At 43.6% G+C, this 237,068-nt stretch overlaps 3 protein-coding genes across 4 annotated transcripts; 2 read left to right on the top strand and 1 right to left on the bottom strand.

Moving 5' to 3' along the window:
• Window positions 1-78,130: 78,130 nt before the first annotated feature.
• LOC311135086 (protein FAM180A-like) lies at window positions 78,131-99,561 on the top strand (the record flags this gene model as incomplete). The annotated part of the gene is made up of 3 exons (XM_084168955.1): window positions 78,131-78,311; window positions 99,048-99,121; window positions 99,235-99,561. The coding sequence occupies exons 1-3, from the start codon at window positions 78,233-78,235 to the stop codon at window positions 99,559-99,561; spliced, it is 480 nt and encodes a 159-aa protein (XP_084025081.1). The 5' UTR covers window positions 78,131-78,232.
• Window positions 99,562-100,441: 880 nt separating this feature from the next.
• On the bottom strand, window positions 100,442-110,393 carry LOC311134412 (solute carrier family 23 member 1-like). The gene is made up of 12 exons (XM_084168088.1): window positions 110,316-110,393; window positions 108,181-108,315; window positions 107,117-107,274; window positions 104,710-104,869; window positions 103,488-103,669; window positions 103,034-103,154; window positions 102,710-102,866; window positions 102,187-102,440; window positions 101,885-102,049; window positions 101,429-101,537; window positions 101,173-101,268; window positions 100,442-100,971 (listed from the first exon to the last, which is right to left on the bottom strand). Exons 1-12 carry the CDS (start codon window positions 110,361-110,363, stop codon window positions 100,709-100,711), a joined length of 1,848 nt encoding a protein of 615 aa, XP_084024214.1. The 5' UTR covers window positions 110,364-110,393; the 3' UTR covers window positions 100,442-100,708.
• A 21,685-nt stretch (window positions 110,394-132,078) lies between these two features.
• Window positions 132,079-233,439, top strand: LOC311135445 (protein bicaudal D homolog 1-like; the record flags this gene model as incomplete). 2 transcript variants are annotated; one of them, XM_084169402.1, is made up of 8 exons in its annotated part: window positions 132,079-132,294; window positions 209,364-209,576; window positions 224,496-224,648; window positions 225,504-225,983; window positions 227,785-228,948; window positions 229,168-229,319; window positions 229,641-229,854; window positions 233,386-233,439. In XM_084169402.1, 8 exons carry the CDS (start codon window positions 132,079-132,081, stop codon window positions 233,437-233,439), a joined length of 2,646 nt encoding a protein of 881 aa, XP_084025528.1. The 2 variants fall into 2 exon arrangements, with proteins under 2 accessions (XP_084025528.1, XP_084025527.1); XM_084169401.1 differs by lacking the exon at window positions 233,386-233,439 and having other exon boundaries at window positions 229,641-230,319.
• Window positions 233,440-237,068: the final 3,629 nt, after the last annotated feature.

Here is a 237,068-nt window from a genome sequence, read left to right as displayed (position 1 = left end):
AGTGAAACCAGGCTCCGAGGGGTTGCCAGTCCTGTTCTGGCTGTACAGGTTAAAGATTTAAGACTCACTCCTCACAGTGCAGCCTTATAGTGTATTTATTCAAACTATAAGGCTGCATGTCTATCACAATCAGACCCAGCCAGCACTGTCCATCTGTTCCAAAACAATACATTTCCATGCCCTAAGTAGATTTTTATTAAGAGGTCTTGTCAGTGTAATGCTTAACACTTCAAAAAGGAGCCAGCTTCCAGTGAACATAAACATTACAGTGGAGTTAAACTCATGGCTCACAGAGCAGGATAAACTGTCTAGAGCTCATATATGTGGTTCGACCGGGAGTCAGCACACCTTACGCTACCCTTCATCATGGATTTAGAAACGTTATGAATGCACACAAATGGACAGATAGGCCATGATTTGGGAAATATGGACATATTTTAGTAGTGTGAAACTCCTGTTCTCTGCCTTCACTCCACATTAGGATCATTATCTGTCTGAAAGGGAGATGGTATTTTAGGCATTTTCACAGGGTGCCGTGCCGCTGGTTTCCTTCCCGGTCCCTGCTGGACCCCCGGAGCAGAATCCTCCCACTCGTTATTTATCTGGAGCGCAGCGGGAATGGCTGATTGTGCTCCTTAGAGACCTATTAGAACAGACGACCTGACGCAGCCAGACACTGCTCTCATCCATCATACAAATCTGGAACATGGACACCGTGCACAAATTCACCGGTGTCTGCTTTATTACACCCGTGTGTCAGGAGAGAGCCCAAAGTTTTGCTAATAACTCTGGACACCAGGATAGAACACCAGCGGTTGGGTGGGTGGGAAGGTGCAACAGGCCTTATATCAGTGAGGATTCTGTTACATAGCTTTGACACTCCTTGGCTTGGCTCCCCACCTCTCCCCACCTCTGCCCTGTGCAGTAGCTGTCCCAGGTACTCCTTGAATGGAGAGCAGACTGTTATTCTATCCTCCTCTCTGGTGAAAGAGGTAATTTGCAAATAGACTTCAGAATGTCGAGCACCAGGGTTTCGGAGGCCCTTGACACTTCTGATATGAATTCCAATGGAAAACTCTTAGAGTTGTGGTTTGGAAATGGACCAGTGGACTTGAAATCCCGGGGGCAGTTCTGGACTGATATGTTTTCCTCATATTTAGGATGTCAGAGAATCCACTTGTGCTGATATATACAAATAATTGTGATGAAGAGTGTGTGACATGACTTAACTTACAAGTGCCTCTCCAAGATACGATATGCTTCACAACCTTTACAACCTTGGCTCTGTGGAAAATTACCCATTGAAACTGGAATCAACTATTCTCTTTCATCTACTACTATAACCATCTCAACTTTGCTTCAGTTAGCAACAGCGCTTATTTGAAAGGCTTGGTGTTGCATTCCTATTGATATAGGAGCATATGCAAACCATTTGGTCTTCAAAACAAAAGCCAAGATATTAAGATTGCTGAGGAGGCTGCGGGTCTTGCCGGTTTCTACTGAGCCATTTACTTTATGTTCGTATTCTTATATTTTCTTATTTCTTATTGTTGTTACATTGTCGAGAAGGAACCTGCAAGTAAGCATTTCATTGGACGGTGTATACCATGTGTATCTTTTACATACGACTAATAAAACTTGAAACTGGCTGAGGAAGTGCAGAGCAACCTCAGATTTGCTGTGTGATAGTGATGTCGCATTTATATGGATGAAATAGATTCTGAACTGTTAAAGCTAATTATTCTCAGAGCTGTGTTTTATTTTCTGGCAAGTATTGCAATTTTTTCTAATTGTTGAAAAAACATAAAAGTCTAACAGCAATATTAACAAACGCGTGCAGTCCTTGCACGAATCACGCAAACGTGTCTTGCCTCAAATCATTTTCTTCAGCTAAAGGACTGAGAGGTAGTGTTTCCAAGTCATTTCTATTTTAAACAGTCCTGACAGTTTCCACACACGCCTGATTGTAATCAATCCCTTTGGAGCTGTTGATTGTCTCAAGCTTTGATATCAGCAGCATATTCCTACAGAAAGGAGCTGAGAAGCTTCCTCATAATATGGCTAAATGTACCAAACAAAACACATAGGATGCGCTTCAAATGGCACCCTATTCCTTATATAGTGCACTACTTTTGACCAGAGTCCTATGGGCCTTTGTAAAAGTAGTACACTAATGAGGGAATAGGGTGCCATTTTGGACGCATACTGTATAGCCCACTAATGCTGCTCTCTATCAAGCATGTAGGGGAAAAATAGACAAAGGTAAAACTCTACTACTGAAATAAGAGACTGGTGTGAATGAAAAGCTGCTCATTTGAGGCAAAAGGCGCTGCAGACTGAAAAGGAAAATAACTGTTTTATTGACGAAATTGTATACCGAAGTGGACATGGCTTTAAACGCCTTTCCACCTTTTCACCGAAAACATGCCATGGTTTGTCATGTCCAATTCATGTAGAGGGCTGAACCATATGATTGGTTTAGTCAAATGTTTTTCCTGAAATACACACAAGAAATGGCTGGTAATAACAGTCAAGTTATACAACATGTTAATATTCAGCTCTTGAACAAGTGTCTAAAGCTAGAGTTCTCCAAACTAGGTGTTGATTTCATTTATTCTTGGAAATAACCAGCCTTTTAATGGACACCCATTAAGTGCATTTTGTCCCATAAATAAAATGTATGGTCATCTATTTCAGCCATGCCACTAGGTAACGTCTACTCTACGTAAACCCAGAGGTAGCCTAAGTGTTTTCCATTTCTCAGTAGTCATTTAAATGGGTTTAGTGTATCATTCCATTTTCTAGTGAGAGAGCAAGAAGCAGATCTGGAAGCAATCATATTATGTTTATATATTTGCCAAAATAATATTCAGTTTATTCTCTGTATAAAATGGCGTTGTGGCGCTGAATGTGGACTGGCAGTGGGTTAACTCCTTACTAACCCAGCCATTAAGCTGTCAGTGTAAAACCAACCATATTTCTTGATTAGCTTGAGAAACCCAGAGTGCTTTACAGGGCTTAGAGGCATTTTAACCAACATGAGAGACCAGACCTTAATGTGTTCTACACTTTAAAAAAAAAGGTGCTATCTAGAACCTAAAAGGGTTATTTGGCTCTCCCCATAGGAGAACCCGTTGAATAACCATATTTGGTTCCATGTAAAACCCTTTCCACAAAGGGTTCTACATGGAATCCAAAAGGGTTCTACCTGGAACCAAAAAGGGTTCTCCTATGGGGACAGCCGAAGAACCCTTTTGGAACTATTTTTCTAAGCGTGTACACCACCAGCTTCTAGTTGTGAATGCTTAAAGGCCTTTAAAAAAATATATCAAGCTTTTTGCGTCGTAAGTATAGTGCCTTAATGATGCAGTTTGTATCTGAATTGTTTAATTCAAACAAATTTTATTAGGATCCCCATTAGTTGACGCCATAACGTCATATGGTCGATTGCATTAGATGTTGTTTTATTGGTTTCTTGAAGGTGTTTACTTTTTGCCTGAGAAATGTGAGTTGATAAAGAATTCCATTCAGTGATGGCTCTCTATTAAAACTGTAGATTTTAGTAAATTTGTCCTTGGCCTGAGGGTTATCAGATGCCCTGAATTTGCCTGTCTGGTTTGGTGGTTATGTTTGTCTGAGAAATACTGTGGTTTCTTGAAAAATATATAACAATTATATTGAATAGAAACACACCGGTAGGTGCACTGAAATGTGTTGTTTTACAGGGTCAGCTGTTGTAGGAGTAGTTTTGGCTTGTTTCTGTGTTGTGTATATGTTGTCTGTCAAGGGTTACTTTAATTTGTTCTGTACACTAGAGGGCTCTATATGTTGTGGTCATGGGTCAATGGTCACAGTGCATTCGGAAAGTATTCAGACCCCTTGAATTTTTCCACATTTTGTTACATTACAGCCTTATTATAAAATTTATTAAATCGTTTTTTTCCTCATCAATCTACACACAATACCCATAATGACAAAGCAAAAACAGGTTTTTAGAATCTCCCATTCTTCTCTGCAGATCCTCTCAAGCTCTGTCAGGTTGGATGGGGAGCGTCACTGCAAAGCTATTTTCAGATCTCTCCAGAGATGTGACGATCGGGTTCAAGTCCGGGCTCTGGCTGGGCCACTCAAGGACATTTAGAGACTTGTCCCGAAGCCACACCTGTGTTGTCTTGGCTGTGTGCTTAGGGTCATTGTCCTTTTGGAAGGTGAACCTTCACCCCAGTCTGAGGTTCTGAGTGCTGTGGAGCAGGTTTTCATCAAGGATCCCTCTGTACTTTGCTCCACTCATCTTTCCCTTGTCTCCCAGTCCCTGCCACTGAAAAACATCCCCACAGCATGATGCTGCCACCACCATGCTTCACCGTAGGGATGGTGCCAGGTTTCCTCCAGACGTGATGCTTGGCATTCAGGCCAAAGTGTTCATTCTTGGTTTCACCAGACCAGAGAATCTTGTTTCTCATGGTCTGAGAGTGTTTAGGTGTCTTTTGGCAAACTCCAAGCGGGCTGTCATGTGCCTTTTACTGAGGAGTGGCTTCCGCCTGGCCACTCTACCATAAAGGCCTGATTGGTGGAGTGCTGCAGAGATGGTTGTCCTTCTGGAAGGTTCTCCCATCTCCACAGAGGAACTCTGGAGCTCTGTCATAGTGACCATCAGGTTCTTGGTCACCTCCCTGACCAAGGCCCTTCTCCCCCGATTGCTCAGTTTGGCCGGACAGCCAGCTCTAGGAAGAGTCTTGGTGGTTCCAAACTTCTTCCATTTAAGAATGATGGAGGCCACTGTGTTCTTGGGGACCTTCAATGCTGCAGAACATTTTTGATACCCTTCCCCAGACCTGTGCCTCGACACAATCCTGTCTCGGAGCTCTACGGACAATTCCTTCAACCTCATGGCTTGGTTTTGCTCTGACATGCACTGTCAACTGTGGGACCTTATTTAGACAGGTGTGTGCCTTTCCAAATCATGTACCAATCAATTGAATTTACCACAGGTGGACTCCAATCAAGTTGTAGAAACATCTCAAGGATGATCAATGGAAGCAGGATGCACCTGAGCTCAATTTCCTGTCTCATAGCAAAGGGTCTGAATACTTATGTAAATAAGGTATTTCTGTTTATTTATTTTGATAAAACCCTGTTTTCGCTTTGTCATTATTTCAACAAAAAGAAAGTCCAAGATACTGTATTTTTTGTTGAATCAGTTTTAGAATAAGGCTGTAACTTAACAAAATGTGTAAAAAGGGAAGGGGTCAGAACACTGTAGCCTTATTCTAAAATTGATTAAATAAAAAATACAGTATCTTAGACCATTTTGTTTTAGAAATATTCAATACATATTTGTTTATATTAACCCACTGACACCATTTGTGGTTCTCTGCTCAGTTCACCTGTTAGATCATTACATGCTGATGCAGTGCTATACATTGCAGAGTCCTCAGCATACATAACCACTCTTGCTTTGTTCATTACTGAGGGTAAATCATTAGTAAAGCTTGAGTAGAGAAGTGGGCCTAGGCAGCTGCCTTGAGGAACACCACAGCGTAGATCTTTACTGTCCGAAAAGCTACCATTAAATATAACATTTTGCCTTCTCCTGGAAAGATAGCTTTCCATCCAGGATAGAGTGGCAGACATAAAACCATAACATTTTAGTTTACCTAGCAACATCAAAACCAGCACTAAAGTCTAACAACACTGCACCCACTAACTTCCTGTCATTCATACTCTTTAGCTAATCATCTGTCATTTGCGCTAAGGCCGTACTCGTAGAATGCCTTTCTCTGTATGTATGCTGGAAACCCGTTTTCAGACTATTACATAAGAAATAATACTGGATTTGTACAGACACCATTTTTTCTAATAATTTACTAAACATAGCTTATAGGATGACCATTAGGACCAGTGAGGCCGGATTGTTTTATCCATAGGTAGTGGAATAACCTTTGACTCTTTCCACACCCCACAGACTTCTGAGCACACCCCACACATCAAGCACCTATTACAAATATGACAAATTGGGGTGTATATGTGGTTGGCTGTAACTCTAAGCAATTTGCTTAGCTGATGCTCCAGGTCTTCTGTCTAAACGCTTACGCCGACTTCCCAAGGCTTGACATTTTAGCAATTGTATTGAGATTTAAATTGAAATGTACAGTATCCCTCCACTTCTCCCTGCCTCTGGAATAAGGCACACGGCTTGCTGAACAGACACGCTATTTTCATACTTGAGGTGCTGAATGTATTACAGCAGATATAAATTATTTCTCCAGATAAAAAGATCTAAGCATTCCATGCAGTCCTATTGGTCACATTTACTTTTGGATAAGCTTGAACAAAATATTTAATTCAGTATAATGATTGCCCTTTAATATCCAGGGCAACCTACCTTAAACAGAGTGATACTGTGGAACTACTTATAAATACCTTTCAGGAACATGATTATGTTTGACATGAAGGGGAAGGTAGTAGGGCCAGAGTTCTGCATTCAAATGACTCTAGTGCCGCCTGAGATTAAACTGGTCCAAATATTTGATTAGGACTCATAAATTGGTAATAAGAGACAACCCAGTATAAATCACAGCAAAGTTACTTTAAAGAAAAAATGTCCCTTGTTAATGCCTAATGAAAAGATTTGTTATAACACATAATGTATGATGAAATGTCTACTCTGGAATAAGTATGCAATCATAAACAGCACAGATTATGTGGACATCCTTAACTTCATGTGAAACAACAGGTAATTGGTAAGGTTGGGGAAATTAAATGAACGGTCATGTGATTAAATCTAAAATGAAGGGATTGAGGTGTTCCGTGTCAGGGATCCCATGGGAGTAGTACACCAAATCATTACCGGTTAGACACATGGAAGGGGAGTTCCTGTAGATATGCAAAATAAACAGAAAAAGTGTGTGTTCCATAGGGGGAACAGAGCACACAAGAGGCCAAACACATCTTGACTTAGCTGGGAAAGACTAAAGATCACGTGACGATAACAAGGTTATCTTTGAATTGATCAATGATAACATAAGGAGTCATAGCAAGTTGTGACTGAAACACAGTATGATAATGTTAGGAGAGCCTCTAATTTTTATTTTACCTTTATTTAACTAGGCAAGTCAGTTAAGAACAAATTATTATTTACAATGACGGCCTACACCGGCCAAACCCAGACGACGCTGGGCCAATTGTGCGCTGCCCTATGGGACTCCCAATCACGGCCGGTTGTGATACAGCCTGGAATCGAGCCAGGGGGTCTGTAGTGACGCCTCAAGCACTGAGATGCAGTGCCTTAGACTGCTGCGCCACTCGGGAGCCAATGCAGATTCTTTATATGAATTGTACATTTTTAAACCTAAAACAATGAATTGAAGATCCTCTACTAAGATAGGAGATATAACAGCAATCATTACATTACGGTTACATTTCATCTCCTTTTGAAACAGCTGCATTTCGCCTTCAGATATACAGTGCGTTCAGAAAGTATTCAGACCCCTTCACTTTTTCCACATTTTGTTACGTTACAGCCTTGTTCTAAAATGGATTAAATAGTTATTTTCCCCTCATCAATCTACACACAATACCCCATAATGACAAAGCAAAAACAGGTTTGTAATTTTTTTTAGCAAAACAAAAAGAATTAAATATTACATTTACATAAGTATTCAGACCCTTTACTCATTACTTTGTTGAAGCACCTTTGGCAGTGATTACAGCCTCGAGTCTTCTTGGGTATGACGTTACAAGCTTGGCACACCTGTATTTGTGAAGTTTCTCCCATTCTTCTCTGCAGATCCTCACAAGCTCTGTCAGGTTGGATGGAAGCGTCGCTACACAGCTATTTCCAGGTCTCTCCAGAGATGTTCGATCGGATTCAAGTCCGAGCTCTGGCTGGGCCACTCAAGGACATTCAGAGACTTGTCCCGAAGCCACTCCTGTGTTGTCTTGGCTGTGTGCTTAGGGTCGTTGTCCTTTTGGAAGGTGAACCTTCACCCGAGACTGAGGTCCTGAGCACTCTGGAGCAGGTTTTCAAGGATCTCTCTGTACTTTGCTCCGTTCATCTTTCCCTCGATCCTGACTAGTCTCAGAGTCCCTGCCGCTGAAAAACATCCCCACAGCATGATTCTGCTACCATCATCCTTCACCGTAAGGATGGTGCCAGGTTTACTCCAGACTTAACTGTCACGACCGTCTATGAAATAGGACCAAAGCGCAGCGTTGGTAGCGAACATATTGATTTTTATGAAATACACGAGAATACAAAACAAAACACGATCATGAAGTCCTCAGTGACAACGACTGAACATAGAACAAAAACCCACAAACACAAGGTGAAAACACACAGTTTAAATATGGCTCCCAATCAGAGATAACGAGCCGACAGCTGACACTCGTTACCTCCGATTGGGAGTCATTTGACCAAACACAACCAATGACAAACCAACCAAACAAAACACAACCAAACGAACACACCCTGGCTCAAAATACAAAGTCCCGGAGCCAGAGCGTGACAGTACCCCCCCCTAAAGGCGCGGACTCCGACCGCGCCTACACCCCAACTAGGGGAGGGCTGGGTGGGTGTTGCTCCTCGGAGGCGGCTCCGGCTCCGAGCTTGACCACCACCCTACTACAATCCCCCCGTAGTGCCCCCAGTCCGATCTGACCCAGTTAGCTGGATCAGGACTGCCGACGCGCACCCCTGGCTTGGCGCGTGAGGCAGGAATGTACCGGACCTGGCAGACGATACGCACCCTTTGCATGGTGCGTGGAGCCGGAACGGACCTCACCGGACTGACGACTCCATTCCCTGGCCTGGTGCGAGTAGCAGGAACGGGCTGGACCAGGCTGACGACTCGCATCCCTGGTTTGGTGCGAGTGGCAGGAACAGGCCGGGCTGGGCTGTCGACGCACACCACTGACTTGGTGGGAATGGCAGGAACAGGCCGGGCTGGGCTGTCGACGCACACCACTGACTTGGTGGGAATGGCAGGAACAGGCCGGGCTGGGCTGTCGACGCACACCACTGACTTGGTGGGAATGGCAGGAACAGGCCGGGCTGGGCTGTCGACGCACGCCACTGACTTGGTGGGAATGGCAGGAACAGGCCGGGCTGGGCTGTCGACGCACACCACTGACTTGGTGGGAATGGCAGGAACAGGCCGGGCTGGGCTGTCGACGCACACCACTGACTTGGTGGGAATGGCAGGAACAGGCCGGACCGTACTGGGGACACACGCCACTGGCCCCACGCAGGGATCAGGAACGGGCCGGACCGGACTGGGAACACACCCCAGTACCTCTCGCCGTGACTCCACACATTCCTTCCCCTTCGTGACCAGTGGCCCCCTTAACCTGGCGGCCTTTTCTGCCAACCTACTGCACTCCTCTACCCCGTACTCCTGCTGCCCCGACGTCGTGAGCCCCCCCCTAAAAAATTTCTGGGGGTCTCTCCTCTCCGTGGACCAGGCCTCTATAGTCCTCTCCCAACCTTCGCTCTTCTGTCTCCACCACTCGTCATCCAACTCCTGGAAACGCTGCTTGGTCTCGTTGTGGTGGGTTTTTCTGTCACGACCGTCTATGAAATAGGACCAAAGCGCAGCGTTGGTAGCGAACATATTGATTTTTATGAAATACACGAGAATACCAAACAAAACACAACCAAACGAACACACCCTGGCTCAAAATACAAAGTCCCGGAGCCAGAGCGTGACATTAACGCTTGGCATTCAGGCCAAAGAGTTCAATCTTGGTTTCATCAGACCAGAGAATCTTGTTTCTCATGGTCTGAGAGTCCTTTAGGTGGCTTTTGGCAAACTCCAAGCGGGCTGTCATGTGCCTTTTACTGAGGAGTGGCTTCCGTCTGGCCACTCTACCATAAAGGCCTGATTGGTGGAGTGCTGCAGAGATGGTTGTCCTTCTGGACGATTCTCCCATCTCCACAGAGGACCTCTGGAGCTCTGTCATAGTGACCATCAGGTTCTTGATGGAGGCCACTGTGTTGATGATGGAGGCCACTGTGTTCTTGGGGACCTTCAATGCTGCAGAAAATGTTGGGTACCCTTCCCCAGATCTGTGCCTCGACACAATCCTGTCTCAGAGCTCTACGGACAATTCCTTCAACCTCATGGCTTGGTTTTGCTCTGACATGCACTGTCAACTGTGGGACCTTATATAGACAGGTGTGTGCCTTTCCAAATCATGTCCAATCAATTGAATTTACCACAGGTGGACTCCAATCAAGTTGTAGAAACATCTCAAGGATGATCAATGGAAACAGGATGCACCTGAGCTCAATTTTGAGTCTCATAGCAAAGGGTCTGAATACTTATGTAAATAAGGAATTTCTGTTTTTTATTTGTAATACATTTGCAAAAAATTCTAAAAACCTGTTTTTGTTTCGTCATTATGGGGTATTGTGTGTAGATTGATGAGGAAAATATTTTATTTAATCAATTTTAGAATAAGGCTGTAACTTAACAAAATGTGGAGAAAGTGAAGGGGTCTGAATACTTTCTGAATGCGCTGTAGGCAAGTAATTCTATTATTTTCAAGCAGCTGCTTCTAGATTCAACTTTCTATTGAATGTTTGATAAGTGTAAATAATACATACAAAAACAGCCTTCTTTCATATTGAAAATTGAATCAGAACACAAATAAATTAATCCAGAGCCGTGAGCTCTGTTGGTGATGAACATAATTCTTCTTTAGTCCTCTCAGCGGGATCCATCTGACTCTGCCCACTGCAACCGCCGGACATCACAAAGGAGGCACACTGTTTTAATAATGGCTGCCTGCTCCTGAGGTGGTTAATTTTATGTTTTCTGTCAACATAGAGTACATCTACCACAGGATTTCTGGATATCACAGTATATCAGCCACAGAGATGGTGTGCTGGGCATGTGGCTCTGTTTTTAAAAAAAATTGTATGGCATGTCCTTTGTAGATATAGTGCTACAACTGTATTATTCAACTTAGACAGTGAATTGATAAAGTCGAGAATACATAGTCGGCTTTCATTTAACCATTCTTGGTAACCTTGAAATAACATCAACCATAGGTACTTCAAAATGCTAATTTAGCTAATCCCAAATATTTACAAGCAGATAATTTTACAAGGTGATACATTTAGATATTTATGGAGGTGACAAAGCATGTTCTTAGTTATCGCACTGAGCGTATTAAAGTGTGTTTTGTATGAGCAATGTTTTTTAATGAACCCAGGTAAAACGTGCCATTTACACAGACCATGCCTTTTGCCTTTACATCGACACCTGGACGAAAGAAACACATAGAAAAGGATGGAGGTGCAGCAGAAGCAAGACTGGCCTGGTCTGTTTGGATCAAAGGCTTTCATTCTCCCCCTTTTTCTCTGCACATGTGCGTAACCACAGCCAATTACTCAAGTTCTACCTAAACAATGCATGTGAGAGACCAATTCACCAGTCACAGTCATGCCCCACATGCTTACATACTCTAAACATGAAAATCCCCTACAGTTTTAGTAATTCCACCATAATTCCCATATTTCATTTGACTCCCAGGGTGTGTTTGTCCACACCAGTATTGTAGATCAACCTTGTAGCAGAGGATTAGTCATTTGTGTGGATTTAAGTCCTATACCAGTTGCTTGACCTCTGACCTAAGAAACAATGTCCAGTGAGTATCACTGAGGAAAGAGCGGGAAAAATGCTCCTCCTAATTATGTACGCCCCGTACTTCCTGGATGTCCCCAGAGATCGTAAATCATTGTTGGGTCAGTTAGCTAAAACACTTGAGTTAGCTAATACAACATCAACAGCAAGTGACCCTTAGAATGAACATATGTGTACCATAGCGGCTATACTTCCCTATTAGGCCCACCAGCTGGAGAACACATGTGGAAGGAAAGGCACCTATGTGATTCATGACTGACAAGAAAGGATCCATATGAATGGCAGATAGAAAGAGCTGAGGTGGGATCCCTAAATCTGGTTTGTGTATGTGTTGACTTTCAAAATCATTGGAATATTTTAATTAACAGTGACCTATATGCTGAACGACATACGCTTTGCATGTGAATCGCATCCATCTGCTCCAACCAACCAACCACAGCCTCACCACCAGATGTGGCTGAGGTCTGGACGACAAATAAACCAATCACAATGAGATGATCTAACAAGGGACGCTTTGGAAACTTTGCTTGGGTACATCTGAAGGCTTTGTTTTGGATGGCTGATCAAGCACGGGTTTGTTTCAATTCAGACTCTAAGCCTGGTAAGATTTATCCTGTGTGTGTGTGTGTGTATGTGTATGTGTGTGTGTGTGTGTGTGTGTGTGTGTGTGTGTGTGTGTGTGTGTGTGTGTGTGTGTGTGTGTGTGTGTGCGTGCGTGCGTGCGTGCGTGATAATAGATTTTCACAATGTAATCATTCATGTAATCATACCAAAATATACATCATACTTACAGTCAATGACATAGATTATTTTGGTCATGGGTTGAATTCTGAAATGCATGTTTATAAGAATGAAACACAAGCGTGGGTTTTGTTTATGGGTTGCAGAGGCACTTTAAACATTGACCCAGATGGAGGAGTGATCTGAGCCTAGATCAGGGAGGTCAATATTGCCTGGGTGGATTAAAGACTGCTCATCTCCTCCTCATGTGATGGGTACACTCTGTTGGGTTTATATGCAGGGATGGTTCCAGGCATAAGCGACATAAGCGGTCACTTAGGAACTCAGTCGGGGTCTTAACTTACTATTGAGAGTAAGAATAATAAGAATAGTAGTTGATGAAAAAGCATGCAGTTACTTGCAGTATAACTCTGATGATGGATCTAAATGTGGAATAATCTGAAATTTGTAGTTCTGACTATGCTCTTCAAGAGGTGATGATATTAAAACCAAATAGTTATAAAATTTATTTAACAATCCCTTGAAAATGGCATGCTGTTGTTAATGGTTTTAGCGGAGCTGGGGGTCTCCTTGCCTCCCAGCAGGCAAGTCGAAACGCTCTGCACCTATATAAAAGACAGGAAAATCAAGTTGACTGCACTGGGCCTTTAAAACTGCAACATTTTCTCTACACCCCATGGCAAAATGTGTAGAAATTAACTTAAAATTAAATGTTTCTCCCCACCGTCAAGAGGGGGGTCTCTAAAATGTTTTGCCACGAGGTGGGGGCCCCTCTACCAAATCTCGCTCCCCCAAAAGGCTAGAGCCCTGTTTATATGTGATTGCGCCTCTCCTCCTCATGTAATGGGTACACCCTGTTGGGTTTATATGTTCCATGTTATAAATATGAAGAGGGCCTCTGAAAAGCCTCTCCTTTGAATCCATACAAGCACGAACACTAAGACAGTAAAGGGTAAACAGAAATAAGAGCAAATTCAAAAATCTAATCCAGCCTTTACCTACTTAGACAAATACTAATCATATATCAAAAGAGATGGAACAGAGCTATCAAAAATATTCACTCCACATACAATGAAATCTTGACAGTCTTTTCTGACTTTTCCCAAGAACCCTAGAACCAAATGTTTTGTTTTAGTTTGCGATGTTTGAGAGATGAACTGTTACTTCACCTTGGGGAATTTTCTGATCCATCTTCTGACAAAGCAGTAGAAGATTATAGCCTTATGAGTCAGTCAAATATCCAATGTGTGATCTATTTCCTGGCCTGCTAAATAATACATGAATCAAATGTAATGCGTGTTCTCACAGCCAGAGGCCAAGCGGTGTCTTTTAGTTCCTCATCGGACTGACTGACATCATCACCAAACAAGTGAGAACACGATGCATCTGTGTTTTAATCATCATCATCTCCCATCATCTCCCCAGATAGCTCCTTTCACGAGTCATGATTTTTTCGATAAAAAATCTGGAGGCGGGGGGAAGTGGAGACACAAACAAAGGTTCTGGTTTAACCATCAGGTTTAACATATGTCCAGAACAAGCCCAGAGTTCAGGAAATAATGCAGCTTATCACTTTAAAGGCCCTGAGTGGTATGGAAGCTCCAGTTCTTATAAACAAGAAATAGCTGGAAGTAGTCTCATGGCATAGGAACAGACATCCATCAGGCCATGGTATTGCTGTGAGACAGCACTGGCCATCTGAGTGGACGTGATGGATCGTTTTATTCCATGACTTCAGCACTTGCCAAGACTTAGGTTTGGAAGTGTACGCCTGAAGAAAGAATACGTTCTGAGGCATGGGATATTTTGTATTATTTATGTTGAACGAATCTGAAACATGAGTTCAAGTCAGACTCATATCAAGACCACACAAACACCAAAATGTCATTGTATTTGGGATCGGTAATGTATACCATCCCTTTAATACACACAAGGGTAGAACTGTGAAGAACTAAAAGCACATTGGTGAACAAAAAGTGTTCATGATTAGGGCTTGGATCAACCTGACAAGCAAAAACTCCCGGGCCCTAGTTTTTCTTTTTTCCTGGCCAGGTCACAAGCTCATGCAGGAAAAGCTCCTTGCCCTATTGATAAGATTTATAATCCCATATTGAACTCTTGTCCTCTATCAGAGAAGCAGCTGATGAGGATATGAGCTGGCTGGAATGGAATGGACTGGAGAGAGGACTGTGACTGTAGATAATGACTGGCTGTAGTCAGACTAATCTGGAGAGTCCACAATGGAGACCCCAGTCCCCAGGCTCCCACATAATCACAGCCAATCCAAACATTTAGATGTGTCCGCCACTTATTCATTGCAGTAAATAGTTTTGGACCTTAGCCATGGTCAAAAAGTGCCATTAACATTAAGTTGGGTACATCTGAACTAGACTGGAATGTTCTAGTCTGATGGCCATTATTTAACATCTAGTCATTTACTGTAGGCCAACAAGAGTTATAAGTAGGTTATAACCAGTGGTGGAAAAAGTACTCAATTTTTATACTTGAGTAAAAGTAAAGATACCTTAATAGAAAGTGACTCAAGTAAAAGTGAAAGTCACCCAGTAAAATACTACTTGAGTAAAAGTCTAAAAGTATTTGGTTTTAAATATACTTACGTATCAAAAGTAAATGGAATTGCTAAAATGTACTTAAGTATCATTTTTACGTATGTAATTGATGTGTGTAATTGACGCTGCACAAAGTAATGTTTCCCAAGAGGCCCTGACAAATCATCATTTTCATTTTTAGAAAATGGGACTTGGCAGATAGTTTTAACACGCAAAAGAAAGATAACAAGCCACACTGTCACAACGTCCAGCAATTTATTTAGCGATAACAAGCGAAATGAGAGAAAGACCAGGGAGACCATCCAACTATAATAATATAACCCCATCTAAGGAGCTGATGTTTTGTAAGTTAACACAGTGAATGAACATTGTTCTTCCTATGAGAGCACTATATTGTACCTGACTACTTGGATCAAAACAAAGATGTCACTCACAATGTTGACAAGAAATTAATGATTGTTCAATAAGATCTCAAAGTTCAGCAAAGGTCAAAAACATATGATTTTAGTACAGGAGAATTTAGAGACACATTTGCTAGTCTACACCTGGGTGGTTACGTATTATAATTCACATGTCATTCATCAGAGAGTCAGCAGTCCAACATAAGCACAACCAAGAGCTTTTAGTGTGCTTGGTTTTCCGTAACTTTTAGACAAATATTCCCTGGCGACTTAGTTCATTATAAATAGTGTTGTGCACTTAAAGCAAATACTTTTCTGGTTCTGTTGTGTGAGATTGTTCAGAAGTCAATGTTGCTGTGCAGTCAGGGTGAAACGTTTTAGCGAGATCATCTAATTTATCTTCGGCCCCAGACAGTTTAAATATAAGCTTTATGAAGATGGCATGTCGTATTTCCAATAAAATTACTTAAGATTATGCTTTTCTCTGCTAAACTGCTTTCAAATTTGACCCATTGAGTGCCACCAAGTTAAGTTATGTTATTCAATACTTGCAATCCATGTATGAGGGCATGTCCTGTTATGAAACTGTTCCCCACCTTATGAACACTCTAAGCTTTCAGCACTATCAGTAGGCCTATAGTACATTCTAGCATTTTTGTCAGTGGGTCATTTTAGGTCAGTGAATGTGGTACCATTAAATATTTGGGATATTTCTGTAACTGATATCTATCCCATATAATACAAGAGCATCAAAATGATAGCTTTCTCATAATAAATCATGAAATGTTAATTATGGTTGTCACACATTTGTCTTTGATAAAATCTAAATTGCATAGCAGAATCTGGACAGGAACTATAATCCACATAATAAATGAGGATACCAGAAATACATATATAAACCTCAATCATTCTGAATCTGAGTCATTTAACCTCTACGGGATCGGTGTCCCGTATACTGGACGTTTGAGCTAACGTGCGCTAATGTGATTAGCATGACTGTTGTAAGTAACAGCAAACTTTCCAGGACATAGACATGTCTTATATGGGCAGAAAGCTTAACTTCTTGTTAATCTAACTGCACTGTCCAATTTACAGTAGCTATCACAGTGAAAACTACCATGCTATTGTTTGAAGAGAGTGCACAACAACAAAAAACTTAGCACAGCAACTTGTTTGATACATTCACCTCTGAAGGTAAATAATGTACTTACATTCATTAATCTTGCTCTGATTTGTCATCCTGAGGGTCCCAGAGATAAAATGTAGCATATTTTTATTCAAATGTAGGAACTGGGTCCTACAGTTTGAACCCTTGCTGTCTCTGGCTCCACACCCACACCCGGCCATCTAGATGTGTGAAAGTTAGTGTATAAGCTAATGATCCACCATGTATGACATTCCTGGGAGTGTGTAAACTTACATTTTGTATTAGCATATCATTTTTGTATGTCCTCTATAGTTATGTACTTGGAAATGTATCATTTGACCAATTCAGCACATTTGGGCAGACTTGATACAAAATAGTCCAGTATTGCAATGCTTCACTGGATCAATCTGAAACGTTGCACACACACTGCTTAATTGCGCCTAAACTGCAATATTATATTGTGGCCTTTCTCTTGCATTTCAACGATGATAAAAAATAAATTTAAAAAACACACGTTTTTTTGTTTGTATTATCTTTTAACAGATCTAATGTGTTATATTCTCCTACATTAATTTCAAATTTCCACAAACTTCAAAGTGTTTCCTTTCAAATGGTATCAAGAATATGCATATCCTTGCTTCAGGTCCTGAGTTACAGGCAGTTAGATTTGGTGTCACGCCCTGGCCATGAGAGGCCTGTTGTCTTTAGTTGGTTTGGTCAGGGCGTGAGTTTCTCTGTTATATATTCTATGTTTACGTTCTAGTTAGCCTATTTTTATGTTTCAGTTCTAGGTTGTGTGTCTATGTTTGGCCGAGTGTGATTCCCAATCAGAGACAGCTGTCGCTCGTTGTCTCTGATTGGGGATCATACATAAGTAGCCTGTTTGCCTACCTTAGTTGTGGGATCTTGTTCCGTGTTAGGCTTGTATGTGTATAGCCTGAGGACGTCACGTTACGTTGTTTCTTGTTTTGTTTATGTTTATTGAGTTTAATAAACATGTACGCTTTTCATGCTGCACCTTGGTCTGACCCGTCTCTCAACGTTCGTGACAGAAGATCCCACCACAAAAGGACCAAGCAGCATGCCCAGAAGGAGAAAACGCCTGGTACTCAACAGGAGGCTACGTTGGTAGATGTCCTCCTCGGTTGGGGGAAAGTCACTGAGGACGAGGCCGTCCGTTACGGTAAGGCAATGAAGGAGGAAGCTCGGGAAGGAGAGGATCAACGGCGACATCAACGAAGCCGGCAGAAGAGGAAGCCCAAGAAGCAGCCCCAATAAAATGTTGAGGGGGGGCTCACGGGGTGGACGACGAGGCAGCAGGAGGCTGGGAAAGGGCTGACTAGAGAGGAGGAGTACGCTATTTTAGAGGTCCTCCAAGACCTGCGGATCGAGAGAGAAGAGCCCTGACCACTGCACCCGGGGGGGGGGGTTCCAGTTGGAGTCCCTACGACCATGGGAACAGGAATGGGAACAGTTTTACACTGGGGAGTCGGAGGATGACGACGACGATGAGTTTCTGTTCCCTAACTCGTGGGGGCTCCCGGAGGAGACCTCACTGGAGGAGGAATGGGCGCGGAGAGAGAAGGACTGTAACAGTCGTACATATTCAACGCCAGTTCCCAGCCCAGCATTGCCCGTGCCTGCTCCTCGCACCAAGCCAGTGGCGCGTGTTCCCAGTCCAGCACGGCCCGTGCCTGCTCCTCGCACCAAGACAGTGGTGCGAGTTCCCAGTACGGCATGGCCCGTTCCAGGACAGAAACACGCACCTAAAATGGAGTTAGCAGGTACAGTCGGTCCGTCCGAATCTTGGGAGGAACGTATCCGAGCAGGATCCAGGCGCTTGGCAGCGCAATGGTGCGCGTGGTGAGTACATTGGAGCGATGGGAGAGAGGTGGCGTTTCTACACCTCCTCCAACCACACAACTCACCCGACCTCCAGCGACGGTCCCCTGCAGGGAGCTCCTAAACGTGTCGGTGTCCAGTTTGGGGCCGGCAACCAGTCCTATTACAGGGCTGGAATTTTCCTCTGCATCGGTGCCCAGGCTGGGCACGGCATTTAGTCCTGCTCCAGAGATGGGGATGGATACGGGTCCGGAAGTTTGCTCCACTCCGGAGCCAGAGCAATTCGCTCCACCGGTGCCTGATCCAGCTCCGGTCGGTTGCTCCACTCTGGAGCTAGAGCAATCCGCTCCACCGGTGCCTAGTCCAGCTCCGGTCAGCAGATCCACTCTGGAGCCAGAGCAGTCCGCTCCACCGGTGCCTGATCCAGCTCCGGTCAGCGGCTCCATTCCGGAGACAGAGCAGTCCGCTCCACCGGTGCCCAGTCCAGCTCCGGTCAGCGGCTCCATTCCGGAGTCAGAGCATTCCGCTCCACCGGGGTCCAGTCCAGCTCCGGTCAGCGGATCCACTCCGGAGCCAGAGAAATCCGTTCCACCAGTGCCTGATCCAGCTCCGGTCAGCTGCTCCACTCCGGAGCCAGAGCAGTCTAGTTCGGTAAGGCCCGTACCTGCTCCCCTCACCAAACCAGGGGTGCGTGTCGCCAGCCCGGTACGCCCCGTACCTGCTCCCCGCACCAAACCAGAGGTGCGCGTATCCAGTCCGGTACGGCCCGTGCCAGCTCCTCGCACCAAACCAGTGGTGTCTGTCGCCAGCCCGGTACGCCCCGTACCTGCTCCCCGCACCAAACCAGTGGTGCGCGTATCCAGTCCGGTACGGCCCGTGCCAGCTCCTCGCACCAAATCAGTGGTGTGCGTCTCCAGTCCGGCCCGGCCCGTTCCTGCTCCTCGCACCAGACCTGTGGTGCGGGTCTCCAGTCCGGCCCGGCCCGTTCCTGCTCCTCGCACCAGACCTGTGGTGCGTGTCTCCAGTCCGGCCTGGCCCGTTCCTGCTCCTCGCACCAGACCAGTGGTGCGTGTCCCCAGTCCGGCCCGGCCTGTTCCACCGGTGCCTGGTCCAGCAACGGTCAGCGGCTCCACTCCAGAGTCAGAGCAGTCTGCTCCACCGGGGTCCAGTTCAGCTCTGGTCAGCGGCTCCACTCCAGACCCAGAAGTCAGCCCCTCCCCAGGGTCGGGGCCTCCCACACCAGGGTCCAGACAGGGCTTGGTGCATCGTGGGGGGATTGCCGATCCAGGCCCAGACGTCAGCCCCTCTCCAGGTTCAGGGTCTCCCACACCAGGGTCCAGACAGGGCTTGGTGCATCGTGGGGGGATTGCCGATCCAGGCCCAGACGTCAGCCCCTCTCCAGGTTCGGGGTCTCCCACACCAGGGTCCAGACAGGGCTTGGTGCATCGTGGGGGGATTGCCGATCCAGGTCCAGACGTCAGCACCTCTCCAGGTTCGGGGTCTCCCACACCAGGGTCCAGACAGGGCTTGGTGCATCGCGGGAGGATTGTCGATCCAGGCCCAGACGTCCGCCCCTCTCCAGGTTCGGAGTCTCCCACACCAGGGTCCAGACAGGGCTTGGTGCATCGTGGGAGGAAGGAGAGGGGAAGCATCGCGCCGAGGTCCAGACCAGACCTCGGGCGCAACGGGGAGGAGGAGGTCGTCAAGCCCGGAGCCGGATCCGCCTCCGAGGCTGAAAGCCCACCCGGACCCTCCCCTAATGAGTCAGGTTGGTGCGGCCGGAGTACGCACCTTTGGGAGGGGTACTGTCACGCCCTGGCCGTGAGAGGCCTGTTGTCTTTAGTTGGTTTGGTCAGGGCGTGAGTTTCTATGTTATATATTCTATGTTTACGTTCTAGTTAGTCTATTTCTATGTTTCAGTTCTAGCTTGTGTGTCTATGTTTGGCCGGGTGTGATTCCCAATCAGAGACAGCTGTCGCTCGTTGTCTCTGATTGGGGATCATACTTAAGTAGCCTGTTTGCCTACCTTAGTTGTGGGATCTTGTTCCGTGTTAGGCTTGTATGTGTATAGCCTGAGGACTTCACGTTACGTTGTTTCTTGTTTTGTTTATGTTTATTGAGTTTAATAAACATGTACGCTTTTCATGCTGCACCTTGGTCTGACCCGTCTCTCAACGTTCGTGACATTTGGGTATATCATTTTAGGCGAAATTTGAAAAAAAGGGTCCGATCCTTAAGAGATTAACAAATGAGTGTAGGAATACAAGAGAATAATTTTATTTGGCTTCAAATAGTATGGTTTGAGGTTGATTCCAATGTTTGCCACTTAAACTTGGAGCAAATGTAGAGTTATTGTTTTACATACTTTATTTGCTGTCATCCTTATCTCAACTAACACTAGCTGAACGTAAAAGCAACAATTGGTTAAACCCAATGGTAATTTCAAGTATTCTCAAGTGTTTTCAACCTAGACCATCAATTTCACTTGAGAATGATATTTATTTTCCTTGAATCACTGTACCTTTTTCACCTCCAGCGCTTATACAATTCTGCTCCTGAGCTGAATGTCTTGCATTGTATCCTTCTTGATTTGGGTGAATGCACTTTGAGGAGAAGTTGCTCCATCGACAAAATTATACCGTATGTTATGATATTACATTTCCATAAAATCATCATTTAAGCCAAGCTCTGAAAAAACTAATGACAAGTTACAACTCCATGAAAGATCACTATTCAACGTGCAACCAAATTAATACTGGTGGCATGTTTTCATCTGGGAGTGATCATCCATTTTAGCTTTGGACTGTTGACTAGCCAGACGATGATGATAATTAGCCACTCACTCTTTTATTTCCCCTCGTCTCAGTGCTTTTCTACCGCCCCATGTCAGAACAGTAGAAACTTGAACTTGCCATGGTGAGAATGACTCATATATTTGACGAAGGCTGCTTGCCTTCAGCTCAATACACATAACCCTTATCTCAATACACATAACCCTTATTACGCTGTTCCCAGATATTCTCTCTAAACTATATAGACTTTCCTCTCTACTGATTTAGACAACAAATAATTTCACAATAAATGTCAAGAGAGTAGAGCATCATTCTCTTCACGAAAACCTTGAAAAATTAAATTAAAAGACCACAAGAATCGAGAGCACAGTACAATTTAGCAGTGAAATGTTACATTTAAAGTAAAAAGTGAAGTTTCTTAAGTAGGCATTCATGAAATGAGGATACCCAACGTTTTTTGTGGATGCAGTCGACCCAGGCCATGATGACTAATTCATCCTCAATAGGACTCTTTGGCCCAAAATATAAATCCCAGAGCTGCCAACTCTCACGCTTTCGCCGTGTGACACACGTTTTTGCCTGTTTTCCCACGCACTCACGCCACACATCCAATTTCTCACGCAAAAAAAAATCGGCCGAGACTCGTTCGTTCCTTTTTTCAAACTCCCCGACGGCAGATGGCGCTGATGAGCGCCACTGAACCATATGCGCTGCACCCCAAAGCTAGCGACAGAAGAAGAGATACTATTGCGGCTAAAGACAACAGGAGAAGAAACGGTCACTACCTCAAGAAGTCTGATAAGAAGCTGAGCTGAGACTAGGTATGTAACAATGAAATATCGTCCAATTGAGTACTCACTCTCTTAAACTTTAAATCTTGAAAGAAATTATTTGTTTGTGCGTGTGAACATGATTTAGTGTGGTGAATGTAAACGCAGCTGATTTCAAACAGGTAAGATGTATTCCAAAGAATTTAACATAAATACAGGAAATGTGTGCAATAGAAGTAGACTTGTGCAGACATTCACTGACCCCATGACAGAAGTGTACCTGCTGTTCTTCCAAGCCACCGTACCAACTTTCACTTCTTTCAACTCGCTGCTTCAGAGAAAGCAGTCATCAATATTTTTGTTACATGATGAGGTGGGATTGGATTTTGCAGTTTTTTTCCATTCTGTGTTTCTTGCTGATATCTGCAGGGATCCTCTAAAACAGGTTTCACCTACTATTTTTGTAAATGTCTGTTATAGATGGTGAAATTTGTACGCAAGCTATGTTCCAAGTTTATGGTTCCAGCAGCTCTGCAGTGCCATGAGGTGCCTTGTGAAATTGCCTTTAAAGAAAAGGCAAACCATTTACCAGGTTAGTATTTGACTATTATTATGATCAAACACTGTGATATGTGATATTTAGCCTTGTACCTTATACCGATATGCTGTATCTGTGACAGGCTAAACTTAACAGATTACTCGACGAAGGTGACATCACACCACAGCAGGTGGATTCATTCCATGAAGCTGTGTTGTGTTTCCTGACAAGTGCTGTGGACTATGCACTTAAGAAGCTGCCACTGGAAGAGCCACTGATCAAGCACGCACAATTTGTAGATGTACGGCAGAGGGCTGAAAGTGACATCGAAGATGTCCTGTACTTTGTTGAAAGTTTAGTTTTTTTTCTCTAATTATTGTCTATCATCTTAGCTAAAATACCCTGTGTTTTATGATGAGGTGTGTTCACTCCTAAACTGCACATGAGATATTCTTATGTGGCTTCTCCTCAAAGATCTGTATGAACTGCTGCTGGTTGATGACTATATACCTAAAACGTAACAACTTGTAACTCTACTTTCATAAATAGGTTTCCCCATCTCCTCCCATACCATGGGCCAGAGGAGCATGACCTTCTGGGTGAGGAGTTTCTAAATTATCAGACCATGCCAATGATATCCCTGCAGGACGAAACTGAAATGGAAAGCTTCTGGGCTGAAATGGCAACCCGGAAGCATAAGGTAAAACATTTTTGTCTTTCCTTTTGGCAGGTGTGGCTTGGCTACATCTGTTGCTTAAAATTGTTGCATGCATATATGTGTCATGCATGTTGCAAATTATGCATGTTTTGATCTAAACTTTGTTAATGGATCAACCTACAGTATACTTACAGTATTAATCAATCAAAAATCAAGGTATGTTTGTGTTTTGGTGCATTTTCCATTGGTGACAGGAGCCAAAGTATTCGAGAGGCTTGCTGCCGTCGCCAAGCTTGTCCTGGTGTTGCCCCATGCAAACGCAGATGCTGAGAGGGTGTTTTCAGTTGTGGGACTGAACAAAACCAAGAGAAGAAACCGCCTAGCATTGGATGGCACCCTGTCCTCAATGATGACCATAAAGATGGCCAATCTGGAGCCCTGCTTCAAATGGGAGCCCCCCTCCGATATCATCAAGGCCTCCAAGGCGGCCACAGGCCAGTATAACCATGCCGACAGATCATAGACAAGAGGCTCATTTGAGATGAGCCAGGTCTGCGCAGAATCGATCACCGGCGATCACCGCCCAATGCATGCTGGTTAGATTTGTGTCCGACTTGATCCCGACTTTCTCTGACGTCATGCACACGTGGCCAACGATAACCTCATGAGATCAAGGCGGGCGCAGTTCTGAGACGCAGGCAGTGCAATTGCTTTTTACCGACTGCAGGACCCAGGCGGACCCAGGACAAAATCTCACTCCAAGGTTTTTTGAAAAGTTGGCAGGTATGAAATCCTCAGAGACGCTCTGGTCTTCCTTGTCATTCCTGGGCTAAATCAGGACCAGTCCTACTCCGCTGATTACACACTCATTCATCTTACTTGACACACCCGCTGTCATTTTATTTTCAGAATGCTCCATTAATTGGAATGCTCTATGAGCTTACCAGGATTCGACTTTTGGGAATATGACATGCACATACATAGTGTCCAAAACAAGATAGCACCAGCACTCAGTTTCTCTTTTTCTGTAATTTTATGAACATTATATTTTGGGTACAAGTGTTAATTTGTCATAACACTTTCGATACAGGAACAGCTCTTGAACTGAAGTTTGGTTGCTACTCACAAAGATACAATCAACCCAAATGTCAAAATGGTTAAAATACCAGACCAGAGATATGCAGCTCTGAGTGTGGGAAGAAAAGCATCATAATCCTCACCTGAATGCCCCCACTCTGGCAAAAAGCAGAGCAAGTCATTCACACAGGCGTCAGCAGTCTCCTCATTCAGAGCAGCAGGCCTGTAGGAGTCCCTTAATGAGACTAGGTGCACGCCTTTGGCCAGCTATGAAGTGCTATGGGTGGCTGCCATTCTCATGAAGGGAGGCCGCATCCCATACCAGCAGCTATTTTTCAAAGTGAACGGAATTCACAATTAATGACGGAATTATGCTAATTGTATTGCCGAGCTGCTTGCTTGCATCCACTCCTCCAAAGTATCAGTCCCATTGAGGAATGTGTACAAGTGAAAGGATGGCCAATTTGACCTCGGATTGAGCATTCATCCATACATCTGGGCCTGAGGGGGATAATACAAAGCTGGAGGAGCAGAGGAGAATCTCAGGGCAGCAAAAGTTATTCGAAAACAAGTTGTCTGGGAACCGACACATTTACCATTTTCATCAGTCAACTTACCATAACCTGTGAGTTTAATTACTTAAGTCTAATGCTGAAAGACAGGGTATTAATAGACTCCATATGGCCCACTACTAGTTACACAATACATCTAGATACACTATGCTGTAGATCTGTAGAACATCACAGATGTGGAGCTGACACAAACCTGTACATGCTCATGTATCAATTCCATGACATGTATGTCATTCAGGTCCCTTTTAAAATGTAAGTATGTCAAACAGCAGACACTGTTATCCAAAGCAACTTACAGAACAGTGAGCGTATTCATGTTTAGCGTGTGATCCTTACGGGAGTTGAACCCACAACCTTTGTGTAGTCAACGCCACAGTCTTAATAACTGAGCCACATAGGACCTTGTATTCACACAATACATTGTACTGGCTGTTTTGCAGGACGGTGGGCAATGTGTGCAGTTTCACTATCTTGTCAGTCATGTTACAGTGGTTTGGACCGGTTTAGACCAGTTTGGACACACTCAGTTGAGTATGAATTTGTATTCAAATTGAGCAGACCAAAACTGTATTTTCTTGACTATACAGTAGGCTACAATAAGTCTGGAATACAGCTAAAACGGCATAATGTAAACATAATTTTAATCCATGGTGACAAATGACTATTTAATGAATGGAGGACCTAATTGCGCTTGCAAACTCACTCCTACAGTTGCCACAACAGTGGCCGCACTGTAAAACCATGGAAGACAGATGTATTTTTGTTGGCTTTGCCACTATCTTTTAACAGAGGCTTGACTATTTCTCTAACACAATGCATGGTTTCCATTCGGAACCGTATTTCTTCATTCACTCTGTCACGCTCTGTTCTTCATTCACCATGTTCCATGCCAATTCTAACAAGCTATTTTTTTATACCACCTGAAACCACCAGCTACAGAATCTATTGACTCAGCAGGTCTGCATTTATCCATGGTTATGCTTGTGAAATCAGGAAAATCTAAACCTGGTCTGTTGTGTAGTAGGATACCAACTATTATCAGTGTGTTTTGGCATGGTGTTTTGAGGATATTCCTCATCCCCTATTCATGAGAAGGATCCAATGTCAGTGCCCTTTGTTGAAAGGTTAAAAACAAATATCAGCAGACCTGATTTGACCCTACACATATCCAGTATAATGTTTTAATGTGCCCAGTTAAGAAATTAAATGCAGTCTAATATGTATCAACACATTAATAATTAATCATGTCTGGCATCTCCAAGCCTGTTCTTCGAAATATGCTGTTTATCAATTAATACTGCTCAGATCCAGCACAACAAGGACTTTTTATATTTATTCAACACTGGTGATGAAACTGAGATACAGACTTCTGACAGGTCAGGTGCAATACCTAAAGTCCCGTCACTCTCTGCAGCATTGCTATTTTAAGTCTGAATCGTAAACTTGGCTAGATGCTGTATAATACTCTGGGGTGGTTTGGTTTTAATTCAATTAGGAGCAGCAATTACTGGCAGTGTTACACCTGTGTGCCTCTGTAATTACATTATTCAAACTTTAATTTCCATCTTAGACGGGTTCCAGGGGAAACAATAATTTTAGTAATGATATTGCTTTAATGTCCTCAGGTACACCTAATGATAATCACACATTTTAAACTTGAATCTTGAAAAGCATGATAAAACATACTTACTGTACATCCTGTACTGTGCTATGCAACCTACAGTTGAAGTCAGAAGTTTACATACACCTTAGCCAAATACATTTAAACTCAGTTTTTCACATTTAATCCTAGTAAAAAGTCCCTGTTTTAGGTCAGTTAGGATCACCACTTTATTTTAAGAATGTGAAATGTCAGAATAATAGTAGAGAGAATGATTTATTTCAGCTTTTATTTCATCACATTCCCAGTAGGTCAGAAGTTTACATACACTCAATTAGTATTTGGTAGCATTGCCTTTAAATTGTTTAACTTGGGTCAAATGTTTTGGGTAGCCTTCCACAAGCTTCCCACAATAAGTTGGGTGAACTTTGGCCCATTCCTGCTGACAGAGCTGGTGTAACTGAGTCAGGTTTGTAGGCCTCCTTGCTCGCACACGCTTTTTCAGTTCTGACCACACATTTTATAGAGGTCATGGCTTTGTGATGGCCACTCCAATACCTTGACTTTGTTGTCCTTAAGCCATTCTGCCACAACTTTGTAAGTATGCTTGTGGTCATTGTCCATTTGGAAGACCCATTTGCAACCAAGCTTTCACTTCCTGACTGATGTCTTGAGATGTTGCTTCAATATATCCACATATTTTTCCTTCCTCATGATGCCATCTTTTTTGTGAAGTGCACCAGTCCCTCCTGCAGCAAAGCACCCCCACAGCATGATGCTGCCACCCCCGTGCTTCACGGTTGGGATGGTGTTCTTCGGTTTGCAAGCCTGCCCCTTTTTCCTCCAAACATAACAATGGTCATTATGGCCAAACAGTTCTATTTTTGTTTAATCAGACCAGAGGACATTTCTCAAAAAAATACGATCTTTGTCCCCATGTGCAGTTGCAAACCGTAGTCTGGCTTTTTTATGGCGGTTTTGGAGCAGTGGCTTCTTCCTTGCTGAGCGGCCTTTCAGGTTATGTCGATATAATACTCGTTTTATTGTGGATATAGATACTTTTGTACCTGTTTCCTCAAGCATCTTCACAATGTCCTTTGCTGTTGTTCTGGGATTGATTTGCACTTTTCGCATTAAAGTACGTTAATCTCTAGGAGACAGAACGCCTCTCCTTCCTGAGCGGTATGATGGCTGTGTGGTCCTATGGTGTTTATACTTGCGTACTATTGTTTGTACAGATAAATGTGGTACCTTCAGGCATTTGTAAATTGCTCCCAAGGATGAACCAGACTTGTGGAGGTCCCCCCAAAAAAACCTGAGGTCTTGGCTGATTTCTTTTGATTTTCCCATGATGTCAAGCAAAGAGGCACTGAGTTTGAAGGTAGGCCTTGAAATACATCCACAGGTACACCTCCAATTGACTCAAATGAAGGTCAATTAGCCTATCAGAAGCTTCTAAAGCCATGACATCATTTTCTGGAATTTTCCAAGCTGTTTAAAGGCACAGTCAATTTAGTGTATGTAAACTTCTGACCCACTGGAATTGTGATACAGTGAATTATAAGTGAAATAATCTGTCTGTAAACAATTGTTGGAAAAATTACTTGTGTCATGCACAAAGTAGATGTCCTAACCGACTTGCCAAAACTATAGTTTGTTAACAAGAAATTTGTGGAGTGGTTGAAAAACAAGTTTTAATGACTCCAACCTAAGTGTATGTAAACTTCCGACTTCAACTGTACATGTCTCTCATGGAATTGATTATTGGTGTGAGAACGAACATATAGTGGAAATGTCATTGCTGTAAAATAATACCATTGGATACTGACAAGTCATATTTCATTCATTACACATTTCTGGCTGGCACACAATCAACGTCAGTGAGCTGTGCATCTAAAAGCATGTACTAGGAACAACCCTAAAGAGGCCCAACAATGGCTACCCAGAGCCCGACAGTCTGCCGGTGGAAGAAATGAATACTAACTACTAGTAGACAATCCCGCCTGTATGTGTTAGGGTTGTGAACTGGGGGGAAATTCTGCTGATGGCTCCCGGGAGATTTCTCTCTGAGACAATAAAAGGGTTGGCTCAATGTTTAGGCTTGTCAGTCACTGGCCAGATGACTACAGAGAGAAAGCAGCACTCCCAGCCAGCCAAGTCTCTGAGACTCCTCTTCTCATCACTAGTCTCAGCCATGGAGACAGTGATGCAAGCTGGAGTTGGAGAAGGATTTTCTTCTGAATTTACTAAATAAATAATTTGTGTTGTGCCCATTGGAACACTCACATTGCCTGTGTTAGCATTGTATGCTTTTTTCACTTTTGTATTGAATGCTTTAGCAATGTAGGATAAATTCGATAGAATACTGCTCTTCTAAGCTTATCTTCCCTGTCAAAATAAAGGATTTGTTTCTTTTTGTTTATAAAACTGCATACAGATGTAGGCATACTGTAAGATCTTAAATTGAGCTGGTTTGGTAAAGCAGGAAAATAATCCTGCAGCAACAGGAAATGTGAATTACTATGTGGATTATACTGTAGTTGATGGACATTTTTGTAGGGGTTGATACATTTTTCCTAAGGGAAACTAAAGTCTGAAATTTCAAATTGGAAGTTGCACACTTTAGAAGCCTTTTTATACCTCAAATACACAACAAGTTCACATTCAAAAGGGGTGATCAAATTAAAGATCCTGCATCTGTACATTCTATAATGCAGTAACACTGGTTTTCAAAAGATTCAATGATTTGTCTGTAGTTTACATTTTTATGAAATTAAACTGAGTGGCCCAAATACTGTATATTCTGAATTCTAAATTAATCATATTTTTAAAAAATGTATTTGGCCTTCAGCTCTTGCAAGGTGTCCCTAAACCCTCAAAGGATAACAGTACAGCACTGATCTCTAGAGCATGATCCATCAGAGTGGAAAGTGTAACAGCACTCACACAGGCGATTTATTCCAATTCCACCAGATTATATTATATTTCTTAGATTCAGTGTCCACACATGGAATAATTTTAGAGGGTTACTCTCTTGATTTATGTTAGCTTCACCATGGTTCATTATTTTTCAATTAATAGCTCTGGCATTGCTTGATCACACACTCATTACCACATGTGAGAATAACACCCCAGTGAGCTCCTATAAATGAATGGGCTGTTTCTTCTAAGAAAATGTTAGGAGAAATGTATAGGCCTAGCGCTAGGAGATTTTCCAGACCATGTGACCTGATCAGGAAAAACTCTGAGCTCTACTTGAGCTAAGACTATGGACCCAGAGTTTTTCTGGTCTGGACATGTGGTCAGTCATCAGGAAAAACTCTTGACACTAGTTTGATTAGGCAATAAAGCAACAAAAGCCTCTAGACCTTCACACACACATGACCATCTGTATCCTGCATGGATTATGGCCATCGTAAAATTAAACAATGAACTGGTACGATTAGACAGATTACAGTTAAATCCATTATAATACAATGATTAGACTAGTTGCATGTAATGACTTGACAATACACCATTAAACATGTAGATAGGGATATTATGTGCTCAGATTCTGATGAATTGAATTCTCTCAACGCTCTCAATTTATTAAATTTTTCCTCTTAGACATTGATGATGGTTATTTCTTCATTTTTGTTCCTTTACATATTATTGGATGTGCCCAATATGAGGTAGGCCTATCTAGTGACTAAATCAAGAAGCCAACAGTCATTCCTACAGTAGGTGTGTGAGGAACAGCCTGCCTGGTATATCCATTAGAGTCGGAAAACCTGGACATAACATGAGCTAATTTCCCTCATGCAGGGATTTCCTCTCAGCATGGTCCAGTGGTACCTCCTCTACACAGGGCACCACACGGGTCACCTCCAACTAAACTCAATGGAGATTGTTTTCACGGCACATCTACCCAACAGCATGAAGTGCATCATAAAAAACGCTACAAAAAAAACATGTTGATTCTCAGCTACAAACTAAAAAGGAACATTTAGTGCTAACCGACATATTCACCTTTGATTCAAGACTTTTATAGCTAAGACCTCCAGAACTCTTTAAACTTTTATGTCACAAAAAATAAAGTTAGAATGCAATAAATACTGGAATGCCCTTTTCTCAGTTGGTTATTGCGCTTTTACTGAGGCAGGGTTAACCAGTTGTTTCATAACACTACACATTGTTAGTGTTATGCCCTCCTTAACATATGCAGTATATTTGGAAGCAAAAACAACTTAGTCCTAAAACATTTTTGCAAGTTCAATTCATAATCTCCTGTGTACAGATATTGCCCTCCTGGGGCTTGTTGGAAACGCTGGCTGCGTGGCCCAAATCAGTCCTTTCCCTGCTACTGAAATGATGCAACGTATACAATGCTCCAGCCAAGTATTTGTCTTTTAACTGTAGTCAAGAAGGATTTAACTTTGTTTATTAATTATAGGTTCCTCTGATTAAATGGAAATTACAGTTGAGGGAAGAGACAGGGCTCTGGACACTCTCCTACCAGAATTCTTCTTCTCATGAAATCATTACCTTGTCATTAAAGCCTGTCTTCACTGCATGTTCAGGACTTTAACTGGTGGAATACACTATGTACTGTATTCCATATCTATTTTTAGACATATAATGATATATTCACACTAGTTTCTATTTCCTTGATTATATACTGTAATAATGTTTTTTTCCAGGTACAACTTTTCACTTAAATTTGACCACTTCATTTGCATTTCAGGGGTAGAACTAACAGTCTTTCAGATCAGAGTCCTGTTTGGAGAACATATTCCTTTGACTCTAGGCTTATTTTTCCAGTTGTGGGTCTTTGATTGACAGATGAGACAGAGGTCAATTCCAATTAAATCCTCAGGCTATTGTAGGGAAATCTGGTGGGTCTGTTTTGGCTTCACATTGAAACACACTGAACCACATAGAAAGGATGATTACTGTGTTATGATCCTGTGATGAGGTTTTCCATCATGCCATCAGGCTCAGGAACTAACCAGAGGATTAACCATAAACTAAGGGGTCAGGGTTGGAAACACGCTAATGCAAAGGAAATTCGTTTTCATGTGAAGTGCAAACTAAATATAGAACACTGCATAGGAAATACAATACATGTTAATTGGAGCCTTTTTTAACATATTGTATTTTTTACCATGACAAAAATCAACTATATTCATAAAGAAAATGAGCAAGAAGATAATGTTTCAGGTTGGACTCTAGGTTCACTTCCTCTATTGAATTCAGAAGTAAATTATTCAAAGTTACGTATTGTATCAGATAAAACCGGTGGACACAAAAAGTGTGTTATAACTGGTCTGTGAGGACAGAATGTCTGTCTGTTCAGATTTAGAGCTTAATCTGGGTATGTGAGTCAGCTGTCATTTGTTTGTCATACAGTGCAGTACCTGAAACGGTTCTTAATCAAGAATCAGGCCTCACCATGCCTCAGATCCTCTCCCACAACAAATGTCAACCTGAGTGTCATCTATTCATGGGATGTTAAGGATGAGAAAGGGCAGTAAAGTGTCTGAGGTGTGATTTACTTGCAGCTATATGGTTTTTGGTTACCCAAAACACCCTGCTTACAGTAGGACTGTGTGGGTGGCGTGCGGCGTGTCAGAGGACAGCTGACAAAAAGGCCCTTTCCACCGTCCATTCAGGACAGGGTGCAAACACCATCTCACCTCTCTGTCGTAAATTTCAGGCAAGCGGGGAAGTGAAGGCCAAGTAAATGAGGAGGTTGTTTGAGGAACACTTTAATAGTCCGAACTGAGGGTGACGTGTTGCAGGCTTTTCCTGCACACGCACAAAAGAGCCTTATTTGCCCGAGCAGCGAGAGGTGGAGAGAGGATAAAGGGAGTGTGGGAATGGGGGGTTTGGCTCTGCCCGTGTAGATCCTGCTGAACGCAGCATTCATTTGATAAATGAATATGGGTCCTCAGCTTTTAAAGCCCCATTTGTGTAACATTACAGTTTCTGAAACATTACAGCTTGTGACAGACCACACCCAGTCCAGCTACTCTATATGTGGTTTTGGATTAAGACTTCAGTGGAGGTTTCTTTAAAGAGAAGAATATTGTCATCTCTTTGGACTGCATCCATAAGGAAGGGAAAGGTCCTCTTTTTAGAATTTGCACCTTGTGGTTAACCTAAAGTAGCAGGCGTAAAAGAAACGCCTGAGCGGGTCCCCACATACAGTTTTCAGGGGAAAAGGAAGCTATGTTGAAGATACTGTATCCCTGAAAACCGTAAAGTTCCGGTTTCTGTCACCCCGATGAGGGTACCTTGTGGTTGCTCCCGATAATACAAAGTACTGTTATAAGGTTAAAAAACCTGAGGTAGCTAACAATTGCTGAAGGCCCCACACACACCTGTACAGTACAGATTTCCACTCTTTATGTCCTTATAAAATATCTCCCTCAGGCGGGTCTAATGGCATTCCCAGGCACGGTGTGATAATGATTCTGTAGACAATGCCATCCCTCAGAGCTGGGAGGGAAATCTATTTTACAGCAGGGGTAGCCTGACACAGATGTTAACAGAATCATCACCATCTGTCTCAATATGGCCGCCCGCCGCAGACTCTCCCATACTGCCATGCCCTGGGTTCTGGGTTTCTGCAGATTCACACTGAGCCGACGGCTGTAAAACATCCACAGGGGCACAAAGGGTTAAACCTGTCTCTGCCTCTCTTCCCTCTTCTCCTCCTCATAGGGGTCATGTATTTCAGTAAGTCACTCTCATCTCCAGTTGCCTTCTTGGCCGCTCCTTGTCACCCACGGGCCATCCTCACCGCACGCTCAATCATACGACACACAATGACTCCACCAGTTAGATGATTCATGAGATTTTCAACACCCACAACACCCCGGGTTCTGTGGTTAGTGTATCATATATGACCTGCCCCGTGAGGAGTAACATTAGACAGTCAAATAAAGCCTTGATGTTGTACCGAGCATTTCGCTGGAGTATTTTTATATAAGCCCCTGGCTGTGTGGCCATGTTTAAATATCTCTGAATTTGTCTTTAATTCATTTATTGCTCCCGCAATTCCAATCTGAGGCAACTCATCTGAACCCGTTGCGGAATAAAAAAGGATATTAAAATAAACTGGTTGTCCTTGACCATTTGTCCTCAGACCGGTAGGTGGCTGAAGTGGATTAGACTGTACAGCTCTGTGCCAACTGCAGATCATATGACACTCATCCAAGAGCCAATGTGTTTTTGGGATGTGAGGCTGGCAGAGTCCGGACAGAGGAAATAAGTAGCAGCTGGGACAATAACCAAAGCACAGGGCATACTTGCATGACTGGCACGGTCAGTGCGGTGAGCTCTGCATCGGAGAGGGAAGGATGTTGGTCGGAAAGATGCTGGATAGAGATGTTGGGGGTAGCGGATGGAGAGCACAGTGGATGAATTGAATGAAAGGAATGAATGGTTGGGTGGAAATAGGTGAACCAAACCACCTGTGTTGTCATCATGTCTGGCTCATTAGTCATTCGAACTTACTTTACTCTGCTTATTTTTCAAAGAGGGCCATCGCCGGCTATATCTGGAGCACATGTCCCAGGGATATTCTCTGGAGTTTCTCCCTGGGAAATAGAGAAGAAAAGGAAAAAAAGGAAAAAGTGGAAGAAGCAGACATATTACTCACCGAGTTAAACGTCACATGAATCTTCACTTCCACAAGCCTCCTAATGGAACTGTTTGATGTCTGTGCTGCATGGCCTGATGGAAAAGTGCTTCTGAGGCTCTCCGCCCAGTAATTGCTCCTCGGTGGCCACTCCTCTCTGCAGCTGTGGGCCCGCCATGCCAACTCACATGAATCTGGCCCCTTATTGCCACATTAACATGGCAGGGATAAAAACAGACCAAACCTGGGGGGACAGGGGAACGACAGGACCCATTGTCTAATGCTGACTGAGTAGAGACTACAGTACCTTATATGGATGGGTTAGGTCCTGGACTTTGAAGCTAATTTGCTTTTTCATTCTATAAATAGTGAATGACACTCTCCCAGAGCTAACGTAGTCCATGCCACAAACATCTGAACTGGAGGTTCCCTGAATCACTCTCATGAATACGTATGGAGCTAATGGAGAAATGCTGTGGCTGCCATGTAGTTCAAGTAAACCAGTTCAGTACTTACAGTACAGCACAGGCCTCTCTCTCATATTGGAAATGGAACTGTATTTGGTGGTGGTGGTGAGGTCTCTATTCTAATATAGGCATAACTGGAGAAGTCTGCCTTTCTCATGAATGATCTAAACCAGCTGTTTCAATTAAAAAGGTAAGGACCACAGGAAGTCCCCCCAACATTTATCTTTCTAGTACAACCACAGAACATGCTCTCTACACCATAGATCTCATATGGTCGCACTGATCATAAAGCTGCTGGACCTTCCAGACTCTATCAAATCACACTCATTTAGTCTTGACATTACACATTCATTACACATCCAACGCAGCAGATACTGTACATAAAAACCATTATACTGCTTCCTTACCATAATGGAATTTGCTAACCATTACACAACCAAAGCAATATTGTATTTTTCTTGATGTGCTATTTCAGTTAATGGCAAAGCCATTGTTAATGGTCTGTGTGGGAATTAACTGAGGACTGACCACCAGAAGGACATGACCTATTGACTTAATTCAATAACCGGATTCTCTGTTATGTTGACAGACCAAAGCAAACCTTTTACCAGTTCAGTTCCTTCATCCTCCCAGACGGTCCATTGTGGTTAGTATTTCATTAATAATCTGTGAATTTTTCTTGTCCTGCTCTCAGACAACCTGGATGTTGTTACTGTTACAATAAAGATGTTGTCAAAGGTTTCACTATAAGGAGAGGACTAGCGCGTATGGAATCACATTTGTATTTGTATTTATTATGGATCCCCAATAGGCAGCAGCTACTCTTCCTGGGGTCCAGCAAAATTAAGGCAGTTATACATTTAAAAAACATTACAATACATTCATAACAAATTTCACAACATATTAAGTGTGTGCCCTCAGGCCTTTACTCTTCTACCACTTATCTATAATACAAAATCCATCTGTACATGTGTGTATAGTGCGTATGTTATCGTGTGTTTGTATGCATGTGTCTATGTTTGTGTTGCTTCACAGTCCCCACTGTTCCATAAGGTGTATTTTTATCTGTTTTTTAAATCTAATTTTACTGCTGGCATGAGTTACTTGATGTGGAATAGAGTTCCATGTAGTCATGGCTCTATGTAGTACTGTGTGCCTCCCATAATCTGTTCTGGACTTGGGGACTGTGAAGAGACCTCTGGTGTCATGTCTTGTGGGATATGCACCAAGCTGTCACGCCCTGGCTCCGGGGACTCTAGTATGTTGAGCCAGGGTGTGAGTTTTCATTTGTTTATGTTCTAGTTGTTGTATATCTATGTTGGCCAGGGTGGCTCCCAATCAGAGACGGCTGTAGCTCGTTGTCTCTGATTGGGAGTCATACTTAGGTAGCCGTTAGGCATTCATTATTTGTGGTTTCTTGTTCCGTGTTGGTTTGTTTATGTAACCAGGGACGTCACGTTTCGTTTTGTTGTTTTGATCGTGAGATCATTCTAATAAATAAAATGTTCGCATTCAACGCTGCGCCTTGGTCCTCTATGAATGACGATCGTGACAGAAGAAACCACCAAGATGTGACCAAGCAGCGTGTCCAGGAGCCATCGCCAGGGAGATCCCTAACAGATCTCCTTCGCCTCCTCGACTGTGTCAAGCCGAGTGAGGAAGAGAAGGGCTTGACATTGTGGCAGAAGGGCGAAAGGCTGGCGAGGGACATGGAGACCTGGTCCACGGGTAGGGGAGACGCCCAGAATTTTTTTAGGGGGGGGCTAACGCCGTGGACGACGGGCCATCAGGAGACCGCGGCAGAGCGGCCCAGCGGATTGGCAGAGGAGGCCGCCAGGTTACGGGGGCCACTGGTCGAAGAGGGGGTGGAAGATGTAGAGGCACGGCGAGAGGTACTGGCGTGTGTTGCCAGTCCGGTCCGGCCTGTTCCTGATCCCCACGTAGGGCCAGTGGTGTGTGTTCCCAGTACGGTCCGGCCTGTTCCTGCCACTCGCACCAAGTCTATGGTGCGCATCGCCAGCTCGGCCCGGCCCATTCCTGCTCCCCGCACCAAGTCAGTGGTGCGTTTCGTCAGCCCTGTCCGGCCCGTTCCTGCTCCCCGCACCAAGTCTGTGGTGCGTTTCGTCAGCCCTGTCCGGCCCGTTCCTGCTCTCCGCACCAAGTCTGTGGTGCGCGTCGCCAGCCCAGTCCGGCCCATTCCTGCTCCCCGCACCAAGTCTGTGGTGCGTTTTGTCAGCCCTGTCCGGCCCGTTCCTGCTCTCCGCACCAAGTCTGTGGTGCGCGTCGCCAGCCCAGTCCGGTCCGTTCCTGCTCCCCGCACGAAGTCAGTGGTGCGTTTCGTCAGCCCTGTCCGGCCCGTTCCTGCTCCCCGCACCAAGTCAGTGGTGCGCATCGTCAGCCCGGCACGGCCCGTTCCTGCTCCCCGCACCAAGTCAGTGGTGCGCTTCGTCAGCCCGGTCCGGCCCGCTCCTGCTCCCCGCACCAAGTCAGTGGTGCGTTTCGTCAGCCCGGCTCGGCCCGCTCCTGCTCCCCACACCAAGCCAGTGGTGTGCGTCGTCAGTCCGGCACGGCCCGTGCCTGTTCCACCGGTGGCGGGTCCGGCACCGGTCAGGTGCTGCGTCACGCCGGAGCTAGAGCAATCCGCTCCACCAGTGTTCAGTTCAGCTCTGGTCAGCAGGGCCAGACCGGACCAGGGGTACTTTGGGGGGTTAGAGAAGGAGTGGGGGTCATGTCCGGAGCCGGATCCGCCGCCGAGGCGGAGTGCCCACCCGGTCCCTCCCCTGTTGTATTTGGTTGGCGCGGTCGGAGTCCGCGCCTTTAGGGGGGGGTACTGTCACGCCCTGGCTCCTGGGACTCTAGTATGTTGAGCCAGGGTGTGAGTTTTCATTTGTTTATGTTCTAGTTGTTGTATATCTATGTTGGCCAGGGTGGCTCCCAATCAGAGACGGCTGTAGCTCGTTGTCTCTGATTGGGAGTCATACTTAGGTAGCCGTTAGGCATTCATTATTTGTGGTTTCTTGTTCCGTGTTGGTTTGTTTATGTAACCAGGGACGTCACGTTTCGTTTTGTTGTTTTGATCGTGTGATCATTCTAATAAATAAAATGTTCGCATTCAACGCTGCGCCTTGGTCCTCTATGAATGACGATCGTGACACAAGCTGTCTGTTTGAACTACTGGCACACAGCTCGGTGCATTCAACATGTCAATACCTCTCATAAATATAAGTAGTGATGAAGTCAATCTCTCCTCCACTTTGACCCAGGAGAGATTGACATGCATATCATTAATGTTAGCTCTCTGTGTACATTTTAGGGCCAGCCGTGCTGCCCTGTTCTGAGCCAATTGCAATTTTCCTAAGTCCCTCTTTGTGGCACCTGACCACACGACTGAACAGTAGTACAGGTGCGACAAAACTAGGGCCTGTAGGACCTGCCTTGTTGATAGTGCTGTTAAGAAGGCAGAGCAGCGCTTAATTATGGACATACTTCTCCCCATTCTAGCTACTGTTGTATCAATATGTTTTGACCATGACAGTTTACAATCCACGGTTACTCCAAGCAGTTTAGTCTTCTCAACTTGCTCAATTTCCACACTATTCATTATATGATTTAGTTGAGGTTTAGGGTTTGTGAATGATTTGAAATATTTAGGACTAACTTATTCCTTGCCACCCATTCTGAAACTAACTGCAGCTCTTTGTTAAGTGTTGCTGTCATTTCAGTCGCTGTGGTAGCTGACGTGTAGAGTGTTGAGTCATCCGCATACATGGACACACTGGCTTTACTCAAAGCCATAATACATACGTTTTTCCAGCAACAGACTATAATCTAAAATGTCAAAAGCCGCACTGAAGTCTAACAAAACAGCCCCCACAATCTTTTTATCATCACTTTCTCTCAGCCAATCATCAGTCATTTGTGTAAGTGCTGTGCTTGTTGAATGTCCTTCCCTATAAGCGTGCTGAAAGTGTTGTCAATTTGTTTACTGTAAAATAGCATTGTATCTGGTAACAGGGGGCTTTACTATTCTTGTTGATAGACAACAATAATTTTTTCAATTCTTACACACTTACTTTACGAAATTCTAAATTACAATGCTTGTCTTTCATAATTTGTTCAGATATACTTGGATGTGTAGTGTCAGCGTTTGTTGCTGGCATGTCATGCTTAAGTTTGCTAATCTTGCCAATGAAAAAATGATTAAAGTCGTTGGCAATATCAGTGGGTTTTGTGATGAATGAGCAATCTGGTTCAATGAATGATGGAGCTGAGTTTGCCTTTTTGCCCAAAATTTCATTAAAGGTACTCCAAAGCTTTTTACTATCATTCTTTATGTCATTTATCTTTATTTCATAGTATAGTTTCTTCTTCTTTTTATTCAGTTTAGTCACATGATTTCTCAATTTGTAGTACGTTTGCCAATCGGTTGTGCAGCTAGACTTATTTGCCATCTCTTTTGCCTCATCCCTCTTAACCATACCATTTTTAAATTCCTCATCAATCCACGGGGATTTAACAGTTTTTACAGTCATTTTCTTAATAGGTGCATACTTATTAGTAACTGGGATAAGTAATTTCATAAATGTGTCAAGTGCGTCTGGTTACCCGTCATTACAGACCATGGACCAACAAATATTCTTCACATCAACAACATAGGAATTACTACAAAGCTTCTTGTATGACCTCTTATACACAATATTAGGCCCAGCCTTTGGAACTTTGGTTTTCCTACTATATTGTGATCACTACATCCAATGGATTTGGATACTACATTCAAACAAATTTCTGCAACATTAGTAAAGATATGATCAATACATGTTGATGATTTTATTCCTGTACTGTTTGTAACTACCCTGGTAGGTTGATTACATTTTTTTACATTTTAGTCATTTAGCAGACGCTCTTATCCAGAGCGACTTACAGGAGCAATTAGGGTTAAGTGCCTTGCTCAAGGGCACATTTACGTCATTTAGCAGACGCTCTTATCCAGAGCGACTCACCAATTGGTGCGTTCACCCTATAGCCAGTGGGATAACCACTTTACAATTTTTTTTTTGGGGGGGGGGGGGGGGGTAGAAGGATTACTTTATCCTATCCCAGGTATTCCTTAAAGAGGTTGGGTTTCAAATGTCTCCGGAAGGTGGTGAGTGACTCTGCTGTCCTGGCGTCGTGAGGGAGCTTGTTCCACCATTGGGGTGCCAGAGCAGCGAACAGTTTTGACTGGGCTGAGCGGGAACTATGCTTCCGCAGAGGAAGGGGAGCCAGCAGGCCAGAGGTGGATGAATGCAATGTCCTCGTTTGGGTGTAGGGACTGATCAGAGCCCGAAGGTACAGAGGTGCCGTTCCCCTCACTGCTCCATAGGCAAGCACCATGGTCTTGTAGCGGATGAGAGCTTCAACTGGAAGCCAGTGGAGTGTGCGGAGGAGGGGGGTGATGTGAGAGAACTTGGGAAGGTTGAACACCAGACGGGCTGCGGCATTCTGGATGAGTTGTAGGGGTTTAATGGCACAGGCAGATTGATAACCTGAACCAGGTTGCAGGCACTAGTTACAGTTTGAAGCGTTCTCTTGAGTGGGCAGTCTGATGAAAGCCAGTCAATATTTAAATCACCCAGAAAGTGTACCTCTCTATTGATATCACATACATTATCAAGCATTTCACACATGTTATCCAGATACTGACGGTTAGCACTTGGTGGTCTATAGCAACTTACCACCAGAATGGGCTTTAGGTGAGGCAGATTAACCTGTAGCCATATTACTTCAACAGTATTTAACATGAGATCCTCTCTAAGCTTTACAGGAATGTGGTTCTGAATATAAACAACCACACCTCCAACTTTCTGTATTTTCTGTAGACCTTATAACCATGTATTGCTACCACTGTATCATCAAAGGTATTATCTAAGTGTGTTTCAGAGATTGTCAGAATATGAATGTCATCTGTTACTAGCAAATTATTGATTTCATTAACCTTGTTTCTTAAACTACATATGTTAACGTGGGCTATTTCTAACACTTTTCTGGGATGCTTGATTGTTTTTCTTGCTTTACTGGGAAGCTTAGCAGAGGTAGACCTGCTCAAGTTATTTTTATTAGTGCAGGGTGAGCTGCACACAGTGGACTTCATACTAGGGCACACCACCTCAGCGCTAACAGTATTACTCTGGTTCATAGGCATATGATTACTGCATACAATAGCTGTAGGAACAGGGCAGTAAGAGGGACATAATTTAGGTTACTTACATTGTGTCTTCCAACGTCCCTAGGATAATGTACATTTGCTGAAGCATTATGAATTACTCAGCGGTATGGATTAAATGAGCTGGACTTGGGTCCTTGATAAGTCATTGTCTCAACGCAGCCTTATAATGTTGTGAAAGGATCCAGGAACCCAAATGATTTGGGTGGATCCCATCCTCCTTATAATACGAGCTTTGTTTCCAGAAGGTATCAAAATTGTCAATAAATGTTACACCCACAGAGCTGCAATAGTCTCGTAGCAAGTTATGGAGGGCTGAAAGTCTGCTGAACCGTTCAATGCCGCGATATAGGGAGGGCAGAGTGCCAGATATCATGGGGCATTTGTTGGTAGAGACCCAATCAGTTCTTTAAAATCCATCTTCAGCTGTTCTGAGCTGCCCTTCATAATGTCATTTGACCCCACATGAACCATGACAGTATCAGCCTCCGTTGACTGACTCACAGCCTCGGGAAGCAACCTGGTGATATCCTGAACTTTTGCCCCAGGAAAACAGAAAGTCTTTGCCCCTGGTACAGATATATGACTCACCATCGAACTCCCTATCTCAATCGCCGGAATGATCCGACCTCTGCCGTGTCTCGAAGCAGATTGCAGACCGTATAGGCAAATGTACATTCATGAAGCAGAGATTAAAAGACGAATGGAATTTTTTGGGGGAATGGTGCAGATTATAATCTAAAACATAGGCCACCTCTAATATTGATTGAGAAAAACTGTCAAATTGAGAAAGTGTACACATACACACAAACAAACACACACACACACCTCTTGATTTCACCTTTTAAACTTTGTCAAACTTTTTCATACCTTGGGAGTATCCTATAGTCGAGCTGTGTCCATGGCCCATTATTCAAATGTTCTTCCTTTTTTAAAAACGTATTCCCATGGAATCACACCATTAAATAGGCTACTTGAAGAGGTAGGTACAAAGCCGGAAGAAAAACTAGCCTATACTGAAAATGTATGCACTCACTAAATCTAAGTCGCTCTGGATAAGAGCGTCTGCTAAATGACTAAAATGTCAAATGTAATTCTTGCATAATAAATGGAGTTTTGTCAGAATTTGTGGGTTTTTGTTTGTCCACCCGCCTCTTGAGGATCGACCACAAGTTCTCAATGGGATTAAGGTCTGGGGAGCTTCCTGGCCATGGACATAAAATGTCGATGTTTTGTTCCCCGAGCCACTTAGTTATCACTTTTGCCTTGTGGCAAGGTGCTCTATCATGCTGGAAAAGGCATTGGTCGTCACCAAACTGTTCTTGGATGGTTGGGAGAAGTTGCTCTCTGAGGATGTGTTGGTACCATTCTTAATTCATGGCTGTGTTCTTAGGCAAAATTGTGAGTGAGCCCACTCCCTTGGCTGAGAAGCAACCCCACACATGAATTGTCTCAGGATGCTTTACTGTTGGCATGACACAGGACTGATGGTAGCGCTCACCTTGTCTTCTCCGGACAAGGTGTTTTCCGGATGCCCCAAACAATCGGAAAGGGAATTCATCAGAGAAAATGACTTTACCCCAGTCCTCAGCAGTCCAATCCCTGTACCTTTTGCAGAATACCAGTCTGTCCCTGATGTTTTTCCTGGAGAGAAGTGGCTTCTTTGCACCAGGCCATCCTCCAAAAGTCTTCGCCTCACTGTGCGTGCAGATGCACTCACACTTGCCTGCTGCCATTCCTGAGCAAGCTCTGCACTGGTGGTGCCCTGAACCCGCAGCTGAATCAACTTTAGGAGACTGCCCTGGCGCTTGCTGGACTTTCTTGGGCGCCCTGACGCCTTCTTCACAACAATTGAACCTCTCTCCTTGAAGTTCTTGATGATCCGATAAATGGTTGATTTAGGTGCAATCTTACTAGCAGCAATATCCTTGCCTGTGAAGCCCTTTTTGTGCAAAGCAATGATGACGGCACGCGTTTCCTTGCAGGTAACCATGGTTAACAGAGGAAGAACAATGATTTCAAGCACCACCCTCCTTTTAAAGCTTCCAGTCTGTTATTCTAACTCAATCAGCATGACAGAGTGATCTCCAGCCTTGTCCTCGTCAACACTCTCTCCTGTGTTAACAAGAGAATCACTGACATGATGGCAGCTGGTCCTTTTGTGGCAGGGCTGAAATGCAGTGGAAATGTTTTTGGGGGATTAAGTTCATTTTCATGGCAAAGAGGGACTTTGCAATTAATTGCAATTCATCTGATCACTCTTCATGACATTCTGGAGTATATGCAAATTGCCATCATCAAAACTGAGGCAGCAGACTTTGTGAAAATTAGTATTTCTGTCATTCTCAAAACTTTTGACCACAACTGTACATCCGACCTACAGCAGAGACAACACAAAAAAACAGTTGTGCAGTTCAAAGGGGCCCAATTCAGTAAATAACCTGGGAGAGTGTTGACATCTGTAAGGTCATGACATCTTTCTTTCATTACTTTGCTTGCCCCACTTTTCATTACAGAATTATTCCGGCCAACAAAGTTGCCGAATAGGTTTGAACTCATAACTTAAAAGGGCAGTGCAGTCAAAAACATGATTTTCTTGTTTTGTTTTCTATGATATTTCCAAACTATGAGGTCGAAATAAAAATCTGAAATTGTGAAAATGATGATAATGCCCCTTTTGTGTAAGAGCTGTAAAAAACAAAACAAAAGAAACCTGGAATTTCAGCCTGTTCAGGTGGGATGGAGTTTTTGGCTTATTCTGACCAATGACCAGTCATCTTTTATTTGCATATGTATCCTCCTACTAGATGCTCTACAGATGGTCATACTATCAACAAACTATATGTTGAAAAGCAACTGCTTGTTAAGTTTAAGGTTAGGGTTAGGATAAGGGTTAAGGTTAGGGTTAGGGTTAGGGTTAGGGTTAGGGTTAGGGCTAGGGTTAGGGTTAATAGATAGTTAGTTGAAATGTTACTGATAGTCTGTAGATAGTCTGTAGAGCATCTACAGATGGACTATCCAAATAAAGTGTTACCCTAGATGATCCTATTCGCCAATCAGGGCTGTGTATGTAAATATATTTACATTTGTATCAATGCCCACACGATCAGACTGAGCATTTCAATGGCAAAAGGAGGCTCAGGGAATAAAAAGGATACAAAATATATTTGGAGTTATTTTCATGAAATAAACACACAGTGATATATTAGACATACAGTGATGATTTAAAAATACTGCATGGGGCTTTAAGACTTTATGACTCTACAAAAGTCAAATGAAGGAAGAAAAAAACGTCCTATTTTATCCTGAAGGTTAGCTTGGGGCCTCTCTGTGATAACGGTAGCTCTCTCCCCTCACTAAAACACTGCTCTTACTCTGAAAGAGAGTTTCTGCCTGTATATTTATGTGCTAGGAGGTCACTAACAATAAAGTATGTAGCCAAAGAGAAAACATGCAGTATATGTCTCTTTCAGTGAAACTAAAGGCCAAAAAGATAATATCTTAAACACTGGCATGGGTCACACTGTGTTTACAGTTCATGGGCGAATAGTAATTTTATCTGAGACGGAAACCTGTATTGAATTTAGGAACCACTTCTCACATATAACTGAAGTTATGTTTAACCCAGTGCATAAATTAAGTAATGTTTTCCGATCAATCAACACAGGAAGCAATATCGTTTTTTTATTTGGTAACACTCACATATTGTTTATGAGTTTCTTTCTGACCTCATTCTTGAAAAACGTTTCTAGGCCTAAGCTAATATGCTCAAGGCAGTTATAATGGATGGTTAATAGGATCCTGTGGGTTTATCTGAATTCTCCACATGGCCTTGCCTTGTCATACAACGTCATGCTCATTGAGACAGGAATTGTATCACATTAAGAACAGCCAGTCAATGCGTTGGTTGGGGAAACACTATGGGCCGGATCCAAAGGCCTAATCCCAGGTTCTACTGAACAGATTTATTATACCGTTATCCTCAGTGTCGGTTACCTTGTCATGGACACAATGAACATGGACTGCCACTGATAAATCTACATCTGATTCGGAAGAAAAAGTACCATGAATCCATTTCACATACCATCAGAGGCCTAGTGTAGTTGTAGCCACATCAATCAGAGTAGAGAGGTCTCACCATCTAAGGCCTCCTCCTCCACCTCTACCTCTACTTTATTGACTCATGATTCAGTGAGGCTGACCATAAGCTCCTAGCACCTGGTCCTGATTACAGAATACAGTCAGTCCTGCAGCATCACAAGCTTGTCCTCCCAGATAATATATGGGTTAGACATGTTCTGTGCTCTATATTCATTTTCATAAAGTGACTTGTTCAGAAAATTATAACGGATAGCAGAGTACAATGTAATAACAAAGCTTTATCTTGGTACAGTGTTGACTGTCTGGGTTGTGGGTGATATTAAGGAATGCATGTTTGTCTTCTGAAAGACATTGCTTTCTATACCCCCTCATGAGTCTCTCCGTCATTGAACTCTACCTTTCACACCGCACAAAGTAGCCTACACATACTATTATTTGACTGGATTTTAAACATAAATTCAATAGATGAAGATAAATGCCTTTCATATCTCTTTTATAACACAAGTGAGGCACATGAACTCCCAGCCTCACTCTTTGGTTTCCCCTGTCATAAATAGTGTCCAGTCAAAAGGGATTATTACCCTCTGGTTAACGGGGCCCCTTGGGTTAGCGTGTAATAATTTATCTGAGAACATTAAAATAATCTATCATCAAAAATAAGGTTACTGATAGACTAATGACAAGTAAAGGCAAATGTGGATAAGAAAATAAACAAACACTGAACAAAAACTCCCAACCATGAGTAATTGGCATTCAGTTGTGGTAAATGTCATTATATTTGCACAAATATCCATAATAGCTGTCTAAGGTGTAAGAACACTTGAGTTCACTTATGTTTGTTAATGCTTTGTTAACTTTTGAAATGGCCTTTGATGGTTGTTTCTCAATCAACTACAGTCCCACTAGGCCCTCAAGTACTGTTGTAACACAAATCAAAACATGTTTCAGTGAAAACGCTTGGACCAAACACAAAAAGGGACTCTCAACAGCCCTTAAAAAACAATTTCTCAGCATCTAGCTAATGTTTTCGACATTCCCCTGTGCTGATGTGGTAAGGACTATCTTAAGGGAGCTCATGGGGTGAGAATAGAAGATGCTAAATCTTATTTTGGATAGTGGTTCAGGTCTGTCATGCAGCTGGACAAAAATACAGAGACAAAACTCTTGAAAACAAGCCCTGTCTCAGCCACAAGAACGCAACTGAAATGTGTGTTTTCAATTATATAAAACCCACTCAACCATAGTCTCCTTCATTTGGCTGCCTGTCTTGGAGTCTAAATTACACTTCTTCACAGTAAATCAGTACACTGTCATGTTAATGCACACACAATCTCAAACGATTTAAATTAGGAAATAAAACGTGACAAATCCTAGGTTCTCCAAAACAAATCTGCAAATTCAAACTAAAATAGATGGCCTCCTGGTAAAATGGAAATATCTGTGGTGTTCAACTGAAGAAAGGGAGCAGTATGCTAAAAAGAATTTGGAAACCTCCTCTGCCATGTTCTTGCATACTGTGGTGGAGAAGAGGGGAATACTGTCAAAGTTATCCAGGGGGAAGGCAAATATAGAATTATGTTTTGGAGTTAGGGTCTATTCGGTGTGATATAACAGATATGTTTGTATTGTTGGAAAATATCTAATTGACTGAGTCAGCAGTCATTGTTTTTCTAATGTCAAGCATATGAGCTTTGTGTAAATTGTTCTACTTGACGTAAGTCAAGTTGCCATAGTTCTGAAGTGGCTCTACAACCTCATTCATTATTACAGTACATAATGCAACACATTGCTGCTGATTGAACTGTGAGAGTTGAGAAGAAAAGCCTCATATATATTTCAAGTTGCATGTTTATCAAAACATGTATTTGAGAGAGCCTCACTACCCAAGTGTGTATTTTACACAGCCAAACATGTATTAGAGAAAAAAGCTGAAACATGCAACTGAGAAATAACCTGCACCCAGGAATGTAGTTAAGAAACACCATATGCCACATCGGCAGTAGGAATTCTAAATAGAATGAACATATCACTGATGACAAGATATTCAAGGGGATAAGCTAGGGAGTTACACAAAACAATGACTCCTTAAAGTGCTGTGAATTGTGGCCCACCCACTCCAGAAAGGACGTCACCCCTTTAAATGTTTCCCAGCCTCTCTCCCCAAAAGGAAGTTTTGCCTAATGACTTCCCATATGTGGAGCACAATGTGTGTTTTCATGTTTGTCCCCTCTGTGCTTGTTTTCGAATTGTACATCATGCCCTCAGGTTCTTCAGACCCTTTAATTTCCCCTGGGTGTCTTAAACAAGGCTGTCAGTCTATGGTCTCTGGGCCTGGGAACGTGGCCACCATCACCCTTCTCCTGGGCAGACAGCTCTTACCAACTGCCTTGGCGTGGAGACGTGGTTCTCTGGTTTTCTCTCTCCAGCTTCCTGCTTCTCCATGTGTCTAATTGTGAAATACAATGCTCTGAGCATCAAATGATCACACTCCATAAGAAAAAGATTACACAAGCTCTAATTATTTTCCTGTAGGCTCTCTTACATTATAATCCCAAAATGTCTACGCCAGCAGTGGCTGATCCCATTTCACATCTCAACATGTACCTACTTGCCCTTTGATCTTTTGTTCGGCAACCCCTCCTCTGCTCCCTGAGAGACACGCTCAGGCCCCTACTATACTTCCACATCATCCACAGCGAGATAAAGCTCTCTCTGATCTATAATTTACAGTGACTGCTGTAGCTTTCCAGCAAAAGAGCAGGCTATAGCTCTACTCTGCAGCCTGGCCCAAACCTGAGTTGGCTGCCTGATATTTGTCAAGCTTTTAGCCAGCACTTTTACATACTGCCAATAAAGACTCTAGCAGAGAGTGGGCCTCTATAGAAGAGTGTGTCTGCTGAAGAAGGGCTGCCCATTGATGGAGTAGTTTTTGCCATAGAGATCCTCAGCACAGTAAGATGGATACATTCCAGAGCTATGCACGCAGCGCTAGGGAAGACAACAGTCTTCCAGGTTCCATCCCTCTACACTCTTAGAAAAAGGTCTTCCAAAAGGGTTCTTCGGCTATCCCCGTAGGAGAAACCTTTTTGGTTCCAGGTAGAACCCTTTTTGGTTCCAGGTAGAACTATTTTGGGTTCCATGGATTACCCTCTGGGAAAAGGGTTCTACATGGAACCCAATAGGGTTCTTCCTGGAACCAAAAAGGGTTCTTTAAAGGGTTCTCTTATGGGGACAGCCGAAGAACCCTTTTAGGTTCTAGATAGCACCTTTTTTTCTAAGAGTATAGTCTATATGATTGTGTTCTGAATGTTTTAATACTGTTTTTAGGTATGGAGACTTCTTAACCATACATATTTTCAACACCACTTTTTGCAGTACTTTACCGCTAGTACTATACCACTTTGTCTCTTCAAGATCTTCCACACAAATTGGTGTGGACAGTATCATTTTCAAAGATGGGAGATAAAAAAATTAAAAAATACTTTCATGGTCATTCTTGTGGACAGAGAAGTTGTAAATGTAATTATTACCCAGATACCCTTAGTGGATAGTTTTCTTCGCAGTTATAGCCTGGTGGTCCTCTTCTAAATTAAAGTGAATCCTCTAGTAAATAAAAAATGACTCGCTGGAAAACAATAACCAAGACCTGGAGACAGCTAATGTATACAACAGTAAACACTAAGACTGTCCACATTAAGGCTTTCAAAGGGATTTTATTTTCTGGGAAATGCGAATGCGGTTTACCAGTCTCTGTTACCTAAAGGTATTGTGGTCTCCCATTGTGCAGGGAACTCAGTCATTCTCAGAAAAAAAAAGTATCATTAAAATCTAATGAGACACATGGTAGATCTGCTAACAGGCTTGGGGTATAGGCCATCCACTGCAAGATAACAAATATTATTTTGATATGTGTTAATCAGACAAATTGATGCATGCTGCTGAATGCAAGTTTGCCTGTTTATTTTGATCCTAATCATGGGGATGTCTGTGGGTAGGAGCCGTTCCTGTTTCCCCTTGCTATAAGTCTCTTTCAGAAACATATTTTCAGCGTCAGCACATCAGCTTTCTGCCATTGGGAAACTGAATAGAGTGAGAGAAAATCTCACTGAGGTCACATTGAATCAACAGCAGCAGAATGACTTTGAGAAGCTGGTATTCTGTATATAGCACACGAGAGCCGCAAGCCGAACGGTGGGCAACAGTGAGAATTTCTAGAATACACACTCCTTATTCAGTCTTGACCTCTAGGGTCAAAGAGAGGAAGGAAGCTGGATACAGTGCCAAAATGGAGCCGAGACGCTTTCTTTAAAACCAGCCTCAGACAACAAGATTTACTGTTTTCAACTGCAGGAATAAGAAGGAAGTGGTATATATCATTACCTTCACTCCTTTTCCTTTGAATTATCCTGTTGCTCATTGGTGTTTGGGAACAAATGCCCCTAGCCAATACAACCAGCGCCCTCAGTCTAAAAATGAATGGCTATAAAGTTGCTACATCTTATTTAGAAAACATTCTCTGTATTTGGTTCCAATGAAGGAGGAAGTCTGGGTATCTGAGTCCAGTTTAACCTTTTACCAGTCACTCATTCATGGGAAAAAATGCTTTTTTAGAATGTAAGCTAGTTGATTAGTTGATTAGGGATTATTATGGTCTCCATAGTCATGGTCAAAAGTTTTGAGAACGAGTATTGGTCTTCGCAAAGTATTGGTCTTCGCAAAGTTCGCTGCTTCAGTGTTATGAGATATTTTTGTCAGATGTTACTATGGTATACTGAAGTATAATTACAAGCATTCCATAAGTGTCAAAGGCTTTTATTGACAATTACATTTAGTTTATGCAAAGAGTCAATATTTGCAGTGTTGACCCTTCTTTTTCAAGACCTCTGCAATCCGCCCTGGCATGATGTCAATTAACTTCTGGGCCACATCCTGACTGATGGCAGCCCATTCTTGCATAATCAATGCTTGGAGTTTGTCAGAATTTGTGGGGTTTTGTTTGTCCACCCGCCTCTTGAGGATCGACCACAAGTTCTCAATGGGATTAAGGTCTGGGGAGTTTCCTGGCCATGTACCCAAAATGTCGATGTTTTGTTCCCCGAGCCACTTACTTATCACTTTTGCCTTATGGCAAGGTGCTCCATCATGCTGGAAAAGGCATTGGTCGTCACCAAACTGTTCTTGGATGGTTGGGAGAAGTTGCTCTCGGAGGATGTGTTGGTACCATTCTTTATTCATGGCTGTGTTCTTAGGCAAAATTGTGAGTGAGCCCACTCCCTTGGCTGAGAAGCAACCCCACACATTAATGGTCTCAGGATGCTTTACTGTTGGCATGACACAGGACTGATGGTAGCGCTCACCTTGTCTTCTCCGGACAAGGTGTTTTCCGGATGCCCCAAACAATCGGAAAGGGAATTCATCAGAGAAAATGACTTTACCCCAGTCCTCAGCAGTCCAATCCCTGTACCTTTTACAGAATACCAGTCTGTCCCTGATGTTTTTCCTGGAGAGAAGTGGCTTCTTTGCTGCCCTTCTTGCCACCAGGCCATCCTCCAAAAGTCCTCGCCTCACTGTGCGTGCAGATGCACTCACACTTGCCTGCTGCCATTCCTGAGCAAGCACTGCACTGGTGGTGCCCCGATCCCGCAGCTGAATCAACTTTAGGAGACGGTCCTGGTGCTTGCTGGACCTTCTTGGGCGCCCTGACGCCTTCTTCACAACAATTGAACCTCTCTCCTTTAAGTTCTTGATGATCCGATAAATGGTTGATTTAGGTGCAATCTTACTAGCAGCAATATCCTTGCCTGTGAAGCCCTTTTTGTGCAAAGCAATGATGACGGCACGTGTTTCCTTGCAGGTAACCATGGTTAACAGATGAAGAACAATGATTTCAAGCACCACCCTCCTTTTAAAGCTTCCAGTCTGTTATTCTAACTCAATCAGCATGACAGAGTGATCTCCAGCCTTGTCCTCGTCAACACTCTCACCTGTGTTAACGAGAGAATCACTGACGTGATGGCAGCTGGTCCTTTTGTGGCAGGGCTGAAATGCAGTGGAAATGTTTTTTGGGGATTAAGTTCATTTTCATGACAAAGAGGGACTTTGCAATTAACTGCAATTCATCTGATCACTCTTCATGACATTCTGGAGTATATGCAAATTGCCATCATCAAAACTGAGGCAGCAGACTTTGTGAAAATTAATATGTGTCATTCTCAAAACGTTTGACCACAACTGTACAATTAAATGGAAGCGAAATTACAGCAATAATGGTTAGTCTTCAGCGGGGTTTCTCTTTGTCTTTACATAAATACTTCTTCCAAGATGTTCAAAATCATTGTGGCTAGGTGCTTTTGAAATGTCATCCACCCTGCAGTTATAATCTACCAAATAAAGCAGTTTGCAGTATGGCAAAGACTTGGCACACCCTTTTTTATACAGTATTCACTGCATACATTATAGGGCTTGTAAACGCATGTGGTCTGACAAATTCAAACGTTCTAGGGCCTAAGGCTAACATCTTACCCAAATAGCAGTCCCATGCTGCCATATGACTCTTAAAGTCAAATCTCATTCGGAGAGGCCACTTTCACATTAAGTCTGTAATATTCACATAGAAGTCAGCTCATTGGAATTACTAATCTACTAGTGTCATTCTTCAGTCGCCTAACAGATTGATTCAATAATGATTTAAAGTGATTGGAAAATCCTATTGTACATGTATCTCGTGTTGTTGGCATTTCAAGACTTCCTCAACATTTAGCTTTGGGTAATGTAAATCGTCCTTGATTGTGCATTACTGTGTACATGTAATGCACAATTGTGCAGTGTACTGTCATTTGTTCATGAGGCAGAGTACTGACTTGAATACCCCTCTCCTCAGCATCATCTCTCAGCATCATCTGCCAAACCCACCTCATCTATGGAACCATACTACACAGTCATTAAAAAGCTATAAATGTACCATTTATGCTGGCTTTCCCTTGTCTGCATGTGGCTTGGATTGAAATTAGCTGGTATTTTCTCTGTCCTCTATAATTTTCAGAGATCAACCACCTCCACATAAAGCATAAAGCAGAATGAAACATCCCCTATGGGAGCTGGCTTCAAACAGATGTTCACTATCTGACAACTCTGAGTGCACTTTTTCCATTCCACATAAACACTTGGAAAACAAATAAGAGAAGACTGGGAGTTTTGGCACTATAAACTGGCATGAATTTCAGGTTTGTAGACAATACAAAACAATAGCTAGAATGGCTACACGTTGCGGGAGAAAAAAAACCACATCTGTCACTGTGAATTTCTATTATATTCTTGTCATCTGTCTGGGTGAGAATCAAAGGCCTCATATCAGCTTGGCAAATGGCCAACAACAACCAGACCCTCTTACCCACAGGGGGGGCTGTGCCGTCTTGACACCTTGATACTGCCATAAATTCTCTGGCCCTCTAGTATGGTGAAAGGAATGTCCTTTGTTTCAGAGACTTTTGCAGCCCAAAAAACATCAACATCCAGCAATGAACATTGGGACAATATATTTCAACATCCAAACGTTGGGAATGATGAGAAATTGATTATGGAAAATTAATGTATATTTTGTGATGTCATAATTTTTTTTATAAAGGTGTTATAAGGAAAACATTGTGACTTGAAGAACTTTTACATTGTGTATATCAGGGTTACATCCTTTACCTTGGGTAGAAAATATCAAGGAGGAAGACAATGTTTTCGTGAAGACAGGAATGTGATTTAGGCTTTTTAACAAAATCATAGTGATAATAATTGTCACGCCCTGACCCAGTTAGTTTGGTCAGGGTGTGAATGTTGACATATCTATGTTATATATTTCTATGTTGGCCGGGTGTGGTTCCCAATCAGAGGCAGCTGTTGATCGTTGTCTCTGATTGGGGATCATACTTAGGCAGCCATTTTGCCTACCTTTAGTTGTGGGATCTTGTTTCTGTTTCTGTTTGGCTTGTTTGATGTTTAGCCTCTTGAACTTCACGTTCTGTTGGATTTTGTTATTTTGTCGGTGTTTATTAAAATAAACGACTATGTACTCATACCACGCTGCACCTTGGTCCGATCCTTCATACAACGAGCATGACAGAAGATCCCACCACCAACGGACCAAGCAGCGTGGCCAGGAGGAGCAGACACCCTGGACACAGGTGTGGAAGACATTTTGTACATGGGAGGAGATATTAGCTGGTAAAGGACCCTGGGCCAAGGAAGAAGCCCAGGCAGGAGAGGACTAACGGCAACGCCGACGGTGCCGACCGCGAAGGAAGCACGAGAGGCAGCCCCCAAAAAACTTTTTTGGGGGGGGCACACGGAGCAGAAGGAGGCCCTGAAAGGGCTGACTGTGGAGGAAGAGGAGGCCGCTATGCAGCTCAGCACTCTGAGAGGGGAGATTACTACCTTACGGGGGCTGTAAGCTAAGAGAGAGCAGGAGAGCTCCCTTCAGAGGGAGGCGCTGCAGGAGGCCCACAGGGAGAAGGAGTCAGTGGATGCATGGAGAGAGGAGCTGGCCAGACAACAGGAGGAGCTGAGAGAGGAGTTAACCCTCCAGCAGCAGAGAGCTCAGTCCTTAGAGCAAAGGCTGGTGGAGCCAGGTTTCAGAAGAGAGCCAACTCCCCGCACTCGCTTTGAGGAGCGTGTGACCGTGCAGGCACCAGGCTATGCGCCAGCTTTACGCACTGTGCCGCCAGTGCGCCTTCACAGACCGGTACCGCCTGTGCCTGCTCCTCGCACCAAACCAGTGGTGCGTGTCTCCAGTCCTGTACGGTCCGTGCCTGCTCCTCGCACTAAACTAGTGGTGCGTGTCGCCAGCCCGGTACGCCCCGTACCTGCTCCTCGCACCAGACAAATGGTGCGTGTCCCCAGCCCGGTACGCCCCGTACCTGCTCCTCGCACCAAACCAGTGGTGCGTGTCTCCAGTCCTGTACGGCCCGTACCTGCTCCTCGCACCAAACCAGTGGTGCGTGTCGCCAGCCTGGTGCGCCCCGTACCTGCTCCACGCACCAAACCAGTGGTGCGTGTCTCCAGTCCTGTACGGCCCGTACCTGCTCCTCGCACTAAACCAGTGGTGCATGTCGCCAGCCCGGTACGCCCCGTACCTGCTTCTCGCACCAAACCAGTGGTGCGTGTCTCTAGTCCTGTACGGCCCGTGCCTGCTCCTCGCACCAAACCAAAGGTGTGTCTCCAGTCCTGTACAGCCCGTACCTGCTCCTCGCACCAAAACAGTGGTGCGTGTCTCCAGTCCTGTACGGCCCGTGCCTGCTCCTCGCACCAAACCAAAGGTGTGTCTCCAGTCCTGTACAGCCCGTACCTGCTCCTCGCACCAAAACAGTGGTGCGTGTCTCCAGTCCTGTACGGCCCGTGCCTGCTCCTCGCACTAAACTAGTGGTGCGTGTCGCCAGCCCGGTACGCCCCGTACCTGCTCCTCGCACTAAACCAGTGGTGCGTGTCTCCAGTCCTGTATGGCCCGTACCTGCTCCTCGCACCAAACCAGTGGTGCGTGTCGCCAGCCTGGTACGCCCCGTACCTGCTTCTCGCACCAAACCAGTGGTGCGTGTCTCTAGTCCTGTACGGCCCGTGCCTGCTCCTCGCACCAAACCAAAGGTGTGTCTCCAGTCCTGTACAGCCCGTACCTGCTCCTCGCACCAATACAGTGGTGTGTGTCTCCAGTCCTGTACGGCCCGTGCCTGCTCCTCGCACTAAACTAGTGGTGCGTGTCGCCAGCCCGGTACGCCCCGTACCTGCTCCTCGCACTAAACCAGTGGTGCGTGTCTCCAGTCCTGTATGGCCCGTACCTGCTCCTCGCACCAAACCAGTGGTGCGTGTCGCCAGCCCGGTGCGCCCCGTACCTGTTCCTCGCACCAAACCAGTGGTGCGTGTCCCCACCCTGGTACGGCCCATGCCTGCTCCTCGCACTAAACCAGTGGTGCGTGTCGCCAGCCCGGTACGCCCCGTACCTGCTCCTCGCACCAAACTAGTGGTGCGTGTCCCCAGCCCAGTGCGTCATGGTTCAGCGCCCCGCACTTGCCGGGCTCCAGTGATGATCCATGGCACGAAGCCTCCAGTGATGATCCATGGCACGAAGCCTCCTGTGATGATCCATGGCACGAAGCCTCCAGTGATGATCCATGGCACGAAGCCTCCAGTGATGATCCATGGCACGAAGCCTCCTGTGATGATCCATGGCACGAAGGCTCCAGTGATGGTCCATGGCCCGGAGCCTCCTGCGACAGTCTGCAGTCCAGAGCCTCCTGTGACGGTCTGCAGTCCAGAGTGTCCAACTCCGGTCAGCTGCTTTAATCCAGTGCCAGAGCAGTCCGCTCCACCAGAGCCTAGTCCAGCTCCGGTCAGCTGCTCCACTCCTGTGCCAGAGCAGTCCACTCCACCGGAGCGCAGTCCAGCTTCAGTCAGCTGCTCCACTCCTGTGCCAGAGCAGTCCGCTCCACCGGTGCCAAGTCCAGCTCCGGTTATCTGCTCCCTACCAGAGCCAGGGCAGTCCGCTTCACCGGTGCCTAGTCCGGGTCCGGTCATCTACTCTTCCCCCATGCCGGTGCCATCCGCTCCACCGGGGTCCGAGCCGGAGCCAGACGTCAACCCCTCTCCAGGGTCGAGGGCTCCTACACCAGGGTCCAGACAGGACTTGGTGCACCACGGGAGGACTGCTGGGCCAGGACCAGATGTCAGCCCCTCTCCAGGGTCGAGGGCTCCCACACCAGGGTCCAGACAGGACTTGGTGCATTGTGGGGGGACTGAGAGGGGGAGCATCGCGCCGGGGTCCAGACCGGACCGGGCGTGCAAAGGGGAGGCAGGAAAGGAGAGGAGTTTACGACGTCCGAAACCGGAGCCGCCACCGAGGCTAGACGCCCACCGGGACCCTCCCCTAATAAGTCAGGTTTTTGCGGCCAGAGTCCGCACCTTTGGGGGGGGGGGGTACTGTCACGCCCTGACCTTGAGAACCCTGTTATTCTCTACTTAGTTTGGTCAGGGTGTGAATGTTGACATATCTATGTTATATATTTCTATGTTGGCCGGGTGTGGTTCCCAATCAGAGGCAGCTGTCGATCGATGTCTCTGATTGGGAATCATACTTAGGCAGCCATTTTGCCTACCTTTAGTTGTGGGATCTTGTTTCTGTTTCTGTTAGCCTTTAGAACTTCACGTTCAGTTGCTTTTGTTATTTTGTCAAGTGTTTATTATAATAATTAAACATGTATGCATACCACGCTGCATCTTGGTCCAATCCTTTATACAACGAACGTGACAATAATACTTTTGCCTCGTAACTAGCCACGCCCGAGGGAGCTCAGAGAGCGTGTCAGTATGACGGAAACGCCCCTCTTTACCAGAGTGCATAAAAGACTGAGATAAGAATTATCAGATCAGACTAGATGGACCTCAAGCTGCAGCTTTTGTCCATATTGGTCCCGACCCTGAAAATCAACACGAGGTGAAGACGACCAAACCAAAGAGAAGGCCCAATCAACCCTTCCCACGAAGTGCTGTGTCCAACAGAGATGACAAAGACAAACACATAAATACATGCATTACTTCTTACCAAACGGGCGGCAGTTCTGGGCAAAGTCTTAGGATTACTATGAGCATAGGTCCATGTGTAACCAAGTGTTTTTTTCTCGCCATCTTTTGTAACAAGTGTCATATTGTGTTAGTCCGCTAGAGACCCGTTTTCATTGTATTAAGTTTCTAATCCATACATATACCGTGTACAGTATGTGTTTGTATCTTGTGTTATCATTTTAAATTAGTTAGTAAATAAATAATTAAATCAATTTGTGTGGTACGGAATGATTAGTAAGACCCGGGTTCGTGCAGACTTAAAGAGCCTATGACTTTCAGAATGAGACTGATATGAGGTAAATTATTAATAAATGACTGTTAAATGATAAGAGATATCTAGATATCTTTAGAGTTAATTCGGGAAACGGTAACTCGTTAAACAACTTTTCCCGTGGTGCCCAGAATTCCTAATGAGTTAATTGTTACATGATTAATTTAAACAAGTAACAATTAAACATAGTAGGTAATTATTCGATAAATAATAGTCATCACAATAATGAAAGGCACGTCACGACATCATCCTTTCTGGTTACACAACTTATTTTTAGAATTTCTGAATGTTTATTCAAGTAAAAGTCAAAATGATAATCTGATAGTTAAAACTGTTCCTTTAATTCATAACAAAGCCTTGCATTCCTGGACTGCCCCAGAGCTAAGATTTGTCAGGTCTGTTTGATGCCCAGTACTGTAGTAGGCTAGCCATAACATTCAATAAGACTGTGACGTGTGGTGCTCATCTTCATTTGATTTCCACTGGACACAACTGGGCTCATAGTCTGAAAAACGTTGGGGGGTTTCATCATATATGATTTACATTCTGTGTCTCTGGAACTAATGCTGTAAATTGCTCACGTCATTGTACTTTCTGTCCTTAATACTACATGGATGTGCCTCATCCAAAATGAATGCCATTTGTACAGTACACGTGGTTCAACACACAGAGTTGTGCATATTACTGACAAGATATGTACCACACTACACCCTGAATGCTGAGCACAGTCCATGCTTCTTAGCTGCCATATTGCAACATAGATTATTACCGCACAGTGTGTCCAACAAATTACAATTCGACATACATATGCATAATTTATTAAGACTTTCATGTTCTATTTAAATAGAGGCTGAAGTACAAACCTCATAGGCACCCAAGTTGACCCTTATGGAAAAAACACAGGAATTTCACGTGAACACATCTGAAGTGTTCCAAAACACGTTTTCATGTGATCACATGTGATCTTATGTGAAGTTAATGTGATAACATGTGACAACATGTAAAGCAACATGTTATAACATGAAACTACACATGTGAACTTTCATGTGAAATCATGTGATTTTCCACAGGTGAAATCGTGGTTTTTCTATAAGGGGAGGAACAACATTGTAGCAATGTTCTACTAGTTTAAGACACTATGTACAAAGCCTGCAGCGTACTACCAACCGTAACACTAAAAGATGCATCCTGTGGTACAGAGTCATTATAAATGCACATTTCTTGGAAACATTTAATTGGTTTGTGAATTGAAATGCTTTTCACCTGTAGTTAAAAGATCCATTAAAGCATTCAAAAGTCGGATAGAGTTTGCTGTGTGTATGAATGGTACAGTCTGGAGAGAGAACACTTTGTATAATACGACTAATGCGCTCTCAGCGACACCTCTCTCTCCTGCTCAGGGAGGCCGATAGTGGAGACAGCATGGAGGTGCACTGAGCTGAGCCCAGCATGAGAGGCATGATACAGAGAGGTTCACAACAGATGGAAGGAGCTTATGATTTAATAACATTGTTTATTCCTGCCGGGTTGATAACATTTCAACAGATTGAGAGGGAAGACTGCGTGCTGCTGAATGTCAGCCAGAGGACACAGAACTGCATATTTTTTAGAGGATGACTTTCATCGTCACCTTGGATTGAGCAAGTCTCTCAGCACCTTAGATGGGAGAGTATTTCAATTTAACTATAAAGTATAATATCTGTAAGCTATGATCTATAAAAAGGGCAATAAAAAAACTTTCGTAAGGGGTATATTTTAGCATATTAATCAAAAGATCCACTCAAACTAATCAGACTTCAACAGAGTAGCTAATTTGGTTCTGGGTGCCGAGATTACACTCAAACTGACATAACTTTTTTACTTAAACTATTATTCTAGTTGGTCTCAAACTGTGTCAAATTGAACAGTGATATTATCCTTGCCCATATTGTTTGGTGGTTACGACGTACATGCTTTTGATATTCAAACAGTTGTAATAGTTTTTGCAATAATATCAGTGTCAAGACAAGCCTAATCCTCTAACCCCAAATAGTTTTTACAACCACACAATAATAAGAGTGTAACATTTTGCTTTGCAGCTAAAACCACTATTGGCTTTGCTTGGATCTTCAAAATTCCCTTATGTAGAGAAAATAAGAACAACTTGCAATTGTTATTAAACATGTGGCTATGGTTATGAGGAAAAGGTCTAAAATTACACTGGATTTGCAAAACATCTTATGATCAACATTCGGAGCAGCCAATACAAACCAAAATCAAATATTTCACAATGGCTGTTTTATCTTCTTGGTGTAGTGGTTGTAAGAAAAATCACTTGCAAGCAAAACGTCAAACAGCACTATCCTCCTGATACTAAACTTCTGGGATGACAAATCCACTGGAATTTCATAATTTAGTCCACTCCCCCAAAATGAAAACATCACATGCATTTTCAGACTGAATGAAATTGATTTTGCCTGATTTGTAACCTTGCATTTGGATTGTCAGCTTCCAAGACACTGGCCAATGATATACAGTTGGTGACATAGCCTGTGTGCTCTGGAAATGTATAGATGATAAATTAGCACACTTGTAGGAGGGAGAAAGTGAAATATGTGTCCAGATTGTTTAACTTGGAACAAGCGATAATGTTAGCACATTTTGGAATCCAATAATATTTCTGTCTTAACAATATGCATCTCATCCCTTACAAGCAATTAGCAATTGTTTTAATTGCCTTGCTACTGGGAATTAGATTTCCAAGGCATTGTAATAATGTTTTATGAAGAATATATTTCCCTGAATGATGTATACTGCTTATTGCCTGCCAACTCAACCAGGGCAGGGGCATAACTGTATGAACAAATCCAGCTGGGGTCTGTTTTGGACTGCTGTGGATTTTCAGAGGTGTTTGTCAAAATTTCCTCAAGTAACACTGTGATCTGGAAGACAGAGTTATAAATGCTACCCTGCTCAGGCCCAATTGGTGCAATGAAAATCCACACAGCTCTAAATGGTACGTATTTGTATTGCCTAAACTATATTCAGAAAGCCTTTCTGATAATTTCACACACCCATTCCCAACTCATAATTCTCATTGACAAACCATAAATTAGAAGGCATTTATTTTTCTATAAAGCATCTTCTTCACAGCACAGAGCTGTAATCTGGGGAACCACATCAGCCCAGATTTCTGTCATGTGGTGGATGTTCTTGTTTCTGCTACATGGAAGACTTCCATGATGTCACAGGGTCTACGACATAGACCGATATCATCTCCAGAGTAATGAGGATTGTTTACACACACACACACACAATGGAAAAGTCCTTGTAAATGTTTAAAAGTTTTATGTCACCCTCATAAAACAGGATCAGGTCTGGTTTTGATTGTTGTCTGATTTGGTGCTAGTATTGCATAACCATTTCTCATATCATGTTTTCAATGGCTAAAGTTGTGACACCTACAGTAGATAGACATACACTCTACATAGCCAAAAGAATGTGGACACCTGCTTGTCGAACATCTCATTCCAAATTAATATGGAGTTGGTCCCACCTTTGCTGCTATAACAACCTCCACTGTTCTGGGAAGGCTTTCCACTAGATGTTGGAACATTGCTGCAGGGACTTGCTTCCACTCAGCCACTAGAGCATTAGTGAGGTTGGGCACTGATTTTGGGCGATTAGGCCTGGCTCGCAGTTGGTATTCCAATTCATTCCAATGGTGTTCGATGGGGTTGAGGTCAGGGCTATGTGCAGGCCAGTCAAGTTCTTCCACATTGATCTCGACAAACCAATTCTGTATGGACCTCGCTTTGTGCACGGGGGCATTGTCATGCTGAAACAGGAAAGGGCCTTCCCCAAACTGTTGCCACAAAGTTGGAAGCACAGAATCGTTGTCACAAGTGTAGAGAGGAGCAGGCAGGAGGCAGTCGCAGGTTTATACTACTGAATTTATTAAAGCACCATAGCTTAAAGCGGGACGAAACCCACAGTGCAAAATGTAAAGTACTCAGGAAATTGTCGGCGCGATACCTCTCAGGAAAACAAACAACATTTACAATGACCGACAAAGACAAATGGCAGAGGGAGTATATATACAGTGATAGAGTGGGGATTGGAACCAGGTGTGTGTAATGATGACGAGACAAGTCCAGGGTTGATGAGTGAAGGGAGTTTGCCAGCAGCAGGTTCGGCAACAGCTAGAAGGCTGGCGACGCCGAACGCCTGAGCTGTATAGGAGGGGCAGCCAAAGCGAAGGCTGGTGTAACAATCGTCTAGAATGTCATTGTATGTTGTAGCGTTAAGATTTCCCTTCACTGGAACTAAGGGGCCTAGCCCAAACCATGAAAAACAGCCCCAGACCATTATTCCTCCTCCACCAAACTTTACAGTTGGCACTATGCAAACCCAGATTCGTCTGTCGGACTGCCAGATGGTGAAGCGTGATTCATCACTCCAGACAACGTGTTTCCACTGCTCCAGAGTCCAATGGCGGCGAGCTTTACACCACTCCAGCCGACGCTTGGCTTTGCGCATGATGATCTTAGGCTTGTGTGCGGCTGCTTGGCCATGGAAACCCATTTCATGAAGCTCCTGACAAACAGTTATTGTGCTGATGTTGCTTCCAGAGGCAGTTTGGAACTCGGCAGTGAGTGTTGCAACTGCAATTGAGAACAGACGATTTTTATGCGCTTCGTGCTTCAGCACTCGCCAGTCCCGTTCTGTGAGCTTGTGTGGCCTACCACTTCCCGGCTGAGATGTTGTTGCTCCTAGACATTTCCAATTCACAATAACAGCATTTACAGTTGACCGGGCAGCTCTAGCAGGGAAGAAATTTGACAAACTGACTTGTTGGAAAGGTGGCATCCAATGACCGTGCCACGTTGAAAGTCACTGAGCTCTTCAGCAAGGCCAATGTTTGTCTATGGAGATCACATGGCTGTGTGCTTGATTTTATAAACCTGTCAGCAATGGGTGTGGCTGAAATAACCGAATCCACTAATTTGAAGGTGTCCACATACTTTTGTATAGGTAGTGTATGTTATACATGTATTGTTCTGTACTGTAGTGTCCATGTCCACACACTTACACACTGACACACACTTAATCGATTTCACTCACACGTGTTCACAGTCATACTGTAAACACTCACACACACACACACACACACACAAACAAACACACACAATGCACCACAGACATACACATATCCCTTTGTGACTAATGAACTGATTTGGTCTTCTTCATTAATCAAACAGGGAGGAAACTTCCTCTGGTCCTTTGAATGCTCACATAAAGAGTCAAAACACAAATAAAAGTGAGAAAACACGGTGAATGGCGCCAGAGGAGATGGCTGCCGTTTTACGGGCTCCTAACCAATTGTGCTATTGTGTGTGTTTTTTCGCGTTATTTGTAACTTATTTTGTACATAATGTTTCTGCCACCGTCTCTTATGACCGAAAAGAGCTTCTGGATATCAGGAGGGCGATTACTCACCTCATACTGGACGAAGGTTTTTTCTTTAACGAGTCGGACGCGAAGGATTTACTTCAGACACCCGAAAAGGCCCAAATCCCCGTCATTCGCAGGAGAAGGAGATGGAGATATCGGAGACTTAGGTCAGGGTGCCTTGGAAGGATCCGACGGCGAGTGGGTAATCTGACTCTACCATCAGTCCTATTAGCTAATCTTCAATCATTGGATAACAAACTAGACGAACTACGTTTACGAATAACCTACCAACGGGACATTAAAAACTGTAATATCTTGTGTTTCACCTAGTCATGGCAGAACGATGACATGGATAACATACAGCTTTCGGGGTTTACGCTGCATCGGAAAAATAGAACAGCCACCTCCGGTAAGACAAGGGGTGGCGGTCTGTGTATATTTGTAAACAGCAGCTGGTGCACAAAATCTAATGTTAAGGAAGTCTCAAGGTTTTGCTTGCCTGAGGTAGAGTATCTCATGATAAGCTGTAGACCACACTATTTACCAAGAGAGTTTTCATCTTTATTTTTTGTAGCTGTCAATTTACCACCACAAATCGATGCTGGCACTAAGACCGCACTCAATGAGCTGTATAAGGCCATAAGCAAACAGTAGAACGCTCATCCAGAGGCGGCACTCCTACTGACCGGGGACTTTAATGCAGGGAAACTTAAATCCGTTCTACCTAATTTCTACCAGCATGTTTAAAAAAAACTCTAGACCACTTTTACTCCACACACAGAGATGCGTACAAACCTCTCCCTCGCCCTCCATTTGGCAAATCTGACCATAATTCTATCCTCCTGATTCCTGCTTATAAGCAAAAACTAAAACAGGAAGCACCAGTGACTCGGTCAATAAAGAAGTGGTCAGATAACGCAGATGCTAAGCTACAGGACTGTTTTGCTAGCACAGACTGGAATGTGTTCCGGGATTCTTCCGATGGCATTGAGGAGTACACCACATCAGTCACTGGCTTCATCAATATGTGCATCGATGGTGTCGTCCCCACAGTGACCGTACGTACATACCCCAACCAGAAGCCATGGATTACAGGCAACATCTGCACTGAGCTAAAGGATAGAGCTGCCGCTTTCAAGGAGCGGGACTCTAACCCGGACGCTTATAAGAAATCACGCTATGCCCTAAGACGAACCATCAAATAGGCAAAGTGTCAATACAGGACTAAGATTGAATCATATTACACCGGCTCCGATGCTCGTCGGATGTGGCAGGGCTTGCAAACTATTACAGACTACAAAGGGAAGCACAGCCGCAAGCTGCCCAGTGACACGCACCTACCAGACGAGCTAAATGCCTTCTATGCTCGCTTCGAGGCAAGCAACACTGAAGCATGCATGAGAGCATCAGCTGTTCCGGATGACTGTGTGATCACGCTCTCCGTAGCCGTAGTAGTGAGTAAGACCATTAAACATGTCAACATTATTACCAGGACGGATTACCAGGACGTGTACTCCGAGCATGCGCTGGCCAACTTGCAAGTGTCTTCACTGACATTTTCAAACTTTCCCTGACTGAGTCTGTAATACCAACATGTTTCAAGCAGTCCACCATAGTCCCTGTGCCCAAGAACACTAAGGTAACCTGCCTAAATGACTACAGACCTGTAGCTGGTAAGCCGTAACCCGCAGCTGGTAAGGGTAGGTAACAACACATCTGCCACGCTGATCCTCAACACGGGGGCCCCTCAGGGGTGCGTGCTCAGTTCCCTCCTGTATTCCCTGTTCACCCATGACTGCATGGCAGGGCACGACTCCAACACATTCATTACGTTTTCCGACGACACAGTGGTAGACCTGATCACCAACAACAATGAGACAGCCTATAGGGAGGAGGTCAGAGAACTGGCGGTGTGGTGCCAGGATAACAACCTCTCCCTCAACGTGATCAAGACAAAGGAGATGATTGTGGACTACAGGAAAAGGAGGACCGAGCACGCCCCCATTCTCATCGACGGAGCTGTAGTGGAGCAGGTTGAGAGCTTCAAGTTCCTTGGTGTCCACATCACCAACAAACTATCATGGTGCAAACACACCAACACAGTCGTGAAGAGGGCACGACAAAGCCTATTCCCCTCAGGAGACTGACATTTTTGGCATGGTCCTCAGATCCTCAAAAAGTTATACAGCTGCACCATCGAGAGCATCCTGACTGGTTGCATCCCTGCCTGGTATGGCAACTGCTCGGCCTCCGACCGCAAAGCACTACAGAGGGTAGTGCGTACGGCCCAGTACATCACTGGGGCCAAGCTTCCTGCCATCCATGACCTCTATACCAGGCGGTGTCAGAGGAAGGCCCTAAACATTGTCAAAGACTCCAGCCACCCTAGTCATAGACTGTTCTCTCTGCTACTGCACGGCAAGCAGTACCGGAGCGCCAAGTCTAGGTCCAAAAGGCTTCTTAACAGCTTCTACCCCCAAGCCATAATCAAATGGCTACCCGGACTATTTGCATTGTCCCACCCACCCGCTCTTTTACGCTGCTACCACTCTCTGTTTATTATCTATGCATAGTCACTTTAACTCTACCTACATGTACATATTACCTCGACTAACCTGTGCCCCCGCACATTGACTCTGTACCCTGTATATAGCCTCCCTACTGTTATTTTACTGCTGCTCTTTAATTATTTGTTATTTATTTGTTATTTTTTACTAATCTATTTTTTACTTAACACTTATTTTTCTTAAAACTGCATTGTTGGTTAAGGGCTTGTGAGTAAGCATTTCACTGTAAGGTCTACACCTGTTGTATTCGGCACATGTGACAAATAACATTTGATTTGATTTGATTTGAAAGGCTGAGCCCGTGAACTTAAGCAATGTGGCTAGTGTTCCTGCGCCCGTAGATTTATGAGATAAATGTTTGGCCAGAGTGTTCTCTGTAATGCGTATCCACAGTACTCATCACCAGAAGGCCGAGAGAGAGGGATGGCAGCCCTGGAGACCATACAGCTGGCCTCCCAGATCACCTTTCAATACCACACTGAAAGCCCCGATCTCTGAGCTGCTAATGTTTATGGAAATAACTTGAAAAGGAAATGTTTGGTTCCCCACAGAATGTTAATCGATTTACCCAAACAATGTATTAAATCACTACATAGCCAGCCAACAGTATATAAGAGACAAAAACATTTTGGTAACACTTTATTTGGATAGTCCATCTGTAGATGCTCTACAGACTATCTACAGACTATCAGTAACATTTCAACTAACTATCTACTAACCCTAACCCTAGCCCTAACTCTAACCCTAACCTTAACCCTAACCCTAACCCTAACCCTAACCTTAACCTTAGCAAGCAGTTGCTTATCAACAGATAGTCAGTTGCTTATCAACAAATAGTTGGTTGATAGTATGACCATCTGTAAAGCATCTACAGATGGACTATCCAAATAAAGTGTGACCCATTTTTCTTTATAGAATCATTTGGATTACATTGCATTTCACTGTACAAGCATCGATATCTTGATTTGATTTAGGGACAGCAGAGAGATGAAATACAGAATGTTTGTTAATGCCTATACATCATTTGTCTGAACCACTGTTTGTTGGGCTAGCTACACATTGGAGCTGGTGTGATTTACTGTGTTCGATGCCTTTCCCATTGAGTCAGCAGGGAAGAATGCACCTTGACCAACGTCTTCCAGTAAACCTTAGACAGTCAACTCATTGTAACAGGAATACAAGAACAGTCAAGATCCTATATTTAAGCACATGCTATTGCTCATGTCCTTGTTTTCACCTTGGCCAGGCAAGACACGTTTTGTTCTATGTTTCGCTCACAGAAATGTTGTGTGAGTAATCACTAAATACAATTGATTTTAATTGATTTTAATCACAATTGATTTTAATCACTAAATACAATTGATTTTAATCACAATTGATTTTAATCACTAAATACAATTGATTTTACATTTAAAAGCTCTCAATTTCCCTAAAGTCATTTAATAATAGTCTGTTGATAAAAGACTGGGTACTTTGACTTGCTGGTTCATTTTTAAAGAGATTTAATGACCTGCAAAAGCTAAATTAGGACGATTAATTGACCCTCTGTTCCCAGAACCTCTGTTAACATGGAACAGTATGGATGCTTGTTTTGAAGTGGTCTGTTGAAGTGCATGGCAAAGGGAGGGACCTACCTGCTTAGTCACTCTAACAATCATATCCTAAAGTCTGTGAAGCAGTGAGTCAGTCAGGCAGGCAGTGGTGCCAGTGGTGAGATCAGACCACAGGGCAGTGAGTAGCTCAATATTCCCAAACACAGAAAAGTTGTTTTGATTTACCCACTATTGCATGTGACTTCAGAATTATCCTCGGTATGATACAAGTCTCTTTCCCGAAACTCTTGAGCCTTGGTGGGAGTTGCCTGTTACCAAATCAGTTTGTCAGCATTTAATCAGCCAGTGCTGGCATGAGCAGCCATAGCCTGAGCCTATAATAAAATACTCAGTGAACTTGGAAGATTTTTTCATTCACTTTCTTGTTAGAAAGCGTAGCACACTTACTAGACTTTCTATGCTCTCACTCAAACTTAAATGTTTTTGTTTCCATGGCTTGCTGGGAATAACAACAAATGTCATGTGTATTTCATAAATCAGGCTACAGTATTACCAGTATATATTTATACAGGACACAGTATTAGCGGTTATGTTTAGTGCTGTTTTTGCAAGTGGCTATTGTAATAGGGAATTCCATAATATATGAATGTCTGGTCTTATAGTATGTTGCATCATTTGTGTAGACTTATTTAGAATCATTTAACACACAAAGCCCTCAGCCTGAACTAGTGACGGGACTGTCTGAACCTGGTAGATGTTTCTGTTTCTCTGTGAAGATCAGAGGACATAACAAGAGAAACAAACATATTTCATTTAATTTCTTCATCAATGCAGTGTCTCAAATAATATGTGCTTTGAGGTTTTGCATGAAATACTTCCCTCAACCTCTCGGTTCCACCATAGGGAATTCCTCTCCTCTTCTGGGGACATTAGATTTGGAACCAGCAGTAACCTCCTTACTCAAACTGCATAACAGCCTCAAAGAGCAATCCATGCATTTCGCACTGGACTATGATTTCATTACAGATGCTTTATTCGATATAAACTCAGATGACTACGAGGCCACGAATCGATGACAGTGCGACAAGCAACCCCATCCATCTCCTCCCAACCTCCCCTCTCATCTTAGCTAATCAACAACTCAACCTGCTCCACACATCATCCATCCATCGCTGCTTACAGCATCCTTATAAAGTCTGTCCCTCTCTTGAACTGTGTTTGCCTGACACATACCATTTACTCCAGCCTAAAGCGTTGGCGCCAAGTGCACAGCTGTGAAAACAATCCTTTCACATGCATTTCCCAATTTTAGAGCTTGAAATCATTTTACATTTGGGGTCCTCCCAGCTAGCACATTTGGTTCCTTGGAAGTTGTGTGAACATATGTTTTCAGCTTCACATTGGTTGTGTGAACGAAGCCATACGTTTCCTAACCGGTAAAATATAACTTCTTTTTTTTTTACGTTCTGAGAACAGAAGTAAACATTTTGCCTGTTCTGGGAACATTTATTTTTAGGTTGCTTAAGTTTTCCTGGGAGGTTATATTAATGCTCTGAGAATGGAAATTATAGGTTATTTGGAGGTTTTTTAATAACTTCCTTAAAACTTTCACTGAATGTTTCAATAAAACATTGCTAGTAACACTGCTAGCTTGATTTGGGTTCACATTTTTTAAATCTACAAGCACAGATAGGACACATAGAAATTCATTTCTTTAGGCATTAATCATGCAAACATATTTATTTTTTGTTGTGACACATCATCAGTGAGATTCTAACTTATATTATACTGTTCTCTATCCATGGAATTAGTCTACTGCGCCACTAGGATGGAGCCAGCATGCCATGTTTTTTAACGCATGGAAAAAAAGCTGTTATTTTTTGTCTATTCAAACAGACCCCATCAAAGGAAACAAGCACTAATTAAGATCAGGTGTGGCCAATGAGTGGGTGCAGCCAACACACATGAACACACTTAACAAGATAGAGAATAGAAAAAGTTGTGGGAAGGTTGGATGCAAAATAACCATAGGACAGCCACGCTCTCACCAAGCTCTATGGTTCTCAGAACATTATGTGCTAGCTGGGAAAAGTAATGTGAAGTAAATTACTGAAAGATGGAACATTTTTAATATAATTTCAGTGACTATTGATGAATTTTGATTACTGACAATATTGCATCAGTGCAAATCACTGTATGTCAAATAACTGCCATTTCGTTACAGTGTGCATGTGTTTGTGTGTGCTAACGCGTGTGCGTGCATAACGGCTGAGCTGACCATATCATCCAGGTTCTATGTGATAATGCTCCGTGTGGCCATTAAAAAGGGGATTTCCTCCTTGGCCAGCGACTCAGGACACAGGCCCAAGTGCCAGATCCCAGCAGGAGATGTGATCATATCCAAAGTAATAGCCTTGGACTGAGGGTTCACAGTCCATAATAGTGCTTCAAGGTCACTCTCACTGAGGCTTTAGCCATTAATACCCTTAACCAAGATTTAAACGGGCCGTAAATTTAAACATGCCCAGGCAGCTCTGACATTGAATAGGTAAATACAAATGAAGTGGTGTAAAAAATACTTTAAACTACTACTTAAGAAGCTTTTGCAGGTATCTGTACTTTACTATTTATATTTTTGAATACTTTTACTCCACTACATTCCTAAAGAAAATCTGTACTTTTTACTCCATACATTTTCCCTGACACCCAAATGCTCAGGCAGGACAGCAATATTGTCCAATCCTATCAACGTAACGCATTGTCGTTCCTACTGCCTCTGATCTGGCAGACTCACTAAACACAAATACTGTGTTTGTAAATTATTTCTGTGTTGGAGTGTGCCCCTGTCTGCTTTACTTTTTGCTTCTACTCAATTTAGTACTTTTTCCACCACTGTACTTAAGTACATTTAAAACCAGATACTTTTAGACTTCTACTCAAATAGTATTTTACTGGGTGACTCACTTTTACTTGAGTCATTTTCTACTAAGGCATCTTTACTTTAGCTCAAGTCTGACAATTTAGCACCATTTCCATCACTGTACAAATGACACTGTTTGTGTCTTTCTTGCCTGTCACCTTGGGCATCGTGTACTGTCCCTCTCTGTGTTTCTGTCTCCCTCTGTCTGTCTGTATGTCTCTCTCTCTCTTTCTCTTAATCTTTCTCATGAAGCAAGACAACAATAGGCTGGCCCAGGTGAATGAGAGGAAGTTGTGAAAGCTGGTACAGAGCAGAGGAGGATCCAAGATGAGAGGAGTAGGAGGAGGAGACCTTGGACCTGAGTAAATAAAGGACCGAAGGTCTGGCTGGCTGGAGGTCTGGAGTCATATCAATAAAGTGTCTCAGAGTAGAAGTGCTGCACAGGGGGGGTTCTGATCCTAGATTTGTATTTGCGCTTTGGGCCCGATTCAGACTTAGGAAATGTATGCCTTTCCTATGCACGACTTTTTCCACGCACTTCTCAGCAGTTGGTATTCAGACTTACCTTATGCAGGTGCGTAACGGGCTTTGCAGACGTGGTTCCCTTGCGGGCGCTGAATACATTTCATTCAACCGCTGAAAAGTTTCCCAAGTGCTGGCCAACAGATTTTCTCGTGGAGTTAAACTTAAAGAAAACATTAAAATGCTAAACATTTTGGGACTATATCAACAATGGACTAATAAAACAAATACCAAAAGATAGTTTTGGGGTAGAGTTTTCCTTCAAGTTCAAGGTCAGAATATTCATAGTGAGAAAATTGCATTTAAAGGGAATTGCGTTCCATTTATGCGCGCTTAACTCGGGTTAGAATTTCCCCCATTGAATACGAGCCCTAGTGTCCTGTGTGCTAAGAGGGGGGTGAGAGAGGCTGGAACCTCATGGAGCCTCTGGCATTGTAGCAGGATCATCTGTCGCCCCCGGAGACCGGAGGAGGTGGATTGTGGGGTGATGAGACCAGGATGTTGAGCAGACTTTATTAGGGTCTGTGTGTCTCTGGGGGGAGTCGAGCGTTCAGGATCAAAATGTTTTGGAGAGCTTCACGGTGGAAATGGGAGACAATATTGTGGAGTTCTCAGAATTTCCCCTATATTCTCCTTTTGAAGTCTCCTTTTTTAAATTAACAAAAAAGGAAAGTATTAACAGTACAATTTTGAATGGGAAACATAGAAATGAAGTTAAATCAAAATAATATTATTCACGAATCACAAATATTTGGTGTCTCATAACGCTTTAACTTCTGAGAACCTTTGTGTAAAATAATATTGTTCAAGAATTACAAATATTTGGTGTCTCATAACGGTTTAACTTCTGAGAACCTTTGTGTAAAAGATGTTCCCTTTGGCGGTCTTGCTTGTATAGAGGCTGAAGTAATCTTTATAACCTAGACTGATAGAAAAACCATACAACATTATCATCAACCCACACCAAATATGTAATATTTCCCTCAGTAGATATGATGGAGAGTCATTGTTGGAGTAATCTGAACTGCATCAAGGTAGAGTATTGTGCATATTTTGTGTATTCTCATAAGTTTCATATAGAAATGTTGTTTTTCGGTCAGTGGGGGATTTAATACTGTAGCGAGTTAATTCCAGAATGAAAAAAAACAAGTAATTTGTCAGCGTAATTGTGCTCAGTCAGTGCAGTATCCAGCATATTCCCACAATGCTATTTTCGGTGCAGATTTAATACAGCAAATATGGCCTGTCCTAGAAAGTCACGTTTCCACTGGAATCTGAGGGGATTTTTTGACTTCTTCATGTGGTTAATTACAATGATCATTCTGCTGTCTATGAAGAACAGATGGACAATGGATTTGATGGTCATGCTTGGTGAAGTGTGATTGAATAAGGGGACATTTGTTCAGTCCCAAAACTCAATGTTGGTAGGGTTTAAAAAGGAATGGTGGAGGGAGAAGGGGGAGGAGGGCTTCACCAACTGAATTTAGCCTGAGGATAGAGTACTGTAATGATGACAGATGGCTTCTGAAGAGACTATGATCTCTCTGGAGCCAGATTGGGAAGTGCCTAGAGTGTACTTTAGCTAGCCCTCCCGTTGTCCTAGGGTCAAAATGACCCGCCACTGTGTTGAACCAACTTTATTTAATTTTTATATTTTTTGGATCATTTGTGAGAAGGAGGCAGTGATACTTTCTTTAAAGTCTCACTGCCTCCTTCTCACAAATGATCCCAAAAATATAAAAATTAAATAAAGTTGGTTCAACACAGTGGCGGGTCATTTTGACCCTAGGACAACGGGAGGGTTAAGATAAGATGTGCTGACATGAAGTGTTCAGCCCACAACGTAGCATCACTATAGGAGAATTATGAGTTATATTGGTTTACCTTAAAAGAAAACTCCACCCAGAAACTATCTTTTGGTATTTGTTTAATTAGTCCATTGTTGATATTGTCCCAAAATGTTTTGTATGTCAGCAATCAAGTTGTCAAGATATGTAACTTTCAAAATACAGAAATCTGGCCCGTATGATGCATTTTGCATCATATAATGCCAAAAGCAGCATCATATGATGCAAAATGCATAATACGGGCTAGATTTCTGTATTTGAAAGTTACATATCTTGAAAACTTGATTGCTGACTTGCAAAACATTTTTGGGACAATATCAACAACGGACTAATCAAACAAATACCAAAATATAGTTTTTGGGTGGAGTTTTCCTTTAAGGTACAGAATGCTGTTCTGGATAGGCCTATTGGTTTAGGCAGAATATTACCAAAACATCAGAACACTATTTGCTTAATTTTTCAAGGGGAATTATCTTTGCTGATCTTAAAAATATACTCACTGTACTTCTATTGCTGTGCACTATTGCTTTATGCGTTGCTGTGAAGCTAAGAGATAATCAGGGGCAATGGTAGTTGAGGGAATTCGCTGAAAGATAATATTCTGTTGGCTGCTGTCATCTAGTGGACATTTGATGGTAGCATTGATGGTCTCAGTACATTTTCAAACAAACCCTAAGTGAGTACAGTCAATTTACAGTTTTTTACAATCACTTTGGCACTCATTTCAGAACCTTAACTTCATTTTTCAAAACTCTAGACACAAAACTCAAAACGGTCATCACTTGTAACACAGGCTGTCCAATGTTCAAAACATTGCATTGTGCATTCATATCTTTAAAGAAATCTTGCACTTGCACAATCATTGGTTCAAAAAACAAATGTATTGTGAAATACCAATGAAACGTTAATTTAGATCACCCACACACAAGCAACCGATAGTTTCACTGTGTCATTGTTCGTACAATCATTAAATATTGTAGTACAAAATAGGTGATACACGTTTCATTATGGTACTACATGTAAATACATCCCTGTAGAAGTACTGCAGTAGTAGAGAGAATACTACAGACACAGTGGAATCATTGAACAAAATCTGAAATATATTGATGAAAAACAATACAGTACTGTAAAACATCAAATGCAGTGTTCCTCAACTTGCTTGCTTGTACTGTAAAAAGCAAAACATAGGAGTGATTACTGTACTTCTACATTTTCATCAACTCTGTCTTGTGGATTTGGCCACAGGTTCTCATCTACATCACAATGGATGTTTTCATTAGCCAAACATCTTGGAAAAAACCTTCGGGCATGGCGAATCCAGGCCTGACACTGGTCTGCCGTGATGTCATTGCATGCGTCATCCATGGCCTGGAGCAGAATGACTTGTTCATGAGGGCGCCTATCATAAACCTTCCATCTCCATGTGGAGAAAAATTCCTCAATCGGGTTAAGGAAAGGAGAGTATGGGGGTAAATACAGGGTGGTAAATTGTGCATGGGCCTGAAACCATGCTTGCACCATATGAGCATGGTGGAACTTGACATTATCCCACACAATGACATAGGTCACGCCATCAGCTCTACAGACCTGATCGAGCTCATCAAGGAAGGTTACAAGGAGAGCTGCATTATATGATCCAATACGAGTTCTGCGTCCCACCACACCATCTTCTGATATAGCCGCACACATGGTAATGTTGGCCCCATGTTGTCCAGGTACTTGGATGGTTGCCCGCTGGCCAATGAATTTCCGACCTCTCCTCCTTTTCTTGGCCAGGTTAAAGCCTGCCTCATCCAAATATATGAATTTGTGATGGTTGTCATCAGCATCCAGCTCCATCACCCTCTAAAAATACATTTTGGAAAGAGATTTACTGATTACTGTACAATGTAGAATTATTAGGGAATTTTATTACAACAGCCATCTTGAAACTGAACATACCTGAACATACTCAGTCCTCATTTGCTTCACTCTGTCTGCATTTCTTTCAAAAGGCACACGGTATAGTTGTTTTAAAGACACCTGGTGCCTTTTCAGCATGCGTGCAATAGTCGGCAAACTTATGGATTCCACATTGTTAAACATGTCTTCATTGTCCAAGATATGCTGGCGAATTTCTGTAAAGCGAATATCATTTCTGGCCCGAACCAAATCGACCACAGCCTGCTCTTGTTGATCAGTCAGAATTTTGCCTCTGCCTCCCCTATTTGGCCTAGTCTCAATTCTACAGGGAACATTACAGTAAGAAGACACTTGGTCACATCACCTACTCTGTGATACACATTGGTATGCAGTCATTTGACAATTGAGAGTAGCATAATGTTTAGTGCATGCTGACGATTTACCGGTTCTCATTGCGGAAAGTTCTGATTATTGAGGCCACGTTTGACCTTCTGAGGTTTGGTTGTATCATTGTAGCCGCCTCAGTCATTGTCATGCCATGATTTATGACATGGTCTACAACTATTGCTCGGATTTCATTGGACACTCTTTGCTGTTGCTGCCGCTGTCTTGGTCCGTGGCCTTGTCCTCTACCATGTTCCCCCACACCTCTCAAACGAGGCCCACGACCACCTCTCAGAAGGGGTGCTTGTCCCCTGCCATTCCTTTGACCAACACGTCTTCCTCCCACCACTGCTTGACCTCTATTGTGACCTGGATCACCTGCCGGCTCCATGTTACAGTACGTATCGCTATGTTGTTGCAAGTGGATCCCAATCAATTCTTTATATACTCGTTCCACAATGTGAACTCAATCATCAGTAACGAGTTTGCAGAATTGGACAAGCAATTACAAGGGCCTGCATCCATACAGTGCAGTACTGTCAATACTGTAGATAGTCTGAAAAGGTGGTACATGGGACCATAGCAACGGTGTCTGATAAAGAATGATGATGAAATATTACATCCATAGATAATGTAGTCTAATTGGTTCATGCTCCACGCTAATTGGTGACAATGAATCTCGTTATCTTGAAACTTTCATGATCTAAACATGGAATATTGTTTGTCTGTTTCCATACAACCATGCTTTAAGAGTAATGCAACAGTTACTTATCATTTTGAGCAGTTGTATCAATTGATAGTTGGATAATTGTAATGAAATGAATAGACACTCATCTGAAATGTAATGTGTGAATTGCCTTTTGAAATAGTAGTATTTTGATGTTAAGTTGTGTCATATTGAACAGGTGATTTTTGTTAAATGAACAAATTATCTTTGTTTTATGTGTATTGTATCCAAGCAATTGAAAAAAGTGTTAGTTTTGAAAAATTAGCATTTTGATCATTGGTTGTGAGTTTTGTGTCTAGAGTTTTGAAAAAAGATGTCAAGGTTCTGGAATTAGTGCCAAAGTGATTGTAAAAAACTGTAGAATTGACTGGGAGCATTAGTTTGAGAAGACTGCCATCTTCTGGCATATTGCAGTAGGACACTGAAGTTGCTTCAGTATGTAATCTTGGCACCAAGAACAAGATCTTGTGTTCACTCTGGCCAAATACTTAATGGTAACAGTCTGTCACAAGAGACTACTTTAGTAGAGGATGGGAAGCATTGAAGATCACACAGCGTGGCAATTTTACAGTATGCATGCCTGAGCTGAGTGAAAATGTGGACGAGAGACAGTGAACCTGGCAAGTCCTTCCAAGAAAAGTTCCATAGATCACATGTTAGTACACATGATGAATCATAATGATTTAAAGTAACTGCCCAGTAAAAATCTCATATTCTGTTAACCCAAATAGTGTTGTTGACTTGTCTTATGCTCATATTTGTGGCCAAAGCATAAACTGGAGAAAAGAACACTTCAAAAACCCCATCTCGAACCTGTATCTCAAACAGAATGTTTGAAAAATCCTTGCTAATTCCTCATAGAGAATTATGTCATCCTGCCTCATTGGCTGAGCTGGCCAATCAGCGGTCATCTCACATTAATATTTTTTATGACCGGTATATTGCCACACCATTTGGTAACACTTTATTTGGATAGTCCATCTGTAGATGCTCTACAGACTATCTACAGACTATCAGTAACATTTCAACGAACTATCTATTAACCCTAACCCTAACTCTAGCTCTAACCCTAACAATAACCCTTATCCTAACCCTAAACTTAACCCTTACCTTAACCCTAACCCTAGCTATAACCCTTACCTTTACCCTTAGCCTAACCCTAATTCTAAACCTAACTCTAACCCTAACCGTAACCTTAGCAAGCAGTTGCTTATCAACAGATAGTTTGCGGATATTATGACCATCTGTAGAGCATCGATCCAAATAAAGTGTGACCCACCATTCTGTTGTTGGGGTACTTTTTTAACATACTTAACCCACTGTAATTCATTATAGGTAATATTTAATAGAAATCTGAAAATACAGGACAGTTACTTTAAGGGTTTGTTCTAAAGGTGATAGTGAGTACTATATGTTTCCTTCTTCTGGTTCTGTTGCATAACTCCAGTTCTAGAATTCTGTCAGTACTCAAGCATGTCCTGAATAATGTTCCTCACATATTTAAGTTTTTCAATAGATAACTTTACTTCTACAATAGATAACTGTACTTCTACAATAGATAACTTGCCTTCTACAATAGATAACTGTACTTCTACAATAGATAACTTTACTTTTACAATAGATAACTGTACTTCTACAATAGATAACTTTACTTCAACTTTATTTCTACTTCTACCATACTTTCTATAAAGCTATGTCTATTTGGACAATTCAATTTAACTAGATAAATATTCACTCACATATCAATTATTTCCCATCCTCACATAGACTGTGGTATTACTAATAGGTCTAGGAGAAGAAACTACGTTACATAGGGCAACTCTTTGAATTGGAGTGTGACCAAAAACAACCCATTTTATTTTTATTTCCCCTGTGAGAATAGAATGTTTGTCCAACTTATTGTGTTCTAATTTAGAGATTCTATGGTGACCCCATCCATCTTTCCAACTATAACACTGTCTCTGCATTCCTTGGCAGCTGCATGACTGCCACATCGCAACAGCATGAGAGTGTCTCACTGATCGATTGCACTGGTCCTAAAGAGAGAGGAGCCCAACTTCGAATCGGAGGCTGAATTATAAGTTAAGGAGAAACTGAGGTCTTTCTGAAAACAATCTTAATTACGTTGAATTTACTGAATGGACACATGGAGATGGGTCTCCCGGTCGCGGCCGGCTACGACAGAGCCTGGATAGGCTTTGGCTGTGTCCATTCCACTGTGTTTAGTAATGTCCACATCTCTAGTAATAAATAATAATAATAATAATAATAATAATAATAATAATAATAATAATAACCATCATAATATTCAAAATCATAATACATTTAATTTGTAGGGCAACAATATACTGGGTTGGGTTGTGTGTTTGGAGTGTGAACTCTCCACTCTCTACCTCCCAGAGAACAAAACTGAGTTGGTTCCCTGAAGTGTTCCTGGCACAGACACACACGTTCCAAGTTACGACCCTCCCAAGGATCCTCTCGTTAGCAAAAGCAGAACTAATGTTGACCATGGATACAGAAACATGGCTCAGCAGTCTGGACAACAATAAATGCTTTCATTCATCCATTCACAAACCTCAAACTCAAGGCAGAGTCCAGTAATATGTCCTCAAAGCATTTTTGAAACAAAGAGGAAACATACACTGATTATACCAAACATTAGGAACACCTTCCTAATATTGAGTTGCACCCCACCTTTTTCCCTCAGAACAGCTTCAATTTGTCGGGGCATGGACTCTACAAGGTGTTGAAAGCATTCCACAGGGATACTGGCCCATGTTGACTCCAATGCTTCCCACAGTTGTCAAGTTGGCTGGATGTCCTTTGGGTGGTGGACCATTCTTGATACACACGAGAAACTGTTGAGCATGACAAACCCAGCAGTGTTGCAGTTCTTGACACAAACCGGTGCGCCTGGCACCTACTACCAAACTCTGTTCAAAGGCACTTAAATATTTTGTCTTGCCCATTCACCCTCTTGAATGGCACACATACACAATCCATGTCTCAGTTGTCTAAAGGCTTAGAAATCCTTCTTTAACCTGTCTCCTCCCCTTCATCTACACTGATTGAAGTGGATTTAACAAGTGACATCAATAAGGGATCCTAGCTTTCACCTGGATTCACTTGGTCAGTCTATGTCATGGCAAGAGCAGCTGTTCTTAATGTTGTGTGTATTCAGTGTATATTATTGACGAACACAAAATGTTCCACAGAAGAAACTAGACCGCACTTATTGACATCACTGTAATTAACATGATCAGGAGTAGGAGGAAAATACAGCATTAAGGAGAAGAAGAGAAAAGGAAGATAATCAAAGAGAAAAGAGGAAATGAAGAGGACAGGGAGGCAACAGCAAGAAGTAGACGTGTCTCTCTGGGTCTGATGACTGCCAGATGACAGCACCAACAGACTGAGTATCAGCTGGTTTAAGAGAGAGAGAGAGAGAGAGAGAGAGAGAGAGAGAGAGAGAGAGAGAGAGAGAGAGAGAGAGAGAGAGAGAGAGAGAGAGAGAGAGAGAGAGAGAGAGAGAGAGAGAGAGAGAGAGAGAGAGAGAGAGAGAGAGAGAGAGAGGGGGGAGGGTACTGTAGTGACACAGGATTTCAGAAAGGAGGAGAGCATTTGCAGTAGTGGGGTGGTCTGAGGTTTTTCCCAGTGGAGTGACTGTGGTCCTTGATCGTGGTCCTGGACCTGTGGCTTTCTGTGCCTCTGTCCAGTCTGTCCCTGGCCACTGGATGCCAGGTTGATGCCAGGTCACCATGATGCCCTGGAAGATGGTCATTGTTGTACTATTCTACTGCAATATCAACACATGTGTCACTTATCGGCGTAACAAAGGTAAGAATAGCCCATATTAGTGTGATCAATTAGAAATGTTATAGAGTTTACAGTATGTATATATGCAAAGAATATTCTTAATGTTGCTGTGTAATTATAACCTGTGCATATGCCATTTTAAAGGGTACATTTTTCTGCAGTGTAGCTGTCCATAAACATAATTGTTAGGAATGCACCTCATTCCCAGATGCAACATTAAAATCAACAGTAATTCTGCCAAAGAGTCACCAAAATCATCTAAAAATTAATGGCATTGCTGAGAATCAGCTCATTGTGGATTGGAATATGTATCCAGTAATGGAAAGATATATTGAATGCTCTTATTCCAGAGAAAGGACAGATTAATAGATCATTCTGTTATGATAGTCACAAAGTCCAATATCATTCCTGGTATCATATGTTAAGCTAAAGTCATTTTGCATATGCTTCTCTCTTGGCCTCAGCATCCGGAAGACTAACACAGAATATAGACTTACCCTATCCCATCCTCATCTCACAGAAAACAATCAATAGTTTGCCTAGTCACACATTTAATTCTGTCCTGCTGTCCTTTGTCTGTCCAGCTGTAAGCTCTGATTTAGCAAAGTTATTTTTCTGCTCCATTAGAACTGAAAAGGGAGATATTAAGATCTTCATTTCTTTTTCTATTGCTGTTGAAGAATTGAATAGACTAAAGCTAGGAAATTAGAGAATTTTTTTTCTTTGGGGTGACGTAAGGGGGGGTAGAAGGATTACTTTATCCTATCCCAGGTATTCCTTAAAGAGGTGGTACGTCAGACTGTACTAGCTGCACTGTACTGTACTAACTGTGTTTTTACTCTGTTTTGAACAGGATTTACGTACATCTAGCTTATTTTACATCCCCCAGTATGAGCGTAATTAGGGAATTACAGTAAGAAGTGAGACAGACACTTCATTGTCATTACGTCTCAGTGTAATCACAACAGTATGCGTTAACATTACTGATTAGTCTGTACACAGATCCAGCAGCAGCATCTACCAGTACAGCTGTAACATGCTGCACACAGCACAACAACCTGCAAGCTGTGTGGTGGGGAGTGTACTGGGGATATTTTGGGAGGATCTCAGATCTTCTGTGTTTGTTTAGGGTTAAAGGAGGAGTGACATTGAAATCATTATTTTCTCTCCAGCTGTTTTGATCCGTCTGAAATTCAAGTGCCCTACAGATGGATCTTAATCATGCTGAGCAACTGTAGCGGTGCTTCACTTGGTTGGTTCACTCTGGGGCTTTCATCAGGGATAATTCATCTTTACAGTATCTCTAGTTATCATCACATATTGTTCGCTGCATGCTTACTTTGACTTCTTACTGTATTAAAGTATGTATGTCCTAGAGTTTAAATGTAATGCTTTGGATAAATGATTTGACATCAGAAAACCCCAGGTAATTTCTAAGAAATAGAATGGATAGCTCTTTTGTACCGTATGTACACTCTTGGAAAAAAGGGTTCTAAAAGAGTTCTGCAGCTGTCCCCATAGGATAACCTATTTTGGTCTCCAGGTAGAACCCTTTTTGGTTCCAGCTAGAACTCTTTTGGGTTCCATGTAGAACCCTCTGTGGAAAGGGTTCTACCTAGAACCAAAATGGGTTCTTAAAATGGTTGACCTATGGGGACAGCATAAGAACCCTTTTTGGTTTCTAGATAGCACCTTTCTTTCTAAGAGTGTACCGGTGTAGCAGCCAAGAACTCACATTTCTGGTCCTCCAGAACAGTTGGGTCCCATGTTCTAGCACAATTAAACTATGGTCCTTGACGACTTGTATGTTTAAAGTTCCATATCGGTTTATGTGTCGGCTACTGGGCTCAATGTGTGTATTAACTATCCGCATCTGTTTCTGATATGAAAACATTGGAAGGGCTCCAAATATGAACTTCAGCAAGAAACTGATAGGCCCCTAATGTCACGCCCTGGCTCTGGGGACTATTAAATGTTGAGCCAGGGTGTGGATTTTCTATTGTTTAGTTTTCTAGGTTTGTGTTCTAGTTCGTGTATATCTATGTTGGCCAGGGTGGTTCCCAATCAGAGGCAGCTGTAGCTTGTTGTCTCTGATTGGGGACCATACTTAGGCAGCCTGTTTGGCACTGTTATTTTGTGGGATCTTGATCTTGAAGGTTTGTGTTATTTAACCTAGGACTTCACGTATCGTTTGTTGTTTTGTTTGTGAGTGTACGAAATAAAAGTATGTACGCCTATCACGCTGCGCCTTGGTCCGCTTTTCATAACGATCGTGACACCTAAAGAATGAAAAACACACTACCAAAAAGTTTTCAAAGCTGTCTTGAATCTGGCTAAACTAGGTATTTTGTAGTTTTTTTTTCGGTTATTCTAGATATTATGTGCTGTGTTGTGGCAACTGGATCATACGGGAAAACATATTCTTAGAATGAGAGGATTGAGGCTCAATCAGTACATTGACAGCTCAGGAGTATTGTCTTTCTAGCTTTTCTTGGATTACATTTGTTGATATTTGTTTCTCTTGGCTTTACTATAATTTTTGTATGGGTGGAGTGTCTAGAACATTGTTTGACATGCTCTGGTATATCTGATGAAATCATATCAACTTTGTGTTTGCTATTACACAAATCTTGAAGTCATGGTAATCTCAATTACCTCAATGGAAAAGTAGTGATCAAATAGCAAGCTCCCTGTGAATTGTTTGATTTCATCATGGCATCAAAAAATCGTATTAGCTGAATGTACCAAAATAAAGGCAAACAAAAACCTTATCTCCATGTAGAACGTTTGACTATTTTGGGGTGTGAATAAAAATATATGGAAAGTTTTGCCCATGATGGACAACATATCTCTGCTAGTACACTCTTAGAAAAAAAGGTTTCCGAAAGGGTTCTTCAGCTGTCCCAATAGGAGCAACCTTTTTGGTTCCAGGTAGAAGTAGAACCCTTTTGGGTTCCATGTAGAACCCTCTGTAGAAAGGGTTCTATATGGAACCCAAAAGGGTTCTACCTGCAACCAAAAAGGGTTCTTCAAAGGGGTCTCCTATGGGGATAGCCGAAGAACCCTGTAAGGTTCTAAATAGCACCTTTTTTTTCTAAGAGTGTATGCTGAACCCTTTGTTTGTGTAGGTGTCTGCTGCATGGCTCCTGTCTCTATGGTCCTAGGACCCGTCTCTGTTTCCAGCTGGCTTTGCTATGACGCACTCCTCTGCTCCCTTCGCTTCCTGATGATTTTCTTCTAAACTTATCAGCCCTTCTTAACCAAGTACTATTTCAGGGCCTGGATTGACTGTAAACACCAAAGGAGGCAGTGGAGAGAATATTCCAAAGTTTCATTACTGGTATGTGCACTTGGGAATGTGCTCGTGTTCAATAATGGATTTCCTCATTAGAGTTTGTTTTTCGAAGAACATCTGAATAAGATTTGCTTCTCAATGCACACTGAGTGTACAAACTTAAGAACAACTTCTTAATATTGAGGGGTTTTTTGGGGCCGATGTTGACTCCAATGCTTCCCACAGTTGTATCAAGTTGGCTGGATGTCCTTTGGGTGGTGAACCATTCTTGAAACTGTTGAGCATGAAAAACCCAGCAGAGTTGCAGTTCTTGATACAAACCAGTGCGCCTGGCACCTACTACCATACCCCGTTCAAAGGCACTTAAATGTTTTGTCTTGGAACAGATACATAATCCACATCTCAATTGTGTCAAGGCTTAAAAAAATATCCTTCTTTAGCCTGTCTCCTCCACTTTATCTACACTGATTGAAGTGGATTTAACAACATAAGGGATCATAGCTTTAACCTGGATTCACCTAGTAAGTCTATATCATGGAAAGAGCAAGTGTCCTTAATGTTTTGTACAGTCAGTGTAAGTGCCCAATGTTTGATTCAAGTTTGTGGGACAGTTCACCACTACAAATGTAAAATATCATGCAGTCACAGAATGAAAACAACCTATTTGTACCACCACCATCTTAGAAGAAAATAATATATTTTGTATTGATCATATGTGTTTTGATTGCAAAGTTAAGAACGTTTTGCACGTCTACAGCACCTCTGTCTGACATTTGAATGGCGCTACAGTGGATAGCTGCCGTTTTACGGGCTCCTGACCAAGTCTGCTATTTAGTGTTTTTTTGCGCTGATCTTAAAAATGTTTGTACAGAATGTCTCCGCCATCGTTTCCTATGCCCGAAAAGAGCTTCTGGACATCAGAACAGTGATCACTAACCTCGATTTGGATGAAGATCTTTACTTCAACAAGTCGACGGCACAGGACATACCGCTCACCCCGGACCAGGCCCTAATCCCAGAGACTGGGAAAAGGAAAAGACGGCAAAAGGGAGGCCGACATGCGGGCACCCTGACGAAACTACGTTGGCAAATAAATAATCCACCTATACCCTCCGTATTATTGGCAAATGTACAATCACTGAAAAATAATATACATCTAGCTGGTTTTTCTATAAATCGGCAAGACCGTACAGCAGCATCGAGTAAGGTCAGGGGGGAGCGGTGTGTCTCTTTGTTAACAACAGCTGGTGAGCGATATCTAATATTAAGGAAGTCTCAAGGTTCTTCTCGCCTGAGTTAGAGTACCTCATGATAAGCTGAAGATAAGCTGTAGACCATACTATTTACCAAGAGAGTTTTCATCTCTATTTTTCGTAGCTGTCTATTTACCACCACAAACCGATGCTGGCACTAAGACCGCACTCAACAAGCTGTATAGGGCCATAAGCAAACAAGAAAATGCTCATCCAGAGGCGGCGCTCCTAGTGGCCAGTGATTTTAATATATTTATTATTTTTTGTACATTTAGCAGACGCTCTTATCCAGAGTGACTTACAGGAGCAATTAGGGTTAAGTGCCTTGCTCAAGGGCACATTGACAGATTTTCACCTAGCCGGCTTGGGAATTCTAACCAGCAACCTTTCGGTTACTTGTTCAACGCTCCTAACCACTAGGCTACCTAATGCAGGGAAACTGAAATCCGTTTTAACTCATTTCTACCAGCATGTCACCTGTGCTACTAGAGGAGACAAAACTCTAGATCACCTTTACTCCATACACAGAAACGCATACAAAGCTCTCCCTCTCCCTCCATTTGGCAAATCTGCTCGTCACTGTATTCTCCTGATTCTTGCTTGCAAGCAAAAATTCAAACAAGAAGTACCAATGAAAGCTCAATACGGATGTGGTCCGATGAAGCGGATGCTAAGCTACAGGACTGTTTCGCTAGCACAAACTGGAATGTGTTCCGGGATTCATCCGACGGCATTGAGGACTTTACCACATCAGTTACCGGCTTCATTAATAAGTGCATCGATGACGTCATCGCCACAGTGACTGTACGTACATATTCCAACCAGAAGCCATAGATTACAGGCAACATCCGCACTGAACTAAAGAGCTGCCGCTTTCAAGGAGCGGGACACTAATCCGGACTCTAACAAGAAATCCCGCTACGACCTCCAACAAGCCATCAAACAGGCAAAGCATCAATACAGGACTAAGATCGAATCCTACTACGCCGGCTCTGATGCTCGTGGCTGGACTTGCAAACTATCATGGATTACAAAGGGAAACCCAGCTACGAGCTGCCCAGTGGCACGAGCCTACCAGACGAGCTAAATGCCTTCTATGCTCGCTTCGAGGCAAGCAACACTGAACCATGCATGAGAGCAGCAGCTGTTCTGGACAACTGTGTGATCACGCTCTCCACAGCCGATGTGAGTAAGACCTTTAAACAGATTAACATTCACAAGGCCGCAGGGCCAGACGGATTATCAGGATGCATACTCTGAGTATGCGCTGACCAGCTGGCAAGTGTCTTCACTGACATTTTCAACCTCTCCCTGACCCAGTCCATAATGTCAAGCAGACCACCATAGTCCCTGTGCCCAAGAACACCAAGGTAACCTGTCTAAATGACTATCGCCCTGTAGCACTCACATCTGTAGCCATGAAATGCTTTGAAAGGCTGGTCATGGCTCACATCAACACCATCATCCCAGACACCCTGGACCCACTCCAATTCGCATACCACCCCAACAGATCCACAGATGACACAATCTCTTTTGCACTCCACTCTGCCCTCTCCCACCTGGACAAGAGGAACACCAATGTGAGAATGCTGTTCATTGACTACAGCTCAGCGTTCAACACCATAGTGCCCTCCAGGCTCATCACTAAGCTAAGGACCCTGGGACTGAACACCTCCCTCTGCAACTGGATCCTGGACTTCCTGACGGCCGCCCACAGAGGGTAGGCAACAAAGCATCCACCACGCTGAAACTCAACACAGGGGCTCCTCAGGTGTGCATGCTTAGGCCCTTCCTGTACTCCCTATTCACCCACGACTGCATGGCCGTGCACGACTCCTCAACACCATCATTAAGTTTGCTGACGACAGTAGTAGGCCTGATCACCAACGACGATGAGTCAGCCTATGGGGAGGAGGTCAGAGACCTGGCATTGTGGTGCCAGGACAATAACCTCTCCTTCAATGTCAGCAAGACAAATAAGCTGATCGTGAACCCATCGACGGGGCTGTAGTGGAGCGGGTCGAGATATATATGTTCCTCGGTGTCCACATCACTAAGGATCTATCATGGTCAACACACACCAACAGGGTGTCATCAAGGCAAAGGGTGGCTACTTATATTTAAAATATAAAATATATTTTGATTTGTTTAACACTTTTTTGGTTACTACATGATTCCATATGTGTTATTTCATAGTTTTGATGTCTTCACTATTATTCTACAATGTAGAAAATAGTAAAAATAAAGAAAAACACTGGAATGAGTAGCATATCTGTCAGTAATGCTGTAGGTGGGTGTAGTGGTGGAATCAAGCGCAGGACACCGAAGTATAGTCCAAAAGACTTTAGTGTAATCTCCAACAAGGAAAATAGAACAAACTTGCCCGAAGGCGAAACTACGCACGTAGGCGACAAAACAAAAGGCGCACTACTCAGGTGCGTAAAACGCTCCAACACAGTGGAGTAAAGCTCAACCGAGCGAATAAGTAAATCCTACCAGCAAACACACGACAGAAATAAATCAATCACACACAACCCAAGACAAACACAACGAGAAACTTATAGGACACTAATTACACTAAACGATAACAGGTGTCACGACAAACAGACAAAAGCAAACGAACATAGAAACATGCAACGGTGGCAGCTAGTATTCCGGAGACAACGAACGCCGAAGCCTGCCCGAGCAAGGAAGAGAGGCAGCCTCGGCCGAAACCGTGACAGTACCCCCCCTTGACGCGCGGCTCCAGACGTGCGCCGACTCCGGCCTCGGGGACGACCAGGAGGACGCGGAGCAGGGTGCGTCGGGTGCCCACGATGGAATTCCGTCAGGAGAGACGGGTCCAAAATGTCTCTCCTCGGCACCCAGCACCGTTCCTCCGGACCGTACCCCTCCCACTCCACTAGATATTGGAGACCCCCCATCCGACGTCTCGAATCCAAGATGGACCTCACGGAGTACGCCGGTGCCCCCTCGATGTCCAATGGGGGCGGAGGAGTCTCCCTGATCTCACTTTCTTGGAGTGGGCCAGCTATCACCGGCCTGAGAAGAGACACATGGAACGAGGGGTTAATACTTTTATATTCGACAGGTAGTTGTAATTTGTAACACACCTCGTTCAACCTTCTCAGGACTTTAAATGGCCCTACAAACCGCCGACCCAGTTTCCGACAGGGCAGGCGGAGGGGCAGGTTTCTGGTAGAGAGCCAGACTCGATCACCAGGTGCGTACACCGGTCCCTCACTGCGGTGGAGATCGGCGCTCGCCTTATGACGACGGAGGGCCCGCTGCAGGTGGACGTGTGCAGCGTTCCACGTCTCCTCCGAGCGCCGCGCCCACTCATCCACCGCAGGAGCCTCGATCTGGCTCTGCTGCCAAGGTGCCAGAACCGGCTGGTAACCCAACACACATTGAAAAGGGGTTAGGTTAGTGGAGGAATGGCGTAGGGAATTCTGGGCCATCTCGGCCCAGGGAACGTACCTTGCCCACTCCTCCGGCCGGTCCTGGCAGTATGTTCTAAGAAACCTACCCACATCCTGGTTCACGCGTTCCACCTGCCCATTACTCTCCGGGTGGTAACCCGAGGTGAGGCTCACCGAGACCCCCAACCGCTCCATAAAGGCTCTCCAGACCCTGGAGGTAAATTGGGGACCTCGATCAGACACAATATCCTCGGGTACCCCGTAGTGCCGGAACACATGGGTGAATAGTGCTTCGGCAGTTTGCAGGGCAGTAGGAAGGCCCGGCATGGGGAGCAAACGACAGGCCTTAGAAAACCGGTCCACAACGACCAGTATAGTGGTATTCCCCTGTGAAGGAGGAAGGTCAGTAAGGAAATCCACCGAGAGGTGAGACCATGGTCGTTGTGGAACGGGCAGGGGTAGTAACTTACCCCTAGGCAGATGTCTAGGCGCCTTACACTGGGCGCACACCGAGCAGGAGGAAACATAAACCCTCACATCCCTCGCCAACGTGGGCCACCAGTACTTGGCACTAAGACAGTGCACTGTCCGGCCGATACCAGGGTGTCCAGAGGAGGGTGACGTGTGAGCCCAATAGATCAATCGATCCCGAACCTCGAGCGGAACGTACTTCCGACCCTCCGGGCATTGCGGTGGACTAGGGTCGGTGCGTAACGCCCGCTCGAGTTCAGCATCGACCTCCCACACTACCGGTGCCACCAGACACGACTCCGGCAGTATGGGAGTGGGCTCCACGGACCTCTCCTCCGTGTCATACCGCCGAGACAGTGCATCTGCCTTACCGTTCTGTGACCCAGTTATGTACGTGATCTTAAATGTAAACCGGGTCAAAAACATATTCCATCTTGCCTGGCGAGGGTTCAGCCTCCTCGCTGCCCGGATGTACTCCAGGTTACGGTGGTCCGTCAAAATGAGGAAAGGGTGTTGAGCCCCCTCAAGCCAGTGCCTCCACACCTTTAGGGCCCATACCACGGCTAACAGCTCCCTGTCCCCTACGTCATAGTTTCGCTCCGCCGGACTGAGCTTCTTGGAATAAAAAGCACAGGGGCGGAGTTTAGGTGGCGCGCCTGACCGTTGTGAAAGCACGGCTCCTATACCGGCCTCTGACGCGTCCACCTCTACCTGAAATGGCAAAGAGGGATCCGGATGCGCCAGCACCGGGGCCGAGGTAAACAGGTCCTTCAGCCTCCCAAACGCCCTGTCCGCCTCGGCAGACCACTGCAGACGCACCGGACCCCCCTTCAAAAGAGACGTGATGGGAGCTGCCACCTGTCCAAAACCCCGGATAAACCTCCGGTAGTAATTCGCAAACCCCAAAAACGGCTGCACCTCCTTCACAGTGGTTGGTGTTTGCCAATTACGCACGGCTGACACCCGGTCTACCTCCATCTTCACCCCTGACGCAGACAACTGATACCCCAAAAAGGGACCGACTCCTGGAAAAACAGACACTTCTCTGCCTTAACATACAGGTCGTGCTCCACCAGCCTCCGCAACACTCTGCGCACCAGGGCCACATGCTCGACTCGGGTAGGCGAGTACACGAGAATGTCATCTATGTACACAACCACCCCCTGCCCCTGCATGTCCCTGAAGATCTCATCCACGAATGATTGGAAAACTGACGGAGCGTTCATCAACCCATATGGCATGACAAGATACTCGTAATGGCCCGAGGTGGTACTAAAGGCTGTCTTCCATTCATCGCCCTCCCTGATGCGCACCAAGTTGTACGCGCTCCTGAGATCTAATTTAGTGAAGAAACGCACCCCATGCAATGACTCAGTCATGGTCGCAATCAGCGGGAGTGGATAACTGTACTTCACTGTGATCTGATTGAGACCACGGTAATCGATGCACGGGCGTAACCCACCATCCTTTTTCTTCACAAAAAAGAAACTCGAGGACGCAGGGGAAGTGGAAGGCCGTATGTATCCTTGTCTCAGAGATTCGTCTATGTAAGTCTCCATCGCTTTCTTCTCTTCCTGAGACAGAGGATACACATGGCTCCGTGGGAGCGCAGCTCCTGCCTGGAGGTCTATCGCACAATCTCCCTGCCTATGGGGCGGCAACCGCGTCGCCCTCGACTTACTAAACGCAATAGCCAAATCCCCATACTCAGGGGGAACGTGCAATGCGGGCACCTGGTTTGGACTCTCCACCGAGGTAGCCCCTACGGAAACGCCTAAACATCGACCCACACACTGGGCAGACCACTCCATCAGAGCCCTCTCCTGCCACGAAATAGATGGGTTATGGGTACTCAACCAGGGCATGCCCAGCACCACCGGATACGCAGGCGAGTCGATCAGAAATAGCTGAATCATCTCCTGATGACCCCCCTGCGCACACATCCTAAGTGGCGCAGTGACCTCCCTGATCAAGCCCGCACCCAACGGACGGCTATCTAGGGCATGAACGGGGAAAGGGACTTCAACAGGGAGAAGGGGAATCCCTAAGGCTAAACAAAACTTCTTATCAACAAAATTCCCAGCCGCGCCTGAATCTACCAGCGCCTTATGCTGGGAATGAGGTGCTACCTGTGGAAAACGCACAGGTATACAGAAATGTGCAACAGAGAGCTCTGGGTGAGTGGGGCGCCTACTCACCTGGAAGGACTCCCCAGTGCGGGACCTGTCGTCCTCTCCCCTAGGAGGCCATCCCCAGCACCTAGCCGCGGTGTGTCCTCCCCGACCACAGTTGGTGCAGGAGATGGACCCCCTCGTAAGCCGACCCCTCCTCTCTCTAGCGCCAGCGCTCCCGAGCTCCATGGGGGACGGCTCGGAGGCGCTGGAGGGTGAAATGGACGGACCCCCCTCGGAACGTCCGCGGGTAGCTAGCAGGTTATCCAGCCTGATGGACATGTCGACCAACTGGTCGAACGAGAGGCTGGTGTCCCTACAGGCCAGCTCCCTACGGACGTCCTCGCATAGACTACATCTGTAGTGATCGATGAGAGCCCGCTCATTCCACCCTGCATCCGCCGCTAGAGTACGGAATTCTAAGGCGAACTCCTGGGCACTCCTCTTCCCCTGCCGGAGGAAGACCAGACGCTCCCCCGCCGCTTTCCCCTCCGGGGGATGGTCAAACACCGCCCTGAAGCGGCGGGAGAACTCGTCGTAGGTGATGGTGTTCGCGTCGATCCTCCTCCACTCTGCGTTGGCCCATTCCAACGCCTTCCCGGAAAGGCAGGAGATCAGGGCGGACACGCTCTCATGTCCCGAGGGCGCCGGGTGCACGGTGGCCAGGTAAAGCTCCACCTGGAGAAGGAATCCCTGACACCCGGCCGCAGTCCCATCGTAGGCCCTCGGGAGCGCGAGTCGAACTCCTCTGGGTTCCGGAGCGGGAATGGGCTGACTTGCCGATGGTGCTGGCAGAGAGGATGGCGGTGGAGGAGTCCCCCAGCCTCGGATGGTGGTGATCACCTCCTGCAGTGCGGACCCCATCTGCAGGATCTGGTCACTCTGTTCACGGACCCTGTCCTCCAGCGTCGCCTGGGCTGCTGCGGCTCCTGCTGATTCCATTCTGATGGTGTGTGATTTTGTCAGTAATGCTGTAGGTGGGTGTAGTGGTGGAATCAAGCGCAGGACACCAAAGTATAGTCCAAAAGACTTTAGTGTAATCTCCAACAAGGAAAATAGAACAAACTTGCCCGAAGGCGAAACTACGCACGTAGGCGACAAAACAAAAGGCGCACTACTCAGGTGCGTAAAACGCTCCAACACAGTGGAGTAAAGCTCAACCGAGCGAATAAGTAAATCCTACCAGCAAACACACGACAGAAATAAATCAATCACACACAACCCAAGACAAACACAACGAGAAACTTATAGGACACTAATTACACTAAACGATAACAGGTGTCACGACAAACAGACAAAAGCAAACGAACATAGAAACATGCAACGGTGGCAGCTAGTATTCCGGAGACAACGAACGCCGAAGCCTGCCCGAGCAAGGAAGAGAGGCAGCCTCGGCCGAAACCGTTACAATATCCCTCTTGAAGCAAGAGCTGCAGGGGTTATCAGCTCCAGATTTGACACACAAATACAACCAGCCCGGAGAAAACTTTGGCTTTGAGAGGAGGAGACCAGGTATTGTAGTGGGGTTATTCAACAGTATTAAGTGAAAACAGTGGGCCATGGACATTTAATGCTGTCTGCAGTGATCCTGCTCTCAATCCCTCTCTCTCTTTGTTCTCTGTATTTTTTCCCTCTGTCTTGTACTGTAGCAAGGCTTGATCAGCATAACCGGTTTGTGTCTTTACAATATTTGTGGACTTGCGGAAATATGAATAGCTTTGATGTCATGGAATAGGGATCATCAACTAGATTCAGCCGCGGGCCGATTTTTGCTTGAGCGGATGGTTGGGGGGCCGGAACATAATTACAAATAATTTGTAGACTGCAAATTGACCGGAAGAAGCCCAAACAGATATATTATTTGACTAAAACATAATCATTTCAAACCTTGCTTGCTTTTGTAAACGATCACGCCTCTCTATTATGAGTGGAAATACTTGGGAACATATTTCCCAAATTAAAATCACTTGTAGCTGATTTCCTGGGTTTTTTACAGTCCAACAATAAAAAAACTTTTTTTAATTTTTTTAATTTCACCTTTATTTAACCAGGTAAGCCAGTTGAGAACAAGTTCTAATTTACAACTGCGACCTGGCCAAGATAAAGCAAAGCAGTGCGATAAAAACAACAACAACACAGAGTTACATATGGAATAAACAAAAACAAAACGTACAGTCAATAACACAATAGAAAATCTATATACAGTGTGTGCAAATGTAGTAAGTTATGGAGGTAAGCCAATAAATAGGCCATAGTGCAAAATAATTACAATTTAGTATTAACACTGGAGATGATGTGCAAATAGAGATACTGGGGTGCAAATGAGCAAAATAAATAACAATGTAAATAACAATATGGGGATGAGGTAGTTGGGTGGGCTAATTACAGATGGGCTGTGTACAGGGGGGCTGAATAAAACCACCCCCGGCCCAAATTCGGCCCTTGGGCCGTCAGTTGGGAAAACCTGACATAGAATGATTTACAATCCTGTATTTGGGTTGAGATGAGAATCCGGATAGCAGATTTCAGTAGGTGGGGGTCCTTTTTCCATGTGAAACCAACTCAGAAGATGACTAGGTGAAATGTCCTTTGGGAAGTGTCCTGCTATGACCAGGTCACATGTTCTGGTTACTCTTAAAACCAGTGTCCAATGTTGCTCTGGTAAAATGGTCTGATGGTGATGTGGATATACTCGGAATATATATCCCAAATGAAATAAATGATTTCATTCCAATAAATTGTAATAGAAAGTTAGCAAAAATAGATAAGATCTTGCTACCATGGAAAGGTAAATACCTGTCAATTTGTGGCAAAATCACCCTGATCAACTCTTTAGTATTATCCCAGTTTACCTATTTGCTTATGGTCTTGCCTACGCCTAGCGAACAGTTTTTTCAATTATATTATTATCCATTTTATTTGGAACGGCAAGCCAGACAAAATTAAAAGGGCCTAGTTATATAACAAATATGAATTCGGAGGACAGAAATGATTAAATATTAAAGCATTAGACCTATCACTAAAAGCTTCAGTCATACAAAAGTTATACTTAAATCCGAACTGGTTCTCTAGCATATTAGTAAGATTGTCTCACCCAATGTTCAAGAATGGCCTTTTTCCCTTTATTCAGATTACAACCTCTCACTTTCAGTTGTTTGAAAAGGAAATAATCTCCCAAATATCACTATTTCTAAAACAAGCCATAGAAAGTTGGTTGCAATTTCAATGTAATCCTCCAGAAACTACAGAACAAATAATGCAACAAATATTGTGGTTAAACTAAAATATACTAATTAATAAAAAAACTTTTTTGGGGGACAAAATGTTAAAAAAAGGTATAATCTTCGTAAATGATATCATCGGTAGGACTGGTGGAGTTATGTCGCACATGCAGCTAACAAAAACTTATGGAAATGTCTGCTCTACCCAAAATTACAACCAAATAATTGCAGCATTACCGCAAAAATGGAAGAGGAAAGTGGAAGGGGGAAAAAGTAAGGAACTTGTCTGTCGGCCTTGCATTAGAGAACATAATTGGTTAAAGAAAACTGTGAAAAATAAAAAAGTATACCAGTTTCATTTAAGGACCAAAGGATTGACAGCCGTCCCATATAGATTGCAAAATAGTTGGGAAGAGATTTTTGACGTACCGATCTTATGGCATAGTGTTTATGAACTGATACGCAAAACGACGCCGGATTCAAAACTTCGAATCTTTCAATTTACATTAGTATAGAAAATTCTTGCTACCAATATAATGTTATTTATATGGGGGATACAATCTTCCCAGCTCTGCAGATTTTGCTGCGAAGAGCCAGAATCATTAGATCATTTGTTTTGGTACTGTCCATTTGTAGCTTGTTTTTGGACACAGGTCCAGGAATGGCTAAAGGATTGCAATATTTACCTGGAGCTAACCCTGCAGATAGCATTACTGGGTGATCTGAAAAGTCAGAGTCAATCGATCAATAATATAATAATACTTTTAGCAAAAATGTTTATTTTCAATTTACAATCTGTAGAAACAATGAGAATAGAAAGGTTCAGAAATGTTGTAAAACATCACAGTATAGTTGATAAATATATGGCAAATAGAAATCCAATATGGATGGTGTTAAGAGATAGATGGGTGGTGTTGAATGGAGTTGAAGGATCGGACTAATAACAACTAACAACAACTAATAACAACAAGATAACTAATAATGTAAGCATACTGTGTCCATAATAAGTATATAGGTTATAGGTTGAGAGCTTTTGTGAGAGAGCACAGTTAGAAAGATATGGCACACAGAAGCAAACCGGATGGACATCATGAAAATGATCAGAGGTTGAGGGTAGAGGAAGTTCAGGAGTAAAAGCAAACAAAATAGAATTATTGTAAAATTGACTGTCCATAAAATGTATATACAGTGGGGAAAAAAAGTATTTAGTCAGCCACCAATTGTGCAAGTTCTCCCACTTAAAAAGATGAGAGAGGCCTGTAATTTTCATCATAGGTACACGTCAACTATGACGACAAAATGAGAAAAAACTGAATCTGTAATAGGTAAGCAGCTTGGTTTGAAGAAATCAACTGTGGGAGCAATTATTAGGAAATGGAAGACATACAAGACCACTGATAATCTCCCTCGATCTGGGGCTCCACGCAAGATCTCACCCCGTGGGGTCAAAATGATCACAAGAACGGTGAGCAAAAATCCCAGAACCACACGGGGGGACCTAGTGAATGACCTGCAGAGAGCTGGGACCAAAGTAACAAAGCCTACCATCAGTAACACACTAAGCCCTATTACTAGCCTGTTCAACCTCTCTTTCGTAACGTCTGAGATCCCCAGAGATTGGAAAGCTGCCGCGTTCATCCCCCTCTTCAAAGGGGGTGACACTCTAGATCCAAACTGTTACAGACCCATATCCATCCTGCCCTGCCTTTCAAAAGTTTTTGAAAGCCAAGTCAACAAACAGATCACCGACCATTTCGAATCCCACCGTACCTTCTCCGCTATGCAATCCGGTTTCCGAGCTGGTCATGGGTGCACTTCAGCCACGCTCAAGGTCCTAAACGATATTATAACCGCGATCGATAATAGATAGTACTGTGCAGCCGTTTTCATTGACCTGGCCAAGGCTTTCGACTCTGTCAACCACCGCATTCTTATTGGCAGACTAAATAGCCTTGGTTTCTCAAATGACTGCCTCGCCTGGTTCACCAACTACTTCTCAGATAGAGTTCAATGTGTCAAATCGGAGGGCCTGTTGTCTGGACCTATGGCTGTCTCAATGGGGGTGCCACAGGGTTCAATTCTTGGGCCGACTCTTTTCTCTGTGTATATCAATGACGTCGCTCTTGCTGCTGGTGACTCTCAGATCCACCTCTACGCAGACGACACCATTTTGTATACATCTGGCCCTTCATTGGACACTGTGTTAACAAACCTCCAAACGAGCTTCAATTCCATACAACACTCCTTCAGTAGCCTCCAACTGCTCTTAAACACTAGTAAAACTAAATGCATGCTCTTCAACCGAACGCTGCTTGCACCCGCCCACCCGACTAGAATCACTACTCTCGACGGGTCTGACCTAGAGTATGTGGACAACTACAAATATCTAGGTGTCTGGTTAGACTGTAAATTCTCCTTCCAGACTCACATTAAGAATATCCAATCCAAAGTTAAATCTAGAATCGGTTTCCTATTTCGCAACAAAGCCTCCTTCACTCATGCTGCCAAACATGCCCTCGTAAAACTGACTATCCTACCGATCCTTGACTTCGGCGATGTCATTTACAAAATAGCCTCCAACACTCTACTCAGCAAAGTGGATGTAGTCTATCACAGTGCCATCCGTTTTGTCTCCAAAGCCCCATATAATACCCACCACTGTGACCTGTACGCTCTTATTGGCTGGTCCTCACTACATATTCGTCGCCAAACCCACTGGCTCCAGGCCATCTATAAATCACTGCTAGGCAAATCCCCGCCTTATCTTAGCTCATTGGTCACCATAGCAACACCCACCCGTAGTCTGCGCTCCAGCGGGTATATCTCACTGGTCATCCCCAAAGCCAACACCTCCTTTGGCCGCAATTCCTTCCAGTTCTCTGCTGCCAATGACTGGAACAAATTGCAAAAATCTCTGAAGCTGGAGACACTTATCTCCATCACTAACTTTAAGCATCAGTTGTCAGAGCACCTTACCGATCACTGCACCTGTACACAGCCCATCTGAAATTAGCCCGCCCAACTACCTCATCCCTATATTGTTATTTATTTTGCTAATTTGTACCCCAGTATCTCTATTTGCACATCATCTCTTGCACATCTATCATTCCAGTGTTAATACTAATTGTAATTATTTTGCACTATAGTCTATTTTATTGCCTTACCTCCATAACTTGCTAAATTTGCACACACTGTATATATATGTATTTCTGTTGTATTTTTGACTTTGTTTTGTTTTACCCCATATGTAACTCTGTGTTGTTGTTTTTATCGCACTGCTTTGCTTTATCTTGGCCAGGTCGCAGTTGTAAATGAGAACTTGTTCTCAACTGGTTTACCTGGTTAAATAAAGGTGAAATAAAAAAATAAAATAAAAAAGCCGCCAGGGACTCAAATCCTGCAGTGCCAGACGTGTCCCCCCTGCTTAAGCCAGTACATGTCCAGGCCCGTCTGAAGTTTGCTAGAGTGCATTTGGATGATCCATAAGAGGATTGGGAGAATGTCATATGGTCAGATGAAACCAAAATAGAACTTTTTGGTAAAAACTCAACTCGTCGTGTTTGGAGGAAAAATAATGCTGAGTTGCATCCAAAGAACACCATACCTACTGTGAAGCATGGGGGTGGAAACATCATGCTTTGGGGCTGTTTTTCTGCAAAGGGACCAGGACGACTAATCTGTGTAAAGGAAAGAATGAATGGGGTCATGTATCGTGAGATTTTGAGTGAAAACCTCCTTCCATCAGCAAGGGCATTGAAGATTAAACGTGGCTGGGTCTTTCAGCATGACAATGATCCCAAACACACCGCCCGGGCAACGAAGGAGTGGCTTCGTAAGAAGCATTTCAAGGTCCTGGAGTGGCCTAGCCAGTCTCCAGATCTCAACCCCACAGAAAATCTTTGGAGGGAGTTGAAAGTCCGTGTTGCCCAGCGACCGCCCCAAAACATCACTGCTCTAGAGGAGATCTGCATGGAGGAATGGGCCAAAATACCAACAACAGTGTGTGAAAACCTTGTGAAGACTTACAGAAAACGTTTGACCTGTGTCATTGCCAACAAAGGGTATATAACAAAGTATTGAGAAACTTTTGTTATTGACCAAATACTTATTTTCGACCATAATTTGCAAATAAATTCATTAAAAATCCTACAATGTGATTTTCTGGATTTTTTTTTCTCATTTTGTCTGTCATAGTTGACGTGTACCTATGATGAATATTACAGGCCTCTCTCATCTTTTTAAGTGGGAGAACTTGCACAATTGGTGGCTGACTAAATACTTTTTTCCCCCACTGTAGTATGTATAAGCTGGAAGAAGAGGCCTAAGCATTGTTGTTCAATAGTTTACTCCAATTAGGGAAGGGGTGGTGGGGATGGAAAGTAATAAAGGGAAATATATATTTTTAAAGGATATGTATGTGTATATGTGTATGTATATATATATATATATATATATATATATATATATGTATATACAGTTGAAGTCGGATGTTTACATACACCTTAGCCAAATGCATTTAAACTCAGTTTTTCACAATTCCTGACATTTAATCCAATTAGTATTTGGTAGCATTGCCTTTAAATTGTTTAACTTGGGTCAAACGTTTCGGGTAGCCTTCCACAAGCTTCCCACAATACGTTGGGTGAATTTTGGCCCATTCCTCCTGACAGAGCTGGTGTAACTGACTCAGGTTTGTAGGCCTCCTTGCTCACACACGCTTTTTCAGTTCTGCCCACACATTTTCTATAGGTTTGAGGTCAGGGCTTTGTGATGGCCACTCCAATACCTTGACTTTGTTGTCCTTAAGCCATTTTGCCACAACTTTGGAAGTATGCTTGGGGTCATTGTCCATTTGGAAGACCATTTGCGACCAAGCCTTAACTTCCTGACTGATGTCTTGAGATGTTGCTTCAATATATCCACATATTTTTCCTTCCTCATGATGCCATCTATTTTGTGAAGTGCACCAGTCCCTCCTGTAGCAAAGCACCCCCACAGCATGATGCTGCCACCCCCGTGCTTCACGGTTGGGATGGTGTTCTTCGGCTTGCAAGGGCCCCCTTTTTCCTCCAAACATAACGATGGTCATTATGGCCAAACAGTTATATTTTTGTTTCATCAGACCAGAGGACATTTCTCCAAAAAGTACGATCTTTGTCCCCATGTGCAGTTGCAAATCGTGGTCTGGCTTTTTTATGGCGGTTTTGGAGCAGTGGCTTCTTCCTTGCTGAGCGGCCTTTCAGGTTATGTCGATATAGGACTAGTTTTACTGTAGATACTTTTGTACCTGTTTCCTCCAGCATCTTCACAAGGTCGTTTGCTGTTGTTCTGGGATTGATTTGCACTTTTCGCACCAAAGTACGTTCATCTCTAGGAGACAGAACACGTCTCCTTCCTAAGCAGTATGACGGCTGCGTGGTCCCATGGTGTTTATATTTGCATACTATTGTTTGTACAGATGAACGTGGTACCTTCAGGCATTTGGAAATTGCTCCCAAGGATGAACCAGACTTGTGGAGGTCTACAATTTCTTTTCTGAGGTCTTGGCTGATTTCTTTTGATTTTCCCATGATGTCAAGCAAAGAGGCACTGAGTTTGAAGGTAGGCCTTGAAATACATCCACAGGTACACCTCCAATTGACTCAAATGATGTCAATTTGTCACGATCGTCTAGTGAGGGAGACCAAGGCGCAGCGTTGCGGGTGAACATATTGATATTTATTTACTAGATCACACGATCAAAACAAAGAACGAAACGTGAAGTCCTTCGATACACAACCAAAAGGAACAAGAAACCACAAAACACAAAGTGCAAGACAAACAGTTAAATATGGCTCCCAATCAGAGACACCCAGCTGACACTCGTTGCCTCTGATTGGGAGTCACTCAGACCAACATAGAAAATTAAACATAGACTTACACACCCTGGCTCAACATAACATAGTCCCCAGAGCCAGGGCATGACACAATTAGCCTATCAGAAGCTTCTAAAGCCATGACATCATTTTCTGGAATTTTCCAAGCTGTTCAAAGGCACAGTCAACTTAGTGTATGTAAACTTCTGACCCACTGGAATTGTGATACAGTGAATTATAAGTGAAATAATCTGTCTGTAAACAATTGTTGGAAAAATTACTTGTGTCATGCACAAAGTAGATGTCCTAACCGACTTGCCAAAACTATAGTTTGTTAACAAGAAATTTGTGGATTGGTTGAAAAACAAGGTTTTAATGACTCCAACCTTAGTAAACTTATATATATATATATATATATATATATATTTGCGAGAAGAAAAAAACATATGGGGGATTGGAAGTGATGCAGACAATTACATTGATGGAAGTTACAATCTATCTGCAATATTAAAGCTGATCTACCCTCTAAATTTTTTTTTAAATTAAACTGAGCTCTGTCTACTTATGAAAAGCAGACTCATCTCTAAGTCAGTCGGTAAGTCAGTCTCTCCACCTCTCTCGCTCTCTCTCTCTCTCTCTCTCTCTCTCCCTCTCTCTCTCTCTCTCTCTCTCTCTCAGCCTGTAGCCCATGTGCCTCTCTGCTTTGAATTCTCCGCCTTTGAAGTCTGAGGTCATGTCTAACAGCCTTCTCAAACTGAACAGTGTGGTGCTCTGTAGTCCTCACATGGCTGTGAACATTATGGCTGTAAAGTCTACTCTGTTATATACAGTTTCTGTCAAGGCATGCAAGTTATACTGTATGTTAGCCTTGTGTAGGGAATTAATCTTAATATGCAATAAATCTGGTTCAAGCCACATGGTCCGCAGCACATCAGATGATGAAACCCTTGGCAAGAGTTAAAGAGAGAGTAGTAGGTTGGAAAACATTATATATATTTCTCTCTCTCTCTCTCTCTCTCTCTCTCTCTCTCTCTCTCTCTCTCTCTCTCTCTCTCTCTTCCTCTCTCAGTGAAGAGAGGGATGGCATCAATGGTGAAGCCCACCTTTCAGAACTCCATAGAGGATGTCAATTTACTATATGAGGTGAGACATTTTCCTTGGATGACTACAGTAGCAAATATTGTATGAATCCTCTGCGTCAATAACCAAAAACATGGGTTTGTAATGAGTCTACTGTTTTTGGCTGTGCTGTGCAGATCCTGCTGGCTGGCCTGCAGTTTGGAGACGAGCGCACTCTGTTCTCCGTGCAAGACGAGGAGTTGGCCTCCCTACGGAAGACCAGAAAGCTGGAAGTCATCTGCGAGGACATCCTGCCCAAAACACTCTCTGACATTCGTCGCCTGACATCTGACCTTTCCAATCACATGGGCCGCCTGCGCCTGGAGGACTTTGAGCGCACTGTGCTGACCATGGTGTACACAGCCCAGCGGCTGGCCAACGCTACCACAGACCAGCAGAGAGACTTGTGGGCAGAGTCCTTTGTCAGCTTGTACAGAGCTATCAAGCTGGACCTGATAGGCTGAGAACGACCACACAGCTAAATGATATCGCTATGTTGGGGATTTATACTATACTGATACATGTCATTGCCTTTATTTCCAGGTCTCTATTGGAGAAGGAATTTATCTCATTTTCTATTAATCATTATAGGTACAGTGTTTCAGCATGATTTTCTTGGCAACCCCTGAGTACTATCGTATCACACGGACTCAAAATTACAGTTTCTGAGATATACTTTAATCATATTGCTGTTTTTTACAATACATTTCTTTGATTTATTTAAAACGTTTTTAAAGGTTTATTACTAGTGTTACCCTGAACCAACTTGGAAATGCGGAGAAATCAGTATGTTTACATTAATTTTAAAAAATCTAGATATTTCTTTAAAAAGCACCAATTTTAGTAAAATTCGTATACAGTTCTTATACATTGTGTTATCATTAAATACAAGTTCCACCGATTTTTGTATTTTTATTAACAATGTACAACATTTCCAAGCTTTGAAAGAATGTTTCACAGCAAAAAATCAGCGGTAACCCTCGTTAGCCGACAAACGCATGGCTTTTCATAGCTTTTCATGGCTTTTTTTGGGGCCGTGTCTATCTGCATTAGAGCTGTCAAATTGTATAGCAGCTGCTGTTGTAGTCATTGTCACGAAACCACACCTGTCCTTATATCCTACCCATGTTAAAAGTTTAGAACGAGAAAGTGTAGGCTATATAGAAATAATGACACACGTTTAAAATCATTAAACAACATAATAGGGATTTATATCAAGCTAAACAAGATGTACATTACATCACACATTCCAGTGTTTGAACTTGTAACGTGGCTGCATGTGATTTCTACTAATGCTACTGGGTGCATCCAATGGCAACGTCTGTGATAGGTAACGCCAGGAGCCGCTTGTGGATTATTACCGCTCTAATGCAGTTACACCTCCGACACTGCCTAAACAAAAGCAATGAAAAGCTATGCGTTTGTTGGTTAACACGTGTTACTGCTGATCTGATTTTGGCCAATAAGTGAGTAGAAAATGTTTGATTAAATAAGTATGGATAGTGTTCTTTTACAGTGTCTTCAGAGCAGGACAGGAGGTCCATGTCACGAGAGCTGCCTTTGTTATTGTTCTTCTTGTTGTTTTAGCCAGAGTCTGGGCTTGCTCTGTGTTCATAAGGCCACTGATCTGATGATATGTGAGGGCTCTGGCTTCCCAGGCTGCTTGTGGGTCTCCGAAGAGTCCACCCCGGGCTTGTCCTGTGAGCTGGGTGCATTCAGAGGGAGGAACGGCACATATCGAACCCAGGTGTAGGAGGAGAGGCAAGAGCTGATTCCAAATGGAAGGTTGTACACCTCGCTGCTCTCCAAGGTGTTGCTGGAGTCGTTCAGGTGGATCTTGTTCCAGGCTATGATGCCACGCTCCCGCTTGGTTCCTGTGTGACCCAAAGCAGTGGCGTTAGAATGCTTCAACTCACCTATAACAGAGACTTGTGAATCTTAGGGAATATGTATAATGTTTTTGAGGTCTGGGGAGGAGATTAACTAACATTGAATATGTCTACTCTTTACCTAATCATTACTCTATGTGAAACAGTTGGATAGATATTCCCCCTTCTTCCTGGATGGAAGCTTACCAGGAATGGTGTTGTCAAGGAAGAACCCAAAGAAGCCTCCAACAAACATGCTGGTTGTCAGAAGCACCTGCAGCAGTTGGTCCAGCTCGACCACACCTGACAAAGAGAATACAGTTCATCACACTGGGCTAATTCACATACTAGAGGAACCTTAGATCTCCATGTTGATATTCTGTGGAGCTTTTCCCCAAGCTTTTTTGTAAAGAAGTTTGAATGTTTTGTTTTACAGTGTTTCATGCGTCATCTGCTCTGATACCTGTTGCTATGGCATCTGGGTTCTTGAATATCCAGTTTGGAATAACCAGCCCGGAAAACATGGAAAATCCAAAGATAAAAATGTTCCGGGAGGAGTTCATGTCTGCATACTGTCAAATGATAAGGAGAGAGGAGTTGACAAAGAAACAGAATCAACCAGTCATTAGGGTTGCAAAATTCCGATAACTTTCCCAAAATTCCCATATTTTCCATAAATCCTGGTTGGAGGATTCCCGGAGATCCTGCTTATTCCCTCCTGATACCAGGAATATTTCAACCGGGATTTCTGGAAAACCTGAGAATTTTACCTGAATTTTGCTACCCTACTAGTCAGTAAAGACCTGAATGAAAAAGCATTCATATGCAAAATGTCTTCAGAATGGCCATTGTACAATAACAATGTGTAAATAAACCTAGGTAACTGTCCAAAGCGGTTTGAGTCTCCACAGGAGTTTACCTGCAGATTTGAAACTCCAGCTGCAGATATGACGCCAAACATGACCAAGAACATTCCTCCAACCACAGGTGTGGGGATGGTGGTGAAAATGGCCCCAATTTTACCAAACAGTCCCATGATGATCAGCAAGACGCCACCAGCAACGATCACCATTCGACTGCCAACCTGTAAGAAAAGAGAACATTGTCTGTTGAGACTGTTCACAGCCAATCGCTTTATACCTTCCATCTTCCAAGAAATATTGATTCAGCTCAGTTTAACATCTAAAAACAGATCCTATATTGAAAAATAGCCCATCTCACCTTGGTGATCCCCAATGCTCCCACATTCTCACTGTAGGAGGTGGTTCCGTTGCCCGTGCCCCAGGCTCCAGCCAGCAGACAGCCAAGCCCCTCGATGCCAATGCCCCTGTTGATGGCATGCTTGGGTGGAGGAGGGGCCCCTGACAGCCTGGCACAGGCGTGGTAGTCCCCCACCGACTCTATCATGGAGGATATCACCCCAGCCAAGATCCCTACCACTCCCGCCAGGCTCACAGTTGGTAAGCCCCACTGACCTGAGTTTGGAATCAGAATCAGGTGGTCCAGTTAATTTATAATACATTAGGGTCTTTCTAATAATGTGCATATCAATAAACCATCCATATTTGTTACCCATATAGTACTAAAGGTTAGGGTTAGGGTTAGGATAGGTGATAAGCCCTGAGTTTTTCCTGACCATGTGACCTGACCATGTGACCAGACCAGGAAAAACTTCTCCAAACATCTGATTGTCAGGTTATGGAGTTGTTGCTTATGATTCCCCCTGAGCAGCTGTGCCTCGTACATGGATATGGGAATCTGAACCAGGGGGCCTGGACTATGACATCCCCCTTCAGGTCTGTGCGAGCCAGGTAGCCGTACTGCTCCGGCTGTGAGGGCAGGACATCAGAGATGGTGAAGATGTAGCAGATCAGCCATGACAGTGTGATGCCAAGGAGCACCTGAGGAAGACGTCACATACAGTACATGTAAATATATCACACCAGTCATTATTAGGACCAGGAGTTATTCCAGACCAGTGAAACTGACCAGGGAAAACTCTGGGCCCTATATAAGGGCTTGAGAGAACAGTGAACAGCTTTGAGTCTTAATTTTCCAATGGACTTACTGGTAGAATCTGGAAGATGTAGATCTTGGAGGTGTGGAGTTTCTTGGTCTTGCTGTATGTGGGGAATGGTACAGGGATGTGTCGGAGGTACTGGGAGAACAGGATGATCAGAGCAGTCGTCCTGTAGGAAAGAGAATAACTCTGTTCACAAAGCAGAATGCACCCTCTAGTTATGCACTTAGCATGGGTACCATCTTACAGTATGTAGCCTATGACATGCATGAATTTATAGCTTACGCCAAACCTGGTCTGGCACAGCTAGAGGGTGTGCATGCTTTTGTTACCACCCTAACTACAGCCGATTCATTGAATCTGGAGTTTTAATGCTGGGCAGGAACACAAACCTGCACACCTTATGGCTCTCCAAGTCAAGGGTTGATGACTACAGGCTTGTGGGGGTTTTGGAGTAAAACCCATAAATCAGACTTAAATAACCATACTAAGAGGTACACACATAGTTGAGATGCCCCAGTGGTTCCCTGCATTCATTCCAGCTGAGTCGTAGAGGGACAGGCCAATCAGAGAGATGGTGGGTGCGATGGTGAGGGGGCCAATGAAACGCATGAAGAGACCGATGAGGCCAGAGAAACCCACCAGGACCTGGAACAAGGAGCCCACCATAATGGAGCCCTGCAGCTGTAGAGGAACAACACACAAATCACATAGGCATATACACACAATCAATAACCACAAGTAATACAGGAAATCCTATAGAAATGGTCAAACGTGGCTAAACTCTCCCTCTCTCTCTATAATATACACTGAGTGTACAAAACATTAGGAACACCTTCCTAATATTGAGTTGCACCCCCTTTTGCCCTCAGAACAGCCTCCATTTGTTGGGGCATGGACTCTACAAGGTGTCAAAAGCATTCCACAGGGATGGTGGCCCATGTTAACTCCAATGATTCCCACAGTTGTGTCAAATTGGCTGGATGTCCTGTGGGTGGTTGACCATTCTTGAGACACACAGGAAACTGTTGAGCATGAAAAACCCAGCAGCGTTGCAGTTTTTGAGACACTCAAACCGGTGCGCCTGGCACCTACTACCATACCTCGTTCAAAGGCACTTAAATATTTTGTTTTTCCCACTCAGCCTCTGAACGGCACACATATACAATCCATGTTCAATTGTCTCAAGGCTTAAAAATCCTGCTTTAACCTGTCTCCTCCCCTTCATCTACACTGATTGAAGTGGATTTAACAAGTGACATCAATAAGGATTCACCTGGTCAGTCTATGTCATGGAAAGAGCAGTTGTTCCTAATGTTTTGTACACTCAGTGTATATGCCATTAGCAGACGTTTTTATCCAAAGGGACATACATTTTTCAGTATGTATGGGTGGTTCGAACCCTGGCATTACAAGCGCCATGCCCCTCTCTCTCTCTCTCTCTCTCTCTCTCTCTCTCTCTCTCTCTCTCTCTCTCTCTCTCTCTCTCTCTCTCTCTCTCTCTCTCTCTCTCTCTCTCTCTCTCTCTCTCTCTCTCTCTCTCTCTCTCTCTCTCTCTCTCTCTCTCCTCTCTCTCTCTCTCTCTCTCTCTCTCTCTCTCCTCTCTCTCTCTCTCTCTCTCTCTCTCTCTCTCTCTCTCTCTCTCTCTCTCTCTCTCTCTCTCTCTCTCTCTCTCTCTATCTGTCTATCTGTCTCTCTGTGTGTGTAGTAAGTGTGTCACTCACCGCTCGCATGCGGCTCTGCCACACCTCTACATACTCAGGAGAGGTGGTGTTGACCATGGAAGCGTTCTGGGTCCAGGCAGGGCACGTCCATTCTGGCATCGACAGCATGGCCATGGAGGGAGCCAGCAAGGTGAAAGTACCCCCCTGAAGAATGGGCAGTCTGAGGGATAGACAGATTAGGGAGAGAGAGCGAAAGAGAGAGGGGGGGGGAAGTATGATGTCTGAAATCACAAATTGCAAAGATCAGATGTTCTGTCTAGAGACTAGTACATAAGGAATTCATCCCATGATCAATTTCACAGTGAATTAGGATTAATTTAAATCCCTTTGCTTTGTAGTATCATCCGAAACAGACTTGTACAGTAGTAGTGTCACACCCTGATCTGTTTCACCTATCTTGTGCTTGTCTCCACCCCCCACCAGGTGTCTCCCATTTGTCGCCATTATCCCCTGTGTATTTATCCCAGTGTTTTCTTTTTGTCTGTTGCCAGTTCGTCTAGTCTCGTCAAGCCTACCAGCGTTTTTTCCATGCTCCTGTTTTCCAGTCCCTGTTTTCTAGTCCTCCCGGTTCCGACCATTTCTACCTGCCCTGACCCTGAGCCCGTCTGCCATACCATTCTGCCTGCTCTGACCTCGAGCCTGCCTGCCGTCCTGTACCTATCTGTCTCTGACCTGCTTTACGAACTTCTGCCTGTCCTCGACCTGCCTCTTGCCTGCCCCTTGTCTATTAATAAATATCAGAGACTCAAACCATCTGCCTCCTGGGTCTCATCCTGTGTCGTTATAAGTAGTTGGTATTGAGCTGAGATGCAGAGCACTACTGTAACATCATCCAATCAAAGGTTGCCTTTTAGGAATCAACCCCTCCTTTCTTTCCGTAGAGAACAGTCTCAATCGACTCCAAGCCAAAGTATAGGTCCTTAGCTAACCCGATCCAAAACACGCAGCCTCCAGGTCCAAACAGCATGGCCTGCCTGACTCACACAGCACATTGTTTCTCTAGATCTAATTTTAGGCCTTGAAAGGCTGATTCAAATCTTGTGAGGAGGTTATGTAAAAACCATGTCTTTCCAATCAAGACTCCTACAGGTTAATATAATGACTATCTGGTGTGTGTGTCTCAATCCTCTGATACGTTAGGCCCCATTTTCAATATACTACTGATGACAGATGGATCGGTAATGACAATGGACCCATTAAATACAGTGAACTGATCATTTTTCTGTTTGTAAATGTTTACTCCTATGGCATTACAATATAATTAGCTACGTTTCTAACTGACACATATAAATGTACGTTTCTAACTGACACACGTATAAATGTGTCACATCTCATAGCCTGATCAGGGTTGTGCTGGAGTTTTGCTCCCTACTAGCGAGTTCAACACATCCATTGTTTTCCTCACAGCTGACCTCCAGGCTTTTGGAGAAAGACAAGAAAGTATCAGTAGGTCTTTGCCTGCAGGAATGTGGACTTAATGTGAGCTAGTTTATCGACCTAATAAAATGGAAATTCCTACCTAATCCTATTATGATGTTATGATGCAAAACTCTGGGTCAGGTTTTGGTTGGACCTGGGCAGTTGGGAAGTGCCATACATGGCCTTACAGTACACCATAGATAGAACAACACCTTGCTTACAGCACACCATAGATAGAACAACAACTCTCGTTTGCCATCCTCAGTCAGAAAATAGATGTTTCTGAGAGAAAGTGTGCACTTGCATACCATACTAAGCTCTAGCTAGTGCACAATAATGGCGCATGCTTTAATAACCTAAAGCCCCAGTGCCCACTGCATAATAACCTATTGTGTGAGGCAAATGCATCACACTGATCTGAAAAACATACTCCAAAGGTCAGCAGAGGCTTAGAAGGAAACTTAAGAATCTACTTCAGGGGTGTCAAACTAATTTTGCTCCGGGGGCTTCATTCGGTCTTCAACAAGGTCTGGAGGGCTGCGCTACATTAATATTACCTCACCGTCAAGCTATCTATCCATAGTTTTGGCAATTTTCTTGCTTTCAATTTGGTGATTATTAGTGAGCTGGACACAGTCAAGAAACTGTATTAATGTAGGTCAATTATTATTTCTACACAGTTTGGACTTGGTTTTATTAGTTTTAAAGTATATTGATTTCATGGAATTCATGGCACTTTGTTTTGATTCCAACATGACAAGACAACAAGGAGATGCCAAGCCTCGCCCTCCACCTTCATGGTGTTTCCATATATCATGGGTGGCTCCACCTTCACAAGAGGTTATCTTTTTAAGGTCAATCTTCATTGACCAAATAAAGTTTGGGCCCTTTGTTATTTTCTTCCCCTTTATGTCAACAGTCACTCTGTTGTTGCTGATGAATGATTGGCCCAAAGCCATGTCCAACCAACCACAGCTCCCCTCCTCACCTGATTCCAAAGGTGACCTGCAGCAGGGTGCACACGCCTGACACAAAGAAGATGGTGCTGATGAGGTGACCCTGGGTCAGGCCGTCGTGCTGCAGACACAGACCCTGAGACAGGATCAGAGGGATGGCGATGATCCCTCCAAACGCTGTCAGGCAATGCTGAGGAGAGAGAGAGAGGGGGATGGAGGGAAGAGAGGAAGAAGAGGGTTAAACCCACCGAGGATACTGAAGCCAGGGTTAAACCCACCGAGGATACTGAAGCCAGGGTTAAACCCACCGAGGATACTGAAGCCAGGGTTAAACCCACCGAGGATACTGAAGCCAGGGTTAAACCCACCGAGGATACTGAAGCCAGGGTTAAACCCACCGAGGATACTGAAGCCAGGGTTAAACCCACCGAGGATACTGAAGCCAGGGTTAAACCCACCGAGGATACTGAAGCCAGGGTTAAACCCACCGAGGATACTGAAGCCAGGGTTAAACCCACTGAGGATACTGAAGCCAGGGTTAAACCCACTGAGGATACTGAAGCCAGGGTTAAACCCACTGAGGATACTGAAGCCAGGGTTAAACCCACCGAGGATACTGAAGCCAGGGTTAAACCCACTGAGGATACTGAAGCCAGGGTTAAACCCACCGAGGTACTGAAGCCAGGGTTGAACCCACCGAGGATACTGAAGCCAGGGTTAAACCCACTGAGGATACTGAAGCCAGAGTTAAACCCACCGAGGATGCTGAAGCCAGGGTTAAACCCACCGAGGATACTGAAGCTATGAAGAGCAGCTGAAATCACAGGTACAGGTACAGTATTTGCCATCAGCCTCAACTAAAATCCCGCTGTTGAATCTTTAAGATTGTATTCTTGAGGTCCTCATGTGACTTGGTGACTTTTATTTTAATTTGAGCCCAAATGTATCCTGAGAAACTAGGTTATTTGACTGTTCATCCAATTGATTACGCTGCCTAATCAAATCAATGGAATCCCGAGGAGGCCCATCCTCTGCTGCAGCCAGGTCAACCTCAACCAGTGAGCCTTCAATAAGACAGAGTAGGGCTTGGACCTACCTGGATGCCCAGGATGATGCATAGGTACCAGGGTGGGACGTCTGTGACACAGTAAGCCAGTCGGTTCTTGTCGTCCTCCTCAGAGGGGTCGGAGCCCTCGCCATCCTTCTCCAGATCACAGAAACGCCCATCAATCTACAGGACAGAGACCAGGGTCATTCATTGGGGCACACAGACATAATATCACTCATAACACAGGCATAATTTCACTCACAGGCATAATTTCACTCATAACACAGGCATAATATCATTCATAACATAGGCTTAAAACATGTTAATGCAGTGGGCTAAATCAGGGTCACACAGAGTGATTCTTGGTAGTCTTAAACAAATCTACTGTGAAACAAAAGTATACACCTCACACACATGGTTATGGGCTTAAAAAAAGAAGGCACATGTACCATGTCAGATATAGAGTTGAAATGTATTTGATTTTAAGTTTTCATCCCAATATTACACTTTATATACATCACAGAAGACTTAAATATAACAAAACTGTTTGACATAGAAACACTGCATTTTCATCTGTTTTTTTTAAATAATATTTATTGATGATGAAATTATGAAAAATATTAATAACATTCCACCCATGAGGCCAAAGAGGGCGCATTTGGTCATTTACTGCAGGAAAGGGGTAGCTACTATCACCCATAGGGGTTTTAAATGATTTACTGAAAGTGTTTTGTTAAGACATTCTGGAAACCCATGTCACTTATAGTTGTGCACCAAAGCCAGCCTATCAGTGCTTGCTGAATAGATTCACTCAGAGATGTGTGTAGACTGTTTTAAGTTTGCTTAAGGTGTTGATAATCTTAACTCGTGTTAATTTAATGTTCACACCTCCTGTACAAGCACATAATCATAATGCATCAAAATCATTAAGAGCAAACTCCCCCCTAAGTGAGTCACAGGCTGTTCAAATACAAAGGAAAAGTTTTAGCTTCACTGTCCAAATACATATGGAGAACACTGTATTCTCGCTATTAATAGTGCTAATACATTGTGGTCATTCTTACACTATCGAGGTTTAGTTGCTAATTGTTCATGTCATATTTGACTTGAATGTTGGCTGTATAGCATACAGTATATGATATAATATGAATAAATGTCTTATCTCATTAAACTATACAAATCCTTTATTTCAGGCAAACGTATACTTTTGATCATGGGGTTGGGGAGGTGTGCCACTTTCTGTACAATGAGGTCATTTCTGGACAATATTTCTGCAGATAATAAAGGCCTTATTAGCTACTTATATACACACTTATAAATTACAAATGAGTGGCTAATATGTGTACCTAAATGAAGTGTTACCGCATTAGCAACACACGATCTTCAGGGCTATCATGGACAAAATCAATTTTATCAGAAATATGTTTGTCAACAAATCAACATTTCCAACAACTCACATAGAAACCTAGTATCCTTCAAGTTTCTTCTTGCCCCTTACTGTTTCCTGTAATTTTGCAGTCAATGATTTGCACCAGAGAGCCAAGTTATGCATGAGGGACTGATTGAGGGTCAGGTGATCATCCCAGTGGAACAACACTTCTCAGCCTACTAAGAATGAGCAGCTTCATTCTGCTCCACCAAACCCATACTAGAGCACAAATCCTCTTATTTCAAGGTATTCATGTGACTGTTGGGTTGAAATAGCGTTCATATAAACAAGACCCATTCAAAGGAATTCACTCTGACTTCTTGGAAATGATTAACTTACTATTGTAGCCAGTTACAGTATGATAGTGCATTGCAATCTGGAGAGTACCACATGTGTTATGATATGGTAATTAGTTAAGAGGAAGAGGTCAATATATCACCCAGGCTGAAAATCACTGGGAATTTCTTTCTTTGTTTGAGTTTACACATTAATCTATGTGCAGAATGTGCATTACATGTGTTCCCTCAAAACTTGTACCTGTAATAGGTGGCACTCGCACATGTTCATCTCCCATACTACGAAAACTATAATTGTTGAATATTGTGTAAATAAACATATCTAAATGTTACAGTGTTTATGCTTTACAGCCAGTAACTTTTATTTAGGTTTAATATGAACATAATCTTTACTCCAAGTCACTGCAGCAAATGTCAACATAATCCTCCAGCACTGGAATAAATGTGTTCATACTTACAGCAAATGCGTAGTTTTCGAGACCATTGCTTTCCTTCTCTGGAGCCATGGCTCCAGTCTGGACTCAGCTAGGATGTTGGGTCCTCTGAGTTATGAGTGAATAATCTCAACAATGTCAACAAGCAAAGAGGAGAGAGAATACAGGAGAGAGAGGAAAAAAGAGAGAGAGTATGCGGGGAGGGGGCGAGAGAGAGAGAGAGAGAGAGAGAGAGAGCAAGATAAAGTGAGGGAGTGATAGGGGAAGGAGGGATGGAGAGAGAGAAGTAAAGAGAGAGTTGAAACACGAGACTACTGCTGTTGCTGATTGTAACTGAAATGAGTCCCACCACCAGCTGCTCATGTGAACCCAATTACAACAGCAAGGCAAGCAGCTGATCAGGCCCTCGCGACCGTGGAGCACTACCTCTACCTTTCTTTCTCTCTCTTTCTTTTATTGGCATGACAAAAAATAATTGTGTTGCCAAAGCACAATGTTAAACTATTTGAAACAATAACACATTGAGACATTGGAATCATAAACACTCTCTACTGTATAACCGTGAAGCCAGTACCGTCTACCAGAGAAAAATACTGTATGTGTTTCAACCTCTTTGAAATGTATGACATGTACCCATTAATTCTTGAAGAATATAACTTATAAATGCCTCATGAGCTTAGTTCAACTGTCATACCCTATCAGAACCCAAAATATAAGCTTGTTTTACTCTAATGTTTGTAAACAAAGTAAATGTAAACAAACACTATATAACCTCAAAACATGGTTAAAACTATAATTTTGATATCATGGATGGTCGGTCCTTGGATCCATCGCTCGGTCTATGAATTTAAGAGTCGTTACATTTCTCCAGCCCCATCCCTCAGCTTTTTATCGAAAGAGGGGCGGGGAGAATGTTTTGTTCTTATTTCCATTTCAAATCAAATCAAATCAAATTGTATTTGTCACATGCGCCGAATACAACAGGTGTAGACCTTATAGTGAAATGCTTACTTACAAGCCCTTCACCAACAATGCAGTTTTAAGAAAGAATACCAAAAGAAATCACAAAAAAATTAAAAATTAAATAATAAGGAATAAAAGTAACAAATAATTAAAGAGCAGCAGTAAAAATAAAAATAGCGAGGCTATATACAGGGGGAACCAGTACCGAGTCAATATGCGGGGGCACCGGTTTCAACTGCTGATTGCTACTTTAAGGATTTTTAAAGGTATTCATTTAACCCCCTAAAGTCGATGTCCACGCCCCCACAAAAATCGAATTAACATAATAAAAAAATCCCCATAAAAATCTGTCAGATATAGATATATCTCAATCCACCTCATCCGCTGATGTGACCCCCACAAACGTCTTGGGACTCGTCTGAAGTCGGTACAGCCGATCTGCCAACTTCTGTATGTAGCGTCTGAACAGTTTAGGCTACACACTAACATGACACCTCTGTGGAAAGGTGAGACTCTCAAGAACATGTACATGTTGTTTTGCTCTGGGATGCCCATAGGCCTCACAAGACTCGTCTTAAGGTCCCCTGGTACCAGTTGAAAACATTTATGGAAGTGTATATAGAGAGTATTTAGTGCCAAAAATAAGGGGTTAAATAAATGTACAAATAAATATAAAAAAAGTTACATTTAAAATCAGATAGCTAAATGATCCTTCGTATGACGTTCTTAAACAATTCCATATAGCTTGGTATAACCACTCACCAGTTTAGACTGTTATGGGTTAACCCTTATTTTACCAGGTAAGTTGAGAACACATTCTCAGCAACGACCTGGGGAATAGTTAAAGGGGAGAGGAGGGATGAATGAGCCAATTGGAAGCTGGGGATGATTAAGTGGCCATGATGGTATGAGGGCCAGATTGGGAATTTAGCCAGGACACAGGGGTTAACACCCCTGCGAAAAGTGCCATGGGATCTTCTAGTGACCACAGAGAGTCAGGACACCCGTTTAACATCCCATCCGAAAAACAGCACCCTACACAGGACAATGTCTCTGGGGCATTGGGATATATGTATTTTTTGTTTGACCAGAGGAAAGAGTGCCTCCTACTGGCACTCCAACACCACTTCCAGTAGCATCTGGTGTCCCGTCCAGAACCAAACCTGCTTAGCCAGCAGTGGGATGCAGGGTGGTTTGCTGCTGGCTGGGGGAGGGACTATTAAACATATGACGGCACATGAGCAAACCCTGGTCATTAGCATGCAATTTTGTGGTCACACTGTAATGGCCGGATTGAAATCAACTCAATGTTGAGCTGGTCAGAGGGGATATGGCCCCGTGTAGCTCAGATGGTAGAGCATGGTGCTTGCAACGCCAGGGTTGTGGGTTTGATTCCCACGGGGGGCCAGTATGAAAAAAATAATGTATGCACTCACTAACTGTAAGTCGCTCTGGATAAGAGCGTCTGCTAAATGACTAAAATGTAAAAATGTAAATCTGGAATCAATTGGCCCAGGAAATTGATATCACATGAAGGCTAGTATCCACTGGGCCGCCGAAGTATGTCATGAGTTCCCCTCGTGTGTGTGTGTGTGTGTGTGTGTTGACATTACTGTCACGTGACCCTATCAGTCCCTACTAGTGTCACTCACAAGACTTCACTCTGTGATGGAGACATGCATCAGTCAAGCCAAACACTTTTACTCAAAGGCACATGATGCCCAGACAGCGGAGCATCTGTAATGTAGTCTACATTATGTTGTTATTATAGAATTGGGTTAAAGGTTGTTAGACGATCAATTGACGTGATGATAAAACTGCATTTTGCTATGCAGGAATCATGAAAGGTCTTTCTTGATTTTCATTGAAGTTTGGATCTACAGTAAATGTTTTTTCTGAAAAAGCATTGAGTGGTTAAAGACACAGCAGTGGGAAACCCCTACTGTGCAAGAATCATTCTGACTAATGTACCGTATCCACCCTTAGGCAGTGAACGTTATTTATAACAAGGGTTACATGGAGAAAATCTGACATCTCTTTAATGAAAATGGATGGCCATCCCTTTAGCAAAATAGATTTGACCTAAACCCTCCCTGAACACTTGAAAAAAAAAAAGTGATCCTCCCCTATACCCAAAATAATAATTAAAACTAAGTGGACAGCAGAGAATATTGTCTACCGTTTACCCTCACATTTTGGACAGACCAGAGCCTTAAATATGCAGTTTTAGAAACTGTTCTTCATCCTGAAAGAATTTTATGGCAACGTAGGAATTTTGATAGCGGGCCAGAAGGTTGTGGGTTCGCAGACCACCGTGGACAAGAGAATAGATGGAAAGATCTCCTTTATAGTAAAACCATTGCATGAATCCATAGCCGTGGGAAGTAGGAGTGCTGAGGGTGCTGCAGAACACCCTGGAAAATCAGAATAAAAAAATAAAAAATAAAAAATAATCGCAGCACCCCCACACCCAAACATCTTCCTGCGGCAATGCATGAACCTATCATCGTATTTGCAGGTCAGAGAAAAAATTGCCTTTTATAAACATTTCATGCAATTATATATCATTTTACATATTAGCAGAATCTTTTTTAATACCACACAAATTACAAAAATGATGGGCTAGAATGGACAGAGAGATCAGCCTGGTCTCATAGACTAGACGTAACAGTAAAAGTAAATTAGTGACACTCAAATTTGTATGATATGTTACGTTTGGTATGGTTACATAACACAGATGGTTACTTAAGTCAGAAACAACAGCAGGGTGGATGGTTTGGCGTATAACACGAATGTCTAGCAACCCAAAGGTTGTGAGTCCCGTCACGGACAATTTTAGCTAATTAGCAACTTTTCAACTACTTCCTACTTTTTAGCTACTTTGCAACTACTTAGCATGTTAGCTAACCCTTCCCCTAACCCTAACCTAACTCCAAAACTTAACCCTAACCCTCACCCCTGGCCTAGCTAACATTAGCCAGCTAGTTAACATTAGCCACCTAGCTAGAATTCATAACAAATCATACGTTGCGCAACTACGTAACATATTGTACATTTTGCAAATTCATAAAATATCATACGAATTGTAATTCGCAACATATCATACGAAATGGGTGATGGACATCCACAAATTAATATATACCATACGGAACGTAACATATCATACTAAATGGAGGGTTTCGGATTTATGTACATAATTATACGAAATGCTCTGAGACCAGGTTGCAGCGATAGGCCTGTGTTCATCTTATCATATTTCTCCAATGCCAAATCAGCGTATATTGTTTGCAAGGAACCTGTCCCTGTTTGCAAATAATAAGTAATAATGGTACTTTCAAAAGTTAGGCCTACCTTTCCAACCCAGGCATGCTTGCCGATGCAGAATAATGTAAGCTTTAACTGCTGGCTACTCTTCTTCAGTGGCTTAACCCAACGAGAGAAGGTCACAAGTGTTTCCCTAAAAGCTGTCTGGGTTTAAACATCTTCTATTGTACAGAAAGTGAATAGCTTAATCAATTGATAGTGACAGAATTTGATTAGTCTATTTTTTGTCTCCTCGGCTATAGAAGGTTGTAGCTCAGCCTCAATGTCAAAGAAACGAAACAATGTGTAACGTAGACGCAGGGAGTCAGGAAGCAAGTGCAGTTAGTGAGTTTAATGACGAAGAACATTGAACGAAACAAAACAAGAAAAGCGTCTAAACATGGAACAATATTGCCTGGTGGGTGATAACAATGGAGTGCTATATAAAGGGGAAGTAATCAGGGAGGTGATGAATTCCAGGTGTGCCTAATGAGGCGCAGGTGTGCGTAATGAAGGTTGCCAGGTGTGCGTAAGGATGGTTTGCCACGACCGGTGGTTAGTAGACCGGCGACGTTGAGCGCCGGAGAGGGGGAGCGGGAGTGGACGTGACAGGGAGCGAGAGACATCCTGTGCCAAGGTGGGCCACTAGTACTTAATGGAGATGGATTGAGTGGTGCGGGTGATACCTGGGTGGCCAGCAGCAAGGGATGTGTGCGCCCAGGTCAAAAGCCGATTCCTTACCTCTGTGGGAACGTAGGTGCGCTCCGGAGGACAGGTAGCTGGTGAGGGTTCCCTCTCCTGAGCCTGGCAGATGTCCACGTCTATGTCCCAGAGCACGGTGGCAACGATTTGGGAGGGCGGTATGATGGGACCACTCAGGACAGGAACCTCTCCCGAATCATGGAGTCAAGACAGAGCATCTGCTTTGATGTTATTTGAACCTGGGTGGTATGACAAGGTGAAGTTGAATCTAGTAAAGAATAGGGCCCACCTTGCTTGGCGCAGGTTCAGTCGCTTGGCTGTCCGTATGTACTCCAAGTTCCGATGGTCAGTGAGGATGAGAAACGGGTCCGTGGCGCCCTCCAGCTAGTGTCTCCAGTCCTCTAATGCCAACTTCACCGCCAGGAGCTCCCGATCACCGACATCATAGTTCCTATCTGCAGGGGACAGTTTTTTTGAGTAGTATGCACATGGATACAGTTTTTGTGGATTACCTTGACGTTGTGACAGGACAGCCCCCACGCCCACTTCTGAGGCATCCACCTCCACCACGAAGGGCAACGTAGGGTCTGTGTGTTTCAGCAATGGGGCGGAGGTGAAACGCCCCTTCAGCAGGCGGAAGGCCTCATCAGCTGCAGGATTCCACGCCAATTTACGGGGACCACCTTTGGGGAGAGAGGCGATGGAGCTGAAGTTCCTGATGAAGCGGCGGTAAAAGTTGGCAAACCCCAAAAAACGTTGTAGTCCCTTTATGGTCTAGTTTGGTAAAAAAAACTGGGCCCCGCGGAGCTATTCAATGGCGGCCGGCACCAACGGGAGGGGGTAGCGGTACTTGGTGGTGATGACATTGAGACCTCTGTAGTCAATACACGGACGAAGAAGAAACCAGCCGACGCAGGGGAGGTGGATGTGCGGATGAAACCCTGTTGGAGAGCCTCCTGGAAGTACTCCTCTATAGCCTTGGTTTCAGCCACCAACAGGGGGTGGATGCGGCTGCGCGGAGGCACAGAGTCTGTTAGCAGGTCAATGGCACAGTCCCAGAGGCGATGAGGAGCGAGACAGGTGGCGCGAATCTTGGAGAAAACCTCCCGGAGATCCTGGTAAACCTCTGGGATGTCGGCCTGGAAGGCAACCACAGGACTCTCAACCGACGTGGAATCACAAGGTAAGGGAAAGCAGGTCTTCCGGCATCCCAGTGCCCAGGCTGTAATCTCCATCCTCGGCCAGGAGATGGTGGGGTCGTGGCATTGGAGCCACGGGAGGCCGAGGATGACTTTGTGTACGGGTGCCTGGATGATGAGGAAAGGGAGGCTTTCTTGGTGCAAGGGTCCCATGGTGATGTTGAGTGGTGCTGTGATGTGTGTGACTGTGCCAGATTCCAGTGGTCGGTTATCCAGTCCTTGAACCGGAAACGGAGAGGAGAGTGGGTATTATGTTATGTTCAGGGAGGAGGCAAGGGCCTGGTCAATAAAATTCCCCACAGCTCCAGAGTCCACTAGAGCTGTGGAAACAACACATGAGGGACAGCCAGCTAGTGAAATCGGTACTAAGAAGGGTTTGGTGACAGATGATCGCTGGACCGTCCCTCTGCTCTAGTGGCTCTCGGGTTAGAATGTAGTGGACTCTGTTGAAGCTGGTGTCCCTCCTGGCCACAATAGGGACAGAGCCCCAGTTGTCTCCGACGGAGTCGCTCAGCCGCGGAGAGGCGTGTGGCCCCTACCTCCATGGGTTCAGGAGGAGGGAGAGAGGCGATGGGAGTGCCGACACTCCCGAAGGAGGTTATCCAGACGGATGGCCATCGCGATGAGTGTGTCCAATGAGAGGGTGTTGTCTTGGCATGCCAGCTCCGTCTGGACCTCCTCACACAATCCTCTTCTACAGTGAGGGAAAAAAGTATTTGATCCCCTGCTGATTTTGTACGTTTGCCCACTGACAAAGAAATGATCAGTCTATAATTTTAATGATAGGTTTATTTCAACAGTGAGAGACAGAATAACAACAAAATAATCCAGAAAAACGCATGTCAAAAATGTTATAAATTGATTTGCATTTTAATGAGGGAAATAAGTATTTGACCCCCTCTCAATCAGAAAGATTTCTGGCTCCCAGGTGTCTTTTATACAGGTAACGAGCTGAGATTAGGAGCACACTCTTAAAGGGAGTGCTCCTAATCTCAGTTTGTTACCTGTATAAAAGACACCTGTCCACAGAAGTAATCAATCAATCAGATTCCAAACTCTCCACCATGGCCAAGACCAAAGAGCTCTACAAGGATGTCAGGGACAAGATTGTAGACCTACACAAGGCTGGAATGGGCTACAATACCATCACCAAGCAGCTTGGAAGAAATGGAAGAAACACAAAATAACTGTCAATCTCCCTCAGCCTGGGGCTCCATCCAAGATCTCACCTCGTGGAGTTGCAATGATCATGAGAACGGTGAGGAATCAGCCCAGAACTACACGGGAGGATCTTGTCAATGATCTCAAGGCAGCTGGGACCATAGTCACCAAGAAAACAATTGGTAACACACTACGCCGTGAAGGACTGAAATCCTGCAGCGCCCGCAAGGTCCCCCTGCTCAAGAAAGCACATATACATGCCCGTCTGAAGTTTGCCAATGAACATCTGAATGATTCAGAGGAGAACTGGGTGAAAGTGTTGTGGTCAGATGAGACCAAAATAGAGCTCTTTGGCATCAACTCAACTCGCCATGTTTGGAGGAGGAGGAATGCTGCCTTTGACCCCAAGAACACCATCCCCACCGTCAAACATGGAGGTGGAAACGTTATGCTTTGGTGGTGTTTTTCTGCTAAGGGGACAGGACAACTTCCCTGCATCAAAGGGACGATGGACAGGGCCATGTACCGTCAGATCTTGGGTGAGAACCTCCTTCCCTCAGCCAGGGCATTGAAAATGGGTCGTGGATGGGTATTCCAGCATGACAATGACCCAAAACACACGGCCAAGGCAACAAAGGAGTGGCTCAAGAAGAAGCACATTAAGGTCCTGGAGTGGCCTAGCCAGTCTCCAGACCTTAATCCCATAGAAAATCTGTGGAGGGAGCTGAAGGTTCGAGTTGCCAAACGTCAGCCTCGAAACCTTAATGACTTGGAGAAGATCTGCAAAGAGGAGTAGGACAAAATCCCTCCTAAGATGTGTGCAAACCTGGTGGCCAACTGCAAGAAACATCTGACCTCTGTGATTGCCAACAAGGGTTTTTCCACCAAGTACTAAGTCATGTTTTGCAGAGGGGTCAAATACTTATTTCCCTCATTAAATTAATTTTCTGGATTTTTTTGTTGTTATTCTGTCTCTCACTGTTCAAATAAACCTACCATTAAAATTATAGACTGATAATGTCTTTGTCAGTGGGCAAATGTACAAAATCAGCAGGGGATCAAATACTTTTTTCCCTCACTGTAAATAAGGTGCGGAGCGCCGGCTCAATCCATCCGCTGCCACTGTACGAAAGGTGAGGGTGTACACCGCAGCGGGCTGCTCCTCCTGCCGTAGGTGGAGTAGGCGCTCACACCAAAAAAGCAGGGGAGCATGGCGTCCTTCCTGGTGCTCACCACTCTGGTTTGGTAAGGTCTCATCTGCTTTCAGTATAATGTATGAACTTAAGTATGAAAACACAAAAGTTCCTGTGTCAATTGAATACAAGCAAACTTCAGAGCCAACCAGACAGGCGATCTAAGAGAGACACATTTTATCAACATTTTTGGATAGTCAAAGCCTTTGTTGCAAAGGAAATCTGGGGACAAAAAGGTCATTCGGGGTGGTTGTTGTTATTGCTCTGAGTTGCTCTCTGACATTTTACAAACTAAATTATTACATTGATGTTATTGGACTGTGATCTATTCCAAAGTGTCCTATAGGAGAAAATAAATAAATGTTACTGCCATACCTTTCTCCACCACTAGAGAGAGACACACTCAAACCTTTCTATGTGTTGTACCAAACATGGCTCTGCTCTGTAGTACCACAAGGAGAAGTCCCTCACAAACAGCAGGCTGCTTATGATCCTGAAAAGTGAAGCAAGGTAGGCTACATTTACACAGGCAGCCCAATTCTGATATTTTTTACCCTAAATTGGTATTTTGACCAATCAAATTAGATCTTTTCACATTCAATCTTTTTCAGAGCATTTCTGATTTGTCAAAAATCTAATTCTGATCTTTTAAAAATACGAATGAGTGAAAAAAAGATCAGAATTGGGCTGCCTGTGTAAATGCAGCCGTGGTGTATGAGAGTTCATGTGGAGGCCAGAGTAGTAAAGATAAAGATATGTGGCCAGTAAACCAGTAGGAAGAGCAGCAACACCTACAACATGATACGACAACACAATATATTTTTAACTCAAGTTTCAAAACATTACATTGATTAAATTGATTATAATTATACAACAATAAATAATAAAATATCCCTTCAGATATAGATAGTATTGCTATTTTAGATAAAGATATCAAGCTCTTGGTACGTCAGTTCAGCACTGTTCATACTGCACTGGTAGTAAAAACATACTGTAGTGAAATAGAAAAGGTGCCACAAGGTAAATTGTAGCTGGGATATCTCAGCTCAGTGCAACACTGATTAGTGTTGGTGGATTACCAGGAAAGGCATAGTTAAACAGTAAACTTTACCCCTCCTCTTAATGATCATATGATGCTGGCTAAACACAATCTGCTTGACGAGGAAGAAAGGAGGAGGACAACTAGCTTACTCCCTTTACCTGACAGAAAGAAGGAAAGAACGACAGAGGGAGAGAAAGAGAGAGTTGCTTTGAAGGCATAGGAATAGACCAAGAACACACAACAGAAGACAACAGGAGCCTACAAGTACAAAGGATTTTTAAAAGGGGGAGCATGACTACTATTCAAGTGACTGTGTATGGACCAAAGAAACAGTGGAGAGAGAATTCTAATGGACAGCTCAATTTGGATAGAGGAGTGGACATTACTGCGAGTCCTCCTAAAAAACTGTCCCACTCTATCGAGGAGATCCTGAAGAAGCCATTCAGAGTGGGAGAAGAGAGGCGAAAGGGGCTAAGTGGATGGTCTGTTAACAGACAGAATGAAGAATGCCCATACCAACATGTACATACAGGTACTGTGTGTTCAATTGACCTTGACTTGTTATGTTACCATTATGGGCAGGCTTTGGGGGAGTATACATTAGAAGGTGTTAGATGTCAAATGGCTCATGCTGTCTCAAGTCTGGGAAATTGTATTCTGTGTATCATATTTTACGGTAACATTATCTGAGTTGAGCTAATAGTTCTTGGAGTTATTTTTAGGACAAATATAATCAAGCAATATTCTGCTTTCTTTCTGTCCACAGAAGGAACGTTTCAACACAGGGTGCGGCCACAGCATGTGCACATCGTCACTGACTGGAGAGGTGACCATACTTCATTTCACCACAACACAGAGGTCACAAGACTACACCCTGGAGAGTGCAACATTGACCGCATCTCCCCAGACCACAGTGGGGACTCCAGCAGCCACAGTAATGGCTCCTGTAAGGATAGTATTGTTCAGGACAGAGCAGGGAGAGAGGAGGGCCAGGACCAAGGCAGAACCCAGTGGGAGAGGAACAGCTGCCAGGCTCGTCATGGTGAGATTTAACACAGGTCTTACAGTCAATATTGCTGGAATCAAGCAGTGGAATTATATCTGAGGATGAACGACATTACAAAAAAGGGTTTTTGATTATGATGATGATAATGAGGAACGACGACGGATGATGATGATAATTATGATGATGATACAGACTCTTTTGCTTGTGTTTGGTGTGCACAGTGCAGAGGAGGAGAAGGAAGACCCGAACCAGCTTCACTACAGGTCAGGTGGAGAAGCTGGAGAAGGTGTTCCTGGAGACCCACTATCCTGATGTCCACATCCGGGACACGCTGGCCTCTCATCTGCAGCTCACTGAGGGAAGAGTACAGGTATGCTAGCATGAAACAGATAAATATAGAGGTGAAAGAAACGCACACCTATTTAGGCGAGGTGCTGGCTAAAGAAGTAAAACACTTGAAAAAGAAAAGGAAAGCAGCACACTCTGGGAGCTCAAATGTAATAATTTAATAACCTAATAACCAACGTTTCGACAGACAAGCTGTCTTTATCAGGGTATAATGACAAACACTACTGGTCACTAGTTTATATGGTGTCAAAGGACACAAGCAGGTGTCTGTAATCATGGCCAGGTGTAGCCTAACAGCATTGGTTAATTCACAGATAAACAGAACATACAAAAAACATGGATAGCATATGATCATAGATACAACTTGGCTACATAGGCCCACAAACATTTACAATGAATAGCAAAATCACAAGAATGGCTTCAAATCAAAGTATAAGTTGAGACCGAAGGGAGCAAGGGTCTTTAAATTAAAGATCCAGGCAGCCTCTCGTTTTAACAATAAGTTGTCGAGGTCACCCCCTCTCCTAGGGAGGGTGACATGTTCGATGCCGATATAACGTAGGGACGAAATCGAGTGGTTCGCTTCCAAAAAGTGGGCAGCGACTGGGTATGTCGAGTTTTTGCACCTAATGGTGCTATGATGTTCCGAGATTCGTACTTTTAATTCGCGCTTTGTTTTACCCACATAATGTTTACCACAAGGACAAGTGGAGCACGTAACAACCCCTTTGATTGGGATCTGTTTCCCTGTTTGGGGGTGTTTAAAGGATCTACATTTGTAAGTGCCATTGCATTGAGCGCAGCCGTTACACTTGTAGTTTCCATCCCGTAGAGGCGCAAATAGACGTTGTGCAGGGATATTTAGGGGTGGTAAATCCGAGTTTACCAATTGATCTGAGGTTTCTGCCCCGCGAAAATACAACCAAGGGAGGGTCCGAAAACACATTACCAATACTGTCATCGGATCTTAGAATGTGCCAATGTTTGTGAACGATTCCCTTAATTTGTTCAGAGCACTTTGAATAGCGTGTCGTTAGAACGCAATAATGCTTCTTTTTGCGAGACTGTCCCTGAAATGGCAGTATTAATCTGACAATTTTTGTACCCCTCTCCTTGAATGTTCTTTGCGTCTCAGCCATATATCGATCGAAATCTGATAGTTTTTTTTTACAAATTATTTTGATTCGACAGAATTGGCTGTAGGGCAAACTGTTTTTCAAGGGAAGCGGGTGACAACTATCAGCCCTCAACAAACTGTTACGTTCAGTAGGTTTCCTTTAAAGATCAGTGTATAGAACATTATCCTCAAACAAAATCAGAAGATCAAGGAAACTGATTTGACGTGTGTCAGATTGCATAGTAAATCTCATGTGCTCAGAACAAGAGTTAAGAAAAACAGAATGCCTGGAGCTGTTTTAAGTCACCCCTCCATAGAACAAAAATATAATCGATGTACCATTTCCAAATAATAATGTTAGGCAATAAATGTTAGGCAAATTGACTGTTTCTCAATGTAACCCACATACAAATTTGCATAGTTAGGAGCCATAGGGGATCCCATAGCAGTACCCTTCGTCTGAATAAAGAAATCATTTAGAAATATGAAGTAGTTGTGTGTGAGTACTATTTCAGCCAGTGTTATAATGCATGCACTGGAAGGTAGTTCATTTGGGTCACGTTGCAGAAGAAAATGTTCCATTGCTTCAATACCGCCCCCGTGTGGAATATTCGTATATAACGACTCAACATCAAAAGTAACTAACAAGGTATTATCAGGGAGAGGATCAAGAGATTCAATAGAGATCATACTGCTGGTGTCCTTTACAAAGGAGGGGAGCTTTTCTGCGAGAGGTCTAATAAAAAAGTCAACAAAGGTCGATAAAGGGGCTGTTACTGCATCAATGCCCGCTACAATAGGGCGCCCTGGAGGTTTTGTAACATCCTTGTGTAATTTCGGCAAAGTATAGAAAGTGGCAATTTTAGGGTGTTGAATAGCCAAAAAATCGTGTTCTTTTTTGGTGTTTTTTGTTGAAACATCCGTTTAAGGGAATACTTTAGCTCCCCTAATCGTGATATTTCAACTGAACATGTAGGTGGCTCACCTGCACATACTCCGACTCCTTTCAGAAGTAAGAGTTACTTTGTACCTCCAGCCAATCGCAATCACTCTATTGAGACATGTTGAAAAAGATGTTGGTAATCTCCTTAAGAACAAACAGGAGTACGTATCTTTTCAAAATTTACCCAAGGATGAAAAACAAGCTTTGCTTGATTTACAATCCGATACGTCAGTTCTTACCCGCCCTGCTGATAAGTGTGGGTCGGTTGTACTCATGGATAGTTTAGGACAGATCCTTTAAACACCCCCAAACAGGGAAACAGATCCCAATCAAAGGGGTTATTACGTGCTCCACTAAGGCAGTTATTTATCTTATAACTTGTCCTTGTGGTAAACATGTGGGTAAAACAAAGCGCGAATTAAAAGAATGAATCTCGGAACATCATAGCACCATTAGGTGCAAAAACTTGACATACCCAGTCGCTGCCCACTTTTTGGAAGCGAACCACTCGATTTCGTCTCTACGTTATATCGGCACCTCGACAACTTATTGTTAAAACGAGAGGCTGCCTGGATCTTTAATGTAAAGACCCTTGCTCCCTTTGGTCTCAACTTTGATTTGAAGCCATTCTTGTGATTTTGCTATTCATTGTAAATGTTTGTGGGCCTATGTAGCCAAGCTGTATCTATGATCGTATGCTATCCAGGTTTTTTGTATGTTCTGTTTAACTGTGAATTAACCAATGCTATTAAGCCACACCCGGCCATGATTACAGACACCTGCGTGTGTCCTTTGACACTATATAAACTAGTGACCCGCAGTGTTTGTCATTATACCCTGATGAAGACAGCTTGTCTGTTGAAAGTTGGTTATTGCATCTGAGTTACTAGAGTGTGCGGCTTTCCTTTTCTTTTTCAAATGCTAACATGAAACACCTGTGACATGGTGAAATATATCTACAGTTTAAGCTTCTTATGAGTACATTGATTACAAGTAAAATTAATTAAACGTTGTAGTATATGGGTTCAACAAAGATTTCCAATTGAATTTTACAAAAAATCTTAAAATATTACAGCAATAATCAGTGAGAATAAAATACTGACACTGTTATGAAGAGTTGTCTTGATTTATCACTGTTATCCATGTTTGCCATCTGGAGAAAACAGAAACAGTCCTTATCATCTGCTTACATACAGTTGAAGTCGGAAGTTTACATACACTTAGGTTGGAGTCATTAAAACTCGTTTTTCAACCACCACAAATTTCTTTTTAACAAACTATAGTTTTGACAAGTCTGTTAGGACATCTACTTTGTGCATGACACAAGTAATTTTTTAAAGGATGAACCAGACTTGTGGAGGTCTACACATTTTTTTTCTGAGGTCTTGGCTGATTTCTTTTGATTTTCCCATGATGTCAATCAAAGAGGAACTGAGTTCGAAGGTAGGCCTTGAAATACATCCACAGGTACACCTCCAATTGACTCAAATGATGTCAATTAGCCTATCAGAAGCTTCTAAAGCCATTACATCATTTTCTGGAATTTTCCAAGCTGTTTAAAGGCACAGTCAACTTAGTGTATGTAAACTTCTGACCCACTGGAATTGTGATACAGTGAATTATAAGTGAAATAATCTGTCTGTAAACTAAACAATTGTTGGAAAAATTACTTGTGTCATGTACAAAGTAGATGTCCTAACCGACTTGCCAAAACTATAGTTTGTTAACAAGAAATGTGTGGAGTGGTTGAAAAACGAGTTCTAATGACTCCAACCTAAGTGTATGTAAACTTCCGACTTAAACTATATAAACACCATGGGACCACGCAGCCGTCATACCGCTCAGGAAGGAGACGTGTTCTGTGTACTACTGATGAACGTACTTTGGTGCGAAAAGTGCAAATCAATCCCAGAACAACAGCAAAGAACCTTGTGAAGATGCTGGAGGAAACAGGTACAAAAGTATCTATATCCGCAGTAAAACGAGTCCTATATCGACATAATCTGAAAGGCCGCTCAGCAAGGAAGAAGCCACGGCTCCAAAACCGCCATAAAAAAGACAGACTACGGTTTACAACTGCACATGGGGACAAAGATCGTACTTTTTGGAGAAATGTCCTCTGGTCTGATGAAACAAAAATAGAACTGTTTGGCCATAATGACCATCGTTGTGTTTGGAGGAAAAAGGGGGGGGCTTGCAAACCGAAGAACACCATCCCAACCGTGAAGCACGGGGGTGGCAGCATCATGCTGTGGGGGTGCTTTGCTGCAGGAGGGACTGGTGCACTTCACAAAATAGATGGCATCATGAGGAAGGAAAATGATGTGGATATATTGAATTAACATCTCAAGACATCAGTCAGCAAGTTAAAGCTTGGTCGCAAATGGGTCTTCAAAATGGACAATGAACCCAAGCATACTTCCAAAGTTGTGGCAAAATGGCTTAAGGACAACAAAGTCAAGGTATTGGAGTGGCCATCACAAAGCCCTGACCTCAATCCTATAGAAATGTGTGGGCAGAACTGAAAAAGTGTGTGCGAGCAAGGAGGCCTACAAACCTGACTCAGTTACACCAGCTCTATCAGGAGGAATGGGCCAAAATTCACCCAACTTTTTGTGGGAAGCTTGTGGAAGGCTACCCAAAACATTTGACCCAAGTTAAACAATTTAAAAGCAATGCTACCAAATACTAATTGGGTGTATGTAAACTTCTGACCCACTGGGAATGTGATGCAATAAATAAAAGCTGAAATAAATCATTCTTTCTACTATTATTCTGATATTTCACATTCTTAAAATAAAGTGGTGATCCTAACTGACCTAAAACAGCGAATTTTTACTAGGATTAAATGTCAGGAATTGTGAAAACCTGAGTTTAAATGTATTTGGCTAAGGTGTATGTAAACTTCCGACTTCAACTGTAAGTTAAACACCAAGTTATCTGTCGGAGGGCACAAACAAACATTTGCTATCATGCTAACTCATTCACTGTTGTCTTCAGATTTGGTTCCAGAACCGCAGAGCCAAATGGAGGAAGACTGAGACGCTAAGGGACGTGAAAATGATGGCCAGAGACCAGTCCCCTATATGTACATCCAAACCTGGGCTACTTTATAGTAAGGTGGGTGTAATATAGTTTTAATCAAAACCAGCAAGTGTATAATTACATTGCTTAGGCATTGAAACAAACTATTAAATACAATATTCAAATGGCCACCCGGACTATTTGCATTGACCCCCCCCCCCCCCCCTTTGTTTTCACTGCTGCAACTCACTGTTTATTATCTATGCATAGTCACTTTACCCCTACCTACATGTACAAATTATCTCGACTAACTTGTACCCCCGCACAGCCTCCACAGATACAGATGTGTCAGATAAGGATACAGATAGACAGTATACAGTGGATGCTGCTGAGGGGAGGACGACTCATAATAATGTCTGGAATGGAGTATACCATTCCATTCACTCCATTCCAGCCATTACACTCCATTCCAGACATTACACTCCATTCCAGACATTATTATGAGCCGTCCTCCCCTCAGCAGCCTCCACTGACAGTATATGTGACTGTATAAGATGTGAGTCATGCTTGAGACAGTTGACAAAATCCTCAATAAAATGATCCTGTCATTTGTTTCCATGACAAATCAGGGTGAAGAGGCTATCTCTCTGTTTCCGTTGAATGCTTACTCACTACGGTACGGGCCGTACCAACTACTACAAAAGCTTCACCCAGGGGGATTTCCATTCCAGTCTTTTCTACCTATGTTGCCACACCTGCATCACCAAGCTCTATGCTCCCCCTGGATCTGACATTCATTCCCCATCCCAATAGTCACTTTCAGTTGACACAATGAACACTAAAGCAATTCATCTTCAAAGCTTTGTAAATAGGATGCATCTGTATGTTGTCATCTGTGTCCGTGATGATGGAATCATGGTGCTGCTGTTGAAACTGATGAATGAATTGATAATTGAGTATTATCTCGCACAGATAAAGCAATATGGCTGAGTAAAGTAAATGAAATGTTTATGTTTTTTATCAACTCACTTCCACTTATCCAGATATGTTGATTGGAATTGTATAATGATATTGTAAATACATGAATACACATACATAAATAAATACTGTAATACATCTAATTCCTAATGATTACATTTGTGTTGTGGCTGTATTTCTTATGTGGCTGTGGTTCTGAAAATCTTGTATAACATTGATGTTAAGAATAGTCCCTGTACACTAAAATAGGCTCTGAAAGATAATCCCTATTGTAGGACTTCTTATGTACAGGTATAAATACATGTGAAAGTGTACATTTCCATAAATAAAGCTGGTAATAATAGCCCTTTATTTACAACAGAATGCCTCTGAAGCTGCTTATTCAACCTACTTGTGTTTTGGTGATAACTCTCAATACGGATATTATGTGAGGAGTGTATTTCTGAGTACAACGGTTTAATGGCATAATTATCTGCAGGACAGATGGTTTAGCTATGTGTTTATAGTCTACAAAGATCTACTATTGTGTACCCTAGCAACCCTTCCCTTCCTTATCGTTTCTATGGGTTTATTGTTATATTGTCTCCTTATCTTAATTTGAGCTGGGGTTATTGATGGGTCAGATGGTGAATTCAGAGAAGTACATTTTCAAGAATTTCAGCTATATTTGACCCCTACTGACAAAATGTAGACAGGATACAACCTTTTAAAACTTTTTCTGTGTCATCCTCGATGATTGTAAGTGCAGTGTGTCCACATATGGGGTTGTATTTGATGTTTTTTTAATGGTCAAATAAATCAAATAAAAAATACAGTACGTCTTGTACTAGACAAGATACAGTACATATCTGGTACTATTATGGTTCCAATGGCTCAGAATGTTGGACTGTTTTGGTTTCTGAAAGGCCACATACGGAATGAGTTAACTGTATAACTCAGTTTGGAGTAAACTTGTCTGCTTACTGACCATACAATACATGAAGATTTAAAAAAATATATTTATCACTTATATACAGTGGGGAGAACAAGTATTTGATACACTGCCGATTTTGCAGGTTTTCCTACTTACAAAGCATGTAGAGGTCTGTAATTTTTATCATAGGTACACTTCAACTGTGAGAGACGGAAAATCCAGAAAATCACATTGTATGATTTTTAAGTAATTCATTTGCATTTTATTGCATGACATAAGTATTTGATACATCAGAAAAGCAGAACTTAATATTTGGTACAGAAACCTTTGTTTGCAATTACAGAGATCATACGTTTCCTGTAGGTCTTGACCAGGTTTGCACACACTGCAGCAGGGATTTTGGCCCACTCCTCCATACAGACCTTCTCCAGATCCTTCAGGTTTCAGGGCTGTCGCTGGGCAATACGGACTTTCAGCTCCCTCCAAAGATTTTCTATTGGGTTCAGGTCTGGAGACTGGCTAGGCCACTCCAGGACCTTGAGATGCTTCTTACGGAGCCACTCCTAAGTTGCCCTGGCTGTGTGTTTCGGGTCGTTGTCATGCTGGAAGACCCAGCCACGACCCATCTTCAATGCTCTTACTGAGGGAAGGAGGTTGTTGGCCAAGATCTCGCGATACATGGCCCCATCCATCCTCCCCTCAATACGGTGCAGTCGTCCTGTCCCCTTTGCAGAAAAGCATCCCCAAAGAATGATGTTTCCACCTCCATGCTTCACCGTTGGGATGGTGTTCTTGGGGTTGTACTCATCCTTCTTCTTCCTCCAAACACGGCGAGTGGAATTTAGACCAAAAAGCTCTATTTTTGTCTCATCAGACCACATAACCTTCTCCCATTCCTCCTCTGGATCATCCAGATGGTCATTGGCAAACTTCAGACGGGCCTGGACATGCGCTGGCTTGAGCAGGGGGACCTTGCGTGCGCTGCAGGATTTTAATCCATGACGGTGTAGTGTGTTACTAATGGTTTTCTTTGAGACTGTGGTCCCAGCTCTCTTCAGGTCATTGACCAGGTCCTGCCGTGTAGTTCTGGGCTGATCCCTCACCTTCCTCATGATCATTGATGCCCCATGAGGTGAGATCTTGCATGGAGCCCCAGACCAAGTGTGATTGACCGTCATCTTGAACTTCTTCCATTTTCTAATAATTGCGCCAACAGTTGTTGCCTTCTCACCAAGCTGCTTGCCTATTGTCTTGTAGCCCATCCCAGCCTTGTGCAGGTCTACAATTCTATCCCTGATGTCCTTACACAGCTCTCTGGTCTTGGCAATTGTGGAGAGGTTGGAGTCTGTTTGATTGAGTGTGTGGACAGGTGTCTTTTATACAGGTAGCGAGTTCAAACAGGTGCAGTTAATACAGGTAATGAGTGGAGAACAGGAGGGCTTCTTAAAGAAAAACTAACAGGTCTGTGAGAGCCGGAATTCTTACTGGTTGGTAGGCGATCAAATACTTATGTCATGCAATAAAATGCAAATTAATTACTTAAAAATCATACAATGTGATTTTCTGGATTTTTTTTAGATTCGGTCTCTCACAGTTGAAGTGTACCTATGATAAAAATTACAGACCTCTACATGCTTTGTAAGTAGGAAAACCTGCAAAATCGGCAGTGTATCAAATACTTGTTCTCCCCACTGTATATGAACAATGCTGATACACCAATTAGTTAAGTAAAGGTGCATGTGGAAAGTGGAAAGAGTAACCAATTAAAAAACACTCGCATTTTCTGGACACATTTGCATATTTATTGGACTTCATTTATTCTATTTTTATTCCACTGAGCTGTTATTTTGTACTATTTTTCAAATGAATTACTTCTATTGTATTATTGTCACATTTTTGAGAGGTGAACCTGCAAGTACGCATTTCATTGTACTGTGTACACCATGTGTATCCTGTGTATATGACAATAAACTTGACTTGACTTGTTTGGCTACAGTGGCTTGCGAAATTATTCACCCCCCCCTTGGCATTGTTCCTATTTTGTTGCCTTACAACCTGGAAATAAAATGGATTTTTGGGGGGGGTTTGTATAATTTGATTTACACAACATGCCTACCACTTTGAAGATGAAAAATATTTTTTCTTGTGAAACAATCAATACTTTGTAGAGCCACCTTTTGCAGCAATTACAGCTGCAAGTCTCTTGGGGTATGTCTCTATAAGCTTGGCACATCTAGCCACTGGGATTTTTGCCCATTCTTCAAGGCAAAACTGCTCCAGCTCCTTCAAGTTGGATGGGTTCCGCTGGTATACAGCAATCTTTAAGTCATACCACAGATTCTCAATTGGATTGAGGTCTGGGCTTTGACTAGGCCATTCCAAGACATTTAAATGTTTCCCCTTAAACCACTCGAGTGTTGTTTTAGCAGTATGCTTAGGGTCATTGTCCTGCTGGAAGGTGAACCTCCGTCCCAGTCTCAAATCTCTGGAAGACTGAAACAGGTTTCCCTCAAGGATTTCCCTGTATTTAGCGCCATCCATCATTCCTTCAATGCTGGCCAGTTTCCCAGTCCCTGCCGATGAAAAACATCCCCACAGCATGATGCTGCCACCACCATGCTTCACTGTGGGGATGGTGTTCCCGGGGTGATGAGAGGTGTTGGGTTTGCGGAGGTCCCATTCTGTGAGCTTGTGTGGCCTACCACTGAGCTGTTGTTGCTCCTAGACGTTTCCACTTCACAATAACAGCACTTACAGTTGAACGGGGCAGCTCTAACAGGGCAGAAATTTGACTAACTGATTTGTTGGAAAGGTGGCATCCTATGACGGTGCCATGTTGAAAGTCACTGAGCTCTTCAGTGAGGCCATTCTACTGCCAATGTTTGTCTATGGAGATTGCATGGCTGTGTGCTCGATTTATACACCTGTCAGCAACGGGTGTTGCTGAAATAGCTGAATCCACTAATTTGAAGGGGTGTCCACATACTTTTGTATATATAGTGTACCTCATCACAGACATAATTCATGAATGACCATATGTTGCGACCTGTTGCCTTTGTCGCTCGTTTGGAATACAGAAGTGAACAACCATGTATATACATTTTTGTTGATAGCAAGCACTGTCCTTACTAATAACTGTAGGTTTTTATCCTTACTGGCCGTGGGATGTTCCTGTATCATCCAGTAGATGACAATGTTAATGTAACCAACGTTAACCCAGTTTAAATGACTCTGCTTCTATTTTTTTTATTTTTTTTGTAGCCTAATTAAACTCATTTTACATTTCAATTCTTGTCTGGATATAATACACCTTAACACCATAGAAATATGGTTTGGTCATTTGTACAGCATAAAACACGAATATTGACAGTGATTGAATCCAATATCTCTTAAGAAAATAATATTTTAGGTAACTCTAAAAATAATATTTGTCAAAATTCTGATCTTCACAGGTTACATACAGGTAGGTCTATTCAAAATTACCCAGCCAATATATTTTATTTTCTCAGCGTTGACAGGCAAGATGTGTCGACGTGTAGTCCTACTGACGTCACGGGAGAGCGGATGGATGCAACTTCGTGGACCACTTTGCTTCATAATAATCGAGAGATGGCGTCCGGCACTCCGTGAATAAGCAAAAATTATCATAAAGAATTGATGAAGAGGTCACTCTACTGGAATGTATCATTATGCTACGACCCCTCAATTGAAGTAGGCTAATAATCATCATATTTCACTGATAGAAACAGCATTTATTTTGGTGCTCTTCCGCAATAGCCTATTCCACCTGGCTTCCGCACATTTAACAGGGGGGTGGGTTCCGCTGCGTTTGTTTCAGCATCCTCCAGCTTCAGCCTCTGTGTATCCAACGCAAGGAGACTGGGAGAGAAGGGCGATGGCTGCCGGTAGAGGATACGGGGAGACTGTGGATCAGTACCGTGCGGAGGTGGAGCGGCTCACCCAGGAACTTGCGGAAGCGAACAGAGAGAAGATCAGGGCGGCAGAATGCGGTCTTGTTGTGTTGGAAGAGAACCAGACTCTGAAGCACCAGTATGCCGATCTGGAATCGGAACAGGAGACGCTGAAGCAAGAGTTGGAACAATTACAAGAGGTAGGTTATACAGTATGTTACAGTAGGATACAGCCTTTCTTTCCTTATTTAAGAGAATTCAATGCTGTATGGGTCAATCAGGACCAAACCTATTATTAGATCATATTACTAGGCTACATGAAATGGCAAGACACATTCATTGTATATAAACTATAGCATGTTTATTTAAATTTGGGTGAGCTTATTGCCATATGTTGGAAAATTCTGAGACATTATTTGTATGGAAAAGGTGTGTGTGTGTGTGTGTGTGTGTGTGTGTGTGTGTGTCAGGGTTTCCGTTAGCTGGTAATATCTGGCTTTTGGCAACAACAACAAAAAAGAAAACCAATAAATAAAATTGTCACCAGCCAATCAATGTCTGGGAGAAGAAAAAAATCCCATTGCTAAATAATCATTTTTAGCCTATTCATTGATGAAAATACCAATCGATGTAAATACATTTGACCGGTCATGGTTATCAATCTATAGGTTAATTTGCATAATTTAGTGGAATTAAATTGGTGCTTGTGTATTTTCGTTAGTTCTTATGATTCTTATTTGTCACATGCACACAGCATGCGGATGCAGAGCATAGCACAGCATATACAGTGAGGGAAAAAAGTATTTGATCCCCTGCTGATTTTGTGTGTTTGCCCACTGACAAAGAAATGATCAGTCTATAATTTTAATGGTAGGTTTATTTGAACAGTGAGAGACAGAATAACAACAAAAAAATCCAGAAAAACGCATGTCAAAAATGTTATAAATCGATTTGCATTTTAATGAGGGAAATAAGTATTTGACCCCTCTGCAAAACATGACTTAGTACGTGGTGGCAAAACCCTTGTTGGCAATCACAGAGGTCAAACGTTTCTTGTAGTTGGCCACCAGGTTTGCACACATCTCATAGCACAGCATATAGATACAGAGCATAGCACAGCATATAGATACAGAGCATAGCACAGCATATAGATACAGAGCATAGCACAGCATATAGATACAGAGCATAGCACTGCATATAGATACAGAGCATAGCACTGCATATAGATACAGAGCATAGCACTGCATATAGATACAGAGCATAGCACAGCATATAGATACAGAGCCGTTTGGGCGGCAGGTAGCTTAGTGGTTAAGAGCTTTGTGCCAGTAACCGAAAGGTCGCTGGTTCTAATCCCCGAGCCGACTAGGTGAAAAATCTGTCGATGTGCCCTTGAGCAAGGCACTTAACCCTAATTGCTCCTGTAAGTCGCTCTGGATAAGAGCGTCTGCTAAATGACTAAAATGTAAATGTAAAAATGTATATAGATACAGAGCATAGCACAGCATATAGATACAGAGCATAGCACTGCATATAGATACAGAGCATAGCACAGCACAGCATATAGATACAGAGCATAGCACAGCATATATATATATACAGAGCATAGCACAGCATATAGATACAGAGCATAGCACAGCATATAGATACAGAGCATAGCAGAGCATATAGATACAGAGCATAGCACTGCATATATATACAGAGCATAGCACAGCATATAGATACAGAGCCTAGTTTAAGCGGAAAATCTGTCAGACAGAGCAAGAGCTGCTGCTACAGCTCCTGTTGCTGCTGGAGTGAAATGTGTTTTTATAAACCCAATCATTGTGCAACAATTCTAAATGAAATCACATGTTAAAAACAGTTTTGATAGCCATGATTAAATAGAGCTACTATTTTTTTCTCAACTGGTAATTGAAGCGCACTTCCCATTTGCCATCCAAGTGAATATAATGGTAGGCAGGCTTCAGCGCATCACAGACCACTTTGCAATGAGCTGGAGGCAGTATGCATTTAGAAAAAATATGCTTAGTTGTTTGAAACCTGAACATTTTACTACATATTATGAGGCATGTTTACCTTGGTTCAAAGTAGCCTAGCCAAAATAAGGCCAAATGTGGAGGCAATTCTTTTATAAAGACTTCCATATGCCATTGAAACCAGTAGCCTATTTCTCTCATGTTCTATTAGTTTTCAAATAAACTTTCATTGTCCAGTAGCCAAAAGGCACAATCTTAGTCATATTAGCAACGCATGCTAGTTGTTGCATCTTTAGATCTCCCCTCTTTCAAAATGTATAACAGATATTTTCATCTCTGTCTCATGAAACTGCTCGCATGTGCAGTGTGCTTTTGACAACAGTGTTTTCCAGCTAATTGCATTATGGAACCAACATTTGCGTGTAGCCTACTGCCTTGTGCACATTGCTGCACTTAAAATGTGAAGAAATAAATGTTTATCAACATTTTAAGGTAAACGTTCTGATCTGTTTCATCTGTTTTTTTAATGTAGCCTAGGCCTACTAGTTGAATGGATTCGGGATCTATCGTCCCACAACTGTCCCAGTTTGGAATAGGCTATTTCTTTCTCGCACAGAACGACAAGCTGACCAATAGAATAGGTAAACTTTTCTACTATGGGGGATAGTAGATTGACATAGACTAGTGATTTTGCTGTTCATTACTCGTCTTGTTGACTGAGGAAAAGTAAATGTGGACAGTTATTCTAACATCTTCAAATGCGCATCGGAATTCGGTAAGAAGGGCGAACACCGTTGCATCCTCGAGTTGCATGTTCTGTTAAGATGAATTACTATATAAAGATGGGGTGGACCTCCGTGGGTGGACCTCCTAATCAGGTTACGCACGCAATGCATATGGGTCTGGTAAATTTCTCAAATGTCCGGTAAATTAAAATACTGTCGGTGAAATGTCTGGCACAAACCGTGTGTGTGTGTGTGTGTGTGTGTGTGTTCGTAGTCCACTTTGCATCTTACTTTGCATGACCTATGTAATTTATCTCTTGCTGAAGTGCATAAACCCTGTGCGGTCTTGGAGGAAATAATTGTGTTAAGTGCTGTCTTTGTATAATTGCGCCTGTGTCAGAGACTGAGGTGTTTCGTTATACCATTCGCTATGCCTCTCAATGTTTCAAGTTTCAATGTGGGTGGCTCCTATGCTGTCCCTGTGCATTTGACACACACACACACACACACACACACACACACACAAACTGCAGGCATTGTTTTAAACGTGTGCCTTTCTAATGCAAATTTTGCCATGCACAAAGCAAACATGTAATGCATTACAGTAAAGTTTGCCTTTTAGTCATTGTTTGAGTGCATGGGGTCAGTCGTCATTCAGACTTTTATGTTGCGACTGTAAAGATCTTAATAGTATTTATAAGAGAGAAGGAATCCTTATGAGCTGCTGTTTGTGTGGTGGCTCACTTGCCTATTGATTCAAGTGTCACGTTAAGCATTTTCATATAGAATCTGTGAAGTGTCTGGATAGGTCCCCGGATCCACTTCCACAACAGTGCTGGGCCTGCTCTTTTTCTCTCCTGCCTCCGGCCCCACACCACTCCACCTCTACTGGGGTCGATGGAGATTTCAAGCTGGGTCTGTCGTTCTGTTAGGGTGAAAAGCTAAGTAACAAGGTAGATTGATGGCCCTATCTAAATGTATCTGTGGGTTAGTTTACCCATGGGCGTGTGGTTGCTGTTGTGAGGTCATTGTGAGCTAATAAGTAAACACAGTTCTATCATTCATAGACTATCATTTTAGATAACAACGAACTTGAATAGAAGATGTGAAAATTTAACCATAGACCAGACATTCCCCCTCTGTATCACTTATGTTAGTGAGATGTACACTTTAGTTGTTTTCCTCCTATAAAGAGCCAGACAGAAGCAGTATTGTGTTATTCATTTCTGAAGTTCATTTTAATTGTTACTGTAAAGAATATCGTAAACTCCATAGGTACTGAGTTTTGTCTGCCTCCACTTGCTAGAGCTTGAATAATATATGACTATGTGTTTATCAATTTTGTCATTACTGCAATCATGCATAAAGCAACAGGAAGGGGTAGCTGCTGACAGAGCTCAAAGCTCAAGGTCCTTATGGAGATGGAGAAGCTATAGAGCTATTGGGAGGAGAGACTGGAGGCAAGGACGGTCGACTTGGCGAGAGAGGTGGGCAGTATTGGCAGTTTGATATCCCTTTGCAAAGCAGCCTGGTTCTATATCATATTTAACCAGTGTCATCTCTTACAGTATGGTACATGGGTACCAACCACTTACAGTCTTAGTTCTCAGGATGTATTTTGCTGTCCTGAATCTAAAGCCTGGTTTGCACTGCACTTTAGGGCTGTCCCCGACTAAAAAAAATCTTATTTAACCGAAAATTGTCTGTTCTTTCGACCAATCGATTGGTCTACATTTTAAAAAGTTATTTAAAAGTATTTTTCCATAAATAGACACACCCTATGTGTTTTAATGAAATCAACTATATGCATTGAGCTTCTCTGGTGCTTTAAGCTTACGGTTTGATGAAATAAGACACATGCCTCAAGAGGGTGCCAGAGATCTAGATAACCAGAAGAAAAAAAACATAACCTGAGCCAACTATTCTCCTCCCGCTCCTGCTGGCTTTCGCAGATTCTGCCATTACTCTCCTGAAGTTGCCGGTAATAGGCTACATGAGGAGTCGGCAACCTTTCTCATGTTGAATGCCAATTATCTTACAATTTCCACCGATCTGCGTGCCAGTTATGGTTTTCATATGCACATTTTTGTGAAACAGTTTAGTTTAATTTATAATAACGTCTTCATATCTCAAAGTCATTGTCATGTGGTTAATCAACATTCTATCCAAATCTAAATGAAAATGATACAAACCTAAAAAGTAACTGATATTGCCATTACTATGTAAAAATAGCCTACATAAAGCCAACAAATAAAAACATTGCAGCCTGAAGGTAGAAAATATCCCGATTAAAAATAAATATCCTATAAATCACATTGGCTACACATGGCCTGTCTGCAACGAACTTGAAACATTGTATCAACTTTTAACTTGGGTCCGGCCTGAAGCTTGCGCTAGCGAACTTGCAACAATTTATAAAATATTCTGGGCCTTCAGTTTCCCCCTCCAGTGTGCTCGGGACCGACACAGCTGTAGGCTATTTGCGCAAGGGATAAGAAGCAGTGCTTGACTTGGGCAGGAGCTCACCGGAGATGAGTACCAAATGTTCTACTGCTTGAGCTCCTGTTCCTCTTATAGAATAGTATCTCAAAAGTATTGTGGAGCTCCTGCACCTAAATATAAACAGTACCAGCACCCAAAATGAGTACCGAAACCTATTTCAGTCCAAGTCAAGCACTGATAAGAAGTAATCAGGTAGGCCTATTTTATGACGTTTCCACTGGATCAGAGCATGACATTTTTCCCTTTCAAGCTGAGTGGTTATCGATATCGCGCTTCATTAGCTCATTGTTATGGATGTTTCCATATAAATGTGTATAGAAAACAGCTTAAACAAATGCAAATGCATCTACTTTTCTTTTATTCTGGCTGCACTTTCTGATATGACAATAAGTTAGCCGTAGTTGGCTAGCTAGCAAGCAAGGGATAAGAACGTTGCCAGCCAGTATGGCAATGGAACATTTAGAGCGAACGACTGGGTTGCATCTCCATAGATACAGAACAAAAAGACTGAACGACTGGGTCGCATCTCTAGCAACCGAACCGATAGAACGAACAACCAGCCGGCTTGAGTAGCAACACTAGATTTGTGTCGGGACTATATATTGTGGAAGGATGAAATAGTATGAATAAATTCATCAAAATAACGTTTTTAATGAAAATATGTCAATCATTATTTGAATATGTTGGTAACCTGTTGTATAAAAGTGATAATGTCCTCGAAGCCGATGTTTGGAGGATATACTGGCACTGTTTGCCGGCCCTCGACGAACAACAAACGTGACAATATATCCTCTAAACACCAGTTTCTCGGGCATTATCACTTAAATGAATGTGCACATATTGCTGGGAAAGAGCACATTCTGGATAGAGAAGTGCATTGTGCATCTGGGCACATGTTCAATCCGACGTCTGCATTGGCCATGCAGCGTTTACGGTGATATGGCCTCAGCAGAAGTCAGGGTATTCATACTTCTTGCACTTTGCAGAGCAGTGCAGAGCTGTTGTCAAGGAAGTGAGTTTGTGTTTATACAGGATGTATAACGCCAACCAATCATGTCAATGCAGAGCTATACAGAGCCCTCCGCATTGTTACAAAATTTGGGAGGCGCATGGAGATGCAGTACGGAGCTCGATTTGGCTTCTGCATGCCTCTGGAGGCTCCGCAATTATGTCACACCATCCATATGGAGCCTATGACCACATTTACAGACCAAGCATACATTGGCTTTTAGTCTAGGCCTCCACAATGGATTAGCTCACTGAGATGGGCGCAAATACAGTGGGGAAAAAAGTATTTAGTCAGCCACCAATTGTGCATGTTCTCCCACTTAAAAAGATGAGAGAGGCCTGTAATTTTCATCATAGGTACACGTCAACTATGACAGACAAAATGAGAGAAAAAAAATCCAGAAAATCACATTGTAGGATTTTTCATGAATTTATTTGCAAATTATGGTGGAAAATAAGTATTTGGTCAATAACAAAAGTTTTTCAATACTTTGTTATATACCCTTTGTTGGCAATGACACAGGTCAAACGTTTTATGTAAGTCTTCACAAGGTTTTCACACACTGTTGCTGGTATTTTGGCCCATTCCTCCATGCAGATCTCCTCTAGAGCAGTGATGTTTTGGGGCTGTCGCTGGGCAACACGGACTTTCAACTCCCTCCAAAGATTTTCTATTGGGTTGAGATCTGGAGACTGGCTAGGCCACTCCAGGACCTTGAAATGCTTCTTACGAAGCCACTCCTTCGTTGCCCGGGGTGGTGTGTTTGGGATCATTGTCATGCTGAAAGACCCAGCCACGTTTCATCTTCAATGCCCTTGCTGATGGAAGGAGGTTTTCACTCAAAATCTCACGATACATGGCCCCAGTCATTCTTTCCTTTACACAGATCAGTCGTCCTGGTCCCTTTGCAGAAAAACAGCCCCAAAGCATGATGTTTCCACCCCCATGCTTCACAGTAGGTATGGTGTTCTTTGGATGCAACTCAGCATTGTTTGTCCTCCAAACACGACGAGTTGAGTTTTTACCAAAAAGTTCTATTTTGGTTTAATCTGACCATATGACATTCTCCCAATCCTCTTCTGGATCATCCAAATGCACTCTAGCAAACTTCAGATGGGCCTGGACATGTACTGGCTTAAGCAGGGGGACACGTCTTGCACTGCAGGATTTGAGTCCCTGGCGGCGTAGTGTGTTACTGATGGTAGGCTTTGTTACTTTGGTCCCAGCTCTCTACAGGTCATTCACTAGGTCCCCCCTTGTGGTTCTGGGATTTTTGCTCACCGTTCTTGTGATCATTTTGACCCCACGGGGTGAGATCTTGCGTGGAGCCCCAGATCGAGGGAGATTATCAGTGGTCTTGTATGTCTTCCATTTCCTAATAATTGCTCCCACAGTTGATTTCTTCAAACCAAGCTGCTTACCTATTGCAGATTCAGCCTTCCCAGCCTGGTGCAGGTCTACAATTTTGTTTCTGGTGTCCTTTGACAGCTCTTTGGTCTTGGCCATAGTGGAGTTTGGAGTGTGACTGTTTGAGGTTGTGGACAGGTGTCTTTTATACTGATAACAAGTTCAAACAGGTGCCATTAATACAGGTAACGAGTGGAGGACAGAGGAGCCTCTTAAAGAAGAAGTTACAGGTCTGTGAGAGCCAGAAATCTTGCTTGTTTGTAGGTGACCAAATACTTATTTTCCACCATAATTTGCAAATAAATTCATTAAAAATCCTACAATGTGATTTTCTGGATTTTTTCCCCTCAATTTGTCTGTCATAGTTGACGTGTACCTATGATGAAAATTACAGGCCTCTCTCATCTTTTTAAGTGGGAGAACTTACACAATTGGTGGCTGACTAAATACTTTTTTCCCCCACTGTATATATATATATATATATATATTTGTTACTGCTCGACTAAAACAATCTCGGTCGACCAACAGCCTAACGACCAAACAATCGACCAGTCGACTAATTGGGGTCAGCCCTACTGCACTTAGACCTGAGTTTAGACACCATTAGAGAGTTATTAGCGCCATAATTTCGGAGCTAGCCAATGACAGAGTTCCCTTGTCACCTTATTTGAATATTCGTTAAGTTTAGCCCTGGGCTAAGAAAGTTGATCTTTTACACATCGATGATCTAGTGTTAAAGATTCCTAATCTAATATAATTGTGGAATTTCACTCCTTGGTTTTTGTCTTATGTCTTATAGCCAAAGAAATGTTGTCGTTATCCTTTTCCCCAAAGCCAGTTTAGTACTTCACTTATATACTGTAGTTCACACATGCAGTCAATCTGGGAATGGCCAACATGGAACTGAGAACTGATTGGAGAGCATCTGTTCACTTATTCTCTTTCTCTCATTCTGTATTTCTACCGACACAGTGGGTGTTCTGTTGTTCATCCATGGCTGAGCATAAATGGGCCAGATTAAAAAGTCATTATAATATCCCACTGGGCACACACAGGTTGGATCAACGTAGTTTCCATGTAATTTCAATGAATTTATGTTGAACCAACGTGGATGATTTTTGACCCCCACGGGGGGTCCGTGGATGACTTTTGACCGCTTCTATGGATTCCTCATGTCTTACTCATTGTAAAAAAAAAAAAAGATTGGTCAAAATCGTATGTTAGGTACTATAATTATTGAATATTATATGAATCCTCTAAATTAAAATGGGCAATTTGGGTGCAATCAATTACCTTAATTTCTCAGAGATCAAATTATATTTCAAGAAAAAATGTTGCAGGAATGCTAATCTTATCTGTTTCTAACAATATAAACAATTTCAGAACAATCTGAGATGGTGGGTGTCGAAATCATCTTTCTTGTGCTTTTTGAAATGGAACTACCCCTGACAGAGGACATTAACACTAGAGGTGATATTACCTCCCAGGAGGAAAACCTGCTGTTTCCTTCCATCCGTCTCTCCCTCCATACCTCTCTCTTGTCTTTCTATGAATATTAAACAGAGAAATAGAGAGTGTGGAGTCTGTCTCACCAATAATAACACTCTTACCTTCCTTTTCTTCTGAGGTGTGTGTGCCTATCATCAACATGCAGGGAACTGCAAATGGAAACTGGAATTGCCTGCTGTATGGAGTGGCGGGCAGCTGAAATCCAACAGCAGTTGTTTATCCTGATGAAATAGATTGACACTACTGGAATTGTAGTACGATACACATCCATCCTTCCTTCTTTGTTTTACATTTTTATTTCCTTTGTTGAACAGTTACGGTATAGTTTTGACCCCGACAAAGTACATTTTACTGTTTGTCAGGGCCAGGTGTTTCTACTGGTGCACACCAGAAGCTGGAGTCATTATGAAAAATGCAAAGACTCGCTGTGCATTAGGCTGGGTTTCTCCATTGTTGTTAAAGCATCACTCCCTGTCTCTCAAGAGCTCAGCTCCACACAAGTCTGCTTATTGATTTTGATATGGAGTTTTGATTTGTGTGTGTGTGTGTGCGTTTGTGTTTTCATATGTCTGTGTGTGTCTGTCATTGTTGATGTTTATTCTGACTCCAGCACGGTTGTATAACAGAAGCCAGTGTTGACTAAGCCTTGCACTCCCTACATACACACACACACACAGTGACCACATCACTCTGGCTTGGCTGGGGACTCTGGCCGGATCTGAGCTGTGCTGAGTTGGCAGGGCCTCAGCATGGTCGGGCCACTATAGTGATGAGACTGTCTCAGAGACTAGGTCAGTCAGAGCCGAGGGCTCAGCAACACCAGCCCACACTGGGCTAGAGAGCTGCGGTTGCATTCCACACACTGACACATTCCTATGGACAATCAGCATGACTCAGGAGTGAACCCATACCTGGGAAATCACAACGACTAACGTGGTGTTGCTAATGACATGACAGTAATGACGTGTTGGTAATGATATGACGGTAATGACGTGTTGGCAATGACATGACGGTAACGACGTGTTGGTAATGACATGTTGGTAATGATGTGTTGGTAATGACGTGTCGGTAATGACGTGTCGGTGATGACGTGTTGGTAATGATGTGTTGGTAATGACGTGTTGGTAATGATGTTTCGGTGATGACGTGTTGGTAATGACATGTTGGTAATGATGTGTTGGGAATGACATCATGTTGGCAATGATGTTATGGTATTGACATAAAATCACCAACACTGACCAAACACAGACCAAACCACCACTGTGCTCACTGTGTGGAACCATATAAAGTGGTCCTCTGTAGCTCAGCTGGTAGAGCACGGCGCTTGTAACGCCAAGGTAGTGGGTTCGATCCCCGGGACCACCCATACACAAAAATGTATGCACGCATGACTGTAAGTCGCTTTGGATAAAAGCGTCTGCTAAATGGCATATTATTATTATATTATTTATAACTTCGATTTTTGTGCTCTCCACAGACTATTGCATAATGCTTATTGTTCTGTGCCTGAAGGACAGAGCAGTGACTGGTTGCATCACCGCCTGGTATGGCAACTGCTCGGCCTCCGACCGCAAGGCACTATAGAGGGTAGTGCGTATGGCCCAGTACATCACTGGGGCCAAGCTTCCTGCCATCCAGGACCTCTATACCAGGCGGTGTCAGAGGAAGGCCCTAAAAATTATCAAAGACTCCAGCCACCCTAGTCATAGACTGTTCTCTCTGCTACCGCACGTCAAGCGGTACCGGAGCACCAAGTCTAGGTCCAAAAGGCTTCTTAACAGCTTCTAACCCCAAGCCATAAGACTCCTGAACAGCTAATCATGGCTACCCGGACTATTTGCATTGCACCCCCACCCCACCCCACCCCAACCCCTCTTTTACGCTGCTACTACTCTGTTTATTATTTATGCATAGTCACTTTAACTCTACCCACATGTACATCTTACCTCAATTACCTCGACTAACCGGTGCCCCCGCACATTGACTCTGTACCGGTACCCCCTGTATATAACCTCCCTACTGTTATTTTATTTTACTGCTGCTCTTTAATTTTAATTTTTTATTTTTTTAATTCTTAAACTGCATTGTTGGTTAAGGGCTTGTAAGTAAGCGTTTCACTGTAATGTCTACACCTGTTGTATTCGGCGCATGTGGCAAATACAATTTGATTTGATTTGAGAAATATGCTCTAGTACTGTATGTGCTTGTTGCACTAAAAGCAGCCAAGAAGCTTTTATCTCTTATGGGTGAATCCCCAGCATTGGCTGTCGTGGGTTGTCCATAGTTTAGTCACAGACCAGTGTTTTAGTGACAGGCCGGACTCCATGGCTGCAGCTGGATACCTTTCCACAGTGATGGTGTCTCCATTACCCTCCACTTCTGCCTCGTTACTGCTGTCGCCGGGTAGAGGATAGGCCTATCAGAGGAAACTAGCGGAAGGAGGAGAAAGGACATTACAGCAGCGTATTATTAGAAGCATCCAGATGTGTGCTCATATGAATAAAAAACTAACAGGTCTGTGAGAGCCGGAATTCTTACTGGTTGGTAGGTGATCAAATACTTATGTCATGCAATAAAATGCAAATTAATTACTTAAAAATCATACAATGTGATTTTCTGGATTTTTGTTTTAGATTCCGTCTCTCACAGTTGAAGTGTACCTATGATAAAAATTACAGACCTCTACATGCTTTGTAAGTAGGAAAACCTGCAAAATCGGCAGTGTATCAAATACTTGTTCTCCCCACTGTACTTGACAGTGCAGCAGATTACACAGGCTTCAATTAAGAAATGCTTTTCAAAAAGACATTAGGTAGGTATCGACGTGTAGTGTACCAACCACCTAGACATGGCTCCCTAGTCCTACATAGACTGTCACATATAGGATTTAACCCATAGTTTTTTCTCTATACTGTCACACATGTTCAGGTCTGAAGTGTGACTGATGTCTGTCTGAGGAACACAGCTCTAACACCACTGGATCTTTCTGCTCTCAAGGCTTTAATAATAGCAGAGAATGTTAGAGGTTCAGTGTGCCACAACTCATTCCTGTCAAAGATATGATGAACACACTGTTTGCGAACACAGTGTCACAGAAGGCTCCTTGCTTACCTTGCATGATTCGATGATACACTATATATACAAAAGTATGTGGACATCCCTTAAAATATGTGGATTCTGCTATTTCAGCCACACCTGTTGCTGACAGGTGAATAAAATAAAGCACACAGCCATGCAATCTCCATAGCCAAACATTGGCATTGGCATTGACAAGAATGGCCTTACTGAAGAGTTCATTGACTTTAAACGTGGCACCGTCATAGGATGCCACCTTTCCAACAAGTCAGTTCGTCAAATTTCTGCCCTGCTAGAGCTGCCCCGGTCAACTGTAAGTGATGTTATTGTGAAGTGGAAATGTCTAGGAGCAACAACGGTAGGCCACACAAGCTCACAGAACGAGACCGCCGAGTGCTGAAGCGCGTAGCATGTAAAAATCGTCTGTCCTCGGTTGGAACACTCACTACCGATTTCCAATCTGGAAACAACGTCAGCACAATAACTGTTCGTCGGGAGCTTCATGAAATGGGTTTCCATGGCCGAGCAGCCAGACACAAGCCTATGATCACCATGCACAATGCCAAGCATCGGCTGGAGTGGTGTAAAGCTCGCCGCCATTGGACTCTGGAGCAGTGGAAACGCGGTCTCTGGAGTGATGAATCATGCTTCACCATCTGGCAGTCCGACAGACGAATCTGGGTTTGGCAGATGCCAGGAGAACGTGACCGGCCCGAATTCATAGTACCAATTGTCAAGTTTGGTGGAGGAGCAATAATGGTCTGGGGCTGTTTTTCATGGGTCAGGCCCCTTAGTTCCAGTGACGGGAAATCTTAAAGCTACAGCATACAATGACATTCTAGACGATTCTGTGCTTCCAACTTTGTAGCAACAGTTTGGGGAAGGCCCTTTCCTGTTTTAGCATGACAATGCCCCCGTGCACAAAGTGACGTCAATACAGAAATGGTTTGTTGAGATCGGTGTGGAAGAACTTGACTGGCCTGCACAGAGCCCTGACCTCAACCCCATCGAACACCTTTGGGATCAATTGGCACGCCGACTGCGAACCAGGCCTAATCGCCCAACATCAGTGCCCGACATCACTAATGCTCTTGTGGCTGAATGGAAGCAAGTCCCCGCAGCAATGTTCCAACATCTAGTGGAAAGCCTTCCCAGAAGAGTAGAGGCTGTTATCGCAGCAAAGAAGGGACCAACTCCATATTAATGCCCATGATTTTGGAATGAGATGTTCGACGAGCACGTGTCCACATACTTTTGGTCATGTAGTGTATATGAGATATCATCAACCTAAGATACATTTCTCCAGGAAGGATAGCAAAGCATGGTCATGAATCATGTCACATTCCCATGGATAACAAGGTGTTAGTGTAAATGTAAGGCTTCAATGAGTACGGTTACATGCACACAATAATGCGATTAATGTGGATAGTCAGATGAATATAATAGTTTGGTTAAAACGTTTACATGCTTTGCAAGAACGATTTCCTTAATAATCCGGTTTACATGGAAACATCTGAAATCAGGTTACCTGATGGCACTCTGATAAATGCAGAAAATTGCCAATCAAAATAAACTTTCTACCACAGCGACCATGTTATTTTTGGGAATCATATTTCATTCTGAGTTCGGACATACAGTGCATTTGAAAAGTATTCTGACCCCTTGACTTGTCCCCCCACAAATTCCGTTACAGCCTTATTTTAAAATTGATTAAATAAATGTTTTGCCTCATCAATCTACACACAATATCTCATAATGACAAAGCGAAAACATGTCTTTTTTTTTGTGTGCAAATTTATAAGAAATACCAAACAGAAATACCTTATTTGCATAAGTATTCAGCCCCTTTGCTATGAGACTCAAAATTGAGCTCAGGTGCATCCTGTTTCCATTGATCATCCTTGTGATGTTTCTACAATTAAATTCACCAGTAGGCAATTAAATTGATTAGACATGATTTGGAAAGGCACACACCTGTCTATATAAGGTCCCACAGTTGACAGTGTATGTCAGATCAAAATCCAAGCCATGAGGTCGAAGGAATTGTCCGTAGAGCTCCGAGACAGGATTGTGTCGAGGCACAGATCTGGGGAAGGGTACCAAAAAATGTCTGCAGCATTGAAGGTCCCCAAGAACACAGTGGCCTCCATCATTCTTAAATGGAAGAAGGTTGGAACCACCAAGACTCCTAGAGTTGGCTTCCCGGCCAAACTGAGCAATCGGGGGAGAAGGGCCTTGCTCAGGGAGGTGACCAAGAACCCGATGTTCACTCTGACAGAGCTCCAGAGTTCCTCTGTGGAGATGGGAGAACCTTCCAGAAGGACAACCAACTCTGCAGCACTCCACCAAAAAGGCCTTTATGGTAGAGTGGCCAGATGGAAGCCACTCCTCAGTAAATGGCACATGACAGCCCGCTTGGAGTTTGCCTAAAGGCACCGAAATGACTCTCAGACCATGAGAAACAAGATTCTCTAGTCTGATGAAACCAAGATTGAACTCTTTGGCCTAAATGCCAAGCGTCACGTTTGGAGGAAACCTGGCACCATCCCTACGGTGAAGCATGGTGGTGGCAGCATCATGCTGTGGGGATGTTTTTCAGCGGCAGGGACTGGGAGACTAGTCAGGATCGAGGGAAAGATGAACGGAGCAAAGTTACAAACAGATCCTTGATGAAAACCTGCTCCAGAGCGCTCCAGAGACTGGGGCAAAGGTTCACCTTCCAACAGGACAACGACCCTAAGCACACAGCCAAGACAACACAGGAGTGGCTTTGGGACAAGTCTCTGAATGTCCTTGAGTGACCCAGCCAGAGCCCGGACTTGAACCCGATCGAACATCTCTGAAGAGCCCTCTGTGCAGTGACGCTCCACATCCAACCTGACAGAGCTTGAGAGGATCTGCAGAGCGGAACGGGAGAAACTCCCCAAATACAGGTGTGCCAAGCTTGTAGCGTCATACCCAAGAAGACTCGAGGCTGTAATCGCTGCCAAAGGTGCTTTAACAAAGCACTGAGTAAAAGGTCTGAATACTTATGTAAATGTGATATTTCAGTTTTTTTGTTTTAATAAATGTGCAAACATTTCAAAAAAATAGTTTTTGCTTTGTCATTATGGTGTATTGTGATGAGGGGAAAAATAAGACAGTAACTTAACAAAATGTGGAAAAGGTCAAGGGGTCTGAATACTTTCCGAATGCACTGTATAATGTTGTGGAAACTACTTTGTGATATCCAATTGCGATCTTGTCTCATCGCTGCAACTCCCCAACGGGAGAGGCGAAGGACGAGTCATGCATCCTCCGAAACATGACCCGCAAAACCGCGCTTCTTAACACCCGCCCGCTTAACCAATGTGTCAGCCTGCAGGCACCCAGCCCGCCACAAGGAGTTTCTAGAGCACAATGAGCCAAGTAAAGACCCCCCCAGCCAAACCCTCCCCTAATCCAGACGACACTGGGCGCCACCCTATGGGACTCCCAGTCACGACACAGCCTGGGATCGAACCTGGGTCTGTAGTGGCGCTTCAAGCACTGCGATGCAGCACCTTAGACCGCTGCGCCACTCGGGAGGCCGAAAACGACTTCTAAGACGCATATATTCAGTTGTTCCGAACTCACTACACTCGCGCAAAAGAGGGAGGCTTGCACTACTGGTGCTGGCACATGCTCAGATCAAATACACAGCTGGAACGCCGTTTACATTACCTAATCATTCGAAAGATGGCTCAGAAAACCAGGTGTTTTAATGAGTGTATGCTTACTTTGATTTTGACCTTACGCCGATTTAAGATAAACAGAGTAAGGTGTTTACATGACTATTGCATAATCTGCCTACAGCCATAATCAGTTTAATATTAAATTACTGAATGATTTGACTGATATATGAGGTAGAAATTTGACTACTTGTACTATTGTAGGGAGGTGAGATTGTTCTAGAAGAGTTCAGTTGTGAAGCTGAGGATCAGGACGCCATGTTAAACATGGATGATTAATGGTTGTGCTTGGTGGTGGGCATGGTAACCATCTCTGTAGTTCTGGGCCTGTGGTTGGAGTGTGTTGGAGTCCATAGGAAGACTAGCTCAAAGTCACTTAGTTAGCAGGCTGAAGATAGAGGACGTTTGTGTGTCAGAGAGCAAGATATTGTCTTCATAATGTATTTGTACTTTTATAACCACTTGCCTCCACTAGATTGTAGCAGAACTGTCTTCAATGCCTAGTTGAAAAACTTTGTTGAAGCCTGATTGTTTACTTCATTGACAATGCCATTGAAACCTGCCGTGGTGTGAGATTTTGAAGATAAGTGAAGATCTGAATGTACTCTGTTTGACAGGTTGTGGCATATGGAGAGAACATCGAAAAGTTAGAGAATGGATGAAAAATAAAACTGCAATATGGAAAAGTATACTTATTAACACTACTTTGCTTTGCTGAATCTGTATACTGTGGTTGTGAGTGCGCCCTCCATTCAGTGACTACAAAAGGAGTGGGAAGAAGGTTAGCTTCAGCCCTACTGTGAGGACATCTCTAGCAGTAAATCTGCATTTTCTGTCTGGAGAGAAAGAGAAAGGAGAGATTCATCACAGATTTCATTACCCTGCTCTCCACCTCCCTCCTGATGACATCAGCATGGGGAAAGGGGAGGGCTGAATTGATACCCCATGAAATCCCCTCCCCCTGCAAAGTCTCTCCTCCCTCTCCCTGCAACTCCTTCCTTCCCCGTCACCTTTTCCCTCTCCTTCCCCCTCTCCTTCCCCCTCTCCTTCCCTAGCTTCAGAGAGACTCCCATGTGGCTTCCTCTGGGGAGAGGAAGGGGGGAAATATACATTGATTTCTGCCTGTTGTTGTAAAAATATATTATGCCTGAGATGCATTGTGTTGGGCTTCTTAATAACCTGCAGTATGTGGAGAAGCATGTGGAAACGAGAGGGAGAGGGACGTGACATGGTTTAGCCTTTAGGTCATGCAAAATTGAACAAATCAAGTGAGCAAAGAAGCCTGATTGTGTGAAGAGGGGCATTTATTCAAGTTATTCAAGCATTTATTCAAGTTTGTATGGCCTTATCTAAACATGGTACATTCTACTTGATTTTAGATTAAGCATTAAAAAGATGGTTACTGTGAGGATTAGGTCAACTTTGACATTCATCAGATAAAGCTAATCAATCATGTTGCCAGCGAGGCCTCTTAGAAAGTCTATATCGTGTACATTTAGTTTATGTGTATATTCAGTGCCCTCTGTGGTTTTTGTGTCCTCTCTTGTGATTCTCGCATGAGTAAGTCAAGGTCTAATGCTGGTCTATGGGAGCAGCCTGGGGTGCTTCCAGGAGATCATGTTTTTTTAAAAGCAATTTTTGCTGCAGTGAAATTATTCTGGAAAGGGAACTGGACTCCTGTGCCTGTAGGCTTCTGTATTGATTATAGAGCCCTACTTCAGCTGTGTGTGCTGCAAACTCAACTTTGAAGTCACTGCAAAAAGTACTGCCCTCATTCACAAGAGAAGGTTTGTTTTAGTTTGTTTTATACCCAAATGGCCTCATTGTGCTGTTTTTAGGCTATTTTGAGGAAACGATTTCTGTTGATTCTTCTATTTTGAGGAAACTATTTCTGTTGACACTTCATGTACTTTTCGCTGTTATACAGTTTTGTATGTCAATGTGAAGAAACAGCTCTATAAGAGCATTAAAAAATCATGGTATATTATTACAGTTAACTTGAGGCCTAAAGTAACACAGTGCTTTGAGTGTCATTAATTAATATAGATGTAAACAATGACCCTTCTGAACACAATCGAAGTAAAGCTTCACAGGAATGGAAGACCCAGAGTTACCTCTGCTGCAGAGGATAAGTTCATTAGAGTTACCAGCTTCAGAAATTGCAGCCCAAATAAATGCTTCACAGAGTTCAAGTAACAGACACATCTCAACATCAACTGTTCAGAGGGGACTGTGTGAATCAGGCCTTCATGGTCAAATTGCTGCAAAGAAACCACTACTAAAGGACACCAATAAGAAGAAGAGACCTGCTTGGGCCAAGAAACACAAGCAATGGACATTAGACCGGTGGAAATTTGCCCTTTGATCTGGAGTCCAAATTTGAGATTTTTGGTTCAAACCGCCATGTCTTTGTGAGACACGGTGTGGGTGAACGGATGTTCTCCGCATGTTTAGTTCCCACCGTAAAGCATGGAGGAGGAGGTGTTATGGTGTGGGGGTGCTTTGCTGGTGACACCGTCTGTGATTTATTTAGAATTCAAGGCACACTTAACCAGCATGGCTACCACAGCATTCTGCAGCAATACACCATCCCATCTGGTTTGGGCTTAGTGGGACTATCATTTGTTTTTCAACAGGACAATGACCCAACACACCTCCAGGCTGTGTAAGGGCTATTTGACCAAGAAGTAGAGTGATGGAGTGCTGCATCAGATGACCTGGCCTCCACAATCCCCCGACCACAACCCAATTGAGATGGTTTGGGATGAGTCGGACAGCAGAGTGAAGGAAAAGCAGCCAACAAGTGCTCAGCATATGTGGGAACTCCTTCAAGGCTGTTGGAAAAGCATTCCAAGTGAAGCTGTTTGAGAGAATGCCAAGAATGTGCAAAGCTGTCATCAAGGCAAAGGGTGGCTATTTGAAGAATCTCAAATATAAAATATATTTTGATTTGTTTAACACTTTTTTGGTTAGTACATGATTCCATATGTGTTATTTCATAGTTTTGATGTCTTCACTATTATTCTACAACGTAAAAAATAGTAAAAATAAAGAAAAAACCTGTAGTTGTGTCCAAACTTTTGACTGGTACTGTATATAAACCCTGGATTGCTGATGCTATGTATTGGCCATTGAGAGGCTTTGAAGCCACCGGTCGGCCATATTGGCACTCCCCAGTAGGAGCAGTCCTCCGTAGTAATGAATGGAATTTCACAGTATTTCAAATAAATGTTTCAAAGACAGAATTACATGTATTTAAGTATTTTGTTGTTGTAGTGGGGACAGTAAAAATTTTATATACTGAACAAAAATATAAACGCAACATGTAAAGTGTTGGTCCCATGTTTCATGAGCTGAAATAAAAGATCCCAGAAATTTCCACAAGAACAAAAAGCTTATTTTTATCAAATGTTTTGCACAAATTAGTTTACATCCCTGTTGGTGAGCATTTCTCCTTTGCCAAGATATTCCAACCACCTGACAGGTGTGGCATATCAAGAAGCTGATTAAACAGCATGATCATTACACAGGTGCACCTTGTGCTGGGGACAATGAAAGGCCACTCTAAAATGTGCAGTTTTGTCACACAACGCAATGCCACAGATGTCTCAAGTTTTGAGGGAGTGTGCAATTGGCATGCTGACTGCAGGAATGTCCACCAGAGCTGTTGTCAGATAACTGAATGTTCATTTCTCTACCATAAGCCGCCTCCAAGGTCATTTTAGAGAATTTGGCAGTATATCCAACCGGCCTCACAACTGCATACCACGTGTAACCACGCCAAAAAATTTGAATGCACAGAGATACCGTGAAGAGATCCTGAGGCCCATTGTCGTGCCATTCATCCGCCACCATCACCTCATGTTTCAGCATGATAATGCACGGCCTCATGTCGCAAGGATCTGTACACAATTCCTGGAAGCTGAAAATGTCCCCGTTTTTCCATGGCCTGCATACTCACCAGACATGTCATCCATTGAGCATGTTTGGGATGATCTGGATTGACGTGTACGATAGCTTGTTCCTGTTCCCATCAATATCCAGCAACTTTGTACAGCCATTGAAGAGGACTGGGACAACATTCCACAGGCCACAGTCAACAGCCTGATCAACTTGTGGGTGCAAAAATGATTTTGTAACAGTCTAATGCTGTGTAAATTCTTGAGTTGAATAGTACTAGTCGCTGGTAGTTTTCCACAGCTGTCCAGTAACCTCTTTACATACTGGCTCATTATCTATAGGGCACTAAAAGCCAGGCAGAAATCTAGTTTCCTCTGGTTTTAAAGATCTTATCACTCATCTATCTTGGATAAATGCTGAAGACACATTTCAGTTGAATGCATTCAGTTGTACAACTGACTATGTATCACCCTTTCCTTTTCCCAAATAGGCTGTGAGAACTGGTTAGAACCTGTTCTCATTTGTACTTTTTTCTAAGGAAGTGGAGCCAATTACCCCATCTCTTTTCTAAGTTTACCTCCCCCTAGAAGGTTATATATCTTTGTGTAGATGAAGTCTATAAAGACTGTGTCATTTGTAAATGAACAAGATCCTCTCCGGGTTCATCCTGAGAGAGTGATCTCCCTTGCAATTGCTCAAATAAATCTCTTATTGCTGATAAATTAGTTCTGCCTGATTCCATGAACGAGTTTTCCTCAAGAAACTCTATGTGAAGGAGATGTGTAGCGCTGCATGAGGCAAATGGTGATCACACCAGATACTGACGGGTTTTCTGATCCATGCCCCTACCTTTTTTTTAAGGTATCTGTGACCAACATATGCATATTTGTATTCCCTGTCATGTGAAATCAATATATTAGTCCTAATTAATTTATTTTAATTGTATGATTTCCTTTTATGAACTGTAACTCAGTCAAATCTTTGAAATTGTTGCATGTTCGTTTATATTTTAGTTCTGTGTATATTTTTTCATTTTTTATTTGTATGTTTAGCTCATATAATATAATTTAAAAGTATGCATTAAGGTGTTGTAATAGAATAAACGTGGCAGAATGTCATGGATTCTGCCGATGCTTCCCCTCCTCCTTGCTCGGGCAGGCTTCGGCGTTGGTCGTCACCGGAATACTAGCTACTGCCGATCTATGTTTCTATGTTCTACCTGTTGTTGTCTGATTGTCACACACCTGTTTCCCATCATGTCATTACTCCTTCCCTATTTAACCCGGTGGCTCCCATTGTGTTTTGTGCGTGTTTGTTTTTCGTTTCATGTGTCGTTTGGTGAGCGGGTTTGTTCCTCCCTGTGTGGAGGTATTTTGTATTGGTTTCTTTACTTATTCAGTAAAGTACGTTTTCATAGAGTTCTGTGTCCTGCGCCTGACTTCGATCCACCGCATTACACTGACACTTGTGACACAGAAATGAGTGTAGACATTAATAAATGCATTTCTATATCTTCCTAAATATTTTTTGCAATGGTGAAGGAGTCCAAAGATGGAGGTGCGGTGGCTTCAACACAGCGCCCCCTATCAGTCATCTAGTGTATATATAAATCATTGGTATAGTCCTCCCATCCTGCCCCTCACTGTCGGTCACTCTGAGGCTTTTGATGGTGATTCAGGTCAGAGGTTCCGTCTTCAATCAATCAAATGTATTTTATAAAGCCCTTTTTACATCAGCAGTTGTCACAAAGTGCTTATACATACAGTGCATTCGGAAAGTATTCAGACCCCTTGACTTTTTCAACATTTTGTTACGTTATAGCCTTATTCTCAAATTGATTAAATCAATTTTTTGCACTCATCAATCTACACACAATACCCCATAATGACAAAGTGAAAAAAGGTTTTTAGAATTCTTTGCAAATGTATTAAAAATAAAAAAACAGAAATACCTTATTTACATAAGTATTCAGACCCTTTGCTATGAGACTCAAAATTGAGTTCAGACGCATCCTGTTTCCATTGATCATCCTTGAGATGTTTCTATAACTTGATTGGAGTCCACCTGTGGTAAATTCAATTGATTGGACATGATTTGGAAAGGCACACACCTGTCTATATAAGGTCCCACAGTTGACAGTGACAGTGCATGTCAGAGCAAAAACCAAGCCATGAGGTCGAAGGAATTGTCCGTAGAGCTCCGAGACAGGATTGTGTCGAGGCACAGATCTGGGGAAGGGTACCAAAAAATTTCTGCAGCGTTGAAGGTCTCAAAAAACACAGTCGCCTCCATCATTCTTAAATGGAAGAAGTTTGGAACCACCAAGCCTCTTCCTAGTGCTGGCCGCCCTGGCGAAAATGTGGGGGAGAAGGGCCTTGCTCAGTAAAAGGCACATGACAGCCCGCTTGGAGTTTGCCAAAAGGCACCCAAAGGACTCTCAGACCATGACAAACAAGATTCTCTGGTCTGAGGAAACCAAGATTGAACTCTTTGGCCTGAATGCCAAGCGTCACGTCTGGGGGAAACCATGCACCGCTCATCACCTGGCCAATACCATCCCTACGGTGAAGCATGGTGGTGGCAGCATCATGTTGTGGGGATTTGTTTCAGCGGCAGGGACTGGGAAACTAGTCAGAATCAAGGGAAAGTACAGAGAGATCCTTGATGAAAACCTGCTCCAAAGCGCTCAGGACCTCAGACTGAGGCGAAGGTTCACCTTCCAACAGGACAACGACCCTAAGCACACAGCCAAGACAACGCAGGAGTGGCTTCGGGACAAGTCTCTGAATGTCCTTGAGTGGCCCAGCCAGAGCCCGGACTCGAACCCGATCGAACATCTCTGGAGAGACCTGAAAATAGCTGTGCAGCGACACTCCCCATCCAGCCTGACAGAGCTTGAGAGGATCTGCAGAGAAGAATGAGAGAAACTCCCCAAATACAGGTGTGCCAAGCTGTTAGCGTCATACCCAAGAAGACTCAAGGCTGTAATCGCTGCCAAAGGTTCTTCAACAAAGTACTGAGTAAAGGGTCTGAATACTTATGTTTCAGTTTTTTTTTGTTATACATTTGTACAAATTTCTAAAAACCAGTTTTTGCTTTGTCATTATGGGGAATTGTGTGTAGATTGATGAGAAATAAAAACCATTTAATCTATTTTAGAATAAGACTGTAACGTAACAAAATGTGCAACAAGTGAAGGGGTCTGAATACTTTCCAAATGCACTGTAATATAAGTCTTCCCCTGTCTCATCTAGCCAGCTGAAATATCTATTGGAGGAAACAGCCATTCATTAACCCACTGTAGCAACCCTCTCAGAGAAACCTTGTAACTAATGGTGATTGCTAAATTGGCCGTGGAAAGTGAGGTTGAGGTTATCGATGTACTGTGCACATGCAGTAGATTAAAATCTAAGAACAGGTGCTGCTACATTAATTTATTCTGGGTATAGTTTAATGGAGGGAGCAGAGAGCAGAATATTGGCTGTTACATCACACATACACCACACACACTAACACACACACACACACACACAGAGGAACAGAGTGGGCTTGTATGGGCCTAATGAGCCGCTAGTGCTGATGACATCACCCCTGTGAGTGGACCTACCGTACACCCAAATTCCAAGGCCCACCCGCACACATTCACACCAAGAGCGCTCTGTTGACTTCTCTGTAAACTCTCCTGTAATGATTCATGTTGTGTAAGGAGAATACTGGGTTGTTCCCAGTCACCCAGTGCACTAAAGACTGGAGAATAGAGAATACAGCCTGTGGGTCTTGTTCCCAGCCCAGTACTCCATCTTCCTGGCTATAAGCCTGGCATCTCTTGTTCCCAGCCCAGTACTCTGTAGCTCAATGTGGTCCTCTGTAGCTCAATTGGTAGAGCATGGCACTTGCCAGGGTAGTGGGTTCGATCCCCGGACCACCCATACGTAAAAATGTATGCACACATGACTGTCGCTTTGGATAAAAGCGTCTGCTATATGGCATATTATTATTATTATTATTATTATTATTATTTGTCAGGTTTTGGCCATGACTGTTCGGGTTTTGGTCACTAGATGTCCCCATTGCACCTTTTTTGTACCTTTTGTTTTTCTTGCTCTAATTATTGTTTGCACCTGTAGGTCATTCCCTTGTTAGTATTTAAACCCTGTGTGTTCCTCAGTTCCTTGCTCAGTGTTTGTAAGTTAGCACCCAGCCCCAGCCCAAGCCTTGTTTTATATAGATATTTCTCTGGTGGGATTTTCCAGAGGTTCTCTGGTTTAGTTCTTGTGTTTTGTTTGAGTAGTTTTTTTAGGTTTGTTTTTCCCTGCTGTTTTTTACCACTTTGTGGAGTTTCTTTTGTTTTTTGGAGGTTTTCCTCTTTGTGCCTCTTGGCTTTATTTTTGGACATTGTGGATTTAGTTTCTTTGCCTGAAGATTTTGTTCTTTATTAAACCACCATCTCTAGTACTGCTGTGTCTGCCTCATCTTCTGGGTTCTGACAATTATTAGTGACTGTTTCTCGCACCGGGTCGTGACAGAAACACTGAGCCATTATTATGAACCCAGAGGCAGCCAGTACCCAGGATCTTTTTTCCATGCTGTCCCACCATGAGGGGACTGTCCAACGCCACGAAGCTGCTCTGGTTCAGCAAGAGGCCTTAATGGCTAGACATTCTCAACTTCTGTCAGAGATGCTGACTTCCATAAAGCAGATTTCGGATCGACTTTCCCCGGCAACCGCTTCTGCTCCGGTTCATCCGATTCAAGGGCCCCTGGCAGTTAATCCCCTGGCTGAACCTCGTCTGCCGCCTCCCCAACGGTTCTCAGGGGACCCGAGTGTTTGTAAGGGGTTTTTCACCCAATGTTCTCTCTCCTTTGAGCTGCAACCATCGTCGTTTCCCACCGACCGGTCCAAGATAGCATATATCATCACCCTGCTGTCGGAAAAGGCCCTAGCCTGGGCTACTGCTGTGTGGGATGCCCAAAGTCCCTGCTGTGCCAGCTACTCTACCTTTGCTGAAGAATTCAAGCGAGTGTTTCAAGGTCCTACCAACGGCCCTGACTCAGCCAAACAGCTCCTGACTCTCCGCCAAGGTCGGCGCAGCGTGACGGACTATGCCATCCAGTTCCGCACTGTGGCAGCAGCAAGTGGCTGGAACGACGAGGCGCTCACAGTGTGTTTTTTGAAGGGTCTTTCTGACACCATCCAAGATGAACTGGCCACTCGGGAACCACCGGACAACCTCGAGTCCCTTATCAAGTTGGCTTCACGCATAGACCAGCGTCTGAGAGAGAGAGAACAAAACCATAGACCGCTCACCCTAGCTCCTGTCGGTTCCAGCTCTGAGTCTCCACCTTTATCCTCGCTGGCTCCACCAGAACCCATGCAGGTTGGACGCATCTCCCAGGCTGAGAGAGACCGCCGGATGAGGGAGCGATGCTGTCTATATTGCGGCAAACCGGGCCATTTCCGCTCCACGTGTCCCGGGCTCCAGGGAAACGCACTCTCCCGTGCAGGCCTGGGAGGACTGTAACGGGAAACATAACCTCCTCCCATCCATCCAACTCCCGCCTGCTCATTCCTGTTACCCTTTCCTGGGACGACCACGAGTTTTCTCTTCAAGCCTTGGTAGACTCTGGAGCCGCAGGTAACTTCATGGATGGGATCTGGGCGAAGGAGAATGGCGTTCCTTCTGAACCTCTAAGTGACCCCATAAGGGTTACTACGTTGGATAGAAGTCCTTTGGGATCTGGACTTGTCACTCGTGCCACTACCCCCTTACGACTTTCAGTTTCCCAACACCAGGAAGTGATGAACTTTCATCTGATCTCCTGTTCCGAGTTTCCTCTCGTCCTTGGTTATCCCTGGCTTCACAGCCATAACCCTCACATCGACTGGTCTGTGGGCACTATCAAGCAGTGGGGTCCTACGTGCCAAGCCACTTGTATCTTCCCGAGTTCCCAGAGTTCTCCTTCCGAGTCTCTAGAATCCATCGACTTGTCCCGAGTTCCCGAGTGTTACCATGACCTCAAACTGGTATTTAGCAAACAGAGGGCCACCAAACTACCACCCCATAGACCTTACGATTGCACCATCGACCTGTTGCCGGGGACCTGCCCTCCCAGGGGTCGGATCTTTTCCCTTTCTCCTCCCGAACGAGCTGCTATGGATACCTACATCAAGGACGCTCTGACAGCAGGCCTCATGCGTCCATCTACCTCGCCGGCGGGAGCTGGGTTTTTCTTTGTGGCCAAGAAAGACGGTGGATTACGACCTTGCATCGACTACCGGGGACTCAATGCCATAACCGTCCGTAACCGCTACCCGCTACCCCTTATGGCCACAGCCTTTGAGCTGCTCCAGGAAGCAGTTGTCTTCACTAAGCTTGACCTGCGGAACGCATACCATCTTGTGCGGATCAAACCCGGGGACGAGTGGAAGACCACTTTCAACACGCCTACTGGTCACTACGAATACTCGGTGATGCCCTTCGGCCTGACCAACGCTCCGGCTGTGTTCCAAGCGCTCATAAACGATGTGCTTAGGGATATGCTTAACATCTTTGTGTTTGTTTACTTGGATGACATCCTCATCTTTTCGAGCTCCCTTCAAGAACACACTAAGCATGTCAGACAAGTGCTCAAACGCCTCCTAGACAGCCATTTGTACGTTAAGCCGGAGAAGTGTGAATTCCATTCCTCTCGAGTACAATTCCTGGGATTTATAGTGGAACCCGGACGAGTCCAGATGGACCCCAAGAAGGTAGAGGCGGTAGCGGATTGGCCCACCCCCAAGTCCGTTAAGGAAGTTCAGCGTTTCCTGGGCTTCACCAACTTTTACCGCAAGTTCATCAAGAACTTCAGCTCGGTGGCAGCCCCTCTCTCGGCGGTAACCAAGGGTGGCAACACAAGGTTTCTGTGGGGAAGAGAAGCTGAGACGGCCTTCCAAGGACTCAAGCAGCGCATCCTCTCTGCTCCCATCCTGACACTACCAACGGCGGATGAACCTTTTGTGGTGGAGGTAGACGCATCAGAGGTTGGGGTTGGAGCTGTCCTGTCTCAGAGGGGTGAAGACAAGAAGCTTCATCCTTGCGCCTTCTTCTCTCACCGGCTTACCCCGGCCGAGAGGAATTACGATGTGGGGGATCGTGAACTCCTAGCGGTTAAGATGGCATTGAAGGAATGGAGACACTGGCTCGAGGGGGCTTCTCAACCGTTTCAAGTGCTTACAGACCACAAGAATCTGGAGTATATCCAGCAGGCGAAGCGGTTGAACGCCAGACAAGCTCGATGGTCTCTTTTCTTCAGCCGATTTCAGTTTATCCTCACCTATAGACCCGGGTCGAAGAATCTCAAACCGGACGCCTTGTCACAAATCTACTCTCCTGCCATTCGAGAAGATACTGACATGACTGTCCTTCCGGCCGCTAAGATCGTGGCTCCGATCTCGTGGCAAGTGGAGGATACCGTGAAACAAGCTCAAGCCATCGAACCGGGCCCGGGAGGAGGTCCTGCTAATCGGTTGTTTGTTCCCAAGGCAGCAAGGTCCCAAGTCCTTCGGTGGGGGCACTCCTCTCGCCTCACCTGTCACCCGGGCGTAGGCCGCACCTTGGAGTTCATCCAGCGTAAGTTCTGGTGGCCCACCATAAAAGAAGACGTTGCCACTTTCATCAAGGCCTGTTCCGTGTGCTGCCAGGGCAAATCTTCTCACCTCCGCCCTCAAGGACTCCTTCACCCTCTATCTATTCCCCACCGACCCTGGTCCCATATCTCGTTGGACTTTATTACTGGCCTTCCTCCGTCCCATGGTAATACTACGATCCTAGTCATCATCGACAGGTTTTCTAAGGCGGCCAGGTTTGTTCCTTTGACCAAATTACCTTCTGCCAAGGAAACAGCTGAGTTGGTGATTAACCATGTGTTCCGAGTCTTTGGGATTCCGCAAGATATGGTTTCCGACAGAGGTCCCCAGTTCGCCTCAAGGTTTTGGAAGGCCTTCTGCCAACTCATAGGGGCCACGGCCAGTTTATCTTCAGGGTACCATCCGGAGTCCAATGGCCAAACTGAGAGGATGAATCAGGAGCTGGAAACCACCCTCAGATGCATGGTTTCCAACAACCCGTCCACTTGGTCATCCTTCATTGTTTGGGCCGAGTACGCGCACAACACCTTGTGCTCCTCCTCCACTGGTATGTCCCCGCATGAGTGTCAGTTTGGCTATGCGCCTCTATTGTTCCCGGACCAGGAGGCAGAAGTCAGAGTGCCTTCAGCCTCGAGGTTCATCAGACGCTGTCGGCTTACGTGGAAGAAGGCACGTCTTAATCTTCTGCGTTCCTCTCAGCAGTACCAACGACAAGCCAACAGAGGTCGCCGTCCCGGTCCTACCCTGTACCCCGGCCAGAGAGTATGGCTCTCAACTAAGAACCTACCACTACGGGTGGAGTCTCGCAAGCTGTCCCAGAGGTTCATCGGTCCCTTTAAGATTGCCAGGAGAGTCAATCCCGTTACTTTTCGCCTGCACTTACCCAGATCCCTTAAGATCAATCCAACATTTCACATTTCTTTATTAAAACCTGTTGTTTTCTCTCCCCTTATCCCGGCAGGCAGACCTCCCCCTCCGCCCCGTGTCATCGGTGGCCAGTCGGCTTATACCGTCCACCGGATACTGGATTCCCGCCGGGTGCAGCGGTCCTGGCAGTATCTGGTGGACTGGGAAGGCTACGGTCCCGAGGAGCGCTCCTGGGTTCCTGCCAAGGACATACTGGACCCTGACCTCATTCGTCAGTTCAGGGCCCTCCACCCTGAGAAGGCTGGTAGGAACGTCAGGAGCCGTTCCTAGGAGGGGGATTCTGTCAGGTTTTGGCCATGACTGTTCGGGTTTTGGTCACTAGATGTCCCCATTGCACCTTTTTTGTACCTTTTTGTTTTTCTTGCTCTAATTATTGTTTGCACCTGTAGGTCATTCCCTTGTTAGTATTTAAACCCTGTGTGTTCCTCAGTTCCTTGCTCAGTGTTTGTAAGTTAGCACCCAGCCCCAGCCTTGTTTTATATAGATATTTCTCTGGTGGGATTTTCCAGAGGTTCTCTGGTTTAGTTCTTGTGTTTTGTTTGAGTAGTTTTTTGAGGTTTGTTTTTCCCTGCTGTTTTTTACCACTTTGTGGAGTTTCTTTTGTTTTTTGGAGGTTTTCCTCTTTGTGCCTCTTGGCTTTATTTTTGGACATTGTGGATTTAGTTTCTTTGCCTGAAGATTTTGTTCTTTATTAAACCACCATCTCTAGTACTGCTGTGTCTGCCTCATCTTCTGGGTTCTGACAATTATTAGTGACTGTTTCTCGCACCGGGTCGTGACAATTATTATTATATTATATTATTATTATATTATGATATTATACTCCATCTTCCTGGCTGTAAGCCTGGCATCTCTTGTTACCAGCCCAGTACTCCATCTTCCTGGCTATAAGCCTGGCATCTCTTGTTCCCAGCCCAGTACTCCATCTTCGTGGCTGTAAGCCTGGCATCTCTTGTTACCAGCCCAGTACTCCATCTTCCTGGCTATAAGCCTGGCATCTCTTGTTCCCAGCCCAGTACTCCATCTTCGTGGCTGTAAGCCTGGCATCTCTTGTTACCAGCCCAGTACTCCATCTTCCTGGCTGTAAGCCTGGCATCTCTTGTTACCAGCCCAGTACTCCATCTTCCTGGCTGTAAGCCTGGCATCTCTTGTTTCCAGCCCAGTACTCCATCTTCCTGGCTATAGACCTGGCAAGCGAGCCACAGAGACTGTAGACTCTCTCTTACATACCTCCTGCTCATTGACACAGCCATAAGCTGCCTCTGTCTCATGCACACCTCCTGCCCTGTAACACAGAAATTAGCAGCCTTTCTCAGGGTGTCTGCTGGAATACCAATCAGCCTGCCTGGGAGCAACAGTGTCTCTCTCTTTCTCTTTCTCTGTCTGTCTCTGTCTCTCTCCCTATCTCTCTCTCCCTCTCTTTCTGCCCTGCAATTAATCGGCTAATGCAGATTTGTCAAAGGGAGCGTGTGTGTGGGAGTGGTTCTCCACATTAGAGCTTTGATTCTATCTCACCCTATGGTATCAACAGAACATTTGGGATAAAGAGTTATACTGTAGAATTGTAAGGGTGAAAGGTGTTGTCATTCAGATGCTTCTGGATGGAGGAACAACATGGACCTTGACATAAGAGTTGTCAGGGTGAAAGGTGTTGTGTCATTAAGAATGTTCTAAATGGAGAACCACAAGGACCTTGACATAAGAGGAACTACTCAGATAGAGACGTATTGGCGACAGAATGGGTTCATTTAATTTCTCCAAATGTACTTGAATAGTAGTCAGACCTTCAGTTAATGTAATTTATAACCTTTAATTTCTTCAAAAAGGGGAAAACTGGAGGGAAATTTTGAAATATGACATTTGAAACAACTTGCAACAAAAAATGAAAAGGAAAACAAATGTATGGTTTGATTTGATGTAACAATGTGCTAGGGCCATCAAATGATACATTTATTAAATCAAATTAATTGCAGGATTTGCTGTGATTAAAAACGATTAATCGCAAATTCAGAATTTGCTCAAATTGAGCTGTAATTTTAAGATGTTTTTACACAAAAAGCATTACAAGAATATTGAAGTCTTGATTTTGTCCAAAGTAACGGTTAGCAAAATCAGGTAAATTGATAAAGCACACTTTCTTTAACCTTGTTTTGACATCGCAATATTGTTTTTAGCTGTATAGCTGTATTGGATGTTTTCAATTTATTTTGAACGCTTTCAGACAATGCGATTAATCACAATTTAAAAAAACTAACTCTGACAGCCCTAATACACTGAGTGTACAAAACATTAGGAACAACTGCTCTTTCCATGACAGACTGACCAGGTGAAAGCTGTGATCCCTTATTGATGTCACTTGTTAAATCCACTTCAATCAGTGTAGATGAAGGGGAGGAGACAGGTTAAAGAACGATTTTTAAGCCTTGAGACAATTGAGACATGGATTGTGTATGTGTGCCATTCAGTGAGTGAATGGGCAAGACAAATTATTTTAGTGCCTTTGAACAGGGTATGGTAGAAGGTGCCAGGCACACCGGTTTGAGTGTGTCAAGAACTGCAACGGTGCTAGGTTTTTCACGCTCAACAGTTTCCCGTGTGTATCAAGAATGGTCCACCACCCAAATGACATCCAGCCAACTTGACACAACTGTGGGAAGCATTGAGTCAACATTGGCCAGCATCCCTGTGGAACGCTTTCGACACCTTGTAGAGTCCATGCCCCGATGAATTGAAGCTGTTCTGAGGGCAAAAGTGGGGGGTGCAACTCAATATTACGAAGGTGTTGCTAATATTTTGTATACTCAGTGGTAATACACATTGTAAGTTGCCTTTTATCCACTTTCAGGCTTTGTCAAAAGTTGGGAAATGAATACTCAGTTGTTGATTGACTGGGGTAATGACTAATGGGGCTGAGTTTTCACCGTAATCGTCAGTGCCGGTGCTAAAGAATGGATAGAGTTTCTGATTGAAAGTGTAATCAGTGAAAGAGTAGATATGAGACCTGTTATCCACATCATAGAAGGAGACCTGGCCTTGTTCATAATCAACATAAACCCCTATCTTCTGGGGCTTCTGACTAAGAGAGAGGAGGACAGCAGGGTTGTCAGCAGCTACATATTTATCCCCATCCCTTAGACATATAGCCAGGTATCCATGGCCAGGGCTCAGGGTGACAACTGTCTTCCTGTTGATGGACTCTACGGCCACTCCTAAATCCAACCTAGTCTTACCTTTCACCTGCACCTCATAGTAGAATCTCCCTGAGGAGAAGGCCTCCTTTCCTAGGACATTAACAACTAAATTAAACCTTTCAGGGCTATCTGTGACATTTTGCCGGAGATCTCCAATTCTCACTTGTTTCTCATCTGCAGAGACGATGAGGTACGGATGTGCTGTATCAGGGTCCAGAGTCACATTCACTGCACACTTTTTAATCCTTCCCAACTCAGCAGCAGACAGCCTGTTCTCTTCGCTATTGAGTGCTTTCCTCATCTTGTTCACACCTCTCCTCACAGCCCCCACACTGGGATCACTGTGAATGCTGACCTCAGACCAGTCGATGGTGGCCGGTGGGGTACACAGGGATGGGAACATCTGTAGAAGGTGAAGGTGGTCCTCAGTGTGTGAGAGCTGCTCCAGTTGAGTGCTTCTCTCCTGTAGTTTAAAGATTTCCTGTGTTAGCTCTAGAATGTGCTCTATAGCCCGGGTTGTTGCTGCTTTCTGCTTCTTTTCAATCTCCTCAATGACTTCTACGTAGGTCTTCTCAACAAGCCGTGCCATTTCAGTCAGGAACAGCACAGTGTCCTCTTTCTCCCTCTCCACATTGTTCTTTATTAATTTTACAGAGTGTGCTATCTCCTTCATCTTCTTTCGTCGTTCCTGGATCATCAGCTGCATTTCCGCCCGCACTTTCTTGAAGTCTGTCTCTCCACACTCATCCCTTGTGTGGACGTAGTGGTGAATGACCTGGTCCTTGTCCTTACAGAATGGATACTGACCAGTTTGGCTGCTTCCACAGGTGTGTCTGTCTTGTTTCATACTGTACTCATACTCCAGGTCTTCCTCCTCCTCATCATCAATCTCAATATCTTCTTCGTCCAGAGTAGCGGTGCGTGCCAGGCACACAAATAACACCAGGTACAACAGGCTGGCATTCAGGGCCCTCCCTATCCACTTGTTGTTTGGCGACATAGCTGGAAACAAGACAACACAGTCAGTTATTTTTTATTTTGTTTTGTTTCAGTTTTGTTTTGTTTCCATTTAGTTTATTTCAGTTTAGCTTAGTTTCAGTTCAGTCTATGTAAAACATGAATGGACTTTCCCATTCAAGAACTGAAACTTGAATGACTGGTGCAGATCAGATGTACAGATAAAGCCAGCATTGGTCACAGGGATTCTCGGGGTAAAACCTTTGGTTGGCACAGTCTGCCAGTCAGTGACTCATGCATTGTTAAACTGAAAACAAAACAATGATAGAGATACGTATATTTGCCTCTAAAATATCTTTGCTATTTACGTTTAAAAAAGTTAAAAAGAATACAAAATAACTTTCAAACACCCATATATTCTGACACTAATAGAGAGTCCTTTGCCTCCCTTTGATATTTTATACTGAACAAAAATATAAACGCAACATGTAAAGTGTTGGTCCCAGAAATTTTCCATATGCACAAAAAGCTTATTTTTCTCAACATGTCTGCACAAATTGTTAGTTAGCATTTCTCCTTTGCCAAGATAATCCATCCAGTGGTGGAAAAAGTACCCAATTTTCATTTTCATAGAAAATGACTCAAGTAAAAGTGAAAGTCACCCAGTAAAATGCTACTTGAGTAAAAGCCTAAAAGTATTTGATTTAAAATATACTTACGTATCAAAAGTAAATGTAATTGCTAAAATATACTTAACTATCAAAAGTAAAAGTATAAATAATTTCAAATTCCTCATATTAAGCAAACCAGACGGCACGATTTTCTTGTTTCTTAAATTTACAGATAGCCAGGGGCACACTCCAACATTAAGGCATAATTTACAAACGAAGGATTTGTGTTTAGTGAGTCCGCCAGATCAGATGCAGTAGGGATGACCAGGGATTTTCTCTTGATAAGTGTGTGAATTGTACCAGTTCCCTATCCTGCTAAGCATTAAAGATGTAACGAGTACATTTGGGTGTCAGGGAAAATGTATGGAGTACATTATTTTCTTTAGGAATGTAGTGGAGTAAAAGTAAAATTTGTCCAAAATATAAATACTAAAGTAAAGGTCAGATACCCCAAAAAACTACTAGAGTAGTACTTTAAAGTATTTTTACTTAAGTACTTTACACCAGTGAATCCATCCACCTGACAGGTGTGGTATATGAAGAAGCTGATTAATCAGCATGATTATTACACAGGTGCACCTTGTGCTGGGGACAATAAAAGGCCACTCTAAAATGTGCGGTTTTGTCACACAACATAATGCCACAGATGTCTCAAGTTTTGAGGGAGCGTGCAATTGGCATGCTGACTGCAGGAATGTCCACCAAAGCTGTTGCCAGAGAATATTAATGTTAATTTCTCTACCAAAAGCCGCCTCCAATGTGGTTTTAGATAATTTGGCAGTACGTCCAACTGGCCTCACAACCGCAGACCACGTGTAACCACGCCAGCCCAGGACCTCCACATCCGGCTTCTTCACTTGCAAGATTGTCTGATTGTCTGGGCCTGGCTCCCAAGTTGGTGGGCCTATGCGCCCCTGCCCAGTCATGTGAAATCCATAGATTAGGGCCTAATGAATTTATTTCAATTGACTGATTTCCTCTTAAATGAACTGTAACTAAGTAAAATCGTTGAAATTGTTTCATGTTGCTTTTATATTTTTGTTCAGTATATACACTACCATTCAAAAGTTTGGGGTCACTTAGAAATGTCCTTGTTTTCCATGAAAACATACATTAAATGAGTTTGAATAGGAAATATAGCAAAATGAATAGGAAATGTGGTCAATGACAAGGTTAGAAATAATGATTTTTAATTGAAATAATAATTGTGTCCTTCAAACTTTGCTTTGGTCAAAGAATCCTCCATTTGCAGCAATTACAGCCTTGCAGACCTTTGGCATTCTAGTTGTCAATTTGTTGAGGTAATCTGAAGAGATTTCACCCCATGCTTCCTGAAGCACCTCTCACAAGTTGGATTGGCTTGATGGGCACTTCTTACGTAACATACGGTCAAGCTGCTCCCACAACAGCTCAATAGGTTTGAGATCCGGTGACTGTGCTGGCCACTCCATTATAGACAGAATACCAGCTGACTGCTTCTTCCCTAAATAGTTATTGCATAGTTTGGAGCTGTGCTTTGGGTCATTGTCCTGTTGTAGGAGGAAATTGGCTCCAATCAAGTGCCGTCCACAGGGTATGGCATGGCGTTGCAAAATGGAGTGATAGCCTTCCTTCTTCAAGATCCCTTTTACCCTGTACAAATATCCCACTTTACCACCACCAAAGCACCCCCAGACCATCACATTGCCTCCACCATGCTTGATAGATGGCATCAAGCACTCCTCCAGAATCTTTTCATTTGGTCTGAGTCTCACAAATGTTCTTCTTTGTGATCCGAACACCTCAAACTTCGATTCGTATGTCCATAACACTTTCTTCCAATCTTCCTCTGTCCAGTGTCTGTGTTCTTTTGCCAATCTTAATATTTTCTTTTTATTGGCCAGTCTGAGATATGGCTTTTTCTTTGCAACTCTGCCTAGAAGGTCAGCATCCCGGAGTCGCCTCTTCACTGTTGATGTTGAGACTAGTGTTTTGCGGGTACTATTTCATGAAGCTGCCAGTTGAGGACCTCAAAGTAGACACTCTAATGTATTTGTCCTCTTGCTCAGTTGTGCACCGGGGCCTCCCACTCCTCTTTCTATTCTGTTTAGAGCCAGTTTGCGCTGTTCTGTGAATGGAGTAGTACACAGCGTTGTACGAGATCTTCAGTTTCTTGGCAATTTCTCGCATGGAATAGCCTTCATTTCTCAGAACAAGAATAGACTGACGAGTTTCAGAAGAAAGTTATTTGTTTCTGGCCATTTTGAGCCTGTAATCGAACCCACAATTGCTGATGCTCCAGATACTCAACTAGTCTCAAGAAGGCCATTTTTATTGCTTCTTTAATCAGCACAACAGTTTTCAGCTGTGCTAACATAATTGCAAAAGGGTTTTCTAATGATCAATTAGCCTTTTAAAATGAAACTTGGATTAGCAAACACAACGTGCCATTGGAACACAGGACTGATGGTTGCTGATAATGGGCCTCTGTACGCCTATGTAGATATTCCATTAAAAATCAGTTGTTTCCAGCTACAATAGCCATTTACAACATTAACAATGTCTACACTGCATTTCTGATCAATTTTATGTTATTTTAATGGACAAAAAAATTGATTTTCTTTCAAAAACAAGGACATTTCTAAGTGACCCCAAACTTTTGAACGGTAGTGTATATTTATACTCCGGACTCTGACATTGCTCGTCCTAATATTTCTAAATTCCATTATTTAACTTTTTAGATTTGTGTGTATTGTTGTGTATTATTAGATATTACTGCACTGTTGGAGCTGGGAACACAAGCATTTTGCTACACCCACAATAACATCTGCTTAATATGTGTATGTGACCAATAACATTTGATTTGATTACCCAAAATGCACTCTATTGCTGGAATGACCCAGTAACTTAATAAACAGCTGGAATGACGTAATCACTTAATAAACACCAACCACATACAAACACAATAATGTGTACAAGAGCCCAAATAGTTTAATCTATCCTGGGGCATATTAGTAGGATACTACAATAAAATAACATTTGTGCTGTATAATGTACTGCAGAACTGCCACAGGTTTCTGTTATCTAAAAAAGATAGTGATGTCTAATCTACGGCTGTGGCGGTCATTAAATTTTGTCAGCTGGTGAATGTCAAGCAAATAACTGCCAGTCTCACGGTAATTGACCATTAATTAACATAAACACATTTAGCATCTCCTTGCTTCCATGCATAGCCTACAAGCCATTGATGCAGACCTTTGGAACATATACATTTTAAAAAGTCTATTAAATCCATGTAATATAGCCTACACCATCACAATAAATCCAAAAGGTTAACAAAGAAACAGGTCCTCCGATGCTTAATTTATAGTTATTTTTGCAACTTTATTTGTGATACAAGCATTAGGCTATATGTTTTGATTTGTAATACATTGTAAGGCTGCATGATTTGACTCTAATGATGATTTGAAAAAAGTCGCTTGAAATGCATGAGCTCTGCTTTGTTTTTTGCGCAGGCTGTGTGGCCTAGTGCCCCCTAAAAATATCCATGCCGTTTGCGGCCAGTGGCCATTGTGCCCTTGGCTGGGAGTCCTGCTTTGTGCCCTTCTCCCATAGTGCTGTGCGCTCCGAAGCACCTCTCACTCACATGGCTCTCCATCATGTGATTGGGTCTTTCTCACAGCCTACACGTGAAGACCGACACATCCGGGACGCAACTGCGCGCGTCCGTATCCAATTCCGAGGTGCATATTGAAGATATTGGAAGAACTGTCCACGTTTACTTTTCGTCAGCTAACAAGATGAGTAGGCCTAACGAACAGCAAAAGCACTAGCATATGTCAATCTACTATCCCATACTACAAAAGTTGACCTATTCTGTGCGAGAAATAAATATTCCAAACATAGTCTGGGACAGTTGTGGGATGTGATAGATTCCAAATTAATACAACCACTAGCATCAAAAAAACTGTCGCAACACATCAGAACATTTAGCTGTAAATGTTGATAAACTAGTAGGCTATTTCTTCACATTATAAGCGCAGCAATGTGCACATGGCAGTAGGCTATAAGCACAAATGTTCCATTAGCGGGAAAACACCAATATCAAAAGTGACCGCAAATGTGATTATACATGTAATGCTTTTATTATAATGGTGCATTGTTATGGTGAAGATTATCTTCCCCAAACTTGAAACTCACGCACTGATAATGTACAATGCCTTTGGAAAGTATTCAGAACCCTTTACTTTTTTCACATTTTGTTAAGTTACAGCCTTATTCTAAAATTGATTTTTTTAAACATCCACAGCAATCTACACACAATACCCCATAATGACGAAGTGAGAACAGGTTTTAAGAAATTTGTGCAAATGTATTAAAAATTAAAAACAGAAATAACTTATTTACATAAGTATTCAGGACCTTTGCAATGAGACTCGAAATTGAGCTCAGGTGCATCCTGTTTCTATTGATCATCCTTGAGATGTTTTTACAACTTGACTGGAGTCCACCTGTGGTAAATTCAATTGATTGGACGTGATTTGGAAAGGCACACACCTGTATATATAAGGTCCCACAGTTGACAGTGCATGTCAGAGCAAAAACCAAGTGATGAGGTCGAAGGAATTGTCTGTAGAGCTCCGAGACAGGATTGTGTTGAGGCACAGATCTGGGGAAGGGTACCAAAACATTTCTGCAGTATTGAAGGTCCCCAAGAACACAGTGCCCTCCATCATTCTCAAATGGAAGAAGTTTGGAACCACCAAGCCTCTTCCTAGCCCGGCCAAACTGAGCAATCTGGGGAGAAGGGCCTTGGTCAGGGAGGTGACCAAGAACCCGATGGTCACTGACAGAGCTCTAGAGTTCCTCTGTGGAGATGGGAGAACTTTCCAGAAGGACAACCATCTCTGCAGCACTCCACCAATCAGGCCTTTATGGTAGAGTGGCCAGACGGAAGCCACTCCTCAGTAAAAGGCACATGACAGCCCGCTTGGAGTTTGCCAAAAGGCACCTAAAGACTCTCAGACCATGAGAAACAAGATTCTGTGGTCTGATGAAACCAAGATTGAACACTTTGGCCTGAATGCCAAGCGTCACGTCTGAAGGAAACCTGGCACCATCCCTACGGTGAAGCATGGTGGTGGCAGCGTCATGCTGTGGGGATGTTTTTCAGCGGCAGGGACTGGGAGACTAGTCAGGATCGAGGGAAAGATGAACGGAGCAAAGTACAGAGAGATCCTTGATGAAAACCTGTTCCAGAGCATTCAGGACCTCAGTCTGGGGCGAAGGTTCACCTTCCAACAGGACAACGACCCTAAGCACACAGCCAAGACAACGCAGGAGTGGCTTCGGGACAAGTCTCTGAATGTCCTTGAGTGACCCAGCCAGAGCCTGGACTTGAACCCGATCTAACATCTCTGGAGAGACCTGAAAATAGCTGTGCAGCAACGCTCCCCATCCAACCTGACAGAGCTTGAGAGGATCTGCAGAGAAGAATGGGAGAAACTCCCCAAATACATGTGTGCCAAACTTTAGTGTCATACCCAAGAAGACTCGAGGATGTAATCGCTGCCAAAGGTTCTTCAACAAAGTACTGAGTAAAGGGTCTGAATACTCATGTAAATGTGATATTTCAGTTTTTTAAATTGTGATACAAACCTTATCAAAACACATAGGCCTATGGGCTAGGCTACATGAGGTGTGCGACTATGATTCAAAAAAGTCGCAAAAAAAAGGCATTGTTTCTTGCCTTATGCTGGGCATCATTCACAAGTGATAATATATAATTCACAAGTGATAGGCTAATATTGTCACCCATCAGACTATTCTTGATTTAATCTTGTCTTTACATATACTAAATAATATTTGTGTGAAATTTGTTTTTATTTAGAATGGACCATTATCATGCACCTGTCTCAAAACAGGGGCAGGGGAAAAAATACATGTCATCTTTGCACTTAAATAGCGACTGGAGGATGCTTTTTTCCGTGATTAATTTTCATGCCAGCCAGGTAGGCTATACTCCTGTTGTAAAGAGAAGCAATGTGCTTAATATTAGGAAAGTTGAGAAAGTAATATAGTAGTGCTAGCCTATAGAAAGCTGATAGGATCCTCCTCTTTTTAATAAAGGCCATCACTCTGTTTCCTCATGCAATTGCATAGCCTATAGAAATGTTGCGCAACATGATGTCATGGGCTGTCATGAAGTGTTTGATTAGATTTTCGATAACATTTGCATTGATGTCAGAGTCATTAGAGGGACAATAGAGTGCTGAGTACCAGGCAGTTAGCAAGTTTGGTAGGCTACTGATGACCATCAGCAGAATCAGAGCCTAATTACTGTGACTAAACAGTAATGTGGAATTTGACTGCTGTCATGACTTGTGACGGCCGGTGTGACGGTAATACGGTCACCATAACAGCCCTAGTCCAATCTATACTTACAGTCTATATATTACTTTTATATCTAAGCGTTAAGAAATGTCCCCATGGTAAATAAACCTGTTCACTCACCTGATTGTGTGTTTGTCTAGTAGTGTTTCTGAATAACTATCTTCCTTCACTTCAGTGAAAGTCACTTGAGAGGGGATTACTTTATATAGCCTACAGTACCTGGCCAGGATAGTTTCACTTTACTGTATTACCCTGAAGTCAGTTACCGTAGCTACCAGCATAAAATATGTATTTCCTCCTCCTCCCCTTCTCCTAAACCACTATTACATAATATCAACTTGAGGTAACTTAAGTTCAATGTTAACTTTGCCGTAGCAGTGCACATTCTATCATGTTGGCTACAATAAAACACCCTAATTTGATTTGATTCATAAAACCACTTGTTCAGTGAACTAAATCAGTTTTTCACACCGAAATTCATATTATTTCTGACTGTCCTGCCCATTGTCTCCAGCCCAGCCAGTATATAGGATAGGGATGGGCAACTGATTTTGTTAGTGACTCTTACTCAGATATCATATAAAAAAACGGCAAACATTTCTCTACGCCCCATGGAAAAATGTGTAGAATTGCAGGAAATTAACTCAAAAACGTAAAAGTGTTCTCTCCGCTGTCAAGAGGGTGCCACAAATGTTTTTTGGGGGGGCAACAAAATTTCACTTAGGGCCCCCTAAAGGCTAGGGCCGGCTCTGACTGCATGTGTGGGTATGGATGTGGGTACGCAGACCCGCAAGCCACTGCGGCCCCCTCATGATGAGTTCAGATTTTTGGTGGCCCCCACCCCCATCCCTGATATATGACATGAGCCCTCTGTAGCTCAGTTGGTAGAGCATGGCATTTGCAACGCCAGGGTTGTGGGTTCTAAAAAACTAACTGTAAGTCGCTCTGGATAAGAGCGTCTGCTAAATGACTAAAATGTAAATGAATCACTGGCTTAATGGAGAGCTGGAGACAGAGGAGAGGGACACATATCTCTCCATGCAGACACACACACATTGAATTACCATTGGGCTGCCTGGAGTTTACTAGAGAGGTCCTCTGTGGAAGAGTAATACGGCCCAGGCACACCTGTGGTTCTTAACAGTTTGATGGATGGATGGAAGATGAGCGGCTGTCACAGCTTGAGGGAATCTGGTTAAGGGACATACGGTACACTGGGAGTGGGAAGGCGACATTAGGACATTAGTGGTTAATGTGAGACTACTCTGCACTGGGCTGTATGAAGATTTTTGAGCTCTCAGAGCAGAGACTGATTTAAAGTGAGCCCACAGGCATATACTTACCACCCAGTGTTCAAGTAATTTCATGTAAGACCAGCTGTAGTTACTAGAGTATCTTAGCCGTTATGCCTTATTACTGTGGAGAATATTATAATCTTTGTTCTATTGTGCTTTTACCAATGGCAATAGTCCTTTGTCTGAAACCTTCTAAGAACAAAGGCTGTAGGCAACAGTTAGAGGAGATGAGAAGATGTAGGAGGTGGGTGTCTCTCTCTCTCTCTCTCTCACTCACTCACTCACTCTTTCTCTCTCTCTCTCTCTCTCTCTCTCTCTCTCTCTCTCTCTCTCTCTCTCGCTTGGAGTGACTGAAGCTAGGGTGATGGAAGGGGTCCAAGAGCCCATGCAGTCTGCAATTGCATCATGCTGATGAGTCAGGACAGTGGCAGAGAGACCTTACAGGGCATCTTGCATAGGGCTGTGGCGGTCACAACATTTTGTCAGCCTGTGATTGTCAAGCAAATAACTGTCGGACTCATGGTAATTGAAGTTAATTAACATAAACACATTTAGCATCTCCTGGCTTCCACACATAGCCTACAAGCCACTGATACATACCTTTGCAACATCTACATAAAAAAAAGTCTAATAAATCAATGTAATATATTCTACACTTTCACAATAAATCCATTATTTATTTTAGACAAGTCTAAAGAAGCATGACATGAAGAAAATGTGGTCTATTTCTGAAGAACAGAATAGCATACTCTGAGTTGTCTTTATGTTAGGTCCTGATCTGGCTATGCCATATGTCTGTGGGCTACACTAGTTCATTTAGCAGACAAGATTTGCTTAGAATTCCTTGGCATTATTTTATAGTATAAAGAATACAATTGAACAAAGCTGAATAAAATAGAAAGGATATTTTCTCCAAACGATTTGAGGGTTGTGTGTACATGTGGCTATTCTGTGTTGAGCGGTTATAAAATAAATATGTACTACTATATGCTTAATTTAAAGTTATTCATGTAACTTTAGTTGTTCTACAAACGTTGGGCTGTATGTTTACATTTTTAATACATTCTAAGGCTGCATGATGCGACTCTAATGATGATTTGAAAAAAGCAGCTTGAAATGCATGAGCTCTGCTTTGTTTTTTGCGCAGGCTGTACACACTTTATCAGTCTCTCATTCACAATTTGACAAGCACTTGATAATGCCTCGAATTTCACGGCGGCATCCCCTTTGTGTGGTCATAATGCCCCCTAAAACAATCCATGCCTTTTGCGGCCAGTGACCGTTGTGCCCTTGGCCCAGAGTGCTGCTTTGTGCCCTTCTCCCTGAGTGCTGCGCGCACCGAAGCACATCTCACTCACATGGCTCTCCATCATGTGATTGGGTCTTTCTCACAGGCTACAAGTGAAGGCCGACACATCCGGGACGCAAATGCGCGCGTCCGTATCCAATTCCGAGGTGCATATTGAAGATATTGGAAGAACTGTCCATGTTTACTTTTTGTCAGCCAACAAGATGAGTAGGCCTAACGAACAGCAAAAGCACTAGCCTATGTCAATCTACTATCCCCCATAGTACAAAAGTTGACCTATTCTATTTTGTGCGAGAAATAAATATTCCAAACATAGTCTGGGACAGTTGTGGGATGCGATAGATCCCAAATTAATACAACCACTAGCATCAAAAAACCTTTTTTACGCGATGTGGCTGACGCAACAGATCAAAACGTTTAGCTTTAAATGTTGATAAACGAGTAGGCTATTTCTTCACATTATAAGCGCAGCAATGCGCACATGGCAGTAGGCTATAAGCACAAATGTTCCATTAGCGGGAAAACGCCATTATCAAAAGTGACCGCAAATGTGATTATGCATGTAATGCTTTTATTATAAAGGTGCATTTTTATAGTGAAGATTATCTTCCCCAAACTTGAAACTCACGCGCTGATTATGTACAGTGCCTTTGGAAAGTATTCAGAACCCTTGACTTTTTCCACATTTTGTTATGTTAAAGCCTTATTCAAAACATTTGTTTTCTATCTAAGCGTTAAGAAATGTCCCCTTGGTAAATAAACCTGTTCACTCACCTGATTGTGTGTTTGTCTAGTAGTGTTTCTGAATAACTATCTTCCTTCACTTCAATGAAAGTCACTTGAGAGGGGATTACTTTATATAGCCTACAGTACCTGGCCAGGATAGTTTCACTTTACTGTATTACCCTGAAGTCAGTTACCGTAGCTACCAGCATAAAATATGTATTTCCTCCTCCTCCCATTCTCCTAAAGCACTATTACATAATATCAACTTGAGGTAACTTAAGTTAAATGTTAACTTTGCCGTAGCAATGCACAATCTATCATGTTGGCTACAATAAAACACCCTAATTTGATTTGATTCATAAAACCACTTGTTCAGTGAACTAAATCCATTTTTCATATTCATATTAATTCTGACTGTCCTGCCCATTGTCTCCAGCCCAGCCAGTATATAGGATAGGGATGGGCAACTGATTTTGTTAGTCACTCTTACTCAGGTATCATATTAAAAAACTGCAAACATTTCTCTCCACCATATGACAAAATGTGTAGAATTAAACAAACTTGCTTTAAAACTGCAACATTTTCTCTAAGCCCCTTGGGAAAATGTGTAGAATTGCAGGAAATTAACTCAAAAACTTCAAAGTTTTCTCTTCGCTGTCAAGAGGGTGCCACAAATGTTTTTTTTGGGGGCAACAAAAATTCACTTAGGGCCCCCAAAGGCTAGGGCCGGCTCTGACTGCATGTGTGGGTATGGATGTGGGTACACAGACCTGCAAGCCACTGCGGCCCCCTCATGATGATTTCAGATTTTTGGTGGCCCCCACCCCCATCCCTGATATAGGACATGAGGCTTCTGAGGCCCTAATGAATCACTGGCTTAATGGAGAGCTGGAGACAGAGGAGAGGGACACATATCTCTCCATGCAGACACACACACATTGAATTACCATTGGGCTGCCTGGAGTTTACTAGAGAGGTCCTCTGTGGAAGAGTAATACGGCCCAGGCACACCTGTGGTTCTTAACAGTTTGATGGATGGATGGAAGATGAGCGGCTGTCACAGCTTGAGGGAATCTGGTTAAGGGACATACGGTACACTGGGAGTGGGAAGGCGACATTAGGACATTAGTGGTTAATGTGAGACTACTCTGCACTGGGCTGTATGAAGATTTTTGAGCTCTCAGAGCAGAGACTGATTTAAAGTGAGCCCACAGGCACATACTTACCACCCAGTGTTCAAGTAATTTCATGTAAGACCAGCTGTAGTTACTAGAGTATCTTAGCCGTTATGCCTTATTACTGTGGAGAATATTATAATCTTTGTTCTATTGTGCTTTTACCAATGGCAATAGTCCTTTATCTGAAACCTTCTAAGAACAAAGGCTGTAGGCAACAGTTAGAGGAGATGAGAAGATGTAGGAGGAGGGTCTCTCTCTCTCTCTCTCTCTCACTCACTCACTCACTCACTCACTCACTCACTCACTCACTCACTCACTCACTCACTCACTTGAGTGACTGAAGCTTGAATAATGGAAGGGGTCCAAGAGCCCATGCAGTCTGCCATCGCATCATGCTGATTAGTCAGGACAGTGGCAGAGTGGCCTTACAGGGCATCTTGCATCAAAGCCTCTCTTTTCCTCTCCTCCTTTCAGCCCACTTCGTCTCTGTGTTCTGGCCTTTTGGTGCAGTTATCACTCTGCTGAGCCAACCGTCCCCAACCGTCCCCAACCGTCCCCTCTAGGGCATATAACCCAGCTGAGAGAGCTGGTAAAATCTGTTATAAATGATGTGTTAGTAAATACTGTAAAAATACTTATTTCTCTTCCTTCTCTCTGTATTTTTCTCTCTTATTATATGAATATAGTTACTATGACACTAGCACTCCTATCCATCTGGGTTATGCTGCCATTTTGAACCAGTTCTTGTATAATAGATTTTATCTCAGTAAGACCGTAAGGTTAGATGAGATGCAATCCTTATCCTACCTGCTGACTTGTTTGTCACATATGTGATGTGTGGAAGAGTTAATGCCACTCCACTCAATAATCTCACACAGGGCAGTGAGCTGTTAGGGGCCAGTTTGCAAACCATCTCTTCTCAGCTGGAGAGGAGAAGAAAGGAGAGGAGAGATGAGGAGAGGAGAGATGAGGAGAAGAGAAATGAGGAGAGGAGATATGAGGAGAGGAGAGATGAGATGAGGAGACGAGAGAGAAGGAGGGGAGAGGAGAGATGAGATGAGGAGAGGAGATATGAGGAGAGGAGATATGAGGAGAGGAGAGATGAGGAGAAGAGAAATGAGGAGAGGAGATATGAGGAGAGGAGAGATGAGATGAGGAGACGAGAGAGAAGGAGAGGAGAGGAGAGATGAGATGAGGAGAGGAGATATGAGGAGAGGAGAGAGAATGAGAGGAGAAATGAGGAGAGGAGAGAGATGGAGAGGAGAGATGAGGAGTGATGAGAAGGAGAGGAGAGGAGAGAGAAGGAGAGGAGAGGAGAGAGAAGGAGAGGAGAGGAGAGGGAAGGAGAGGAGAGAGAAGGAGAGGAGAGATGAGGAGAGAAGAGATGAGGAGAGGAGAGATGTTGAGAGAGAATGAGAGGAGAGATGAGGAGATATGAGGAGAGGAGAGATGAGGAGAGGAGAGATGAGGAGAGGAGAGAGAAGGATAGGAGAGATGAGGAGAGAGAAGGAGAGGAGAGATGAGGAGAGATGAGGAGAGATGAGGAGAGGAGAGAGAAGGATAGGAGAGATGAGGAGAGGAGAGAGAAGGAGAGAAGAGATGAGGAGAGGAGAGATGAGGAGAGAGAAGGACAGGAGAGGAGAGATGAGGAGAGAGAAGGAGAGGAGAGAGAATGAGAGGAGAGGAGAGAGAAGGAGGGGAGAGAGAAGGAGAGGAGAGATGAGGAGAGGAGAGGAGAGAGAAAGAGAGGAGAGATGAGGAGAGAAGAGATGAGGAGAGATGAGGAGAGGAGAGATGAGGAGAGAGAGAGAAGGAGAGGAGATATGAGGAGAGGATAGGAGAGAGAAGGAGAGGTGAGATGAGGAGAGATGAGGAAAGGAGATATGAGGAGAGGAGATATGAGGAGAAGGAGAGGAGAGATGAGGAGAGGAGATATGAGGAGAAGGAGAGGAGATATGAGGAGAGGAGAGAGAAGTAGAGGAGGGATGAGGAGAGGAGAGATGAGGAGAGTAGAGAGAAGGAGAGGAGATATGAGGAGAGGGGAGATGGGGAGGAGATATGAGGAGAGGAGAGAGAAGGAGAGGAGAGAGAAGGAGAGGAGAGATGAGGAGAGGAGAGAGAAGGAGAGAAGAGATGAGGAGAGGAGAGATGAGGAGAGGAGAGATGAGGAGAGGAGAGGAGAGAGGAGAGATGAGGAGAGAAGAGATGAGGAGAGGAGAGATGTTGAGAGAGAATGAGAGGAGAGATGAGGAGAGGAGATATGAGGAGAGGAGATATGAGGAGAGAAGAGATGAGGAGAGATGAGGAGAGGAGAGATGAGGAGAGGAGAGGTGAGGAGAGGGAAGGAGAGGAGAGATGAGGAGAGAGAAGGAGAGGAGATAAGAGGAGAGGAGAGAAGAGATGAGGAGAGGAGAGATGAGGAGAGAAGAGATGAGGAGAGGAGAGATGAGGAGAAGAGAGATGAGCAGAGGAGAGAGAAGATAAGGAGAGGAGGAGAGGAGATATGAGGAGAGGAGAGAGGAGGAGAGGAGAGATGAGGAGAGAGAAGGAGAGGAGATAAGAGGAGAGGATATAAGAGGAGAGGAGAGATGAGGAGAGGAGAGGAGAGGTGAGGAGAGAGATGGAGAGGAGAGATGAGGAGACGAGAGATGAGGAGAGGAGAGAAGGAGAGGAGAGAAGTGGAGAGGAGAAATGAGGAGAGGAGAGAGAATGAAAGGAGATATGAGGAGAGGAGAGATGAGGAGATATGAGGAGAGGAGAGGGAAGGAGAGGAGAGATGAGGAGAGGAGAGATGAGGAGAGGAAAGATGAGGAGAGAGAAGGTGAGGAGAGGAGATATGAGGAGAGGAGAGAGAGAGAGAGAGAGAGAGAAGGAGATGAGATATGAGGAGAGGAGAAGGAGAGGAGATATGAGGAGATGATAGAGAAGGAGAGGAGAGATGAGGAGAGGAGATATGAGGAGAGGAGAGAGAAGGAGAGGAGATATGAGGAGAGGAGAAAGAATGAGAGGAGATATGAGGAGAGGAGAGAGAAGGAGAGGAGAGATGAGGAGTGATGAGGAGAGAGAAGGAGAGGGAGAGATGGAGACGAGAGAGAAGGAGAGGAGAGAGAAGGAGAGGAGAGATGAGGAGAGAAGAGATGAGGAGAGGAGAGATGTTGAGAGAGAATGAGAGATAAGTAGAGTAGAGATGAGGAGAGGAGATATGAGGAGAGGAGAGATGAGGAGAGAAGAGATGAGGAGAGAAGAGATGAGGAGAGATGAGGAGAGGAGAGGAGAGGAGAGGAGAGAAGAGATGAGGAGAGGAGAGATGAGGAGAGAAGAGATGAGATGAGGAGAGCAGATATTAGGAGAGGAGAGAGAAGGAGAGGAGATATGAGGCGAGGAGAGATGAGGAGTGATGAGAGAGAAGGAGAGGAGAGAGAATGAGAGGAGAGGAGAGAGAAGGAGGGGAGAGAGAAGGAGAGGAGAGATGAGGAGAGAAGAGATGAGGAGAGGAGAGATGTTGAGAGAGAATGAAAGGAGAGATGAGGAGAGGATATATGAGGAGAGGAGATGAGGAGAGGAGAGATGAGGAGAGAAGAGATGAGGAGAGAAGAGGAGAGATGAGGAGAGGAGAGGGAAGGAGAGGAGAGGAGAGATGAGGAGAGGAGAGATGAGGAGAGAAGAGATGAGGAGAGGAGAGATGATGAGAAGAGAGATGAGCAGAGGAGAGAGAATATGAGGAGAGGAGAGAGGAGGAGAGGAGATATGAGGAGAGGAGAGAGGAGGAGAGGAGAGATGAGGAGAGAGAAGGAGAGGAGATAAGAGGAGAGGAGAGGAGATAAGAGGAGAGGAGAGATGTGGAGAGGAGAGGAGAGATGAGGAGAGAGATGGAGAGGAGAGATGAGGAGACGAGAGATGAGGAGAGAAGTGGAGAGGAGAAATTAGGAGAGGAGAGAGAAGGAGAGGAGATATGAGGAGAGGAGAGATGAGGAGATATGAGGAGAGGAGAGGGAAAGAGAGGAGAGATGAGGAGAGGAAAGGTGAGGAGAGAGAAGGTGAGGAGAGGAGTTATGAGGAGAGAGGAGGAGATATGAGGAGAGGAGAGCGAAGGAGAGGAGATATGAGGAAAGGAGAGCGAAGGAGAGGAGATATGAGGAGAGGAGAGAGAAGGAGAGGAGATATGAGGAGAGGAGAGAGAAGGAGAGGAGATATGAGGAGTGATGAGATGAGGAGAGGAGAGATGTTGAGAGAGAATGAGAGGAGAGATGAGGAGAGATGAGGAGAGGAGATATGAGGAGAGGAGAGATGAGGAGAGGAGAGAGAATGAAAGGAGATATGAGGAGAGGAGAGATGAGGAGATATGAGGAGAGGAGAGGGAAGGAGAGGAGAGATGAGGAGAGGAGAGATGAGGAGAGGAAAGATGAGGAGAGAGAAGGTGAGGAGAGGAGATATGAGGAGAGGAGAAGGAGAGGAGATATGAGGAGATGATAGAGAAGGAGAGGAGAGATGAGGAGAGGAGATATGAGGAGAGGAGAGAGAAGGAGAGGAGATATGAGGAGAGGAGAAAGAATGAGAGGAGATATGAGGAGAGGAGAGAGAAGGAGAGGAGAGATGAGGAGTGATGAGGAGAGAGAAGGAGAGGGAGAGATGGAGACGAGAGAGAAGGAGAGGAGAGAGAAGGAGAGGAGAGATGAGGAGAGAAGAGATGAGGAGAGGAGAGATGTTGAGAGAGAATGAGAGATAAGTAGAGTAGAGATGAGGAGAGGAGATATGAGGAGAGGAGAGATGAGGAGAGAAGAGATGAGGAGAGAAGAGATGAGGAGAGATGAGGAGAGGAGAGGAGAGGAGAGGAGAGAAGAGATGAGGAGAGGAGAGATGAGGAGAGAAGAGATGAGATGAGGAGAGCAGATATTAGGAGAGGAGAGAGAAGGAGAGGAGATATGAGGCGAGGAGAGATGAGGAGTGATGAGAGAGAAGGAGAGGAGAGAGAATGAGAGGAGAGGAGAGAGAAGGAGGGGAGAGAGAAGGAGAGGAGAGATGAGGAGAGAAGAGATGAGGAGAGGAGAGATGTTGAGAGAGAATGAAAGGAGAGATGAGGAGAGGATATATGAGGAGAGGAGATGAGGAGAGGAGAGATGAGGAGAGAAGAGATGAGGAGAGAAGAGGAGAGATGAGGAGAGGAGAGGGAAGGAGAGGAGAGGAGAGATGAGGAGAGGAGAGATGAGGAGAGAAGAGATGAGGAGAGGAGAGATGATGAGAAGAGAGATGAGCAGAGGAGAGAGAATATGAGGAGAGGAGAGAGGAGGAGAGGAGATATGAGGAGAGGAGAGAGGAGGAGAGGAGAGATGAGGAGAGAGAAGGAGAGGAGATAAGAGGAGAGGAGAGGAGATAAGAGGAGAGGAGAGATGTGGAGAGGAGAGGAGAGATGAGGAGAGAGATGGAGAGGAGAGATGAGGAGACGAGAGATGAGGAGAGAAGTGGAGAGGAGAAATTAGGAGAGGAGAGAGAAGGAGAGGAGATATGAGGAGAGGAGAGATGAGGAGATATGAGGAGAGGAGAGGGAAAGAGAGGAGAGATGAGGAGAGGAAAGGTGAGGAGAGAGAAGGTGAGGAGAGGAGTTATGAGGAGAGAGGAGGAGATATGAGGAGAGGAGAGCGAAGGAGAGGAGATATGAGGAAAGGAGAGCGAAGGAGAGGAGATATGAGGAGAGGAGAGAGAAGGAGAGGAGATATGAGGAGAGGAGAGAGAAGGAGAGGAGATATGAGGAGTGATGAGATGAGGAGAGGAGAGATGTTGAGAGAGAATGAGAGGAGAGATGAGGAGAGATGAGGAGAGGAGATATGAGGAGAGGAGAGATGAGGAGAGGAGAGATGAGGAGAGAAGAGGAGAGGAGAGATGAGGACAGGAGAGGAGAGGAGAGGGAAGGAGAGGAGAGATGAGGAGAGGAGAGGAGAGGAGAGGAGAGAAGAGAAGAGATGAGGAGAGATGAGGAGAGAAGAGATGAGACGAGGAGAGGAGATATGAGGAGAGGAGAGAGAAGGAGAGGAGATATGAGGCGAGGAGAGAGAAGGAGAGGAGAGATGAGGAGTGATGAGGAGAGAGAAGGAGAGGAGAGAGATGGAGAGGAGAGAGAAGGAGAGGAGAGGAGAGAGTAGGGGAGGAGAGATGAGGAGAGAAGAGATGAGGAGAGGAGAGATGTTGAGAGGAGAGGGAAGGAGAGGAGAGATGAGGAGAGGAGTGGAGAGAAGAGATGAGGAGAGGAGAGATAAGGAGAGAATAGATGAGGAGAGGAGAGATGAGGAGAAGAGAGATGAGGAGAGATGAGGAGAGGAGAGAGGAGGAGAGGAGAGAGGAGGAGAGGAGAGATGTGGAGAGAGAAGGAGAGGAGAGATGAGGAGACGAGAGATGAGGAGAGAAGAGGAGAGGAGAGGAGAGATGAGGAGAGAAATGGAGAGGAGAGATGAGGAGAGGAGAGAAGGAGAGGAGAGGTGGAGAGGAAAAATGAGGAGAGGAGAGGAGAGATGAGGAGAGGAGAGATGAGGAGAGGAGAGGGAAGGAGAGGAGAGATGAGGAGAGGAAAGATGAGGAGAGAGAAGGTGAGGAGAGGAGATATGAGGAGAGAGGAGGAGATATGAGGAGAGGAGAGCGAAGGAGAGAAGATATGAGGAGAGGAGAGAGAAGGAGAGGAGATATGAGGAGAGGAGAGAGAAGGAGAGGAGAGATGAGGAGAGGAGATGTGATGAGAGGAGAAAGAAGGAGAGGAGATATGAGGAGAGGAGAGGAGATATGAGGAGTGATGAGGAGAGAGAAGGAGAGGAGAGAGAAGGAGAGGAAAGAGAAGGAGAGGAGACAGAAGGAGAGGAGAGGAGAGAGAAGGAGAGGAGAGAGAAGGAGAGGAGAGATGAGGAGAGAAGAGATGAGGAGAGGAGAGATGTTGAGAGAGAATGAGAGGAGAGATGAGGAGAGATGAGGAGAGGAGAGATGAGGAGAGAAGAGATGAGGAGAGGAGAGATGGAGAGATCAGGAGAGGAGAGAGAAGGAGAGGAGAGTTGTCACGAGAATTTCTATCTCTAATTAATCAATCTTAATGCTTTGAATAATTCCCAGAGGGTGTAAGGCTCTGGTTTAATCATGAATTAAACGAAGGTCCGCAACCAACAAGAATGATCTGTATGTTTTAATCATGGAGAGCTCTGGCGCCAAAAAACATACATACAGCTTTTATATCCCTTGACACACAAAGGCACTTTGCTCCGCCCACCTTTAAACAGCTTCTCAGTCCCCTTCACCCTGGAATGCTTTCTCAGCAGTTTCTAACTCCTCCCCCTCTGTTAGTGGGTTGACACTACATTTTAACTCTAACACCGTTCACACATTTATACTGTATTTGGGGTATAATTAATCTATCAATCCACCCCTTTGACTAAATGTTTTCACATTCAGGATAAATGTATTTACAAGCATGATTAATCTCAGAGATTACGTCAGAACTAATAAACATTTCATCCAATTGCGGTCTTTCAGGGTCAAAATCCTCATCATCCACCAAGCCTGGAGGATCGTTTTTCACATTCCCCTGGTCAGAGTCCGGAGTCGGTCCATCTCTCATCATTGTTGAGATACTGCATTTCACCAACGCCTTACTCACCAATCCTCGGACACAGGGAACAAGACAACAACCACATAATACAAGAATACACATACAAACACTGACCGCCCCTAAGATGGTGGCTGCTATGGTTTTCCATTTACCAAACATTTCATCAAACCACCCTATCCACGATGTACTAACTTCTGAGTTCTCAGCTCATTCTTCACTTAGTGCAGTTAATTCTGCAAGAGCTCTGGTGACTGTCCCATCCGGTGTGGTGTTGTTAGGGATAAAATGTGCAACAATGGCTTATCATTCTATAGACACCGCCGCTTTCTGCCTGATCTAGAGCCAACCTCTTTTCCTAAGTCATGAGTGAGATGGCGGATAATTGTTCAGAGATCCCTTTTACTGCATCCCTAGTCTGGCCAATAAATTGTTGTTGGTCGTAATAGATATAATTAATCCAATCCACAATTTTGTTTATTGTCACGCACCAAAAGAACGTGGTAGTAAACCCTTCCCCTAATTCTTTCATAGCTTGTTGTCCATCCAATACCCCCCTTGGTATCCCAATCGCATCCATCTAAATAGGGCTATTCTCCTTTTTGTGAAAACTCCTCCTACGTCTGTTTAACCCTTTCCTTGGTTCCTAGTGACTAATTCTAACTAGCTGAATCAGTAGAACCAGGGCGCACGTATCTAGCCACCCTTTTGGTCCAACCTCTGCCTTATACTGTCTTTACTGGCACACGCCCACCACACATCGGTTACAGGGGCTGTAAGGTTCAGAATTCTCTCCTGTGCTTTTGAACTTAAGTCAATCACATTACCACTATCTCCAATTGATAATTGGTGATGTCTTTGTTTCTCTTTACCCCCCATCTGGATGTTCAGTCCCGCCCGGTCTCATATCCCCGTCCCCAAGTGTGTTTAAACACTTGAGTCTAGGAACAATCCGCTGTGGGGGCCGAACACGAATATAATGGGATTTTATAATCCCAAGTTGCTTATTGACATGTACCCCACCCGTTGGCTACGTCCCTAACCCTTATTTTGAATCCTACAGTCTGCCCTTCTCTGACTCCCATTTTGTAGGCCACTCGTCCTTGACGGTCAGTATGTCGGGTCGCTTCTCTTCTCTTTTGCTTCTTAACAATGGTAAGGGCATAGCGTAATTGGTGGTGGATCTTGACATATCAAGACCATTGCCGAGACTATGATGCAGCTCAAGTTACCCCTATTCCCAAAAACCGCCAACCCTCTCCTGTCCTCAGTCTTTCTGCTTGGTATTACCCCATACTCACACCCTGAGAACACACTACAGTGATGATAGGTCGGGGTAGGAGATCTTCGTTAACAGAGGTGATCCCCAGACCCTATTGGTCCAGTTCTTCTCTCTAACTCTGCGTGTGTTCAGTGGTGCTTGTATGTGTTCTTACCTTTTTGCAGTGGGTAACGTGGACCCAGGTTGCTCTTTCTGCTATTCTAATGGCAAAGGCAGTGACCAATATAACCTGATAGGGCCCTTCCCAACAGGCCTGCTTCCAGTCTTTCTTCTTTAGGGACTGGATGCTCACCAGTCACCTGGTTAGATAGAGTGGGTCACCTTCTCCTTTAGTTCACCTGTGGGGCACAAAACCTCTAACATACCGGTGTGGTCAATAACTACCTTCTCACGTTGTACCCCATTTTTTCCTGCTCTCCTGTGTGTTTTCCTTAACCCCTCTCTAATCATACCGTTCACATCAGTATTCTCTTTCTAGACTGTATTTTAAAAATATATATTTTTTTCCTTTGTATATTATTTAATCCTACCACTAGCCTCTTCCCCCCTCTTGACACATGGTTCTGCTCATGTGTCAATATTACCACCTACGTAAACAATCACTTAGGTAATATTGGTAATTTATCATCCAATTGCCATCCCTTATTTATTTTTGAGACTGTCCCTTGCTTCTTGATTGCTCCTCCCACTTCCTTTGTCTTTTATGGCGGCTAAATTCGACTTTCATTCAGTTCAGAATCAATAGTAATCCAATCAATCAATCTCTTATCTTGTAAAAACACTCATGTTTAGTTCAAACTCTGTTCTACCCCGGCTCTCCCGGGCTTGACCTGAAGACTGATGGTTGGACATGACAGGTCCATACTTAAATCTTTCAAACCTAACACAAACCCCCTTCATGCTGTAATTAATCAAGAAGATAGCAAAGGAGAGACAGGTTTTAGCCTGAACTCTGCTTAACCCTGGCCGGTTTTTCCTCTCTGTTTGAGGAGAGAAGCAAAAGGCTCCCTTCTGCTTTCATTCACTAATAACGTAGGACAGCCATAGGGCTTAAATAAGAGAGCAATTCGACCCTAGGTCACCTAAGTCTTCTGCCTAGCAACAAAGAATTAAAAAACTATATGTTCGTGATTAACCCAGTTATATCTAATAGTCCACTAAAAAAACTCCCTCATCACCATCTTTTAATCACGACCAATGTCATATATCCCTCTTTACTCTCTACTATTTGGGTAAAATCCCTGTTATATGTAGGAAAAGCTAAGACTGTTTGGGAAGTGAGCAACTTTTTTATCTTCATCTATTTCTGGACAGCTAGTCCCTATCTTACATTATCCTATCCAGCTTCCTATTATTACTATCTTCCTGATCTTATTACTAAATCAATGATCTAGGCAATAGCTGTTTCGCATTAGATTGTGCCTTCCTCTGATTACTGCAGCTCATTGCATTCATTTAGTTTCAAATACCAACTTGTTGTGTATTAAAGCATAATAAAAATGAAATTTAAATGACAACATTTGATAATATCTCAACTTACTTCTATCCCGTAAGAGTAATCCAAGATTAGTACAATTGACTAGCAACAGGTATCCCTCATTCAAGGAAAGCTCTCTTCCTCTTCTGTTATTTTATGGTTCAAATCCTATTATTACCAAATTATAATCTTCTTCACACTTTTCACAGCACTATAAATTACCCTCAATTTGATAAAATAAACCATCCCAAAGTCCTCCTCTCATGCCCCCAGAACCACCAGTGTGGATGACCAATCAACACCAGAAAGTCAAAACAGAGCCCAGAGGCCATTGAAATCACCCAACAAACCGTTCCATCCCACAGCATAGTAAACACCAAGTCCTCATGACATTCACTCCCACAAGAAATCATGCACATTCCAAACTCAGTCAAAACCCGAAAAACTCCATAAAATTCACTGTGTGTGCTCCTTTAAGACCCATCACCTATGAACTGTTGAAAAAACCCTAAATTCAACATAACAACCCCCTTTATAAACATCATACTAGGTGTGTTGTTTTTTATTTGAAAAACCCAATTGAAAAACAACAATCAAAGATAGTCAGGCCCCACTTAATTTGGTAGCTCCCTTTTACGACCTAAATACTGCCTAACTTCACTACAGCTCCCCCTAGCCCTGGGCAACATTCCAATTAGATAAGCTAATCTCTTTCTCCTGGTTATACATTTTGTCAACCTTCAATTACCATCAGTAATCTAAAGATGGTAAGGACACACAAAACATGATACAGATATCCCCAGTAGTAACTCATCAATAATCGTTTGTATCAATCTAATTCCTCATAACTAATCTCACAATGATTATTGAACCCCTAAATCTGCTCCATGTGATCTCATCTCAAATGATCCATTATCAATTATTTTACCAACACCATAGGAAAATCTGTCTCCCCTTCTATTGTTCCTTTTGCCCCTGTAAATGTCATATTTCATTCATTAGCCAATACAATCACATATTCCGTGTAAGTAAGACATTATATTTTATCCCAGGCATCTTCTTAACATAATGCTATAGGAGACTTCCATCAATCCTGGAAGACACTATATAATACCACGTTTCATTAAGTTCACTACACTTTCTAATATAACCCTATAACCCCTTTCTATTAATTTAATCATTGCAACCTGTTGCATTGATGTTTTTAAAATATAAACCTATTGTTTAATAACTTCATACTTATAACCAATGTTTATTCAATCCATCATCCTAACAGTAAAAACGATATCCCATTGTTCACGTAACGAAAACAAATTATTGTTTTAGAATTCACCACTTATTTTCATACACCACTGGTGTTACCCAACTTATACAATAAAGTAATAACCATTAGACTTCGTCAAATAAATGCTTTTCATTCAACTATTAAAACTTCTGCTCGATCTAGTCAAGCAAGTACAACTATTTTACCCGGGAACTAGAACCATAAATTATTTTCCTTTGTCCTCAACTGAAATAATTTCCACAGCTCTATTGCAATTTCAGTTCGCTATTCAATTTCTTTAACTGTTCTCTGATTAGGCCCTAATTAATAAAATAAATACTTGCTATCGTTGATAAGCATACATTTAATTATTTTCCTATCATTTGAACTATGTACTGTCTCTCACCCCTTCCCCCCTGCTCCTTCCTACACAACGGGGGAGGCGCGGGGACCTGCCCTAATCATCTTCCTTCTTAGGAAATAATGTCATTCGTACTTGTAACATATTTTCATAGACCTATCTAGAATACTTCTAAAGCTATCTAATTCACTCATACACACAGATTTCACCTTATGCCATGAAATGCCCAACAAAACATAATAGTTCAATGGAACCCTCTATTGGCTCTCCACTATATGATACATTACTTCTATAACCACATTAGTTATGGTCCGATTACCCATTAAACCTTATCACATAATCAAACAACGGCACAACCTTAAACTCATATGGGGCGGCAGGTAGCCTAGTGACCAAGAGTGCCGTGCCAGCAACCGAGAGGTCGCCGGTTCCAATCCCTGAGCCGACCAGGCGAAAAATCTGCCGATGTGCCCCCGAGCAAGGCACCCAACCCCAATTGCTCCTGCAAGTCGCTCTGGACAAGAGCATCTGCTAAATGACTAAAAATGTCAATGTAAATATTCTCTACTTTCTTACCCATGACGTACGTCTACGTTTGGGTGAGAAAGTTAATACGTATATATCGTTAGAAATGTATAGGTACCTCTCAAATAATCGCTTCGTGGTGTTTTTAGCCAATTCTTAATCGACACAAATCACTTCTTCAAACATTTTACCCTGGAACCAAAAAATAGACTGTCATTTCCCGGACACTGCCCTTTCCTTTATTTCTGCAGTCGCGATGGTTATGCCCTGTTTTGTTACAGTGTTTACACGGGGCCTTACACTCTCTGGCCAAATGACCCTCCTTGTTTCAGTTAAAGCACTTCCTCTTATCTCCTCCCCTATTCTGCCACCATGATTTCTTATAGATATCTAATTTAGTCTTTCCTGACTCTCCAAAAGCCATACTCTCGCTGTGTCTAGCCCCTCCCCTCGCTGTTTCTTCAAATCCGTTCCGCAATTTACATTTTAGTCATTTAGCAGACGCTCTTATCCAGAGCGACTTACAGGTAGTGAGTGCATACACTATTATTTTTTTATATTTTCTCATTCCCCGTGGGAATCAAACCCACAACCCTGGCGTTGCAAACGCCATGCTCTACCAACTGAGCTACATCCCTGCCGGCCATTCCCTCCCATACCCTGGGCCAATTGTGCGCCGCCCCATGGGTCTCCCAGTCGCGGCCGGCTACGACAGAGCCTGGATTCGAACCAGGATCTCTAGTGGCACAGCTAGCACTGCGATGCAGTGCCTTAGACCACTGCGCGACTCGGGTAGACCATTTACATGCATCTACCTAATCATATATATTTCCCATGGTAGAAAAATAAGAAATCCCCCCGTTTAGTAATAATTCAATCCAGAATTATTTTCCTTGGGATTTATTATCTGGTGCGACTCTTGAGCTAATGTTTATGATCTGCTTTTGTAATTAACCATTTAAATTATCCAACCCGTAAACCAGAGTTTTTTTAAACCCCAGTTTCATGAAAGGGATAGGACAACCATTTTTTTTCTCACGCGACCTATTTTAGTCCCTTCCTTGAAACAATTATCACGTATTTCGATGGATCATTAGGTCTCACACGTATACAACCTTATACGATTTTTTGCTAACAGTATCCGTAACCTAGAGGTCGTAACTGCTCCAGTTTCATGAAACAGACAGAGTTAGAGCAAATCCCCAGTTGTTTATGACTCTTGACTTGTTTAATGTATCTATCAGTTCAAATAATTTCAAATAATTACACCAAAATCCATGAATAAAAATTACTGACCTCCTCCTTGAAGTTGGGATTTAAATGCTTTTCCAGATCTCGTCAACGTTTTTATCGTTCATAAGATTCATCACCGGCCTGTTTATAACCTTAACGTCGAAGGCCAGGTCTATTCTATACGGATGCTATCATCCGCCCGTGCACGGTTTTCGGTGTCCTCAGAACGATAAAGATGTATTTTGAGCTCCGCTCGAAGGACCATTTGTCACGAGAATTTCTATCTCTAAGTAATCAAACTTAATGCTTTGAATAATTCCCAGAGGGTGTAAGGCTCTGGTTGAATCATGAATTAAACGAAGGTCCGCAACCAACAAGAATGATCTGTATGTTTTAATCATGGAGAGCTCTGGCGCCAAAAAACATACATACAGCTTTTATATCCCTTGACACACAAAGGCACTTTTCTCCGCACACCTTTAAACAGCTTCTCAGTCCTCTTCACCCTGGAATGCTTTCTCAGCAGTTTCTAACTCCTCCCCCTCTGTTAGTGGGTTGACACTACATTATAACTCTAACGCCGTTCACACATTTATACTGTATTTGGGGTGAAATCCTTTAGTCATTATTCTTACACAAAAATGTAAGTCGCTTTGGATAAAAGCGTCTGCTAAATGGCATATTATTATTATTATTATTATTATTAAAATACAAATGAATCTATCAAGAGGAGAGATGAAGAGAGAGAAGGAGAGGAGAGGAGAGGAGAGGAGAGGAGAGAAGAGATGAGGAGAGAAGAGATGAGGAGAGATGAGCAGAGGAGAGAGATGGAGAGGAGAGATGAGGAGAGGAGATATGAGGAGAGGAGAGAGAAGGAGAGGAGATATGAGGAGAGGAGAGAGAAGGAGAGGAGATATGAGGAGAGGAGTGAGAAGGTGAGGAGATATGAGGAGAGGAGAGAGAAGGAGAGGAGATATGAGGAGAGGAGAGAGAAGGAGAGGAGATATGAGGAGAGGAGAGATGAGGAGAGGAGAGAGAATGAGAGGAGAGATGAGGGGAGGAGAGAGAAGGAGAGGATAGATGAGGAGAGGAGAGAGAAGGAGAGGAGAGATGAGAGGAGAGAGAAGAAGAGGAGAGATGAGGAGAGGGAAGTGGGGAGAGGAGAGTAGAGGAGAGGGGAGAAGAGGAGGAAAACTCTCCTACATGGCTGAGGTGAGAGTACTCATGCCCATTCTCTCTGTGCCTATGCAGGACCGTACAGAATGAGCCTTAATAAGTGATGGTCATTCTGGTCTCTGGTCCAGGCGTCCCTCTTATCAGTGGTGGAATGATGACTCGGGGCCAGATGTAATTGCTTCAACAAGACAAGCTAAACGCTGGCTTTCTCCTGGCTGACCTTTACAATGAACACAGCATGTGGACAGATCACACACAACCAGAGATGGGAGAGAAAGCACTAGACTGGATAGGATACTATTGTTGGTTGTTGTATCTGGTACGGTTTTGGTACCACCCACACACACACACACACATAATTAGTCATCATAATACCTGCTCACAAATCGGCAAATGTGTGGTATAAATGTGCACACACATAAACACACCTACACACACATACACACACCTACACTCCCAATCCTTATGACACATTCATATCACACACACATCAAAGCGGTGACCCGATCCTGCAGGTTCATGCTCTACAACATTCGCATAGTACGACCCTACCTTACACAGAAAGCGGCACAGGTCCTAATCCAGGCACTTGTCATCTCCCGTCTGGATTACTGCAACTCGCTGTTGGCTGGGCTCCCTGCCTGTGCCATTAAACCCCTACAACTTATCCAGAATGCTGCAGCCCGTCTGGTTTTCAACCTTCCCAAGTTCTCTCATGTCACCCCGCTCCTCCGCACACTCCACTGTCTTCCAGTTGAAGCTTGCACTGAGCTGTGAGGGGAACGGCACCTCCTTACCTTCAGGCTCTGATCCTACACCCAAACGAGGGCACTACGATCATCCACCTCTGGCCTGCTAGCCCCCCTATCTCTACGGAAGCACAGTTCCCGCTCAGCCCAGTCAAAGCTATTCGCTGCTCTGGCACCCCAATGGTGGAACAAGCTCCCCCACGACGCCAGGACAGCTGAGTCACTAACCACCTTCCGGAGACACTTGAAACCCTACCTCTCTTTAAGGAATACCTGGAATAGTATAACAGTAATCCTTCTACCCCCCCCCCCTCCCCCTCCATAAAAAAAAGAAAGGGTGGTTGTCCCACTGGCTATCCTAAGTTGAATGCACCAATTTGTAAATCGCTCTGGATAAGAGCGTCTGCTAAATGACTTAAATGTAAATGTAAATGAATCAGTAAGAGCTTTGAGTGGGCCTGGCAAATAAAACAAAGGTCATCAAGTGGTGCAGCAGTAACATGCCTCTGCTCTCAGCCCTGTAAGAAATATCCTTACTGATTTAGATGGAAATTGATTTTGGTCCATTTTATACACACACACACACACACACACACACACACAAACACACACACACATCAGTGCAGCAGCTGTAGAGTTGGCATGCATCATGTGTGATGCTGTTGTAGTGAGGCAGAGTGCTGAGAGCTCTTCCCTTGTACAAGGGGACATAGAATGCTGTCGTCTACAGGCAAAATATCTGCTGTTTGTATGCCATTGGTCTGTTGGTTGCGTTATGATACAGTTTTATATGTTAATTGCTTGGAAATCCTAGACAGTGTTTTCTATAGCTGAATTCAAACACCTCAGAACTCAATGCATTGAATAGTTCATCTTGGGGGCAGAATCACATTCTGCTCCTGTTATTCTGAACTATGCCCCTCCCCAAGGCTTTTGTTTGTACTTATTTTGGTCCAATAGAATTAGTGAAAATAGGCTACTTCCTGAATGTTTTTTTATTTCCTGTTTTGACTGACTGGAGCTTAATGTATCCCATGCTGCCCTCTGACTAATGCTGGCTGAGTGCTGCCTGTTTATTTATGGGATTTTTAGTTTTTCAGTCTGGGAGCCTGGCAGAGCAAAGGGAACAAACATTTTCACAATGTAAAGATATTGTTGTTTAAACCTAATAGACGAAATACAGCAGGCTGTCCTACTTTGTGTTGGATGATTAATAGTCATGAGTGGGAGGTGTGCAAGCACTGAAGGAGCATTATATATCTCATTTTATCGCTCAGATGTTCCATTGCTGAGCACATACACGCACACATTCACAGACAGACACACATTCATTCACAGACAGACACACATTCATTCACAGACAGACAGACAGACACAGACAGACACACATTCATTCACAGACAGACAGACACATGCAAAGCTCTCCTGAATGAACGGGAACATGTGCCTCTCTCCCTGGTGCTGAAATATCTGATGCAATCCCAGAGCCAACCATCTAGTGGACCAATTAGTGGAAAAAATATCAGAAATGGGCTGCCTGTTTAAGCGCAGCCACAGTGCGGAACACTCCTGGCTAGATGGTTGGCTCTGGGGACTGCATCAGAGATTTCAGCACAAGGGAGAGAGGATATCAGAATTGGAGGCCAGTCTCTATAGACTGGCCTCACTCTGTCTCCACTCTATAGACTGGCTTCATCTACTGTACAGCAAAGCACAGCATCCTCAGCATGCTCACCGATACTGTCAATGTTACATTGTCTAATTACTGTCAATGTTACATTGTCTAATTACTGTTAATGTTACAGTCATTGTTATCGTCAGTCATCATCACTGACACATTTTTAATTTCCCCAGTCTCCATCATTCAGGGATTACACTGCAGATAGGAGAGGAGAGGAGGATGGGCACTGTGATTTGATTAAGGATGTCACTAGGGGTCATTAGTGAAATAAATCCTCCAAGTGTTAAAACCAGTGATTTATTTATTAGAAGTCCAAACTAAGTCCAAACTAAGTGTGAAAGAAATAAGTCATAGCTAATCTACATAGTCCACTGATCTATCCACTATGAATCTACCTACCTTTGACCTTAATCTACCAAACTCACCTCTCTAACCCTAAAAAAGTAATTAAGTTTGGATTCCAAGTTGCTTTTCCATTTATAGCAATCAGGTGGTCGTTGACAAGCCTTGGTTTTTATCGTTTGTGTTGCATACTATCACAGAATAAATGAAGTCCAAGAGAGCTCTACCGTGGAGGTTAGGTTGGAGATGAATCACTGTAATACCGAAGTAGTTCAGTCTCCTGCCTGCTGAGCTCCCTGGGTCTAAAAATGGCCCAGAGCTGTCCCACGACTTCCAAACAGGTTATGTTGCAGGGGGGAAGGATTTCCGGGTCGCACACCACTCCACAACACACCACAGTACACCACACACCAGAGAACCGTCCCGTGTAGACCAGAGATCTGTCTGCTCCTCATCCTATGCCTGAGGGATGAATATCTATAGAAAGGGCTGTCTTTGTCTGGATTCTTTCGCAGATGGACCAGAATGCCTTAGGGTGGAATCCTTAATGCTGTATACAACAATAATCAGTATACAACACCATACTGGACCCTGCTCGTTAACCACGTATTATTATCACCCCAGGATATGACATCAAACTTGAAACATTCTCACATCCACCATGTTTAATGTGACATGGTAAGACGATCTTGTTATTCTGTGGTAGCAGTGCACCTTCGATTTTGTTGATCTTCATATACAGTTACAGTACAGACATGGTGTTATTTTAAGCCGTGCGTCAGAGGAGGATGCCTCATGCAACAGGCAGCCGGAGCATGTTTTCCTCCCATGTGTTTGAGCTGTGTTACAGAGTGATGTGTTCTGTAGAGAATAACAGGAAGCAGATGGAGAGAGCAGGCTTTGAGGACGCCTAGCTTCCCTTTGAAGAGGGCTGTTCGAAAACCATCTGCCTCTCCCACTATGCATCCAAGATCCCCTGTCTCTATGGATGAGTAGCATTGATTCTGAATCACATGCGGCCTCCACTGTCTGTTCTCCCTCCATCCTCCAGAGAGGGGCCAGGGGGAGAGGGGCCTCAGAGTGGGGCCCAGGCCAGGCTCCTGCTCCAGGGACCCAGCTGGACTCTCGAGGGGCCTGTGGAGCCTAGCCCTCCTGCCTGTCTGGATATTGACAGGCCCTCATCTAAAAGCAACAATGCAAGGGCCTCCTGAGTGGCGCAGCGGTCTGAGGCACTGCATCGCAGTGCTTGAGGCGTCACTACAGACCCGGGTTCGATGCCAGGCTGTGTCACAACAGGCCATGACCGGGAGTCCCATAGGGTGGGGCACAATTGGCCCAGCGTCGTCCGGGTTAGGGGAAGGTTTGGCCCAGGGGGGCTTTACTTGGCTCCTTGCGCTCCAGCGACTCCTTGTGAATGGGGTTGACTCTCTGTGTCATATGGGGCAGTTTGTGGTTCATTGACCATGATGACTGTGACCGAGGCTTTGCATTCCAGTTATTCAGTAGTCATGACTGGTTGAGCTCTCTTTCTATGAAAGAGTAATCTCATCTCTGATTGGGTTAATTGTGTGTGTGTGTGTGTGTGTGTGTCCAGTCTGTACCTCGGCGTACAGACTGGACACTGCTGTGTTGTTTCCGTGGAGATGGGATGGGGATCAGTTGTTAGTGTCTGTGTGTGACGCAGGAGGTGGCCAGCCGTGAATGGAAGGATGGATATTGTATACGTCTTCTGCTGCTAAACCTCCTTATCTCATTCTCACACACACAAACACACACACACACAAATAAGTAATGCTATACACGCACTGACTCGATCCCCCTCCACACACACATGAATAGCCAAACTCCACCAACCATGAAAGCTGGTCAAACCTGAAAACGTAATAACTAAATCATCAAATTGTACAGTGGGGAGAACAAGTATTTGATACACTGCCGATTTTGCAGGTTTTCCTACTTACAAAGCATGTAGAGGTCTGTAATTTGTATCATAGGTACACTTCAACTGTGAGAGACAGAATCTAAAACAAAAATCCAGAAAATCACATTGTATGATTTTTAAATAATTAATTTGCATTTTATTGCATGACATAAGTATTTGATACATCAGAAAAGCAGAACTTAATATTTGGTACAGAAACCTTTGTTTGCAATTACAGAGATCATACGTTTCCTGTAGGTCTTGACCAGGTTTGCACACACTGCAGCAGGGATTTTGGCCCACTCCTCCATACAGACCTTCTCCAGATTCTTCAGGTTTTGGGGCTGTCGCTGGGCAATACGGACTTTCAGCTCCCTCCAAAGATGTTTTATTGGGTTCAGGTCTGGAGACTGGCTAGGCCACTCCAGGACCTTGAGATGCTTCTTACGGAGCCACTCCTTAGTTGCCCTGGCTGTGTGTTTCGGGTCGTTGTCATGCTGGAAGACCCAGCCATGACCCATCTTCAATGCTCTTACTGAGGGAAGGAGGTTGTTGGCCAAGATCTCGCGATACATGACCCCATCCATCCTCCCCTCAATACGGTGCAGTCGTCCTGTCCCCTTTGCAGAAAAGCATCCCCAAAGAATGATGTTTCCACCTCCATGCTTCACGGTTGGGATGGTGTTCTTGGGGTTGTACTCATCCTTCTTCTTCCAACAAACACGGCGAGTGGAGTTTAGACCAAAAAGCTCTATTTTTGTCTCATCAGACCACATGACCTTCTCCCATTCCTCCTCTGGATCATCCAGATGGTCATTGGCAAACTTCAGACGGGCCTGGACATGCGCTGGCTTGAGCAGGGGGACCTTGCGTGCGCTGCAGGATTTTAATCCATGACGGCGTAGTGTGTTACTAATGGTTTTCTTTGAGACTGTGGTCCCAGCTCTCTTCAGGTCATTGACCAGGTCCTGCCGTGTAGTTCTGGGCTGATCCCTCACCTTCCTCATGATCATTGATGCCCCACGAGGTGAGATCTTGCATGGAGCCCCAGACCGAGGGTGATTGACCATCATCTTGAACTTCTTCCATTTTCTAATAATTGCGCCAACAGTTGTTGCCTTCTCACCAAGCTGCTTGCCTATTGTCCTGTAGCCCATCCCAGCCTTGTGCAGGTCTACAATTTTATCCCTGATGTCCTTACACAGCTCTCTGGTCTTGGCCATTGTGGAGAGGTTGGAGTCTGTTTGATTGAGTGTGTGGACAGGTGTCTTTTATACAGGTAACGAGTTCAAACAGGTGCAGTTAATACAGGTAATGAGTGGAGAACAGGAGGGCTTCTTATAGAAAAACTAACAGGTCTGTGAGAGCCGGAATTCTTACTGGTTGGTAGGTGATCAAATACTTATGTCATGCAATAAAATGCAAATTAATTACTTAAAAATCATACAATGTGATTTTCTGGATTTTTGTTTTAGATTCCATCTCTCACAGTTGAAGTGTACCTATGATAAAAATGACAGACCTCTACATGCTTTGTAAGTAGGAAAACCTGCAAAATCGGCAGTGTATCAAATACTTGTTCTCCCCACTGTATGTACATCCAACTTTTGTTGGGGAGCTGTAACTTCAACAGTGAAGAGGCGACTCCGGGATGCTGACCTTCTAGGCAGAGTTGCAAAGAAAAAGCCATATCTCAGACTGGCCAATAAAAAGAAAAGATTAAGATGGGCAGTCTGAGATATGGCCTTTTCTTTGCAACTCTGCCTAGAAGGTCAGCATCCCGGAGTCGCCTCTTCACTGTTGACGTTGAGACTGGTGTTTTGCGGGTACTATTTAATGAAGCTGCCAGTTGAGGACCTGTGAGGTGCCTGTTTCTCAAACTAGACACTCTAATGTATTTGTCCTCTTGCTCAGTTGTGCACCGGAGCCTCCCACTCCTCTTTCTATTCTGGTTAGAGCCAGTTTGCGCTGTTCTGTGAAGGGAGTAGTACACAGCGTTGTACGAGATCTTCAGTTTCTTGGCAATTTCTCGCATGGAATAGCCTTCATTTCTCAGAACAAAAATAGACTGACGAGTTTCAGAAGAAAGTTCTTTGTTTCTGGACATTTTGAGCCTGTAATCGAACCCACATTTGCTGATGCTCCAGATACTCAACTAGTCTCAAGAAGGCCAGTTTTATTGCTTCTTTAATCAGCACAACAGTTTTCAGCTGTGCTAACATAATTGCAAAAGGGTTTTCTAATGATCAATTAGCCTTTTAAAATGATAAACTTGGATTAGCAAACACAACGTGCCATTGGAACACAGGACTGATGGATGCTGATAATGGGCCTCTGTACGCCTATGTAGATATTTCATTAAAAATCAGCCGTTTCCAGCTGCAATAGCCATTTACAACATAAAAAATGTCTACACTGTATTTCTGATCAATTTGATGTTATTTTAATGGACAAGAAAATGGCTTTTCTTTCGAAAACAAGGACATTTCTAAGTGACCCCAAACTTTTGAACGGTAGTGTACATTTCCCATGAAAAAGTCCTAATAAAAAAAGACACAGCACAATTTGACAGTTAAATTCAAATCTGAGCCCTGAGCCTCACGTCCCTCTGCAAACTGACAAGACTGCAATTTTCTTCCTCTGGCAGATGCTGGCTGTACTGGGAGATAAACAGCCTTATTTGGCGTGACCAGCGCTCCCAGTACAGCATACGGATGCTGAAATCACATACATAGATTGTACAAAACATTATGAACACCTGCTCTTTCCATGACATAGACTGACCAGGTGAATCCAGTTGAAAGCTATGATCCCTTATTGATGTCACTTGTTAAATCCACTTCAATCAGTGTAGATGAAGGGGAGGAGACAGGTTAAAGAAGGATTTTTAATTCTTAAGACAATTGAGACATGCATTGTGTATGTGTGCCATTGAACGGGGTAGGTGTAACGGTTTGTGTCAAGAACTGCAACGCTGCTGGGTTTTTCACCCTCAACAGTTTCCCCTGTGTATCAAGAATGGTCCACGGAATAAATATTGTGTGGGTTAGCTAGACTCATATCCCTGAGCATGTGTTCCACATTTCCTCACTCTGAGTCAAACAGACCAAGAGATAAACATGTGCCCATTATAGCGCCACTGTGAGGTCAATATGAATGTTCTTGCATAAGTTGAGTCTTGGCAGAGTTTGCAAAATGTGGACCAAATGGTGTTACAATACGAATATCCTTGACTGATCTATATGCATTTATGTGCCAGAACACACCCAAGTGAATGTTTATTGGTCAATAAATAACATGTTTTAGGTACTAGTGTGGAAAATATTCAGTTGAGAGAACTTTGCCCATAAAAGCCACATTTAAAGTTTCATGCAGATCGATCATTCGGTCCCAGAGGATTAGCGTTTTAAATGGCGGAATATCCATCATGGCGGACCTTATGGGTCCCTGAGGGAAATGTGTTCCTTGTGAGGAGAGGGAACTTTGTACAGAATTTCATGACTTTAGGTCAAATGGGCTGAGGGGCTTGACCTTTCAAAGTTTGCATTTGTAATCTCTTGTGATAGAGCCACCATCTGGCCAATCAGTGTAATTTTGTAAATGCCGGATCTCTATTGCAAGACGCATCATTCACCCAAGTTTCGTCAAAATAAGGCTAGTGCTGTCTGAGATATCGCATGTGACTAACGTACAAACGAACGCACTAATGGACGGAAACAGATCCGGAAGTCCCCTCCCCAATTTCATTGTGTGGGACAATTCATTGAACACAAACACACATGGATATGATGGCGGCAGGTAGCCTAGCGGTTAGAGTGTTGGGCCGGTAACCGAAATCCTTGTGCCTACAAGGTAATAAATCTGTCAATGTGACCTTGAGCAAGGGACTTAACCCTAATTGTTCCAGTGTTGCCGTTGATAATGGCTGATGCTGGCCGTGACCCCACTCTCCAAGGGTGTCTCAAGGGGAGTTGGGATATGCAAAAAACACATTTCCAATTCACACTTGTACATGTGTGAAATAGGACAAATGTAAGCGCCCACCAAATTATTATTATTATTATTATTATTATTATTATTATCACACACACACACACACACACACACACACACACACACACACACACAGGGCATAGCCTACTACAATACAGAATGTGTTGTTTCCTGTGGTTGTTGTTTTATTGCTTTTCATGATATACTCAATATGATCTCCTGAATAAATAAAAAAGGATAAATGAATAAATATGTTACCAAGTCTTTCCAAGAACCATATCATACATTTAGTCTTACCACTATCTCAAAGTTCCTCTGCACCTCGCATTGATTGTACTCCATAAATGATGGGTTCTTGTTTAAGAGAAAACCCTTAATTCATGTGTCAAACTCATTCCGCGGAGGGCTGAGTGTCTTCGGGTTTTCGCTCCTGCGCTGTACTTGATTGATGAATTAAGGTCACTAATTAGTAAGTAACTCCCCTCACCTGGTTGTCTAGGTCTTAATTGAAAGGAAAACCCAAAAACCAGCAGACACTAGGCCAGGGGTGTCAAACGTCTGGCCCGTGGGCCGGATCAGGCCCGCAAACGGGTTTAATCCGGCCCGCGAGATGATTTTGTAAAGTATAAAAATTAGCTGCAATTTTTCAATAAAATAAACTGCTGTTCCAATTGCGTCCACTGGATGGCGCAATAGCAATTGTGTTAAGCAAGCAAACTGTTTATACCGGGGCAGAGCAAGTAGGTCAAGCAAGTGCAGCCAGTCCGGATGAGCTACTTTGTTTTGCCCACAATATTTATTACGGCTTCTATTTTTAACATTCTGTGCTTTGGCACCCTCATTGCCCCAATATGTCTCTGTCAAAAAAGAGAAAAGTGGACGCAGAGTGCAGAGTGTTCCAAGAGAAATGGTCATCCTCCTATTTATTCACGGAATTGAATGGGAAAGCTGTATGTTTGGTGTGTTCACAGCATGTTGCAGTGCTGAAAGAATATAACCTTCGTCGCCACTATGTGAGTCTTCATGCCGACAAATATGACAACTTTCAAAGACAGAGAAGAAGAGAGAAGGTGAATGAACTGTTGGCGGGTCTGAAGAAACAGCAGTCTGTGTTCACTCACAGCCGAGACATCAGTGACGCTGCAGTGAAAGCTAGCTACCTCATTGCTAATGAAATCGCAGTGGCTTCAAAACCATTTAGTGAGGGTGAATTTGTAAAAACATGCATGATGAAGGCAGCGGAGATTGTGTGCCCTGAAAAGCGTCAGGCTTTTGTAAATATCAGCCTGACAAGAAACACAGTTGCAGACAGGATTTCCGATCTTTCAGTGGATTTGGACAGCCAGTTGAAGCAAAAAGTAAAGTCATTTATTGCGTTTTCGGTTGCAATTGATGAAAGCACGGACATTACAGATGTTGCACAACTGGCCATTTTCATCCGCGGAGTTGATGACACATTGACCGTCACTGAGGAGTTCGTGGAGTTGGTGCCGATGACAGATACAACGACAGCAGCTGATATTTTCACTGCACTCGTCGGCGCGCTGGACAGGGTCGGAGTGGACTGGTCCCACGCTGTCAGCCTGGCTACAGATGGTGCACCCTCAATGATCGGGAAAAAAGCAGGCGTTGTGACAAAGTTCAGAGAGAAAGTGCAATCTGCAAATGGAGGACGTGATTTTTGGACTTTTCACTGTATTTTGCACCAGGAGACTTTGTGTTGCAAGTCATTAAAGATGGATAACGTCATGAAGGTGGTCATCCAAACTGTTAATTTCATACGATCCAGAAGCCTGAATCACCGTCAGTTTTACAGCCTTCTCAGAGAGAAAGACCACATCTATGGCCTGCCATACCACACTGAGGTAAGATGGTTAAGCCGATGTGCTGTGCTGAGCCGTTTCTTTGATTTACGAGAAGAAATTTAACAGTTCATGGAAGAAAAGGGCAAACCAGTGTTAGAATTTCATTCCGCAGAATGGATGCAGGACCTTGCATTTATGGTGGATGTTACAGAGCACCTGAATAACTTGAACAAACAGCTGCAAGGGCGCAACAAAGTTGTCACGCAGTATTATGACAGCATACGTTCTTTCAAGTTGAAGCTGTCATTGTGGGAGACACAACTCGCCGGTGGTGATGCAGCTCACTTCCCCTGTCTGAAAAATGTGTGCGCGACCCAACATGTGGCAGACATGAAGAGGTTCAAAGATAAAATAACGGGACTGTTATGGGAGTTTGAGCAACGCTTTCAGATTTTTGGTGAACTGGAGAAAGACTTCAACGTTTTTTGCTCGCCATTCACCGTGAATCCCTCTGATCTGCCCGTCAGCATCCAACTTGAAATAATAGACTTGCAGTGTGACTCGGATTTGAAGGGCAAATTTGCCGCAACTGGCTTGGACACATTTTATCAGAATCTCTTGCCAGGTTACCCCAACTTGACAGCTCTCGCTGCAAAACTGTTGTGCATATTTGGAACCACATATCTTTGTGAGCAAGTTTTCTCTGTAATGAGCATAAATAAAACAAAGCTGCGCTCAAGGCTCACGCACAAGCACTTGAATCACATCCTGAAGTTGGCTGCCACTCAGGATGTGACACCTGATATTGATGCGCTGGTGAAAGCTAAAAGATGCCAGGTATCAGGAGTCAAATAAACTATGCAACCCCACTTAAAGTGCTGCATGAGACACCCTGATATAGTTCTGTGATCTGTGATATACTTCTGTGAATCACTGAGGCATTGTGTGTTTGTGTGTTCTTTGTCCTCAGAACTTTCAAATAACTTGAGGTGTTTTATGATTAACAGTGATGTTGTGCTTTTGGACACACTGTCCTCAGGCTCCAGCTTTATGTTTATATGTTTTTATGTTGATGTGCTATTGTTTTTAATTGATTTTATTTTATTTGTATATTTAACTTATTCTTGACTCTTTATTATTTTAATTTTCTTCACCTTTATTTAACCAGGTAAGCCAGTTGAGAACAAGTTCTCATTTACAACTGCGACCTGGCCAAGATAAAGCAAAGCAGTGCGATAAAAACAACAACACAGAGTTACATATGGGGTAAAACAAAACAAAGTCAAAAATACAACAGAAAATATATATACAGTGTGTGCAAATGTAGCAAGTTATGGAGGTAAGGCAATAAATAGGCTATAGTGCAAAATAATTACAATTAGTATTAACACTGGAATGATAGATGTGCAAGAGATGATGTGCAAATAGAGATACTGGGGTGCAAATGAGCAAAATAAATAACAATATATGGATGAGGTAGTTGGGCGGGCTAATTTCAGATGGGCTGTGTACAGGTGCAGTGATCGGTAAGGTGCTCTGACAACTGATGCTTAAAGTTAGTGAGGGAGATAAGTGTCTCCAGCTTCAGAGATTTTTGCAATTTGTTCCAGTCATTGGCAGCAGAGAACTGGAAGGAATGGCGGCCAAAGGAGGTGTTGGCTTTGGGGATGACCAGTGAGATATACCTGCTGGAGCGCGTACTACGGGTGGGTGTTGCTATGGTGACCAATGAGCTAAGATAAGGCGGGGATTTGCCTAGCAGTGATTTATAGATGGCCTGGAGCCAGTGGGTTTGGCGACGAATATGTAGTGAGGACCAGCCAACAAGAGCGTACAGGTCACAGTGGTGGGTAGTATATGGGGCTTTGGAGACAAAAAGGATGGCACTGTGATAGACTACATCCAATTTGCTGAGTAGAGTGTTGGAGGCTATTTTGTAAATGACATCGCCGAAGTCAAGGATCGGTAGGATAGTCAGTTTTACGAGGGCATGTTTGGCAGCATGAGTGAAGGAGGCTTTGTTGCGAAATAGGAAACCGATTCTAGATTTAACTTTGGATTGGAGATTCTTAATGTGAGTCTGGAAGGAGAGTTTACAGTCTAACCAGACACCTAGGTATTTGTAGTTGTCCACATACTCTAGGTCAGACCCGTCGAGAGTAGTGATTCTAGTCGGGTGGGCGGGTGCCAGCAGCGTTCGATTGAAGAGCATGCATTTAGTTTTACTAGTGTTTAAGAGCAGTTGGAGGCTACTGAAGGAGTGTTGTATGGCATTGAAGCTCGTTTGGAGGTTTGTTAACACAGTGTCCAATGACTCTGTGGTTCTTGCACTTGTTTGGGGAACAGGATTTCATTATTTTTATCAAAATTTCTGCCTGAGAAATGACACCCTGATATAGTTCTGTTATCTATGAATCACTGAGGCATTGTGTGTTTGTGTGTTCTTTTTCTTTAGAATTTTCAAATAAACTTGAGGTGTTTTATGATTAATAGTGATGTTGTGCTTGTACTATTTTGGACACACTGTCCTCAGGCTCCAGCTTTATGTTTTATGTTGATCGTATTAAAACAAAGAAAACAATCTGAAGTTGTTGTTTTTAAGTTATATATACCATGATTTTACCGGTCCGGCCCACTTGGGAATAGATTTTCCTCCATCTGGCCCCTGAGCTAAAATGAGTTTGACACCCCTGCACTAGGCCCTCCATGGAATGAGTTTGACACCCCTGACCTAAATTGATTCCTTTCTGTGACAAGAAGCCTCTTGTCACAGAAATGGCGCCGGAGAAGATGGCTGCCGTTTTACAGCCCTCTAACCAATTGTACTATTATGTGTGTTTTTCCGCGTTATTTGTAATTTATTTTGTACATAATGTTTCTGCCATCATCTCTTATAACCAAAAAGAGCTTCTGGATATCAGGACAGCGATTACTCACCTCGTATTGGACGAAGATTTTTTCTTCAACGAGGCGGCGGCAAAGGATATCCTACAGACACCTGATAAGGCCCAAATCCCCGTCATTCGCATGAGGAAGAGACAGAGATATCGTGGACGTAGGTCGGGGTGCCTTGTAAGGATCCGACGGCGAGCGAGTAAACTGCCTCTCCCATCAATCCTATTAGCCAATCTTCAATCATTTGAGAATAAATTGGATGACCTAAGATTACGGTTATCCTACCAACGGGAAATTAAAAACTGTAATATCTTATGTAGCTTAGTGGTTAAGAGCGTTGTGCCAGTAACCGAAAGGTCGCTGGTTCTAATCCCCGAGCCGACTAGGTGAAAAATCTGTCGATGTGCCCTTGAGCAAGGCACTTAACCCTAATTGCTCATGTAAGTCGCTCTGGATAAGAGCGTCTGCTAAATGACAAAAAAATAAATAATAATAATAATAATAATGTTTCACCGAGTCGTGGCTGAACGACGACATGGACAACATACAGCTAGCGGGCTATACGCTACATCGGCAGGATAGAACGGCTGACTCCGGTAAGACAAGGGGTGGCGGTCTGTGTATATTTGTAAACAACAGCTGGTGCACAAAATCAAATTCTAAGGAAGTCTCAAGGTTTTGCTCGCCTGAGGTAGAGTATCTTATGATAAGCTGTAGACCACACTATTTACCAAGAGAGTTTTCATCTATATTTTTCATAGCTGTCTATTTACCACCACAAACCAATGCTGGCATTAAGATTGCACTGAATGAGCTGTATAAGGCCATAAGTCAACAGGAAAACGCTCATCCAGAGGCAGCGCTCCTAGTGGCCGGGGACTTTAATGCAGGGAAACTTAAATCCGTTCTACCTCATTTCTACCAGCATGTTAAATGTGCAACCAGAGGAAAAAAAACTCTAGACCACCTTTACTCCACACACAGAGACGCATACAAAGCTCTCCCTCGCCCTCCATTTGGCAAATCTGACCATAACTCTATCCTCCTGATTCCTGCTTATAAGCAAAAACTAAAGCAGGAAGCACCAGTGACTCGGTTAATAAAAAAGTGGTCAGATGACGCAGATGCTAAGCTACAGGACTGTTTTGCTAGCACAGACTGGAACATGTTCCGGGATTCTTCAGATAGCATAGAGGAGTATACCACATCAGTCACTGGCTTCATCAATAAGTGCATCGATGATGTTGTCCCCACAGTGACCGTACGTACATACCCCAACCAGAAGCCATGGATTACAGGAAACATCCGCACTGAGCTAAAGGGTAGAGCTGCCGCTTTCAAGGAGCGGGACTCTAACCCGGACGCTTATAAGAAATCCCGCTATGCCCTCCGACGAACCATCAAACAGGCAAAGAGTCAATACAGGACTAAGATTGAATCGTACTACACCGGCTCTGACGCTCGTCGGATGTGGCAGGGCTTGAAAACTATTACAGACTACAAAGGGAAGCACAGCCGCGAGCTGCCCAGTGACACAAGACTTCCAGACGAGCTAAACCACTTCTATGCTCGCTTCGAGGCAAGCAACACTGAAGCATGCATGAGAGCACCAGCTGTTCCGGATGACTATGTGATCACGCTCTCCGTAGCCGATGTGAGTAAGACTTTTAAGCAGGTCAACATTCACAAGGCCGCAGGGCCAGACGGATTACCAGGACGTGTACTCCGAGCATGTGCTGACCAACTGGCAAGTGTCTTCACTGACATTTTCAACATGTCCCTGACTGAGTCTGTAATACCAACATGTTTTAAGCAGACCACCATAGTCCCCGTGCCCAAGGACACTAGGATAACCTGCCTAAATGACTACCGACCCGTAGCACTGACGTCTGTAGCCATGAAGTGCTTTGAAAGGCTGGTCATGGCTCACATCAACACCATTATCCCAGAAACCCTAGACCCACTCCAATTTCCATACCGCCCCAACAGATCCACAGATGATGCAATCTCTATTGCACTACACACTGCCCTTTCCCACCTGGACAAGAGGAACACCTACTTGAGAATGCTATTCATTGACTACAGCTCAGCATTCAACACCATAGTGCCCTCAAAGCTCATCACTAAGCTAAGGATCCTGGGACTAAACACCTCCCTCTGCAACTGGATCCTGGACTTCCTGACGGGCCTCCCCCAGGTGGTAAGGGTAGGTAACAACACATCTGCCACATCTGATCCTCAACACGGGGGCCCCTCAGGGTTGCGTGCTCAGTCCCCTCCTGTACTCCCTGTTCACCCATGACTGCATGGCCAGGCACGACTCCAACACCATCATTAAGTTTGCCGACGACACAACAGTGGTAGGCCTGATCACCGACAACGATGAGACAGCCTATAGGGAGGAGGTCAGAGACTTGGCCGTGTGGTGCCAGGATAACAACCTCTCCCTCAACGTGACCAAGACAAAGGAGATGATTGTGGACTACAGGAAAAAAAAGAGGACTGAGCACGCCCCCATTCTCATCGACGGGGCTGTAGTGGAACAGGTTGAGAGCTTCAAGTTCCTTGGTGTCCACATCACCAACAAACTATCATGGTCCAAACACACCAAGACAGTCGTGAAGAGGGCACGACAAAGCCTATTCCCCCTCAGGAGACTGAAAAGATTTGGCATGGGTCCTCAGATCCTCAAAAAATTATACAGCTGCACCATCGAGAGCATCCTGACTGGTTGCATCACCGCCTGGTATCGCAACTGCTTGGCCTCCGACCGCAAGGCACTACAAAGGGTAGTGCGTACTGCCCAGTACATCACTGGGGCCAAGCTTCCTGCCATCCAGGACCTCTATACCAGGCGGTGTCAGAGGAAGGCCCTCAAAATTGTCAAAGACTCCAGCCACCCTAGTCATAGACTGTTCTCTCTGCTACCGCACGGCAAGCGGTACCGGAGTGCCAAGTCTAGGTCCAAAAGACTTCTCAACAGCTTCTACCCCCAAGCCATAAGACTCCTGAACAGCTAATCATGGCCAGACTATTTGCACTGCCCCCCACCCCCCACCCCCCACCCCCCACCCCCCACCCCATCTTTTTACGCTGCTGCTACTCTGTTAATTGTTTATGCATAGTCACTTTAACTCTACCCACATGTACATATTACTTCAACTACCTCAACTAGCCGGTGCCCCCGCACATTGACTCTGCACCGGTACCCCCCTGTATATATAGCCTCCCTACTGTTATTTTATTTTTCTTATGCTCTTTTTTTCTCAACACTTTTTTGTTGTTTTTTTCTACTTTTTTATTTAAAATAAATGCACTGTTGGTTAAGGGCTGTAAGTAAGCATTTCACTGTAATGTCTGCACCTGTTGTATTCGGCGCATGTGGCCAATAAAATTTGATTTGATTTGATAACTCCCATCACAGGAATGTTCTGACTTTTTTTTATACCCATGGGACATGGAGCCTGTGATGTATAGTAACAGTAGACAACCAAGTACATTCTGATTTATTTTCATACTCTAATCTTCTGCACTTGACCTGGCATTACATATAACCTTTTTATACTGAACAAAAATATAAACGCAACATGCAACAATTTCTAAGATTTTACTGAGTTACAGTTCATATAAGGAAATCTGTCAATTGAAATAAATGTATTAGACCTTAATCTATGGACTTCACATGACTGGGCTGGGTGGGCAGGCGCAGTCAATCCGAATGTGTTTTCCCCCACAAAAGGGCTTTATTACAAACAGAAATACTCCTCCACCCGCCCTCAGAAGCACCCCCACACCCGCCCTCAGACAATCCCGCAGGTGAAGAAGCCGGATGTGGAGGGCAGGCGTGGTTACACGTGGTCTGCGGTTGTGAGGCCGGTTGCCAAATTCTTTTAAATGATGTTAGAGGCAGATTATGGTAGAGAAATTAACATTAAATTCTCTGGGAACAGCTCTGGTGGACATTCCTGCAGTCAGCATGCCAATTGCACGCTCCCTCAAAACTTGAGACATCTGTGGCATTGTGTTGTGTGACAAAACTACACATTTTAGAGTGGCCTTTTATTGTCCCCAGCACAAGGTGCACCTGTGTAATAATCATGCTGTTTAATCAGCTTCTTGATATGCCACACCTGTCAGGTGGATGGATTATATTGACAAAGGAGAAATGCTCACTAACAGGGATGTAAAGACATTTGTGCACACAATTTGAGAGAAATAAGCTTTTTATTCGTATGGAAAATGTATGTGATTTTTTATTTCAGCTCACGAAACATGGGATCAACACTTTACACTTTGTGTTCATATTTTTGTCCAGGTAATCCTGTTTCAGTCTGTTTCCTTCCGTTTGGTGCATAATGAATACAACCCTGGTGCTGTAGAGGTAGCCGTTACAAGTGTGAACAGGATCCACCTTTCCAACATGGCTGGTATCCAGGGGTCATTGGCTGTTGTTGATCACTGCTGTCATTCCCTCAATCAAGCATCAAGCCAGGATTCCTTTGTCATGACAAGTCAGCTCAAAGCACTGTGTGAAAACCTGTGTCAGGAAAATGGCAACACAGTGTCTATCGATCAGAGACAGGGGCTGAAATATCACCGCACAAAACCCTTGAGGCGGGGAGGGACAACCTTGGAGCTTTATGGGTGATAAGAAGGTCCCTGGTGGCCACAGGGGACATAGTCTCCTCCACAACCATATCCATGGACTGAAATGGCTACTTCAGGGATGCTGGTGTCAGATCATCTACCTCTACCGTTGTGCCCTTGATCAAGACACTTAACCCCAAAAATAGCTTTCTATCTACGGACGCTGCACCGCAGCTAACTCTCCTCCTCTTGAAGACAAATTCCTTTCTAACCAAACAGACAAACTACTGTATCATATTCTAATCTACTCCCTCTCTGCCTCCCCAGGCGTTTGGCCAGGCCTACTCCAATCAGCGTAAGGTGGCGGAGGATGGCGAGAGCAATGAGGAGTCGCTGCTGCAGGAGTCGGCGTCTAAGGAAGCCTTCTACATGGGCCGGCTGTTGGAGCTGCAGACGGATCTGAAGCTGAGCCGCTCGGTGGCGTCCAACGCATCCAACGAGAGCGAAAGGCTCAACGCCGTGCTTCAGGAGCACAAAGAGGTAGAGACTTTTGTCCACTGATGTCACTCACTCACACCTCAGACTAGTGTCATGCTGTAATACAGTTTGAGCTGTAGGACGGTATTTGGGTCAAAGGTGAGAGAAAGAAATGTCAACAGAATTAAATTTTTTCACTTTTGATACAAAAACCATACTACAGCTAAAACTCTATTACACTTTTGATGTTCCCCTTAGAGTGTTACATATGCAGTTTCAAGGTTTGTTGCAATACATAATTGTTAAAAATATGATTGTTATAAGATTGTTACATTTAGTCATTCGGTGCAACCATGAATGTAAAAAAAAAAGAAGTGTAAGACAAAACAGTACAGATAAAAAAAACTGGTAAAAACTGTGTGCAGGTAAGGTTAAAAGCCCAAAAGGGCTTAAATGAAAACCACACCACAAATATAAGTACAAAAATCAGTTAAACAATCAGTTAAACAAGGCATATTAATTAATATTGTACGTGATATACAATTAGTCTAAAATATTCAACATCTATGAGGTTAGAAGTTACACACACATTTTTTTTCACATTTCACTGGGCAACCCCTCATTTTGAATGACTGTTAACTACAACTTATGTTAGGGAAATGAAAACCATATGAAATTGAACAAAAACATTTCTGTTATCGGCTGAGCTTCTCTCTGGATTTTTTAGACAATAAAATAATGTCATTGTTTTTTAATAATAATAATAATAATATTATGCCATTTAGCAGATGCTTTTATCCAAAGTGACTTACAGTCATGTGCGCATACATTTTTACGTATGGGTGGTCCCGGGGATCGAACTCACTACCCTGGCGTTACAAGCGCCATGCTCTACCAATTGAGCTACATTAAAAACACTGGTTGTACGTATGACTTTTCTCACATAAACATGCTTTACAGGCGACTGCTTGTGCACCCATGTGAAAACTTGACTTTGACCTCAAGTGTGTATCTTAAGTATTCAAATAAAATGTAAGGTTGTCCAATAATTCACATTTTTTATTGTTTTTTAGCGGTTGGACCGAATGATGATTGAGGGTCTCTCACAGGCATCTTCATGATGTCACATCCTGTCACATGAGTATCATCATGTGATTTGATCCAAAATTGTGACTTTTGTCAGTTGCACCAAACGATAATCATGAAGGACATTTTTCCAGACAAAAGTATTTAAAGTATTTAAAACCTTTCTGCATAAACTATCTTACCCATATAGCAGTATAGTGGTATACACCCTTACAAAATCATGCCAGAATAATCTTTTGCCAGGTTTATTATGATTTAAGATGTTTTATTAACATTTATCTACATTACCTTTGCCTTCGGACGGTTGCTCCTAATCCCACATTTTTTTTACTTCAGAGCACCAAAAGTAACACTTTTTTTTCTTCACATTTCACCATTAACTCTTTTAGGACTCATATAAAAGAGAAAGGGCAAAGTTACATTATGTAAAATTTGTAAACATGAAGTCAACATTTACACGTCATGCCATTGGCCCTTTTACATGTTTTACTGTGTAGGCTACTGTGAATCCACAATGTGAGGTTCTGTACACAATTTAGCCTACAGGCTAGTGTAATGTCACACATTAAGATTTTATTTGTAGATTAACATGAGGTGCATCTTGCTACCCTGCTGATAGGGAGCTGCTGTTTTGTTGCTGTTTGTGTCAAACTCTATGTGAGGTACTGTAGCGGTCACAGGGTCACTCTAAAGGGCGGATAGGGGTCATGCAGAGAGTAACTGTGTGGAATGTGCATGGAGTGTGTGTGTGTGTGTGTGTGTGCAAGCATACATGCCTGTGTTTGTGGGGGGGCTACGTACATGTGTGTGTCAGCAGAGGCAGAGGGGTTCAGGCCAGGGTCAGACGCTGCTGCGGACACGACCCCATTGTGGAGGGCAAATCCGGTGCTAAGCTAGGGAATAAGAAAAATGCCCTGAGCTCGGCACATGTGCATCCCTGAGTGAGCCAGGCTGCTCTCTCATCACACAGTGCAGGACAATCTGTGCCCTCCGAGCCCGGGGGGGCCAGCAGTTCATTCACTAGTTAGATTAGCTGCTTCACACGCTGTTGGCAGGAACCGCTGTGGTCGCACAGTCACTGTTTGTGTCCGCTTCACTTGTCATTCCAAGCATTCCAAAAATGTGAGTTCAGTTATTGTGAATCCAATTTTTGTAAAATATCAATATAATTAGTTTTGGATGTTTAAGATTATAAATAATGTAACCAAGTAACAAAGTCTAAAACGGGTCGGCAACAGACGACCCCAAAGTTTTTGGCAAAAATATTTTCTTTATTTGTATTATTTTAATTTTATTTAGGGGTCTAAAATGACTAAAATCACCAGGAATTCAGCAAAAAAAAAAAAAAGGATTTAGGAAAAAAAAAAAAAAAGACGTGATCGTGTCTCAATGTAATCATGGTATGAAATGATTGTTTTTGAAAATAACAATCTCTTTTTGGGCTTAGTTGTGGTCAATTTGCAGTGTACAAATTATTATAAATATGTTTCGGCCCTCCGACCATCCGCTTCGACAAAAATCAGCCCGCGGCTGAATCTAGTTGCCTGTTTGTGATATCTTTACTAGGCCTAATTGAATCAGCCTAGTAAAATGTCTCAGCCACTTCTCACGTGCACCTCTTTCATGTGCACCTGTTACCTGTTTGCTTCGTGACCTGGGTGGCCTTTGGCTCTTTGATGATCTGCTGATTAGCCTGTTGCTTTGCTGTGTGGGTCTCCTTTGCCTGTGTGGTGCATATTAATTAGAAGAAAGTCTATTTTTAATGTGCTGCAGCCACACAAGGGGTTTCATTTGTCTCTAACTGGATCTAATCAACTGGTTTAATATGGATCCCAAACAGATTCTAAAGATGTAAGATCTTAATTTGATCACTCTTTTTTTTTTATCCTGTTTCTGCAAGGTATATTTTATATAGGCCTAATTAAGATCCTAAATTTGTATCTCGGAAAATCTAAGGAATGTAGTGAAGAAGTGTTTACAGTGAGGGAAAAAAGTATTTGATCCCCTGCTGATTTTGTATGTTTGCCCACTGACAAAGAAATGATCAGTCTATAATTTTAATGGTAGGTTTATTTGAACAGTGAGAGACAGAATAACAACAAAGAAATCCAGAAAAATGCATGTCAAAAATGTTATAAATTGATTTGCATTTTAATGAGGGAAATAAGTATTTGACCCCCTCTCAATCAGAAAGATTTCTGTCTCCCAGGTGTCTTTTATACAGGGAACGAGCTGAGATTAGGAGCACTCTCTTAAAGGAGTGCTCCTAATCTCAGCTTGTTACCTGTATAAAAGACACCTGTCCACAGAAGCAATCAATCAATCAGATTCCAAACTCTCCACCATGGCCAAGACCAAAGAGCTCTCCAAGGATGTCAGGGACAAGATTGTAGACCTACACAAGGCTGGAATGGGCTACAAGACCATCGCCAAGCAGCTTGGTGAGAAGGTGACAACAGTTGGTGCAATTATTCGCAAATGGAAGAAACACAAAATAACTGTCAATCTCCCTCGGCCTAGGGCTCCATGCAAGATCTCAACTCAAGGAGTTAAATGATCATGAGAACGGTGAGGAATCAGCCCAGAACTACACGGGAGGATCTTGTCAATGATCTCAAGGCAGCTGGGACCATAGTCACCAAGAAAACAATTGGTAACACACTACGCCGTGGAACTCTGAAATCCTGCAGCGCCCGCAAGGTCCCCCTGCTCAAGAAAGCACATATACAGGCCCGTCTGAAGTTTGCCAATGAACATCTGAATGATTCAGAGGAGAACTGGGTGAAAGTGTTGTGGTCAGATGAGACCAAAATCCAGCTCTTTGGCATCAACTCAACTCGCCGTGTTTGGAGGAGGAGGAATGCTGCCTATGACCCCAAGAACACCATCCCCACCGTCAAACATGGAGGTGGAAACGTTATGCTTTGGGGGTGTTTTTCTGCTAAGGGGACAGGACATCTTCACCACATCAAAAGGACGATGGACGGGGCCATGTACCGTCAAATCTTGGGTGAGAACCTCCTTCCCTCAGCCAGGGCATTGAAAATGGGTTGTGGATGGGTATTCCAGCATGACAATGACCCAAAACACACGGCCAAGGCAACAAAAGAGTGGCTCAAGAAGAAGCACATTAAGGTCCTGGAGTGGCCTAGCCAGTCTCCAGACCTTAATCCCATAGAAAATCTGTGTAGGGAGCTGAATGTTCGAGTTGCCAAACGTTAGCCTCAAAACCTTAATGACTTGGAGAAGATCTGCAAAGAGGAGTGGGACAAAATCCCTCCTGAGATGTGTGCAAACCTGGTGGCCAACTACAAGAAACGTCTGACCTCTGTGATTGCCAACAAGGGTTTTGCCACCAAGTACTAAGTAATGTTTTGCAGAGGGGTCAAATACTTATTTCCCTCATTAAAATGCAAATCAATTTTTAACATTTTTGACATGCGTTTTTCTGGATTTTTTTGTTGTTATTCTGTCTCTCACTGTTCAAATAAACCTACCATTAAAATTATAGACTGATCATGTCTTTGTCAGTGGGCAAATGTACAAAATCAGCAGGGGATCAAATACTTTTTTCCCTCACTGTATGTAGGTTTTGAGACAAAAGGATAGAAACTAAGTTAATAGTAGGTTCTGTGTATTTTACTGTTTGTAATTCAAAGAGGCTCTGGCCTGCTGCTAGTTGTTAACCAGCATTGTTTAAATTAATCCTGGCCCTGATGTAGAATGAGACACAGGGCTACAGTATTGGCCTTTCCCAAAGTGGGAGTGTTTGGTGGTGCACTGGCCCTGCCCTGATCCTGTGGTGGTGTTGAGCCAGTAATCATTGGCCTGTAATCCCCTGGATTTCATGGACAGCTCAGTCCTGATGCTTTGTGGGGAATATGGAATGAAACAACACCACCCATTACCACAGTGGTCACATACAGTTAATCAAAAATGTCACGGATTAAGAGTTTGTTTATTAGCTGTTTGTGTTTTGCCTATGGTCCATATTGGAATATAGGTGTAGGGGTAATGCTGCATAAGGACGTGCAGCAACGCTGTGCTTTCAAGTATAATGCTGTACAGTGTGTCATGACGTGGAGATTAAGTGTAAAAAAAAATGCTGCTACAGGCTTGAATACAGAAACAGCAGCATGTACAACTGACTGTACATTAAATTTACCTTCCATTTCTCAGTCTGTTTCCCTGAGCCCTGCTGTTCCTCCGGTGACTGAAGATGTGGTCAGTCAGGTACTGGAGGGTGTCACGGTTTCGGCCGAGGCTGCTCCTCTTCCTTGTTCGGGCAGGCTTCGGCGGTCGTCGTCTCCGGAGTACTAGCTGCCACCGTTCTATGTTTCTTGTTCGTTTGGTTTTGTCTCTTTGTAACACCTGTCCCTTGTTTGTGTTTGATGATGTTCCCTATTTAGTTTCGTTTGTTTGGGTCAGGTGTTATGCGTGATTGTTTATTGTCAGACTGCCTCTGTATGGTTACATTTCTCTCGTTGTTGCTTGTCCCGAGAGTTCGCACTGCGTGCGCTTTTCTTGTGTATTTCGCACTGTGTTTGTGCGTAATTGTTTTGCGCCACCCGGTTGGGTTTGCGACTATTTTGTTCACGTGTTTGAACGTTACTAAAAAGACGGTTGAAGTCATCCTGGTTCCTGCGCTTGATTCCTTCCACTCATCTACACACACCACTCTGACAGAGGGTCCATGTCTGTCCCAAGACCATCTGTCTCTGCTAGGGCTGGGAATTTCCAGGGACCTCACAATACGATATTATCACGATACTTAGGTGCCGATACGATATGTATTACGATTACCACAATTTTCACAATTCTATATGTATTGCGATTCAATACTGGGATTTTATTGCGATTCGATGTTCCAAACATATTGCTCACCATATGTCTGCTGCAGAGAGACAAGAGAGAGCATGAGAAAATTAGTTTTGATCAGTCATGGAAATTAAAGTGCTGAAAACATGTTGGCTCACTATTTAAAACTACGTTTTGGTGCAAGTACAGCCAACTTTTTGATACTTGGAGTCAAATATCGATATAATATCGTCCAAACATAACTGTATAAAACATTTTCCCCATCACTAGTCTCTGCTCCTGTTGAAGCTCTGGCCAGGGCCCCACTGGTCACCCCATGTCTAGGACCCAGAGTCTGCACTTCTGTGTAGGGCAGGCTAGGAGCCACTTAGCAACTTTACTGAGGAGAGAGGAATGAAGAAGCCCTGGATAGATACTGTATGAGGGGCTATGGAGGACTGAAATCTATTCATCATTTATGGGGTAAATATAGGCTAACAGACACACACACGTGCAGGTGTGTACCCACATGCCCATACAGTGAGGGAAAAAAGGATTTGATCCCCTGCTGATTTTGTAAGTTTGCCCACTGACAAAGAAATGATCAGTCTATAATTTTAATGGTAGGTTTATTTGAACAGTGAGAGACAGAATAACAACAAAATAATCCAGAAAAACGCCTGTCAAAAATGTTATAAATTGATTTGCATTTTAATGAGGGAAATAAGTATTTGACCCCCTCTCAATCAGAAAGATTTCTGGCTCCCAGGTGTGTTTTATACAGGTAACGAGCTGAGATTAGGAACACACTCTTAAAGGGAGTGCTCCTAATCTCAATTTGTTACCTGTATAAAAGACACCTGTCCACAGAAGCAATCAATCAATCAGATTCCAAACTCTCCACCATGGCCAAGACCAAAGAGCTCTCCAAGGATGTCAGGGACAAGATTGTAGACCTACACAAGGCTGGAATGGGCTACAAAACCATCGCCAAGCAGCTTGGTGAGAAGGTGACAACAGATTATTCGCAAATGGAAGAAACACAAAAGAACTGTCAATCTCCCTCAATAAAACAATGGGTAACACACTACGCCGTGAAGGACTGAAATCCTGCAGCGCCCGCAAGGTCCCCCTGCTCAAGAAAGCACATATACAGGCCCGTCTTAAGTTTGCCAATGAACATCTGAATTATTCAGAGGAGAACTGGGTGAAAGTGTTGTGGTCAGATGAGACCAAAATCCAGCTCTTTGGCATCAACTCAACTCGCCGTGTTTGGAGGAGGAGGAATGCTGCCTATGACCCCAAGAACACCATCCCCACCATCAAACATGGAGGTGAAAACATTATGCTTTGGGGGTGTTTTTCTGCTAAGGGGAAAGGACAACTTCACCGCATCAAAGGGACGATGGACGGGGCCGTGTACCGTCAAATCTTGGGTGAGAACCTCCTTCCCTCAGCCAGGGCATTGAAAATGGGTCGTGGATGGGTATTCCAGCATGACAATGACCCAAAACACACAGCCAAGGCAACAAAGGAGTGGCTCAAGAAGAAGCACATTAAGGTCCTGGAGTGGCCTAGCCAGTCTCCAGACCTTAATCCCATAGAAAATCTGTGGAGGGAGCTGAAGGTTCGAGTTGCCAAACGTCAGCCTCGAAACCTTAATGACTTGGAGAAGATCTGCAAAGAGGAGTGGGACAAAATCCCTCCTGAGATGTGTGCAAACCTGGTGGCCAATTACAAGAAACGTCTGACCTCTATGATTGCCAACAAGGGTTTTGCCACCATGTACTAAGTCATGTTTTGCAGAGGGGTCAAATACTTATTTCCCTCATTAAAATGCAAATAAATTTATAACATTTTTGACATGCGTTTTTCTGGATTTTTTTGTTGTTATTCTGTCTCTCACTGTTCAAATAAACCTACCATTAAAATTATAGACTGATCATGTCTTTGTCAGTGGGCAAACGTACAAAATCAGCAGGGGATCAAATACTTTTTTCCCTCACTGTACATACTGTACACACACACACACACACACACAATGTACTAGCTGCAACCCAAACTAATTTGAATTTAGTAAGGCAATTCTATTAGCTGTTGTTTGAGTTATGACTCAGTGTAAATTATGTTAAACGATGGATAATCTTCAGGATACACCAGAACGTGTGTCCAGCCAAGTAAAGCCAGACTCTGAGGCTGCTGTACTGTAAATCCATACAGATTTATAACGCCCGTATCCAATGCTCTTAGGATTCACAACTCCTCTGCAGAAAATAGGATTGTGTGTGTGTGTGTGTGTTTGTTTGTGTGTGTGTACATGTTTTACTATACTTGTGATTACCAAAAGTCCTCACAAGAACAGTAAATCAACTAAATTTCAGAAAAGTGAGGACATTTAGGAGTTAGGGGTTAAGGTTAGGGTTAAGGTGATGGTTAGGGTTAGGGTAAAGGTTAGGGGTTAGGGAAAATAGGTTTTTGAATGGGAATCAATTGTTGGTCCCCAAAAGGTATAGTAAGACATAGCTGTGTGTGTGTGTGTGTGTGTGTGTGTTTTGAGGAATGAGAAGAGGAGATCAAATGTAAATATAATACAGCTGTGTAAATTGAAGTGGTGTTCTTTTCTTCTTTCTTCTGGACATTTAGATTAACATCACAATGCTGAGCTTTTGCTGCTGAGGCTCAGCTTCCCACCTTCTAACCGATTTCCCAGATTTATGACATTACCAGGATTTCTCCCACCTAATATACAATACTAAAAAAAATAAAGGGAACACTTTAACAACACAATGTAACTCCAAGTCAATCACTCTTCTGTGAAATCAAACTGTCCACTTAGGAAGCAACACTGATTGACAATAAATTTCACATGCTGTTGTGCAAATGGAATAGACAACAGGTGGAAATTATACGCAATTAGCAAGACACCCCCAATAAAGGACTGGTTTTGCAGGTGGTGACCACAGACCACTTCTCAGTTCCTATGCTTCCTGGCTGATGTTTTCGTCACTTTTGAATGCTGGCGGTGCTTTCACTCTAGTGGTAGCATGAGACGGAGTCTACAACCCACACAAGTGGCTCAGGTAGTGCAGCTCATCCAGGATGGCACATCAATGCGAGCTGTGGCAAGGTTTGCTGTGTCTGTCAGCGTAGTGTCCAGAGCATGGAGGTGCTACCAGGAGACAGGCCAGTACATCAGGAGACGTGGAGGAGGACGTAGGAGGGCAACAACCTCAGCAGCAGGACTGCTACCTCCGCCTTTGTGCAAGGAGGAGCAGGAGGAGCACTGCCAGAGCCCTGCAAAATGACCTCCAGCAGGCCACAAATGTGCATGTGTCTGCTCAAACGGTCAGAAACAGACTCCATGAGGGTGGTATGAGGGCCCGACGTCCACAGGTGGGGGTTGTGCTTACAGCCCAACACCGTGCAGGACGTTTGGCATTTGCCAGAGAACACCAAGATTTGCAAATTCGCCACTGGCGCCCTGTGCTCTTCACAGATGAAAGCAGGTTCACACTGAGCACATGTGACAGACTTGACAGAGTCTGGAGACGCCGTGGAGAACGTTCTGCTGCCTGCAATATCCTCCAGCATGACCGGTTTGGCGGTGGGTCAGTCATGGTGTGGGGTGGCATTTCTTTGGGGGGCCGCACAGCCCTCCATGTGCTCGCCAGAGGTAGCCTGACATCCATTAGGTACCGAGATGAGATCCTCAGACCCCTTGTGAGACCATATGCTGGTGCGATTGGCCCTGGGTTCCTCCTAATGCAAGACAATGCTAGACCTCATGTGGCTGGAGTGTGTCAGCAGTTCCTGCAAGAGGAAGGCATTGATGCTATGGACTGGCCCGCCCGTTCCCCAGACCTGAATCCAATTGAGCACATCTGGGACATCATGTCTCGCTCAATCCACCAACGCCACGTTGCACCACAGACTATCCAGGAGTTGGCGGATGCTTTAGTCCAGGTCTGGGAGGAGATCCCTCAGGAGACCATCCGCCACCTCATCAGGAGCATGCCCAGGCGTTGTAGGGAAGTCATACACGCACGTGGAGGCCACACACACTACTGAGCCTCATTTTGACTTGTTTTAAGGACATTACATCAAAGTTGGATCAGCCTGTAGTGTGGTTTTCCACTTTAACTTTGAGGGTGACTCCAAATCCAGACCTCCATGGGTTGATAAATTTGATTTCCATTGATAATTTTTGTGTGATTTTGTTGTCAGCACATTCAACTATGTAAAGAAAAAAGTATTTAATAAGATGATTTCATTCATTCAGATCTAGGATGTGTTATTTTAGTGTTCCCTTTATTTTTTTGAGCAGTGTATAATCTGATCCACCACAGTATGTTCAGATCTCTATGGCTGCTGCCTACATTCTCTGTGATTGGCCCAAAATAATGATCTTGCAGAGAGTGAGAGTGCTGACTCTTTGCTTACTACTCAGGAGGGCCAATTTGTTTCACAGAGTGTCAGAGTCTGATCCCGTCTCTGAACTGAACTCTAGACTGCCTCATCATCATCACATCAGAGGAGATAGTGTGTGTGTGTGTGTGTGTGTGTGTGTGTGTGTCCTAATTACATTTGGTGCATTAAAGAGAGGCGAGAGGCCAGGGATCTGGACTGGACTTATAGATCCAGCAGAGCAAAGTTATTATTACTGCATCCAGAGGGTTCAGAACATGCAGCAAAGTTCCACTAATTCACATACTACGAGTGCTGATACATGCCAGACTGTTTTAGTTCATGTTTCGACACATAGACATTCATACTGTAACTATTATAATTACATCATATTGTAACTACCCAGTATAGACAGGTTGGCAGCCAATGATCTTTACAGTGGGGAAAAAAAGTATTTAGTCAGCCACCAATTGTGCAAGTTCTCCCACTTAAAAAGATGAGAGAGGCCTGTAATTTACATCATAGGTACACGTCAACTATGATAGACAAATTGAGAAGAAAAAAAATCCAGAAACTCACATTGTAGGATTTTTAATGAATTTATTTGCAAATTATGGTGGAAAATAAGTATTTGGTCACCTACAAACAAGCAAGATTTCTGGCTCTCACAGACCTGTAACTTCTTCTTTAAGAGGCTCCTCTGTCCTCCACTCGTTACCTGTATTAATGGCACCTGTTTGAACTTGTTATCAGTATAAAAGACACCTGTCCACAACCTCAAACAGTCACACTCCAAACTCCACTATGGCCAAGACCAAAGAGCTGTCAAAGGACACCAGAAACAAAATTGTAGACCTGCACCAGGCTGGGAAGACTGAATATGCAATAGTTAAGCAGCTTGGTTTGAAGAAATCAATTGTGGGAGCAATTATTAGGAAATGGAAGACATACAAGACCACTGATAATCTCCCTCGATCTGGGGCTCCACGCAAGATCTCACCCCGTGGGGTCAAAATGATCACAAGAACGGTGAGCAAAAATCCCAGAACCACACGGGGGGAACTAGTGAATGACCTGCAGAGAGCTGGGACCAAAGTAACAAAGCCTACCATCAGTAACACACTACGCCGCCAGGGACTCAAATCCTGCAGTGCCAGACGTGTCCCCCTGCTTAAGCCAGTACATGTCCAGGCCCGTCTGAAGTTTGCTAGAGTGCATTTGGATGATCCAGAAGAGGATTGGGAGAATGTCATATGGTCAGATGAAACCAAAATATAACTTTTTGGTAAAAACTCAACTCGTCGTGTTTGGAGGACAAAGAATGCTGAGTTGCATCAAAATAACACCATACCTACTGTGAAGCATGGGGGTGGAAACATCATGCTTTGGGGCTGTTTTTCTGCAAAGGGACCAGGACGACTGATCCGTGTAAAGGAAAGAATGAATGGGGCCATGTATCGTGAGATTTTGAGTGAAAACCTCCTTCCATCAGCAAGGGCATTGAAGATGAAACGTGGCTGGGTCTTTCAGCATGACAATGATCCCAAACACACCGCCCGGGCAACGAAGGAGTGGCTTCGTAAGAAGCATTTCAAGGTCCTGGAGTGGCCTAGCCAGTCTCCAGATCTCAACCCCATAGAAAATCTTGGGAGGGAGTTGAAAGTCTGTGTTGCCCAGCGACAGCCCCAAAACATCACTGCTCTAGAGGAGATCTGCATGGAGGAATGGGCCAAAATACCAGCAACAGTGTGTGAAAACCTTGTGAAGACTTACAGAAAACGTTTGACCTGTGTCATTGCCAACAAAGGGTATATAACAAAGTATTGAGAAACGTTTGTTATTGACCAAATACTTATTTTCCACCATAATTTGCAAATAAATTCATAAAAGATCCTACAATGTGATTTTCTGGAAAAAAAAATCTCATTTTGTCTGTCATAGTTGACGTGTACCTATGATGAAAATGACAGGCCTCTCTCATCTTTTTAAGTGGGAGAACTTGCACAATTGGTGGCTGACTAAATACTTTTTTTCCCCACTGTACATAGTCAGTGCAAACTATTATATGTTATATAAACATGCATTGTGAATGTATATACAGTATATTATACAGTGCCTTCAGAAAGTATTCACACCCCTTGACTCTTTCCACATTTTGTTGTGTTACAGCCTGAATTTAAAATGGATTACATTTAGATTTTGTGTCACTGGCCTACACACAATAGCACATATTGTCAAAGTGGAATTATGTTTTTAGCAATTTTTATAAATTAAATAAAAAAACTGAAATGTCTTGATTCAATAAGTATTCAACCCCTTTGTTATGGCCAGCGGTGAAAGTAAGGCGGTACGGTCCGTTACCGCGTCTCGGCAAAATAATTTGTGGGGGTACGCCGTACCAGTAAAACATGACCCTATCACAAAAATTAAAACAAAGTGCCATGAAAACTGTAGGATATTAGACAACTTTTTATCATTACCGCATGTCAGAGGCATGAAGAATGTACGAAAACGGGTGGTATAGCCTATGCTCCAAAATGTGATGTGGTTCGATGAGAACACTAAGCTTCCCCTAAAGTAAATTTAATGAAATTACCAAAATTATATAACCTAATTAGCCTACTCCTGTCTATACAGAAATAAATCAAATCATAAAAAATAAGCTACTACACCAGAAAGCATGATTTGGCCACAGAGGATCATTAACGTATTGGAAAAGGTTTTACTGTGGATTATTTTAAATCGCATTGCCTAAAGTCGGAAGGGCCCGCAATTTGGGCAGCGTGCACAGCAAATACCAAATACATGATTGTTGAGTTGCGACTATCAGTGAAAAGTATTGAGGCCCAGCCAGGCGTATCACAATATTTAAAAATACAATCCCTGGAAAACATAGTTTGGAAAGTAAATGGCTATTGCTGTAAAGAGAAGACAATGAAAAAACTCTAATCTGTCTTTTAGTTATCAAAATTCTCAACTTAATTGAGCGAACAGTAGGCCTATAGCCTATCTTAGGATATTGGCACCAGCGGAGAGCATCGGCCATATCCCCGGTGGATGCGCATATTTACTATTTTATCATTGTTGGGTCAGTGCCACTTGAAAGTTTGTTTTTGGACAATAATTTCCTCCTCCAGGTTAGATGGACGTCATATTGTATTTGTGTCTCCCCTTCTCGTAGGCCTATTATATGGATCAGACAATGTTACATTTACATTTTTAGTCATTTAGCAGACGCTCTTATCCAGAGCGACTTACAGGAGCAATTAGGGTTAAGTGCCTTGCTCAAGGGCACATCGACAGATTTTTCACCTAGTCGGCTCTGGGATTAGAACCAGCAACCTTTCGGTTACTGGTACAACGCTCTTAACCATTAAGCTACCTGCCGCCCCATGTTGTTTTTATTGATCTGTTTGTCAAAAGTGCCCTCTTTGGCCTCATGGGTGGAATGTTATTAACATTTTTCATAATTTCATAATTAATAAAGATATTATTATTTTTTACAACGAAAGTCTGGTGTTTCTATGTCAAACAGTTTTGTTATATTTCAGTCTTCTGTGATGTACAGTGGGGAGAACAAGTATTTGATACACTGCCGATTTTGCAGGTGTTCCTACTTACAAAGAGGTCTGTAATTTTTATCATAGGTACACTTCAACTGTGAGAGACGGAATCTAAAACAAAAATCCAGAAAATCACATTGTATGATTTTTAAGTAATTAATTAGCATTTTATTTCATGACATAAGTATTTGATTAATCAGAAAAGCAGAACATAATATTTGGTACAGAAACCTTTGTTTGCAATTACAGAGATCATACGTTTCCTGTAGGTCTTGACCAGGTTCGCACACACTGCAGCAGGGATTTTGGCCCACTCCTCCATACCTTCTCCAGATCCTTCAGGTTTCGGGGCTGTCGCTGGGCAATACGGACTTTCAGCTCCCTCCAAAGATTTTCTATTGGGTTCAGGTCTGGAGACTGGCTAGGTCACTCCAGGACCTTGAGATGCTTCTTACGGAGCCACTCCTTAGTTGCCCTGGCTGTGTGTTTCGGGTCGTTGTCATGCTGGAAGACCCAGCCACGACCCATCTTCAATGCTCTTACTGAGGGAAGGAGGTTGTTGGCCAAGATCTCGCGATACATGGCCCCATCCATCCTCCCCTCAATACGGTGCAGTCGTCCTGTCCCCTTTGCAGAAAAGCATCCCCAAAGAATGATGTTTCCACCTCCATGGTTCACGATTGGGATGGTGTTCTTGGGGTTTTACTCATTCTTCTTCTACCTCCAAACACTGCGAGTGGAATTTAGACCAAAAAGCTCTATTTTTGTCTCATCAGACGACATGACCTTCTCCAAATTCCTACCCTGGATCATCCAGATGGTCATTGGCAAACTTCAGATGGGCCTGGACATGCGCTGGCTTGAGCAGGGGGACCTTGCGTGCGCTGCAGGATTTTAATCCATGACGGCGTAGTGTGTTACTAATGGTTTTCTTTGAGACTGTGATATATTTCTGTATTTCATTTTCAATACATTTGCAAAAAAGATGTTTTACTTCTTTTCACAAAATGTGGAATAAGTCAAGGGGTTTGAATACTTTCTGAAGGCTATGTATACAGTATATTGATCTGTTGAATTGCTTGCAGATTATGACCTGACTGTCCTTCCATCCCTCTTTCCTTTCTACTCCCAGAGTAATGAGATGCTGGAGCTGCAGCGGAGCAGGATGAGAGAGGAGATCAGGGAGTATAAGTTCAGAGAGGCGCGACTCCTACAGGACTACACTGAGCTGGAGGAGGAGAACATCACCCTGCAGAAACTAGTGTCCACCCTCAAACAGAACCAGGTCAGCATCAACATCATTACTGTTTATGGTTTACTGCACATCAGAGGAGGCTGGTGGGAGGCGCTATAGGAGGATGGACTCATTGTAATGGCTGGAATGGAATGAATGGAACGGAGTCAAACGTGGTTTCCATATGTTTGATACTGTTCCATTCATTCCATTCCAGCCATTACAATGAGCCCATCCTCCTATAGCTCCTCCCACCAGACTCCTCTGCTGCACACACAGTACAGCCAGCCACACCTGTCTGTTAGCCATTAACCTTATTGTTCACCTCACACACACACACACACACACACACACACACACAGACAGTCATCCAGTCCCTTCAGGATTTCGCAGGGATTTTTTGTGATATGTGCGACAAAAATGCTTTATTTCGCTGCGGCAATTCTTACATTCTGGCATTTTGCATGGTCAAATTTGCAAGCCCTCGCGTAATATGCGGGAATTGTTGATTTTTCAAAAATAAATGCGATCGCAGAATCCTGGAGGGACTGGTCATCAATACATCTTACAGTGACTCACACACAGTCATACCTAATGATGTTACTCAAATGTAGAATCAGCACAGCCAAGTTCCTTATTGTCTGACCTTAAATCAAATCAAATCAAATTTTATTTGTCACATACACGTGTTTAGCAGATGTTATTGCGGGTGTAGCGAAATGCTTGTGCTTCTATCTCCGACAGTGCAGTAATATCTAAATATCTTAAACCTACTTACAATGTACTTTACTTAACCCTATCCTCTATCTGTGTCCTTCCTGTCCTTTCTGTCTGTCTGTCCTCTATATGTGTGTTCCCTTCACTCTATCTGTCTGTCCCCTGTCCCCTGCTCCTCCTCTCCCCCAGGTGGAGTACGAGGGTCTGAAGCATGAGATCAAGGTTCTGGAGGAGGAGACGGTGCTGCTGAACAGCCAGCTGGAGGACGCTCTGCGTCTGAAGGACATCTCTCAGTCCCAGCTGGAGGAGGCCCTGGACGCCCTGAAGATTGAGAGGGAACAGAAGAACAGCCTGAGGAAGGAACTGGCCCACCACATCACCCTCAGTGACAGTGTGTACGGGGCCGGAGCCCACCTGGCTCTCACCGCCACTGTCGACGGGCTCCAATTTGCCACCGAAGAGGTTGGGAGTAATGGTACAGCCATGCCCAATGGCGCCAACGGGAATGAGGATAGCAACGGCCACTGTAATGGACACCTGGGATTGGCTAAGATGAACGCCGACTACCGGCTGCCCAGGAAGGGGGAGGGGCTGCATGGTCCTGTGTCTGACCTCTTCAGCGAGCTCAACCTGTCTGAGATGCAGAAAGTCAAAAAGCAGCTGCTTCAGGTGGGTCTCTAGTCTAGATGAACGTTTGAGAGACATAGTGTGTTCTTCTCACTACCATAGCTGAGTCCCAGATCTGTTTGTCCTGTCTTGCCAACTTCTATGGTCATTGTGATGTTTGGCATGACAATGACCATAGAAGTTGGTAAGACAGCACAAACAGATCTGGGACCAGGCTAGGTTATTGTTGAGACAATGTTCCAGGGAGTTTGTACCAGGGTCTTGTTTTAATATCCTTCATCCGACCACCTTCCTCATTTGCTCTGAGCAAATCACTGTGGTTTACTTAGAGAGAAAAAAACAGCGATTTACACACCCAATGCATTAGGAGACTGTTATCGACCTCCTCTGTCCACAGAACATTTCATTAAGGAATGGGAGTGTCTCACCAGCATCATTTGACAACCTAACAACCTGGCCCTCTGATTACAACCGTCCTGTCATCTTAGTACTGCAGCCTGCAGCCAACCAATGACAAGGTGATGACATTTTGAGAACAAGACCCCCCCCATCTTTTATTCTCTAACAGACCATAAGTCTGTGACCACGCTCCTTATGATTTACCAATGGCTTTATATGACTAGTTTCAGAGCTATTTTCAACTCAAAAGACTTCCGTCTCAGAAGGGCCATTGGGGCTGATTTTGCTGATTGTGGGGACATGTAGTAACGCTAGCGGGGGGAGAGTAGAACGGTAGAGTGGAGGAGTGGAGGAGTACGGCGTGTGCCATGGGGACGCTGTACTGTTTAAGAGAATGCCTAGCAATGAATAGAAAGCTTGCTTATTGTTCTTGCTCAGGTCAGTGGGGAAATGAATGATTACATTTGTGGATCCAAACTTTATTACTGTAGAGGTTTGAATTTCTCTTTAAATGGATTAATCACGGATTAATTCTCTCTTGGATTAATCACGGTTCCATTAAGTCCCTAAATTAAACAACACCAGGCTCTTAATTGCTTTCAGGAGAGGGCGGCTTTAATTTATCATCCTCACTGTGCTGTAATTTATATCTGTTCCCAACAAGCATTACATTAAACTCACTCAATTTAACCTCAATGGTAACCATATAAAATACGAGATAAACATTTAGTATAAAAAGAAGACATAAAAGTGGCTTATAATTCCTGTTACATATCTACTGAGAGGCCTCCACACCTCTTTTTTCTCATTGGGTGAAAAATGACATCTCTGATGGCTGATGCTATGACTATGCATACAGATCAATGGATCAGTTCTGTGTATGAATTTACAGATTGAGCTTTGTATTGTATCTTTATCTCTGTCCGTAGAGACGTGTAGATAACCTGGGACTGTACAGTACCTTTGTATTTATAGGGTGTTGTCTGGTCAGAGGACAGAGACACAAAATGATAAGACACAATATTCTGTTCTTTCAAGCGACCTCCTGCCAGGTATCACAGGGTGTGGAGTGGAAATCTCTCAGCTCACCTGATCTGTGGTGCAGTTCTAATAGGTGAAATCTGTGGTCCCAGGTGGCAACCTACACACACACACACACACACACACACACACTAGTCAGACAGGGTTATTTATGGGACTAGCGTACTGTACTGCTGAACTAATTTAAAGTTTCGCTGTTCGACTGCTTCTAAACTTTCTTAAATAATTTATTTTACTTTGTTTCCCTGGGCCTCCTCCAATTGGGGATCAATAGAGATTCAAAGCCTCAGCGCTCCTCTGATACGATGACTGATCACAAATACATTAAACAGTACTGTGTCTGTGGTAATGCTGGTCTGGTCTGAGTGGTCCTCACCCTGCAGTATGTCCTCCCGTCCTCTAGGTGGAGCGTGAGAAATCAAGCCTCCTGATGAACCTGCAGGAGTCCCAGACCCAGCTGCAGCACATGCAGAGCGCCCTGACGGAGCAGCACGAGCACGTCCAGCACCTCACCGAGCGTGTCAACACCATGAAGCGCCTCCACAGTGACAAGGAGATGGCTGATGCCCAGGAGTCTGAGAAGCCTAACGGGTTGCCCTCGCCCGGTCACCGCGACTACGAGGTGGACATACACGGTATGGACATCCTGGAGTGTAAGTACAAGGTGGCAGTAACCGAGGTGATCGACCTGAAGGCGGAGCTAAAAGCTCTGAAGGAGAACTATAACCAGTGTGTGGAGGGCCAGGGGGAGGAGCGGAGCAGCAGCGATGGGAAGGTCCAGGCTCTGGACGAGCAGGTCAACCGGCTGGAGCAGAGCTGCCGCGAGGCCGACGATAGGGTGGCGTGTTTGGAGGCAGAACTACAGACGGCGACGGGTGTGGCCATAGAGAGCCACAGCATGCTGAACACGGCGCAGGATGAGCTGGGGACATTCAGCGAGGAGCTGGCCCAGCTCTACCACCACGTGTGTCTCTGCAACAATGAGACGCCCAACCGCGTCATGCTGGACTACTACCGCCAGAGCCGTAACACCCGCAGTGGCAGCCTCAAGGGCTCTGAGGACCCCCGGGCACTCCTCTCCCCTCGCCTGGCTAGACGCCTCGCCGCTGTCAACGCCGGATTCTCCGAGGCCCCCCAGAGCCCCATGGACTCGCCCTCCAAAGAACCCCCCAGTGGGGACAATGGGACAACAGGGAGGGAGTCACCTGCACCAGGCAGCCAGGGGAGCCCCACCCGCATCCCCATGGGCTCCCCGGTCATCAACGGCACTAATGGCTCTCCCTCCTCCTCCCCCGTGCCTCCCGAGGCAACTGGAGACCTGCGTAAGGAGCCCATGAACATCTACAACCTGAACGCCATCATCAGGGACCAGATCAAACACCTGCAGAGGGCCGTGGACCGCTCCCTCCAGCTGTCTCGACAGAGGGCAGCAGCCCGGGAGCTAGCCCCCTTGTTCGACAAGGACAAGGAGGCCTGCATGGAGGAGATCCTCAAGCTCAAGTCCCTCCTCAGCACCAAGAGGGAGCAGATCGCCACACTCAGACTGGTGCTCAAAGCCAACAAACAGGTGAGCAGAACACTAGGGTTGAGTACCTATGGTTCCAGATCTGGGACTAGGCCACTACCTGGGAATGTCATCACATTGTTTTCAGCATTCTCTAACAGGTTTGATCAATGTTCCTTTGCATAGAGCATTAAATTAGACCTGTTTTTATGGTAGAGATATAAAGTCGAATCCACATGTTTATAATCTGTTATCTTGAAATTAACTCACTCTCTATTCCAGACTGCAGAGGTGGCACTTGCTAATCTAAAGAGCAAGTATGAGAATGAGAAGTGCATGGTGACAGAGACCATGATGAAGCTGAGGAACGAGCTGAAGGCTCTGAAGGAGGACGCCGCCACCTTCTCCTCTCTCAGGGCCATGTTTGCCACCAGGTGAGGGGCATTCTGGGATCTCATGCAGCTAATTACAACACAGATGTGTAAGACTGTGCAAAGATGATGAGTTTGATCTCACAGTGTATTCCCCGGCTTGCACAACAGTGTTTCTTAGTTTACTGACTATGTCCCTCTTCCTCTTTCTCTCTCTCTCTCTCTCTCTCTCTCTCGCTCTCTCTCACTCGCACTCTCACTCTCTCTGTCTCTCTCTGTCTGTCTCGCTCTGACTCTGTCTCTTTCTCTCTGTCTCTCGCTCTCACTCTCTCTCTCTCTTTCTGACTCTCTCCCTCTCTCTATCTCTCTCTCTTTCTCTCCTAGGTGTGATGAGTACGTGACTCAGCTGGATGAGATGCAGAGACAGCTGGCAGCGGCGGAGGATGAGAAGAAGACTCTGAACTCCCTGCTCCGCATGGCCATCCAGCAGAAGCTGGCCTTGACCCAACGCCTGGAGGACCTAGAGTTTGACCACGAGCAGACCAGGGACCGTGGCCGCGGCACCAAGGTGCCCAAGATCAAGAGCAGCCAGCCCAAAGTAAGTCGACGAGCCGCTCTCACCGCTCCCCCCAGCCCCACCATGATACACAGCCCTTCCTCCACCTGCTCCCATCCCTTCAACACCTCCCTGACCCTCTGCAGCCCTCCCTCCCTGGAGCTGCCACTGTCCTCCAACCCCTGGTCGGCCACATCCCAGTTCTCCTCCCTGCCTCCCCTGGGTCACCCCCAGTGGTCCCTAGGCACTCAGACCTTCATTATTGACCCAGAGTCGCTGAGTTTAGAGTTCTGTCGACTCGTTAACAGTCGAGACTCCGGTCTGCACTCTACTAGCTCTGCCCCCGCATCTCCCTACCGCTCACCCATTCCCAAGACTTGGAAACACTTGTCGCCAGGGTCGGTGAGAACTCGTACACAAAAAGATGCACCTCGCCCCTCTGCTCTGGCCACATCTCCCAGCAACCCTGTCCCTCGCGCCTACAGTTCCCAGATGCCCCAGCCCTGAGGGGTTGGGTGGGAAACAGAGAGGAGGACAGACTGGTTTCCTGTTTCCTGTGTCTGGCTTGACCTATGCCTATGCAGTACTGTGACACTCTTCTCAGGGATTGGCTATGAGAAGGAGCCCAACACAGCTTGTTCCATCTGCAGACAATACTCAACAGTCTGTTTGTAGTATTGGGCTCATAAGGCACCACAGTTGCTATTGTCCATTTCTGTAAATAAAGGGATTTAGGGAATAAATGAAATATATGTGATAAATATACTAGTAAATGTGAAGTTATAATGAAAAATAAAGTTGAATTTTAGTAACTGTTTTATGAGGATTTGTCGTGTTTAATAAGCTAAGATAGTGTGAGGGATACTTGTACATTTTGGAGATATTTGATGTGGTATAAGACGATGTATTTCCCACCCTTGGCATATAGAGTAGAAGTTAAGTGCTGTCGCCTACTTCTCGTATCACACAACCAAATTATTTTTCCAATGGCTAATAACATTCTTAGGCAATTGACTTTCCCTGTTGTATTCACTGCATATGATCAAAGTATGTTTGTAGTCAATATACGCGTTACTTTTTCCAACCATCCATAGACTGTGTGCAGAGCTACACTGTGTACTGTGGGCCTCATTGACCCATGGTGCCACTCAGTGGCTGATTTACACAGTTACAGCTGAAACACATTGATAGCCATTGGAGTTCCTCAGTCTATCCCAGTGGAGGCTAGTTGGAGGAGCTATAGGAGAACGGGCTCATTGTAATGTCTGGAATGGGTTAAATGGAACGGAGTCAAACATTTGGTTTCCATATGTTTGATGTGTTTGATACCATTCCAGCCATTACAATGAGCCTGTCCTCCTATAGCTCCTCCCACCAGCCTCCTCTGGTCTATCCCTATGAATGTTTGCCACAGAAAATATAAAACCTTGTTTAAATCTTTTGGAATCTTTCTTTGTAAAGCAGAGATGGCAGCGATGCAAATGATACAAAGGAACCTTATCTATTTCTCCACAGTACTTTACTATGTAGGCCACCTTACTGTACTTCTCTGGCTGCGTTTACACAGGCAGCCCAATTCTGATATTTTTTTCACTAATTGGTATTTTGACCATTCAGATCTGACGTGAAAATATTTGATGTGATTGGTCAAAATACCAATTAGTGGTGTAAACGCAGCCTCTGACACACAGTCTATCAGTTAAACACTGCAAATCATATTATTATTCATGTCATCAGAAAGATTTCAAGGAATCATTCTAGTTTGAATTCCCTGTGGTTGATTAACATTTTCAAGCCATGATATAATATTAGTCTTCAATTTTCCACAACTCTGGAGCAAAAAGCATTTGACAGAAGTCCCTTCTACTTATCTACAGAGGTACACTGGCTGACCAAGATCAACCTGATTTCAGAGACCTATTCAGTGCCACAATCCATTGTCCCTTCTCTACATTATACTAAGTACAGTACAGCTTGACTTCCTTGTTCCTTGTGACATTAGTCTATAATGAATATAGAAAACATAGCAAACACATAATGTGTGTGTGTGTATGTGTGTGTGTGCGTGCGTGCGTGTGTGTGTGTGTGTGTGTGTGTGTGTGTGTGCATGTGCGTATGCGAGACAAACTGAGAGACTGATCTATCATGCTTTTTCTGTCAGTGTTGATAGATTTTTGTTGTGACATGCACGTGACTTTGCTCAGTCCGATCTAGGAGGAAATATATAAATGGTTTAAATGCAGATAAACCATTCAGAGCAGCATGGAAACCAGTGTGACCTCCTCTCTGTGATACCCTAACCACACACCCAGGCCTACTACGCTCATACCACACCCTGAAAATAACACGCCCTGAAAAGCACCCCAAAGCAACCCTAAGCCCATGCCATTAGTTCCAGCAGATGGCAGTGTCTTAACAATTCCCAACAAATCATTCCTGTCAAATGCTGTTTGGCCCTCATGTTCCTACCTTAGATAACCAGTTACCTCTCACACTGACCTCTCTGTGGTTATTGGTTTTTGGCTCCTACAATGGTCAAATATTTTTATTGACACAAAAAGAGGTGAAGAATGCCCATGTACATTCAGCTCCAATCCCTGTGACATAACATTGGTTGGACTTTGACTCTATAAAAATGAAACCCAAGGCTGCAGGGTCATTCATTCATTCATTAAGTCATGTGTTATATTTGTGTATGATATTATAACATCTGATCTGATCTAAATATGCTGATTTGTTTTTAGCCCATAGCCTGACATGAGCAGTAGTTGATTACTACTTGTGGTCCTCTGTAGCTCAGCTGGTAGAGCACGGCGCTTGTAACGCCAGGGCGTAAATGTTCTATGTGTGTCTGTGTTTCCTTGTGAGTGTACGTTAATAGTGCTGTCCATCCTCCTCAGGAGATGGATAGAGGAATGCCTTGTCAGTTGGGTCAGATGTGGTTTTAAATAACGAGCAGTCATTCAGTGATGCACAAGCCCATTATTGGTCTTGCAAAATGAACAGAGAGCTCTCTTTCTCCCTCTCTCTCTCTCTCTCTCTCTCTCTCTCTCTCTCTCTCTCTCTCTCTCTCTCTCTCTCTCTCTCTCTTTCTCTCTCCCTTTCTCTTTCTTTCTTTCTCACACTTATATAAACATGAATAACCATTCTCACACAATATTACCTTCTGTGGTATGTCAGACTGTAGAAATCATTATTAATTTACTTTCTAGATAAATAAATCATTTAAAAAACAGCGTATATTGTATTAACTCAAATGGACTGTATTACAGGAAGATGTTAACTTCCAAAATGTGATATTCCAATCAAATTAAAGTGCTTACAAGAAAGATTACTAAAAGCATAAATACTATAATGCCATATGCTCTAATGTTATACTCCGAAAGAGAGCAAAATGTTTCACACCTGACGTCCTCTCCTCAGACATGTTGAGTTATTACATGACAAGGCCAGTGTGTCTCTCTGTCCCTGACAAGTCTTTCCTCCTGTCTTGTCCACACGTGTGTCCGTCTGTCCCACTAACCCTGACTGTCACCACTCTGTATATCTGTCTAATGTATCAGTTTCTCATAGATTGTCAGCAGCCTGCTGCCTTTGCCTCAGTATCGCCACTCTCCCCACAACTAAGGAGAGCAAGAGCCTCCGTAGCCCGCAGGTAACGTCCCAGAGGCCTGAGCTCTACATCTCTTTCCACTTCTCTTACTCGCACTACTTGTGCCTTGGGCCTGCAGGATACACACAGCATGCCCTACATGGCTGGCTCTTAAAGGCCCAGTGCAGTCAAAAACATTATTTTCCTGTGTTTTATATACAGTGCCCTCAGAAATTATTGGGACAGTGAAGCATTTTTTCTTATTTTGGCTCTATACTCCAAAAGTTTAGATTTGAAATCAAACAATGACTATGAGATTAAAATGCAGACTGTCAGCTTTAATTTGAGAGTATTGTCATCCATATCGGGTGAACGGTTTAGGAAGCACTTCTTGTACATAGTCCCCCCATTTTAGGGAACCAAAAGTATTGGGACAAATTCACATACAATACCAGTCAAAAGTTTGGACACACCTACTCATTCAAGGGCTTTTCTTTATTTTCTACTATTTTCTACATTGTAGAATAATAGTGAAGACATCAAAACTATGAAATAACACATATGGAATCATGTAGTAACCAACAAAGTGTTAAACAAATCAAAATATATTTTAGATTTTAGATTCTTCAAAGTAGCCACCCTTTGTCATGATGACAGCTTTGGACACTCTTGGCATTCTCTCAACCAGCTTCATGAGGAAGGCTTTTCCAACAGTCTTGAAGGAGTTCCCACATATGCTGAGCACTTGTTGGCTGCTTTTCCTTCACTCTGCGGTCCAACTCATCCCAAACCATCTCAATTGGGTTGAGATTAGGTGATTGTGGAGGCCAGGTCATCTGATGCAGCACTCCATCACTCTCCTTCTTGGTCAAATAGCCCTTACACAGCCTGGAGGTGTGTTTTGTGTCATTGTCCTGTTGAAAACAAATGATAGTCCCACTAAGCGCAAACCAGATGGGATGGCGTATTGCTGCAGAATACTGTGGTAGCCACGCTGGTTAAGTGTGCCTTGAATTCTAAATAAATCACAGACAGTGTCACCAGCAAAGCACCTCCACACCATCACACCTCCTCCTCCATGCTTCACGATGGGAACCACACATGTGGAGATCATCCGTTCACCTACTCTGCGTCTCACAAAGACACGGCGGTTGGAACCAAAAATCTCCAATTTGGACTCATCATACCAGAGGACAGATTTCCACTTGTCTAATGCCCATTGCTCGTGTTTATTGGCCAATCAAGTCTCTTCTTCTTATTGGTGTCCTTTAGTAGTGTTTTCTTTGCAGCAATTCGACCATGAAGGCCTGATTCACGCAGTCTCCTCTGAACAATTGATGTTGAGATGTGTCTGTTACTTGAACTCTGTGAAGCATTTATTTGGGCTGCAATCTGAGGTGCAGTTAACTCTAATGAACTTATCCTCTGCAGCAGAGGTAACTCTGGGTCTTCCTTTTCTGTGGTGGTCCTCATGACAGCCAGTTTCATCATAGCGGTTGATGGTTTTTGCGTCTGCACTTGAAGAAACTTCTTGCCATAATATGGACTTGGTATTTTACCAAATAGGGCCATCTTCGGTATACCCCCCTACATTTACATCTACCTTGTCACAACACAACTGATTGGCTCAAACGCATTAAGAAGGAAGGAAATTCCACAAATTAACTTTTAACCAGGCACACCTGTTAATTGAAATGCATTCCAGGTGACTACCTCATGAAGCTGGTTGAGAGAATGCCAAGAGTGTGCAATGCTGTCATCAAGGCAAAGGGTGGCTACTTTGAAGAATCTCAAATATAAAATATATTTTGATTTGTTTAACACATTTTTGGTTACTACATGATTCCGTATGTGTTATTTCATAGTTTTGACTGGTACTGTATATGTGTATTAAAGTAATGAAAAGTTAAGTATTTGGTCCAATATTCATAGCACACAGTGACTACATCAAGCTTGTGACTCTACACATTTGTTGGATGCATTTGCTGTTTGTTTTGGTTGTGTTTCAGATTATTTTGTGCCCAATGGAAATGAATGGTAAATAATGTATTGTGTCATTTTGGAGTCACTTTTATTGTAATGAAGAATATAATATGTTTCTAAACACTTCTACATTGTGCATGCTACCATGATTACGGATAATCCTGAAAGAATCGTAAATAGTGATGAGTGAGAAAGTTACAGACACAGAAATATCATACCCCCTCAAAAAAGGTGAGAGGTTAGCATGTCTTGGGGTATGATATTTGTGCGTCTGTAACTTTCTCACTCATCGTTATTCACGAGTCATTCAGAATGATCTGTAATCATGGTAGCATCCACATTAATGTAGAATTATTTAGAAAATTATTTGATTCTTATTTACAATAAAAGTGACTCTAAAATGACACAATACATGATTTACCATTAATTTATGTTGGGCACAAAATAATCTGAAACACAACCAAAACAAATAGCAAATGCATCCAACAAGTTTGTAAAGTTACAAGCTTGATGTAATCATTGTGTGCTAGGAATATGGGACCAAATACTAAACTTCTGACTACTTTAATACACATATTAGTGAATTTGTCCCAATACTTTTGGTCCCCTAAAATGGGGGGACTATGTACAAAAAGTGCTGTACTTTCTAAACGATTCACCCGATATGGATGGAAATACCCTCAAATGAAAGCTGACAGTCTGCACTGTATAATTTCAAATCCAAAGTGCTGGAGTACAGAGCCAAAACAAAATGTGTCACTGTCCCAATACTTTTGTAGCTCATTGTATATTTCCACACTATGAGATTGGAATAATACTGTGAAATTGTGAAAATCATGAAATTCCCTTTTAGTGTAAGAGCTGTTTGAAAAGACCACCTGAAATGTCAGCCTGTTTTGGTGGGATGGAGTTGTGGCCTGCCTGGTGACATCACCAGATGGTGAATTAGTTAATACGCCAATAAGAAAAAGAGTTCCAAACATCTGCCAATAACAGCTAGTTTTCAGTTTTCCCCTCCCCACTCAGACCACTCCCAGACAGTCCTAGCAAAATTGTTGCTTGAGAAATTGCTCTTCGGTAAGAAGCTATTTTTATTTATTTTTGACCATTTTAATTGAAAACAATCACATTAAGGTGCTTAATTGTTACCCAGAAATTATTTGATATTGAGATAAAAACGGCTGCATTGGACCTTTAAGCTACAGAAATGAATTAATTAACTGTAGTTGTTTCATCAAACACATTTCATAACGGGCATCTGTATTTATAATAGTTCACATACGCACACACATACACACACACACACAACATATTAATTAACTAATTAAGGCGTGAAGACTTGTGTATTTTTACTCACAGCACATGGCGTTGGTATTTATAACACAGCCACACAAAAACTATGTTGCACTATTGAGCAGAATAATGGCTATATTACCGTTGGCAAATGCATTGGTTTTGCATGACACTTTTGCCACCAGTAATACTCTGCTACTTCTACTTAATGCAGTCCTAGATCCGTTTCATACAGAACTAACTAGTTCATCTCACTACAATCCCCAACCTCAGCCCCCTACAACCCACCCACCCATACAGTAGGTATCTCATTGCCTCTGAATCATCACTACAGGCAAATAGGTAACTGCTGACAAATCTGATGTCCTGTCTATTCCATTTCTTGGTC

Source organism: Coregonus lavaretus (assembly GCF_964263955.1).
Source record: "Coregonus lavaretus genome assembly, chromosome: 9".
Lineage (NCBI taxonomy): Eukaryota > Metazoa > Chordata > Actinopteri > Salmoniformes > Salmonidae > Coregonus > Coregonus lavaretus.
Note: the sequence above shows the minus strand (reverse complement) of the source record. Positions and strands in the feature narration are given on the sequence as shown.

Bases quoted from the DNA above. Each gene is read 5' to 3' on its own strand.
- LOC311134412 (XM_084168088.1), bottom strand. From the start codon at position 110,363: ATGGCTCCAGAGAAGGAAAGCAATGGTCTCGAAAACTACGCATTTGCT. The intron at 108,316-110,315 runs GTAAGTATGAAC...TCTGTCCTGTAG, and splicing joins TCGAAAACTACGCATTTGCT to ATTGATGGGCGTTTCTGTGA. The intron at 104,870-107,116 runs GTGAGGAGGGGA...TCTATCCCTCAG, and splicing joins CAGGTCACCTTTGGAATCAG to ACTGCCCATTCTTCAGGGGG.